Source organism: Callospermophilus lateralis, chromosome 9, assembly GCF_048772815.1.
Source record: "Callospermophilus lateralis isolate mCalLat2 chromosome 9, mCalLat2.hap1, whole genome shotgun sequence".
NCBI lineage: Eukaryota > Metazoa > Chordata > Mammalia > Rodentia > Sciuridae > Callospermophilus > Callospermophilus lateralis.
The window spans coordinates 20293448-20542786 of NC_135313.1; the positions used below are offsets into that span (position 1 = coordinate 20293448).

The 249339-nt window shown below is 42.5% G+C and overlaps 3 protein-coding genes across 4 annotated transcripts; 1 reads left to right on the plus strand and 2 right to left on the minus strand.

Annotated features, from left to right (window-relative positions):
• Positions 1–21924: 21924 nt before the first annotated feature.
• Positions 21925–25397, minus strand: Rpl37a (ribosomal protein L37a). The gene is made up of 4 exons (XM_076865805.1): positions 25316–25397; positions 24845–24973; positions 24425–24507; positions 21925–22662 (listed from the first exon to the last, which is right to left on the minus strand). Exons 1-4 carry the CDS (start codon positions 25316–25318, stop codon positions 22599–22601), a joined length of 279 nt encoding a protein of 92 aa, XP_076721920.1. The 5' UTR covers positions 25319–25397; the 3' UTR covers positions 21925–22598.
• Positions 25398–33798: 8401 nt separating this feature from the next.
• On the minus strand, positions 33799–94547 carry Smarcal1 (SNF2 related chromatin remodeling annealing helicase 1). 2 transcript variants are annotated; one of them, XM_076865969.2, is made up of 18 exons: positions 94369–94547; positions 93161–93195; positions 91894–92780; positions 91097–91147; positions 85913–86125; positions 81687–81737; positions 76061–76244; positions 72293–72443; positions 70620–70778; positions 67825–67890; positions 59763–59903; positions 55969–56184; positions 48480–48550; positions 44870–44972; positions 40067–40249; positions 38755–38855; positions 37729–37825; positions 33799–34392 (listed from the first exon to the last, which is right to left on the minus strand). In XM_076865969.2, the coding sequence occupies exons 3-18, from the start codon at positions 92720–92722 to the stop codon at positions 34198–34200; spliced, it is 2811 nt and encodes a 936-aa protein (XP_076722084.1). In that variant the 5' UTR covers positions 92723–92780; positions 93161–93195; positions 94369–94547; the 3' UTR covers positions 33799–34197. The 2 variants fall into 2 exon arrangements, with proteins under 2 accessions (XP_076722084.1, XP_076722085.1); XM_076865970.2 differs by lacking the exon at positions 94369–94547 and adding an exon at positions 94010–94256.
• Positions 94548–131968: 37421 nt separating this feature from the next.
• Marchf4 (membrane associated ring-CH-type finger 4) lies at positions 131969–230943 on the plus strand. Its single transcript, XM_076866512.2, has 4 exons — positions 131969–132487; positions 206585–206740; positions 212214–212406; positions 230576–230943. Exons 1-4 carry the CDS (start codon positions 131969–131971, stop codon positions 230941–230943), a joined length of 1236 nt encoding a protein of 411 aa, XP_076722627.1.
• Positions 230944–249339: the final 18396 nt, after the last annotated feature.

Sequence of the window (249339 nt, forward strand, 5' to 3'; positions counted from 1 at the left end):
CAAAGAAGAATGGAATATCACTCTCCATTCTCATTACTAGTGTGATTAGAGATTAGGCTGAGAAAAATCAACAATAATAATAACCTCTACCTATTGAGGACTTCAAATAATCCATATCAGTCTCGGGTATTCTTTACTTCCTTTATTGCTTACTAAAATCCTATGAGGTAAACATTCTTACCCCCATGTAGGGATCGGACAACTGAGATTCAAGATCAAGTCACCCATCAGAGGTCAGATGCCAAACATGTGGCCGAGCTAGGGTTTAAGCCCAGGTCTCTCTGACTCCCAAGTCCATGCTGTGTGCTAGAGTCTATAAACTACCTTCTGCACACTGACCTGGGCCTAATTTTGTATGTCCATCAAACTAAGATGGGATTTATATTTTTAATTGTTGAAAAATGGTTAATATTTTACACCACTTGAATATTGTATGAAATGCAAATTTTAGTGTCCATAAAGTTTCATCAGGACTCAGCTACATCTGCTTCTTTCTACAACGTCTGGCTGTTTTTGTGCTTGAACAGACAAGACAGGGTGTTTGCAGGACAGACTGCATGTCCATCAATGCCTGAAATATGTACTTTCTTGTTTTTTACAGAAAAGTTTCCTGACCCCAGCTCCATGTCATGCTGTCTTACAGATAAACTTACTGCCAAGAAAACGTCCTTTTTCATAAAAAGTCATGCTTCAAAAAGGGCATCCTTCCCTGCAGCAATAAATGTTGGGGTTTGGATTCTGACTTGATGCATGCCTAGCCAGCCCTGATTCTTGTTGTCACCCAGCTCCTGATGGGATTTGGAAGGCAGAGCCACTAGCCTCCAAGAGGCAGGGACAACAGGCCAGAGCAAGCCTGGAAGCAAAGGGTAAGGGATTTAGACAGAGAAGCCAGCTTGGTTTCATGAATTCCTTTGCCCCCAGGATTCATGGTTTCCTGCCACATCTTGTTCAGCTGTGGATGTGCCCAGGCCAAGACAGGGCGGGCAGGCTGGAAACAATGAAAGTATGGGGGTGCCAGGCCCCATGATCCTGTATTCAGCCTCCACCCTGACCATGGGCAGAGGCCCAGCTCCGCAAATCTGACCCCACACCTACCTGCCTGAGACCTCAGTCTTCTCGTACATAAAATGAGAGGTTGGCTGGGCTACTCTGGGGCGTCTGCTTACTGCACCTGGCACCTGCCTTCTGCCTGGAGCAGGCTTTCTCTTTTAGCTTCATATACTCCCAGGCCAGTGTCTGCCTGTGGGGGAATTCCAAAGGACAGATTTTGCTTTGTGGCATTCCTTCATCCAGGGAGTGCTTTTGAGCACCTGCTGTGTCCGGCTTTGTAAAGATACTAAACAAGCAAAAGCAATGGCGCTTCCTATTTGTTTCTAGGTGCAAGCTGTGCAGGTGAGGAGCTACAGAAGCATCCCAGCACTCAGATTCCTTGAACAAACTCTGAGTACAGGTTACAGACTTGGCACGCTCCAGGTGCCTTCGTCTCCATACTTTTGCTTTAGCTACAGACCAGGCCTGTGACCCAGATCCATTTTTCACATGAGAAAATTGACCCTGAGAAGTTGCCTACAGATCAAATGGCTGTTAAGGGGGGAGCTAGGCTTCAATGCAGGTCTCGCTTATTCCAAAACCTGTGCATCTTTGAAAAATTGGGCTGTCCCCTCCACCAGGGTGTCATTGGGTACCCATGTAGGTACAGGATAGAGATGTTAAAATAAATTTATTGGGGGGGGGAATTATTTAAGCCTTTAACACAACAGAAAGAGCACATATCAGCAATCAAACTTCTTCTAGAACAAACTATTTTAATCACTGCATGATTTTTTTTCTTCCCTAGGTCTCAGTTTCTCCATCCATAAAACTAGAATGAAGAAGCTGGACAAAGCAATCTCAAAGCATCACCTACTTCCCTTGTTTCTCCCTGTACCTGCTGCACAGGTGCTATGCTTGGTTACAGGATTCATAGTTCAGATCTGGTTCTGAATCATAAAACTCAACCCAGTGGATTCTATCAGAAAATTTAAGGAGGGTGGGGGGCAGGCCCTAATAAAACTCAATGGTTAGGCTATGTGGATTCAATCATCAAAACTGTTTCAGGAAAAGATGAAGACAAAGATGCTACGTAGATGCTGTCTTTCCTATTTTATTCCATCCTGCTTGATGTTTATGGAATTCTCTTTCCAAAAGTATCTTAGGTTTCTGTTGCATTTGAGTTTTCAGAATTTCCCGAGGCAGGGTCATCGAAGAACCTGGGGAACAGGTGGCAGAAAGAAGAGAGAGGCCCTAAGGATGGGAAGGATTTAGGCAAAGTGTGAGCAAAGATTTAAATAAAAAAGTAAAAAAAAACAAAAAAAAAAACATTTGGGGGAACAGTGAGGTTATCAGTTGTTTTTGATGGAAATTATCAGGAAGTTAAGGAGAGATTAGAAATATGGGTATCCTGAGTGCTATTAGCAAATTAAAAATGTGATTTGACACCCCAATAGCAACAAGTACACTGACCACTCAGATCTTGGTTTCTAATACCTTTGTCCTATAAAAGAAGTAGAATTCCCTGAAGAAATGCCTGATTGTAGTAAGACTATGGCAAATATTCAATAAGCCTGGAGAATCTTGTAATGCCAGAAAGTAATGAGTGCTCATTATAGAATAAATAAGTAAAACCTACAAGCCAGGCACTGTGGCACATACCTGTAATCCCAGAAACTCAGAAGGCTGAGGCAGGAGGATTATGAGTTCAAAGCCAGCCTCAGTAAAAGCGAGGTGCTAAGCACCTCAGTGAGACCTTGTCTCTAAATAAAAGAAAAAAAGAGGGGGGGCTGGGGATGTGGCTCAGTGGTCAAGTGCCTCTGAGTAATTAAATTAAATCTATAATGATGGGAGAATGTCAAAGGGAAATATGAACCAACTGAAAGAGACTCCAAAGGACAAAGCTGGAAAATTTTGATCAGTAAAATAAAGTAGTACATATAAAACAAATATCCACAAACCCACACTGATATAAATATTTGATTGAAAAAATAAATCTCTCATTTATCTCTTATAGGAGAATCCCAAGTAACTTATATGGATACTCTGCCCCCAGAAGAGGGAGAATAACTCCTTAAGGGTGGCCTCTGAAGAATGACCTCCCTTCAAAGAAGAAAGCATGGAAAGAGAGCAAAAAGGGATCGCATGAATCCTGACAAGCACTCTCTCAGCCAGGTGATCAAGGTCAACATCGATAGCAATTGCTCATGTTGCTCCGAGGCACTTAAACTCTGTGGTCTTCCTGTCCTAGAACCCAGAACCCCAACCTACTCATGAAACTAAACATCAGACAAATTCCAAAAGTGGAATATTCTACAAAATACCTGACCAGTGCTCCTTAGAACTGTCAAGGTCATCATGACCATTATGACATATCTTTTGTTTTCTGTTTGTGGTTCCTGGCTCATAACTCCCTCTTAAGGGCAGGCCACAGAAACTAAACTTCTCTTCCCCAAGGCAGGTTTCAAAAATCCTAATCTTCACCTGACCATAAAGAAATTCTCCAGCAGGGCACAGTAACACATGCCTGTAATCCCAGCAGCTCAGGAGGATTGCAAGTTCAAAGCCAGCCTCAGCAACATCGAGGTGCTAAGTAACTCAGTGAGACCCTGTCTCTAAAACTTGAATCAAATGTATGAAAGATGATATGTCAGGAGCTTTGTAATGTTTTGAACAACCAATAAAAAAAAAAAAAAGTACAAAATAGGGCTGGAGATGTGGCTCAGTGGTTAAGTGCTCCTGAGTTCAATCCCTGGGGTGGAAAAAAAGAAAAAGAAATTCTCTGACCTACCATACCTGATTAAGTAAGTCATAAGACCCTCATTTCAGAAAGGATCCTGCCCCATACCCCAGAGAAAGGGATGCTGCACAGAGAAGCCAAGAAAATCTGAATTGGTGGGGTTTCTCCAGTCAGTCTATTAGCATTACATTACACCCTTTGTGTCCAATCACATTTATTTATTTATGTTTATTTATTGGCATCATGTCAGCACTCAACAAGTTTCAGATGTTGACGGGTTTGGATTTAGGGATACTTAAACTATCTGGTATTAAGCGAGCATATACATGGTGTTCCATTATTAACATCTTACTTAGCATACTGTATTCATTACAATTACTGAACCAGTACTGATACATGGCCATGTAATAAAGCCCAATTATTTATTTCTCTCTGTGTGTGCTTGTGGTACTGGGAATTGAACCCAGGATACTTTACCACTCACTACATCCTTTTCATATTTAGCTTAAGACAGGGTCTTACTATGTTGCCTAGACAGGCCTCAAACTTGAGATTCTCCTGCTTCAGCCTCCTGAATAGCTAGGATTATAAACAAGGGCCACCATGCCCAGTTCCAATCACATCTCTACAGGGTTGTCCGTGTTTTGATCATGGTTATGCAATGAAGACTACATAAAACCCCCCAAAGACAGGATTCAGATAATTTCCAGAGAGTGGAAGGATCCTGGAGGGTGAGTGTGCCCAGAGAGTAGAGAACCTCCACCCCCTTCCCCCATTCCTTACCCTATGCATCTCTTCATCTGCGTTCTTTGTAATAAACTGGTAAATGTGTTTCTCTAAGTTTTGCGAGCTACTCCACCAAACTTAAAAATTCCGAGGAGGGGGTTGTGAGAACACTAGTTTATAGTTGATTAGTCAGAAGAACAGGTCACAAGCTCAGGCTTGCAACTGGCACCTAAAGTAAGTGGGGCCAGTCTTTGAGACTGAGCCCTCAACCTGTGGGATCTGATGCTACTTCCAGGAAGAGTGTCAGAACAGAAGTGAATTAGAGGACAGCAGCTGGTGTCTGCTGCAGACTCAGTGGCTTTCTTGCTGGCAGGGAGCAGTCTTCACACACCCGCATCACAGAAGTGGCCTGTGTTGAGTAGAAGAAACTGAACTAGTTCTTCCTCTGGGTCTCGAGAATCATCAAAACAAGGAAAGTCTAAGAAAGTGTCATGGCTGAGAAAAGTCTGAGGAGTCATGACACCTCAATTTAATGCATCCTGGATGCCACAGTCATGCAAAAACCACAACAAAAAAACTGATGCCAGAAAAATAACCTGTAGTTCTTTGGAGAAACATGTTTCACTAGCTTTTTTCCAGGGCAGAAATCCAGTTATTTGTACTTTGCTCAATTGTATATATGTAACAATTACTAACAGCTGGGACCCATGAATAGAAAAAAGCCATTAGGTAAAAACTAAGGAAATCTGAATAAACAATGGGCTTTATTACATGGCCATGTATCAGTACTGGTTCATAAATTGTAATAAATACATTATGTTAAGTAAGATGTTAGTAATGGAACACCATGTATATGCTCGCTTAATACCAGATAGTTTAAGTATCCCTAAATCCCAAACCAGTCAACATCTGAAACTTGTTGAGTGCTGACATGATGCCACAAGGGGAAAATTGCACACCTGACCTCATGTGATAGGTCACAGTCAAAGCACAGATGCACTAAAAATTTTGTGTAAAATGACCTTTAGACTATGTATTTAAGATGCATATTAAACATAAATTTCATGCTTAGTCTTGGGCCCCATCCCCAAGAAAATTTCCCCATATATTATGCACAAGTATTAAAGAAATAAAATACAAAAGTCTGAAATCAGAAACACTTCTGGTCCTGAGCATTTAAAATGAGGGACACTTAGCCACTCAGGCCTCAGCTACACAGTGGCAGCTCTCACATATCTGGGACCAGAATAAGAACCATGATGTCTGATGCATCAACATGAAGCTTCAGTTTGGGCCTTCTTTTTTTTTTTTGGTACCAGAGATTGAACTTAGGGGTACTCAACCACTGAGCCACATCCCCAGCCCTATTTTGTATTTTATTCAGAGACAGGGTCTCTGAGTTGCTCCGTTCCTCAATTTTGTTGAGGCTGGCTTTGAACTCTAGATCCTCCTGCCTCAGCCTCCCCAGGCAATGGGATTACCAGCATGCGCCACCACTCCTGGCAAGTTTGGGCCTATTCTTTAATATCCCTTCCAGCTTCCTCATTCTGGTTGGGGCTGTACTCAGGGGTAGAGAGCTTACCTAACATGTTCAATTCTCAGGTACCATAAGAAGAAAAAAAAAAAATCACAGACTTCTTTACCTCTCCTTTAACAGATCTCAGCCTCAGACCATTCTGTAGACAACAGCATCCAGGACAAATATAACAGTATTTTTTGTTTTACGTTCTTTTATTTTGACAGTTACATTTCATTTATGAAAAATATGCTAGTTTTTCATTTATAATAACAATAGAATGTTTCCTTGGTAAATAAATTTGGTTAAGCTGGGCATGGTAGTACAAACTTGTAATCCCAGTGACTCAAGAGGATGAGGCAAAAGAATCGCATGTTCATAGCCAGCCTCAGTAACTTAGGTAGACCCTGTTTCAAGATTAAAAAAAATAAAAGGGACTGGGGATGTGACTCAGTGGTTAAGCACCCCTGGGTTCAAATCCCAATACCCCACACCCCAATTTTTAAAAATTTGGTTAATAATATTAAATGATCACTTTCACCCTGATATAGAAAAAAAAAAGCCATAAGTTTCCATACAGTTTGATGTTGCATGATGGTGAACACATTGTTGCTGGTAGGAATAAAAGTGGGTACCCTCTACCAAATTTGTAAATACATATACTCTTTTACTGCATGATTCTGTGTTTCTATTTCTGTTGATTTAACCTTCAGATGTACTTACTGTAGTACTCAGCTCAGGCTGCCAGAACAAAATACCACAGATTAGTATTTTTGGCCTGAACAACAAAAATTTCTCACAATTGGAGGCTTTAGAAGCACAAAATTAAGGTGCTGGCTGTGGTGGTTAATTTTAGTGTCAACTTGACTGGATTAGGGAGTACTTGGAGAACTGGTAAAGCATCATCTCTGTGTTGTCAGTAAGGGTATGAGAGGAGACTGGCATACGAGTTGGTGAACCGAATGGGAAACAATATGAATGGTCATCACCCAGTGGGCTGGGGGCCCAGATGAACAAAAAAGACAAGAGGGATGGCAATATCCTCCCTCTCTCTTTTCTTCTCTTTCTCTGTCCTGAAAACCGGATACCCATCTTCTCCTGCCCTTGGACATCAGAACTCCATGCTCTAGGACCTTTAGACTCTATGACTTACATATGAACTCCCAGGTTCTCAGGCTTTTGGTCTTGGACTGAGAGTTACACCGAGCTTCCCTGGTTCTCAGTCCTGTGCCTGAACTCGGCTACTAGTATCCCATGGTCGCAGACAGCCTGTGTGGGACTTTCAGGCTCCCAAATCACAACAGCCAATTTCTCTAACAAATCCATTCTTACTAATCTAGCTAGCTATTACCTATCTATCTCCTCCTGGTTCTGTCTCTCTGGAGAACCTTGACTGAAAACATGGGCTAATTCTGTTCTTGGGGAGAATATTCTTCCTGGCTTACAAACCATTACCTTCTCATGGTGTCCTCACATGGCAGAGAGAGATCTCCAGTGTATCTACCTTCCTTCACCAGGCACAAGCCCTAACATGTTAGGGCCCATTACTATGAGCACATTTAGTCTTCACCACATTTTCACTATCTCCAAACACAGATAGAGCAGGAGTTAGGGCCCCAATGTATGAATGGGGGTGCAAACATTCAATCCATAATGCTCACATACAAACATAATGGCATCTGTCCAACCTTATGGGCTGAAAAATACACTGATAAAAGAAGGAAAAACAGGGGTCAGGAGCAGTGGTGCACCTATAGCCCTATCTACTCAGGAGGATGAGTCAGGAGGATGACTTGAGCCCAGGAGCTCCAGGCCAGCCTGGGCAACATATTGAAATCCTGTCCTTACAAAAACAGATCAAAGTCAGCAATGTCTCATTTGGTGTCTGCTTTTGACAAGGGAGACCCCATCTCAAAAAAAAAAAAAAAAAGAAAGAATAGAAAAAATAAAACTATTCACAGGTTGTGAGGTAAAGAAGAAACTGGATTTCAAGCTCAGCTCCCTCACTGAACAAAAAACATGTGAGGAAGCCAAGCTGCTGGTAAGGGCTGTTTGCAAGGCCAACTGGATACTTGTTTTGGGGAAAGCTGTATACCAATCCAACACATCAAAATAAATAATTTTGTCCATGCAAACTCAAAAGCAAGTTTTGCTTTTCAAGTTTGAACATCAGTCTAGCTGGGCACTGTGGCAAATGCCTATAGTCTTGGTTTCTACTCAGAAGCCTGAGGCAGGAGCATCGCCTAAGCCCAGGAGTTTAAGGCCAGCATGTACAGCACAGTGAGACCCCATCTCAGTAAAAACAATAATAAATTTGTGGTCACTTATAATCCCTGGATGTTTATTACATGTTCTTTGGGATTCCTGCAAAATACAACAACCTTAGCTGAAACTTTACATCGGAAAATTTTAAATATAAAGTTTAATAATAAAGAAGACATAAGGAGAAGTTTTAATTCAACATACCTTAATTTTGATCTTGCAGCATTCTTTGAGTATCTTTTTTTTTTTTTTTAGGACTTTTTTTTTTTTTAGAAAGCCCCCCAAAGCTCATATATAACAGGCACTATAGCCAATGATAACAGAGAAGGAATCCATACCCACCACCTTCCAAACCAAGGTACCCTCTGAAAATATCAGATGTTTTCTGATGTATAGACCCTACACAAACACACACACACACACACACACACACACACACACACTGTCAAAGAGATGGCCTCCTACCCACCCACTTCAACACAGATTTTGGTCCTTCACGGAGATGACAGGAGCCCTCCCCATTCCAAATAACCCACAAGGAAAGGGGCTGTCCCTCCCTCTTTCAGCACCTCTCATCAGCCCTTCTAGCAACTCTAAAATCACTCTAAATATAACCTCTTTCCAACGTTTCCAGAATCACTAGTAAGTAAAACAAATGGGGAAGAGGCACTCCTTACAAGCTGACCCAGGCATGAGTAGGGAGAAATTGAGACTGTAAACCAGAGAGTGCAGACTGATGCCTGCCCAGCCTCTGTTCCAAGAACACAGCCCGGCCACCTTCCTGAGCCTCATTTTCATTCTCATTTGCGATGGGTAGTATGGGGGAAGCACGCTGGAGTGGGGGTCAGAGGTGGGAGTATACATACAGATGAAGGTAAACCAAGGCTGAAAGTGTCCAGATGGCCAGTATGAAAAGCTTGCAGTCATAGTCACGCCTTCTCTTTCCCTCTAGGGACCCAAAGGAGGATTGCAAGGCAAACAAAGACTCTGATTCTGTTTTACAGGATGTGGCAGCACATTACTGCTGTGTGACCACCCCTAATCTTACATCTCAGAGAGTTCACAGGGAACAGAGCCACCCAATCAGATGTGCACTTACCCGTCCATGGTATGTACAAGGTCAATGCATTATTCATTGATTGCATCCGCTTATCCACTTAATTAATTCCTGTCTTGCTCAATGCCCAGCCTGTGCCTATCAGGCCCATCTAGCGCAGGCCCTGTGGGTACCAAGAAAGCAAGGTCCTTTGCTAGTTCATGCAATCAAATATAATAATGATAAAAATACCAGCTAACATGCATAGGCCTCTGTCTTTGCTCAGTATTTTGTAGAGCACTCCCCTCATCTCATCTCTACTCAGCTCGTGAGATGAAGACTGTTATTTGCTCCATTTTCAGATAGGGAAATTGAGGGCGGGGGAAACTAAATATATTCTTGGAGTCACATAGCTAGGGGACAGTCAGAATCAGGAAACCCAGGTAGTGTAGTTTGAGCCCAACCTCCAAACCAGTCCCCTCTGCTCCCTCATTAGCTATTTGTCTGCTAGTTGTTGGGACAAGGTTAGCTGGTGTCTTTGCTCATGATCATCACAGGATGAGCTAGACATCCTCAATTGGTTCTCAGGTACTTCAACCAGCTACATAATTCCTGTTCCTTCTTAAGTTATTAAGAATGAAATTCCAGCAACATTAATTTTCCCAGATCAAACTTTTCTGACATTCACAGCCTAGATGAAGTGACCCTCCTGTGTGGTTGCAAAAATCAGCCACCAGACTGTATATCTATTTGTGGACTTCACAGCTAGTCTTCCTCTACTAAAAGGAGGTTCTACCCCCTCCCTACAGGGTTGTGTCTTTTCTATGTTCCCAAAATCTAGACCATGGATTAGCAGAGTTCAAAGGATATGGGATAGCACAGGTGAGCTGGGACACCAGGATATGGGAAAGCAAAAGTAAACTCTGTGATGTTCTAGTACAAGGACTCTCCCACCCTAAGGTGAGCCATAGTAACTGTGTGAGATTGGTTTTCAACAAGTAGAAATTTTGATTTTGATTATGCTTTGGGGATTCAAGAAAGCATTTCAAGCAATAGGCATCAATAGATACTCCTTATAGTGCTGTGGAAGGCTCTTCTAGTTCTTTATATTAAATTTGACATCTTGGGAAAGGTTTTTTGATTGGTTCATGTAAAAGGATCACTCACATTAAGATCATCTTTGCCCATAAACTGTATTACTCTTGAATGGTATCTGGTCACCTCCCTGTAGGATTATCATGGTAACCCACACTATTGAACTCACAGATGGCTTTCTTTAGTCATGAAACATGGGCAGCAGTGATCTGAGTCACTTCCTAAGGGTCAGTTATATGTTTCATCTGCTGGGTTCTGGAACAGGGACAATAATAATAGCAGAGTCCACAGCTAACCCACAACAGATACGAAGTATGGGTAAGAAATGGATATTTTGAGGTTGTTACTGAGATATAACCTGGCTTTTCCTGACTCAGGTCCAGATGCCCACTTGGTTCCTTATTTATAATCAACAAAAGTGTTCACACACAAGTAGTTTGATTTTGTGACTTTCCCAAATTCAGAAATGCATGCCCTTTTTGGGTCTCAGTTTAGTATCCATTAAACAATGAAAAGAATAGTAACCTAATGATAAATATTTTAAATTTTAATTGAATACTTATATGTCAGGCTAAACACTTTAGAAAAATTATCTATTTTATCCTTATAATAACCCATTAAGGTGGATATTATTATTATTACCCTCATTTTACACACCAGGAAACAGAGGCCTGGAGAGGCTGGAAAACTTTGCCTAGGGACACTAGAAATAATTGGATATAAAGAATGATCTAAGATTCTGAGAATTTTTGAAGGAAACCAATGGTCTGGTGCCAAAGCCTGGCCTCTTGACCTCTGCACTGAAGCAGATCATGTCTAAGACCGTGTCTACCTAGAAAATGCTAAGAATCTCCAGCATTGCCATATGGTCACAATTGCCCCATGTCTTTAATTTTGAAAGCAAGACTTTTCTTCACAACCACCCTACTTTTGCAGGGTGGTACTCTGAATGACTTGGAAGAAGATCTCAGAGAAAAGGAGTGACTGCTCCTGTCCAAGAGGTTTTGCCCCCTGCTAAGGACAGAAGTCCACTATATTCCTCTCCAAAGTCATAGTCTTACTGTGAGAAATGTGCCACCAAAGCAGAAAGCCTTTCTGCTCTTGCCAGGAGGTTTTATAAGGGTATAAAAACCCACTTACTAGAGAAGTGGAGGCTGGGTGTGGGGGTGTAACCTCAACGTGTGGCTCTGGAGTCAGGGCTACAGTCCCTCCTCACAGGGCATTTTGTTCACTTTATCCTACTAATTCTCACAACAGGAGTTCTCAGGCCCCTGAGAAAGGAACAAGAGGCAAGAATGGCCCAGGATCTGACTCAGGCCTGTAATCCCAGCAGTTTGGGAGGCTGAGGCCAGAAGATCATGAGTTCAAAGCCAGTCTCAGCAACTAGAGAGCTCTAAGCAATTCAGTGAGACCCTGTCTTTAAATAAAATATAAGAAAGGGCTGGGGATGTGGCTCAGTGGTTGAGTGCCTGTGAGTTCAATCTCTGGTACCAAAAAAAAAAAAAAAAAAAAAAATGGTTCAGGAAAAGAAGTCCTGTTCACAGAACAGCAGTGGTGGCACACACCCAGACTTCCCACATCCTGTGCCCAGTTAGACCCTGCAACAAGAAAACTCCCATGTCCTTCCATGCCTCTCCCCTTCTTCAATTAGGCAGAAACCCAAGATATTTTTGAGGGGACATTTTCACTCTCAGTGGCCCTTGATCTATCTTAATGACCCATCTTTTGCAAATGAGAAGATCCAAAAGTCCAACTGACCTAAGAAGAGACTGTTTGCTTCAGAGGAACAGAATTGTCAAACCAAGAACTCTGGGTCTCAGTCCTTAGGCAATGATGAATCCCTCATCTTCAACCTGTGCCAAAGCAACTCTGAACTCTTAACCCCGACCCTGCAACTCACACACCAACAACACTGGTTTTGTATTCTGATGATGGACAGATCCCAGTATTGAGGCTCTGACATCATCCAGTTGTCTAACTGTGGGCAAATCACTTCACTTCCAAGGACCTGCATCTCCTCTTAACATGATGGCACTGGATGAGATGAACTATAACTATGCCTCCTGCAACATGACTGGAGAAGTGTGGTCTGTGATTCTAGGGACAACACTGGCAAAACTGTCTTGTGGGACTATTCGCAAGACCTGCACCATTGGTTTACCTCTTCCCATCCCCTCTCTCCCTAAGAGCTGCTGGAAAAGCTACTCTTTCCTATCTTCTGTCCCTCTGCTTACCTCCCAGTCATACTCAATTCTCTTCCTGCCCCCATGTGTACAACCTGTGGATGGGGAAGTTCAGAAGGATGCCACCAAATGCCAGCAGCTACTTGGTTTTGATCCTCAGCAATTCTGGAAAAGAGACATGACTGAATTGCTGTTGAATATCTGTGAATTCCAATTATCTTCCTTCTTGTCTTCTATTAGCAGAGTTCATAGAGATTTGGTTCCATTTTGGCATCTCTAAGAGAGTAGAATTGGAGCAGGGAAGGAACAAGATGAGATTTTTAGGAATCTAAGCAAAATGATTTGAGTAACCTTTTGTGTTTTCTCCAAAAAAGTGTTCCACTGACAGCTAGTGATCAATGACACCCATAGATTAGAGAGGTCACTTTACCACCAAAGCCTTTTAGCCAGGCTCTATGCCCTGTGCCCTCCAATCAGAGGCTCCTCTCCATGCCACTAAGTTCCTACTCCCGCCTCAATTTCCTGCAGTCCTCCCCTAGGCCCCCAGCTGATCTTGGCCCTGACTCATTGGTGCTGACTCAACAAAGGAAAGCAGACCCCTCGGGCAGCCTGACAGTGGACTAGGGCCAGAGCCTGCAGGAGTGGGCGAAAAGGCAGGCAGAGGCGGGGAATCCATCAATCAGCTTGTCACCAAGTCTTTGCTGAGCCCCCCTGAAGACTTGGTCCCATGCCGAGCTACACAGTGGGGGTCCCAAAGGAAAAAAGAAAAAGAGAGGGGCCTTTATTTTGTGGCAACTAAGGATACAGAGATTGAGCTCCTTCATTTTAGGGATCCTCAAGCATGGCACAGCCTTCCCCACCATCATTCATGGGAGGGAGGCTGTGAGCTGCCAGTGGAGGCTGACCCAGTGGTAGGGAAGGATGGAGAGCAGTAGCCAAGGAGGGATTTTAAAGCTGTATTTGAAAAGTTTTAGACATAAAACTCAGATAATATCAGTCATTTTTAAAAGATGGGAGCGCATCAATGAAAATTATGGGGGATTTTAAAGCCTGCCCCAAGTCCACTCCCTGGACACTGCCATTGCTACTAGCCTTCACATTTTTCCCTCACGTCTGCTGAGTATGGGGTAACTCCTCTGAGTAAAAGCAGTGTTTCTACAATGTCCTTCCAAAATGAACCTGCCGTGTGACTCTGAGATACTGTCTTTTAAACCCCAATTGCATCTACAGAGGGGAATACAGGACCATAAAAGAGGTGAGGCCACAGAGCAGATCTCTGGCATGGAAGGCTGCACTGTGGAGCCCACAGCCCTGAGAAGTGGAATCCTGACACAACTACTTACCATTCATGTAAGGGAACTTGGGACAGTCTTTCGGTTCCTAGGCCTGGCTCGTCTAGCCTTGTGAAGAGAAAGAAAGTGGCAACATCAATGGGCATTGCGAGGACAGACATGACTGCCAGCATGCCAGGGCCAGCCCTGCTAGGGAAATATGTGAACACTGAATTAAGACAAAAGTGGGGAGAAATAAGCTGGGGATCACCAAGGGAAAAGTCACTTTCTCATTCTTCTGAATTCATCCACTTACCTTGATGGGTGAGACTTGTCAAGGGCTCCCTCTGCTGTCCATTGCTTATATTTCTCTTCATATATACAACATGATACCCATATTCCATAGTTTGGGGCACAGAGTGAGCATACGCCCTGGGTTAATCAGTGGAATGCTATTTGTAATTTGTTAACATTATCTCTTTCCATTCTGTTATTTTTCTCTAATTTTATGCCTTTGGCCCCCATCTGAATTGGCCCTTCTGTTATCAAAACCACGTGCATTCTGTATCTCAGTTTCCTTATCTGTAAAAGGAAAATAAACATTCTGTGAATGTTTCAAGCTAGTAAATGACAGAAATGGAATTAGATAATATAACTTCTGGGTCCATAACATTTAAACTTCTCTAATATTCTTTTTTGTCATCTGTAAAAGGTGAAAATTATCACATTAATCTCATGCATTTGGTGTTGGGAGAAGGGGAGACAATGCAGGAGGAAAGGAGACTTGGCAACAGAAAAGAACACTATAAACATTAGCCATAATATTAAAGCACAGAGTGTTCGAGCACAGTATGGCTGGTGCTTAAAGTAGAAACAGGATGTGACAATAGATGGTGTTGGTGAGATAAGCAGGAGTCAAGCCACAAAGAGCTTGTAAAATACAGTCCTTCAGTTACTCAGTGTGGAGCCATTATGAAGAATAAACAAATTTATAGAGTTCATAGAAAACAGCTCACAGCAAGGGGCATACCCTAGGTACTGCTGATACATTAGGTATTCCTGAAGGCTTCCCAAAGTTAATCATGTCTTAGAGACTAAAACAGGAAAGGATATGACAAAAAGAGCCTTGAGTTAATGAGTTAAAAGGATAGTTTTTGGAAGGAGGAGGAAAAGTACAAAAAGCTTAGAGAAGAAAGAACATCTGGAAAGTAAAGGAGAAACCTGTCACCTTATAATACTGGTCTTCAACCTTAACAAATTACACCATTATCCACACTGAGCTCCCACTTACCAAAAAAGGCCCTTCTCTCCTCCTGACTTCCTTCCAAGTCATGCATCCCATTGGTTCTGTCAACAAGTAGTGCCTTTAGGGTGCCTCCTTGCATGAGGATAACCTTTTGACCTATTTTTGAGTGCCAGGTTCTTACTTAGCTTCCCCCATTGGTTCATATCTTCATTGCTCTAGTTACTCAATTACAAAGTCCAGTGTTTATGACAGGGTGCTTAACTTTCCTCCTGTACCGATCTTTATTAAAGAGGGGAAAAAAAAACTTTGACAAACCTAACAATGTGGTCAGAGACCTGCACAGTTTGAGAAACACTTGACAAACAAAATCTCATTCAATAATATATCTTTTAATGATAAATTATCATTATCAATGCAGAAGAGTTTTTTTATACAATTTATAAAAGTAATTTTTAACATTATCAACAAAATGAAAACACTGTTAGCATTTTTCTCTTCTACCTAGCTGATCCTAGAAAATATGCCCTAATTCATCTTAATTATTCATCTGTGGAAAACTTGTCCCAGAAGTCTTTCTTTAGTCTCCTTTTTTCTTTACCTTAGTTAGCTTGACCACATTATAACATTATAGGAATTTAAAAGAAACTATGAATTTACTAAACTGTAATTTTACACATGCTTTTAACCTTTCGTATATGTCCTTGAGATGAATCCTTTAAACCTTCCACTTAATTCTCAGCAGGCTGTGTTCCTTTCTTTTGTTTATGTAGTACCACCCTCTAGTGTTACATATGATGTTTGCAGCCAATACATGCTGACAAGTTTGTCTGATTTGTTCAAGGAATGAGTAATCTCTGCAGATAAGTATCTTCCTGATTTACAGATTAGGTTCCCAAAAAATTTATGTAAATTCATTAGATTCCAAGGCCAAACTACACTATAATAAATCTTCAAAATTAGAACTGTGGACTGCACTATGACAAGTTATAAAGGAATTATTCAAAATCAGTAGACAAAACAAAGTGTAAATATAATGATATACATATAATAATTATTGCTTTCCCCTGCTGACATTTTTAAAATGTACCTCAATGTTTAATATCAAGTCAGGGAACAAAATTGAGTGTCAATTCTCAGATCAAGAGGTTGGTTGTTTCTAGTTCAGCATAATTTTTTTAACATCTATTACTGCTACTTCTTGAGCTGAGTCTTTCTTGATATTTTAAGTGTTTACTTCATATATTATTTAGAAATTGACTGATTTACATATTGTGACTTATAATGACCACAGTTTGCTGGGTTGTCTTGTTCTTTAGCATTGGCCTTGGAGAATTTATCAGTTCTCCTTGATTTCTGAGTGTTTCTCTAAGTTCTTTAATTATTCTTTACTCCTCAAAAACATTTTTAAAGCCATGAGTTCCTACTTATCTAGTGTTTCACATCAACTTCAATGGTCCAGAGATGGTGAAAAATCACATACACAATTTTTGTATGTTTATATAAATGTCCCCTCTTTATGTCTAGTGATATATACATTTTTTCTTTAAAATCCTTTTTTTTTCAGGTATTCCTATAGCCTTTTATAAATTAAGTGTTGCATGTGGCATATTTTTTTAATTTTTGAGAGAGTTTTTTTTTTAATATTTATTTTTTAGTTTTCGGCGGACACAATATCTTTTTGTATGTGGTGCTGAGGTTTGAACCCGGGCCGCACGCATGCCAGGCGAGCGTGCTACCGCTTGAGTCACATCCCCAGCCCCCATTATTTTACTTTTAACCTTTCTGTAGCTATGATTTTGATATATCTATATTTCATTTATATCTAATTCCTTATACTTTAGGTCCTTAAACCTTATACATTGGGTATATAAGTCAATCTATCTTTTGAGATATTTGTCTATTTATATGTAATGCTATTGACACATTAATATACTACATATACAAGTGTGTATAGGTATGTTTAATCCACCATTGATGTATTACCTGTCCAATCATTCTTTTTTCTCTTCTGATTGCTTTATAATACTATTTCTGATGTATTGTTATACATTATAAATTGAGTTATATATTGTTATTAATAATTACCAGAGATTACAACATATTTGCTTTGTAGTTTGACCTCTTCCTGAATACAGAACTTCAAAACATTTTAACACTATTTACCCTTTCATTATCTATAGGCTGTTGTTTTTCTACTTTTAATATTGCTCCCAAAGTTATTGCTATTATTCAAATAGTCAATATTAACTTGTATTTACTTACATATTTCCCCTTTCTGTTGACTTTCATTCCTACTTATATTTTCCAGTGTCTTTCATGGATTACTTTCTGTGGCATGTGTGGGTGTATTAGTGATAAACTCAGTATTTTGTTGTTGAAAACTATATTTCATATGATAAGATCACTGAATATAGAATCTGAAGCACTCTGGAGGTAAAAACCATTGTCTTCTGGATTCCAGATTCCATCATCATTAAGAAGTCAACTGTCTTGGTGCTTTTTCTTTTCTTTTTTAGCACTGCAGATGGAACCCAGGGGTGCTTAACCACTAAGCAATATCCCTAGCCCTTTTAATTTTGAGATAGGGTCTCACTGAATTGCTTAGGATGAAGTTGCTGAGGCTAGCCACCAAATTGCAATCTTTCTGCCTCAGCCTCCAGAATCACTGGGATTGCAGATGTGCCACTGCATCCAGCATAGTGCTCTTCCTTTATCGGCTGCTTTTATAAAGGCTATTTCTTTTTAGTATTCAATAATACTATGACATTCTTTGGCATAATTTGTGTGTGCATGTGTGCTTATTTTAGGTAAGGTCTACAAGGATTTCTTGAATCTGTGGCTTGATCTCTCATTGGTTTTGTAAAATTCTAGGCCATTATTATCTCACCTCTCTCCACCTTTAACTCCAATTACTTGTTAGAACTTATTCCTGTAGCTCCTATATGCCTCCTACACTTACTTGTTTATTTCCATTGTTTTTGTGCTTCTGGATTTATTTTTTTTTTTGGGGGGGGGGGATAGGGGGTTGGTGCTAGCCTTCAAACCCAGGGGTACTTTACCATTGAGCTACATATCCCCAGTCCTTTTTTTAAGGACTCTTGGGTCTTTTTTAAGGGTCTTGGGCTAAGTTGCCCAAGCTGGCTTTGAACTTGTGATCATCCTGTTTCAGTCTCTTAAGTAGCTGGGATTATAGGTGTGCACCACTGTGGCCAACCTAGATTTGTTTTGACCTACCTTTCGAATAAATTCTCTTAGGCTGCATCTACTCTGCTGCTGGATCCACCCATGGAACTCTATTTTAGTCATTAAATCACTTAATTCAAGATCATTTTTTTAGATAAGTATCAGTGTTCTATAGCCCAGTAGAGTAACAACAGTTTACAAGAACTACATATTTAATAAAGAATCGGACGAGTTTTGAGGTTCTCAACACACAAAGAAATGATAAATATTTGAGGAAAACGCTAATGACCCTAATTTGATCATATATATTGCATATTTGTATCAAATTATCAATGTATCCTACAAATAAGTACATTTTTAAAAGACTCTTAAAACAAATTTAATTTCTTGTAATGAAATTCTCAGTCTCTTAATATTTGTCTATATGAAGCATTTATTTTTAAGTCTATATTTGATAACTTATTTGGACACCCTGCTAGTCTGTTTCAATTGTCTATTAATTGTCTTGTCCTCTTGAATGCCTAGTTATTTTCACTAAAGTACAGACATGATATATAAAAAATTATTACAAACTGGAATTTAAAGTATTTTATTTTCAGAGAGGATTTGCATTTGCTTCCTTTAGGCAGCTAGAGCACTATTAAGAATTAGCTAGACTAACTAAATTCAATCATGGATTAAGATTATTTGGAGTCATCTTACGTCTCTATGAGGGCATTTACTTCTTGTTCACTCCTACTTCTAGGATGCAGCCCTTGGGAGTCTGACTTCACACTGGGTCGCTCACAAAAAATAAAAGAGATAATATCCAGGCAAGAATCAGGGTAACTTCAGAGAATCTCCTAGACAGCAATCCATGGTCTTTTACTTAATATACTTTCACTAAAGGAAGGGCTCCATCTCAGATAGCCACTCCCTGTTATGACTGCTCAATTTACAAATGCCTAGAAGAAATACTTTGTTTCATCACTTTTATCTGCTTGTGTCATGTGATCATCTTTTCATAGCCAAAGGAAAGTACTGTTATTGCCAGACCCTGTCTCAAAATTAAACAAATAAAAAAATAGTGGCTCAGTGGGTTCAATCCCCAAAAGGAAAAAAAAAAAAATAAGAAACCTACAGTGGACTGATGAAGTTTTCCACAGCAAGTAACAAGAGTCATTAACACACTGAGGCCTAAAGGAATAAATCTCAGTAGTTGTTGTAATAGAGCAAAGACCACCTAATGGGAACTATGGCCTTTAATAGAAATCTTTTTTTTTTTTTTTTTTTTTTTTTTTGGTGGTACTAGGGATTGAACCCAAGCCTTGTGTATATGAGGCAAGCACTGTACTAATTGAGCTATATCCAACCTAATAGAAGTCTCTCTTTAAAGCAAGGAGAAGCAGGAAAAATAATTATGACTCCACTTTTGGATATTCTGCTGGTACTTCTCACTTTTTGAACCTACCTAGAATGCAAGGACAAGGGAGTCCATCCTTACAGATCATATATAGGAGAGAAATCTCCTAGAAATTTACCACAAAACTGTTGTAAAGATAATCTAGCTGGGTGTGGTGGCACATTCCTATAATCCCAGCAAAAGTTCAAAGCCAGTCGAAGCAAAAAAACAAGGTGCTAAGCAATCCAGTGAGACCCTGTCTCTAAATAAAATACAAAATAGGGCTGGGGATGTCAGTGGTCTAGTGCCCCAGAGTTCAATCCCTAGTACCACCCCCACCAAAAGACAATGTAAGTAGAAGACCATTTTTCCTGCCTGTTGGTTCAGTGGTATACAAAGCCCCAAATAATCAACATATTGACTTTTTAAATCCAGTCAAAAATATGGTCCTAAGAAAATAATAGGCAGTAAGCACCAGAACATCTGAGCTCATTAAATTCAAGGTTGCAAGCTAAATAGAAAATAAAAAATTCCTTCAGAGAGACAACTGGCCTAATCCTCAGTGGGTACAGTCTCATATCCCATCTGATTTCTTGACACATCCATCCTGGCTATTGGGAAGATGGCACCATATACTGGTAGACTGAATTACAGACATCTTGTAGGACAGTTACCTTATGCTCGGTAAATTTACTCCAGGTAGTGTATACCCAAGTTTTCAGAGCAAGCCAATATCCTAAAGCATGCTGTCTCTCGTAACCAAATGACTTTATTCCATACTGTCAGACTATACTGCATAGGATACCACAATGACAGATAAAGCACCTGCAGACATATTGTATGTATGAAAGACAAATCCATACCTGTGTACAGCTCATACACAGATTATTTACTTTAGTGGGTAGGTAGTGCTGATTGAACCTTGGACCTTGACATGCTAAGCAGGTACTATCCCGCTGAGCTACCTGCCCAGCTCAATGCCTGTCCTTAACATAATGTTGCTCTTTGCAATGATGGCAGATGTCCAATGTAATAACTTGGCTAGATGGTATCCTTTGTGAATGGTATAGCAGCTCTGCCTCTGTGAGGAGAGGTCTATGTTTTAGAGCTCATATACAGGTTCCATCTCTTGTACCACGACTGTTTTGTTCATGGGCTTTTTGAACAAGCAACAAGTTGGTGGGTGGGGAAAATAGCTGATGTTCTCAGAATGAATTATTTCATCAATGAGAGTAATGTCCATAGTTCTATTTAGAACCTTGAATTAGCCTTGTTTTTCCTTCTTGTTCTTGAAATTCTGACCTGTTTGTTGGCCAAACCATTAGCCACTGCCTAAGAGTCAGTATAAAGCTTCACCTCAAATCATTTTTGCAAAACAGATCCTTTTAAAATTTTTGCAAAACAGATCCTTTTAAAATTCTTCCCACTGGGAGAACTGTGCTTCACCACTATGTTCACTATGTTCACTTTCAGCTGATGCCAGAAGTATGTAGATTCACCGCCCCCCCCAAAAGGTATTCATAAACTACTTAACTTTCTTACATGTAAATGGGACATTATGTATCTGTCAAGTTGTTGGATTGAACAAAACAGTACTCTTAGTGACTCAGGCTAATTCCTAGCAAGCTAACACAGAAGACTTCAATTCAACCATGATTCCAAACCCCCTAATACTCTATTCTACAAGGCATTTTACAGCAAACTGCAATAGTTAATTTAACCCAGAATGCCCAACTAGCTAGGCAGTGTGGCTACATGGTACACTTCAGGGCAACTAAAGTTAATTCAACTCTCAATGCTGACTAGAAATTGTAGCCACTCCTTGGAAATTCCTATGAAGACCTGGATCAAACACTATGAAATAGTCTAATTTGTCCCTCATGGTACCACCAATCACTGACCCACAATACCAAATGATACTTCACAGGACAAAAATCAGTAGAGTACAAAATCTCGTTTAAAAAAAAAAAAAAAAAAAGACCACATTTATTCATTACTTAAGCAGACCAAGTGCAAGGAATTATGCTTGGTACTGGGTACACTACAATCAGCTAAATCCTGTTGAAACAATAACCTAAACAAAAAATCTAACCCATTATTTTTATGAGTTTAGAAGAGGTCGACCCAGTCAAGAAGCACTGCCCTGAGGTGATATTTGTGCCAGAACCAGCTCTGGAGTAGGTGAAGCTATTTGGGGCAGCGATGGGGGGGAGGGGACAGGACTAAAGGGCAAAAGAAAGATTTACCAGAAAGGGGTTCATTCAAGAAAAGTCACAAAGGTCTTTATTCTAACAGTTAAGGAAATCCATGTTTTATAACCTTCACATTCATGAAGAATTACTGATTTTGGAGTCCCTACCACAGATGGCTGCTTAGACATGCTGAGAAAGAGATAATAACCACCAGAACTAATCATAACTAGTAAACTCCTCCAAGGAACTTATACTCTTTTGATACCATCTATATGAAATTGAATTCAATCTATGAACCCTTGTGTGAAAACTAAACAAAAGGATGGCAGACACATTCAAAATTTGTTATATAATTGTTTCACATGTTCATGTGCACTCAAATGAAACACCAAAAGAGGCAATTTATGTATATCCTTTGTGTATTTTAGCATCTTTTACCTTTAAAACAAATTTTGTACAATATCAATGTATCTCGGAGTAGTCGAACAGTTTTAAAAAAACAAAAAAAAGCTGAGTATATACTAAGCCATAAGACTTAGTTTCGTGCCATTATCATCTGACTACTGAAGAAAAAAGACCTGAATTACAATAACCCATCTAGCAAAATTTTCCAATTCAAATTAGAAGGGCTTCAATTTACAAATCTTTTGAAAGGGCAATAGTAATGCAATTCATATCAGAACATCCAGTTAATACAATTAACAAACAAACCACAATTTTGCTATATGGTAGAACTTTCTACTGGTCTTTCAATTCCTTCAGCCTTCTGATTGCAGACTTGACTGTGACGGCAGAAGTGGTGCTGTGAAGAAAAATTCAGTTTCCAATAAATTAAACAGAGTATAAAATGTCAAATAAAGCTACCTCATTGTTACAGGAAAATCCTAAAGACTTTAACTTCTGGAAAAAGACTACTTGCAGTTAACCCAAAGATTTAACTAATATTAAAACTATTATTCAGAAATCAGAGGCTCACAAAAACTATACTACGGCATCTTTTAAGAACCACACCTTTAGGCTCTTACAGAATTAGAAGGCAACTGCATATAACTAATCTCTTAAACAGTATTTTTTTAAAAAAGGAGAGGAATAGCTTGCCTAAATTCATCAAATGGGAATAAATAGAAGAAATAAATAAAGTTTCAAGCCAATACAATTAGATAGGTTTTTGGGGGGGGTAGGGGGGATTGTTACCGGTGACTGAATCCACAGCTTAGCACATACTTAGGCTACATTATATCACTGTTACCACTAAGCCACATTAACACCCTGTAACTCTGGCCTTTTTGAGACAGGTTGCTGAGGCTGGCCTCAAACTTACATCTTACTGCCTCAGCTTCCCAAGTAGCAGGGACTATAGGCATATAAAGATCAAATAATTCTTTGAGATATTAAAATGACTATAGAGTTGAGCGAGGTAGCACAAACTTGTAATCCCAGAGACTCAAGAGGCTTAGGCAAGAGCACTGCCATTTTGAGGCTAGCCTGAACAATTTAGCAAGATGCTAAGCAACTTAGTGAGACCTTGTCTCAAAAAGGAATGGGCTGGGGTTGTGGCTCAGTGGTAGAGCGCTCCTCTAGCACGGGCGGGACCAGGATTTGATCCTCAGCACCACATAAAAAAAAAAAGGAATGGGGATGTGGCTCAGTGGTTAAGCACCCCTGGGCTCAATCCCTGGTACCTTCCCCCAAAACCAACAACAACAAAAAAAATCGAACAAAAAAGTGACCACAAATATTTAGAACAAAATTCAGGAAAAGTCACAAAACTATTCACTTTACTATCGGGGCTAAGTACTCTTGACATCATTTTACTGTTGTCACCACAAATTAAAACGAGATGCTTAAATACACATTCATATTAACATTTCAACTATTTCAGTTTTCCACTATTTCAGTTGAAGGGCAAAATTAACTTAAAAATACATATACATCATATTGTATATGGCTAGTTTGCTGCGGACAGCACAGATCCATACACTGGCTTGAGTAAAAAGTCAGGCTCTCAGAATTCAGAGTCAACAAACAACTCCACTTCTAGAAGCCTTTAAGGACAGCTTTAATTTCTGGAAATGGATACACTTAAGAGTCAAAACAAGCAATACCAGAACAACAACAACAAAAAAGTATATATATATATTTTCCCCCCTAATAGTATTACCTGGCCCTGTAGGGTCACAGTGGTAAATAAATCCAAACAACAACAACAACAGAGGTATGAAGGTCCATATGGCAACCAACTGACCTCTTAAAAAATATCTTTACAAAAACAACTTCAGTGCAAGCCAAGGTTCTGTATAGACTCAAGGTATCAGCAAGGGACCTGCAACACTAACAATGACCCCAGTTTACAGGATTTCAAAGCATCTCATAAAATTTTATTTCAATAGTTTTATTTCTATTCTTTGATCGGAAAGTAAACCATGACACTAAAGAATTCTGGGGGAGGGCATCTTTACTTTAAAGCATCTTTACTCTCCTAACCCATCAGGTGCAAAAGAGGCCTATGCTGTTCCCCCAGACTTTTAAATAACAAAAAAACCAAAAAACAAAAAAGGACTCACTTGTAGGTCCAGGCACCACCAGCCACTGTTTTCATGCAGGAACCACAGTGCCAGATCCCCACAGCCCGTCTCTTCATCTTGGTCTGCAAAAGAATCAATTTCTCACTATGAATCAAACAAAAACCTTTTTATCTTGCCAGCTTCCAGGAGCTTAATTTGTACACAAGAAAACCAACTTAAGCACCTAGTAAATGGCCAAATATTTGTTAAAAGGATGCTATTGGATGCGGACTTTCCTTTTTATCCTTCAGTTCCTCAGTAATTTTGTTTAAATGAAGACCATTTCCCAAAACCTAAGGGTACCACCATGCTCTCATTTCACAAATGTTAACCGACTGTATGAGCAATCCCTAGTGCTCACCAGCACTGTTTATAAGCCCCCTTGGAGAGGAAGCCTGTCCCCTCCCCAGATCACCTTACTTTGCCACAGAAGGAACATGTGTACTTGGCGTGCTGGCTGATTTCGATTTTCTTCACCATTTTCCGGAGGGAGGCGCCGTAGCGGGTCCCATATTTACCGACGATTCCGACTTTCTTAGTGCGTTTAGCCTGTTGAGATCGAGGAAAAGGACAGACCAATGACATTTAGAATTGAGACCCAGGTCTCACATCTCTGCCACCCCTCAGCCCCTCCTCTGTGACCTAGTTTTTAAAAAATTAAACCCGGTGAAACAGGGGTCCGGGACGCGCCCAAAACTCCGAGAGGCTGGGCAAGCTGTCCCTGCCCCGCCGCCTCGGCGTGTCCCAGAGTCAAGTCTCCAGAAAAGGCGAGGGCATAAAGACTGGAAAGGGCTCGGGAAAGGGCTCGCGGGCAGAGGCGGGCGCCGAGAAAAAGCGAGAGGACAGATGCAGACGGATAAACACTTACGCTGTAAGAACTATCACACTCACCATGTCGCTGCGACTTAGGCCCGAGACCGAAGAGGAAGAGATGTTGTGCGCAGGCGCAATTTAGAGGGGCGAGCGGAAGTGACGATAGGCCTCTCTAGGAACTGAGCTCTATGGTCTGGAGGTTTCCTTGCAGTTATTCTCCTAGAAAATCCTCCTTGCGGAAGTGACGATAGGCCTCTCTAGGAACTGAGCTCTATGGTCTGGAGGTTTCCTTGCAGTTATTCTCCTAGAAAAATCCTCCTTGCTGTCTCTCCTGGAATGTTTAGGGTGGCTAGAGTCTCTCCACCAGGTTTATCGAGACTCACTAGCTGAAACGACAAACGTCGAGCTGAATTACGTTCACATTAATTCACATATATTCCCGGCTCCATTCTCTGCGCAAGGAGGTCAGGTTTTAAGTGACTTGTTCAGTGCACTTGAATTAAAGAAGTGGTGCTTAAATCTTAGGTTTGTGACTCCAAATCTCATGGCTTTCCCTACTACCTTATGCGTTTTAAAATCATAAGCTCCTGTGCAAGATGCTGGCACTAATCCTGAGTAGAATCCAAGGCTTCTGTCCCAGAGCAAGTTGCATTCCCACTGCTAGAATCCCATAGTCCCATTAATGAGTTATGAAATTTCACTCATGAGAGCTCTGGAGCAGAAGGAGAAAGAGCTTGAAGTTTTCTGGGAAAAGTTGGATACGTTATTAAGATAAAGAGAGAAGGTGTCATGTAATGTTTAGGAACATAGGCTTTGGAATCAGACTGTCCAGCTTCAAAGCGGGGGCTCTACTACTTACCAACCCTGACAAGTTGTTTTATTTTTCTGCATATTGTTTTCCTCAGCTGTAAAATCTGGATAATTATAACATCTACTATACGAAGTTGTTAAGAAAAGTCAATGAATTAAATGGGTGAAGTGTCTGAAACTTAGTATAACACTATATAATTGTAACTATTAGTATTATTATTCAGATGAAGAATATGAGGCTTGGAGAAGTTAAGAACCTTGCCCAGTGTCACACAGCAATAAGTAATGAAGATAGAACTGAAGTCTATCTAGATCTATCTGATTCCAAAGTTAGTTCTCTTAATTGCTGATACGTGTTAATCCAGCTCATGATTACTTATTGTACTGAAAAGGCAAAATACTTGACTTGGAATCAGGTCCCCAGCTCTCAGTTCAGGCCAGGCTCTCTAACTACCTTGAGGTAGGACTTTGGCTTAGCCAGTCCCTGAATAGAGAACCTCACCACAACTTCCCAATAGCCAAAGTATTTATTTACAATGAGAGAAGGAACCAGACAACCTCCAAAGTTCCATCCACTTCCTATCTTTTATAGTTCCACCAAGCACTTCCAGACTGTTGGAGCAATAACTGGCCATGAAATTTGTGTTGTTACCAACATCTTACCACCCCCCCATTTTTTTTCCAGTATTAGAGATTGAACCCAGAGAAGCTCTACCACTGAGCTACATCCCTCCCCCACTCCCTTTTTTGAGACAGGATCTTGCTGAATTGCTGAAGCTGGCCACAAACTTGAGAACCTCCTGCCTCAGCCTTCTGAGTAGCTGGAATCACAGACATGCACATGTCATTCTATACATTTTTAGGAACAAAAGCAATTCCTTTTATCCTCCCCAGTCTGTTATTCCAGTTCTGGCTATGTAAATCCAATGAGAAAAGAAATAATTAAATAAATTTTTGTGTGTATATATTTCTGAAGTTTCTAATTATTTTTTATGAAGAGCTCATAATTATAAGCTGAAGAAATACCATTTTAACATAATTCCACAATTTCATCAGCAACTAGTACACCTAACACCTAGATAAAAACCAGAGTTCCTTAGAGAAATGGCTGATTCTAGAACTGCAGCAGGAAACCATGCAGTATGAGCCTGGAACATTTTGTAGTACCATACAAGTAGGGAAATACTAAAAAAAAAGCCAGAAAACCCCTGCGCTGACTGGAATGTCAAAGAGGTGGGCAGACTGAAAGAGCTCCCAGTGGTTACTCAGGAGGCTGAGCCAGGAGAATCATAGGTTGGCCAGAATTTCTCAGATCTGTCAGGAAAGGGAAGCTGGAGATTCTGTCAAAGTCAAGAGGAGTCTGAGGTGACATGATGCCTAAGTGTACCTAAGTGTATCCTAGAACAAAAAATGAGATACTAGGTAAAAACCAAAATCTGAGTAAACCATGGGATTTAATTCATAATAATGTGTTCATATTGACTTATTAATTGTAATGGAAACACACACACACACACACACACACCATACCAAGGTGAGGCGTCTATTAGGGGAACCTGGGTGAAAGGATATACTGAAACTGTTACCATTACTTCCTCAATTCTTCTATAAATCAAAAACTGTTCTAAGAAATAGTCTATTTAAGCCCCTCCCCAGATCATCAAAATTCAACTCCAGGAGGAGAGGGCCTTTGTTGTTGATCTCTGCATCCTAGGGCCTCACCCAGAGTCAGGGTGAGGCCCTTGTTCCCTTGCAAGGTCTAATGGTCATAAGTTTATTAGAGTTTTATGTTTGGATTTCTCTACCTTACAAGATCAATCCACTTAAGTCGGAATGGAAACAAGAGTTTAGAGATGTTTTAGCCAAATTGGAAACTTAGGCCCAGGAAGGTCAAAGGAATTGCCTAAGGCCACATGGCCAATAAGTGACTTCCAAACTTGTGTTCTACCTATTGTACTGCAAGATTCAGGTCTCCAAGTCTGTTTCCTTAACTGTACAAAATACTATAATGCTCCAGAGAGTCTTGGGAAGATAAAATAAGCATCAATAGCTACCCAGTGGGCCTCCTCTATGGTGTCTACTATTGTTGAAATGCTGCTACTGCCTGATCTCCAGGTCTCTTGATGCCTTTAACCTCATCTTCTCTCTGCCATACTTGAGGGACTACAGCAAGTTTGTTTTTTTCTGCCTTCCTTAAAAATATGCATATTTCCTTTCTTAATTTCTTTAGCTTGGGCACAATAAGACTACTGCGGTCACAGGAATGGCTTCCTGGGCCCACAAAGGGAGCTGAGTGTGCTAAAGTTCCACCTTCTATCTTAGGCACCTCCTCCACTTAGGGTGGGAATAATGGAAAGTTCTCTATCCAAATTAAGCCTGCTCTGGAAACTGTACATTAAAACAAATCCATATTCATATTGGTGCAAATAAACAGATCTTGGAGAGTGGAGAAACAAGTGCTTGCAATGGTTCTCCTGTTCCTTGGGTGCATGACGGTCATCTGACCTTGGTAGGTGGGCAAGTACAGCTGTCTTGTGCTGGAGCAGCCCAGGTGGAGCAGAGGTAAGTGCAGACCATCATTTAGCAAATTTACTGCCACCTCCTGCATAGCCTCCTAACTCTGGCCTTCAGGGGGTCTGAGAGAGAGCAAGAGAAGGGAGAGTGCATCTGGAAGAATGTATAACAGCATCTGAAAATGAGACACTCCACAATAGGAGAAAATTGCTCATGTTCAGAGCAATTTTGTCAAAACTGAACAAATCTCTTTAAATAGCAAGCTTGAGGATGTACAAATAGCACTCTCATGAAATCAGCTTTAAGTGACTTGAGAAAATTGTGCCTCTCATAAAGTCTCAATTTGTCTTATCTACAGGCCAATAAATCTCCATCCACATTAGAGGACCGTCATGTGTAGAGAATGTTGGTTGCAATGCATTCCCATAAAGTCTCAGCAAAAATCTCTGCTGAGTCACCTCTGCTCTTCAGGGACGCTCAAATATCACTTTTTGCCTTTAGAAAAATAAATAAGTTTAAAGTCATTTCCAGAGAAAAGTTCTTTTAGCTGTTGAGCCAAGCAGTTCTCCTGGGCCATGTGGTACACAGTTCTCGAAAGAAATATGAGATAAAAGCGTCATCCCAATTCTTCTTATGCTGGAGACGGTTTATTCCCAAGTTTCAGGTGCCCTTGTCATAGAAGTGCCAGGTGATTGCACACATGAGTGAGGACTGCACAGCACTGTCCAGAGTCCTGTGGGCCAAAGGCCCCAGGCAAGAGGTAGCACAGGAAGAGGAGGCAAAGCCTTCAAAGATAATCCTGAATACCAAGAAGGAATCAAGGTGCCCAGAGTGGATTTAGGCACACATATTCTTTCATTTCTTCCATTTCCCCTCAAATTCACTTTAAAGTAATTCTAGTCCTGCCTGCCAGTGGGCATTTCACAGAGCATTCACACAGACAATCAGGTAGAAGCAGTTGCTCAGTAAATCATAAATGTGAAATGCGCCAATGTGAAACAGTGTCCAAATATATTTTGTGAATTGAGCCACTTAAGTATGAGAAGTTTGATACAATTTTTGTGAAAACATTCTATTCATATAGGGAATAAATTACACATGGTTCCATCCTAAATTATTCACATTAGTCATTACCTCTAGGAAGTGGGGCCAAGGGGTGGGGAGGAGAAGAGCATAAGACTTTCATTTTTTAACATATAATATACATTTCTAGGTTAATTTTTACATGAGATACATAATATGGGAAAGAAAGCATTGCAAATTAGCAGGTGAAAGGAGTATTTTCAATAAGTAGTGGTAAGGTAATTGCATCTCCATTCAGAAAAAATTAAACTTGACCTTATCTTACTCCAAGTATGAAATCAAACTCCAAGTAGATTGTAGATTTAAACATTAAAGGCAAAACAAAAAGCTTCTAGAAGATTTTATTTTTTATAACATTGGGGTTACCGATTGCATGGGTGTTTATTTTATATTTGGTTAAGCTGTAAATTGTTTTATGAACTGTTTTGTATATTATATTTCATCCCCCAAAAGGAGGGGTTAAAAAGAGAGAGAATGCTCAGTACTCAATAAAATCTGCTGAATGGGAGTAGAGAGGGGAAGATGTGGACATAATGTTTCAAAATCAAGTGACTGTTGGCTGCCATAATACCCAAAAGACTTTGACTCACAGGTTTCTCAGTGCTTTTTGCTGTGATTAGGAATCCATTTCCTTCACTGAGAACCCACAGGAAAAGACAAACTAAAAAAACAAACTAAAAACAGATACATGAGACGGCTCCAATTAATCCTTTCCAAGCCTCTTACGTAATCCTGAACTTGGTGAGAAGTGAGAGGATGGGGTAAATACAAGATGGAATTTCTTTCTATACCCTTGGAACTTAAAAAAAAAAAAAAAAAAAAAAAAAATATATATATATATATATATATATATATATATATATATATATATATATATATATATCAAGATTTCAATAAACAAAGCCAAGCATGATGGTGCATGCTTGTAATCCCAGTGACTCTGGAGGTTGAGGCAGGAGGGTCTCAAGTTGGAGACTAACTTCAGTTACTTAGCAGGCCCTAAGCAACTTAGCAAGACTGTATCTCAAAATAAAAAAAAAAAAAAAAATTAAAAAGGGCTGAGATACAGCTCAGATGTAAAGTGCCCTTGGGTTCAATCCCCAGTACAAAAAAAAAAAAAAAAAAAAAAAAACACCTCAAAAAAACTCTCCAATACAGGAAGAATGCATAGACAAAAAAAAACAAAGATGGCATCTTCTGCTGTATTTTTTCCCAATGACCAAGGAAAAAGGCTTATCTGAAGTCAAGAAGAAAAAAGACATGATGAATCCATATGTTATGGATTATGGCAAATGGGAGATCTTGCTGCTTCTTGAAGCATCCTGTACAGTACTGCTAGAGGCAGAAATTAACTGGGGTCACTCGAGTAATAAGACTTAGTAGCTGGGCATGGTGCTGTAATCCCAGCAATTCAGAAGGCTGATGCAGGAGGACCACAAGTTCAAGGCCAGCAAGGGCAACTAAGTGAGACTCTTAAAAAAAAAAAAAGAATTGAAAATGTGATTCTGGTTAAGCACTCCTGGGTTCAAACCCCAGTACCAAAAAAAAAAAAAAAAAAAAAAAAAAAAATGGTTTAGTGATCATGGAGAGGGAAAGCAAAGAGACTTTTAGTAACATCTTTTTTTAAATGTGTAGATGGACAAAATAATTTTATTTACTTTTTATGCAATGCTGAACATCAAACCCAGTACTTCACACATGCTAGGCAAGTGCTCTTCAACTGAGCTACAACTCCAGTCCTTGGGAACGTCTTTTAAAGGTATAATCAATGGCAGAGATAGGAATGGAATGAGAGGGCCCAGATTTCTTCATTCTAATTGGTGCTTCTAAAAAACACAATTTGGTGTCTGTATTGAGCTGGGAAATGGAGGAGGAAAAGGAATTAGTGTGAAATCCTTTTTCAAAAAAAAGTTTTTTACTCTCTATTTAAATAAATCCAACTGGCTTATACTAATCCCACAGAAATGGTTAGATGGTTGGTTCTTGACAAATTTCAGATATACATTTGGAATGGTCTAACTTGCAATACATAGGCTACATGGTCTAAATACAATTTGCTCTGGAGGACTTCAGGGTCATCTCAAAGAGAGTTTTTCTCCAGCTGCCAAAACCCAGGTCCAGCTAGAGGCTCCATGGGTCATATTTACTAAGACCACAGAGGAATGGTGGTTTCAAATATGAGTGCTCAGCTGCAAGGGACAAGGGCAGGCCCTCCAAATTGCAGCCACTGCCCTAACATGACAAGATGCCTCTGTGAGGCAGGCCCAGATTCAGGAATTTAACAATTATCAGTGACTCTCCTAAACCACTGGTATAGATGTCTCTAAAATTAAATGCACCAATTGTATTCTGAACACATTTTTGGACTGAGAAAAAACAATTAATAGGTATAGAGAATGAGATCCTAAGAGATTTAAAGAACTCGACCCAAGCACAGAGGAGACTGAAGAAAAGCTGCATGAAAGCCCCTCTCAGGGGCTGAGGGTACAGCGGATAGGTAGATGCATTGCTGGAGATGTCCATGGGTCATAGGTGAGTGCTCCTTAATGATTCTCAAGCTGTGATATAAATGCATAGAGCAGAGGCCATGGGCAGGTGGTAGGGGGTGGGCAAAGGAGAAATGCTCCTATTTGAAGTTCTCTCAAGATCCTTGATTCAAAAACTTTTCTGCTTCCTGGGCCTTAACTCATTCCAAAGATCCTTCTCTAATGTGTACGATATCTCTGCCACTGACTATCCACCAGCCACCTCAAACTTGTCTGTTCCAACCTGAGTTCACCCTGATCCCAACTTTCCCCTTTTCTTATCTGTAACTACTTAGCGCAGGCAAAACCTAGGTCCCAACATCTCTTCCTCAAATACTCCATTGTCAGTCTATCTGCAAATCTTTTCTGCTTTCTTTTCAAAATCTTCTTGGCTCCCAGTACTTCTTATCTCCTTCATGTTACCCACACTCAGCCACCTGCTGGTATCCACCCGACAAGGGGCACAGGTAAGAGCTCAATAGCTTCTCATCTAATTGCTCCCTTTGCCTATTGTTCCTGGTCTGTATCCTACACACAAACCAGTTTGAAACTGTTTTTATCTTTTAAAAATATCAGATCACTTCATACTCTGCTCAAAACCATAATGTGGCTTCTGTTCATAATCAAAACTAAACCCAATTTCTTACCAAGACCTAGGTCCTCTTGTCAATCCCTTCAGTATAACACCCTATTATTCTCCACCTCTTCCACTTAACATTGTACTACCTTTATCATTCTCTAAACCTGAGGTGTCCAACATAGGAGCCACCAGCCATATGTGGTTCTGGAGCACTTGAAACATGGTTAGATGGAGATGCTGTCACATATACATTGGATCTCAAAAACTTATTATATTGCTCATTAAAAAAAAAAAAAATTAAGTCCAGTACAGTAGCACATGCTGTAAACCCAGCAACTCAGGAAATTGAGTAAGGAAGATTGCAAGTTCAAGGCCAGCCTGGGCAATTTATAAGACCTCATCTCAAAATAAAAAATAAAAAGGGCTGAGATATAGTATCTCTCAGTTCAACTCCTAGTACCTAAATAAATAAATAAAAATATTTTTTAAGGGCTGGGAATATAGTTCAGTAGTATAGCACTTGCCTAGCATGTGTGAAGCCCTGGGTTCAATCCTCAGCATCACCAAAAAATTTTTTTAAATTATGTATGTTGAAATAATAGCATTAATAATATATTGAATATATTGGGTTAATTATATTATTAATTTTATCCTTTTTTACTTTTTAAATGTTCTATTAGAAAAATTAAAGCCACATTATGTGGCTTGCATTATACTGCTATTGGATGATGTTGCTTTAAACCAGAGCTGGCAAACTATGGTCAATGTGCCATGTTCAGCCCCCAGCCTGCTTCTATAATGCCAGAGAGCTAAGAATGTATTTCACATTTAAAATGTGTGTTTTTTTTTTTTTTTTTGGTGCTGGGTATCGAACTCAGGGCCTTGTGCTTGCAAAGCAAGCACTCTACCAACTGAGCTAATCCCCTGCCCTAAAATGGTTTTTTAAAAAATCAAAAGAATTTAATCTGTGACACATGAAAATTAAACAAATTTCAGTGGTCATAAATGGAATTTTATTAGAAAAGAGAACTTATACTATTGTTTCTCCCATTGAATAAGCTCTCCTAAGGCACATATTTTTTTTCTGGTTTAGCAAGTTATCACCAACACCTAGGATAGTACGTGGCACATATTAGGTATTCTGTAAATATTTATAGTCATTAAAATTTTAAGATCTAGATGGTGGGTTATGTAGGGAGCATTACTTAAAGAATATGAATCACCACTGTTACAAGTCATTTTTTGTCTCCTTTTCCAAGCTGGAAGAACTAAGATTAATTAAGCTCCAAAGCAATTCCCCACCTACTAACAGGAATGGAAATGCTGGTGTCCCTCTGGTCTTGGAGAGACACAGGCACTGCTGATGACAAGAGAAACACAGGTTTTATAAGCAAAATAACAGTTTATTTTTATGAATTCACGATTCCTAATACTTTTTTGGGTCCCTCTTAAAAGGGAGAGGTGAAGCTGTCCCAGTTATCAAAAAATTCAAATTTACTCTTCTTTGGTGGACTGGCAGTCAAGGCGCTTTCATCTGTGTCTCCCGGGTCAAAGGTCTCTGCTGCCTCCAGCAGCTCTTTGTCACTTTCATCTTTCTCAAAGGACTTCTGGAATAGGTCATAGATCGTCTTCTGAGTTGGGTCCTTCATCAGAGATAGAAAAGAAAAGATAAGAGGAAGAACCCATTTCCTAGGCTCCAACACTGACCCTCCTCCACTGTGGCTGGTGAGAGAGCTCTAAGGTCAGAGATGGCATATTTTAAGCCATCACGGAGATACATAGTAACCAGTAGAGACCATTTCAACAAACTACCACTAATGTTGCTTCCTGCTTCCTGACATCTTACTGTCTCTGTGCTCATTGGATTAGAAATAAAAAGAAACACAAGGAAGCTGCTTTTACACTATAATTTATCTTGGTATGTTTTCTAACTTCCCACATTAGTTTTTCAGTATCGAAATAGATCTCACCATCTCATTATCTGCAAAGCCTTTCTAAACTGAAGGGTTAGTTAAACTGTAATTCTGTGTGTTCAGCCATGGATTATGCCTCATTTTCAGGGATACCTGTCCCTACTTCTGATGGCCTTAAAGCTACAAATGATCAAGATGTTCAGCAAATGCTTCTGTCCATTATTGGCAATGGCACAGTATTAAAACCAAGCCCAACAGTGACGACATGACACATGACAGGCTCACCATCACCCCTGCTGATCTCTCCCAAGTCTAAATTTCCAACCCTGACCATTTCCAATCCAGAGGTACATTTAACATCTCCACTGACATCCATAAAATTAAACTATTCAGAATTAAAATTATCTCTCAGCTTACTCCTACAGCCTATCTTTGAAAGTCGACCAACATTCTCATTGTGCCTCTACTTGAAACCACAGGGTATCCTGAGTCCTTAGCTCATTCAAGTTTCTCTCCTGTTCTCTCAAGTCACTCTCTTGACTTAGACCACGCCACTCCTCACTTAGCACTTGCAGAGTACCAAGTTACCAGAGCTCAACTTCTGCCTCAGGCTTCTTCCCAACTCCATCAGCCCCAGATTCCTGCCAGCTTGATATCCCTTCAGGCCACCCTTTAGCAAGATTTCCTTTGTCATATCATTGTGTCTTCTTTACCTTATCAAGTTTAAAATTGGTTCCTAGCTTTGCAGTTCTTTTTAAATTATTTTTTGCCTTTTGGTGGCACTGGGAATTGAATCCAGGGGTACTACACCCCCAGCTCATTTTGTTTCTTACTTTGAGATAGGGTCTTACTAAACTGCCCACACTGGCCTCAAACCTGTGATCCTCCAGACTCAGCCTGCTTTTACAAAGAAGCTTCTTTTACACTATATTTATCCAGGAGTGGCTGGGATTACAGGTGAGTACCACTGTGCCTGGTTCCTCACTCTTCTTTTACAGAATCCCTCCACTTTGATAAAATGAAGTTCCTTGAAATCTGATTAAGGGAACATGTCATGTAAGAACTCTAGATTATTCCATTAACTATACCCCATATCTCCTGCCTTTCAGAATCCCAGTCTCTTGGAGCAGGGGGTGAGTGATATTAAAGACCATTAAGGTCAATCTCAACACATTCCTCACGCCTTCCTGAAGGATGTACTCCTCAGCTTCTTTCTGAAGGGGTGCATTGTCAAGGAAGTGCTGCCCTGTGAGACGGCCCCTTCTCAGTAGAAATACCTATTGAAGCACATTGAATTATGAGGGCAACACTATGTGCTAACTTGAAGCATGCATAATTAATTGGAAGCAAGTTTCAAGATCAGATTAATATTTCATTTCCCCTCTCAAAAGGAAGCCTATCTTCCGGAGACATCTATAACCTGTTTTGCTTTTGTCTCCTAAAAAAGTGGCAACATTTTATTTTCCTATTTAATAAAATTTTCATTTCTATCTTAAGAAAATAAGTTTATAAAGTTGGTAATAAAAATGCTGATAAGTCTCATTTGCATTATCTTGCACTTATACTTAGGTATAAATCTTAGCTAACTCAGGGTAACTGATGGAAAGACAAGAATGAGAAAAATGAGTTCAAATGAGGATCCTTTAGAACTAGTGTTCTTTCTTTTCCAAGGGCAGATAATAACCTAGGTTCTATAAGTATAATCACCACTCCAACTGAATTCAAGTTCTTTTGAGAGCTTAATAATAAGGTTGTCTTAAAATTGCCTTTACTGCTATTGCCTAAAAGAATTATTTACAGTTAACATTTAAATTAAATATGACCTGAGTCATATTTGTCCCAATAATTATTTTAGGAAAAAAAGATCTATTTGTTGAGTAAATGTAAGTGAATAATCAAATTCTCAGACTCTTAAGTCTTAGAGTCACCTATAAGATTTTGTTTATTTAATTCAACTTTTTAATTTGTTTGGGGGTGCTAGGGACTGAACCCAGAAGTTCCTTACCCACTAAGCTATATCTCCAGCCTCGTTTATTTTTTATCTTGAGATAGGTCTCACCAAATTGTCCAGGCTGGCCTCAAACTTGTGCTCCTCCTGTATCCGTCTCCTAAGTAGCTGGGCTTATAGGTGTGCACTTGGCTTAAACTCAACTGATGCTCAATCAGCAATTGCAAGGAGAAAGGCACCTGCCTGCATGAGGCTCAGACTTGACCCAAACTGTCCTGTTATTCATCCACAAGCCCCAGTCCAGGAGGCAGCACCTCCTGAGTAGATATCTTCTTAATCAGCCACCTGAGCTTCTGAAGGCAAGTCAGACTTAGGGAATCTCTGAGTCTCTTGCTCCCTGGTGTTTCACTGAAATGGGGGAGCAAGAGGCAATGGCAGCAACCAGGCTGGAGTGTGCAGCCAGGGCAGATGTGGTGAGCACAGCACTGTCCTCTCCAAAGGCCAAGAAGCCTCTGACAAGGCACACCGAGTCATGGAAGGATGTTCACTGGCCTCTTTACACTCTGCTATGAGGGGCTGATGTCACAGAAGGAATGCTGGGCTAAGTTGAGCAGATTTGTATCTTGGGCTGATTCTACGGCCCTGTGACTTTGTGCAAGTCCTATTCTCTGCCATGTCTCAGTTTACCCACAATAAAATGGGGAGATACTGACAATAAAATGGAATGACAGAGGGGAAAATGTTCTTTGAAGCAGTGCTCTATTTAAAACACTCCCTATTCTGTGCTTGGGAAAAACTGGGCAGTAGCCCTGCTGCATGGTATGGACTGATATGTACCTCTCACAACACTACGACAGTTACCACAGGGAGTTTTCCATTAATTTTGAATGGCGTGATGGAAAAGGCATCATTTGGCAGCCTTGGTTTTTAAGAATCTGAGGGCATGTGAGAAGCATCTAGTAGAATGTGTACATGGACTGCAGGCCCATCCTTCTCAGCTCTGGGCTGGGGAAGGTCCCCAGGAGTGAATCACACCTTTCCATTCAGGACCCATGGGCCCGGCAGACAGCTTAATGCCTCCCTCTGCCCTAGAGACAAGGAGCCATGGCTGCATTTACCTTGTAGACGTAATCAGTGGCTTCTGTCATTTCTGAGAAATTGGTTTCAGAAAGCCCAGCTTCTCCCAGAACTTTAATCTTCTCTTGAATCATGGGCCTGTGGGGGAGAAACAAGCTGCAGTGAACACAACCTACTCAGAACAACCCTCCTGGTTCTGGTGGGACTGCTTTGTGTTAACTGTTTCACGTCTGAAATATTTGCCCCCTCTCAGTGGTTTAAAAAAACAAAAAACAAAAACAAAAAAAAAAAAAAAACAAACCTCTAATTTGGGGTTTCTTAGTTTCAGGGTCAAAATTCTTTTTTAATGGAAGATGTGTAGGAAATAAACGTTGCCTAGTTACAACAAAACTTTGAACCTGGTGAGGTTGTGAGCTGCCCAATTAAAAAATCCATTGAAGAAACAGAGGGGAGGAGAAGTGGCCCCCATATCCTGCAAAACTTGAGACCCTAGCCCTAAGACTGTGCACAGAGAAGTGGAAACTAATGAGATGGGACTGGGAAAAAGCATGGTGGGAATTTTTGCTTAGGTAGTAGACACAAACCTCCATAGTTGAAAATGTGACCCAGCTAAATCACTAAATAAATCATCCACGGTGAGCCCCTCTTCTCTGTGTCCAGCAAACAGTAAGATGTGGCCTATCAAGCCATATATTACAAAAGAGGAAAGGAGGCTGTCTCCTGTCCTAACAATCCCTCATGGCTGGGAACAGAGTGTTTTATAAACCAAATCCCATCTGTTTCATCATTATCAATTCCTAATCAGTTCCTCTCCAGGACTCAGGCCAGTGAGGAAGGAGTCAGCTCCCTTTATTACTACACGATTTCCTCCAACATCCTGAAACCCCCAAGAATGTTAGTGACAGAGGTCAAAAGTGATCCAGATGAAAGTGGGAGTCATTGCTAACGAGTCTTCTTTGTGGATTCTCAAAGCCCTCAGCAAGAACAGAAGCACTTAAAAAGCAAAGAAAGCATATCCTGTATCCATCCTTGCTGAGCTCCAAATCCAGTCACCCAGCCAGGCATACCAGAGGTAGTCATCTGCGGTGCCTTTTGCCACCAGGTAGTGAATGCCCACAGAGTTGGTCTGCCCGATGCGATGCACCCGGTCCTCAGCCTGGATCAGCACCTGCATGCACAGGGATCAAGGCAGCTAGGTGAAGGCCTGATACAGTCCGGCCCACCATGCAGTAGGCCTCTTGTTCCTGAGCCCCACCTCACCCCTTCCTCCTCAAGGCATTTCACAGTCTCTTAGAACTGTAGACAACTTGCCCTCTAGCAAAAGAACTAAATACAACCCGCGATGGACCTAGAAGCTGCAGCAGTACTCTGGGAGTGGCTTTCTGGTGGTGAGCACTGCACTAGGTTCTGTGAGTGGAGAGCGCACAGAGGCTCCGCTGACAGGCTGGGTGCAGAGGGACAAATGACAGAAGCCTGGCACATTTCCACTTCTTGTCTCTGTGAAATGAAAAGTCACATTCTAAATTCCTAAAAACAGGGGCTGGGGATGTGGCTTAGTGGCAGAGTGCTTGCCTACCATGTGTGAGATCTGGGTTCAATTCCTAACGACAAGCGGAAAAAAAAAAAAGAAAGAAAGAAAAAGGTAGAAACATCACATTCATATGTGAATAGAGGGTGGTGTGGTGTCTTCATATAATATTAAGCCCCCATAATAAATAACTACAATCAAGAGCACTGTTTTGTTATGAATAGCTTCAATCTCAAAGTCCACTAAGTTGCTAAGGTGTAGCCAGTGAAACCATACCGTATCAAAATTTCAGAGGAGAAATAACCTTTTTTTTGAAGCATAGGAGGAAATTTTATGAGTTCAAACAAATGACATATCTGTTGCCACAGCAGTCCCTTGATTAGGTGTGACCAGGGATACATGGTGATATTCAGGGAGCACTGGGACTATCACTATTAAGCCCCCTTGGCTATAGTAGCTCACAGCTACAGTTAATAAAATGGGCCTGGGTGGAAGGCCAGAGGCCTGGGCTGCTCCTGCCACCATACATGCCCCCTGGATGTACAGCAATGGGTCCTGGCTTGCTGCTTGGGCCCCTCCACTTCCACTCAGGTTTTTTCATTGATAAAATGGACTCGATAATCCAGTTAGCTGTGAAGACCTAAAAATTAGCCAACAGATGTGCTGGCTTAACAAGGAGTGAGAACTGACCTGTGAGATTCTAAACATGGTTAGGAGGGCAAGTGGAAACAGAAAGAAAGACAGTGGCCCTGGGGAACGCCCGCAGAAACCACGTCTCCCAACTGACACCAGCTCCCCCACTGCCCCCGCCACCAGCATGCCCAGGGGAGGTCCAGTCTACTGTCCCTTACCCCTGGGTTCCAAAAGAGCTCGGCAAACACCACCAGGTCAGCGGAGGAGAAGGTGAGGCCCATGTTGGCAGCAGTGATGGACAGCACTGCCACTGCGTGCCTCTCGGACAGCTGAAACTGCTGGCACAGGTCCTCTCGGTCTGCTGAGGGAGTGGAGCCATCGATGCGGATGTGAGGCACTTGCTGTGGGGAAGAGGAGGGAAACTGAGGTAGGCTGCAACAGCACCTGACTGTGGCCATGTCAGCCACACCCAATCAGGGCCCCAAGGGCCACGCTGCACTGCTGTTGAGCCCTCTGCTTTCAGGGTTTTGCTTTTTTTAAATTAAAATCTGTATATTCACACAGCATTGTAAGAGAGAATACAGGATCCTCTGTGCCAGGCTCCATGACATGGTAACACTTTGTAAAACTATGGAACATATCATAACCAGGATTCTGACTTGGATGCAGTCTGCTGGTCTTCAGGTTTCCCATCATGTGTGTGTGTGTGTGTGTGTGTCTGTATTTGTTCTACAGTTTTGTCACTTTGGTAGGTTTTCATGTATTTACCTCCACAGTCAAGATATGGAATGGTTCCAACATCATAAGGATTCTTTTGTGGCTCTTCTAGAATCATGCTCACCTCTCCTCTCTTTCCCCATCCATCCTGCATTTCTAAAACATTTCATTTAATGACTGTTACAGAAATGTAACCAGAATGTGTTACTTTTTGGGATGGACTTTGTTGACTCAGCATTGTTCTCTGGAGATTCAGCCAACCTGCTGCCTACATTGGTAGCTTGTTCCTTGTTATTGCAGAGAAGTAATCCATGGTACCTATGTACCATAGTTCAAAATCTCACCGACTGAAGGACATCTGGGCAGGTCCAATGTGGAGCTACCACACTTAAAGTGGCTAGAAACATCTGTATACAGGTTTTTGTGCAACCATAGTTTTCATTTCTCCATGTAAAGCCCAGGGGTCAATTGCTGGGTTGTATGGTAACTGTATATTTAGTTTTGCATTTGTTTTAAGGAACATTTATTTGTTTCAAATGATAAACAATGTAAGAAAACAGAGATATTAGTAATCTTACTAACCTGATTTTTTTGTCCTTTTTTCTCAATGAGTATTACCATGCTATTTTTTCCCAATAAACACACTGTAAATGAAGTAAACTACTTAAAGTTTTCTAAAGTCTTATTTTTAATGGCTATATTTCATTATGTGACAATAGCATAATTTAGCCATTCTTCTATTTTTACAAATACAGAGAGTTTCTAATTTTCCCTAAAAAGGAGTGGTTGGCAGTTGTCCATCAACAGGTTATTGAGTTGAAACAAAAAACAAAAGAAAACAAAAATCCCTGTGGGATATCTACACAATAGGATTCAGCACTAAATAGGGATAAACAAGGATGAATCCCAAAATAAACTGAGGAAAAGAAACCAGACCAAAAAAAAGAGTACATACTCAATAATTCCACATTTTAAAAAAGTCTAAAAAATACAAACTAATCCTACTGAGAGCCATGTAACTGTCATTATTTGTTTGTCATATAGGTTGCTATTAGTTACCTTAGCTTATTTCCTTATATTAATTTTTTTTCAAACTGCCTTGCCAAATATGCCAAAGTACAAAATAACTGATAACACTGCTATGTGTATGACAGAATGAATTTTTATTTCTGGGTAAATTTAAACAAATTTTCCTTAGCAACATTATCCCCACCCCATGATTAGTCACATGTTCATATGTAACTACTTCTATACTTCGGGTTTTAATAAGGATCTTTGATTCATTTCAATTTACTATGGTAAATACTAAGGTAAGTTTCATTTAAGTCTTCTTCCCTCCTCAACTACCCAGCCAAATACTCAAACTTTATGTATCAAGTAAATTAAACTTGATTTGTGATGATCCTTGATTATATGTTTACTTTCCATTTATACAACTCTCTATACTATTCCACCCACCTGGCCACCAGTTCCTGGACCTGCATGACTCAGTTTTAATTGCTGGTGCTAGTATCTTAAAAGAGATTTTATATATCTGGAGGGACAAGTCTTTCAACACTGCTCTCCTTTTTCAAAGCTTCCTTAGTTCTCTCTCCTGATTGTTTTTTGAGATGTACTTCAGTACATAGTAACAAGATGCCTCCTTTAAACAAATCCAGTTGTAATTTTATTAGAAATAAATTAAACTTACATATTAATTTGGGAAGGACTGGCATTTTTATACTTTTTAACCTTACTATAGAGGAGCCCTCTGGCACAAGTCTTTCCAAGTCTCCATCAGTTTCTATAATTTTGGGGTAAGATTAATAGGCACTATTTTTTGTTATTGTGAACTTTCCTTCTCCCCATTACATTTATTAATTAGATATAGTTTTAAAAAATAATTTGTTTTAGTATATTTATTTGGAATCCAAGAACCCTACAAAGCTCTTATGCCTTCTAATATAATAAAACTAATACAATAAACTAATATAGTATATTAATAAACTAATAAGTTTTCTAATATAATAAAAATAAATAAGTTTTCACATATAAGTTTTCTAATTAATTGTCTTGGGTTTCTTGAGAACACCCATGGTTCTAGTTTTAACCCCAGGGTTATAGCTTTGAATCTTACTGGCCTGCTTTCTGCACCAGTTCATATGCAAAAATCATACCAGAAATCTGTCTCAAAATAAAAAAATAAATAAAATGGACTGGGGATACAGGCTGTGGTAAAGCATCCCTTGGTTTGATCCCCAGTACCAAAAATAAATAAATAAAATAAGTGAATAAATAAATCTGAGAAACCACCCTGGACAACAATGATATCAAGTAAAACTGAACATGAACCTATCCAATGACCATGCAAGATCATGTCAAACATACAGAAGGCAACAAAAATATACAGATACAAATATATATATATGTATATATTTGTGTATATATATGTCTGTATACATACATACATATGTGTATACATATATATGCACACAAACATATACATGTATATATGTATATATATTTGTGTGTGTGTGTGTATATATATATATATATACATATATATATATATATATATATTCATATACACACACATATGTATATAAATACTCAGATAATAGCAAGCAAAAATCATAAATATGTCCCTCAGTGGGAGGACAGGTAAACTGCTGTGCAGTCATCCCAGGAGATGCTACTCAGCAGCTAAAGTGTAGGAACCATATGTCACAAGTGGGGGAAAATCTCAAAAACAATGTCTAGCAAAAAGAGAAACTGCGAACTCCAGAACACTTACACTATGCTACCATTTATGCCAATTTAAAAAATGTACACAAATGGAAATTATTTATTCTTTAAGGATACAAACTTTCAGAGTAAAGTATACCAATATGAAGGGGAAGAGTCTACGCTAATTTCAGAATAATGAAATCATCTCAGGGAGGAAGGAAGAGGAATGGACTCAGAATAGAGGGTCCTAAATGTTTCACTTTATTTGCATGGGCAATTTAGTAAGACTCTGTCTCAGAGTAAAAAGTAAAAAGGGCTGCTGGGCACAGTGGCACATGCCTGTAATCTCAGCAACTCCAAAAGCTGAAGGCTAAACCACTTAGCAAGATACTATCTCAAAATAAAAAATAAAAAATAAAAAATAAAAATAAAAAGGGCTTGTGGGTTTGGGGTTGTAGCTCAGTGGTAGAGTACTTGCTTAGCACATGTGAGGCACTGAGTTCAATCCTCAGCACCACATAAAAATAAATAGATACAATAAATAAAGATATCATGTCCATCTACAACTAAAAACAAACACACACACACACACACACACACACACATTTTAAAGGAGGGCTTGGGATGTGGCTTAGTGGTAGCGCCCCTGGGTTCAATCCCTGGTACCAAAACAAATAAAATACAAGCAAAACACATACACTTTCTCTCTTTCTCTCACACATACAAACCCACCCAAATCAAAACAAAACCCCCTTGAAATGCAGTAAAACTTTTCATTTATTAAGTCTGGGTGGTAGATACATAGGTGTTGTATATTACTATGTACCCTCGTGTGTTAAACATTATACAGTTATAAACAATGAAGAAAGACAAAAAGAAGTTTATGGTCCTAAACTTAACCAAAAGTGAAAAGGAAGTAAAAATACTATGTGTTTGTTTTTAAATTTTTATTTTATTTATTTTTTGGTTTTTGGCACCGGGGATTGAACCCAGGGGTTTTTAACCAATGAGCCTGTTTTTTATTTTTTATTTTGAGACAGGGCCTGGCTAAGTTGCTGAGGCTAGCTTTGAACTTGCAATCTTCCTGCCTCAGCCTCTGGAGCCACTGGGATTACAGGCGTGCACCACCTCACTCGGCACAATGTGTAATGTCCTTAGAAATCCCTCCAGATATCTTTTGCTCACTTTCATGAGAGTTATAAAACTCCATACTGAAATGTACATACTGCTGTGTGTGATTAATAAAAGCACTTAGTAATGAGGAGGCAAAGGAAAGAAAAAAGGACATTCATATAATACTTGTCTCAAAGGAATTATTTTTGCCCTCGTCAAACCGTAGTTCTGTGTGAGGAATAAAGGAAGAGTCACTGGGGTGATCCTAAAGCAAGATGGTTTAGAGCACAGAGTAAATTAAAAGTGACAAAGCTGGGGAAGTATTCTGACGCCACTGTGATCCTACGACTAAGAACTCTTCTTCAGAATGTTTCGGCAATGTTCCTGGAAACCATCACCTCACTTGTTTGCTTAGACCTGAACTAAGCCTTCTCAGAACAACTTGACACATAAATTCTTTTTGCTGAACTTCAAAAGGAGCTTACCTTTCTCTCAAGTTCCTTAGTGATAGCATCCAAAACCACCTTGTGGTGTGCAAATACTAGAAACTTCTCTCTTCCACTTTCCAGGAGGTCCAGGATGTATTCACTGCATTTGATAATGACAAGAAAATAGATTAAATATAGTAAACACAGATTCTAGTGAGATTAATTAAAGAGATTATATCGATAGCAGGTATTTTCAAGGTACTTGCCTTCCCCAGCTCACCTACTCCCTTGTTTGAGAGGTGACCTCTGTCCATCTCCCTCATACCAGGTCATATGAACAGAAGTAAAATGAGCAGTTTCACTGAAGCCATCTTCTGCCATGTGCAGGAAAAGCTCTATACTTTATCCATCTCACATACAAAAATAAATTGAAATATTCGTATGCTTCATGGGTCTCTGGCATGTTACTAAAACATTCTTACTAACAGGGCCATGGAAGATAATTAACTGTTTTCACATTAATTATCATGAAAGCTATTACTTTCATGATAACCTGTTTTCTACACAAATTGAAGTGTGTAAAGTAAATGTGAAATACCTAGGTAGTGAGTTCAGGGATTCTTGATAGTACATAAGTTTCTGGAAGCTCAGTACTGAGATATAAGTGGCAATATTCAGTACTGAAATATAAGTAGCCTTTCCTGGGTTCAATCCCTGGTACCAAAAAAAATAAAATAAAATACAAACAAAACACATACACTTTCTCTCTTTCTCTCACACATACCACCCCCCCACCCAATCAAAACAAAACCCCCTTGAAATGCAGTAAAACTTCTCTTTTATTAAGTCTGGGTGGTAGATACATAGGTGTTGTATATTACTTTGTACCCTCGTGTGTTTAAATGTTATATAATTATAAACAATGAAGGAAGACAAAAAGAAGTCTCCAGCTCTCTGCCATTTGCATCTCAGATGACAGAGGCCACAATGATGACTGGATTATTTTCCAAGGCAAAGAAATATGATGGAGAGGATACCAATGCTTGGTCTTCTTTTAATTTACTTTTCCCCATCCACTGTGTTTTTTGTTAACATCCTACTTATTTTTAAGCATGGGCTTAAAGAAAGGCTGTTGCTCCTGGGGAGCTGTATGGTGGGAAACCTCCTAGCCAGCAGAACCTCTCTAGGCTTCCCCTGGGATCAGCATCCAGAGGGTTCATAACCCAAAGAAAAGGAAAGTCAGCACAAGGGACCACTGCTCTGGGAAAACAAGTTCCCACAGCCACAAGAACACTTGCCCTGCCTGAGGTCCCCAGACAAGGGCATGTCCAGGGCCTTCCTTAAGGAAGGGCAAATCCCAGCAGCTTCCAATTACAGGCAGGTATGGAAGGGTACGACTGCCTCCAAACACCTAAGAATTATTTTCAAATAATATTAAGAAGGACCAAGGTTGGAGTTCAATTTCCTTAACTGATGAACAAACCAAATCTACTTTAATTATTTTCAGAGACATAAAATTTGCCATGATATAAGTAAAAAAGTTTATTGTTATAGCACCAAGAGTCACAGGGCCATGAAATCAACTTGGTGAACCCATAAAAACCTCTGGCCCCAATTTTCCTAATGCCACTCTCCCTCCACATCTGACATGTTTATTGCTCTTGCTACAAGTCCCTCTGTTACCAGTCTGGAAATATCTGCTGACCACAACCTAGTCTGTTACACTAAAGATTGCCATTAAAGTGAAAACAGACAACAGAGGAAATTGAGGTTTTTAAAAAAGATTTACAATCTAATTTCCAATAACCAAATAAATGTGTGACTTGGTGTCCCAATGACTTATAGGAGATATACTCTGCATTTTAAAATGTGAATTATTCTACCAGTTCCTTTCTCTCTTTTTATTTATTTATTTTTAGGTACCAGGGATTGAACTCAGGGGCACTCAACCATTGAGCCACATCCCCAGTCTTATTTTGTATTTTATTTTTAGAGACAGGGAATCACTGAGTTGCTTAGTGCCTTGCTTTTGCTGAAGCTGGCTTTGAACTTGCAATCCTCTTGCCTCAGCCTCTTGAGATGCTGGGATTACAGGCATGCACCACCAAGCGTGACTTATTCCACCAATTTCACAGGAATACTATAAATATGAAATGAGTTAATAGAGGTAAAATGGTTTGTAAACTATAAAATATTGTACAATTCATCACAGGATTTTTGAAAAAGTATGTACATGGTATGACCAAAGTAAAAGGTGAGGTGGTAAAATGGCTCAACTTAAATTCTCAGGCTGTGGGCCAGGTACCTCAAGAGAGAGGCACTGCAGACTCTGAATTTTGTAGGTCATGGGCGAGGGAGCCAGGCAAAGAACTCACCCCCTTGCCCTCTGTTACTCAGAAGCACATGAGAAATGGCTTGGTGGGGGAAATTCAGATTAGTTTCTGAGAGAGATGCTTCTAGGCCATAAAAACCACACCTGGAGTTCATGAGTCCTATAACAGTACCATAAATGAAAAGAGCAGTGCCCAGGGGAGAAGGAGAGACAGTCAGCAGGCTTCCTGTGGGGCATCCAGCTCTCAGTAAGGCGGGGACTGTCCCCATGGTTAAGGGCAAGGAGGAGGTCTGCAGGCCAGGGGGTCTGGGGGCTGAATGAAAATGTGGGGCAGGGGGCTGTTTCTCAATTTATCCAGCTATCTCAGTCCCCACAGCCACTCTCGCACCAGTTGACCCACACAAAATCCATTTTCATTGTAATTTAACCACTTGGCCATTACACTGCCAGAGGGAGGGAAGGAGGGATTAAACCAGGCAAAGTGCACATCGTTAGAATTGCCTCAAGTTACCCATAGTGAAATTTGAACAATTGAGATTTGTTTTTTCTTTTTTTAGAGTCAGTAATAATTCTAAGAAAAGAAATTATTACTTCAGCTTTAGTTTAGGTAGAAAGAGAACTAAGTGTGTCAATGACCACTCACCTGTATCTTTTTTTTTTTTTCTTTTTGAGTAATGGGGATTGAATCCAGGGGCACTCAACCACTAAGCCACATCCCCAGCCCTATTTTCTATTTTATGTAGAGATAGGGTTTCATGGAGTTGCTTAGCACCTTGCCTTTGCTGTGGCTGGCTTTGAATCCGTGATCCTCCTGCCTCAGTCTCCTGAGCTGCTGGGATTATAGGCATGCACCACCGCACTGGCTCAAATCTTTTGAACAAACTTTAACCTTTGTCTCGCGCCCCCCCCCTCCAAATAATGGCTGAAGCCTAGTGTCTTTGGTGAAGACCAGAATATCCCCAAAGGCAGCTTCTCCCTCTAATTGTTCTCCTAAAAGCAAGTGACCACAGTTCTCCTAGCAAAAGAAAAACTCTTCCCTTTTACATGTGTGTCAAGTCCACCTTCCCTTTGAGTAGCCTCAGCCTACTTGGGTCAAGACAGGCTCTCTTGGGGACCCCAAGCACAGCCTGCTGAGGCTCAAGTTACAGGGTGACTAATGCTTGTGGGTAATGAGGCCACAGGGGATAAAACTTGTTTTCAAAGCAGTTATAATTCTAATCTTTGATCACTTCTTAGCAATAAAACCATCCTGGCACACTAAAATAATAATCGTTTTAATTTTTATAGACAAAAGGGAGAAAGAAAAGGATAGGTTGACACATGATGACAACTTACATGACACATGGGATTTTAGCTTCAGCTGTTCTGTTGAAGAAGACAATGAGAGCTTCTTTCTGCTGCTGTTTCTGTTGAAAGAAAGGTTGAGACCTTGAAGACCACTCTTGGGGCTCTGGGATAAGCTGACCAACTAGTGCTACTCAGCTTTACCAACACTCACCACCAGTCAATGGAGTCAGAGATCCCAGACTCTGACACTGACTTATTTGCTTCCTCTTGGCCAAGTCATAGGAACTTCCTGGGCTCAGGTAGAATCAGTGTTACAACTACCCTGTCTTTCTCTGAGAACTGCTGGAGAAACCTAATTAGACAAGTGTTGAGAGCCACAGCCCAGTTGGAATGGCCCCTGGCATTTTGCCAGAAGTAATGGTTGAGGGCTGGAGATGTGGCTCAAGCGACCTGGCATGCGTGTGGCCAGGATTCCATCCTCAGCACCACATACAAAGATGTTGTGTCCGCCAAAAACTAAAAAAAATAAATTAAAAAAAAAAATTCTCTCTCTTTAAAAAAAAAAAGAAGTAATGGTTGAGAGGCGAGCCATTAAGATGATGCTGGATTGATTCAATTGTATATTAGAACTTTACTGTCTGGTAATAGGGCGCACAGCCTGGTGGGGTTCCGGGAGAGTTCCCGGGGAGTTCTGGTTGGTGGGTGGTGTTCCTGGGGGCCGCGGGGGTAGCGGTTGGGAGAGTTCTCGGAGAGTGTGCGTGGAGTGCTGTTTGGAGTTCAGGCAATAAAGTTTCCTGTTTGAACATACAAGTGCTTTGTGGCGGCTCGGTGATTTGTGCCCAGCCAGACTGCGGCAGACAAGGAACATAAAAGATCTTCTGAAAGGCATTTCAGGTGGGGCTTCACCACACGCATCAGACTCATAGGATCCACTGAGATGTGGCTGTGGCCACTCACATCTATTTCCTGTAGCGCAGTGACAACTTACGTGTGGTGTTTGCCCAGCTTGTTTTCTTCTGTCAAATGGTGTCTGTGCCCCACTGACCAGGCTCACCTCTGTCCAAGACTTACTGAAATCACTTCATCTGGCTTTGACTGTTCTAATATCATTTCACAACCAATACTCATGTGTTTTCAGCCTGCCTCCTAAAGAAGGGACTTCACTACCTGGGAGAAGAAACCATATTCTCTATGGTTTGTATCTAAATTAATCCCACTAAAGAGTACCATATATATAAAGAATGCTAACGCTGGAGACACTCAGCTACGATCACTCTGACCTCCCAGCAATGCTCCTCCACCACTGGTAAGGCAGTGCTGTGGTCCTATTTAGTGAAGTACTATTCAAAAGAGTGACTGAAAATAACTTAAAGGCCTAACTAAAACAATTGACAAAACTATAGTATTGCTATCTGAGAAAACACAATACAGTCTTTAAATACTATATTTTAGCTGACATGGGATGGTGCATGCCTATAATCTCAGTGACTTGGGAGGTTAAGGCCACAAGATGAAAATTGCAAGTTTAATGCCAGCCTGGGCAACTTTGCCAGAATGTCTTAAAGATTAAAAAAAAAAAAGGAATCTCCATACTGCTTTCCATATTGGCTATACAATTTGCAGTCCCACCAGCAATGTATGAGTGTACCTTTTCCCCCACATCCTCACCAATACTTATTGTTGTGTGTCTTCATAATAGCTGCCATTCTGACGGGAGTGAGATGATATCTTAGAGTAGTTTTGATTTGCATTTCTCTAATTGCTAGAGTGATGAACATATTTTCATATATTTGTTGATTGATTGTATATCCTCTTCTGAGAAGTGTCTGTTCAGGTCCTTAGCCCATTTGTTGATTGGGTTATTTGTTTTTTTGGTGCTTAGCTTTTCCAGTTCTTTATATATACACTAGAGATTAGTGCTCTTTCTGATGTGTGAGGGATAAAAATTTGCTCCCAGGATGTAGAAAGCAGTATGGAGATTCCTTGGAAATATGGAAATGGAACCACCACCATTTGACCCAGCTATCCCTCTCCTCGATCTATTCCCAAAGGACTTAAAAACAGCATACTACAGGGAGACAGCCATTTCAATGTTTATAGACAATTCACAATAGCTAAACTGTGGAGCCAACCTAGATGCCCTTCAGTGGATGAATGGATTAAAAAAATGTGCATATATACACAATGGAATTTTATTCAGCAATAAAAGAATAAATCATGGCATTTGCAGGTAAAAGGATGGTTTGGAGAAGATACTGCTAAGTGAAGTTAGCCAATCCAAAAAAAAAATGCCAAATGTTTTCTCTGATATAAGGAGGCTGACTCATAGTGGGGTAGGGAGGGGGAGCATGGCAGGAATAGATGAATTCTAGATAGGGAAGAGGGGTGGGAGAGAAAGGGAGGGTGCAGGGGACTAGCAAGGACGGTGGAATGTGATAGATATCATTATCCAAAGTACTTGTATGAAGATACAAATTGGTGTCAATATATTTTATATACAACCAGAGATATGTAAAATTGTGCTGTATATGTGTAATATGAATTGTAATGCATTCCGCTATAATTTTTTTAAATCAATAAAAAATTAAATAAATAAATTAAATAAAAAGGGCTGGGGATGTAGCTCAGTTGTAGAGTGCCCCTGGTTTTAATCAAAAGTATTATACATACACACACACACAAAAAAAAAAAAAAAAAAAAAAAAGAAACAAAACAACAATAACAACAAAACTGTTTTAAAAAGAACACTTAACAATATGGAAAAGCCTTCCTGGCAGCTTTGTAACTTGTTTTTCTTCCCACTTGATGGGTGTTTGTATGATCTGAATCTGCTTTCAAAATATATATACATATATGTATATATACATATGCATATGTACATATACATATATACACATACATATATGTATATGTACATATACATATATCATTATCCAAAGTACATGTATGAAGATATGAATTGGTGTCAATATATGTATATGTATATATGTATACGTACATGTACATATGTATATGTTTATGTACATATGTATATGTTTATGTACATATACATATATGTATATATATTACTTATTACATAAATAATGTATCATATATATTTGGTTTATTTATAGGTATACACAAATATATTCTGTGACTACTTATATATAGGTATATATGAATGTGTTTTAAACAAAATATACATATTATAGAAAAATATCCAAAATTATGTGCTAAAATTATGTGATAAAAAAAGATTTTTTTATGGTACAGCAATAAAACAATAACTAACATTTATGCACTACTTATTATGGGCCAGTGTTCCAAGATACATAAGTGCATTAACTCATTTAATAATCAACATTGCTATGAGGAAGGTACTATTATCCCCATCTGCAGAGATGAAGGGAATTAAAGCAAAATGTTGAGTGATCTTGTCACACTACTACTAAAAACTGGGTAAGTGCTTGACCACTGAGTGACATTCTCAGCCCTATCCTATTGCATTTTAAATGTGGGAGAAATCAATAGCTTTAGCTTATTAAAAAAAAAAAAAATCACCAACCTTCATTAACAATCTCACTTCTTTTGCTGGTTACGGGCCAGAATATTTTAAATAATCTGAATTCTTTGTTCCTGCCTCCTAGACTTTTATTAAATTAGATCCACTGGAGTTCTCAAATTATTTTTCTGTGTTGGAATTTTGAATGGATTGCCAAATGACAAGGGTGAACAGATATTGTCACCAGGAAGTCTGCATTGACTTGCTCTATTTTTCTGCTTCTGGACTTGCTGCTCAAAAAGTGGTTTTAGACTAAGAATGATTACAGTAAGCTTTCCTCAGCTTGTGAAGTAATATCTATTATTTCAGCTGAAAAATGAGAAAAGGCTTTCATTATAACATTATATTTTATAAATTGGCAACTTCACCTTGTCTTCTGTGACTTGAAGCATTTTTTTTTTTTTTAATGTCCTCCTCCAGATGGAAAAGTGTGAAGAACAAAAAATTAACTCCTGACAGGCTGTTCAGCAGGGCTCAGCAGAACCCACACCACAAGCAAAGCTGCAGGGAAATAGAACTAAAAAAGTAGGGACAAGAACCAGTGTGTGGGGTACTCAGTAGAGGATAGAGGCTTGACCCAATCAAGAAAACACCATTACCCATTTTAACTCTTTGAACTTGGTTGGGATTTCACAGCTGGCCAGGGTTTGGAAGGGATGTCTGTGGTCATCAAGTCCAACCAGCCAATGCTGGCTCTGGTTTCTGAAGGAAGCAAGGGCGATGCTCCTGCTTGGATTCATGGCTTACAACTGCACCATGTCAGTGGCTTTAGAAGTAGAAAGGTTTTGATGGTCCAAAGCAGAAAGCACACCAAGTTCACTTTCTACTCAGATCTATTACAAAAATGAACTTATATTAAAGAGCACAAAAGAGCACTAAGATTTCAAGGACTTACTATCAAAAAGAATTTAGTATCTAATTTCAGTGATACACTGAAGGTAATGTGCACCAACTCAATTTTTATCTTTCAGACATAGGCAATTTGTCTAAGACTCCAGGGAACCAGACTGCAATTCTCAAGTGCTGGATTGAGAAGAGCTCTGGGCTCTTTCTCAGCTGGAGTCTTAAAACATTACACTCTAATTTGTTTTGCAGATTATGAATGTAAAGCCCAAAGTTAAGACTCCAGGGAGTTTTTAAGACAAAGATGACAATCACACAATCGGCAGGACCCTGAGCAACTGGCTCTGTTCTTATGTTCTTCCCAGCACCAAGGCAGGTTGTGGCTCCCCTTCCTAGATACAAAAATATTAAAACATCCCCCTAAATTTAAGGGACCAAAAGCTGTAAAACATCCAACATCTTCATTTTCATGGATTAACTTAATTTCATATCACCAATAAACTCTAATATTAAACTTTCAGGCTGCATCTGAAATCTTTTTTTTTTTTTTTAATGTTTTTCAGGTGTTGATGGACCTTTATTTTTTATTTATTTATAGGCAGTGCTGAGAACCAAACCCAGTGCCTCACACATGCTAGGCAAGTGCTCTACCACTGAGCCACAGACCCAGCCCAAATATTCAGATCTTTGCATTTAAAAGTAGTTCATTCCTGAATTTTTTTCCCATGAATATATTTACTGTGAGAGCTGGGTGTGGCAGCACATGCCTATAATCCCAGTGACTCTGGAGTCTAAGGCAGAAGGATTGCAAATTTGAGGCCAGCCTGGACAATTTAGGGAGGCCCTAATCAACTTAGCAAGACTCTGTCTCAAAATAAAAAATGAAAAGAACTGGGGATGTAGCTCAGTAATAAAGTAGGAAAAAAAAATAATTATTATTATATAAGGGAAAAAATGAGAAAAAAAATTCCACTTATTATATTTTTCTTGTTTTTTTTTTTCTTTGTTTTTACAGGGTTAGGGACTGAATCCTGGGCTTCATGCATTCCAGGCAAGCATTCTACTACTGACCTACATTCCTAGCTCTCATTCACTGAATTTTTATCTCGACCAAGAAAGGACTACCAAGATTGATTTTAGCAACAGAGCACCTATTTCTACTGAAATGTAATTTTTTCGGGGGGTACCAGAGATCAAACTCAAAGGCACTCAACCACTGAGCCACATCCCCAGCCCTATTTTATATTTTAGAGACAGGATCTCACTGAATTGCTTAGCACCTTGTTGCTGAGCTGGCTTTGAACTCGTATTCCTCCTGCCTCAGCTTCCTGAGCTGCTGGGATTATACTGAAGTGTAATTTGAGAACACAGTTCTGTATGTCCACATCAGTACTTCTGAACTTTGGAAACTTCACAGCAAAGAGATTATGCTTGCTTATTTCCTTGGGACCATCCAGATTATCATATGTAACACAATGTAAATTAAATAGTGTAACAATTTACCAGTGCATCTTCTATACTATCCTGTTTCTTAAAAGTTACCAGTTATCTTTGCTCACCACCAGATAAAATAACAGTAAAAACATTGCACATTTTATCTGCTGTCATTCTAATTTACTTTGTAATATCCCAGAAGGCTGAGATCTCATTTGTATCTAAGTTTCTTCATATGGAGCAATATCGAATCCAAGTAATGCTTTGTGATTATGTCAAAAATTATAAATTATTGTTACTTTCTTGCCAATGAAAACTACAAAGTTTTATCCAAAGAGGACAAAAATGAAAGTAGTATAGATAAATTCATAGCACTTAGTAGAGTGCAACACTGAAGACAAAATAAAAGTATATTGAGGGCTGGGGATGTAGCTCAAGCAGTAGCGCGCTTGCCTGGCATGTGTGCGGTGCTGGGTTTGATCCTCAGCACCACATACAAATAAAATAAAGATGTTGTGTCCACCGAAAAACTAAAAAATAAATATTAAAAAATCCTCTCTTAAAAAAAAAAAAAAGAAGAAAAAATGTATATTGAAAAGATAGAACACCACAGTGGGAAGAGCCCTAAATCACTGGGGTAAAAGCCAGTTCTAGCCTTTGCTGCTGCCATGGAACAGCAGTGAGACCCCAGGCAAACTGCAATCTCTGTGAGCCTGTTTTCCTTCTCTGAAAAATGGGGATGCCAGCTTCCTGCCTACCATAAATAGCTATATCTAAGTAGGATTCAAAAGGTTTAAAGGTTTAGCCAGTGTGGTAGCACACTCCTGTATCCTAGCTAGCTACTTGGGAGGCTGAGGCAGAGGAATCACAAGTTCAAGCCCAGTCTGGGTAATTTGATCAGATCTTGTCTTGAAATAAAATTTAAGAAGGGCTGGGAATGTAGTTCAATGGTAGAACACTTGCCAGTATGTGCAAGGTCCTCGGTTCAATCCCTAGTACCTCCCACCACACACACACACACACACACACACACGCGCACACACACACACACACACACACGTTCAGAGGGTTTGAAAACTGTTTTGTTATATAAATGTCCATTTGTTATTCTGACTAACACAAACCAAAGGGAAGAGCTAGAGGGTTAACATGTATCAAAAACATGTAGGACAAATTTTCTAACAACTGTTACAATACCGAGGCATTCTCAAAATACACTAAGAGTGAATTTCAATTTTCTTTGAGGTATTCAAAATTTTTTATATCAGTTTCAGCTCTCCGAGGTTGGAAAGCCCAAGTAGTCCCAGCCCCAGGACATCTGGGGATAGAGACCAGGTTAGACTGCTCACAGGACAGGAGCAAAAGGCAGAGATCCCTCTTTGTTCAAGTAACTTCAAGTGATAGATGAACCCCAGATAAGAAAAATAAGAAAAAAAAAGGAAAAGGAAAAAGCCATTCTGTCACTGCCCTAGAGTCATTTGTATGACCACAGGTTAATAGCGATCCACACAAATATAAAACCACAATTTAATAAGATATTTTCAAAACAGATCAGGTAGGCTGAGAAATAAACTGGCTGGCTCTTCCTGCCCAGGGAAGTGGAAAAGGTGCTGGAAAGGCAAGTTCAGAGAACTCAGGGTCATGTGCACAGAACATTTTACAAAAAGGAACCCCCGTGGACATGACTGTTTCCACATCCTTCACCAGCCCCACACTCACAGTCTGGCCCTGGGTCATTTCCATGGCTGCAGCATCCAGGCTGGCTCTGGCCCTGGCACTCATCCGTCCTGGGGAGACCACCACCGTCTTGCGCTGTTTGGCTGGCAGCTGGGAAAGGACGTCAGACTTGAGGCGTCGCAGCATGACCGCTTCTTCCAGCAAGAGCTTCAGCTCCCCGAGGTTGGAGGAGCCAGAGTAGTCCCAGCCCCAGGACATCTGGGGATAGAGACCAGGACAGACTGCTCACAGGCCAGGCAGGAGTCCCTCTTTGTTCAAAGAATTTCAAGTGATAGATGAACTCCCAGATAAGAAAAATAAGAAAAAGAAAGGAAAAGGAAAAAGCCATTCCACAACCTGGCACTAACCCTGCCAGCTCCAAATGCAAAAAGTCCAACAACTCGTGCTTGTTTTATTAAAAGACAGAAAACTCTGCTTATCAGACTATTACTGTATATTAAGTAGAGTCATAAATCTTCCCCAAGGGTTCCCCTTCAGAATTCACTGTACAATGTAATAAACAATGTCAGTAATATCTGTATTTGAGACTTAGAAGGATTTAAAAACTACTATTTCTCAATATCGGTTTCAGCACCCAACCAAGTACAACACAGCTAATGCAACTGCGGTCTTGCTGTGGGCGGTAGAGGCTGAAGCTTGGCAAGAGGGGCCAGAACACAGGCTTGTGCCAGTCTGGCTGAAACCAGAGGGTTCTTGGGGTCCTACAAAGTCCTTCACATACATAATTTCCTAATTTTGTAGCTCCGAGGAGGCAGTGAACTTAAATATCTATGCCTTCTCACATGGCTAGGGAAGATGTTAGCAATTAAAATAAAAACCTGGGAGTAATTCAGCAAAACACTTGCCTAGCATGCATAAGGCTCTGGGTTCAATTCCCAGCAATGCAAAAAAACAAAACAAAAACCAGTCAATAATAAAATAAGAGACCCTATCCTCCACTACAATATTGCTGGAGACAGGGTTGATTTCCACAGACTTTGCACAACTCTGGTGAGCCAGTGTGTCTGCTGCTTTGCATTGCTAGCTGCTCCATCCCCTCCAGCTCCACATGCCCTGGACTATGAGCTGCCTGAGGATAGGAGATAGGCTTGCTAGCTTCACATGGCCCACAGGTCTACCATAACAGTGGAGACAGGGTAGGATCCTGTAGATCTATATTAAATAGAGAATAAAGAAATAAATGAATCAAAGCTGTTTCTTGGGCTGGGATTGTAGCTCAGTGGTAGAGCACTTGCCTAAAACGTGTCAGGCACTGAGTTTGATTCTTAGCACCACATAAAAATAAGTTAATTAATTCAATAAAGGTATTTTTTAAAAGCTGTTTCTTCTTAAAAAAACAAACAAACAACAACAACAAAAACCCCAAAAACAAACAAACAAAATAACACCTTGAAATTGCACTTGGGATGTAGTCCAGTGGTAGAGTGCTTACCTAGCATATGTGAGACATATATGTGAGACATATAAGGCCCAGGGTTCAGCCACAGTACCACAAAAGAAACAAACAAACAAACAAAAAAAAGCAAAAAACTTCACCCCTCTGAAATCAACTGAAAGTTCTCAGCAAATACCTGAGACAGCCAGGAGATAGCAAATGAGCTCAGCGTGGGTATTCCCTTCTTAATGCATGAAGCTGGAGGGGGCAGGGGTGGGGGGGAAGCAGTCTGCCTTTTGAGCTGCATTTAAAAAAAAATGTTGTGACCAGGTGGATATCATAATTAATTTGGGTATTATGCTCCTAAGTTTAATGTTGTTACCTCTTAATTTTGCAGGTTAAAATCCCAAATATTAAAGATTTAAAATTGGACTTTGGAATAATCATAATCCAACAAGCTCTTACTGAAAACTTACTCAGACACTGGGCTGGGTAAAAGGAAGCATGAAGAGACTCTGCGGTAGGGCTGGGATGAGAGCAGAGGAGGGAATGGGAGTGGTCAAGGATGATGCCTGTTTCAGATGTGAGAAACTGAGAGGGGCAGGCTTGAAAATGAGAACCCAGGAAAGGAGAGTCTAGAGAGTAGAGATGACAAATTCTACCTTCAGCTCCTTCCATCATCAGCTACAGACCTATCTAATCAAAGGAGAGATCTTAAGAAGTCGAATATTTGCAAACAGGATGACAGTACAAATCACACATGAAAACTCTACACACTCAATCTAATCTGGATTAATCCATGGGCAAACTGAGTTGCAGAGTTTGTTAAAGAAGTGTATGGTTTTTGTTTTCTGCTCACTGTTGTCCACGCTGATCTCAAACTCCGGGTTCAAGGAATCCTTCTCCTTCAGCCTTCTAAGACGCTGAGCTATGGGTGTGTACTATCACACCTAGCAAAAGTATATGACTTTTAAATATATTTAACAATTTGAGAAATTTCCTGCCTCAACAACCAGCTTTGCAATTAACTTTTCAAACCACTACAATTTACATTTTAAGTACTTTGCATGTAAGTGGATATTTTCTAAGTATCTGAGTTTTTTTCCCTTAAAAAATAGTTTAAAAATATAGCAAACAGCCAGGCATGATGGTGCGTGCCCCGGCAACTTAGTGAGACCCTGTCTCAAAAGAAAAAAAAAAAAATGTCTGGGGGATGTGGCTCAATGGCTAATCAGCCCTGGGTTCAATTCCTGGTACCAAAATAAAATAATAATAAAAATATAACAAATAATCATGAATTTGCATAGCAGGGATTTGCCCTCATACATGGCTGATGAGTAGCTATAACCATTTCTCTAAGTATCAGTGTCACTGATGCAAATAGGGGTTCAGTGTATTTTGATTTGATCATAAAGCAAGAATCACTCAGGTCTGAAAAAATGTGAATTCATAAATGGAGATATTGACTGCAATGCATTTCTGTTAACAAGGCTGCCCTTTACATTTCTGGAGAATTGCAGCAGCTGTGTCCAGGTACTTGCTCCACTGACTGTATTCTTAGAACCAATCTTGGGTCAGAGGATTCGGCCTACTGACCAGGCAGTGATGCACTGAGTCACCACTTATGGGCAAAGGCTCGCTGAGAAAGGTCCTTACAAGGCATCTTGGGATCACACTTCCACTCTACCTGCTCAAAGGTTCTCCTTCACCTTTCTGCACAGATAGGATTTTTCTTTTACTTCATATTCCTCCCATGCCAAGCAACCTTGCCACCTTATATACTTTGTTGCCTCTGCCTAGGGCTTCAGCTGTAACCCACCTTAGTGCCCTCCTCTGGAGCTAACTTCTGGCATGGACTTTCCTTCTACAGTCCCAGCACCATGCCTTGTGCAGGAGCTATTAACTAAGGCCAGACCTGCTGGTTCTCAGAGCTCTACACACCTGCACATTAGCTGGTGGTCTTTTTCCTAGAGAACACTGACTTGGAATCACCACAAACATTGAAACTAGGAGATATTAATTTTATTTCATCTTGCCCTTGAGAGTACTCCAAGGTTGGGGTAGGGGGTAAACATGAACTAAAATCATGATCCATTCCCTGATCCCTTTTCCTCAGTTCACTTATACCACTGCCAAAGAAAGGAATAGAGATTAGATGTAGAGCCTGGTGGTAGAGCACTTGTCTAGCATATGCAAAACCCTGGGTTCAATACTCAATACCACCAGAAAGAAAAGTAGGGCCTGGGGATATATCTCAATGGTAGAGCACATGTGTGCAAGGCCCTAGTCTGATCCCCACCACCAGGGAGGAGGGAGGGAGGGAGAGAGAGGAAGACAGAAAGGTAAGTGTCAGAATCAAGACAAGGGACAGGTGGGCTTAGAGGAAAGAAAGAACAAATACCTGCTTGGCATCACAGTAGCGAAGTCCAAAGGCATGAAACTGAGGGAAGAAAGTTGGCTTGACTGCAATGATCTGTGTGTAGAGCTCTGCAGGCCGGGACATGGCTGGTGTGCCTGATAGTAAGATCACCCTCTTGGCAACCTAGAAGACAAACAGCCAAAGGTGCCCTGAATACAGGGAGAAGAACACAGGAAGCATCCAAAATGCCCGTGAGGCAAGAGCTAGATGCCATAAGAAATAGCAAAACCTCCTGGCATTCAGCCTGACCACTTTCCTGGCCTCTCACTGCTGGCAGTTCTCAAGTTCAAACATCACAGAAACAAGGGTAGATCTAGATTCCAAAGATACTCAATACCAGCCTTACTACAGACCTTCGCGTGGTGGATAACCTGGGGTCTCTATGCAGGGCACTATGAGCTGCGAGGACCTAATGGAGATGCCGATGTGGTAAGTCGTCTTCTCCTTTTCTTAAGTCCTTCCTGACTGCCATCACAGCACTTAACATTTTCTTTTCCATCTCTCCAACTAGATGGAAAGCGCCTTGAGGTAAAGGACTAGGCTGGGTTCTCTTTATTTCCTGTAGCATTTGGTGCCTGGCACAAAGTTAAATAATCAGGAAGTATTCACTGAATGCCGAGAAAAATTCAGAAGGAAGCTAGTTAGTGTCACAAGGAACACGGAGTAAACACAAAGAATACAGCACTGGAACCAGAAGTGGGAAAGAACGACAGGTCTGAACTTCTGAACAGATTTCTGACATTCAAGTAGAATTTCCTATAAAATAATGACACTGCTATGACCTGAAGGAAGTGACAGAGATTGCCTGTGTATATAGCCTCTATTTGATGTTCTTTAAAAAAAGGACTTCCTCATCTTCACCTTGGTTCAAGCCTAGAGGTCCCTGACTCCAGCTCATTTAATAGGGACTTTAAATGGCAGCACCCAGATCCACATTCCTTAATTCAGCCCAGGTCTGCAGCAGCCTGGTCAGCAGTGAGCAGGATGGAAATAGTCAATTTTAATGATGTTCTCCACTACCCTAACAGAGACCTGTCCCCAAGGAGATTAGACCCAAATCCTGCACCTCTTATAAAAAGAAGAGAAAGAAGTTGAGACTGAAAAAGTTCCAGCTCTGTTGGAACTTAATATCACCACAATTTACTGAAGAGAAAATTCACTTAAGCTCTGGGAAGGGACCCTACCTGGAGTTCAGTTGTCTAGAAACAGCTTGTTAACCATTGTAACCTTGAGCTAATGACAGTAATATAAGGCAATCGCATTGAGTAAATCTCCTCGAGGAGGAAATTAGTTTTTAAATGGATACACTACCTCAGGAAAATAAATAAATAAAGGTGTAGCAATGGGAAGAAAAATGATTCCTTATAAATAAACAATATATACAATTCTAAAAATGCACTTTTGCCCTCTCAGCCACTGCCAATACTAATTCCATTTGGAAGGGGCAGCTATGCATTTCAACAGCTATAATTTTCCACAGTTCAATTACTTGAGTCTTCTAATTTCCTGCAAGGTTTAATGCAAACTCATTAAAATAACAATGGGCTTCCTCAATGAAGTCTGTTGCATCTCTCACCCTGGCTTAAGACCATTTCAATGAAAGGGACAAGATGAAAAGGTTCTATAGATAAGAGAAGGTCTGCCAGGTCCCAAACCCACTCCCTCTGTGGCTGTGCTTGCCCAGGACGGAGCCTGGGCCAAACCAGCTCGCGCTCCAGGGTCTCCTGCTGGATATTTATAGGCTGTTAATATAATACTGAGTCACTTCTCTCATATACATCCCAGACCAGAGTGACAGGAGCTGTGCAAATGGATGTTGGTGGGTGTTAAAAAGCACAAACAACAGTACAGATAGAGAAAAAGGCTGGCTCTGAAAAGAAAGCTGCACAGCATCTAATCTGATTGACTGAGCCTGTTCCCTGCTCAGTCCCAAAACGTTCAACGTATCATCACTGTCATCTGTAACACCTTTAATCTATACCCAGCTGCAAATGATTTATATGATTTATGTTTCCATCTCAGAAAACTTCCAAGCTAGGAAAATATAAACGCATAAAGCCAGATAGATAAATCAACACTAACCTGAACACGACAGTTAACCAGCCTGGCTAAGGAAAAGTGGCACCCAAGAAAGCTCCAATGGAACAATGGGAAAAAATAATTTCTGCTTGGTGTGATTCATGAGCAGACACTCTTGGGGGCAGATAACCTTCAAAGATAGGCTTGGTTTCTTCCTGAGCTGGGTGTGGGAAAGTCCTGCAGAATAGGTTGCTAGCAGGATAGTAGGTCAAATTAACCAAGAGAATCCTATGTGGTTATTCAAATAGATAACCTTTACGTAGGTTTTAAAATATGAGCCCAGAGAATGTTCTACTGGAGAGAAAGGAGATGAAGTTGTTTTAAACAAGTTCATACAAGAAGCAGTTTCAAAATGTTTCATCACTTTTCATTGTTATTTCTCTTTTTTTTAAATTCCAACTGAGCCAATAATTTGTTTGCAGAATTATTCTGATTGGCTATAACATCCTTTACCAAGACCTAGGCCAGAAATAAAATCATGCTCCCCAAAGCTCAGTCCCATTCTTTTATCCAGTATTACTCCTAATAGTCCTCTAAATAAAGTTTATGCAATAATCTCAATTTAGAAATAAGAAAAAAAAAAAAAAAGACAGGTAACATCAAAGAGTAAACCAAATCCAGACTACCCAATTGTCCAAAACTCATTAACCCTGACAAGGCAGGGACAATGAAGGTATTAAACTAGTATAGAAGTCATTATGCAATCTTCAAAAATAAGGACAGTGGCAAGCATAGCTTAGAGCAATTGACCAAAAGCACCCAGATCAAAAACAAATTTAGGGGCTGGGAATATAGCTCAGTTGGCAGACTGCTTGCTTTGCATGTACAGTGCCCTAGGTTTAATCCCCAGCATCACAAAACACAACAACAACAACAAAACAAAAACAAAAACACAACAACAACAAATGCAAGATCAGAGTGACCCCTCTCCCAAGGAGAAACAGCAAAATCCAAGGCTTGAGGACAGAGGAAAGACCCTTAAGCAGAGAAACCCAGAGATGAGAATTTGAAAAGGGGACTGAGGTTCTGTGCTTCATCGTTTTCCCCAGGACAAATGAGACCAAACCAAGACAAACAGCATAATTATGGCCACTGCTGCCCAAAGCCATCCCCAGTACCAGCCAAAGGCCACTTAACACTCAGTGATACCTAGTGAATGGCCTTTTTGAGTCTCTGATTAGGTCAGCATATTTTATGTAGGTGAAATGATTCCTCTAGGTCCTCACCTGTGTTCCAAAAACTCTGAAAGGTACTGACATGACTAAACTGATCTGCATGATAATAGGGCTTTCAAGCTACACAACAGCATTTCGGCTACCAAGGAAATTGTGATGCCACAGTTCAGGCAGTCCTTGGGTTAGAACAGACAGAATGAAGATGGATTACAGGCGTATTGATTCAAAATACCAATATACTATAATAAGAATACAGCAAATGGTGTAATTCTAGCTGATTAAAGTCATGCCATCATGAGCTTCAAGACTCGCAAACCACTCATGGACAGGTATTAAGAGAGCATGCATGTGAAAATTAAATACTAAGGTGGGTTTTTTTACTCTAGAAAACAGTCTATTTCTGTAAGTATCAGATGCCAATAATTTCCTTTTTAAGTCTGACTCTGTAATGAACTTGACAATAAACCAGAATGGCTAGGCCCAGAGGCTTCACTTGTAGACTTGACACAACAGGGGAAAAAAACAGAACCAGCCAGCTGATGGCCCTTTCCCCTCTGACCTGAAGAAAGCACAGAGCCATCTCTTCCAGATGCAGGGAACTGAATTTTCTAGTGCCCGCTTCTCTATCATTGAGAAGATGGTCAGTCACTGCAGCATTGTAAGAGCTATGATTTAGTTACAAATTCATCAAAAGGGAAGAGATTCATATTTGATGGATTTATACAATAATGCTATTTGTAAGAAAAGAGGGAGAATCTTTTGGAATGATAAGGAATGATTTTTAAGATACATTATTAAGGAAAAAAAGGCAGGTTTAGAGCAGTGGCGGTAGGACACTCTGAGGGAGAAAGGAAACACGCACACCCACACTGTGTGGGTGTGGGCTAGTCCACAGAAGAAAACTGGAAATCGAGTGCCTACGGCTGCTTGGGGAGAGGGATGAGACAGGATCCTGAGGTAGAGGAAAGATGTAGTTTTGTACTACAGTGTAAAGATGTAGTTTTCCTTCCTTTCACACATTTGAACGAAACATCTATTTGAACTACTCTAATAAAAAAGGAAAAAGAAAAGCCTGAGCCTTTTAGCCAATCTCTCATTAACTTATCATTAGAGATATAAAAAGCACTCTACTCACAGGAAAGAGAAACAGTATTTATTAGGAAAGGATGGTGGGATTCCAGGGGCCTTTTCTCTTTAAAAATTATAATTTTGTTATTATAGTGGTTTAATAGCAACAACAACAAAATCAGTATAAACAAAACCAATTACTAACAAAAAACTCAAGCACATACACTAGATGCTCAAAAGAGAGATGATAATCCTCAGAGCTGGTGTCAGGTGGGGGAAGAGGGCCCTGATAGAGGTTGAATGGGAATGAGAAGGGTTCTGCCTGGCCAGGCTGGACTCAGAGGCTCCACCAGAAGGTATGATGAGAACCAAGAAATCCTGTTTATAGGAATTTGTCCTGATATGATAAGCAGCCAACTACATACAGATGGATGATGTTCAACTACATACAGATGATGATGATACAAATATTTGTATCAACAAAAAAGGGTAAGGATCAAGGCCTGATGCTAAAGGTTAACCTCCAGGATGTTTTACACAATGGCATGCTCTACATCACTAAAAACTTCCATCTTGCCCTACAATTGGCATGTCAGAAAAATAACCAATTGTTAACAGTGGTTTTCAAGTTTTAATTTTGTCATTTAGAGTTTTTTGTTTTACCTACTTTCATATGTTTACATATACTGTATACTTACTTATAGACTAAGCCACTTGGTTTAGTATTAGTAACTCAGGCAAACAATGCTGTGGGGGAAGAAAGAGGTCCTCTTTCCTATGGGACAAGGATACCAGTTTCTTATGAGCTAACAACATGACCTCTATATGCTGAATGCTGACCACTTACAAAATTCACATTTCTGGTACAATCTAGTTCTGCTATCTCACAGGCTATAAAATAATATGAAACACATGTGCTGAAAATATTTTATGATATTCATTATCAGAATATAGATTTTGGTTTAGTTTGAGTACTAGGGATTGAACCCAGGGGCACTTAACCCTGAGCCACATCCCCAGCACTTTTTATATTTTATTTTGAGACAGGGTCTTGCTAAGTTGCTTAGGGCCTTGATAAGTTGCTGAGGCTGGGTTTGAACTTGCAATCCTCCTGCCTCAGCCTCGAGAGTCACTGGGATTACAGGCCCATAATATAGTTCTAAAAGATGTACTTTTAGAAAACAATCGAGTGGCATTCAATTGGCCCATTAGGTGGCTTTTCAAAGACATACTTTGCTTTTTACCAACTATCTCCTTATTCCCAAAGCATTCAGACTCATTTCCTTAAAACATTTAGATCAGCGATTCTCAATGCGTTTGGGAAGCGGCGGGCTGGTAGGAAACATCTGGAGACACTAGTTATCAAAGCTGGAAGTTCTACTGGCAGCTAGTGTGCAGAGGCCAAGGATGCTGCAGACATCCTACCACGCACAGGATGGCCAAAGAATCATCCAACCCAAAATACCAATAGCACCAAGGTTAAGCAACCTCTGATCTAGATAAAAATATAGCAAAGAGAGAGCAAAAGGTTTAGTGAACAGAATTACAAGGGAAGCCCTGCCCAACTCCTTCACCCCAATCCTTTCATTGTCCAGCACTATATGAAGTCAATATTACTTTAAGACACCTTCATGGACAGCAGGCCATGTTCATAGCTCCTACTTTAAAATATTAATTCACCCACGACCTACAGCAAATGTAGAGTAATGTATTGTCAGCAGTTTAAAGATTTGTTTTAAATATGTCACTTTGAAATATACTCAAGATATTAAAGATGTATGTGTTCCAAAGGTCTGGCTCAGCAGCACATATTTCAGAACCTACTACATAGTTCTGAGTGCCCAACCAGACAATGGCTACATTAACAAGGCTTGCTAAGAAGCTTTCATATTACAATTTTAATGATATGATCTATCTATTGTGCAATCCTTTTGTCATCAGAGGTACAGATTTAATTTTAGCTTTGTCTATAATTCTGGAACCACGGTACTAAGACCTATTAACATATTTATAAGTTAAACATATCAAAGCCTCTCCAAAGACAGAAAGACATTTCATTTATGTGTCCATAAATGGCTATCAACATATAAATATTTATAGGTATATCAGCAGAGAATCAAGCCTTTTAAAGTAAAAGACTTTTATTTTTAGGTTTGTAGCATATGACATAACTCTGCCTTGGAAGATGTATCTTATCACCTGTTATTCCTTAATAAAATTAAAACTTTAAATGAGTAGACATTCATGTTCCGTTTTTGGGGTGGTGGTATTACAGTTTAGATATGAGGTGTTGCCCAAAAGCTTGTGTGTGAGACAATGTAAGAATGCTCAGAGGCAAAGTTAGTCAAGATTATTAAATCTATTGACCTAGTCGGTGGATTAACTCACTGATATGGATTAACTGGGTAGTAAATGAAGGCAGGTAGGGTGTGGCTGGAGAAAAGGTCACTGGCAGTGTGTCTTTGGGTTTTACATTTTGTTCCTGGTGAGCAGAGCTCTCTCTGTTTCCTGGTTGCCACTTCCTGAGTTGCTTTCCTCCACCATGCCTTTCCGATATGATCCTTTGTTTCACCTCGAGCCCAGAGCCATGGAGTCCACCAACCATGGACTTCATTAACCTCTGAAAACATGAGCCAACACAAACTTTTCCTCTGCCAAGTTATTCTTGTCAGGTGTTTTGGTCACAGTGACACAAAGCTAGCTAAAACAGGTGGGAAAATTAAATTAATTGTCAAATGCTAAATTTCACTAACAGCAAATCTGTTTCGCTTAGTTTAGGCAAAACTGGAAGCTCTTTTTAGGCACTAAAAGCTGCAGTTTCAAAACACTGGGGTGACACAAAGGCTGCCTAAATAGAATGCAGGATAAACTTGAACTTCTGTTGGCTCTACATCAGCTAAAGTGGGTTCCTCCAAAGCCACTGGGAGACTTCTAACTTGCATGAGAGAAAATGCTACTTTCATAATCCATCTTCACATGAGGAAAAAAAATTTACCCTAAGGAAATTTGGTGCCTACCCACTCTGTGAGGGGTAGGGACCAAGACACCAACAAGAATGCCAGAGAAACACAGAGCCTGGACTGCACACCAGACATGTGCAGGGAAAGACCTGACCCTACACCTCATACCCACCCCTGCTCTGCTCTGAATCAGAACTCTCACAAGTCCAGGTGTCAGGGAAGTGCAGAACCCCACAGAAAAGAATGTGAACAGCCAGTGCTCCCATGAACCAAGGAAGCCCAGAGAGCACTGAAAGGTGACCAGCTTATAAGGCATGTCTCAGCTCTGCCAGTCCTTCCTGCTGATAACCACTGGCCCTGGCTGGTCCTAGGATTGGATAAGTCAACTTCTTTGGTTCCCAATACCTTGATAGAGGTGACTCAGATTCTTCTGAGCTGCTCTGTGAATAAGCTGATACAGGTCATCTCATACCCAGGAAGGAAGCCAGAGAAGGATTCTGGAGTCCTATTCCAACCTGGCTTGTGACCCTCAACAGGACTTCAACTGGACTACTGGGTTCTTAGAAGAATGTCAGGAAGGAAAATGGAACTGACATCAAACCCTAAGGAAAGCTGCCCTCAGGCAATCCTGAATCCTGTCTACCTACAGCTCACAGGCCTGGACAGCAACGGCTCTACAAGGACAACCACACACCTGAGCACTACCACAGGTTTCAAGGCTCAGTGGGCACAGACCCCAACTCCCCTCTCATTGGCACTCACCTTTAGGATGGGCACAGCTGCTCGACAGCGGGCGGTCTTGATGTTTTTGAGGAAGTGAGATTCATCCTGAAAGAAACAGCTGTGTGGGTGAACAAGGCTCAGTTCTGAGTGGGCAGAGGGAGCCTACCTTAAGTTTGACCTTGGCCTGGCATTTTCCATGTGGATGCCTCCCATGCCATGTTCTCATTCAAGGAGATGAAGCAGGGGACCCAGGGAAGGACCCAGGGCTCTGAAGCAGCTTCTTTACTACACTCTAGGCAAGTCACATCTCTCCAGGCAGTGAATCCCTGCCCCCTCAGAGGCTGTTTGGATGAACAAGCCACTGAAAATTGATTTGCTGCTTCATAAGAGGCACCTCACATCTGTGTGGCACAGGACTAAGATGTACTAAGGACCCACTATGTGTCTAGTGCCTGCCCTAGGGGCCAGCAGTACAGTGAGGATGTTGGACACTGATCAGTCAGTATTATCACTGGGGGGTGTGAATGAAGTACCATGGGGACTGAGAAAAAAAAAGGATGATCCTGTCCTCCAGGAACAGGCAATCATGCCCTGAATATGACAGCTCTGCATTCTGTGTATAAGGAAACACAGACTCCATCATATCTCCTAAAGACAAATGAGTTACTACAAATTATTAGTACATGAGGGTAAATTTTCTAGGTTGGTACACATTCTAATTTCTTGCTATGTGACTCTGAAAAGCTAACTGACCTCTCTATGGAGCCAGTTTTTCCACCTGCAAAATGGGTATAATGATAGCTCTTAACATATGAGGTTGCTGTATTTGTGTATGTATGTATGTGTACACAGACACACACACTCACACACAAATAATATTGTGCATATATTATGTATATATTTCCTCCCCTGGTGGTACTAGGGACTGAATCCAGGGCCTTGGGCATGCTTGGTCTTACACTGAGAGCCCTCAGATCAGTCCTGCCACTTAGCATTCCATGTAGCTGTCCTATGACTAGGGGTACTAAAAAGACTCAGCTTTGTCTCTGGAGAAATCTACAAGGACTCCTGTTCCATTTCAGCTCTGATTAACAAAGAGGTCCTCAAAAGCAGAATGGAGAGAAGCATGAGATGCCCCCAAAGTGTTAAGATAGACACTTTGACTCTACTCACAGAAATGTGGGGTGTAACAGTCATGCTCTGGCTTCATGTCAAGTCCTTGGGACAGTCATGAGATTTCTCTCTTTATAGAGAAAATCACAGAAAGTGCAAGGACACAAAGGGACAAGACCCTCAGACTAATGGGTGAAAACGTGTCCCAAGCAATGGCTTGAAACCAAAGCTGCTTCTAAGAAGCATGACATAACAGGGTTGTCACTATATTCCGTTCTACCATGTTTCTTTGAAGTCACCAGAAGACAGGGCTTTTACTTCACTGAAGAACAAGCCAACGTTTGCCAAAAAATATCATGGCAGAAACAGAAAATCCAGTTCTGAAGCCAGATGCAACCAGCTTTAATCAATGATCTCTACATTGTTAGCTTTATGTCTCTGGGGAAATGATCATTACTCCCACTGTCAGCTCCATTAGCTGTGAAGGGATAACTCAGGAACAAAAGATGATACCTGCTCCGGGGGCTCTGGGAAGATCAGTGGTTACACTTCATGCAAGGGGACACACAAGAGGTAAAGGTGTTCTGCTCCTAACACCCAGAGCCATCGTCTTCTACCCTGGAATACCCTTTTATGTTTTTTGAAAATTTTTTGTTCTACTAGGAGTTGAACCCAGAAACTTGTGCATGTTAGGCAAGTAGAATATTCTGCTATTTTCATTTCACTTGGATGCTGACAGTTTTTAAAACCAGTGAATTTGTGCCAAACTACAAATGACTCCCTCAAAGACTTGTTACCCTTATGGCTTTGAAAAAAAAAAAAAAAAAAAGTACATTTCTGTTTGCTTATGCCAAGAACAAAGTGTGGTTCTCATGTCCAAAACATAGTAAGAGATCCCCTGAGGTCAGCAATTGTCTTCTCCTTCTCTTGTCTGAGCTCCCAAGATGTTTTTATTTGGGAACTATGTTGACACATTCATTTCTGAAAGAGCTGGCTGGGTACCAAGTCTGCCCAGACTTTCCTCATGAGTGCATGAGCCGTGAAAGAAGGAAAGCCAGGAAACGAAAGATGCGCTGTAGGATTTGGGAGCAGGACTCTAGTAAAGACTTCTTTTTAAAAACTTTTTAAAAACTCCAGTAAAAGGTGCTTTTTATGTTTGTTGGTTTGGTTTGGTTGGGGATGGGGCAGGGTGTCTTTATAATGGTTGAAAGGAAACTTATTATTGAACCACTTTGACAAAATGGCACACCCTTGCTGTCCAGGCTGCTGGCCTAGAGCCCCAGGTGGTCTCGGGTCAAGGTGCTGGCCTCATCTGCAGGCTAGAAACCCTAGCGCAGACACATTCAACCACAGTTTTAAAATTTTCCCCAGGAAATGATATTGGCCAAATTATATTATTATGTTGTATGCATGTACAAATACGTAACAACAAATCCCATCATTATGTACAACTGTAATGCACCAAAAAACAAACAAAAAACCCTGTTAACATTTAAAAAAAGGGAAAAAAATTAAAAAAGCTCCCCAGGAAATTCTAATATGTAGCCAGGGTTGAGAACTGCTATTTGAGAGGAATGCAATGCCAGCTCTCCACAAAATAAAAACAGCGATTTCTGTTCCCCACGAAACTGAGAAAGGCCCAATTAGATTACAGATCCCTCTAGGAGTTTCTAAGAGATTTCACAGAGATAAAATAGTTGAAGACTTTGCAAGTCACTTACAATGATGACAACTTTGAAAGGGGTCTTTAGCTGTTTTTCCAACTTGCTAAGAAGGTCAAAACTGACAATGTTGACCAAGCCAGCTGTCAGACGGCCCTTCCCAGTTATTACCACATTGATCTGATTTGGGCTCAGAGACGGCAGCCACTGAAGGAATGCCTGTGGATGACAAGGGAGAACAAAACACAACAAATAAAGATCAGCCAGCCCTCTCTGGCGCTCTTAATATGGACTGATTTTATCATTTCCTGAAAAGCACATCTGGTTTCACTCTCCACACACCCTGCATCTGCAAAAAAAAAAAAAAAAAAAAAAAAGCCTTGTTATCTCTACCTCCCTCTAACCCACCTGCCCCCTCTGACAGGACACCCCCCTCCCTTGTCAGCAGGTACATGTGGTGACTCTGGGTTTCATCTCTGTGCTCTCAACTAGACAAGAAGTTTCTGCTGGGGAAGAATGTGATTCTTTTTTTTTTTTTAAGAATGTGATTCTTTCTAAGAATTTTATGAAGAACTTAGGAGAGCAATGAAGGCAAACTCTATTTACTGATGATGATGTAAATACTTATGTAAATTTATGTAAATATTTTCTACAAACACAACTGCCCCCCCCAAAAAAAAAAAACCCTGCTCTCCCCAGCAACCCTATAGCCTCTAGTCAAATTTGCTCCCTGGAGCCAGTGGAAGGTCACCAGGCACCACATCAAGGATGGGTGACCACGCACTTTCCAGACTGCCTGGGCTGCACTGTTCTGACACTGGGGGTGCTGGCCTTTTCATCTTGGTACTGCCTATAACCATCTCTCTGACTTCCCTGGAACTTCTTGGGTGCTGAGGGAATCTAACACATACAGGTTATTGACTAAATCGTTGCTGTACACAGGTGCTGGCAGAATTCAGAACACAGATAACAAAAGAATGTATTGTTTCTACACACATTTTTTAAAGTTTTTGCCTTCTCTTTGGTTAGGATGGCACATCTGGGATCAGGCTGACCAGCAGCAGGAAGAAGCCATGCTATATGGAAGCGGGAAGAGACAAAAGTCAGGAAGAGCTATGGCTGATGCCCTAGGTCTTCCTTCTCAGCTGTGTTTGCTTACAGAAATTTGATAACTCAGTGTTCACATTTTTTAAGTTCTCAATCCATAAGGTTACTTGGGTGACAGTGAACATCTTACCCATACCACCCCCTATAGAGTGCAAAACACTGAGCCAAGAAGTCAAGAGGGGCCTTCAAATCCCACACTGCCCCTCACTAGCAGGAGACATAGTACATAACCCATCTGACATTTAGTTTGCTCACTCGTAAAACTGGTCACTGCCTTGTGTTATGGGATTAAGGGAGCAAAGCTATTTTGGAAATAAAGTATGGGGCAGATGGAAGCTATTAATGTGCATACAGAGGGAACAGAGGTACTGAAAGTGTCTACTGTTGGACCAACTGATGTCCCTAAGGTGGTGAATCCTGGACTTTCTTCCCCAAAACATAACCTGACTAATTCAGAAAATATAAGCCTTGCCAGCTTAAAATAAAAGGATGCCAACTTCTTTCTTTTCCTATCTTCACTTGAGAACAGAACTTCAAAGATTCCAGGACTTGTCTCCAAACCATTCTTTTGTTATTCTAGCACCAAGGAAAATCTTTCTTAAGATTCCAATACAAAGAGAATTAACCTGCTCCCAGGTGAAGCGCACAGAGGACGGTACCACAACCAGGAGTGGCCACTCCTTCCGGTAAAAGGCCGCTATACAGATGGCTTGGATGGTCTTTCCCAGGCCCATGTCATCAGCAAGCAGCAGGCGACCTCTTTTCGCTATGGCAAAACTGCAAGCAGACAAAGGAAAGTCAGTAGCTTAGTACATGTGTTCCAATACAATCCATTTTCATCAACCTGCTACTACCGAAAGCAGGCTGCTCTGAGCAGCATGGGCTCTACTTGCAGCAAGATTTGCTCCCAAAAGAGGAAAGTATAGGTGCAGATTAGGGGGCAATATAAAAAACAGAAAGAGGGAGTCAACACAGGGAAAATATGGAATGGTGGTCAAGTAGCAGGGAGAAGACCTAGAAGACAATTTGGCTATGGGAGCCGAGGGGCAAGGTTCCAAGAGAGGACTCATGAGGGAGGAGGTATCAGCAAGAGGAATCAGAGGAGGGAAGGTTTCAGTGACAGGAGCCAACCCACACAGAGCGGAGCACGGGCAGATGAGGGAACATGAAGGTGGGGCAAGCTCAGCTGTCCATCACCAGGGCAATGACTCACTTGGGAAATCTGCCCAAGAAGAACAGACAGAAAGACGAGTCAGAGGGGTTAAAAATAAAGCTTTCTGAAGATCTGAGTGCACTTCATATGCATATAAGCAGAGGGCAGAGCTGGCAGAGACAGAAAATGCTAGAGAGGAGGAAGATGCACCAGGAGTAAATGTCTAAGAGGGAGCTCAGCCTCAGCACAGGGTTTTCCTCAATTAGCAGCAGCCAGAATCCTGAAGCCTTAAGGTCTACAGATGCTAACAGTGTGCAGATGTGGAGGATTTCACCATTTTGGAGCCAGAATGGTCTGTGTTGGAATCCCACTTCCATCATTAAGCAGCTGCACCGCTTTATGCACCCCTATGCCTCAGCTCCCCTGACAGTGAAGAGGGAATAATAGCAGTTCCTGCCCTCATGGGGGGGAGGGAGGGGAGACTGATGGAGACAATATTCAGCGCACTTAAGACAGTGCCTGGCACTTTAATAAGCACCAAGAAGTGGTTACAATAGAACTATTATTCCACAAAAATGAGAAAAATATTCAAGACACAAAACAGCAAAATGACCTGCTTGAGTCACTAGCAAATCAGTGAGAAGCTAAAAGGATCCCAAATGCCAAACATCTGGTCCCTTGCTCCAAACCCTAGTCCTTTCATCTAATTCCTAAAAACTGACCATTTGCCCAGAAACCTGATAATCAGCTGGTAGAATAGCTCTTTCTTTAATTCTCCTGTAGTAAAAAGAGAAACTACCATCTTCTAACCTGCATCTGGTAGGGAATATGAGGATTCTAAGAGGCACCTGGCCTTTCTGATTTCCTGGAAACGTTGTTTCCCAGGAGGGAAACTAAGCAGCAGCTCTCTAGGGACCTGAAGCTAGCATGCCCAAGGCCTAGCACCATGTACGACAAAGGTGTCATGTTGTAGACTTCCCTGTCCTCCCAACAGCGTCTACCTGGGTGAGAAGGAGAGTCCCTCCCTATAGCCCCAGCCTTGGCTGCTGGGAGGAGGAAGCAGAGTGCCACCCTCCTGTCCCCTACAGGACTGGCCGCCCCCTGCACACCTGCTCTATGAAGTCTTCCCATCCAGTTCTGGGATCTACCCACAGCACAGACAAATAAGGAAGGCGGGTGTGAAAATTTCATCTTTTCATTTCATTTTCTGACTTGCAAAATTGGTGGCCAGGGAGGACAGGCAGTACATAAGAAACAAAATCCATAGAGAACAGCACTCCCTTTGAGTGCCTTTTGTCTCAGCCTCCTCAGCTGTGCCACCCACAACTTCCAGATGGCTTGGTCCATCTGATCATTCTCAACGCAGAACAGACCCCCGAACTTTGCATTCTTTCCCCTCCCCTGCCCTCAGGTGGCCCAACTAAGGAACAAAGTGTCTAAAGCATGAGAACAAAGAAAAGGTCTGGATAACAGAGCAACACAGCCAAATGCATCTTCTCTAATTTGGTATTACAGGAAAGAAAGCGCTTCAGGCGTCATCAGAAACCACAGACTTGAGCCTAATTCCATTTCTGAGTGACTTTGAGTAAGTGGCTCTTTCTGGTCCTGGATGCATTCATCTGCTGAATGGAACCAGTTATATATTAGTGGAAGCTGATATAAGATTCTGCTCCATAAATATCAAGGTATGTTTGACACAGTCCTTATATTAAAAAACAAAGATAGTGGAATTGACAGCCCACATCCCCCTAAACTAAATCTCTAACCATTCAGAGACTGAAAGTTAAAATCTGAATTTAATTAGAAAGCTTTGAAGAAAGGCTACAAGGACCATCAGCAGCTTTACAACCATACAGTGTGAAAAAGATGAAAGCTCCTATCCACAGTCCAGTCCTATGGCTACAGCTGTGGTCACATGCACATCTGTCTGGGATGTCTCACACACATACCTCCCTCAGGGTAATGGTGTGAGCTGGCAAGACCAGCATTCACCAAGTGCCAAAGGATATCTAACAGAGCATGAAGAACATGGATACAGCAGAAGGGCTGCTCAGAGGGTGGGGCCTGGCCACCTGTCTCAGGTCTAGTGAAGAAGCCAGAGGAAAAAAGATAAAAGAATAAGCTATCCTGAGCCTCATGAAAACAAGGCCCGAAGGACACCTCAACAGATGAAGGATTGAAATGGCAAAGCAAGTAGTTCTTCAAAGTAGCTCTGTTAAGAGAGATGGAAGTTGGAGGGGAAAGGAAAAAAGAGGTGTCAGGCAGGGCTGGGACCACAGGGTTACAAGGGCAGCTGTGTCCAAACAGTACATAGAGAAGAGAATTCCCCCAGAGTAGAAGCTGAGCTTACACCAGAGCACCACACTCAGGTTACAGGCAAGCAGTTTTACAGTTTGTCAGCTCCACTGAGAACTTGGGTTCCCTCCCTTGCATGGGCTCTGTCTCCAGCCATGCTGCCTAATAACAGCTCTAACTCCTATTACTTCTGGATAGACCATTGAGACTTCCTCTTTTCCCTCTTTCAAATGCCATATTTTATGAGAAGGCAAGTTGAAAACTAGCATTTACTTCTCCCAAGAAACTGGGGGAAAATGGTCAGGACATAACTTGATCTTTTTTCTTTCTATAACAAGGTCACCCTGACTTTCCACTCTCAGACCAAGTAATTCAGGTGTCATAGGCCCTACCCACTGGATCCAAGGGTGGATTTAACCAGCAGGACTTTAAGCCTCCAAGTCCACATGACTGGCTCCAACATCATCATTAGACCCAACAAAAACAGTGTGAGATCCATCAGGAAAAATGGGTTTCAGCTGGGTTGCTGAGCTGATGGAAGGTGAAGCCCAAAACATCACAAGCTGTCACTAAGAAGAGTGTCTGGGTGAGAATAGTTCAAGCCAAGAAGAAAGTAGAGTGAAGAGAGGACCAGAGAGTCGTGATGAGATCTTTAAACATGATAGATTTTCTATCATGTGCAGAGAGAAATTTCTATTTAAGCTACTTTGAATAGGGTCTCTGCACACCTGCAATCCGGAGTCCTGGTTAATGCATGGAAATTGAAATCAGTGGTTATAATAAGGCTCTGGTAACTGTGCACCTGATTGTTTAATGCCTAGACGTTTTTAATCACCCATGCAAGATGAGTATCCAAAAAAGAGGTAGCATCTGAATCCAGTCCCTGTTGAGTGATGAAATTCAGAAATTCATGCAAGAGAGTGTGAAAGGAAGATCAACAACCTACTTGACTCCAGCTCTCTGAAAGGGCATCAGAGTAGACACGAGCTTGGCATCCACTTCAGAAAGGTCTGCCTCAGGGACCTCAGCAGGTTGGAGAGATGTCTTTTCCAGCTGAGAAGCAAATGCCAGGGTGAGAGTCTTGGGCAGAGGATCCAGTTGAACTTGTGGGAGGCAGCGTACCCTTGTAACTGGAAAGAATAGAGGCATGTGAGCCAGAATGGTCATGCCCAAGAGACATGGGGAAGAAGAAAGGGCTTCAGATGCACAATTCAACAAGTTCTGCCACATGTCATCTTCTCAAAAAGGCCGGATGCAAACTGGGATCTGACAGCTGCATACTAGCATAGTACATGAACCTAGAAAATTAATTTTCTCTCTGTGTTCCTTGATTTCTGCAAATAAAGCACTGGATAATGCAAAACTGACTTGGTAGACTACACAAACACTGGAAGAATTACCAAGTATTTTTGTGATTGATGTTTTTAAATCTAAAGTAATCTCAAAAAATTGTCTTGGTTTTCCCATTAAATTCAATAAACACCCATATTAAAACCTCAGCCCTGGAAGACTCCTAAAAAAGCAAGTCTTAAGCAGAATGAATCTCGCCTTATTTCCCTTCTTGTGCTTTCATGGTCTTGATGTCTGAGAAGGCAGCCAACTCTAAGTCACCTGCTGTCAACAGCTCTGCACAGGATATTAGGTGTTCCCAAGGAAGACTGCTAGGGCAGCAGTGCTGCCTACAAACATCAAAAGGCACAGTTCATGCAAATGCCTCAAACTGATAAAAACACACATTTTGACCCTTTTCATAAAAAAAATAGTTATCTCTAAAATATCCATTAGTCTGAGTGTGAACTTATACTCATGATCCCCTTTAGCGGGGGTCAGTAAGTTAAGGCTTGAGAGCCAATTCAGTACTGCCTTTTTTTCGGGGGAGGGGGAGGTATTCTAGAGATTTAACCCAGAGGACTTTACCACTGAGCTATATCCCCAGTCTTTTTTGTTTTTTATTTTGAGACAGGGTCTCACTAAGTTGTTTAGGGCCTTATTAAGTTGCTGAGGCTGGCCTTGAACTCACAATCCTCCTATCTCAAGTCTCCTGAGCCACTGGGATTATAGGTGTACCCCCATACCGGGCCAGTTGCCTGTTTTTTTAAGATAAAATTTTACTGGACCACAGCCATACCTGTAATTCAATTCTGGATTGTCTATGGCTACTTTCACACGATAATGGCAGAGCTGAGCAGTTCAGACAGAGACCCACATAGTCCAAAGCCTAACACACTTATTATCTGGTCCAATTAAAAAAAAAAAAAAAGTTATATTGTGCTGGGGATGCAACTCAGTGGTACAGCATTTGCTTAGCAAGTACAAAGTGCTGGGTTCCATCCCTAGCAACACACACACAAAAAAAAAAAAAAAAAATGAAAAAGAATAAAAAGAAAAACCTACCAACTCTGGCTAAAATTAGAGTATGCACTATTACTTACAGTGACTCTTTGAGTTTAGGGCCCTTTACTTTCCTTTCAAGTAAACTGATTCTAAACCCCTTTACAATGGATGGAGAAATCTTCTAGTTAGGGCTATTAACCCAAGTGGGAGAATAAGCTTAATTGGGATCCATACAGAAATGAAAGCAAATAAATTGTACCCAATTTGCTTCCTGAAAGAATTCAGCCTCACCTGATTTTAAAATTAAGAAAAAGAAGAAAAAAAAAATCATACCTTTATTCAATAGAGAAACAAAATAAGTGAACCAGAGATTAAAAAAAAAAAAAGTTGATAAAATATGACTGACCTAGATATCTCTGGCAGCTAGTCACCATTAAACTCTAATCACAGTCTGCTATATGTGGGCTGTATCTTAAGATGTTCCCTTTTATCATTTGTCTTAAAAAAAAAATCTAATTAGAAGAGTAACCATTATTTACAGATCTTAGTTGCTCTTCCTCCATCATCTCTTCAAGGGCACCCTAGGAGTCATAGCAACCACCAGTGGGCTAACTGCCCTTAGGTACCCAGGAAAGGATACCAAAAAGAAAAACAATAAATATTTTATTTCTACCCAATATTACTTGAATTCTAAGGTTATTGGTTCTCTATTCTATAGAGTCAGGTGTGATCAGATGTGTTCTTTTGGAGGGAGAGGGTACTGGGACACTAAACCACCGAGCCACATCCCCAGCACCCTATTTTGTACTTTATTTAGAGAGAGGGTCTCATTGAGTTGCTTAGCACCTGACTTGGGCTGAGGCTGTTTTTGATCTCGCAATCCTCCTGCCTCAGCCTCCAGAGCCACTGGGATTACAGGCAGGTACCACCTGCAGGGCTGGATATGTTCTTAAGATCCTCACAGGTATTCCAGTCTTCAGACCCAACCACTAATTCTTCACCTCCAAAAATACCTATGTTAAGATGGAGGGCTGAGCTATCACTGCTACCTTCAATTCCTTTGTATTTTCAATATATTTAAATTCATTTTTGTCCTTCATCAAACATAAGTACCTGTTATTTCTGGAAACAGTTTCCACTAACAGAATCACCATGATAGCAAATTAGGGAAGATTGGCAGCTTTAATATAAAATACACTGTCCATATTAATGTAGAAATCCATCTTATATCTCCAAATTAAATCTGAGCATGCTGATTTCTGCACACTCCAGGAGACTAAGCACTCCATGTACTTGCAAAAACCATTTTCATTTTAATCCTAGAGATCTTCAGAACTCAAATACCCGATGAAAGCTAAAGGCTGATGTGAAATGCGGTACTTTGTAAGCACTATGTTCTTTTAGCTATTTCAAATGAGGGCATGGAGTGGGGGGGATACATCTACTGTCTCCAAAATCCTTTGCTGCTAGTTCAGCCAGCTGGGTGTGTTTGTGAGAATGCCACCATTCGCCATTCTTGTGAACCACTGTCTCTACTGTCCTTTCTTTGATGCAGAGAGATGACAGGAATGTGTGCCTGGCTTCATGAGTCACCTAGAAGTCATTTCTATGAAAAGCTCTTTGGCAGAATGCTACTAGCCACACAGCTGAGAGATGCAAATGTTTTCAAATAGCAGCTGACAAGACAAGATTGTTGAGAACCCTTCTGGACTGTGACAGCCAGGAGAAACAAAAGGCCACATGCCAATCTCACTGCAGGCAGAAGGACACAAGGCACTTGAAAAGAGAGCAGGATAGCTTTTAGGTTCACTTTACTTAGAGAAAATAACCGTTACCAGGTCATCAAAGGGCATTACATACTCGGGTCTTACGGCCATTTCTGCATTAGTTTAACAAGCACGTGCTCACTAGCTCGGGTCAGTGATCTAATTTCACACATGAGGGAGAAGACCTCAGGGTGGGGAGGGAAATACACATTCCCCAGGCCTATGGTGTTAATGACGGAATCAGAAATGAACTGAAAACTGTGCTACATTTTACAATGCCTTCCCTCCCTGGCTTCTTAGTTGATGAGCTGGCTTCTAAATTTCCTAATGGGTACTTACTAATGCAGATGGCAATTTTAGTCTTATTTCTGACACTGACTCTACTGTGACCCTGCAATGCTCCCAAGAAAGAAAACAACTCCTTCCTTTCCCTGGGCCCAAGCTTTCTCCCACGTGCAAAATGGGCAGGATAAGTCTTATCTCCTGTGAGACTTTGTAATGATAAGAAAGCATGTAAAAACTCCAAATCTAGAATTCTTAACTCAGGATCTATGGAATTATTAAAGTAAAATGCAAACTTATATGTGTGTTCATTATGTGCACTTTTCCAACCATGTTCATTAAATAATTTGAGTCTACTGCCCACAAAAGATTATAACTCACTACATAATGCTATATGTCAGAAGCCATGGTTTTTTAGCATTACATTCATCTGCAAACGCTATAAGTATCCTGCTTTTTGTCACTCCATAAAAGTCAGTCTTTATAGCTAAGATATTTATGTATCTTTCTTGGTTGAAAAACAATGAGGTAAGAGGAAAGAACTAACTCTTATTTCTCACCAAAAATTCAATTTTGGTCAAATAGTTCCCGCTGAATCACAAGTTGCAAATAGCAGCAGCCAGAGAGCCTGATGGACACCGGCCATCCTCCTGTCTCGGTCAGCATTTACTGATACTAAATAGCATCACCTCATATTCAAAATTAACCTTGAAGTTTACAGCAAGCCCTTCCTCAAAGACCCAAAAGCCTTTTCCTTATATTTAATTCCAGTCAGTAAGAGATAAAGATTAAAGATTAGATTCCTTTTTTCTTTTTAAACAGAAGGGACAAATGGGACCCAGGATATTGACATATCTATACAGGACATCACACATTCAGTCACAAAATGGGAGACACGGAGAAGGAACCCAGCTTGTCATTCTTCCTTAAAACCCTTGGGGCTGGAATTGTGGCTCAGCAGTAGAGCGCTAGCCTAGGACGGGCAGGACCCAGGTTCGATTCTCAGCACCACATAAAAATAAAGGCATTGTGTTGTGTCCATCTACAAAAAAGATTCAAATTCTCTCTCTCAATCTCTCTCTCTTTAAAAAAAAAAAAAAAAAAAAAAAAAAAAAACCCTCACCTGAGGGGCAAGATGGTCAGCTCCCAGGGCTGGGTCAGGTCTCTTCTGGCTGATGGGCACCAAAACATGCCTCCTCCCACGGTCCAGGAGACCCAGCAAGCCCACAGGGGGACAGACAGGGGAACACACGGTGCTACTGCACACCCACTGCAGAATCAACAAAGCTTGGAAGATGGACAACACTGGCATTCTAGTTCCAGGACAGGTCAAGATTCGACCATGCCCCTCTATCTCAGGCATATTAGAATTTTCTGCCCCATCTAAGCAGGGCACACAGAAGAAAATTGATAAGTCCAACTGCCCAACTGCATCCCCTTCTTCTTTTTTTGTGGGGGGGACCAGGGATGAAGCTAGGGCATTTAACCCCTGAGCCATATCCCCAGTCCAGTTTTTAAAATTTTGAGACAGGGGACTTGCTAAGTTGCTGAGGGCCTTATTAGGTTGCTGAGACTGGCTTTGAACTCATGATCCTCCTTCTTCAGGCTCCCAAGCCACTGGGATGACAAGCATGTACCATCATGCCCAGCAAGCATCCCTTTCTCTTACCAGTACACATACCTCCTTCCTCTGGTCAGCCTCTGCAATACCTATTAAAATGCTGAAGTCCCCTGGTCTAAACTTCTGTGTCTAATAGAATGCACCTCGTTATAAAACTGATAACCACTGAGACTACTTTCTTGAGCTGTTTGTTCTAGAAGTAAACTGAGAGCCTGTTTGTAGAGGCCATCTAAGGCCTCTCCCCTAAGCTAAGCAATCCCAGCTCACGATTGATTCCTTACATCCGCATCAGTTCTATGATGAAGGAAGGTTTTTAGGCCTCAGGGATTTTAACAGCAGCATCACACCCTGAGGGATGAAGAACAATGTCTACGTGGGCTGTCATAAAACCACTATGTCAGTGAACATTAAAAAAGTTGCCTGAGAACATCTCACCTTTACCTACCCTGTCCTCAGTCATCTGAAGTTACTATAGTAGAAGGAGAAGAAGACTCTTCAAAGACATTAAATTTAAAGACTATTAGTCTTAAAAACAGGACAATATAAAAATAGCAAGGTGGGCTTCTCACTCAGTTTATTGTGTTCTTCCAAGAGAAAGTTCCATTTCCTGGTATTGGCATCTGTAATGAGAAGAAAAAACAATACTAAGCCAACAGGACACATGGCCCTCCTGCTGGGTCAGCATACTCGCTCACTCCCTGGCTTCCTAACCCTCCACTAAACCTTAGTGACAGGAATGGTCACATGCTGGGCACTGGGGATAAAGAAATAAAGAGCACTTGCCCTTGAGGCATCCACAACACACCAAGAGGGAGGACAGCAGAGATGATAATGATCATGGGTTGTAAGGGCTGTGATAAAAGATGCTACAAGACACATGACTGAGGATGGCTCATGTCACAAATGCCCTGAATATCCAAGATGGGAATGACAATCGTAGCTTACATTTACTCTGCACTTACTTTAAGCCAGGCACCATGAAAAGCCCTGGTGCCATCTTACCTGCCTCACAACTCCATGCAGTGGGCTCTGAGACTAGCTCCATTTCCATGTAGGAAACAAACTGCATGTGTTCAAAGTGGTCAAACCACCTACGTTCAAATCACAGCTCTGCCTCTTACTGCTGTGTGATCTTGGGCAAGCTCTGTAACACCACTGTGCCTCAATTTCTATATCTAAAAGATGAGGCCACTACAGGGTTATTGTGAGGATTACATGATTCCATGTAATGTAAAATGCTTATAAAAGTATGCATTGGGTTGGTGGCTCAGTAGTAGAGAACTTGTCCAGCACATGTGAGGCACTAGGTTTGATCCTCAGCACCACATAAAAATAAATAAATAAAATAAAGGTATTGTGTCCATCTACTACTTTAAAAAAAAATTTTATATTAAAAAAAAAAGTATGCCTGGAAAATAATGAACACTCAGAAAGCTGGTTCTTTTTTAATTTTTTAAATATTTTTTTTTAGTTGTCAATGGATCTTTTATTGAATTTATTTATTTATATGTTGTGCTGCAGATTGAACCCAGGGCCTCACACACGCCAGGCAAGTCTTCTACTGCTGAGCTACACCCCAGCCCCCAGAAAGCTATTGCTATAGTCACTATTATGTCATGTGCTAATTAGTAAGTGTAGCATAAATTACATACAATGTTAACTAGAAGGGGGAGCATCTTACTACCCAGCAGTGGCTAATTTTTTAATTAGAAGGATTTCCCTACTAATTTACTATTTGAGAAAATCAAGAAGGTTTGGATTTTGTAAATGCTATCTGAGCAGCAAAAGTCAATTCCCCCTCTAAGGTCATTTCTAAAGAAAAAAAGAAAAAAGCATAATGGACATAGGCCCAATTGAGGAAGGTAAAAGTAACAAAGCCTAAGTGGCACTGATGGGAGGACCAGACCAGAGGTGGTCTTGAATGTTCAGGCAGCAGAGAAAGCCTCTGCCCGACTACAACTTGTTCTGATGGCAGCAGAGCACCAAGTGGGGAAATCCATGAGGAAGAGCTGTGGCCAAGAAGCCCACCCTGGTTTCTGGAAGTCTGGGTGTGCACAGGATGGGCTATTGATATTTTAGTCCTATCCACTCACCATATAGCAGGCCAGATTGGGAGCAATTTCAAAAGCGGGTGGTAGACACCCATCATGTGTTGCCTTTTAAGGATCACCAACCACCAGCTAAAGCCAAACATCTGAGTAGGTGAGGAGCAGGGAATCCCAGGTCTCACATGAGCAGCTCACTTCATGACCAGGCCTCCCACACCCAAACCCTGCTGAGCAGTCCAGGCTCCTCAGCTAAAATCTGCGCAGCTAAGGAATGGTGACTTCTGGTCAGCATCACAAGCTCCCTGGAGCCCAGGCTCCGATCTAAGCTCTCAAGAGCAGAGATTCCACAGTGGCATCTTCCGTGACCTTGTCTGGAATGGGGGCCTCACAGGCATGATGTTTCCAGGGTTTATTTTCTACTTGCCTAAGGAAAAGACTAAAACCCTCCCAAGAATGAGAGAACATTAATCTATAAAATTCAGATTGTTTTTTAAAAACATCGTGGGCTGAGCTGAGGAGGAAACCCAGGATGAGCCCCAGGAGTCTAGACTCCAAAGTTGCCCCTGCCCTATTCTGAATGGGCAGCTTTTAAACAACCTCACAAAAATAAATAAATAAATAAAGCGAAACCACTCTACTTTAGCCAGTGTTTTTCAATCTGGTCTGATTATTAGGTTTGCTTGAAGATTTTTAAAATCTTTTAAAAAACCAAGGCCCCATCCCCATCTCTGACCATTGAAATAAGCACCTTTGGTTGGGAAGGAGGCACCAGTGTTTTTGATGCAGCCCAGAGAAACTAATGAGCAGTCAGAGAGCAGACCCAGAAGTATTTTCAGACTGAGGCACTGTGTTCCCCTGACTAGCAGCAGGACCAGGGAACTTGTTGGAAACAGATTCTTTTTTCTTTTCCCCACTCTAGAGCTACACAATCAGAAACTGTGTCTGATAAGCCATATTTTAACAAGTTGTACAGGTGGTTACCATGAATGCTCAGGTTTGCAAACCACTGCCTTCATCTACAGAAAGGCATATTTTAAATGGCAACCAATGTTTTTTGGTGGAGGCGATCCCCCACTCACTGTCTTGACAGGGTCACAGTGAGAAAAAGTGTTGGCAAAGCCGCTCTCCCACTGTCTTGACAGGGTCACAGTGAGGATGAATGCTGGCAAAGCCACGCTGGTTGGTGGGTAACCGAAACCATGAGACCCTTTTTTATGTAATTGGGACTTTGCATTTTCATGCTTATGTTTCTCACAGGAGGCATGAGTATGTTAAATGCCAAACAAATTAAATTTCAGATGGCTAGAACAGAACAGGTAGTTCAAGCCTTGGAGGCCGTTCTACCCACCCCTCAGCATATCAAGGACAAAGTAAAAGGCTATTCTTCTATCTCAGTACATTGTGGACAAACCTAATAATGGACAACAATCATCCTCTGAAAAACAAATTCTTTGAGAACTAGTGCACCTTGACTGAGAAACAAACTCTTTGAGAACTAGTGTACCTTGACTGAGAAACAAAGAAACTCTTCGAGAAAGCAGCTCAACCAGTTTTATGAGAATAAATTTAGGAATCAATTAAAATAGGTTTATAAGACACAGTTTTAAAATAATGTTAGAAATATTATTTTATTTAGATTCTTAAGTTTAGAAATTCTTAAGTCTTTAGTTGTATAGGTTTCTGATATGTTTTAAGGATGATTCATAAACTTTAGGATATTTTAAATATAAGATTTAAAGGGACTTTTTTAGATGGGAATTTTGAATTAAAAATAAAGTACAAGTGTACTTTAGGTTAATGATTGGCTAGGAGACTTAGAGTCTGGTTACGTAGTTTGGCATTAGTTAATAAGGAAATAACATATCTTGGGAAAAATAGTAAATCTTGGGAAAATCTGAAGGATGTAAATTGGTGACATGTTTTATTGATGATTCTGTACTTTGATGATTGTATGGCTGGGGGTCATATCCTGGAAGAATGTAGATTGGTGTGCTCTCAATCATGGTTAAGGAAATGTCATGTCTTGGCAAAGTTTTAAATTATATAATCAATGACGTATTGTGAATCTATAATGATGAGAAAATTGTAATAAAAAGGGGACCCAGAGAAAGCAGTTTTAGCTCTCTCTCTGGAGATTGCTCAAACGGAACGACTCCTGTCTCATCATTTCGCCGACGCCACTCCTCCTTCAGGACTCCCTGGACCCCGCTGGGGCTGGACCCCGGCAGTTTTTATGTTCAGATAAGGCTAAAATGGAAATACATACTTTTTAATGGCTTAAAAAGGAATTTATGTATTTGTACACAAGATGACATAGACCAGGTGACTACGGAAAATTGTGGAGTCTTCTCTCAGGAGGCCTTAAGAATAAAACAGTCCCCACTATGTGTTCACCATCTGGAATAAGTGAAGTGCCATCTTTCTATAGTAAAGAGGCAGAACTAGAAGGTACTATCAAGAAAGTCATTTTTGAGCCCAGTGCACTGGCACATGCCTGTAATCCTAGCAACTTGGAACGCTGAGGCAGGAGGATGGCAAGTTTAAGGTCAGCCTCAGAAATTTAGGAAGGCCTTAAGCAACTCAGCAAGACTCTGTCTCAAAATTAAACATAAAAAAGGCTGGAGATATGACTCAGCACCCCTGGGTTCAATCCCCAGCACCAAAAAAAGGTAATTTTTAAATAAAGATAGAGACACTTCACTGGGATCACAGACCACTCTATAATCACACAGAGACCAATTACTTGCCATATTTCCTGGAATCCATCTGTTTAAATAGAGCGATCAGGTCCTCTGAATAGCTGACGTCTACCTCGAATCGGGCCCGGGAGATGAGCATGCATCTCCCTTTGACAAAAGCAAGGGACGGAGCTGAAGGAAGGCTGGCGTATCCCCCAGAGCTGCCACCAACCCCTTCCAATGGTTCCAGGGTGACTGTGGGGAGGCGCTGAGCAGCTTTCACTGTGAAAGAAGAGAAAAAAGACAGAAGTGACAAGGTAGACAACTCTGGGCAACTTTCATGTGGCCTAGGGTGATAAGGCAAGCAAGAAAGTAGGGTAGGGACAAGGTATGTAGCAGATAGATGAGAAGAGATACTATTAGGCTAGGAAGGCTTGCAAGTGTCCTTTACCTGGGGCTTTAGGAATTTCCATACTTATTGAATGTGACAGGTGCACAATGCACACCTGTAGTCCCAGCTACTTGGTAAGCAAAGGCAGAAGGATCTCTTGAGCTCAGGAGTCTGAGGCCAAACCAGGCAACATAGCAATACCCCTCTTAAAATCAACACACACACACAGAATATAATTCTTCTGATCAAGTTTTTTAAATTAAAAAATAAAGAATTCAGCAATTAACAAGGGGGGAGAAACAGTTCACTGGAATAAGTAAACCTGGGTAATTTCTGATATAGTATTGGAGAAGCCACTGAAGTCAACACAGCACAAATCAGCCATTTAAACCCTATTCTCAGGTCACTACTCTGACATTGGCTTGGAGAATAAGGGAACAAGAGACAGGACTGACAGGCCACAAATGAATGTTTCTAAATATAATTTCATGTATCACAGTTGCATTTTGTGGATCAACAGATTTGACTGCATACAACCAAACAGAAAGAAACAAACTGCACCAAAGGGCAAGACAACTGAGTAAAGATATTTCCAAGAAACAAAAACATTTAAAAAGTATTAAGGCTGGGCTAGGGATGTGGCTCAAGCGGTAGCGCGCTCGCCCGGCAGGAGTGCGGCCCGGGTTCGATCCTCAGCACCACATACAAACAAAGATGTTGTGTCCGCCAAAAACTAAAAAATAAATATTAAAAATTCTGTCTGTCTCTCTCTCACCTCTCTCTTTAAAAAAAAATATATTTAAAAAAAAAAGTATTAAGGCCATGAAATAAAATATATATATAAATGTAACCAACTCAATACAGCAGAAAAAATGACTAGGAAACATTGGAAGAAATGTTCAACTTCACAAATACTAGGAAATATAAGAAGTTATTTTTTATTTACCAAAGTTACAGAGGGAAAACCAATTAGACATCTGCATTGCTAGTTGGGAATAAAACCTCTGGAGAAAACTTGGCAGTATACATGTCAGCTCTAAAAAGTGATCATAATGATCCAACTTCTGGGAATCTATGCCAAGTAACAACTGAAAACAGACATATTCTTGTTCACAGAGATGCTCCTTATAGCTGGCTGAAGACTGGGGAAAATGGGAGCAAATTAAGCAGTAAGAAATGATTCGAACAACCTGTGGCATATTCATACACTCAATGTTATGCAGTCATTACTATTTTTTAGAAATTCTGGAAAAGGCAAAAGTTGAAAAATACTATTACGTTCAATAACATGAAATCATTTATTGTTTGCTTTTTGATACCAGGGATTGAACCCACAGGGGCACTTAACCATTGAGCCACATCCCCAGCCCTCTTTATATTTTATTTAGAGACAGGGTCTCTCTAAGTTGCTTAGGGCCTTGCTATGTTGCTGAGGCTGGCTTTGAACTTGAAAATGTCCTGCCTCAGCCTGAAAAGCTGCTGAGATTACAAGCATGTGCCACGCCATCTGGTTTCTGATATCATTTTTTGAAGGTCACAAGGACGCATTATTGGATTGGCAACTGTGTTTGCATCACTCAGAATTAACTGTTAACATTAATTAAAATAATTTAGCAGGGCTCTAAGCAACTTAATAAGACCTTGACTAAAAATAAAAATATAAAAAATAAAAATAAAATAAAATAAAAAGGACTGGGGATGTGGCTCAGTGGTTAAGTGCCCTTGGGATCAATTCCTGGTAGCAAAGTAAATAAATAAATAATAAAATAAAAAGGCTTGTGCTGAAATAGTATATCAAAAGGCAAGACAAAAATTACATACAAATATAAAATTTGTTTCTTTTAATGCAAAATAAAAGGCTGGAGGAAAAAAACCAAAATGTTAATAGTGGCTAAGTGAGAAGACTATAAAGCATAGTTTTTCTTCTCTATTGTGTTAATGCTCTATGTGTACTATAATGAGTGTGCAGTACAGTTAAAGCAAAATATGGGGCTGAGTTTATGGATCAGTGGTAGGGTGTGCGCCTAGCATGTGTGAGACACTGGGATGGATCCTCAGCACCACAAAAAATAAATAAATTAAATAAAGGTATCGTTTCCATCTATAACTTAAAAAATCTGGGCTGGGGATATAGCTTTATGATAGAACATGGGTCTAGCCTTTGTAAGGATCAGGGTTTGATTCCAAGTACTAAAAAAAAAAATCTGTCTATTAAAATGACAGAACAATCATGAACTATATGAAAATTAGAAATACAATGACAAAGATTTCAAGGCAGAAATGCCAAATAATTCAGTAAACTATACCTAAATGCTACATAGTGAATTTGGGGACCAATAAACTGTTTTCAAAAAATAGATGATAATTCCAGAAGGTGAGGCAGGAGGATTACAGGTTCAAGGCCAGCCTCGGCAACTTAGTGAGACCTGTCTCCAAATAAAAAATGTGGCTCAGTGATAGAGCTTCTCTGGGTTCAATCCCCAGTATTGCAAAAATGCAACAAAAATACATGGAGCATTACAAAAAGCAACCATACCACACAGAAAGTCTAATTAATTTGCAAAAGCAGAGTCATCTCTCACCAAGCATCGTGGTCAGAAAACAGAAGTGAAAAAAAAAAAAGAAACGAAACCTGATGCAGCGGGAATCACTGGTTTCAAAAGAGTAACTATGAAAATACCAGGATGTCAAGACCAGCAATCTTTTTTGGGGGGGAAGGGGGGACCAGCCCTTTTTTTTTTTTAAATTTTTAATTTTGTGATAGGGTCTCACTAAGTAGCTGAGGGCCTCACTAGTTGCTGAAGCTGGCCTCAAACTTGTAATCCTTCTGTCTTAGTCTCCCAGATCATTGGGAGACGTGCTCCACAACTGGCAAGACCAACAATCTTAGCCCAGAGCAGTGGGTCTCCTTCCAATATGGTACAAAAATGGATTAAAAAGAGGGCTTCCTACCAGCTGTGTCATGGGCTGAATTATGTCCCTCCAAAATTCATGCTGGATCCTAATTCCAAGTACTTCAGAATATGACTGTGAGATACAGCCTTTAAAGTTACATGAGGTCATTAGGGTAATCCCCAATCCAGTATGACTGGTATCCTTTTAAGAAGAAAGACCCCAGAGATTTGGCCATGGGAGGACACAGAGAGAACTGTCCATCTGCAAGTCAAGGAGAGGCTTCTGAAGAAACCAACTCTGCACACAAGTGATCTCAAACCTCTTTCCTCTCAGATTGTGAGGAAATATACTTCTGGTGCAAACCCTCCATCCTTACCCCATCTGTGTTAAGATAGCCCTAGAAAACTAATGCACCAGAGGTTACCAAAACATAAGAACAAGACAAGTAGCCAAGGCCAGGAGAGAGCAGGAAATTCTAGAAACTGTACTGCTTGCTGACCTCAAAGAATTCTGCCTCATGCCCCAAATCCACATAGAAGTGATCTGAGCATGTATACTATCTTTCCCTTTTTTGAGCAGGAAATTCTAGAAACTGTTCTGCTTGTCAGATCAGGTGAGGCAGGCAAAGGCCAAAGGAAGCAGATTTAAAAGGGCCGTTGAACAGGCTTTATTGAGATATCACTCCCGGGTGGAACTCGATCAGACCCACAGAGGGGACAGGAAGGAGAAGGGTCTGAGGAGAAACTGCGTGGAAGCTTGACGGGACTGGACTTTTATGGGGCTTACAGCAGGAAGGGAAGGGCTTGGGACAGGAAAAGGTGTTTCTAGGATCCCTTGGCCCCTTGAAGTTGGTCAGGGGAATTGGCTGAACTCCAGGATTGGCCAGGGGGGTCCTGTTGATTGGCAGGCATTAGTCAGGAGATCTGGCTGATTGACAGGCGTTTCCGCCAGCATCTGATTGATGTTCTTTTCCGATGTGGGCTGCTTTGTTCTAAGTTGCCACTAAGTCGCCGCCACCGACCTAACACTGCTGACCTCAAAGAATTCTGCCTCATGCCCCAAATCCATACAGAAGTGATCTGAGCATATATGCTATCTTTCCCTTTTTTGAGCTGGGCAGGGGAAAGAACAGGTATAGAAATGGCTGCTAGGAAGGATGAGTAAAACAAGAGATGAAAGGACCTGGGGCTGTTTCATTGACAGAAGAATAGGCTAGGGGGGCCAGGAAGAGGGGACAAAAACTTTCACATAGGACAGTCAACAAATGCTCCAAAGAGAATGGTGTATCCAGGGGCTAACAACAAGCAGACATAACATTGACTGGCTCCTGCCAGGGCAACCCTTCTCAGCACCACTCTAGCCAGAGTACTATGGGATCTGGGGCTATGTGCTAAACGGTGACCTTTCTAGGAGCAGGGCACAGCATACTGCCTGTCACTGGCACTATCCAGTGGAAACATGCACTCCATGGCATGAATCTCAAAGGTAACTTGTAGGCTGTGTGACCCTGTATTAGTTACTCATCCTTTATGGAACCGTTTCCCCCATCCATAAAATGGTTGTTATAAGGAGTTAGCATAACTTAGGGGCTTACAACAGCTTAATGCATATTAAATGATAGCTTTTAGCTGACTGTGGTGGCCCATACCTAGAATTCCAGTGACTTGGGAGGTTGAGGCAGAAGGATTGAAAGCTTGAGGCCAGTCTCAACAATTTAGTAAGAACCTGCCTCTAAATAAATTATACAAGGGACTGGGAAAGTATCTCCATGGTAAAGTGCCCATCCTCAGTGACAAAAAAGAACAAAAAAAGTGCTAGCTCTTATTAACATAAGCAATGACCTTTGCTCAAGGAGCCACCTCCTTAGGTTGGCCATAGTGGAAGGAGAATGAGGAGATGCATACCAGGAGCTAGACCTTTTGGTGCTAGGATGGCCCTCCAGAGGGGACAAGGACATACTCACTTACTCAAAGCACTGTAGTCAGACATGTTAAAGTCCCACGTCTTGGTGGCAGGATCTGAAATAAAACAGAAGGCTGATGACTCTTAATTTGTACTTGAACACTTAAGTTTGTTTTCTAGGGCTGGGGATAAAGCCAGTTAGTAGAGTGCTTGCCTCGTATGTACAAGGCCCTGGATTCCATGCCCAGCACCACAAAAAAAAGTTTATTTTCTGAATAAATGCCAAGGTCAACATAGTTGACCCACAAGCCCCTTCTGACTTACAAAATCTCTACAGAAGTAGCAAATAAAGGTAATTATTTTGTTTCACCTCAGGCCTGGAAAGTTATGGGCCTTACTTAAGAAGGCTGAGGGCAGTTAAGATGAGAACTCAATTTCTCTGAATCCTAGTGCAAGTCAGGTAAAGCAACATTTAGACCAGTCGTGCTGAAGTGTGGCCAAGCTAGCCACGTCCGACTCTCCCCTCCAGATCAATCAACCTAGCAGTCCCATTGATTTTAAAATGTGGGGGAAATCTACATTTTTTTAAACAAAAGTTTTTAGGCTTAAATCCTGCAATACATGCAAAACACCTGGCAAAGAAACTGGCTTCTTGGTAAATATTCAGCTATTCTTCCTATGGCCATGCAGTAGAACCTCAGTTTGGCAGCTGTCTGAGGCAATGTCTATTATAAAATAGAATAAGTTTTAATAACTGGATGGACAGAATGTGCCAATGCACTCTTAATATTTATGAGAAACTGTTAGATTAGAAGAGACTCTAAAAATAGGAAAAACATCTGCAGAACAAAGGACTCATTACCATAACTTCTGCTGGGCAGACTCTTAAACACTGTGAGGAGCTGCTTATTATAGCCGATCTGCACCCGGAAACGATCTCCATCCCTTATGCATTTTCCCTGTGTAGAGCTAACTGCTTTTTGGAGTGAGGTCCCCAATTTCTGTTGGAAACTTCCTTCAGTCCTGGATGTCACACCCCCTGAGCCATGATGGATATCAGACATCCTCTGCCCTGAAGTGGAAGTTTTCACTGCCTTGGCCTCTAATTTAGGATCCCAGGGAGGCTGTCCAGAGGAAGAAGCTGGTGTCTCCTGGGAACTCTTTGCTTTGACCAAAGGCTCATGAGCTGTGTTAGCAAGGGATGTTGATTCGATCTTATGTGAAGTCTGAGGATGACCTTGATCTAACTTATAGCTCAAGAGGAACTGGTTATGGACATTTGGAGGACTCTGTGCCAAAGGTGGAGAGAGTTCAGCAAGAGTCTTTTGCCTTGGTGGGCTGTGGCTTGGGCAGGCTGTGGACTTCTTTTCTTGGCTCTTCCATATCCCCGTTGCCTGCTCGGGTGTACTGAGCTGAAAATGGTGGGAATGATGAGGTCTTTGGTGACCCTGAGATGAATTACTGAGATTCTGCTGCTTGAAAATGACACCATCGTTCCCTTTCTTAGAAGGCTCTTTTGGGAGATTTTGGGAATAGCCTTGCTTGGACTGGGAAGGGTTGGCAGCAAGAGAGGAGCTCAAGGCTGTGCTTGTGGGCTGTTCTGCTGTTAACTTCTCGGCTCTACGAGCCAGAGCCTTTTGTCGATTTTCTTCAATCTTTTTCCTCTGCTCCTCTGTAAGGGTCAAGGACATTTTAACAGGGAAATGCTTATGCAGTAATGTTGACCTTTAATTGAAAAATTGGCAAAAGCTGTCAAAGAAAAAGATTGAAATAAACATTAAGTGTGGCATACTCCAAACCTTTACTTTAACAAGCTTTTGTCTCGGGAAATGCATAAAAGCACAACTAAACTGTATATTAAAATTTCCTTTACAGTTTAAAAAAAGTGCACACACACATGCAGTTAGTAGGTAGCATATGCAAATATAATGATCCTGATGACAAAGCAAGCACAAAGCTAAAAAGGTATTTCAATTGCAATATTTTTCTCATTCTCATTCCCATTCCCAGCCAGTTATCAGATCCCAAGAAAGTTCTGTGTAACCTAAATCCATTAGATAATGAAAAGGTGACATTTTAAACTAGAAAGGATAATGGATTCGACAAAAATAGAACAAACAACCACATACCATGGTGTGACACTTTCTAATAGTCTCTTTCCAGCCTGGAAGAAGGAAAAGAGCATTAGTCTCACATACACCACACACACTAACTTTCCCTTTGCATTCAATTCTATTATCATCCCTGGTGAATCTATCTGTACGTGACTGAGCGCAAGACCGAGCCACGGGTATTAGTGTCTGACTTTCAAATGCAAACGAGAAATAAGAAAAAAAGTAATGCTCATTTTGCAAAATCCAGATGGCACATAAAGATGTAAAAAAAAGGGGGCTGGAGTTGTAACTCAGTGGTAGAGCACTTGTCTTGCAAGTGTGAGGCTCTGGGTTCGATCCTAACACCACATAAAAACAAATAAAGGCATTGAGTCCATATACAACTAAAAAAAATTTTTTTAAAGATGTAAAAAGAGTGAAATTCAACAGTAATCTCACTAGCCACAACCCATTGCAAATTCAGAGTACAGTTCAGTTCTGAATGTTTTCCATGACATACTCAAAAGATACAGGCATTTATTACCAAGAAGGCTCGTCCTATACATTGGTGCTCAGAATTTACCCTCCACATTTTCCTATGAGCTGGGCCAATTTTACAATATTCTGGAACCAAGGAGCAGGACACCCATTTCTCCTGCTCGGTTCAGACTAAGCTTCCAGCAGTGTAAGCCATGCAGTGCTCCTAAGCTGACGTCAGGAATACTTGAGTAGCACAGTTAGGCCTCTGAGAGGAGCTGGAGGGCTCAAAGGTTTCCTTCCCTGATGGGGCTCCCTTTAACCAGAGCCCCCCAAAACATCGACCCTCTGAGACGTTACACTTCCTTCAACCACCAACATTTAGGAAGGATTAAGAAGACTTTGTACCCAGGGCACGGCAGCTCTCAGTCTTCCTGGGTAACACCCCCTGCCTAACTTTCCAACCAGGGCTCTCCTGCACTTCCGAACTCCCCAGGTCCAAGGTCTGATGAGTTCACTGCCTCGCTGGACCCGAGAGGTGAGGCCCTGAGATGAGAAGTCCCACTGAGTAGCCCCAAACCATAAAGCCATACCACTACATAGGCCCTTGGCCTCTCTCGGCCGGAACGTCGGCCGAGGCGCGCCTTCGCCCCACCCGCTCCTATTTTTCCACTTGGGTTTTCCCGTCCCCTTGGTCCCTTCCCTCCCCCAGGCTGACTTTTGGTCTCGTCCGCCTCCGTCGCCCTCCTCCCCGCGCTCCCTCTCACCTAGTGAGGCCTAGAACACTAGCCGCTTTCGCAGCGGACCCCGAGGCCCAAGCGCGTCTTCAGAGTCCTCCCAAGGCAGTTTACTCTCTGCTTGGACGGTTAGAGGAACGGGAACTCAAGCGCTGCCAGTTCAGCCGCCTTGTTGCAGCGCCCAGGCCTGAGGACTTGATTACGACCGAACTACTCTTCCCAGCGGGCAATGCGGCTGCAGTTCTGCTTCAGATAGTGGGAATGATAAGACGGGCGCTGCGTGGTCTTCTGGGATTTGTAGTTCATCCAGGAGCCTGGCGAGAAGTAGAAGAGTCGCAACGTCAGGGGCGGGGCCTAGTTCTCAGGTTTTCAAAAGGCTCAACAGCTCAGGATCCTGGAAACCTGGGATGTTGGGGTTTCCAAAGCTGGAGTTTCGCTGTTAGAGCTGTTTCCGGAGGGCATTCCAGACAGCCAAAGTGATTTGGTATCTCTTAACAAAAGTATATCTCGGAACGTCTATTCCTAGTATTGCAATCCTAGCAATTTAAGTCCCACCGCTGCTCCAGCCCCCACCTTCCTGGACCAAAGGAGAATTAGCATTGCTGTTATCATTGTTATGTTGTCATCATTGTCATCATCAGTCATAGTGTTGAACACTAATATGGACTATCTCATTTAATCCATACTACAATTTATGGAACACAGATTATTCTTATCCTCATTTTACAGATAGGGAAAACGGAACCAGAGCTATCCCAAAACTTTCTCAAAACTTTATTAGGCTAGTTTGTGATTCTTATTCCGAAGCCCCTGCTTTTATTGGACACTCTTAGAGTTAGTTTACCCCATTTCTGAGCACAAACACCTTTTCCCTTCTGCAATCAACTCCATTATTACCAATGGTGGTATCTTATTCTCTCATTTATGTACTGGTAAAAATTGCTTTGATTCTGTATTCAGACATTGCTCATTTAAAACAAAGAAATAGATCTCTACTTAAGGATTTGAAAAATGGCCAAGATATACTAAAAAAAAAAAAAAAAAAAAAAGGAAGAAGAAGCATAGCAATATGTAAACAGCAATGTGTGCAGTTTGTTCCATTAAAAAAAGAAAAATTTAAAAAATCCCCTTCCTTATAAATGCATGTAAACATGAAAAAAAGGTGTGTGAAAAAGAAATGCAAAAGCTCACCATGCTATTCAACTTCAGGGTAATGTAGGTAACAGTCTTTTAAACTATATTGTTTCTGAATTATTTGAATTTTCTTTGATAATCATGTAGAATATGTGTGACTTGAAACAATCATTTTTTTAAATGACAAAGACACTGGTCTATCCTATGGTTCTAGAGGAGAGAGCATTCAAATTTCAGTTTTGCTTTTTTTAAAAAAAAACAAAAACAAAAACAAAAAACACTGAGCCATATCCTCAGCCCTTTTTTATTTTTATTTTGAGACTGGGTCTCACTAACTTGCCTAGGGTCCTGTTAAATTGCTGAGGCTGGCCTTGATTTTGTAATCTTGTGTTCCTCCTGCCTCAGCCTCTGGAGTTGCTGGGATTACAGATGTGCACCGCTGTCCGCTGTGCCTGGCTATCAACTCTTTTTTTTTTTTTTTTTTTTGGTCCTATAAACAGTGACTGTGACTTCATTTCTTATTTGAAAAGAAGCCAGGTGCAACCCAGCAACTCAGGACTGGTATGCAACTCATCGGTAAAGCACCTTGGGTTCAAGCCCTCAGTACCAGGGGGGAAAAAAAGGTAGAAAACAATACCACATAGTTAAATCTCCTTATTGTAAGAGTTGGATTTGAAGTACGGTAATATTGGGAAAATGCTTAGTGAACTGTGAAATCCCAGAATCGATGAGAGAGGGGTGTTGCTATTTTTCAATATAAATCTTAGATCTTTCATTTCTCTACACCCATCATTCATTTCCTGCTATAAAGTGTGACTAGAAACTAAACAATGAGCTCCCGTCACTGCCCTTCCTGCCCCCAACAGAATCAGTTCATTTGCTAAAAAACAGTGCTGTGCACTTTACCCATGCCTGTCACTGATTCATAGGACAATGTGCTCAATCTCCTGGACCTCAGCTGTCTCACCTATAAAATATGCCCTCTGGTGCATGCTAAGAGGACATGAGATCAGTGGAGCCTAATATTTGATGCTAGAATTTCTATAAATTCAAGGATCTTACCCCCAGAAATCCAATTTGGTAAGTTTGGAATTGAACTAAAATTGTGATTACATTTATACCTCTAAGAATTCAGTATAGGTTTGAGGTTGTGGCTCAGTGGTAGAGCACTTACCTAGCATGTGTGAGGCACTGGTTTTGATTCTCAGCACCACATATAAACAAATAAATAAAGGTCCATCAATAACTAATAAAAATATTTTTAAAAAATAATTCAGTATAAAAATCATCTTCAGAAGTAATAAGCCCATACTCAACATTCACATTTTTTACTTCATTAACAGCTTTATTTGCTGAGATTATACTGTGTGTGCAAAGCTTTTTTTAAAAAAAATTTCTAGGCTGGGGATATAGTTCAGTTGGTAGAGTGTTTGCCTGGTATGCACAAAGCCCTGGGTTCAATCCCCAGCACCACAACAAAATAAAATCATAAACCTCAGTAATTAAATTTTTTTCTATACAGAAAAATTTCCTTTTCAGAAATTCTTAAGGTAATTTATATTGAGCTAAGTGTAGTGGTGCACTCCTATAATTCCAGTGACTCAGTAGGCTGAGGCAGGAGGATTGCAAGTTTGAGTCCAGTCTCAGAAACGTAGCAAGCTCCTAAGCAACTTTAGCAAGACCCTGTCTCAAAATAAACAACAATAATAAAATATAAAAGGTTGGGGATACGGCTCAGCGCTTAAGCACCCCTGGGTTCAATCCCTAGTACCCCTAACCCCCCCCCCACAAAAGGTATTTTATAGTTGTACATTGAGTTCCAATTTAACTCTGAGTTTCCTGGAAGCTAAAGCAGAAGAATCAAGAAGTCGTCTGTGTTCATAGTTCAGTGGTGGAGCATTTGCCTAGCATGTGTGGGCCCCTGGGTTCAGTTCCCCCAGCATCACACACAAAGTCAAGCAATCAAACAGCCCTGCAAGTATGTGCCCAAAGCTCACAAACATCAGTCAGCTGGATAGTGCCAATCTGATCTGAAGTTTGACCCAATTGCCTTAGAAACCGAGGAACAAAAGGACCTATAGTGAATGTTTTGTAAAGCTAAATTATTATTGTTAAATATAAAATCTTTAGTTTGTTTTGTAGTTTTTAATGTTCAACTGGCTTTTCTTTAGCAAAGTACTAATGGTTTTATAAGCACCTTTTTCTGGCAAAATAGAAAGTTGTTTTCCCCTCTTAAAAAAAAAAAATCCAATTACATTCAGTCTGTAAATCCCAAAATGTAGCAGACACTATTGTAAGAGAATCCAGAGATAAGTTCAGTTATGTCCCTTCCTCGGGTTACAGTATTTGGAGAATAGAAGTCAAATAGCTAGAATTGCCAGATTTAGCAAATGTCCCAAATATTTGTCCCACATTTTGCATGGGACGTGTATACTAAAAAAGGATCCATTGTTCATCTGAAATTCAAATTTAACCAAGTGTTCTGTATTTTATCTGCATTCGTAAGAGCAGTCCATTCCTATTTAGAGAGGCTCAGGGGTAAGCTGACCAGTAAACACAGGTGCATTGATAGACAATTCACAGATAAGTGGATACATTGAATTTTAAAGCTAGAAGGGGCTTTATTATTTTTAAAAATTAATTTAGTTTTTGGTGGTTCTGAGGATGGAACTTAGCCTCACGCATACTAGGCAAGCGCCCTACCACTGAACCACACCCCAAGCCTAAAGGGTTCTCTATGGCCTTGTTTCATAAGTGAGGGAATAAACCCAGATCAGCTGCTGGTTCATATGGCACCTCTATTAGCTCAGGTTGCTGTAACAAAATACGATAGAACAGACAGCTTAATCAAGAGAAATTTATTTTCTGGGGGCAGGGAAGTCCAAGGTCAGATTCTGTTTCTGGTAAGAATCTCTTCCTGGATGTATCTTCACTTTGCAGGGGGAAGGTAGAGGAGAGGGAAGGAGGGAAGAAAGAAGGGGCTAAAGAGAGACGGATGGAGGGGAAGAAAGCATGCCTTCTGATGTCTCTTCTCAGAAGATTAATCCTGTCATGTCAAAGTCCCACCCCTTATGACCTCAGTTAACCTAATTACCTCCCTGAAGGCCCTGTCTCCAACTGAGGGTTTGGCTTTGAACCTATGAATTTGGGGAAAACAATTCAGTTCACAGCAGAGCATTAATGCAAGGGCCTCATGCTCTGCCAAAGCAGGGAGTGCAGGATTCAGATGAAAACAACCAGATTCTCTCCTTCTGGAATTGGGTCTTAAAGATGATGTGGTGAGAGACAAAGCCAACTATCGTCTGCAGCAGCCCAGGGTGACCTTGAATGGAAACTACTCCTTAGTTCCTGCCACCCACTTTCCAGAGTTCCCCTGGCCCTGTCATTCCTGAGTCCTGATTCTGGTATTCTTGTGAACTACTTTTAGCCTTCTTAATTTTGGAGGGAGAAGGAGGGGCGTAATTAAGCAAAACATCTTTGGATGTTACTTACACCCAAAGATGACCAAATTCTACCTCTTTTTGCAGGGAGGGGTGTACTAGGGTTACCAGGGGCAATTTACCACTGAGCTACATCCCCAGACCTTTTTTATTTTTTATTTTGAGACAGTGTCCCACCTAGGTTGCTTTGGGCCTTACTAAATTGCTGAGGCTGGTCTTGAACTTGTGATCCTCCTACCTCAGCCTCCCAAACCATTGGGATTAGAACTTGGCAACACCACTTCTGCCTCTCAGGTCAGAGTGCCCCACCCTCCTTCCTTTCCTTCCAATAGTCAGCTGAAGTTTTGCTATGAAATATAGGCACAAAATGGCAATGATTTTAAAAGGATCCAAGTGGTGTGACTCTGTGGTTCTCAGGTTCAACTCAAGTCCCTTAGGACTCCATGGCATCATCTCCAGGTTATCTTGGACAGTGGGTCCCTCGAGAACAACTGCTGTGTCTAAGACATATTCTTTCCAGTCTCTAATTCTGAATTCTCCACCTTGGATACTCTGGGGCCCACAGAGTATGATAGCAGTGTTGCTGATACATTTCCAGAGAATCTTTCTAGTTTCCTTTTCTTGATCCATATAGTAAGATTCAGAGGGACCTTAGGGAGTGTCAGTCTGCCTTCAGAGGTAACGAAACAAGCCCAGAGAGGTTAATTGGGCCTAATCTACCAGACCAGGCAGAGGCTGGGCAGGAAGGAGGAACCCCAGTCTCCTAGTAGGGCTCTTTCTAGTCCTTAATTAAATGTGCAGACAGTCACTGCATGTCTGCCCTTGCCTGACAGCCTGTGTCTGGGCACCTACAACAGATGACACCTCCCTCTGGAGCTTCCCTGCTAGGATGGAAGTGCTGGGCTTCCCCCTTCCTCCTTTGCTGATTCCCTAGAGGGCGTGACAGCCTCTTGGGAAGGGATTCTTGACAGCCATCTCAAGGGCATGCTATCTCTCAGGTTAATTACACCTAGAGTGTGGCGATGAGACTGCGAGCAGATGCGAGGCTTTGGGTGGAGAAGGAGGCTGTTCCCTCCTCCCGTGCTGCCTGACAGCAAAGTCATTTGCATATCCAAAGCTCCGGAGGAGCAATGTGGTTTATAAGCCAAGAGATTCACCTTCCTTAGCGGTTGTTCCGTTCTGATGGACTTAATTGCTTTGCGTCTGACAGTTCAGTTCTCCTCCCTCCTCTTGTCCCCCCCCCCCTCCCATTCTCAATGTAGTATAACCACAGAACCTGCAGTAGAATTTCTACCCCATTTGTTCCATGGTCTGGTGTGAGGGTGCCCCAAGTGTCTTAATTTCTCTGACTGTTTGGGCTTCGTGGCTGTGATTACTTCACAAGCCTCCCTCTCAAATCTGGCACATTTTCACGACTTTGTACATTCTTTGCCAAAATACATCCCCCTCTGCACCCTGCTCCACTGTTCTCAGACTTGTGAAATGTCACTTTTTTTGGTTCCTCCAATATTGCAAATTTCACTTCATTCATCCATTCATTCATCTATTCACTTAATGAAAATTCTAGTCCCTAGATGGGCCACTCACAGTGTAAAGGCACTGAGGCTGTAACAGTGAATAAGAACTCAAAAGCTGGGTGCAGTGGGTTGGTGCATGCCTGTAATTCCAGCAACTCCAGAGGCTGAGACAGGAGAAGCCAAGTTCAAGGCCCTAAACAATTTAGTGAGACCCTGTCTCAAAATAAAATGACCTGGGATGTGGCTCAGAGACAAAGTGCCCTGGGTTCAATTCCCAGTACCAAAAAAAAAAAAAAAAAAAACCCCAAAATATTCACCCCAAATTGTTACCCTTTCTTCATAGAATTTAGTCTAGTTAAGAAAGCAGAGCCAAAAAAAAAAAAAAAAAAAAAGAAGAAGGAGGAGGAGGAGGAGGAGGAGGGGAAGGAACAAATAAACAAAGTGATAAGTGGTGTGCAGGAGCAAGTAGGGACAGCTGAGGGAGCTATTTTCGGGGTGCTCAGGGAAGGTGGCCTCAGGGAGCCATTGAACTGAGACCTAAGGAGAGGACTTAGCGAAACAGATCCAAGAGGCAAAGGCAAGCTCAACTGTACAGACAAGCAAGAATCGGGCATGTTTAAGAAGCCGAGAGGCTGGCAAGGCTGGAGGGATGTGACAGCAAGAGAGCAGGTAAGGCTGCAGAGGTAAGCAGCACAGGTAAGCAGCAGGTCCTGCAAATGTAGAAAGAAGTTCAGCTTTGGTTTCGAGAGCAGTGGGAAGTCACCTAAAGAAATGACACTGGAATGATGTGAGCTCATGTATGCCTCAGAAGATTGCTCCTGCTGGAGTGGAGAAAGCCCCAGAGGAAGGCAGAGTGCCCACAGGAAGACCCTGGAGGAAGCCATCCCAGGAGCCTGGAGAAAAGAGAGTAAAGATGGGACGGACAGCCAGATTGGAGTCTTAATCTGTTTCTGTATATGGGTAGACTGTAAAAACGCAATACCAGACTGGGTAAGTTATTAGAAAAGATGCTTATTTGGGCTCACAGTTATGGTCCAAGTTCAAGGGGCTACATCTGGTGATGACCTTGCTGGCAGAGTCCTGAGACAGTGCAGTAAGGACAGGGAGCATACGTGAGACCTAGCCAAATGGGCTTGTATAGACACCCACGCTCAAGAACCCATAACCTACTAATGCATTAATCCATTAATCTCACTAATTGTTAATCCATTCATGGGGGCAGGGCCCTAATCACCTCTTATGAAGGGATATTAATTATTATTATGATATTAATGATTATTAATTCTCTTAATATCTCATAATGAGAATTAAATTTCAACATGAATTTCAGAAGGGACAAATTATATTCAAGCCATCGCAGAGGGAAACTCCATCAGCTCCACATCTCCATCTCAGAAAGCGTCAACCTCTGGGTCCCGCACACACTCATGCAGACATCCCCATTTCCTGTGCTGGACATGAGACTATCTTAGATAGTTGAGGTAATATGTGGAACTTTCTCATAGACCATTATTTTTTTTCATATACTAGACAGCTTTTTTGCAGAAATATGAATTAGAAAAATTGCATTTGTTCATGAATATGAACGTTCAAAAAATGAAGGCAAAAAGAAGCCTAGTAGCTTGTTCAAGGATATAGCTAACATTGGAACCCAAACTGGATCTTAGGTGTCCTAGTTCTTACTGCTAATAAGTATGCTGCTCTGTAGATCCCACGACAGAGGCCAGCCACCAGCTTTTTCCCAGTAGTTCTATTCTGGATATGATTTTGTTCATCTCATGAAAAATTTTAACATTTCTCTACAAATGTGAAAATTTAACACTGGATTAGATGCCATTGGCCAACTGCAATGTCCCAGAGGACCACAAGAGGGCAGATAATATCCCATGAAAACTTGTTGGTGTCCTCTGTGTCTCCTGAGCCTGTCCGGGCTCATGTCTTCTTGGTTCTGTATGTTAATACTTTGTTTCTTCCTGTGTCTTTATTTTTTGTTTAATGTTACATCTATTTGCTTTTTATCCTTCTCTGCTCCTCTGCATCCAGTCTACCCATAGCGTGGAACAGAAGCTTATTTTCAGTAGTTTGCTGCTTGCTTTGCGTTGCTTCTGGTTTTGAGTTCAAGTCGTTAACGGGAGGACAAGTGAAACACTTTGTATTTCCTTTTCCTAGCCTTTCTGCATCCTTATTTGTTTCACTTTTTATTTCTATGGCCACCAATTTCCTTCTCCCCTTATAGCTGAATGATATCCAATAGAAAAAGAAAAGGGTACCCACCCTTGAGCAAAATAAAACAAGACAGGAACAACGAAAGGACATTCCGTTGTGGAGGAATTTCAAGAGTAGGAGATATTTTAAGAGGCCTTGGGGCCTGCAGCCTGTCTCCATTCTACCTTAGGCAACATCTAAATAGCCACCTGAAGTGGGGTTCTATGGATCTGGGGATCCTTCACTCAGAATTTCGCATTTCTTATTGTCAGGAGTTTCCTCTCAGTGTCTGTTCCGCAAGTTCGGATTTGTTCTGTCCATGGATGGGAGAGAGATGGGAAGGAACTGCTGGATACTTTATGCTATTGCTGACCTAGGCCAGGCTCTGAGCTGCAGGTTCAGACATTAGGGTGATGAGGACACAGAGCTCTCACAGCCAAAAGAACTCTTCACATCTGCATTTGATGGAGGACTAAATCAGGGACAGGGATCCATTCCATTCATCATGAACGCAAAGTATCCTAATTGAGCAGTTAAGAGCATGAATGCTTTCTAGGTAGTTTACAATAGGGGCCTCCTGTTCCTGGATGCAATAATAGAAAACCACCAGCCATCAGCTCCATCTGGGAAGGAGCATTAGCATCCCAACTGCTCACCTCCTTGGTCCTTAGCGCTAGCTTCCAGGAAATCAGCTCCCTCTTAGCAATCAGCTCAATATTATTCGAGTTTTTATTTTATATTTCTCTTATAAGCTTCTGAAAAAGCAGGCTGGCTTTTTCTTAACCCTACGTGTGAAGCAAATCGTATGGAGCCCAGTCTGTATTCAAAGCCTTTCAGAATTACGGCACAAGCCTCCTCTTCTGGATTATGGAAGTAAATCCCCACCCCCCACTGCCCTGCTTCCATTAAATGGACAATTACAATTCCAGAACTCCTTCCCAGTGCCCTCCTCCAGCTTGCTATAGACACATCCTCCCATGCTTGCAGACAAGTGAAAACACTCAGTTCCTTGCTTTAGTTTTTTTTTTTTTTTTTGTGCTAGGGATTAAACCCATGAGTGTTTAACCTCTGAGTCACATCCCAGAACCCTCCCCCTGACCTTTTTTTAAATTTTGAGACAGGGTTTTGCTAAACTGCTTAGGACCTCGCTAAATTGCTGAGGCTGGCTCTGAACTTGTGATCCTCCTGCCTCTGCCTCCCCAGCCGCTGGGATGACAAGCAAGTGCCACCAAGCCCTGCATTATTTGATTTTTGAAGCATTTAAAAGGGCTGTTTTTTTTCTGTCAGTTGAAGAATTGGTCCTTAAAAATATTAATTTTAAAAAACATATTTTTCGAATAGGCAATGCATTTACATCCTTCAGAGTCACACTCTCACAAAGGCATGTCCAGGAGACAGATGGGGAACAGGAAGCTGCAGAAGCTGCAGCTTCAGAGCTGCTTGTGCACATGCTCCAGTCAAAGGTCCTACACTCCATTTTATATTCATAATTTTGTGTTTTTTCTGTAAAAAGCAATCCCTCAATTGAATGAACTTCATTGCCCCCAAACTTGATTCTGCTCTGCTCCCATCCCAGGCCCTCATCGTCCTATTCCTTTCCCAATAGTAACAAATATCATCCATTTCTTGCATATTTTTCTATATGTATCTTATGCACTTTTTTAAAAAACACATTTATGTCCCTCCCTTTTTATACCAATGGAAGCCTGCTGTATGCACAGCCCTGTTCTTTTTTCTTTGCATTTGATCTCTTCACATTTTTGTTTCTCCATATAGAAATAATTAGACCTATCCCATAGACTTCCTGTTAGGGTTAAATGAGATAATATGAAACACTTAACTCACTTTCTATAATACAGTAAGTATTCAATAAATGCAAGCCATTATTCTATTGTTAGTTTAAATACACTGCCGAGCTATAATAACGAAAACAGTATGAATAACACTATGGTAGATGAATGAAAGAGAAGGAAGCCTCTGCTACTCAGTCTTTATGATTTGTGTGCAAGATACTATTGCCCATGGGTCAAATATAAGCATCAAAAAGATAAAGGCTGCCTCCATAATTTAAAAGGCATGTGTCAATAATAGCTAAGCTATGGAACTAACCTAGGTGCCCTTCAACAGAGGAATGGATAAAGGAAATGTAGTATATATACACAATGGAATATTACTCAGCCATAAAAAAAGAACAAAAACACAGTGTTTTCCAGTAAATGGATGGAACTGGAGACAATCATGCTAAGTGAAATAAACCAATTCCAAGAAACCAAAGACGGAATGTTTTCTCTGATATGTGAATGTTAACCCACAACAAGAGGGGTGGGGAGAAAAGAAGTTCATTGTATTAGACAAAGGGGAATCAAGGGAAGGGCAAAGGGATGGGAATAGGAAAGAATAGAATAGATTGAACCTAGCTTTCCTATGTTCATATATGAATACACGACCAGTGAAACTTCACATCATGTTCAACCACAAGAACTGGATCCTAATTAGAATAAATTATACTCCATGTATGAATAACATGTCAAAATACATTCTACTATCATGTATATCTAAAAAGAATAAATTTAAAAATTTTAAAAAGGAGACGTGTCAAAAGTATAAGACAAAAGGAATTATGGAGCTGGGTGCATGGCACACACCTGCAATCCAGTGGGTCAGGAGGATCTTGAGTTCAAAGCCAGCCTCATCAATTTATCAAGGCCGTAAGTAACTCAGTGAGACCCTTTCTCCAAATAAAATACAAAAAAAGGGCTGGGGAAGTGGCTCAGTGGTTAAGTGCCCCTGGATTCATCCCCAATATCCCAAACAAACAACAACAACAACAACAAAACCCCACAAAATTTAAAGGACTGGTGATTTATTGTCGTGACATAGTTCTCCTGGGTTCGGTCCTTGGTACCACCCCCGCAAATTATGGTCGAATTGCTGTAGGGATTTAGTGAGGGGCTCTGACGGAGGGTGCATTGGGAGTACCGAACAAGGGGATCTGTCTAAGTGGATGAAGTGATACCTGGCCAGGCCTTTAGGGATAAATAGGAATTTGACATTCAGAAATCAAAATGGAAATGGCGGTTATTATAAATAGTCAGGATTCCATCTGACAGAATCCCAAATGCTGAGGAAAATTCCATCAATTGAATGAAATAATGCTCAAAAGAGAAAGTTTATTATTTATCAGAGGATTATAGATTGACAGGGAGCTTTCCTATATGACATGGTCTTTGGGGTCTTTTCAACAAATTTGAATCATTGAAGGAGAGCTGGGAGTCCCTTGGTGAGGTCCTCTGTAGGTTTTGGTGGGACTTGGCAGCTGGCTCTAACTCTCAGTCACAATTAAAGGGGCCGGGGGAGGGGAAGCATCAATGTTAACAAAATCCCTGCCTCGTGAGCAAACTCAAAGTCTAAATCTTTAGCTAGTGCCTTATCAATCACACGTTCTAATTGCATTTGAGACTTTGAAAATATGTCTCTGTGTGATAATTTCAGTAAAGTAGATTTTAGTCACAGGAACTTACGAATTGCAGTTGTTCAGAAGCAATAGGGAGTTTGTCACTAGTGTCATTTGGTGGCAATTGCAGATATCCACAGTACAATGCTTGAACAATGGGCGTGCCCCTCTCTCTCTCTCTCTCTCTCTCTCTCTCTCTCTCTCTCTCTCTCTCTCTCCCCCTCCCTCCCTCCCTCCCCTGTATATATGCAAAACACTCCAAAGGCCATCTGATCCCTCCCCAAGGACAGATGGGGCTTTGGGGAAACTGAGTGCAGAGCCACATAATAAATAAAATGAAGCTCAGGTCTTGGCCTCAGCAATTAAAGAGCTCTATGGCGAAGTCAGCTTCCACACAAGTGCAAGCCCTAGAGAAGAATCAGTTCCTCAAGGCTCAGTCCTTGGATCAAACTCTTTTCAGACCTGCAAAAGAGGGAGCCCCTGGAGCTGGGCCCAGCCCAAAGTACCCCTGGTGGGCATCTTTTCTCCACCTGGCACCTCTTTAATCCAGCTCCTCTGTCTAGATTTCCCTGCCCACCCCTCGCCCCCTGGCCCCACCCTGGCCCTGTCTCACCCAACCAGGGTGTGCTGTTTGTGTGATCAGCAAGTCATTTAGGGAAAAGCCTTTTAATTAAGGGGAGAGCAACAAATTATTAAATCAGAGTCATTTATTACCCTGCCATCTGGCCAGAACTCTTTCTGCACCCCCCACCCCGCCCTCCTTCTCCAAGCCTGCATAAAAAATGATAGAACAGAAAAAAGAGGAGGAGTTTGTCAGCCTGGGCTTGGAAAGGATCACCCAGCCCTTGCTGGAAGCAGCAAGAGGGTACTGAAGACTCCTTGGTGTCTTTTCCACCCCAGAGAGGTGAGGTCTTTGTTCCCTTGCCTATAAAATGGGGGTGATAAAGTGTACCTCCATATTGTGAGAGGGTTGATGCAATGGCTGGTGCAGTGGAGGTGCTGGGGAAATGGAATCAGATCTGAAGCTTGCAAAGGAGAAGCTTTGTTATGGATGATGGTGGCAGCAGTGCCCACGTGGGGCTGCCAGATATTTCCTCTCTGTTTGCCCCACCTGGTCGGAAGGAGCATTCTCTAGCTCCCTTTTGCCAAATGCCAGGCAAGCTCAGAAAACCCATGTCCACCCCTTGCCCCTCCTCCCACCAGACCTGGCTGCTAGGACATGTCCCTGGGCAAATGCAGCTGGAGGGGGCAGTGCATGGTGAGAGGAGGGGCAGAAAGACTTAGAGTACTAAGCAGCAGAATCAAACTTAGGGGTGCATTTCAATAGGTAACAGCCCAGGGAGGACAGCCCTGGAAGACACAATGAAACAGTCAGATACTATTTTCTAAAAGTAAAATCAGCCCAAATGAGACAGCTTTGTGGGAAAACTAACGCAGGCCTATTGGAGACTCTCGTGACCACGAATAGCTTGATTGTCAGGGATGTGATTTTCCAAAATGGCGGACAACTCTGGTAAAGAACCGACCAAAACAAAGAATGTACATCCCTCCTTTAATTTGCTAAGAGGTTCCATTCTTACTGTATACTTAGTGTATAGTAAAAAGAAATCAAGGGAGGAATATATAAAACTAAAATAAATATGCAAAATTAAATTTGTATATTCTTAGCAGATTAAGGGAGGAATATACAATAGCAAAGATCCTAAATCTCAGATGACTATAGATAATTTTTTTTTACTTTTAAAAAATTTATATATGACAGTGGAATGCATTACAGTTCTTATTACCCATATAGAGCACAATTTTTCATATCTCTGGTTGTATACACAATATACTCACACTATTTGTGTCTTCATACCTGTACTTTGGATAATAATGATCATCACATTCCACCATCATTAATTACCCCCATGCCCCCTCCCTTTCTCTCCAACCTCTCTGCCCTATCTAGAGTTTGTCTATTCCTCCCATACTCCTACTCCCTATCCCACTATGAATCAGCCTCCTTATATCAAAGAAAACATTTAGCACTTGGTTATTTAGAATTGGTTAACTTCACTTAGCATTATCTTCTCTAACTCCATCCGTTTACCTGCAAATGCCATGATTTTATTCTCTTTTATTGCTGAGTAATATTTATAGATAACTTTTCTACTTCTATAAATAGCCAGTGGGACTTTTGAAGCTGCATGGAGTGTGGGATAGACATGTGCAAGATCGTCTCTCCAAATGAAAAATATTACGCTGCCTGGGGTCCCACCTCTACTTGCCAGGAGCTGCCCCCAGTGCATCAGTGGGGCAACCAAAACACTCCACACCTTTCTCAAATGCCCCTCAGGGAGTAACCTGTGCTAGGCTAAGAACTCAAATGTCAATCAAACTAAACTAAATGTTTTTTAAAAGCCGTGACATAATCAAGAAGTCCTAATTTAAACAGAAGTAAATTTTGTTCATTTTGTTAAGTATGATAATTAAATAGTTTTATATGAAAAAACACAATCATGTATATGCTTAAGCAAAAAAGAAAATTATAATAAAATCTTAATAATGACCATCTGAGTACAATATGTTTATGAGCTTTATAAAAATAGTTCTCGAGTGGCTGGGTGTCATGGCACATGCCTGTAATCCCAGTGACTTGGGAAACTGAGGAAGAAAGATCACAAGTTTGAGGACATCCTTGGGAACTTAACAAGACTGTGTCTCGGGCTGGGGTTGCGGCTCAGCGGTAGAGCGCTCGCCTAGCACATGCGAGGCCCTGGGTTCGATCCTCAGCACCACATAAAAATAAACAAAATGAAGGTATTGTGTACAACTAAAAAATAATTAAAAAAAAGACTATGTCTCAAAATAATAATAAAGAACTGGGGGTGTAGCTCAGTGGTAGATCATTTAAATATCCAGTACCAAAAAAAGAAAAGAAGAAGGGGAGGAAGGAAAGAAAGAAAAGTAAAAATTTCTTGGGGAGCTGCCCAGTTCCCATTCACTCCTGTTTGGGAACTTCTTTAATTCAGTTCTCAAGGTAAGCCTCAATTGTAGAATTGTGTCACTTCTTCCCAGTTCATAGGTGATCTGACTAGGTGAGATTCAGGCCTCAATTCAAGCCCATCATATGTTCTTTCACAGAAAGTAGGAATTTTGTAAGAACAACTGGGGAGTGTCTTAGTCTGTTTTATGTTGCTTTAACAAAATACCCTGAGACTGAGTACTTCACGAAGAAAAGAGGTTTATTTAGCTCATAGTTGTAGAGAACCAAGAGCATGGTGCCAGCATTGGTTTCTGGTGAGGGTCTCATGGTGGATAGTATCATATAGTAGGAGGGGGAAAGTGGGGCAGAGAGAGAGAGATGTTACAGAGAGGAAGCAAGAGAGCAAGCTAAGGAAACAGAACTTGCTTTATAACTGTTCTTGTGGTAACCAATCCAGTCCCAGGAGACCTAACCCATGCCCAAGGGAGCAGCATTAGTCCCTTCAGAGGATGGTCCCTCAATGACCTAATTGATATCCACTAGGACTCTACCTTCTGAAGGGTTCCACTACTTCTCAATGCCATTACATTGGGGACCAAATCTCCAGCAGATAAACTTTGGGGAACAAACATACTTGAACCATAGAAGGGAGTCTGGGGCGTGCAGACTGAGTCATATTAATGGCACCCCCTAGAAAAGAACTTCATGCTACAGGTGCTGAGGTTTCCAGGACATCTGTTTCCTGCCCTCTTTAAGATTTAGTAATCAAATCTTCCATTGTTTCTATGAGACATCATAGAATGCTTCTCCCAAATCTAATTTTTTTGTACTCAAGCCAACAAAAGTTTGTTTCTGTTATTTGTAACTAAAGAATATCTGTGAGATGCTCTCAACTTGGGAGGAAATCATATATCAGGAGACGGCTTAGAGTCTGAAGATCTAGCACCATAGATTAAGTTCATTGCAGAGATATTAAGTTCCAGAATCTGCTTGCATTTATTAAACCTACAAAGGGGATACAATCAAACATGGCAAATCATTTCTCTTTGTATATTTTGAAAAAAACATCATTTGAACAGAATAACTATGATAGCCTTGGCCTGTGCTTTCTACTGGGTATTCACATTCTTGTTTAGTCCCCTCCCATATTGAACAGGACTGACTTGTGTAACCAATGTAATATGGCAGAACATTGTATGTGGAGTACGACTTCTAAGGCCTGGTCATAAAAGCCATGGCGGCCTCCATCTTGTTCTCCCAGGTCACTCACTGAGGAGGGAAGAACATACCTATTGCATGAATTCTCTTTCAGCCCTGTGGAGAGAGTCACATGGACAGAGCTGAGGCCTCCTGCAATAGCCAGCACCAAGTGGTCAGGCCTGTTGAGTGTCTCTTCTTGGAAGCGGATCCTCCAGTCCCAGCCAAAAAAGCCCTCAGATGGATACAGCCCCAGGCCAACGTCCTGATTGCAATCTCATGGAAGACCCTGAACTACTAAAACTTCAAGGTAATACATGTTTGCTGTCGTTGTAATCACCATGTGAAAATTTGAGGAAATTTACTCCCCAATAGATAAAAATTACAAAACTCAAACTCCTCCCAATGACCAAAAACGTCCTAGGTGGTCTGCCTGTCCCCTCACGTTCCCTATCTACATCTTCATGACCTAGTTTTCTCCCTTCTTTTCCTTCTGCTTCAGATTCACTGGCCACTCTGCTTCTCCTGGAGCATACCAGGCATGCTCCTGCCTCAGCCACCTTGTGTTTGTTGGTCTCTGTGCCCAGGCCGTTCTTCTCATTTGTCACGTGGCTCTCTCCACAGGGCTCATGAGAGACCTCATACCTAGGCATGCTCTTCCCTCCTCAGTGAGTGATTCAGGAGAATCACTGTATTCAGTGTATTTTTTATTTTTTAGAAGTCATACTCCACACACAATGTTTTGGAATTTTTTTATTGGTTACCCAAGTCCCTCCTACTCAACATGTTAGAGAACTAAACAAAAAATGTGTATCCCATCTAGCGCATTGAATATTTTCTCCTGGACACTCAATGATTCACTCCCCCACCTCCTTGAAATCTTACCTTCACGATGAAGTCTTCTCTGGTCACCATTTTTAAAATGAAAACCCTTTTACTCACCTGGAAATTCCATCTCCCTTCCCCATTTTATTTTCTCCATGATCCTTATCACCAGTTAACATTCTATGTATTTCACTTGTCCATCTTCTTTATCATTTGCTTTATGAGGATGAAGGTTTTTGTAGGTTTTACTCATTACTTTCCTAGGTCCAGAACAATGCCTAGCACACAGGAAGTGCTCAGTAACTATTTTTTTCTTAAAAATTTGTTTCCATAATTATTTTCTAAATGAATGGATAAACGAATTAATCTAGTAAGCTTAGAACATTAAACACATGATGATTTCCTTATACAAAAATTAGTAACTATGATAAGTCTTAGGTTGAAATAAGAGCCATCATTTGGAAAGATCCAGCAAGAACATTTTTCTGTATATTCTTTTTGACTGCTCTCATAAAAGCTATAGCTTTTGAGTTACAAAGAATGGAAATTCACTCTGACCCAGACAAGGAGGGTATTTATCAAAGGCTGCATCGGACTCTAGGGAAATCTGCAGGGCACAAAGTGCCTCCAAGCATTCAGGGAACTAAACTCCAACAGACACCAAAGTTGCTCTCTCTGGCTCATGGGGCCTTAGAATCTCCCTCCCAGGGCATCTCGCTTCCTCTCTTCATCTGCTCCAGTCTGCTCCCTGCAGATCCCTTTCTTTTGCTCACTCATTAATTCACACATGGTTCTCATGTCTACCTTGGGACCACCATGATTCTTTTCAGTCTCACTGGCCTAGTCTCTCCTTGTCCAATTCCCAGTTCCAACAAGACTCTGATTTTGCCAGCTCAGGCCAGGCATCTTTCTCAGGTGAATAAGGCCAGATGTGTACTAGTTTGCTAGAGTTATCATAAAGTAAAGATGCTGGGTGGGTCAAGCAACAGAAATTTATTGTCTCATGGTTCTGGAGACTAGAAATATGTATGTAAAAATACTATAATTTATTTTATTAGATTTCTTTATTAGATTTCTTCTTATATTTTTGGTTATTATTTTATACAATACTAAAATGAATTCCTTTGTCCCTAAATCTTAGTGCACACTGATATTTATTTCCCTAGGATAGATTCTAAGTAGAATTGGAGGAACAAGTAAAATGACATTTTAAACATCTTAATATACTTTATTGAGCTGATTTCCAGGATGTTTGTGGAGAATGCCTACATCCCAACCTCTTTGCCAGCATCTAATAAAATATTTTTGTTTGGCCTAAATTGAAAAGATTAAAAAATATCTTATAGTAGTTCCAGTTTCTATTTTTGGAGTGAGGTTGAATATTTCTGCAGAGTTATCAGTGTATTTTTTATGTATAGTTATTAGTGTATTTTTTTATTTGAGGAATTGTTTATTCACTTATTTCGCCTAACTTTTTATTGAATTTTTTATTAATTTGTGTTAATTGTCTACCTTATGGATATTAAACTCTTGCGAGTTGTAGCTGTTTGTTTAATGGTATGAGCTTATGAAATTGTCAGAAGCAAAATGGAGACACCTTTGTCAGACCCCAGCTAAGCAGAAGTAGGAGACCAAAAAGGGAAAGGCTTCATGCATGATTTGATTGACAACAAGAGAATGCACCAAATCACAGCTCTTTGTACCATTCACAAGGACAGCTATCTAGATGTATAAGAACATTTGCTTAGTGAACTGACATCAACTCCTGCAATAAACCAATGTTCCCTTTGTCTCAAAACAACTTATATAATCCTCCTCATTTTGCCTTTAAAGACCCAAGCTTTCATTTATCTCCCAGAGTACACCTAAAGCCTCCCCATGGTTTACCAAGGCACTAAAATCTCAGATTGCAACCTTCTGTCACATGCTCCCAAATAAACTCTTTTCTTTGGAAGTCCTATCTGAGTTTCCTTTTGGGGTTAACAAGCTTTTTTTCTTGCTTTGTTTCAGTGCTGAGATTGAACCCAGGGACAGGCACATGCTAAGCAAGTGCTCTACCACCGAGATGGACATCATTACCCCAGACCTTTTTATTTTTTATATTGAGTCAGGGTCTTGCTAATTTGTCCAGGCTGGCCTCAAACTTCTGATCTTCCTTTCCTAACCTCCCAAGTCACTGGTATTGTAGTATGAATGTCCATCTCATTCCACCATCTTTTATTTTTTTTAATATAAAAATATTGATCTGTATGCTCTTGTTGCCTCTGGTAGATTAAATGATGGTTGAACATTCTTTGCTCCTCTTTCCTTTAAGAATAAAATGCCCTTCTTGAGTGGGGTGAGACTTGGTTGATCTATGATAGAATATTCTATGGTTGAGACGGGTGACTTGGGAATTCTGAAGCTAGTTCATATTCTTATTACACAAGCTTGTAGAGTTCCAAATCTCCATAATAGAAGCCCAATTACCTTAAGCTACTATGCTGGAGAGGTTATGTGTAAGCATTTGTTTATCCCAGCTGAGCCCAGAATTCCAATAATTTGCAACAAGATATCAGAAAAGTGAGTGAATTCACCTTGAACTGTCCATCTCAGCCTGTCTGTCAACTGATTATCACCAAGTAACTTCTGTCAACACTAAGTGGTGCAGAAGAATCAGCCAGCTGAGTCCTGCCCAAACTCTGGACCCATAAACTTAAGAGATATAAATATACACTTGTTGTTTTAAGCTACTAAATTTTATGGTAGTTTATTATGCAACAATAAACAACTGGAAAGTTCTGGCTTTCCTAGGGTATTATAACAGAATTATACTACTCTATGATATGCAGGAAGAAGCACTGGAGCTGCTTATTGAATTTTTTATTAAAGAGAAATGGGAGCATCAAGAGCTTCAACAAGCTCATAACTGCCAATGACTAATGCTACTAAACCCAGCAAGATTTATAGCTGACATGTACTCTGAAGCAGGACAAAAAGGCAAATTAACCCTGACTCCAACAGATTTTGAGAAAATGCTTTTTTTTTTTTTAAATAATGGCAATCCATGGTGTGTTTTAAATGTACCACATATAAAAATAAATTTTAACACTGATTTTCCTCATCTAAACTTCAGTAGACTCCCTGGGAGTCAGTGCCATTGTTGTTCCCATTTTACAGATGAGGAAATGGAGGCTTTGTGAGTGTCAGTAATGTGCCTATGGTCACAGAGCTTGAAATAAGACTTGCATCTGAGCTGTTTTCTTGGCCACAGGACTTGCCTCCTTTCCTCAATATCTAAATGAGGGTGATGCTCCAATATCAACTCTCAGATAGTGCCCTCTTCACCAAGGATCATGCCATATATCTGCAAGTCTGTGGAAACAAAGGGTTGATCCAGATACCCTCAAACCTTACAAACTTCTGGTTCCTAAAACCCGACCATAAACTGGGCCTGTGCTTCATGAACAACTCACAGGAAAGCAAGGAATCCCTCTAAGCCCAGGACTCAGGAGCCTCTGGTTCGACATGCCTGGAGGGACAGGATAAAGCCATTGGAGAGGAAGGTCCCTGAAGGGAGGAATCAGGTCTAATTCATCTGTCCCTAAGCCCAACAAAATGTCAGGCCTCTCAGGATACACTGGACATAGAAGAGAAAGCTCCTCAAACCACAGGGGGTTGAGTTGAGTCCTCATACGATTTCAGAGAGCTTCCCAGGGTGCTGCCTCACCCGTGTCTGGGAACAAGTTCTTGAGCTTATTTCACTCCATCTTCTCTCTCAGCCATGGCCTTGTCCATCCACCCTGTGATAGTCCCACTGGGTACAGCTGCCCAGCCACCACCACCACCAGGGGTTCTACTCTTAAACCTCCAGGGAGGAAACACTACTCATTGATCCACTGCTTTGTCCCAAACAGGTATCAGTCTCCTCCCTCAGCCACTAACAGTCTCACTGAGACTGAGTGTAAATCTTAAAGAGACTGTTCTCTAAGTCTGGGGTTATGGGAAAGAAATCATGAAAACCAAGAATTACCAAAATCTCTTGTCTTGTATGGGGCTCATCTCTTTCCTTGCCTGGCTCCTAGCCTGCCTGTAGTTTGCCTATATTTGACAAAGCACAGCCCTCCTGCTGCCTGAACATGCACTCAGCCTGGAAATGTCCCAGACCTCTCTTGGCCTTGGGGCACCAGCTGAAGAGATGTTCTACTCTAGAGAAAAGTAATACTTTTCCTCTTTATAGCCAGCATCAAATTAAATTCTTGCCAGGACAACAGACAATGACAGTATCCATTTGCTTCAAGGGCATTCCACCCCCACCTCTCCACTACAGTATGTCTGGCTCAGATAAGACAATCACAGAATGGTCTGGCATTAATCAGTGCCTTCCACTGGCTTCTCCAGACCTATCCACGTGCACCTTGTTAATGAATGAATGAACAACCCGACCAAAATCAAGGTACTCACTCTGATTCCTATGGAGAAGTTACATACTGAGTATCTTTTTAAGTATTCAGACAGCTTCCCCTTCACTCCAGAGCTTATAAATTCATAGCACAACTCCCAACCCCATCAACACCATCCCCTCCTCTGACCACTGTCTGCTCCCCAAGTCCAAGATTATTAATCACCGTGCTGCCTGGCAGGCCCTCTCTGTCAGCGATAGTTCCCCTCTGACCCACCCCGTCAGTCTCTCTCCCTTGCTCCAGCCTCTGACAGAACAGAGCTGAAGCTCACACCTGTCGGAATGGAGTAGACTGAAACCAATCAACAGGGTGATGAATCTCCCCCACCACCTTCCCACACCCTGCAATATTTCATTCCTCTACTCCTCGGGTAGCCTTCCAGGCACTGACACATCTAGTTCTAAAATTTCCTTCTGGAATTGGCCAAGGGGTGAGAGAAAGGGGGAAGAACTCAGAGAGAAACAATGACTTAGAGGGGTGCCCTTGAACTGTGGGAGCACCCTAACATCACTCTGCCTCACCCGTGGGGAAGAGCTCTCCAACTTGGACCCAGGTTCCCAGAACAGGGAGAAGCCAAACCTAAGTGGGCATGCAGAGGACAGGCAGACTCTGGTGCTTTCCTTTTAGGCCCCACAACCTTATTTTCTTTAAAGCCTGCTGCCTAATTTCTGTGTCTATACTGGCAAACACAGCAGAACGAAGCACTAGTAACCCTCTCTCCCTAGCTTTCCCAAATAGCTTTCCCAGGGCTTGGGTCACAGGGGCATGAATGAATTGAGTTGTGCCTCAGGAGGAGGCAGAATCATAAAGAGGCCATTCCAGTCTTCTCTGAGCTCCTGGCACTGTTAGCTCTTTGTGCTAAAAGGGGCACACTCTAGGGCCTCCCTTTCACTCCCAGGAAACTTCTTTTAATGGTGACCTGCTGGGAAACATGGCCCCATCCTTTGTCATCTAAAACCTGAGTGACTCAACGATAGGAATTGCAGGTCTGATAAGAAAGGAGGGTGTCCTAGGCAGGTGGGTAGTGGAGATATTTTTAGGCAGGCAGAGCCTCAGAGAACCCATCAAATCACAGAGGCCCGCCCACTCCACCTGTGTGTCAGCTTTGAATTTGGGTTAAATTTTTGGTGGCACAAAAGATTCTGTGCCTCCTGCCTCCAGGAGGGCCTATTCTCCTAGGGTGCTGTCTCAGGTTATTCTGCCTCTACAGCATCCAGCTGGCTGACTGAGCCTGAAGGATCTGGACAGTCTCTCTGTACTGGCCGTCTGTCCAAGGTGAGGGTAGTGGCCTTGCTCATCCCAGGACCTCCCTGAGCTGCAGACACAGCTGCTCCAGAGAGAAGACTTTAAAGCATGTGTTGCCTGGGTACCACTACCCGGGAAGATGTGGGTGCTGGGTTAGTGACTTTAAGCACTTTGGGATAACTAGGACATGTCCTCAATGTCTGTGGGGACCGTTCAAAAAAATGGGACCCAATATCAGGCATGGGAGGTGAGAGAGAATGAGTAGGGCTTGAATAGTCAGGAGATGTGGTTTCTGGCCCTGGCTCTGCCACTCACTTTGTGACTTTGAAAATCACTTCCCTTGAGGTGATTAGGTAAACAACTTAGACTGCATCTAGGTTTCCTTTTAACTCTTTTGTGGATCCAATGTGACCCAATACAATCAAATATCTGTATGGAGCATTCAGGCAATATCTACGATGATTCTGTAGAACTTGAAATTGTGACAAGCATTCAAAACTGAGGCCCATCTTTCCTCAATGTTATTAATATTCCTAGGCAGAGAATTTTGTTCTATTTGGGAAAGCTAGGGAGCGAGGCTTACTAGTGCTTCATTCTGCTGTGTTTGCCAGTATAGACACAGTCAAAGCATTCAGATGGTTTTAGTGGACTGGTATCCTAAGTATATACCTTGTCTACTTGGAGATCACTTTCTCATTCTAGGAGCACTATTGCTGTATCAGTTAGATCACATTTTGTTGGAAGGGACAAAAATCCCAACTCCAATGGACTAAACCTAAGCAAGAAAATGTATCCTATCATGTCACCCCCCCCCCCCCACATACACATATGATTTTTACTACAACCTATCTCTTCTCTCTCCTCAGCTCTGCATCCTCTGTATTTTCTCAGGTCTTAGTTAGAAGCTTTTTTGGTGATGAGAAGAGACCTTGTAGGAACTCCTAGGCCTACATACATCCATACTGAAGTCTATGCCAGTTGGTATTATTTAAGCTCCAAACAACAGAAAATCTGATTCAAAGTAACTCAATAAGGAAAAAATTTACTTCATGTAACAAGAAATCCAAATATGGAGTAAGATCCAGGGTGGTTAATTAAATGCCTCAACAATGCCATCTAGGTGCCAAGATTTTTGCATCCCTTGATTTTCAACTCTGTCCTCCACTCAGAATAGCTTCCCTCATGCTCACACAATAGCTGTTGAAGTTCCATCAGCATGTACAGATACCGCAGTGTGCAAAGCAACAAACACAAACACAAAACAAAAGGCACCTCTTCCTTCTGCTCTTTCTTAAGAAGGAAACATCTCCCAGAATCTTCTAGCAGATATCCCATATCTCATGGGGTGGAATTGCATCCCATGCCCATTCCTCAACCAACCATTACCAAGTGGGATAAAGATTTCCATAGTTAGTTTAAACTTGTGGTTCCACAACACCACCAAAACCCAGACCTCCCACTGAGAGGCCATGGGCAGGAACTGTGTTTGTGCTTGGACTCAAAATAGCAGGAGCAGCAGTGGGAGGTCAGGGGGACAGTCTGGGAATGCTAGAGGATGACGCTTGGGAATTGCTCATTCTGCCTGGTGGGTGGAAGTGTGGTGGCTTTAATTTCTCCATTTTGTATCACTTTTCACTTAAGGAGATGCTCAGTTGACCTAGGGAAGTAAAAGCAGGAGGAGTGGAGAAGAAGAAGGCAGCTAAAAGTGAACAGAGAGGGAGAACTCGTTTGCAGCTATGCTGTGTGTCCCCAACTCAGATGAATTCTCTGCCCTGGACACTGATCCCTGTGACCCAGAGACCTAGACTCCCCTGCCATGTGGCTCTCAGTTGGGTTTGGCAATGGGTAGCACCATCAAGGAAGGAAAGAGAAATCGGGATATTTATTCCTCCTGCTTCCTCCCTGAGCTTTCAGCGTTCTGACAGTGGCCACATCCCACCATGACTGGTGCTTCTGTTGGCCAGGAAACAAAGCAGCACTTCCTCCCTTTCTCCTTCAGATCTAAGGGTGGCCTTAACCCCCTGGTGACATCTTCTTGATGACTTAATACTCTTCACTTGTCCCCTTAATCCTACTTACCTATCTGTGAATAGTACCTATATTAGAAATTCTCTGAGTATATCTGTCATCTGGTTCCTACAAGGATCCTACCAATACAATGGGCAGTGATAGATAAAGGCCATTCATGCTACACTGCCGTGACAGCTGGGTATGGTGGCACACACCTGTAATCCCAGCCACTGGAGAGGCTCAGACAGAAGGATTGCAAGTTTGAGGCCAGTCTCAGTAACATAGTGAGGACTTGTCTTAAAATAAATAAGACTTGGCTGTAGGTCAGTGGAAAATTGCCCTTGGGTTCAGTCTCTGGTACCAAAAATAAACAAACTTCCTTGAGCACATCCAATGCTTTATGAACCTAAAGAATGGCCACTCATAACTGTTCTTTAGGACCTGGCCTTCTTGAGATGCCTAGTAGTTAAAATGATAAATTTGAAGATTATGCTTCCTGTCTCCTTTCAAACTGCCAACTTTTCCCTATCGTCTAAATAAGTAAAAAGTGTGTTAACCTTACTGTATTTGATAATAGGGACTACCATTTTATACAAGATAGTGTGTGTGTTCAGGTGGGGGTACTAGGGATTGAACCCAAGAGGCCATCCACAACTGAGCTATATTCCCTGTCCTTTTTAAATTTTATTTTGAGACAGGGTCTGGCTAAAATGCTGAGCCTGACCTTGAATTTGCAACCCTCCTGCCTCAGCTTCTCAAGTCTCAGGATTACAGTGTGCACCACTATGCCCAGCTCTTATAAAAAACTTTGCCAGGTGCTGTGCCAAACACTTAATGTCCTTTCTCACATTCAATCTTCACAACAAATCATTATGGGGATACTATTGCTTGCCCCATTTTATAGATAAGGGAACTGAGGCTTAGAGAACTTAGTTATTTCCCCAGATCAAATGGCTGGTAAATGGTTATAGTAGTTAACACCATTAACCACTGACATTTTCTGTTCTCTTTCCTTTCCTGAAAAACTACATTTTCCAACTCTCATTACAATTGGGTCTTGAATTGGCCCAAATGACCTCTTTTTCTTTGGGTCTAGTTTCGCCAATGTGTTGTGACTTTAGGTGATAAGGCACTGTTGGACAAACTGACACATTTCAGAACAAGCATGTGATATTTAACACTTTGCTTTTGTGCCACAGAAGTCAAAGGAGCATTATTAAATGGAGGAATCATAAGATGAGTAGATTGCTGATTTCCTACATGAAGGCTGATGCCCTGCAGAGTGATGTGGACCTGCACTGACTTGGAATAAAGGCAAACTAAACATTTATTATGTTAAGAAACTGAAATTTTGGTGCTGTTTGTTATTACAGAAAAACATAACTGATACCAACTGAAACAGTGGAGGAACTGGGATTGAAACCAAGTCTTTCTGAACCATAAGTTAGTGTCTTTCACAACTGGGAAATACTGATTTCCTCATGTCCTTATCCAAGGAGGCTTTTTGAAGTTGTGGCCTTGGAAGGATGAGAGAAGGAAACCAACAAACAAAAACAAAAAGTGACACTAATAAGGATTATTATTAGAGGAAGAAAATAGTTATGGAAGAGAGCCTGTGTTTCCTTTGCTTCCCATATTAACCCCCCCAAAAAAAATACAGAAAAATTTTAAAAGGCATCTTCAAGAAATATTTATAGGTGGGGCCTCCAAGAATTTTGCTCTTGGCCAGGGAACTAATTATGTCTGATTCTCACTGAAAACAGTTTTGTAGCCCATCTCTAGGGAAGCATAAATGGGAATGCTGTGTGATTTGGAAGAGAGGTACCAAGCCACGTCTTTTCTGAAAGCAGGACAGAACCTCCATTTGTGTCATTGTCTCCCTGGGTGGTTTTTCTCTCTCTTGGTTCAATAAGGACAATTTGTTGCTTTATAATTGTTTACAAATCTTAGCCACCTCCTTCTTTCAAGCCTCTGTTGCCCACCCCTCTGAAAGAATCAAAGTAGGGAGGTCAGTGTCCATGTTAGCTAAAGGCACTTTGTGTAAAGAATGACACAAGGTTACTAGGAAACCTGAGTTTATAGGAATTATACAGGAAACTAAGAAGCCAAAGTGACCTCTTTTTCTTGAGTGAAGAAGACACTATTTTTTATTGAAAAAAAAGTTTTGACAAGATGTTGCCCATTGCTCACATATTCATGTGTCCATGGATGAGAACATAGAGTGGCCAGACCTATCTGTATTTCCAGATATGTGTACATGGGTTCCCCAAACCATGAACAGCTATGAGAAAAGCTGCTAATTGGCATCATGTTTACCCTTTTATTGTCAACCATAATTACTTGTTTATTAGAGCAGAGGCTTCCCTGTTTATTATAGTCATTATAGTCTGTCAGTAAGAGAGAATGTGCTCAAATTTCACAAGTATATGAAAAATTGAACAAAGTTTACCAGCCCCTAGCTAGGACCAACCCTGAGTGAAAATAATTTTCAAGAAGGCATGGGATTTTATTTTAGCTAATAAGTCCTGCCCAACAGAACTGCAAATCTGAGTAAGGAATTTGCAGCCAATTCCTTATTTAGCACTAAGCCACGCTTCTCTTCAGTGGTGCTAATGCCTAGCATCGAGCAAGGCGCTTACACACAAGTAGGTTCTATTTCCATTCTCATACCACTCTCCCAGGTAGGCAGGAGCAGCCTCATTCTCTAGATAAGGCAGACAGGGCTCTGAGAGGTCAAGTGACTTGCACTGAAGAGCAGGTCTAGGATGCCTGGGATCCAGATCCAGTGTTGTTCACGTACACATTCTCGACTCACACCCATGTGTTCCACACAACTGACTTAGAGAAGAACATTGGCTGGGCCAGTTTTCCTGTGTACATGACTGCAGGGATATATACAAAGGGGAATTTCTCAGTGGTCCAGGGGCAGAAAGCAGAGTCTCTAGATCAGGAAAGAAGAAGGGTGACAACATGTCAAGGTGAGCCAACTAGTGACAGGAAAAGGCTGTAGTGCCTGCTTAGGAGGTTAGAAAACATGATGCCTCACTGGGGAGTTGAATGACCAAAATTTATTGGTTTGGCTGCTGTGGATGAAGTTGGACAACCAGGATTTTAAAAATCATTAGACAGGCCTCTGATTACAATGGATCTTTTTTGCTTTTACAGAATGTTCTGGGGAGCAGAGGTTGTGGCCCCTAAATGGTGCAATGCATTCTGTGGTCTCTGGATGCTGCAAGAGTTAGGGTGGCTATGGTCACAATGGAAATAGCTGGCTCCTGGTGAGAGTTAGGTGCCAGATGCCATGCAAAGTGTTTGACATTAATTTCTTCATTTAATCTTTACACAGCTCTTTGAAGTGGGTTCATTGTGTTTGCCGGCGAAGAAACAAGCATGGGTTAAGCAAAGTGGCTAAGGTGACACAATTATAAATGATCAAATATCAAGACTCTGGACTAAAAGAGTTCTGGGATGGGCCCCATCTACTAAGGACACTTTATTTCCCTGACCCTAGTTATGAGACTTATGTCCTGAGGTTTAAGAGGTAACTTTGTTTCTCTTACATTAATATGGAGGTATTTACTTATATATAGTAGAGCACATGAATTTTAAATGGATAGCTTAATGGATTTTTAACCAATTATATATCCATATAATAGCTTTCTATTTTAATAACTATATCTAATCCTAAAAGGTAAAATGATAAACATTGCAGGAAATACAATTGCAATATTTTAATCTCCAGGTAATGTTATTTAGATCAGAATCATAGAGTATGTGTGGGTATGGTATTACATACAAATTATTGTTATCATTTACAGAATCCAAGTCTCTTTTATCTTGAATGGTGTATGATTCTGATTCTCAACGTACATGAGGTACATAAGCAAAAATGTTATAGGATTTTCTGTTTACATTAATTCTGCTTCACATCTCATGCATAAATACTTTCTGGTCTCTGCATAGAGAGGACTAGACACATCCTGTGAATTCCCCAGGAGAAGAGGGTATATAAATTCAAGGTTTTATTATTGTTATGTAAGTATCTAAAAATCAATATTCCTATCTGTCTAGGTATTGATCTACATGTGCACATTGGGTAGTCATTTAAAACAGGCTCTTTTTAACGCTATGTTGTATTAAGTGGACCCTCTGTTATAATGGGTTGTTTACATGGCTGAAATTAGTAGGATGTGGGTGTCATATATATGTGGGCTGGGGGGTTTTGAGGAAAATATGGATTACATTTTAATTAAGCACTGCAGATGTGAGCGTACATGTATATCTCAGACACATAATACTCCTTGCACAGTCACATGTCACTCAAACAAGATGATAATGTCATCAATGAGGAACGTTCTATGGAGGCTTTTGTCCCCATGAAGGACAAAGGCCCTCTCATTCTGGGACCACTTGTGGAATGGACACATCATAAAAGCCCAGGGAAGCATTGGCTGAGACCATCCTCCTTCATCCCAGCCTGACTATGAGCCAGCAGCCACCCTCTCAGCACAATTGAGAAGCAGGTTCCATCTATCATGTCCCACTGTCTCACTGCAGGGTTATTAAATATTTAATAATATCATTTGCCTTTCCAGAAAAAGAGCTTGGAGAAGTCGACACAAATGTGGGTACAGGAGGTGGACATCAGGGCCAATGCTGACAAAAAGCAGTCATGCCCCTCCAAGAGCATCCACAAACTGGATCCCCCAGGAGATGGCTCTGGGCTGGGATGTGGCAGGGGGAGAAGACCATCTGGGTGGTTTCAGGAACCAGTCAGGAGCTTAGAGGGAAGAAGAAGCGCAGAACTGCTATCAAATGACCATGACATGCAGTGAGATGGAAACCAGAGCCTTACGTTCCACTCACGTAGAAGAACTTGGTTCAAATTCACGTTACCACAGTGTATTTCATGGAGTGGGGGCGATTAGAAGAATCACATTGCCTTTTAGTCCCAAGTAGTGTTTTACCAATTGGGAAATAGGGGCCCTGGTTGTAATGAGTCTCTGGAGTCACAGAGCGAATTAGTGGCAAATAATATTTCTACTTTTGCTTACTTTCATTCCATTTTCAGCAACCAAAGTGGTCTTTAAAAAAAAATAGAAACCAAATAATTAAAATTTTTCCATGACTTCCCCACTCACTTAGAATTAATTGCAATCTCCTTCCCCACGGTTTCAGGACCTTACCCAGGATTCTAGTCCTCCTCTCTGATGTCACCTTCCAGCATCCATGCCCTCATTCTCTTGCCCCCAGCTAACCTTCTTTCTGTTCCCCTAACATGTCATGCCATCCCACTTGTGCTGGCTGGCTTCCCCACTGGAACCCTCTGTCTCAGGTCTTGATATCATTTGTTCCTTCTCCCCCTTTTGGTCTAAATTCAGTGAAAACTTTCCTACCTTCTGTGTTCCTCCATCAATATGCATGCTAATCATTCGTATCACCCTACCCTGTTTAGTTTCCTTATGGCATTCACCATAGGAAATTAACTTATTAATTTGCTTATCTATTTTCTACACGAGGACTTAATCTGTCTTGTTCCCTACTGCACACCTATCCCTAGGAATAGTACAGGACTCCAGTGGTAGATAAACAAATCTCTATTTAGCACCTTTTCCATTTCACTATGTTACCTCCTATTGATACTGATTTGTAAATTACTCTTTACTTACTCATATCATGAGATGTCATGGCAGGCAGTGGCTAGCCTTGCTCTTGTGGGGGCTGGTAACTGGAGGGTGGGACCCTGGCTCTGAGCTTTATCCTCTGCCAGGGTTCTGAAAAATGGAGAAATACCACTTGCCTCAACATCACTCAAAGAACACCCAAAAGTGCATATCCTAAATCTTATACTACATATACTGAATCCACATCTCTGGAGGTGACGGCCTTACCTAAGAATCTGCACTGTTAACAAGCTCTAGGGGTGATCCTTAAGACACACTCCTACATCATGAGTTCAAGCTCACCCATTAAGCATACCAAAATACTTTTTTTCTCCCTATTGAGTTCTCACATTTATACTTGCATTGCATTATCAATGATCAAATTCTGTCTGAGGTCCTGGGAAATACCTTGAGGTACGGAAAGCATGGGTATAGTGATTGATGTTCTAAGTACCCTCATGTATGAGTTATGAATTATCAATTGCAGTGTAACATATTACCCCAAACATCTATGTTCCTCCATCAACATACATGCTGATCATTCCCTATCACATTACCCTGTTTAGTTTCCTTATGGCATTCATTAGGCTACTTCATTAGAGACACTTTTCTGTTTACTAGAATTTTCTTGAGAAGGATGGGGGTAGGATGACATGAGTCAGGAGCCGAAATAGGAAAGGAAATTAAAATTCATTTCAAATTGCCTATTGTCTGGCTCAGTGAAAGGCTTAGATAAGGAGGAAGTTGAGGATATTAGTTAAGATGAGGCTGTAATGTTGCTCTGGATTCTCATGATCCATAAGTAAAAGAGGACTAGACTTGGAGTAATGATGACTGTGGTGATACTGACCATAATCTTTTCAATAAATATTTATTGAGCACCTGCTATATGCCATCACTGACATAGGCCCGAACATCAGAACAAAATCCCTACTCTATGAAGTCTACATTCTAGAAAAAGAAATGGAAGATAATGATGGTAGCATTTTCCCTTCCTGTTGAGCATTTCCTTCTCATGAGTTCATAGTCATTTCGGATTCTACCAGGTCCTTCGGCCCAATAAGGGATTCTAGAAACTTTATCTCATCCAGGGTATTTTTAGACTGATATCTATTTAAAATGAACTCTGGCAGAAAGGTAGCTGTCTCTGTATATGTGTTGGTGGTGAGAGACATGACAGTGTACAGAGGACTTAGAATGACTTCATTTATCTCATGGTTTTTGTACGTTAGGAAATTCAGGTGCACGTGAGCTGCTCAGGCACTTTCATGAGGGTACTGTCAAGATATGCTGTAGTCACTCAAGGTTCAGCTGGGAAAGGATCCACTGCCAAGTTCATTCACATAGCTGTTGGCAATACTCAGTTCCTCATGGGCTGTTGGACTTAGGGCCTTGGTTCCTTGTCATTTGCTCACTACATGGTCCTCGCTACCAGGTCCTCTCCATAGGGCCGTCACAACACAGTGGCTGGCTTCCATCACAATGAGTAAGTGAGCAGAGCCAGAGAGAATGTCAGCAAGGTCAAAGTCACAGAATTTAGCACCCTTACCTCTGAAGGGATATCCCATCACTTTTGTTATTCAATTAGAGAAGTCAGGAGGTCCAACCCTGCTCAAGAGGAGGTTAAATAAGGGCATCGATGTCCCTAGGCAGGGATCTGTGGGGGACATTTTAAAAGCTCCTTAACCCTCCTGTTGAACTGTCTTTTGACATGGAACTCATTTTGGTAGACAAATAACTATGTGGAGATTCCAATGTGGCACCTGGAAAATTAATTAAAAATGGAGTGTTACACAGTAAGAAGAACACAGGCTTCAGGTCCAGGGAGGCCTCTGTTAGAATCTCAACTTTGGCATTTACCAACTGCATGACCTTAGACTTCCAACCTCAGTTTTCTTATCTGAAAGATGTGAAAAATAATACCTGCCACATGATTCAAGAGCAGAAAAATCACTTGAGTAAGGTACTTATCAAAATGTGAATTCCCAGGTTGCTCCCCAAGAAATTCTTATTCAGTAGACTTGGATGTGGCACCTTAGAATTTCTGTTTTTAATGAGCACCCAGGCATTTCTGAGTACATAAGAAGAGGGCATGAGGTCCTGTATTTGGTTAATAATTTGCATATTAATAGTAACTGTGCAATTATTCTTAAGGAGCTATATATTTGAGGAGAGTCAACTGGGATAGAGCAAAATTTAGGAAAGCAAATTATACTGAGGATCAGAAAATGTATGAATTCTAGCCTTTGTCTGACACTTGGCTGTGGGATATTTGGATCAGAGCTGTCTAATCTTTCCAGAGATCTTTTTTTTTTTTTTTTAAGTCTCTGTAAAATCTCCTATAACCTTGGTACTGTTGCATAGGTAAAGAAGAAACAACAACAACCAGCCTGAAATCCATTTAGAGTGTGGAGAATCAAGTGCAGAGACCTTCACAATGAGTCACTGGGTCTGAATTTTTGAGTCTTCTAATGTTTCTTCCTGTAGACAATTCCATGGAGCCTTTCATTCTTCTACTCTTCGTCTAATTGATATGACCCCAACATCTCTGTATGTAATGAAATATATCTGAAAACAAACCCATTTAAAAGAATAAATCTATTAAGGAACTGAGAACTTTCTGGCATGAAATGAAAAATATTGATTGCTTCCCACCTGTTTGCAATGAAATTCCATACAGTTAATTAACCTGCTCAGTGATAAAGTTTATTTTTGCCCTTCACCTTCAGCTCCAAATCTTTAAAACCATTAAAACAAGTACCTGGTCAATGAATAAATCTTCCCTAGAGTGGCATTTAGGGCCTTCTGTAATCTGGCTCCTTCACTTCTAGCTACTTAGCTTCAATCCCCTTCCAGCCCAACCAAATGGAAGAGCTAAAGTATTCAGTGTTTCTACTGCCAGGAATGTGCTTTCTTCCTTTGAATTCTATATACTTTAACTTAGTTCAAATGTCATTTCTTGAAAAAAAGCTTTCCTAGAGATCTGGCATCTATTTCCATCTCTCCCCCCCCCCCCCCCCCCGCCCCAATCTTCCCACCTCTCCTAATTGCTGCCAAACTGTGTTACCTCCCTATTCAGAACACTCCTAAAACTTCTCAGACTTTGTTGCACTTATTATTTTATGCTTTTCATTATGAGTATGTACATAGAAGACCCTACAAGATGCAATTCCAACAAACTCATTTTTGTGCTCTCTTTATCTTCCAACACTATTGCTTACCTATGATTGGTGTTCAGTAAATACTGTTTGAATGTTTAAATGGAGATCCATTGATTTAACATTTTCTTTATGGTTGTTTTTACTCTCGGGGCTCATGATTCAACACCAACATAAGGAGAGTCTAACTCAGTGAAATGTTTTTCAGGATTCCCATTATATACACAATAGAGTTCCCAACCTTGGCAACTTATCGTTTACACAAATCTTTATTCTTACAGTGGAAGGGTTGGGAGAAGGGGTCTTATTATGAACATCACCCATTTCTATGACTCTGAAGATAGGCTTCAGATGGTTTTTCTATTTTGTACTCCAGTTCACTTGCATAACACATTTGAAACTAGCATTTTATGAATATAAACCTAAACATCAATTTTAGACAAAGCAGATATTTTGTCATGTATGTCACACATATTTGTCTAGACCAAAGGGGAGAAATATGTAACTTCACTGGAATAAAAAATATCTATTTATTCATAAAGCTATTTTTTTTGTCATCTACTGGACTCTAGGTGTGGTGTTATATGCTGCTGATACAAATATAAATACTGGTCCCTTCAAGGAGCTCTGAGTCATATGAAGGGAGGTGAATGAGATGATTTTTATAGCAAATTGCACAATGCCAGAGGCGGATACAGGGTAATGTGGAACACAGATGATTTTCAATAAAGAAGTTTGTTTTCATAGCACATTGTCCATACAGATATCAATAATTTAAGCATTATTTTGTAGTTATTAAAAGCATCAGCATCATTCTCAAACCACTCATCTTGGGCAGGGTCTTAGCATCCATAGTGTGTACTGGGGCATGATTCAGATAAGCAGCCATGCAGGGTTAATCAAGACCCAGACGTAAATTCTTGTTCCTTAGAGCTTATAAGGAATGAATCATTCAGGAGATGTCAGCAAAGGGGTAGTTTTCTTATGATTCATTGGGCTGAACTTCATGCCAATCATATTTTGGTGCAGAGATTTTGCATGGTGCTGTGTCTATGGTTTCAGTGTTTCTAGACACATTATCACAGCTGTATAGATGACTCATCGGAATATCTTCCCCAAGTCTATGACCCTGGAGGTGTGTATGTGTGTGTGTGTGTGTGTGTGTGTGTGTGTGTGTGAGAGAGAGAGAGAGAGAGAGAGAGAGAGAGATATTAAGAGAAAAGTCAAGAAGTATTTTTAAATTTTAAATGACCAAAGTCTCCAGCTGCAATTACTGGTTATTTACACAAACTCTTTTAAATATCCTTCTTCCTCTAGCTCTGCACATTGAGGGATACTTTTCTGCTCACTATAAACTCCTTGAGAGAGATGGGGGTAGGGTGACATGAGTCAGAAGCAGAAAAATGAGAGGAAATTAAAATCCATTTCAAATTACTCCTTGCAGGTGGCTCAGTAAAAAGTTTGGATATGGAAGCAGTTGGGGATATTGGTTAAGATGAGGCTATAATATTTCTCTGGATTCTTATGATTCACACTGAAAAAGGACTAGATTTGGAGTAATGATGATTGTGGCCATGGCGATCACAAGTTATTTAACAAATATTTACCTTACTATATGCCACTGACTTGGGCACATGGAATCAAAATGGGCCAAAACAAACAAACCAACAAAATAAACAGCCGGCCTATTGGAGCTTAAATTCTAGAGGGAGAAACGGTCAAACGTGGTGCTAGCTTTGTCCTTTCTGCTTGTAGGTTTCAAGTTTCTTTCTCATGAGGTCTTAGACACGAGGGACTTTAGTCTGCGTCAAGTCCAAGCTCCAATATCAAAGTCACAAAACTTTGTCTCTTCCAAAGCTTGCAGACCGACAACTACTTTAAGTGTTTATATGAATAGCGACATGGACACTGGTTGAGAGGTACCGTCTCTGCGTACGTGCACTGAAGGCAGCGGTGACAATAAATGGGCAGAAATCCTACAAACGGTTCCATCCATACTGATAGTTTCCACCTGGTGGAAATGCGGGAGTTAGTACCTGAATCACACCGCCCCCACCCCCGCCATCCCAGTTACCTTTCTGCCTTTACCTTTTACTCTTCACTTGGCTCCCTCCTCTCTTGCTACCTCCCTTTCCCTTGGTCCCTCCCCATCCCCTTCCCTCGCACGGTTCTTTTCTCCTCCTCCTGCTCCCTCTCCCTCTAGCCTCTTTCCCTCTCGTCTCCTTTCCCTCCTCCATCCCTCCGTGGCGTCTGCGTCAGGCCCCCACTAGCGTGACGCGCGGGGTCTGGGTGGGAGCTGTCCACTCGCCCCGGGTGCTGAATGCAGCGGCGGCGGCCTCGGCCGCGGCGGTGGAAATCGCTGGGAGCCTCCGGGCTCCGGCAACCTCGTTTCCAGTCCTCGGACCGTCAGCCTGCCGCCCCGCCACCTCCCTTCCAGCACCACCCCTTTGGGAACTGAGCCAGGGGGGCAGCAGTCGCCGCGGCGGGTGCTGAGCAACGGCGGAAGACAACACCTGGCAGCAGCCTGGAATCTGATTTGCTTCCTTTCAGCTTTTTATACGAGATATATCTGTACACGGTTCGGGGGAGTCTCGAGGACCAAGCTGGAGCCAAGTGCCGGCTGCCTCCCACCTCGGCCACGTTGCTCCGCTTCCCCGTCCCCACCTTCGGCTGGCACCGCCGACAAGCCTTACCTAGTTGCATCTTCGAGGAGAGGTAGCCACCGCGAGCCCAGCCAGCCAGAGGCCGCGACAGGAGGGAGGGGCGGGGTGGGGGCGGGGGCACGGAGCCCGGCGAGGCCGCCCTTGGTGGGGGTAGCGGGGGCAGAGCTGCCGAGAAGACCTGGCTGCCGCCCTCCTCCGCCCCCACCCACCAGAAGCACTCTTTCCTGATTATCTGAGAATCGAATTATTACCTTAGTATTCTTTCATTTTTGTATCATCCCCCCTCCTCACTCCCCAACCGCCCCCACCCCCACGCCTGCCTCGTCTCTGGTTGCATGGCAGCACTGCCCGGGCGCGGGGGCTCAGGGCCGGCCCCCCGGGAAGGAGGAGGAGGAGGAGGAGGATCATGAAGCCCGGAGTCGCGACCGCGCCGGACGGCGGGCAGCAGCCAGAGGACGAGCCCGAGCAGCCCCCGCCCCGGAGACACCCGGACGCCGACCAGCAGTCGCCTCTGCCGCCACAGCAGCGGCGGCGGGCGCGGGCAGCCCAAGAGCCAGAGGAGGGTGACAACGACCCAGAGGAGGAAGAGGAGAAGAAGGCGAGGCCACTCGCCCGCCGGGATCTGCCCTTCTCCCACCTCGCCCGAAGGGACCTTTGATGGAACCAAGGGGAGGGGGCCACGGATTTGCAGCCTGCAGCAGGAGTGGGTTAGGGGCTGAGATAATGTAACTATTTCTTTCTCCCGTCCCCTCCCACACGCCCCTCTTCTACCCCCCTCTACACCCACCCCCATACACACCCTTCCTCTAGCCAGGATTTTCACTCTCAGGAAGGACGTGGCTCTGCGAGGGTTAAAAGATCTTTTCTTGTTCTCCCTTCCTTTCCTCTCCCACGACCCCCTATTTTCCCACCTCTGTTCACCAAATTGGCTCTCCCTTCTTCCGTGTAGCCCTTTGGCTGCATAGGCAAAGCACAACCCCCTTGCCCAATATAGCCTGCAACCTTCTCTCCTCCACCCAACTGTTCTTAAAGCAACTCTGGTGCTTCCGGGGGTTAATTGCCCCAGTTTTCTGCCCAGGAGAATTAAAACTTCTTCCAGCCTCCTTTCCGCCTCCACCTTTTCCCCCTCAACCGGTTCCCTCCTATTACCTGAGGAAAACTACCTTTTCTCTCTCACATATGCAGCCCTCAATTCTTTATTGAGCTAGATTTCCCTAAACCCAGCTCAGTCCACTTCAAATTTGATTTATAACCTTCCTCACCCTTTTATATAAAAGAAAGAGATTTACCACTGCCAAGGGGTTCGAGAAGAACCCAGTAATCTTTTCCTGGGGAACTTTTAACAATTAGACATTGATCTTAATGTTCTAACAGCCCAGCTTCAACACTTCTTCGGTCACCCTGCTCCTTCCAGAGTCTTGGGGTCAAAGGCAGAAAAGGAGACAGCTTGAGCAAAGTCTGAGAAGGGGTTGGGCGGCAAAGGCAAGAAAAACTTTTTTGTTTTGCATTTTCCAGGTAGAGTTCAGAATCAGTGACTCACAGTTCTCAGTTCTGGGAGCAATTTATTTGCTGTTTGGAGGGGTTGTAAGAAGAACCAGTAAGAAAGGAGATTCCTCCAGTAACAGCAACACTGTGGACCCCAAGCCCCATCCTATTCACCTCTTCAAAGACTCCAGCTGCCCTCTTGGTCCTCTGCTTTCTGTGGGCACATGCTGATGCCCCTGGGTGGGCTGTTCTGGTGGTGGTGGTGCTGCTACTGCTTCTGTGGCTGGTACTGCTGTGGATTGTGCACCCCAGCTCCCCAGATGTTGCGCCACCAGGGTCTCCTCAAGTGCCGCTGCCGCATGCTCTTCAATGACCTGAAGGTTTTCCTACTGAGGCGCCCCCCTCCAGCGCCCCTGCCCATGCACGGCGACCCCCAGCCCCCGGGTGTGGCAGCCAACAACAACACCCTTCCGGCTCTGGGCGCCGGAGGGTGGGCAGGCTGGAGGGGCCCTCGAGAAGTGGTGGGCAGGGAGACCCCTCCTCTGCCACCTCCACCACCTTTGCCAACTTCTTCTGTGGAAGATGACTGGGGTGGCCAAGCAGAGCCACCTGCCTCACTGCTCAGCAGTGCCTCCTCAGATGATTTCTGTAAGAAGGCTGAGGATCGCTACTCACTGGGCAGTAGCTTGGACAGTGGTATGAGGACTCCGCTCTGCCGCATCTGCTTCCAGGGGCCAGAACAGGTGAGTCCCTTTCCCCCTTCCTTGTGGCATCTCCAGGTCCTGCAGGTTGCTGCTCACCTGCTTGCCCTGGGGAACCATCATGCCGTTGCCAGTGTCAAGGACTATAAGTTTTAATAACTTCTCAGTGATGTTTCTTGTAGTGAAGTTTGCCCAATAGATGTCTGGTTTCTGATGGAGGCTGTTTGGTGGCTCAGTTGTACCCTGGTTTTTACATTTTTCTCTCCGTACTAGTGACTTCAACTCCATCCAAAAGATTCCATAAACATCACTCCAATCCAAGATCCAAAAGAAATGAAGGGACTTGGTGGTATGTTCAGGCCTGTTGCCAGGATATCCTTTTCACTGATTTCTTGCCAGTCACATCTTCCCCAGATCATCTTCAGCCCCACTGTCAAACTTCTTCCCTCTCTGAAAGTGTGCCAAGAGTTTATTCTCTTTCCCTGTTATTATAGGTGAAATTCAGTAAGTCTATATTTTTCACTTTGAGACTATCTCAGTTTTCTCGAACACTCTCAAGTTTTCCTATATTGGAGCTGGTAGGCAAGTCTAGGTACGAGTGACTTTAAGGGTCATGGAGAAGGAAGTAGGGAATCCGGTCATATCGATTCCTCTTCATCGGCCTAATGTGCACTGACAAAGAATCTCCCTTAAAACTTTCCCCACCCAGGACAGGGGATGCCAAGCATCCCGTGGTGGACACATTTCTCAAGTCCAGTGGGTCCTCCCCACCCTGTCCATTCAGGTTTTTGCAGACACCTCATTTACTACTCCACTTACAATCCAGTGCCTGAAACACTGGGTAGCATGTGTACACTCTTCAGAAGTAATGAGTTGTGAAAATACTTTGCAGATAATCACAGACAGAAAAGGATCACCTGAAAGATCTGAACTCATTAGTGATTCGGGCAAAGGAATATTCGATTCCAACATAAGCAGGATTTTGTGCTCACCTTGGCCTCCTCTTTGCTAATTTCCTGAAGCATAGGGAAGACTTCTGGGTGTGCCTTGAATAAGGCAAATAATTCCACCTTAGTGCTCCTGACCAGCCCTGGTTCTTGTTGAGGGCTTGCTCTGTGCAAGGCAGGCTTAGCTGACATTTTCATTCATTTTTTTTTTTCTCTTTGCTCTGAATGGACAAAGCACTTCAGGGACCCATGATGCCTGGGGCTGAAGCCTGGGAATGATAAGGGGAAGTGATTTAGATCTCAGTGTGAATAAATGTCTCTGAGAAGCTGAGGGCTGTGTTCCTCCTCCCTGTGACTAAGATGACCTGAAGCACCAAACAAAATGTTGCCCAGAGTTGAAAACTCCTGTTAGGTGAGAAGGTCCAGGATGTCTGCTCCACACCTTTCTTCCAGCCTTTTGCTCCACTGCCAAGGCAGTGCCACGGGGTGGGGTGTCGAGAGTGAGCCTTACTTTGGGTTGCTCTGGGTCAGGATCTTCCCCATCAGGAACTTCATCTTCTCCAAAAGAAAAAATTATTCAGTTTCCTACCTTCCTAAGCAATTTCTTTCTTCTCCCACATGGGCTGGCTCAGGTGTGCATGTTACAGGGGCTGCTGGGAGTGTGCCTTCTGGCTAGAGCACTCGAGAGTCTCGAGAAAACAGCAGGACTTGGAATGTGTCCTGGGAAATATTTCATCTGCTGTGTGAACTTCTTCAAACAGCTTTATGTCTCTGTGCCTCTTTTCCAATTTCTGCAAGGCACTGTTTGCCATCCCTTCCCTTTCCTTACAAGAGGGACCAGAAGATAATGAGTATAAAAATATCTTGGGAAAAATCCATATATAATGAGCATGTATTTTGATTCTGTAAAGGCTATATTATTGAAATTATTGAAAAGGCTTTTTTTTGTTGTTGAAAAAAGAAAAGGAAAGGGATCATTAGCAATATGTGAAATGCCTTCATGTCATACAAGGTTTGGTCAGAGGTTGGGAGCTTTGCTTTTCTGTTCATTATTTGTACTATATGTCATAAATAAAGCACTAGATTAAAAGCTAGCACCAATGGGTTCTGTTATTATGTGGGAGAACTAGGGGGCTATGTCTACATTAAGACTGGATCAAATCAAGCACTTTCTACATGTGATTATTATGTTGTAAGGGTTTATTTTGTGCAGAAACCAAGAGGTTTTGGTGAGGTTGTGTTATAGTAGTAAGAATAATTAGATATGAAGAACACACTTTTCCACTTCTTGCTTTTGATCACAAGAGTTTCAATGAGGAAGGGAGACAAAGGAGAACAGACAGGGTAAACTTTAAAAAAGGAAGAGAAATGAAGATGCAGAAAGAGAAAGAAAGGTGGGCAGCCTGAGATTTCTGTATTTCAGTTTCTATTCAAAGAGAGAGAGCTGTCCAGCAATAGTCTACACATGGTCCTGGAGGGAGAGCAGTCTGTAATCCCAGGAGCTGAATATCTTGGTCTTTTCCTGCCCAAACAAAGGAACTGGAAACCTCCCTTCCTATCCACCGTCTCACTCATTTGCTACTTCTCTATGAACTAAAAGACAAATAAAGACTCGATCTCTTTCTGCAAAGGGCTTGCAATATGTGTGGTGAGGGGCAACAGGAAGATGCAGCTCTTTCTACCTTTGTACATATCTACAAAGGAATTTGCATTCCTGCATGCATGCATGCATGCATTTATTTAACAGATGTTTCTGGGGCATCTACAGTATGCCAGATGCTGTTCCAGGCACTATTCAGGAGTGAACAAAAGAGATGGGATCTCTGCTTTCCTGAAGCTCCATTATGGTGGAGACACAGAAATAGAGAAATAAATAAATAAATGGATAAATAGAGAAATAAATAAAAAAAATAGATAAATCAGGCGATTTCAGATAGCTCAGGGTGCCATGCTGAGACCAAGTGAGATGAAACTAACACCAGAAAGTGAGTTAGTCATGAATGCAAGGGATGGGATGGGAGAGGTACCACTACAGTAAATAGGGCAATCAGGAAAATCCTTCCTAAGAATGTCTCCTCTGAGCTGACACTTAGATGATGAAAAGGACGCCGCCATGCACAGACAAGGCAAGGGCACTTCAGGTAGAGGCAACAGCAAGCTCAGAAACCTGACTATGGACAAAGTTTGGCATGTTTGAAATCAGATGAGAAGACAGAAGGAAAGAAAGGGCTGGGGTGGGAACAAATGCTTTGCAAATCCACTTGGCTCCCCTCTGGATAGTTCCTGAGTAGCAGCCAATCATTCATGGATGACAGGGACCAAGGACCCATTAGACTGTCAGGCAGGAGCCCAGTTGGCACCTCCTCACCCTCTACTTGTGGTTGAAACTGCCCTTGTCCACCTCAAGGGCCAGAGTACCATGGTATTATGCGGAGTCCTCTAAATCCAGGTGGTCCAGTTAGGAGGCTTAACAACTTACCCCATCTCTCTGTGCCTCAGACTCCTCATTTGTAAAAATAATGAATTTCTCTACTTCATAAGATTATTCTGAGCATCAAATCATCCAGTACTATGAGAGCAGTGTTGTCACAGTGTTTTTGTTATTATATCTCAAATGCAAGAGAGTGCTCTTCTTGCTTTGTTGAAAAAGTATGCCCCAGCTCACTGGCTGGCGGGAGGCTGGCTATGGTCACAGATGGCTTTTTCTTACATTTACAATACTTTGGACACAGAGTGCTGCTCATCTGTTTCAAACACCAAAGTCTTTATTAAGCACCTACCTGTGCCTGCTGCTCTGCAGAGCAGGAGCTAGAGGCACACAGTAGATGTGGCCCTGCCCTCTAGGATGTCACTGTCTAATCCAGACATCACAGGCACTGACAGAGATCAAGAACACGCAGTGGGTGGGCCCAAGTGAATTACAGTAATACTAGTACAAGAAAGAGAGGCACATTTAAAAGCGGGTAGTGGATGGGGTGCCTATTCAGAGAGATGGGGTGGCAGGGAAAATTTGCTACCTTTCCCCTAATTAGCCAGAGGAGCTTCTGTGTTGTTGCTGATGACCAAATGAGAAGAACTGGATTAGGCTGCAAGAAGAGATGAAGAGTCACATGGGTAACTTCACTAAGAGGTGAAACCACCTCCCAGGTGGGGCAGATGTGAAGTGCCCGGAGGTGGCCCCAGGATGCTCTCCACCATGGCAGTCAGGAACAGGTGGAAGGGACCTGATCTGGATCTAATAGACAGAAGAAAATGAATGCGGAGGGGTTTCATGGGCTAGGCTGCCTTCCTTGTTCTTCTGTGTCTGGCCTCCTTGGAACTCTGCCTTCAGAGGAGGCAAGAATGCTATAGGATGTTCAGTCAGTGTGTTGGGTTATTTTAGGGTTAGGAAAAAGGCTTTCAGATGACATTCTCTACTTCATAAGAGAATGAAGGGGGGAACCTGGAGACCCCAACATGCAATGAGAGCCCTGGGAATGAATCAAGAGGATTTTAGGAAGGATCCAAATAGTATACTTATTCTTGTAGGCACTGTAGTTTTAACTTTACATTTATTTATATGTTTATTTTATTTGTGTATGTCTGTACAAAGAATAGACCTGCACCTGACATTTCTCAGCTTTAGGGCAAGACTAAGTGGTGGCTCACATACCAGAGTGTATGTTCGAACTTTCTTTTCTCTCTTTCTTTTTTTCTTCCAGTACTGGGGATTGAATGCTGAGCTACATTCCCAGTCCTTTCTTATTTTTATTTTTTATTTTGAGACAGGGTCTCACTAAATTGCTGAGGGTCTCACTAAATTGCTGAGGCTGGCCTCAAATTTGTGATCCTCCTGCCTCAGCCTCCCAAGTGTCTGGGATGATAGGTATGCAACACTACACAGGATTCAACTGAAAAACTGTTAAATGCAATACAGTCTATCATTGCATCCTGACAGACGTACCTTCAAAAGCATCTGAAAGACAGGCTTGAATTTGGAGCTTTTGGATTTGTCTGAATTCTTTGATATCCAAATAGGAATGCCTGGCCTGTGGTCCACAGGCCACTCTGATTCTCTTTCTACCACTGACACTATTCTGGAGGAATTTTGTATGCCCACATGTAGATACTTCTGTGGGCTTATCCAAGTTCTGTCTCCACCATCCCCTGAATGGTGGCTCTTTACCTTGTTCCCCTGTCCTAGGAGGGAAGTTTATGGACCCAAGGAAGAAAAACTTACAGGTCTGGGGATCAGACTCAAGGCTGTTTGGGCAGGAATTCCAGGGTCCCAGGTAACTGGAGCACATTCCTGAAGAGGGGTGTGGCTACTGGACCCTACAGGCTCCTCCCCTGCAGGAGAAGTATAACTGAAGAGGGACTGGAGTGGGGTTTTTCCCAAAGTTAGGGACACTTCTGCCTGGGCCCAAGGGAGGCACTGTAAAGGGACTGCAAGAGGAAGTGCCCTGTGCATGTTTGTTCATCCCTGGGTCATCAGCTCTCAACCCAGTGCCTGGCATCTGCTTCATGCTCTGTAATTACTGACACATTTGCTCATTGAATAGGAAGCTCCATGGGCAGAGGAGGTGGAAAAAATAGAACATTCAGGAGAAGAATATTCACTGGAGTCAAACGCTGAGAGTGTGCTTTGTGGAATGGGGGGAACAAAGGGCAGCGCGTTGGCCAGTGAGGAAATCTCCCAGAAGTCAACTTGGGTTTTGATATTAGAAAGAACTTTCCATCAAAGCTGTCCCAAGATACTATGGTCTGCCTTAGAAGAGGAATCATATGGTTGACCGGGACCAGATGACCCTCCAGATCTCTTCTGAGCCTGAGACTTTGAAATTCATAAGTGAGATTTTTTTGGGGGGGGATCTGGAGAGATATTTAATCTAAGCAGAAAGAAACGACCTTCCTCCTTCACCAGTGCAGGGGCTCATGGAGCCAGGACACCGTGTTGCAGTGTCCGTATTACATGGTGTATACAAATGTGACTTCAGCAAAGATTTCAGAGAACAGTCTCTGTCCTGTGTTTATAGAAATCCCAAGCTGTTGGCAGTCATGTGATCGCTGCAATTGTGAATTTTTGCCATGCACCCACCATGACAGGACAGCGAGTCCTTCATGGCCAGTAGACTGTGGATCCCGCATGGACTTACGGATAGAGAACCATCCCTGAAAAGGGGGAACCAGTTACTGCTGTCAATTTTTTCATAGTTGCCTTTTAGTTTCTACTCTCACTGGTCCTGGTTCTACTTAAACTGGAATCCCCAAGGACCCTTTCTTTATTCAAGACCCTTACTGGTGCTCTGTTTAATGAGGGATGGCATAAGAGACGTGGCATAAACCCCACTGTCAGATTCCTGGCTATTTCACAGATTTACGTATCTGTCACTTACGTGTGTGCATGTCACACGACACATGAATAAAACATGGACCGTGTCTGTCTCACATTCACAGACAGAACTTGGGATGGGCGGAGGGGAGACACCTGATGTCTTGCCAGTTGTGGAGCAGTTCTCCAATCAATTGTCTGTCGATCCGCCACAAAGTGGTCACTGTGGAGTGTTCCTTCACTTGCCAGCCTCCAGCAGCTTGGGGTGCTGAGCTAATGTATTGGGTGTGGTTTCTAGCTGAGTCTCTCATAGAGTTGCTTAATAAGGCAGGTAGAGCAAGAGGTCGTGAAATATGGATTTCAAAAGAGCCAGGGAAAAGAAGGGAATGATATTGGGAGTCTCTCTCTGCTCCCTTTTCCAGCTTGTCTGTCAGAGAAGCCCAGCTGTGTCCTGTGTGCTGGGGGAGGGGAAGGAGGCTGGAGGGGGAGGAGATACTCAAAGAAGTGTGGGAATCAGTGAGCTGTTTCTTGCTTGCTGGGAACAGAGCCAAGTTGGAAGTGAGCCCGATGTAAAGGAGCTGGCAAGCAAATACTGTATGGCCTGAGCCATATACTACCCCCGTCCTGAGGTGCACTGTATGTAAGCTAGGATTTGTGTATGTATATTACACATAGAACACACTTGATACTCCTCTGTGCATCTAAGAGCAAAAGCAGGGTGCACACAAGGGACACTGCTTCCTGACAAAATAACAAAATTGAATAAATTACTGTTCAAGTCCCAGGTAGATGCAAACTGGCAGGGGAAAACAAAAGGAAAATCTGGCAACATAGGTTCTGCCAACTTTGTGATCCAAGGAGGGACTTTTTGTGCCATAAGAGGACAATCAGGCCTCAATCTTGGGCCCAGCTAATTGCTCTCCTAAGGATTTCTCCAGGGTCTGTCCACAGAAGTAAGGAGGACAGATTAAATCATTTCCCTCCTTTATGGAAAGATTACTTTGGCTGGGGTTGAAGCGAATCAACATCCAAAGAACCCTCTTGAAGCCACCCCAGCGGCTAGCAGAGGGCTCTGCATACAGCAGGGGCTTAGTATTTGTTGATCCTTTTCCTTTCTCCTAGCCCACGTTCATTCCAGATAAACAGTGCTATCTTTGGACCCCAGTATATCATGGCATAAAGTATAATCACATGTGTGTGAGCACTTGTACAGGTGTGTGTATAACAAATTCAAATGCCAAATAAGCAGGATATGGATGATCTCTTGAGATCCCATCCAGCCTCATTTTGTGATTCTATAATGACAAATACTGACGATTTCTCATCCTAATAATCGTAGTGGTCATTACCTCAGCTTGAGACCACTTGACCTGAACAGACCTTCCTTCATTCTATTGTGGAATGATGGGAAGAAGATAGGTCTTGAAGACAGAAGGACATGGATTTCATTCCCACTTTGGATTTTTCCCAGTTGAATGATCTTGGGCTACTTATTTAACTTCCCTAGACCTAGATTTCAAGGTTCATAAAACAGGGATACAATCCTGATTTTGTACACTTGTAAGGAGCTGACGTGCTGTTTTAAAGATGGAGACATATATATAACAACTGCTCATGAAAGGGAAGTGATATTTACTCCCTCCCATCAGTGTGTCTCGAGGACCAGAAGTGGGGCCTCCAGGTCACATGGCTGCTTTTCCTACTACCTGACTGGAGCCTTCAAAAATGAGACCCTTTATGGGCTTGGATCACAGTAGAATCCCAGTTGATGGTGTGCCTGACCATCAGGAATGTGGCTCTAGGCACAGTGTCTCTGTTCAGCGGATGCTCTGCCTCTGTGTTGCCTGACTCAGCTGAACTCTGTCCTCTCCTCCTTGAGTCCTTCACTCCCAATAGAGTTGTCTTTATCTGTCTCCATCAGCCCAGGGCCTGACAGATCTTTATTAAGCAGTGTTCTCTGCTTGGCAGCAACTGTGCAGGAAGACACTTTCTGGAGGCTGAGTCCCCAGAGGCCTGGGGCAGACCAGGCATGCTGAGGAGCATGAAGAGGAAGTGGCAGCAGAAATGCTTGCCCTACGTGTGACAGCAAGATGCTTACATTCAGGGTCATCCCTAGATGAGTTTTTCAGGAAATGTGGAATGGGACAGAAACCCCCAGTGATGTTAAATAATATTGATCTGCATTGAGAACGTTGCTCCTCTTCGGTTTCCACTCGTGCCTTGTGATTCTGTCCAGGAGAAACATCTCTCTGTAGTAACAATATGTCTTTTAACACCTTTCTAATACTGTCAAGATTTTTCGTAAACAAAGAGAGGAGGCGCCAGACTCGGAGCCTTTGGACACACACCAATATCCAGCTGGAACTAGTTCATCTTGTTTTGTTTATATTTGTATGACTATTATTTTTAGTAGACTTGAGTCTTTAGAGCAGTTTTGTGTTCAGGGTGAAATTGAACAGAAAGTACAGAGCATTCCCATGCACCCCTGCCTCCTGTCGTCACATCTCCCACCAGAGTGGTCCATTTGTCACAACTGATTAACCAACATTGATACTTCATTATCTAAGTTTAATTTTTAAAAAACCATTTTTTTTTTTTTTTTTTGTGATACTGGGTATTGAATCGAGGGCTTCACACATTCTACCACTGAGCTTTATCTCCAGCCCTTTTCTTTTTATTTTGAAACAGGGTCTCCTTATGTTGCTGAGGCTGGCCACAGATTTGCAATCCTCCTGCCTCAGCCTCCCAAGTTGCTGGGAATACGGGCGTACACCACCACACTCAGCAACATATCATTATCACCCAAAGTCCAAGGTTCACACTAGGCTTCGTTCTCCGCTTTATACTTTCCAAGCATTTTGACAAATGTATAATGGCTTGTCTCCACTACTAATCATAGAGAACTGTTTCACTGCCCTAAAAATCCTCTTGGCTCATCCAGCTGTTCACACCTCTGCTTCCACCCCCAAACTCTTGGCTGTGCAGTTTGGCCTTTGTCAGAATGTCAGTCATATAGTTGGAGCCGTACGGGTGTGTAGCATTTTCAAATTGCCTTTTCAGTTAGTAACATGTATTTCAGTTTCCTCCCCGTCTTTGTGGTTTACTGTTTTTGTTTTGTGGGCTTGATAGAACATTCTTTTTAGCACTAGTATCTCATTGCATGGAAGTCTTATAGTTTATCTCTTCTTTTTACGGGAAATGATACCAGCTTTTCATTTATGGTAGTAACAGAAAGTCTCCCTTAGGATAAATTTATTGAAGTAAAATTGTGAGACATTTAAAGACAAGTGTTAAATTTGAAGGAAAGGAGGTATAAGTAGACTACATCAAAAATGTAAATGACGGAAGTCTCAGTGATGCTGGCTTGGGATGTACATCTTTAAATAGTTCTGAAACATTTGTGGATACTACAGAGTACCACAGGAAGGGGATAAAATCCAAGTTCCAGGCCAGGTCCCTGAGTGGTAGCCTGGAATCTGCATTTTCATCCATTGGCTTTGGCAATTCCATGGCAGGTGATTACTTCAGGAAAACTGTGTATTAGTTGGCAGGCCAATGGGGAGGAGAAATGTGCCCATCAGACCTGACTGAGGTGCTCAGACAGACAAGGAACAGGGGTGGGGGCACTGGAAGAGGAGGGAGGAGTTATATTGGAGTGCACATGTGACCAAGAAGTGACATGTGTCACCCAGGGCAGAGCAGAAAGGGGTGGTTCTTGCATCTCTCTCGCCTTCCCTGCCTCAGTGATCTGAGAGCTGCACGTTCCAGATGGTAGAGCCACCATCTGGAGTCTAACCCACATGGGACTGTGACATGAGGGAGATGCTCACTTTGACTGCCTTAAGACACTGAGGTTCGGGTGTTTGTCTGTTACCCAGCTAATGCTAATTTTCCTGACTACTCCAACCATCAATTCTCACTCCTGAGTTATGTTTGGAGGGTGTTTGAATGAAGTCAAATCAGGGGCTTCCCTGGGGAAGTCCAAGAATCCCAGAGCAGAGCAACAGATGGTAAACAGTTCCATCCTTCACGACTCGCTAAGTACCAACGACTAAGTGCTTCACTTGGATGACACATTGCTTTTGCCTACAACTCCCTGGTTGTATCTAGGAACATGGCTGTGCCTAACAGCAACAAGGATGGGGAGTGGAATTCTCCCGGGTGCCTGGAAGGAGAGAACATTCTGAATCGAATGAGCTCTAGCAATCTCTCCCTCAACAGTAGTAGCACTGCTCTCTTAGGGTAGTTGGGAGTTGAATGATAGGACACATGTCACGTTCAACTCAGAAAGCACTCAGTAAATGTTAGTCATTATTGTTATTATTTCCTTGTTTATTTTATTGTTTTTAATATTTTTTTTTTAGTTGTGGATGGAACTTTATTTTATTTATTTGTATATGGTGCTGAGAATCGAACCCAGTGCCTCATGCATGCTAGGCAAGTGCGCTACCACTGAGTCACAAGCCCAGCCCTATTTCCTTGTTTATAAAAGGAGGAGGTTGTGCTCAGGAATACCCAAACCCCTTCAACCTCAGCTGTTCTCATTTGTGCCATATCAGAGGAAGAAACAGAAGCCAGTGCTGGTAGAAATCCAATATCTCCTTCCTCCAAAAAAAAAAAAAAAAAAAGAAGTCTCCCTAGAACAATAACCCTAGAGCAGAACATTAAAGACTGAATTGGGGAAAGAGTTTGGAAAGTAGGAAATGAAGATTGTTCCAGGCATAGGAACCATGGAAACAAAGAGTCAAAGACACTTTTGGAAAAAATTAGCATGGTGGATAGGAACATGGGGCCTTTATGCTTGACCTTGACCTTAGCTAAGAGGCTAGACTTGGGGTTTTCAGAATCAGGCCAGTGTTGCTGTACAGATGAGTGACCTTGGATGAGTCTCTTACAGACTCTGAATCTTAATCTCCTCCCTGTAGAATGAGAATGATAATAACAGTACCTACCCCAGACACTGTTGTGAGGTTCAAAGGATACATTGCATGTCAAACTCTAAGCATAGTGTGGGGAATGCAAGCATGCACTAAAATCACAAACACACAGTAAACATCTGCTTTTGACGTTGTTATCTGACTTTGCCATTCTCCATGGTCCTCAAACTGATAATTTCTGCCTTGGTCTGTGTGCGTCTTTGGGCTGTTGACCACAGCAGGAACTGCCTACATGTCACAGGATAGGCGGAACTAAATAGACTCAAGCATTACCTGTCACTGTCTAACAAGTATCTCACAGCCATGCAAATGATTCTTCAAGTGTATAGGAAAGCCTCATGATGAACAAAACCAGAAGCATCCTTCAATGTAGTGTAACCTTGTGTCAATAAACTTATTCTCAATCAACATATACTCAAAGGATAACTATAGTCATTTGAGGTTTTGTGGAATTTTTTGAATATTAAAAAAGGTCCAGGTTGAGGGATCTTCTACAAAGTAACTGGCTAATACTTTCCAAAAGTGTCAAGGTCTTGAATGATGAATGAAGGAGGAACTGCTCTAGATTGGAGGAGCATAAGGAGGGATGATACAGGTGTAATCATGTGTTCTCTGGATTGGATTCTGGACCAGATAAAAGACCTATGAGATAAGGTGTGTAGATTGGTTAGAAGTCTTATATCAAGGTTAAACTCCTGGTTTTGGTTATTGTATTATGGTTATGTAGAAGTTAACCTTTGGGGAAGTTGGGTGAAGGGTATATAAGAACTCTTCATGCTATTTTTAAACATAAGTTTGAAAGTATTTCCAAATTAAAAACTTAAAAAATAAAGATAATTTAAACAGAGAGGTAGTTTCTCAGACTTGGAAAAATCAGAACTCACTAGTGGAGAAAAAGGGTATGGACTTGGTGGTTAGAAATACCTGGATTATAATCCAGGATCTAACATTTACTAGCTCTTCCGCTTTGGAAAAATCACTAATTCCTCTGAACTTCATGCTCTATCTGTAACATAGAGTTAACAAAATAAATACTATATAGAATTGTTTTGAGAATTTCAGCAGACAACACCTTGCACAGAGTATAAAAGGAGCACAGGGAAAATGTCAGTTCTCTGTCTGGTGTCTCCTTCTCCCATTGTCCAAAGTGGATGATAAACAGGCTCCGCTCTTTTCGCCAGGTGTGAGTACTGTGTGCTAAGTGCCTTGAGATTGACAGGGTGATACCTGAGAAATGCGAAGTGTTGCATGGGCAAGAAAGCTTTCCTAATGTGGGATCTTAAGCGTGTAAACAGAGTTCATAATCATCAGCATAAACAGCGTTGGCCATTATGTGTTGTTCTTGAACACTTTTTAACCTGACACCCCAAAAGGAGTGCTTTGGCACACTCAGTACTTGTGGGCTGTATATTTTGAATCATCCTGTGGCGATCCCTCCAGGAGCCCCAGATTTAAGCCTCTATGGAGCAATGTGCTACTTTAGAAAGAAAAGCTTTCCAGGCCTGGGGCACTTGGCTCTCCAGTGTGTTTAGAAAGCAAATGCCAAAGCCAGGCAGTGGCAGGTGAGTGAGAGCAGGCATGAGTGGGTGTGCGGGGTGGGTGTGGGGGGGTGGGGGTGGGGGGGGGTGTCACTCCCTTTGTGTGTATGCTTGTGGGTGGGAGTGAGAGGTGGGGGGTGGGCATATGTCTGAGCATGAAATACAGAATTTAATACAGAAGAAAAAGGCTCTCAGGGGTTGGTCCATTTGGCTGCTTCTGCCACTTATGCATCTTTGTTCCAAAGAGCCCAGAGGCTCTGGTCTTTGGAAAGTCACTGCAGACATTCCACACAATGGAATGTTGCAGTGACTTTCCAAGCAACAACTGCCTTGTTGCTTGCTTTGAAGGACAGTATGATTTCAAAGATTTTTCATCCCTCACCCCCGCAAACAAAAACAAACAAACAAACAAAAACAAACCACTCCCATTTATTGGGAAATGACCCTAGAAAGGAGTTCCTTATGAGTTCAATTAATTTCCATTTTCCCCAGGAAAGCAATGCAAGTCAAAAAGTGTGTGTTTGACACGATGCCTGAAATTTGCCTCAAAATAACCCAGTGACTGTAGATGAAACGAGACTGGCCCGGTATACAGTTGCTGGTGCTGGGTGAGATTCATTCTACCACTAATCTCGCAACGCTTACGTGTGTTGGAAATTTTTCATAATAACACGATGAAGATACTAATCTAACATTATCATTATTATCTAATAAAATGTCATTATGAGGATATTATTATCTGGTTAATGTGATTGTTTGGTTAATGTGTTAGTCAGTTTTTCAGTGCTATGAAAAAACCCTTGAGAAAAATCAACTTGGAAGAGGAAAGATTTATTGTGGTTCATGTGTTCAGAGGTTTCAGTCCCAAGTCAGCTGGTTCCAAGGCAGAAACATCATGGCAGAAGGGCGTGGTGGAGGCAAGCTGCTCAGCTCCAGCAGATGGAAAGCCAAGTGGGGGAGGGGGAAAGATCTATTCCCCAAGAACATGTCCCCAGTGACCTACTTCCTCCAACAATGTCCACCTGCCTACAGTTTCCACCGCCTCCCAGTAGTCCCTTCAAGCTATTAATCCATCAATGGATTACTCTACTGATGAAGTTAGAGCCCTCAGGATCCCATCACTTCTCAAAAGCCCTGGTCATTGCTGCCCTGGGGACCAAGTCTTCAGCCCACGAACTTAGTGGGGACATCTAGATCCAGATCATAATAGTTAATAATGAGGTCACCAAAAGACAAGCATTCAATAGGTTTTACAAAAAGGACAGGTGGAACTAGCTGAGGGTAGACAAGATAAGTTTGGGCACACTTCTACTGAAGAACCAGGGCATTTCATCAGTTTTGCTCCATGAAGAGAATACAGTGAAGACCCCTGGAGGGATCTTTTACCCTCAAAGGTTGTAATGTACATATGAAAATATTTTATTGCTATTTCCTTTCTGGCCACCAGGTCTGATGGTAGCAAAAGAACCAGTGTGACTGTTCACTCAGTAGACACTGAATGGACACAGCTGGGTGCCATGCCTTGGGCATGCAGAGGTGAGATGGGAGCTCAGCGTGTAGTGCAAGAGACGGGTGTGCTAAGACACGATCACAGAACAACACAACGAGTGCCTCAGACTAGAGTTATGTGCATTGTGTTCGGCTCAGGGGGCTAGTACTGCTGGGGAGTGCTGGAGTAGGGATACCAGAGAAGCTGACCTTTGAGTGGCCCAATTTGGGCACGAGTAGGTGGACAGGCAGCTAAGGGAATTCTCCAGGTGGAATGAGTACCTGAGTAATGCAAAGGGAGGTCGACCCCAACTCCTCACCAGAAACATCCCCCTTTCCACCTGGCCTAATCCGCCATCCCTCTCATTGCTTTTCAAATTGTCCTGCTATGTTTTAGGACCCTGTATGGTTTTCCTCTGAGAAGTGGGTGGTTGCAGAGGGTGCAAGGGCAGGGCCTAGACAGGACAGGGGCTTGTCTTCTTTAGTGACTGCCCTCACAATGCCAGCTCTTCTAGGCTTGGTCCTCATGGTCTTTCTGGTCCTGATGGCCTGGTGGTTTGGCTGAGTTTGGGGCCACTGTCTGAGAAGAGGACCTCCACAGAAACCTTGTTGGTTGACTGGAATTTTTATCTGGAAGTTTCCAAAGAGTCTTGAAAGAAACTTTACGAATACAGAAGCTTCCTTGTTCTCCAACATGTGAAGAACCCAATTTCTGTGGTTGGGAGGGAAGAGCAGAAATTAGGATCCTAATCTTTAAAAATGAGAAATCAGTATCTAGAGAGGTGAGATGGCATGCCTGAGGCAGGGAAACAGCAGTGACTCAATCTGCACCCTACAGGAGGAAGAAATGTTTCCTTCTTCTTCTTTTCCAGTCTCAGAACTATGGACTTCCTAACATGTTAATAATATACTGTCACAAAGTACAGAATGTTTAGAGAATAGAAAAGAACAGGGAGGAGAACGGATTGGAGTAGAATGAGTTTATGGTCAATTTTATTTTCCAGTGAACTTTTTGGAGCTAATCCTATAACTAATTTTAATCTTTACAGTTGAAAATCTTTAGAAAATGTGCAGTACTGTACTCTAGCAAATTGCAGTACATTTGGACATTGCCCCAAATTTCTTTTACATTAAGAGATTGTTGTTTAACGCTGGGCTCTGTGGTTCTAGAAGGCACAGGAGACAAAATTCTAGCTTTAGAGACCACAGGATATCTCGAAGAAGCTGGTGGGTGGATTTTATTTAAACTATGATATCAACTTGTTTTATCTTTCTTCCACGTGGAGAACAGTATCTAGTTCATTCATTCAGCAAAACTTTGTTGAGCAACTGCTTTGGGTCAGAACTATGGAGGATTCTGGAGACTATGGTGACTCCTGTTCTGCTGGAGCTTTGCCAGTGATGTGACTGCAGGTGGGGTGAGTGAGCTACAGTAGAGGTCAGGCACAGGATTGTGGAAGAACTAGGGAGTATAGGCTGGAGGACCAGGGCAGGCTGCTCAGTAGAGGGGATGACTGTGGTGGGCCTGAAGTTGGCCAGTGGAAGAGAGTGGAAGGCATTCCAGGCAGAAGGAAGGGTTTTGGAAAGGAGTATCATCCCCAGGAAGAATGGAAAGACCCAGTGTGTCAACACACAAGCACACACTCACTGTCTTTCCCCGGCACTGTGACCTGTGGAGTTTCATCTGCTTCCCTGGAGCATTGGAGCATCGGCTATAGTAGCTGTGAGTTTAATTTAACTTCCTCTGTGAAAGGGGGTTGTGGAGATCCCTCCATTAGGTTGCTTGGGAGTGTAACAGATTTACAAAGGGGGGTACAGAAACTCAAGAATTTCAAATTCTAAATGTGCTGAGGTCCATCCAGTACTCTTGGTAAACAGTGTCTCATTCAAGACCCAGGCACACTTTTATTTCAGATCTTTCACCTACAGGCTGTTTTCTGAAGAAAAAAACAAAAGACAGTGTCAGGCAAGTAGCATCTGCCGTGTAGTTTTTCCAGAACTTTAGCTTATCCAGTTTTCCCCAACTCCTGGAGGCTCGCTCATACCTGCGGGGACTCAGGACCAAGGTGCCAGGTCCGCCTTTCTTTTTCTTTTTAAAATTATCATTTCTCACTTGCCATCAGCATTACCTAGCCTCATGCTAGAAGATGTCAGGAGGTTTTGTCACTTACAGAACAATGTAGAATTTTATTTTATTTTATTTTTTGGTTTTGAGAATTGAACCCAGGGGTGCTTAACTACCAAGTTACATCCCCAGTTAATTTTTTTTATTTTCAGACAGGGTCTCACTAAGTTGCATAGAGCCTCACTAAGTTGCTGAGGCTGGCCTCAAACTTGCAGTCCTCCTTCCTCAACTTCCTGAGGCACTGGGATTGCAGGTGTGAGCCGCACCCAGCTAGAACAACACACTTTGAGAATGGGACCCTCCTTCATTTTTGAGATAAGAGAAATAGGGTTCAAAGAGGGTGAGTGATGTGTCTGTATCACTGTTATCCACAGACACAGTGCTGGCCCAAACAATGCAGTCATGAGCAAACAGGCAAGGCCTCCACTCCCATGGGCTTCACAGTCTGAAGGTAAAGTTCAGCAGGATTATGGGGCTTCAGGTTCTGAGAATGGTCCAGTTAGACTCCAGGTAGCCTTGGCCACTGGGCGAATTGTTCTAGCTTCTTAGAATTCCACTGCAGCTTGTGCTGTCCTCCTACTGATATGACAAGCCTTTATCCTCTTAGATAATATCAACAAATTTCTTGACCAACATTCTAGTCCACTGCATTTCGGCCCCAGACATTCAAAGATGATCTTTTTCTTGCACTTGATGAAGTCTGTCACGCAGTAGACCTCCATGGGAGCATTATCTGCCTGTGCTCTCTAAAAACTCTGTGGCTTCTGAATAAGTAATGATGACTGAGGTGAGCGTAAAGGGTAAAAGTGCAGCTTTTATGCTCCAGGAATAGAAGAAGGTCTTCTAGAACACAGCCATGAAATAGAGATTATCATCCCTTTGGAAGAGAGGTCCACTCGGAAGGCAAGTAACTTGTTTGTTGGTTATAGGGCTGGGGTTTATATTTAGGACTCCTGGCTGCAAGTTCAATGCTCTTTCTACTACTTAATTACATTAAATTAATGGTGCCAAGCATAGTGCTGGCCCTTAGAATACAGGTAAATAAATATGTATCCTTCTCTCAAGAACTTTTTAGTCTAAACAGAGACAAGTGTGTAAGCAGTAATTGTCATGAAGGTCATGGTAGAGATGTCCTGGCTGTAACATGGGTAGAAAGGAGGGAAGGGCCAACTCTGCTTGAGTGAGCAGAGGCAGGTGGATTCATAGACCAAAGAACAGAACCTCCAGCTAGTGGTAGGAAAATGGGCAAGTGCTCACAGAGGTGGCTGCAGGTGGGGGCTCCAGCACTTACAAAGATGAGGCTGCATGGTATAGGGTGGTGGTGGGTCACAGCGATTTGATGTAGCACGGTGTGGCAGCATATGAAAGGAGTACCCATGAAGAGTGTCAGGAAACAGCTGGACAAGGACCAGAGGTCTCTGAGCATGCTCATTTTGTCATTTCCCTAAGGCATTTCTGAAGTGAAGAGGTTGGTAAAACATCTGGCCCACCTTTTGTCCCAGTAATAATTAGGGGTTCTGTGCAGTTCACTTTCATGCTTCTCATTGTCATGGAAAGAGTTAAATGTTCTCAGCACAGTGACAATCAGGGATAGCCTGGGTTCATCTCCCCAACTTCCCACCAGGTCCTCTGGCCAGTTCCCACTGCCTGCCATTTGTCAACTACCACCTTAGCTCTCCTCTTTTCACTCCATTCCAAGTCTTTCTTCTCCTTGGGACTTTCTCTCCCTCTTCCTTCACCAGCCCAAACCCCCAACTCCTCCACGACCTACCTCCCATATCACTACCTCCACAAGGCCTCCCCCCGCACCTCAACTTATCAGGCTGCAGCACTTTCCCCCTGCAGGCTACCCTCCCTGTCACCAGAACGAGTGTACCTCCATTTCCTTCTGGTAACGATGGACTCAAGGGGACTTGTTTGGCATGTCCAGTTCCCTTCATATTGTCCACTGTGTCTAACAGTTGTAAGGGCTCAAAAAGGTAATGCAATTAACGCAATCCAAGTAAATTAGATATCTGAGTGCTTTCACAGATACATTCCAGATAAGCATTTGTCCTTATTTGCTAAGGTGAGGTAGGAGACGAGCTATGAAACATGTTTTTCTCCATCTCTGTAGCTGGCACATACCTCCCAACTGGCACATTGGGCACATACCCTGGTGCCCACTCTGGGAATCTGTCAGGGTGTGTCCACACAAGTCCCGCCCTCAAGGAGCCTACCTTCTTGCTGTCCGAGGCAGAAGCCTGAGAATAGCAAAATGGCCCAAATTGGGAGACATTCAGCAAAATAACTGATCAATAGTCTTCCGGGATATCAGAGTCCTGAAAAGGAGAAAGGCGAAAGACTGTCATACATACCGGAGACGAGGAATAAATAACAATAAATGCAACCTGAGATCCTGAACCCAGAATAAAGGATGTTAATATAAGCTCATGGAGCTGGAATGGGGTCATTAGTTGGTGCAATGATTTCTTGGGTCTGATAATTGTACAGTGAATGTGTTTAGTGTTAACATTGGGACAGATTTAATGGGAGACAGGTGGAAACCACATTATTTTTTGGAGGGGGGTACCAGAGGTTGAACTCGGGGGCACTCGGCCACTGAGCCACATCCCCAGCCCTATTTTATATCTTATTTAGAGAGAGGGGCTTACTGAGTGGCTTAGCGCCTCACTTTTGCTGAGGCCGGCTTTGGACTCGGGATCCTCGAGCAGCTGGGATGCGCCACGCTGCTGCATTATTTTTGCAACTTTTCTATAAGTCTAGAAATAGTTCAAAACATAAACAATCCCTCTTTTTTTACTTTCACCTTTTTTCCATTAAGGACATTTTTCAACCAATGCCCTTGTTCTGTGGCTTTTACTTCTCAGATATCTCTTCAACCATCCATTCCTGTGTCTAAACTGCTGTCATCTTCCATTGTATCTTTCCTGGAGATGTTGAGCTCCTTCGGGTTCAGAGGAGCCATGCTCTCTTTGTGGACCTCCATTGCCTCTCCTTCAAAGCCCCTCCACCTACCCTTCTCTTCTCACCAAACTGTTGAACTTCTCTCATCCTTCAGAAGTCCCTGGCCCTGTCTGTGGGCTGGGCCTCCTCCTGCAGCTTCTGCGGACACTACACTCACTGTGCACTCACTCACCTCATGTTTTCACTTCTGTATTCCCCTCCAGACTGTAGTCCCTAGGGGAGCAGGTGTTGTGTCCACGCTGGGAACATCGCTTCCCAATACCTTACATGGAGGCTGGCACCCATTCAATGAATTTTTGTTGAATGAATGAACCAACATTTTTAAGCATTAAAAGTACACACAAAACACCAAAGCTCCTCATTCTATGTGTTCACAAGAGATTGGCAAGTGCCCAGGAAGCAGAACACCTTACCATCAAGGGTGTGTATGTGAGAGGAGGGGTGGGGGAACAAGTTCAAAGTGTTGCTTAACATAGGCACCAACCATTACATTCTGATCAGAACTGACAGAGATCCCAGGATGTGGGACTTACAGTGCTAAAACTGGGACAGTCCCACGGACCATTGGTCACCCCAAAGAGTGCTCCAATTCATTGCTTTGTAAACTATTAAACCCAAGAGACAGCACTCAGGTGCTGAAGCTGCTTGTGTAGTGGAGAAGCATTTGATGACTGGTTGATTGGGCCTGTCTACACACTCTGGGAACTAAGAGCCAGCAGCTCTTTGCCAGGCCTCTTAGATAAGGAGGTGTGATCTCTGAGGCCCCCCTATTTAATCTCACATAGGGCAGGCAAGCCAGGGTCGGCTTAGACCTCTCACACAAAGCAAGATCTCTAGCACAGGGCTTTCCAAGACTTCAGTATGGATATGAGTAGCCAGCATCTGTGCTAAACTGTGGATCCTGATTCTGTAAGTGTAGGGTAGCGCCCGAGATTCTGCATTTTTTATAGGTACCCAGGCCAGGGGACTTCTGGTCCACAGACAATGCTTTGAGTGGCAAAGGATCAGTGGTTCTCATCCTTAGGTATGAGAATTTTCTGGAGGAATTTTTGGTGTCCAGCCATGAAACCAGAGCAATTAAGTCATTCTCTAGGGTGGGACCAGTCATCAGTATTTTTAACTTTTCCCAGCATTTCCAATGTGCAGACAGGACTGCAAATCCCAGGAAGGGGAAGTAGAGAAAAATATCACTTGATGATAAAGGCTGATTGATTGGTCCAGATGGGCTAGGCTGCGCTGTCAAGAGATTCATTGGAAGTTGAATCAGAAATCTAAAAGAGGGAGCTTATTTTGGAAAGCCTAGAGGCAGTATTCTTTAAAAAAAAAAAAAAATCAGAGTTTAATGGTTTGTGTTTTGGGCATTGAGCAGGGACCCACCAACATTTCCTGAGCCCTTAGTGAGATGGCAGCCACGTGCAATTATGGGGTGGGGAGGAAAAGGGAGAGAGCAGAGACCTCCCAAAACCAGAGAAGCACAGGTTTCAGACCAAGTCATCTACATCGGTCCTCTGACTACTCAATATCTTGTATTTCCTTGCTTGTTGATGCTTCCTAGTAGCTGTTCCAGACATTTCCCTTTCACTTCAAGTTGCCAAGCAGATGACCTTGCCTCCTACTTTACTGACAAAGTTGGGGTCCACCATTCACATTCCACCATCTTCCTCCTTCCACTTACCATTACTCTCTCAGCCTCTGCAATTGTCTCTCTTTATCTAGCCTGTCCCTTTCCCTATTTGGAAAGAAGCATGCTGCCTCTTTCCCAAGGTGACCCCACAGTGGTGCTCTTCCAACTCCACGTGGACTTGGATTCATCCATTGCAACCCCACTTGGACATCTGCAGTCCCTTCCCCTCCACCGGCTCCCTCTCCTCCGCACACAGTGCTTGTGTCTGTAATACCCCTCTCTTTCATCTCCTCATGCCCTGGTTTCCATTTCCATCGCTGATTTAAAATGTTCTTTGGAAGGTCTCCAATAACCTAATTGTAAACATCAGTACCTCTTAGAAGACCCACCCTCCTCTCCTGATTCCCCCCTTCTTGACCAGGTGCCTTGCTCTCTTGGTTCTCTTTCTTAATTTCCTTGTGTGCAGTGCCTAAGAGGACCAGCTGCTCCATACCAGCCTGCTTCTGGTAAAATCCTGTGTCAACTTCCTTCTCCACCCGTGGTGATGAGATCAATGGCACGATTGAAACACAGCCAGCATTTTCCCACCCCATCCCCCAACATATCACCAAATAGAGCAGAAGAGGACAGGGAAAAAAATCAGAGCACATTACATATAGGAAGCATAAGTATAGTCACCTGTCGCCCAACACCATTTCGATGGTTTCAATGATGGACCACATATGCAATGGTGGTCCCATAAGATCACCTTGCCCAGTGATGTCACAGTCATCTGAGCTTGTGTAAATACATTATGTGATGGGCACACAAGGATGAAATTGCCTGGCGGCACATTTCTCAGGATATATTCCCATGGTTAAGCAAGGCGTGACTATACTGTGTACCTTTGCTAGGGATGACTTTAAAAGTTGGGGACTTTCTGTGCTAGTTTGCCCTTCTGTACTACCAAGCTGGGAAGTAAGAACGACACTTCCCAGATCTCTGTAAGGAATGCAACACTTCTAAGATCAAAGTAAGCCTATCTTCTACTAAACTGAGCCCTCTCCCAAGTTCTCTATATTGCTAATGGTGTCACCGGGATGCTCTGTGACTCCCCTGCCCCCATTCATACTGAATTGGTCAGGAGGACCACTCGAGGACCCGGCGTTCCCTCCCCGGTATTCCTCCTCATTTCTACTGCAGCTACAGACAGAACTGCTCAGACCCAGACAGCGCTCCCAGCTGCTCTTCCCCCTCTAGTTTCTCCAGCCTCTAGTTAGAATCCCCAACTGTCATCTCCTAGCTGCCTCAGGAGCACTGGGGGACATTTCTAAGCTTTAATATCCTTACCTGCAAAGTGGAAACTCAATACTTTTCTCACAGGACAGTTGTACAGAGATACAGAAAGAAAACACACACACACACACACACACACACACACACACACCTATCTACCTACCTACCTAGGGGTGGATAAAGGATCCTTAAGAATCTGGCACAAGTTGGACCTCAGATATTAGCCTCAGGTTTCTGCCACTGTGGATCCCCTATTCTCCAGGGTGATGGTGAGAGGTACCTGAGTTAAGATGATGAGGCTGAGAGCATGGAGCACATATGATGGAAACAGTGAATTTTTTTTTGTTTTAAAGAGAGAGAGAGAGAGAGAGAGAGAGAGAGAGAGAATTTTTAATATTTATTTTTTAGTATTTGGCAGACACAACATCTTTGTTTGTATGTAGTGCTGAGGATCGACCCGGGCTGCATGCATGCCAGGCGAGCGCGCTACCGCTTGAGCCACATCCCCAGCCCAAAAACAGTGAATTTATATAAGACTAGAGCTCCTCTCTCAGCCCCACGACGATACAGCAAGAAGGCAGCCTGCTGCAAGCCACGCAGAGGGGCCTCACCAGAAGCCATCTATGTCGGCACCCTGATCTTAGAGTTCCCAGCTTCCAGAACTATGAGAAATAAGCATCTGTTGTTTAAGCCACCCAGTCAGTGACATTTTACAACAGCCCAAACTAAGGTATCTGCTACCAAACCATCTATAGCTCCCTATTGTTTACTGATTAATGTGTCTCAGCTCTGTTCTTGTCCCCAACACGTCCTCCAACCTGCCCACAGCCTTCCACTTCTGCCGTCACTTTCTACTAGTCCTTGTCCTTTTGGGCAGGGGGACAATGTGCTGTTCCTCCGATAGTCACGCATGCTCCCATCACCGAGCTCTCTTTCCAGGCCTCTCTTTCTGCCTACCCTGTCCTGCACTCAGCCACAACTGTCCCCTGTAGTCACCACTACAGTCCTGCAGGAGGTATTACCTGCTGTGCCAGCTGGTGGCCCCACAGGGAGCTGGGGAACAGCAGGCCTCTTGGAAGGGAGGTGGAGCTCCCAGGTGGAGGAGAAGGCGGTGTGGGGGCCTTTCTGCTGGCCTGTGGGAACTAAAACTTCAGCCCGCTAACTTCCTTATAGAGGCCCGAATCTGCCACCATGGCCCAGGTTCACGCATTATTCTGGCTGGAATAAACTCTAGAATTGAACACCCTACCCTATACCTTATTCCCTATATAAACTTATACCCAGTTCCTGGCCACTCCCATAGATAGCTATCCTAGGCTAGTCAGACAGACAGACAGACACACACACACACACACACACACACTACATACACACCTGGTTGGCTCCTCTTGAAAACTTGGAGGATGAGGACTCAGTGGGCTTCCTCCTCCAGGAGACAGCCCTGGGCTATTGCTGAGAGTGGTTGCCCCTGACATTGGGCAGTTGGCTACAGCCATCTGCAACCCCCTTCTCTGATCCCTGGGCACATGGCTGATATGCAGCACTGCTGATATTGCGGGTCTTCTGCAGTGGTTGGTGAGCAGCTGTGACCTGGGGTCTACATCCTGGACACTCCAGTTTCTCTCTCATCTTCCCCCAAAACTCAACAGAAGCCAGTAAATAAAGGGTCAAAGCCAGCACAATAGGTGTCCTCTGGAGCCTCTTCAGGGGGGCTGAGTGGAGCTGACTGGTTGGTCTCTATGCTCAGAGGTTCTGGGTTGAGCCTGAAACAGCATGGGGAACAGGGTGGAGCACACAGTGGGTTGATTGTTGACTGAGGACTGAGGCCTGCTGTGCTGGCTTCCTCTCCTCTGTCTCCCTTCTTCCCTGATGACAGAACCTGTCCCCCCATGCTCCCTGCAGGGTCCTCTCTCCAGCCTCATCCACCCACAGGAAGGCAGGTGGTCCCCCGCCCTTGCCCCTCAGCTGCAAGCGGCCTCTTGCAGAAGCCAGAGGCAGGGATACAGATGGTGTTTCTGCTCGTGGGCAGTCCGAGTAGTCATCCACGAGAGACCGTGGGTGTCATCAAAACCAGGCTATTTCTTAGACAATGGAAACAAACAGAAGAGCCATCTCAGTCAGGGCGGGGGAGCACCAGCGGGGAGCCGGCAGACTGGAAGAGCTGTTAAATGGTGTAAAGTAATGAAAACCGTTCTGCCTGCTCGCTGGTTCCTGCTCCACTCTCTCTGCCTGCCTGCCTCACACTGACTCACAGCTGCTTTCCTTCCCCTGACCCCTCCACCCTGGGGTCGGGGTGGACTTGGGAATGGAAGGAGAAGAGGGGTAAGAGGAAGAAGAGGAAGTTGTAGAGAGTTCCCAACCTGGACGGAAATGGGGGAGACATTTAACTTCCAAAGCCAGGAGGCTTCCATGTGAATCCTGTGCTGCCCCTGGCTGGCTGTGTGATCTTTGGCAAGGCACCTCTCCTCTCTGGGCCTTAGTTTTCATATTTCTGAGTAAACTGAGCAAAGGGGGAGCATCTGACTCCTTGCTGCCCTGATGTTCTGTAGCCCCCACCCCACACTTTCATATATGCTACACTCAGCACTATTTTCTGTTGAAATTATTTGGCTCCCCACCCCCACCCCCCCACATGACCAGGAAATCCTCACTTCCTTTCCCTTTTTGTCCATGAGATCCTAGGGGCATGGAAGGTGGTTGATCTGTGCTAGAAAGTGGCCAAATGGGTGGTGGGTTGGGGTGCTAAGACTGTTGCTGGTGCAACCACATGGGGCTGCTTGCACAGGAAGCACAGAGGATCACTGTCTCCCCTGTGGGGTTCACTACGTTCACACTGAGACACAAACCTGGGACCTCCCTGCCCCTTCCTTTACCCTGCCAAGGAGCCAAGGACAGCCTCAGGGGAAGGCCGCAGAGGGAGAGCTGGGGGGTGGGGTGCTGGAAGTCCCTGGTTGAAAGTGAACTTCCATCCCTTTGAAATCATTTTGGGGTTCACATTCACATGCAGCCCTAAATTAAACAAGCAAACACACTCAGAGGGAAAGCTTCCTCCACGCCCACCTGGAAGGGCCTCCTTGTGGCCAGGACGTCCAGAAGGTCTGAAAAGCCTGATGGCGGATCTGGCCAACTCCACCCTCTCCACTTCCTGTTTCCTTTGTTTGGGGCCAGGGGTCGGATGGGAAGGGGAGCGGTAGCTTCTCCTGGAGATTCACTTCTCCACCCAAGCAAGGGAAGGGGGGTGGCACTGGGGAGCAGCCCAGCAGGGGGGAGCCAGCTGCCGTTTGATTTAAGGAGTTGTTTTTGAGTCACCCCAGCAGGAGGCCCAGAAACGTGGTACAAATTGTGTGCAGAACTCCCCTGAGGCTCCACGCTGCCCTATTGCCCTGGCTGAGTCCCCGTGATAATGGGGTCTCCTGGAGGGTCTCTATAGGATCCCTGGTGATACCCGCCTTATAACCGAGAGACCCCAATAAAACCTAGAGCCCTCAGTCAGTGCCAGCCCCACACTGGGCAAATGAATGAACGAAATGAACAGATGGATGAATGACCAGGGGGGCAGAGGAGGATCTGAAAAGGATTGTAAAACTGCCAGACTCCCCATCTTAATGCCACTTTCTCTCTTGCTGAAGAAAAACACTTCTTGGCTGAACAGTTAAGATAGGAAAACATGTTTTACAAGAGGAGGGGGGTGGAGAGAAAAGAATGAATGGATTTTGTGTTTTGACATATTTACTAAGAAATGTGGAAACCGCTTAGCACCTGCTAATTAGAGCCAGAGCAGCCCGAGCTCCCTGTGACGAGCAAATGCCACGGGATCTGAAGCCTGGAGATGGCTGGATTTCCCAAAGGGAATTGTGGGCCTCTCTCCATTGGGGATGGAAGGCCACGCCGAGTGGGACGGTGGAAACCAGGAACTGGAAAAGGCAGGGCCTTGACATGGCACCTTAGATCTCAGCATCTTTTCTCCCCTCAGAGGCCAAACACTTTCTTCTCTCACAGATGCCAAATGAGGGGGCCTGCTGGGGAGCACTGGGAAAGGGGGATTTGTTGACCAGGTCCATGCTGTCAAACTATAGCTCAGCACCTGCAGCACTGAGGTCAATATGTTACGGAACTGGGGCCTCCTGAGGGACTGAGACAGCACCAGGACAGCCTCTTCACACCCCAATTCTCGCAATCAAGTCGGAAAGATTTCAGACAGGTCGCTCAGAGTAACAGGAATGAGTTTATTAAAGGGATGGGGAAAAGGGAAAGGGGACACTCTCAAGGGAGAGAGTGGGTCCTCCGGTTTTATTGGGGATCCCAGAGAAGTTTCTAGAGAGTCTAGCTCAGTCCACCTCTTGACTTTTGACTGACAGCAGGGTAACATCAGACTTTTTTTCTTTTTTAAAACTTTTTATCGTTGTAGATGGACAGAGTGCCTTTATTTTACTGCTTATCTTTATGTGGTGCTGAGGATCGAACCCAGTGCCTCATGCACGCCAGGTAAGCATTCTGCCACTGAGCTACAGCCCCAGCCCCACATCAGACTTTGAAGTCTCCACTGTCATGGCAACTCTAGGTCACCTTGGCCCATGCTGAGTGGTTCTAATTGGATTTGGGGTTTTTAAAAGTATTTATTTATTATTTTTAGTTATAAATGGATACAACACCTTTATTTTATTTTTATGTGGTGCTGAGGATCGAATCCAGAGCCTCACACATGGTAGGTGAACGCTCTACCTCTAAGACACAACACAATCCAGCCCTAACTGGATTCTTAACCATAAATTCTTACAGATTTTATGGTTAGGAGGAACTATCCTTATCTCCCAGGGTTTCAGGATCTGGTCACAAAAGTCTCCTCCTTTAGTGTAACTTGAATTTCTCTCATCACCATTATTTTTGGCCGGCATTTCTCCTGCAGCGAACAGGTAGTTTGCTGAGGAATGTAACATATCCTGTTCACTGAGGCCAGGCAGGGCTGCAGGTAAATTGCTTCTTGGAACAGAAAGCCTGTGAGAGTCAGCACAGTGGGCCCATTTAATAGAATTATTTCCTTAACCTTGTGTTCCCACCATCCTCATCTACCTGTTCCCTAACAGAAGGACTGGTTCAAGATCCTCCTTGTGGCTGGGCACTATACCCAGTAATCCCAGTGTGGCTGAGGCAGGAGGATGACAAGTTCAAGGCTACTCTCAGCAAACTTAGTAAGGCACTAAGGAATTTATGGAGAGCCTCTCTCAAAATAAAAAATTAAAAAAGCTGGGGATGTGGCTCAGTGGTTTGAGTGCCCTGGTATCAAAAAAAAAAAAAAAAAAAAAAAAAAGATCCTCGTTCTCTGGCCATTCACTAACTCGGATTTCTCTTGAGATCTTACCCGTCTCTCTTCTCCAATCTCAGGGCAGCCAAATTTTCAGGAGCACAGACCCTGCATTCCCCTGCTTGCTCGTATCTTTCAGGAAAGTCTCTGGGCCTGGGAGACAACCCAGCACTCACTTTATAGGGTTGTTGTCAGGAGTAAATGGGATGCTCCACAGAAAGACCTTAAACTTAGCAAGTATCCAATGAATATGGACCATTACCTGTGAAGATCCTGCAGTCCCAGAGCCATGGGTCTCCTAGCTCAGCTGATGATTAGGTGTGTGAGTCCTTGGGTCAGAGTCTGTTCAGGAAAATGGACACTGCTAGGTAATCCAAGGAGGGATTGCAATGCTGGCGACTAGTTACAAAAGATTGGAGGAGCTGGAGTGCAAGATGCTGAGGCAGAGCAGAGGCCCTTGTCCTTAAGCTGAAAGGACAGGAGGAGGTGGGTCACCAACACGGGAGAATCCAAGCTTCCCAGTGAATGCTGGGGCCACCCAGGAGGAGCGAAGGAACCAAACTAGTTGGAACTACCGTGGTTTCTCCCTAACTCCCACCCTTCCTCCTGGCAATGGCGCTGAGGTAGATGGCGGGAGTGGGTGCCCTGCGACCTAAAGCAGAAGAGGCAGGGTGGGGAGGGACTGGGCTTGTCACTAACCCTCCTTCCCTTGAGTGTTCTAAACTGAGTAAGAAAAGGCGGGGAAGAGAAGGAACTGCCTGTGATGGCTGGGAGGATGATTGGAGAAAGGCAGTGCAGAGTCTGGTCATTCACCGAAAAGGTGCTCAAGTTGTTCCTGCTCAGGATCCAAGGCCCGACGTCGTCACTCACCTGTGTGACCTTATACCATTTTACTCATATTTTATCAGGGTGTTTCTCACATGGCAGTGCCATTTTGGATCTATTACCTGACTCTTCCACCAGAGTACGGTTCCCAGGAGCCCCTTTCCCTGTTGGTACCCCTCGTCCTCGGGTGCAGACCCTGCGGGTCAACATGCAGCACTGCACCATCCAAAGCAGCCTCCCAGCATGGCTGGGGCTGAGGAGTGTGGACTCCCAGCCGGGGTCACTAACAGGATTTTAAAGGAGGGAAGGAAAAGAGGGAGGAAGAGACAGGAGGTCAGAGGAAGATGGATGGCTCAGGGTGGGGGTTCATCCCAGGTCATGAATATGTAGCAAGACTTGTGAGGTCTGGTTTCTAAGCTACTGGGTGACAATGGGACTGGGGCTGGGGCTCAGCGGGTAGAGCGCTTGCCTGGCACGGGTCAGGCACTGGATTTGATCCTCAGTGCCACATATAAATAAATAAATAAATAAATTAGAATAAAGGTATTGTGTCCATCTACAACTAAAAGTATTAAAAGAAAAACTCTTGATTTTCATTTATAAAAATCACTATGAAAGTTTTAGAGATTTCAGGTAAATAAAAAGAAGAAAATAAAAATTATCCATAATGCCAACTCCCCAAATAATAGTAAATATTTTGGAGTTTATCCATGCAGTCATACACATATGCTTTTTTTTTTCCTTACTACTGCAGTGTCAGTCTGTTTCACAACCTGTTTTTCTTTTTCTTTCTTTCTTTTTTTTAAACTTAACAATGATGCTTTAACAACTATCCAAAACATTAAATATTCTTTCACAGAGCACATTTTAAAGCTTCACAGCAGGCCGTTGTAACACTTTTACTCAATTTATTTAATCAACCCCCCTTTTATTGAAATTTTAACTTGTTTTTACTATTTTATCATACTAGATAATTCGACATCCATGGAATCTAATCTTTTTTTCACATTGTCATTATTTCTTTAGGACAATTTCCTAGAAATGCAGTTGTTGATCAATGAACACACACACATACAGATTCTAGCAAGGGTTATTGGATTGTTTTTTAGAAAGCCATTTTTCTTCTTCTTCTCTCTCTCTCTCTTTAAATCTATTTGCATTCTCTGCTTATAAAGGAACTGGTTCTAGGTAAATTCACCACCACCGTATTGCTCTAAAGCCATTTCTCCAAAAAATTGATTCACCAAATGGCCAATTCATAAATAGCAAAGTAGGAAGATATATAGTTAGACCAACAGACAGCCAGCCAGACAGGCAGCCAAAGCCATTCATGAAATAACCAGTTAACAGAGCAGGCAACTTAACAAATATACTGATGAACACAGTTATAAAGTGCTTTCTATTGCTCAGGAAGGTTCGCCTATGTTTTTTGGAGACTGCTATCAAATTTGAGAGGACCTGTTTTCATTTTGTTCTTTAGGTAACAATTTAAGGATGGCTCAGTTTGTTAAAATGATGAGGCTTTGTGAGTGAGCATCTTTAATATTCAAAAAGTGTTTCTCCTTGCTGGAAACCAGAATGTCGCCATTCTAAATGGGTAGTAGCTACTGATTTCTTTTGAATTCTTTTCCATGTCATTTTTGGTTGCAACACGTAAAATTTTTATGAGTTTCCAGCTAATTTCTAATACTTCCTCAGTGTGTTTCTAGCAATTGGTGAAATTTAGTATATGTTTTGAGGGTTGCTGTCACTTCTGAGTTGCCCTCTCAGCTTACTAACCCTCTAGCATTTTTAGGATTAATAACCAGTTTGCTTTTAATCTTCCCTCAATAATTTCATATTGATGAACATCCATCGACTGAGTCACTCATTAGATCATTATTATTATCATTATTAGTGATCTTCTTGGTTTCTGTGCTCCTTTTCTGCTGCTTTTTCAAACTGCTTTGAACAGTTTGCCCTTTCATGACAGCCCTTCTCCAAACTGCTCCAAAGTCTTCATATCCCAATTACTCCTTGCTGAAACCAGAATGTCAGGATTTCATATTTGATGGGACTGTCCCTCAGATTTCTTTAGTATTCTGGGAACGTCTTTTAACATTTTCAATTATATGCACTTTAAATATTCACTCACTAATTCCTCAAATTGCAAATCAGTGAAAATGCATTTCCTCTTTCCACATTTCTCTTACGAAGGGGCTGTTGGACCTCTCATATGCCATTTCCTATTTTTCCAATCTTCAGTCCTTTGGGGTACACATTCATCCATTTCTCAAACAACATATCAGCTCTAATATTGATGAATTTACAGAATTCAGCTGATAAAATTGTTTTTACCCTTTTCTTGCTTTGCCTGTCTCCTGGGGTTCACATGATTTGAGGCCAATTAGTGTTTGGTTCTTTCCCCAGTTATTTCATATGGATGGTGAGTCATTATTTAGAATTGATGATTCTGTTTGTCACCAATACTTTCTTTTTTATGCGTTGGCCACTTATGTCCTAAGTTGTGCAATATTCAGATTCCTGCATATTGTTACCAAGCTGATCTTTCCATGTATGTTCTTTGTGACATAGAAATCATGCCTAACTCCTAGAAGTAGCATACAGCCATTTGAACAGGAAGAGTGTCTCAGAGACCTCCATGATCCTCACAGTCCTCACAGTACCCCAGAATCCACAGGTGGTGTTCCGTGCTGTGGTTGTTTTAAACCAGGGTATGGGGTACATTTGCTGACTTCTTTGAATAATTAGCTATTTGGAAAATCTGTATTTTAATGGATTGTTTTCTGATAAAAATAAGCTGTTTTCTTGGGAAAGTCCTATTTCCTTCCTTCCTTCCTTGCCAAATGGATTCATTTTCTATGGCTGCTGTACCAAATTGCTACAAATGCAGCAGCTTTAAGTATCAGACATTTATTTTATGGCTTCTATAGATCCAAAGTCTCTTGGGACTGTGGCATCAAGATATTGGCACACTGCGTTCCTTTCTGGAGGCAGGAGGGTGGCGGGCACACACATCTATTTTCTGTTCATTCTGGTTGTTGGTAGAATTAAATTCCTTGTGACTGGAGGATGAAATTCCTGCTTTCCTGCTGTAAGCTGAAGGCCAGAACCGACTTCTAGAGTCCACCACACTCCTTGGTTCATGTCCCTCTTCCCCTGTCTTCAAAACCAATAGCAGACACCAGTTCTTACCCCGAGTCTTCCTGACACTCTTTTGCCATCTCTGAAGGACCTGTGTGATGAGCTCAGACCTACTTGGATAACCTAGGCCAGCTGATTAGCATCTTTAATCCTCTTGTCAAGCAGTGTAATATACCCACAGGTTCTGTGTTTTAGGATATGGTCACTTTAGGTGGACATACCTATTCTTCCTACCAAGCCAACATTAGGTTAAAAAGAGAGAATTACTTCAGCGAGGCTATTTCAGGCTTAGATTTAGGAGAGTGGCATGAGACACCCCAATTTTGGTTTCATACCATGTTATAAAAATGTCTCCCCCAAATCATGGGTGGGAGTGATTACAGGCATGGTCTGTTCCAAGGGCATTGAGGAGATGGGTCCAGGAACAGGTGTTTCTCAGAGGACTGTATGAGCTGAATATGAGAATGGATGCTCCTTTCACGACCCTGAGGGAGACTAGGGACAAACACTTACTTGGAGTACTTTGGAGAAATGAGGTCAAGAGAAATTAGTTTAGAGCAGAGAGAAATGAATAAAGCAGGTCCTGTGCCCAGCAGTCGCCGGGTCTTGGGGTGTGTGTGTTTAATGGCAGTGAGCCATCAATCAAGTTTTACCTTTCAGATCGTCTACACCGCTCCCACCCCAGAACTTCCCCAGTGCTTGTTATTTTATATCTATTAATTTTAGCCATTCTGTGGGGTTACATGGTTTATCATTGTGCTTTTGAATTTTTTAAAAAATTACCACTGAAGCTGGGCACTTTCATAAATCTGTTGGTCCTTTGGTCATCTTCTTTTGTGAAGTTCTTATTCAAACCTTTTGCCCACTTTATCTAACTCTTGCATTTTGGTTTTTAGGAGTTCCTTATATATTCTGTATTTCAGTTTTGTGTCTTATATGTATTTTACAAATATCTTCTATTCTAAAGCTTGCCTTTTTATTCTCTAAATATTTAGATGCACTAAAGTTCTTAATTTAAACAAATTCTTTTCTGATGTGGTTAATTTTATTTGTATGTCATGTTAAACAAACAAACAAACAAACAAGAACCAAACTTGCCTATGTCAAAGATCCTGGGGACTGGGGCTGGATCTCAGTGGCAGAGCACTTGCCTAGCATGTGTGAGGCACTGGGTTCGTTCCTTAACATCACATAAAAATCCACAAATAAAATATATATTTTTTTAATTCTGAAAATTTTCTTCTTTGTCTTCTTTTAGAAGTTAATTCATCTAGAATTATTTTTGTATATGGGTAAGGTGGGTTCAGATTCACTTTTTTTTGGAATGAATTATTCAATTCACATTTACTAAGAAGACTGACTTCCCCTGCAGCCCTACAATTTCACATTTGTCATAAATCAAGTCATTGTGTGTCTGTGTACGTGGACCTGGGCAGGGACACTACTTTGTTCCAGTAGTCTCTTTCAATTCAATTTAATCCCACACTGAATTAATTTCTGTGACTTGATCATTAGTCTTTCCTGGTCCTGGGGATCCAGCCTAGGACTTTGAACAAGCTAGACAAGCATTCTGCCACTGAGCTACATCCACATACCTTTCTATTTTGCAACACGGTCTCACTCTTTCCCAGGCTGGCCTAGAACTTTCCCCTAGCCTTCTGAGTACCTGGGTACCATGTGTCACCATATCCATCTTGCTGACCCTCTTTTATCTGGAGTCTAGTTAGAGATCTATCCATGTTATTTTCATTAGACTTTTCAAATACCTGATATTTAAACTTTCTTGATTGTCTCTGATATGCATTTGTTTTTCTATTTCATTAGTTTATGATCTTAATTTTATGATTCCCTTCCCTCTACTTACTTTGGGTTTAATTTGCTTCTGAAGTATTTGAATGAATTCTTAGATTTTTGATTTTCGGCCTTTCTTTTTTTCTAATATAAATGTATAAAGACACAAGGGAAGCTATAATTTCTGATACGTCATATTTTTATTGCTAAGGATGGAAATTTCCACATGATTTTGTCTTTGACCCATGGATTATTTAGGGGTTTGTGTTAGCTTTCTTTTACTGAGATAAAATACCTGACATAATCACTTAAAGAGAGGAACTACGTATTATAGTTACAGTTTCAGAGCTATCAGCCCATGGTCAATTGGCCCTGTTACTTTTGGGGATGTAGCAAAGAAGCACATCATGACAGGAACATGTGGTAGAGGAAGAAACTTACCTCATGGTGGCCAGGAAGCAAAGACAGAGGGAAAGGGGGTTGGGTCCCAACATCTCATTCAAGAGCTCACCTCTAGTGATTTAACCTTCTTACACTAGGCTCCAGATTGCAAAGATCCCTCTACTTCTCAATAGTGCCACAGGCTGGCAACTGAGCCCTTAGCATATGGACCTTTGGGAGACAGATCTTAGCCATAACAGAGCTTATTATTAAATTCTCAAATATTTAGTCATAATCTAGTCATTTTTTTTGTTAATGATTCTCAGTTTAATTTAACACGATCAGAGGAAATTCTGAGTCATTTTGATTCTTAAACTTTTCTTCAGAATTTGCTTTTTGGTATAAGATCTGTTCAAATTCAGTACATGTTTCATGGGGAAAGACGTGCATCTTACCATAATTATGAACAGGTTTTACATATGTCGGTAGGTCAAGCAGGTCTGTTTTTCAGACCTTTCATATCCTTATTAATTTTTTTGGTCTGATGATTCTCAGTTATCAAGGGAATTGTGTTATTAATTCTCTCTATGATTGTGGCTTTGTCTATTTCTCCTTTTATTTCCATCAATCTTTGCCATATATATTTTGGGTTCCAGAAAAGTTATATGGAAAGAATTATTCTATTCTCCTGATGGATTGACCATATTATCATTATGAAACATTATTAATGAAAACCATTGGCCATATTCTCATTATAAAATGAATGATCATGTTCGTTTATTGCAGATCAGTCCCCAGCAAGGCTTCTAACTGCACAGTACACTGGGATATCAGTGCGGCTGGACAGTTTTCTTCTGGTGATGTTTCCAAGGTGTCGCTATTCTCCTTTACTTGCAATCTTCTACATCTTTATTGTAAGGGTTATTTCATTGGATTTTGATTTTTTTTACACAGTCTTTCCGCCCCCCCCCAAAAAAAATTGTGGGGGGTGTACTAGGGATTGAACTCAGGGACATTCGGCCACTGAGCCACCTCCCCAGCCATATTTTGTATTTTATTTAGAAACAGGGTCTCACTGAGTTGCTTAGCACCTTGATTTTGATAAGGTGATTTTGCTGAGGCTGACTTTGAACTCGTGATCCTCCTGCTTTAGCCTCCCAAGCCGCTGGGATTACAGCGCCTGCCTCTGACCAAATTTTTATTTTAATTGAAGCAGTCCATTGATATTGAAGGTAATTTTCTGAGATAGTTGGGTTTTTTTATTTACTATTTGCTTTCTACATTTTGATTTGTCCTATTTTTTGTTTTTTCTCCTTTCTTGCCCATTTTTGTATTAATTTAGAATCTTTTCCTTTCTCTTAGCTTTTTAGTTGCATATTCTTCTAGTGGCCATCTTTCTTTACTGCAGGTTAATATAAATGGGTACTTGGTATTTTTCTCATTTCTAAGATACTGTCAAGACTTTAAAATGTTTATATCTGTCAACCACATCTGGCAGTTTTTGTTATTAATAGATTTTAATTCTGCAAATATTTAAAGCCTCATATCACTGTGGTTTTGTGCAGCCAATATGCTATTGTATTTATCCACATTTTACTCTTTGAGCTGCTCCTCATTTCTTCTGGAACTGTCTACAAACAGCTGATATACTGGATGGTGACCTCATCCACCAAGATGTGAACTAGGACTCCAGTGGTCCCTGGGGGACAAAGCTGGGACATAGCAGGATCTACAGAGAAAGGGACACCTGGCCTGGGTGGCCTGCTGTGCCCCTCAAACAATCCATGTAGTATTCTTAAGCCTCAGTTTCTTCACCTATTAAAGTCATAATTATACGCCTGCCTGTCTTACCAGTCTTACAGATATATTCAAGATTAAATGAGATAGTAGTCTAGAAAACACTGCAAACCAAACCAGGGACTGTAATAGACCCCTGGGCTGCATTCATGCAGCAGACATGCTTTTAATTATTTTTCTTATTATTACAGAGCTCTTTCATTTTTAAACCAAGCCACTGTAAAAAAAAAAAAAAAATCACATTTCCTTCAGGTGCAGTGGTGCATGCTTGTAATCCCAGTTACTTAGGAGGCTGAGGCAGACAGATAGTCTTGAGGCCAGCTTCAGCAATTTAGCAAAACCGAGTCTCAAAATTTAAAAATAATAAGGCTGTGGATGTAGCCCTAGTTTCAATTCCCAGTGCCAAGGAAAAAATAATCATAGTTCACATAAAAATACAGATTTCTGCTTCTCCCCTCAGGGGGTGCCATCTGAAGATCAGCTGACAGTGGACCTGGCCTCACCCCTGAGGCCAATGGGCTGGGGCTAAGGAGTGACCCCTTGGGCCTGAGCCCAGCCTCAGCCGTGTGGAAGGCCACTGTCCTGGTGCACACCCAGCAGAACCCAGCTAGCCAAGAGTGCTCCAGTCTGTGCCCTGTCTCGGTCTGTGGCTCTGCTAAAGCATCGTATCAACAGTAGTTGTTACTACTCATTTAAAAGCAGGGACACACAGGGACAGAGCTTTCTAGTGTTAAGTGTTGCTAAGCGCTGAAACAGGTGACTGAGGGAGGTTGTAGAAACATTTCCCCGGAGACCTAAAAATAACACAGATTTATCCACAGCCTCTCCAGGAAGCAGGAGAAGGGCAAAATGATGGTGCCAGCTTCTTCCAGGTTCCAGTTGGCGGTCGGGATGGGGGGGTGATGAGGGGGGAGAACCTGAATTTTAGAACCCACCTGCTAGAGGGAGGTGGACATATAATCCTAGATTATGTGTTATATAGGTTACTTATTACAATATCATTCAGCATCTAGAAAACAAAACAAAATTTTATAATATAGACAACAGCAAGGCATGAGGCTTTTATCAAAACAGATATAGGAGTAGTGGCCACCGGTATTTCCAGTGTCTCAGGAAGATGAGGCAAGAAGATCACAAGTTCAAGGCCAGTCTCATCAATTTAGCAAGGCTCTTAGAAAGTTATTCTGTCTCAGAATAAAAAATTAAAAGGGCTGGGGATGTGGCTCAGGGATAGAAATGCCCCTGGGTTCAATTGCCAATACCAGAAAATAAGTAAATAAATAAAAATAGGCATGGGCTTGTCAATAGTACTGAACTGTTCACTTAAAATCTGCAACTTTTACTGTTTGCTCATAATATCTCAATTTTTAAAAAAAATTTTAAAGTAAAAACAAAATTTAAAAAGGGAGGCAAGGAGTAAATTATAATTCTAGTAGTACCAGGCATTTATTCGGTGCCAGGCAGCGTTCTATATACCACATATGGCCCTCTCAGTATCTTATGAGGTAGGCGCTGTCGTTATCCCATTTTACCACGTGCTGAGAACTGAAGTTCAGTTCAGTGTACCAGTTCCTCGGGCTGTAACTGGGGGAGCGTGCCTTGAACTTCAAGCTGAAGGATCCCCACGTTCCCACTCCTCACTCATGGCTTGGATGTTATCAGTGTGAGGAGTGAGAGACATGTCAGTGGAACTTACTGTAGCATGGGTCTGGGTGGCGGCTCACTCAGGGTTACGAAGGCTTGTTTGGAAGACCCAAGCCACTCAGCGAGGGGCCACTGGGCTCCACGGCAGGGGGGTCAGACGCCAGACAAGAGGGGAAGGGTTCTTCTGATTGCTTCTTCCCAAGGGAGGCTGGGACTCCCTGGCCTTCCTGGTAAGCAGTTTTGATTTCTGACAGGACACCTCATGATGAGACATAGTCACAGAATATACTCTGACCATCCAGCCAAGTTAGTGTACCTGAGACCAGCTCTTCATTTGAAAATCTGAAGAGTGTTAAGAATCCTTCTACAGAAGACATGCATAGACATGCCCATGCGAAATGACTACATTTCAGGAGGTTCAGAGATATCCTGAAGTCATTTATGGACCTCAAGTCATAAACCTGTACTAGCCGGGCATGGTGCTGCATACCTGTAACCACAGTGGCTTGGGAAGCTGAGCCAGGAGGATTGCAAGTTCAAAGCCAGCCTCAGCAACTTAGTGAGGAGCTAAACAACTCAGTCTAAATAAAATACAACAAAAGGGGGTGTTGGTGATGTGGCTCAGTGGTTAAGTATTCGTGGGTTCAATCCCTGGTACCAAAAAGGAAAAAAACCACAAAAACCTTTGTACTAAATGAGGATGGGGACAGTTCATGGACCTTGAGCCAGCCTTCAACTTCTCTGATAATTTCAAACGCCTCATTACCAGTTGGCCAATCATCTGGCTTTAGCTTGTTTTCCCTCCTAATGGTTTGATGTGTACCTCTTGATTTCTTCTTGTCTCCTGATGAACCGATCCTGGTAAGTATGTTCCAGGAGATGCTGGCTTTGCTGAATCTCATTCCTACACACACATCATCATCGTCATCATCATCATCATCATCATCATCATTATCATTGTTCTCATCATCATGCTCAAGGCTTTTGATCAGTCTAGTCCTAGTTTTGCAGCCATTTCACAAAGACTTGCATAATAGGAGTCTTGTTTAGAGGTTCACCATGTGCAGATGTGCAGGCTGTTCACTGGACGAGAGTGCCAGGTTGGAAGAGCTAGTCACTGGAGTAGAAATCTAGCTCATGCTTTCCTCCTCGTCCTAGGTGAATGGATGTCTTTCTCTAACTCACCCAAACACAGCGTGTGGGACACTGGCAGGCCTGCCTTATTACCAGTGGCACAGCAGAATTAGAAGACTGATGTATCTGAGGTCCTGCTCCGGTTTTGTATCACTGGTTACCTCAGGTCTTCTTTCTCCTAAGTGAACAAAACTTTAATGTTCCTGGGGCAGCACTGGCTTAGAAGGATGAGACCTGAAGGGCCGGCCCTTTCCCTGTGGATTAGAGGAGCGTGACAGGGGACAGCCAGGCAGCAAGCTCTGCTGAGCGGGGGGCCTTTCTGGATGACCACAGAGGGGGCTGTCTGGGGGTGTTCGTTCCATGACCAAGTGAGAGGTGAGCCTGAGGGAGTTGGCTTCTCAGTCCCCGGGGAAGGAAGCCATGTGACAGGCTGGGAATCAACTCCCAGCATCTAGAGGAGGTTTCCTGGTCCAACCCCATTCCTCCCGTCGTCCAGTTTCAGCAGAAGGTTGAGTGGCTGCATTTCCCACATTGTTTTCACATAAAACACAGCAGATTGGAGTCTTGGAGGAGGCTTATTGTGTTTCCTGAGAAGCTAACAGAAGGTTGGTAGCCTTTTTGCTCAAAATTGTAGCATTTCTCTATCCTCAAACTCTCTTCGAAGTGTGAATGATTTGAAAATAGCTGAGGGAAAGCAGGTAGAATTACACCGGCTTCCGTGGGCCGGGCCTTTATTGTTCTCTCACTCCAGGCAGAACACCTCAGAGGTTCAGCTCACCAATCCCACCAGCATTTATGAGTGTGTCTTACACTGGGTACAGCTCCACGCCTGGGAGTACACAAACACAGCCCTTTCCCCTGGTGGAGCGGATTTGCTTTAAGGAAAGCATGTCTTACACTCTACGAACATTCTGGCGAAATAAAAATTTAAAAATTCATCTTTTGAAGAAAAGGAAATGAGTCCCCTAATCCCACCTCCCTAGCATAACATGACTTTCATTTTTGTGTGTCCCCTTTTTATCATCTTTGTTTTTAAAGATCCCTAAAGAAGTCGTTTTGATGCTTTATCTTCATCACATCAGTAAGGTTTTGAGGCAAAAAATCTCTTAAGCTGTAAATGCTTCCCATTAGCTAATCCAGAATCCCTTCCGTGACCAACATGGCTGTGGGCAATGGCGCTCCCAGGGCGGCTCTGATTTCACCTCCTGCCTTTCTGCTCATTCCTGGCAGCCTTCCTGGGGTTCTTTGCCCACAGCAGCTGGCTCCTACCTCAGAGCCTGAGAACGTGCTCTCCTGTGTCTGGAACAGCTTCCCCCGAGAGTCACCACTTCATTCCTGTATCTGCTCAACTTTATCTCCTTAGAGACACTTTCTCCGGCCACCTTCTAGCATCTTCTCTTTCTCTCTATTCCTTCATCCAAAATTAAATATCTTCATAGCACCAATGACCCCCTCCCTTTGAAATGAGTCACCTGAGGCCTTTGGTCCCTTCACCGCCATATCCCCAGCTCCTCGAGTAGTAGTGGGCCGATGAGAGGCGCATCTCCCTTCTGAGTGATGCTTATGCTTCAGCCTCAACAGAGGTGGTGGGGACCTGTCTGCTTTCCTCGGGATAACACTCTTTCAGAGATGAGTGGCCTCCGATAGGCACATTAACTTGCAGAGCCTTGGGATTAAAGGTGTGGGGACGACTCTGCTATATATGGGTGATCTGAGTCCAGCCTCTTGCTGCAGGCAGGCTCCCCTGTTTCTGTTCTGATGAGCAGCCCACTGTCGTTCCTGCAGCCTGCATCTGAGGCCTGCTGGGAAGGGCTGGTTGCACTTGGTTGGCCGAACCCTTCTCTTTCCTGGGAATCTTACTCTGTGCTCCCTTTACCTACTCAGCGTCAGACAGCTGGATGGCTGAGATTTTTCCACTGTCTTCCATCAGCACAAACTGAATGGCAGAATTCTCCTGGTCACCAGCGTGTCCATTGTTCATTGACATCCGCCACACCGTCCCCATGATGTGGCCATATCCCATCTATCCCATCTATCCTTTACCAGCTTATGGAGAAAGTAAAAAGAGTTCATTTAGAAAGGAACAGGAAGTTGGGGCTGGGGTTGTGGCTCTGCAGTAGGGCGCTCATCTCACATGTGCAAGGTCCTGGGTTCTATCCTCAGCACCACATAAAAATACATAGATAAAATAAAGATCATGTTCGACTACCACTAAAAAATAAATTAAAAAAGAAAAGGAACAGGAAGTTGGTGTTGTACATGGGAGCCCAGGCTGGGTCCTCATGGGAGAAGAGGGGTTTTAGTGACCAGTGAAATAGAGGTTTTAAAGTCTGGCCTCTCTGCTGCACTTCCCTGACATCATATAATAAAAGTTACAAATACTCAAAAGTATTCTTATCATCCTAAAAACTTCTATGAAGATAAGAAAGTATCACTGCCAAAGAACGATTCTGCTCTTGTCCAGCCAGTGTGGACAAGAGGGCAGGTCTTCTATGAAGACACTAATTGAAGATTACACTGTGGCCTCAATATGGTTTATCCCCCTGAAACTTATGCTGGAGTTTAACTTCTAAATTTAATCTGACAATGACATCCAGAGGGGCTTTTGGCAGGTAATTGGGATTAGACAAGATCATTAGGGTGCAACTCCCTTGATTGAAAGACACACACAGGTCTGCTCCCTGTCTCTTGCCATTGTAATGCCCTGTATCATCTTGGGATTCTGCCCACAAAAAGGTCATCATGCAATACAGGCCCTTGACTTTGCACCTCCAGAACTATGAACCAAGACAAACCCTTTTCTTTCTTTCTTTCTTCCTTTTTTTTTTTTTAAATATTTTTTTTAGTTGTCAATGGACCTTTATTTTATTTATTTATATCTGGAGCTAAGAATTGAACCCACACGTGCTAGGCAAGCTCTAACACTGAGCCACAACCCCATCCCCAAACCCTTTTCTTTGTAAAGCAGCGAGCTTTGGGTATTTCATCATAGTAATGAAAAATGGACTAATTCAGAGAAGCACTTGCATCAGGCTTGTACTTGACAGGCTCAGAAACCTCTTTCTGGCTACTTTGGACTCAAGAAGGCAGAGGAGAGGGTTTTGCAGGTAGCATCCCTTCCCTCCTTTACAGGCAATCCTTCTTGCCCACCCCATCACATCCTGAGACTTACTCTCCCCTGAGATTCCTCTGATGTGCCCAGCAACTACTTTCTCAAACGTGTTCTTCCCTATTCCTTAGGATGGGATTCTTAAAGCAGGGTCCCCAGACCATGTGCTTCTGAGTCACCCTGGGTGAGTTTATAGAATGCATTTTGTGGGCAGCATTCCTGAATTGCAGAATCAGAATTTCTGGGGCGGGGAGTTATGAGCATAGAGCAATTTGTGAACTTCTACTCAGCCTTCAGGCACAATTTTAGTTTCTTGCTGCAGTGGCGTGGTTGGGTGTCTCTTCTTCTCTGACTCCACACTCTCCACGAGTGCTTGTCTCTTTCTCCAAAGGAAAGAACCCTTGTAACACCTGTTCCTAGAAATGTGCTCTGACTCTCTTTTGTCAAATCTGAGAGCTGCCTCTTCTTTGCAAGTTTTTGCCAGCCTTTGCTGTTTTCCCCTTGTTGGAGAAGGACAGGTGGTAGGTAGGGCCTCCGTTATTATAGGGAATTGAGCAGGAAGCAGTTAAGATGTTCTCAGCAGGAAGGCTGCTCTCCGGGAAGCGCAGAAAGCTGTCAGGACAAGTGACCTTTCTAATCACGCCTGACATTTCACAGTCTTGAAGGCGGAAGGGCTGCCCTTATTCCAGAGGCGCAGTGTTGTGCTGTGTCATCCCAGACACCTGCGTCCAACCAGGCGATGAATCAGAGCACGTAAAGGGCTTTGTTTCCCAGGCAAAGAGACAACATTGAGCAGGGGCTGATGTGGACCCGGCCTGGAAGGCACTGGTGGAGGAGGATTTTTTCTTCCCTGTGCCCAGGGGCTCAGGTGCTGCTGATCAAATGGGCTGCTCTGAGGAATCAGGATTATCTTCCAGTCTCTTCTGGTTCAAGGGGACCTTGATGACTCACTATTTTTTTTTTTTTAATATTAAAAAACCATGTGTGCTTATTCTACAAAGGTCATATACAATGGTATAAGGAAGAAAGTCAAAATACAAAACTTAATCCTGTCACTCTGGGATAAATGTCGTTGACATTTAAAGGACATTTCTATACATATAGACAATATTTTAAAGCAAAATACAATCCTATAATAAATAATGTCTTTTAAACTGCATTTTTTTTGGGGGGTGGGGTTCTGATGATTGAACCCAGGACACTCTACCAGTGAGCCACATCCCCAGCCCTTTTTATTTCTTATTTTAAGAAAGGTTCTCACTAAGTTGCTTAGGGCCTCACTAAGTTTCTAAGACTGGCCTCAAACTTGCAATCCTCCTGCCTCAGGCTCCTGAGTTGCTGGGATTACAGGTGCGTGTTATCATATCGGGAAAGCTGTGATTTTAAATTAACATTTTGAACACATTTTCACATGCATAAATAAGAAATTGAGCAATCATTTTTTTTAAGATAGAGAGAGAGAAATAGAGAGAGAATTTTTTAATATTTATTTTTAGTTCTCAGCGGACACAACATCTCTGTTGTATGTGGTGCTGAGGATCGAACCCGGGCTGCACGCATGCCAGGCGAGCGCGCTACCGCTTGAGCCACATCCCCAGCCCGAGCAATCGTTCTTAATGATTTCACTGTAACCCATTGTATGAATGTAGCCTCCTGGGTTTGTCTCTGGTTTTTAATCAAGATAGAAGATACTATAATGGACATCCTCATGATTAAACCTTTCTGCAGAACTTGGAGCACTTCCTTATGACAAATTCCTAGAAGTGGATTTGCTGAGTTGAAGAATAAGCAGCTGTTAAGTCTTTTGCTATCCATCTTCTAGAAAGGTTAAACCAGTGTACATTCCCACCAGAAGGGTACAGAGGATATGCTACTTCCTACTCTCCTTGACCTGAGATTACCATTCTTTTAAATAAAGATTTAAAATCTTGGGAGTGAAAAAGAGAATATCCTAATTGCTTTTCTGTGTATTTCTCTGTTTATCAGAGTTAAAATTATTTCCTATGTGTTTCTTATTTTGTGATTCACTTGACCATTTTCTCCCTCTTTGGAGTGTTAACCATTCTGATATTTAGTTTTAAGTACTTTTTAGATAATAAAGACAACAATGAACTGTGCTTGAAGTTATACTATTTTACTTAGCTTACGATTTGTCTTCAATTTTATGAGGAAGTTAAAACTTCTGAAGTTTGAACACATAGTTTCAGTTTGTTGAAGTTGTTGGTTTGTTTATTTTGAATCACATTTAGAAAGGCCTTCTCTACCTCAGGGTTATAAAGTTATTTATCTGTGTTTTCTTCTTGTGCATTTGGTCTCAACTCCCATGGTCTCTTGACCACTGTCCTCCTGCCTGAAATGATCTTCCTTCACTCTTCAGCTGGGTGGTTCCTTCTGTTCCCAAGTCTGATGAAATGCCCATCTCCTCAGAACACTCTGTGGTTTTCCCTTATAGCTTTTATTAAGAAATGTGGATATAGCTTGTGTACTTATTCACTATCTGCATCCTCATAGACTGTAAAATCTACAGGGGACAAATTGTACCTGCTTTGTATTCTAAGCACCTAACCGAACATCTGGCACATGGTAGATATACAAAACATATTTGTTATGAGCCATTGAATGTTAAATCCACCTAAAATGTGCTGGTATAGGTGTGGACTGGAGATCTAATTTATATTCTTCCACATAGCATTTGTGCTCATGACATACAACTAGAATGCAGACTATTTTTCTTAGAATTCCCATTTCACCTGGCTCCAAGAAATGAAACCCAGGCTGTGGGAGATGATAGAATCGATGGCTCTCATTATTGCTCTTCTCCAGCCTCATTGTCTCCTCTCTCCACAATGACTTCCCTTTCTCCATTACTGCCTCAGCTCTAAGTGCTTCCCATAATGCTTATTTCAGGGCTTACCCTAGAGCGGATCCTTAATTAATGGTATTTACTGGCTGATCCACATCACTTAAATGGCAGGGGAATCAGATATCTTTGATGTGTTTCATACAATATTCACATTAGCCTTTGGAAGCTCTGATAAATCTTTGCTCTCTCTACACCCTGAGAAATTGGATTTCTCCACAGCCCTTCCTTATCTAGGTATCCCCTCTACCAGCTGTGAACAAGAATGAGAGACGGAGGTTGTCAGAGACAAAGAGGAAGACAGCGACACTCACCTCCGTGTGCTTTTAAAGTTTCTCAGGTTTCACGCTGTTTGCTCCTTCACAACCCCCCAGCTGTGGAGACCTGACAATGAGGCTTCAGGACAGAATTTTCAATCCTTAAATCTTAACATCAGTAAGTTTTTCCCAATTTATGAAAGTAACACATCCCTAGGCATAAAATATTGGAAGAAATAACAAAAGAATCCATTTTACTTCATTTAGACACTGTTTTAATGAACCTAATAATCAAAGAAATGCAACTTAAATAATACTGGTAATAATACTAATCATCAAAGGAGTATAACTAAAAAAATTAATTAAATATTATTTACCTCCCAAGCAGTGGAAGTCACAAAGAAGAACCAATTGTACTCCATTTCAACTTTACAAATAATCAAAAGACACAACTTAAAATAGCAATTAGACACCATTGGTCCTAATAAACTCATTGCAATACAAGGTATTATAATGCTTAATGCTGAGCTTAATGGAATAAGAGAAGAGGTTCATGCACTATGGAGGGGAGAATCAATAGATGTTTCTAGAATGGAATTTCCCAGGAAGAAGCAAGAACCTTACAAATGTTCATTCTCTACTGACTCCTAATCTTACATCTATAAATCTCTCCTAAAAATGTTAATCATATGGCTGTTTATTAAAGTATAGAAATGTGATAAAACTTGAGTGTTTACCAATAAGTACATAACTAAAATATGTAGGATCTAGCCATAGCATGGACTATTATAGAATCATTATCAATCATATTTCCAAAGGTTATTTAATGACATGGGATATGCTCATGAATCAAGTAAGTACCCTGAGTTTGACTCCAAATTTTAGCTTAAAATTATATTTTTATAGGGAATGAATTATAAGAGAGATAAAGTTTTAATAGTATTTATCTCTAGATGGTAGGATTATAGGTCAAATTCTGTTTTCTTGTTAATATTTTCCAAATACTTTACAATTTATTTTTAAAAGATCTTTCCCCTCTTCTTCCTTCCCATCCCTTAATTATATTTATGTGGTCTTGGACTATATTCATTTAAATAAAAAAGGGAAGTCAGAGAGCTCTGAGTCCCTCTCTTGTCAGTCTAACACCTGTGATGTTCAGGATGAAGTCCTCTGGAAGATATACCATATATTAAGTGCATTAATAAAAGGGAGGTCATAACAAAGGGACTTAAAATCATGCAACATGAAGAATGGCTAGAAGACATATGCAGGCTCCACCTGCCCATAAGAGCTAAAGGTTATCATGAAGCAGAGAGCACACTTATTCTGTGTCACCCAGAAGATGGGATCAAAGGCTGCAAAGAACAAAAAACTAGAATTTGGCTTAGTACAAGAAGAACAATCTAATGATTGGAACTTCCTCAAAGCCAAAGAATAGCCTAAGAAGGGATACTCCTCTGGGGGCCAAGCCTGGATAACCAGTCGGTGACAATGTTGAGAGGAACCTGGTACCACTAATTGGCTGCACTGTTAGGGTTCTACAGAGCCTCATACAGGCCAAGAATAGACACTTCATCCATTATACAATGGGGAGGAGGGTCCTGGAGATACCTCTTGGTCATTCTCTTCTCTCTGTCAGCTCTTTTTCTCCAAGCAGGAAGACTCCACAGCCACTGGGATGGGTGGTTCTCTGAGTGAGATGGTTGGAATAGAGCTTGGGGATCAAAGAAACAGGAATATATTGGATTGTTTGTGGTTGCAAGGAACAGAAAGCCAACTGAACTATCACACAAAATGGAAGTGATTTAAAAATCAAAAACAGGAAAAAAAAAATAACCAAATCAGGAAAGCCCAAGTGAACAGAACTGGGTGCATCCTGACTGGAATCACAGGCTCTGTTCCTGCTCCCATTGTTGGTTTGTGTGGCTGAGTTGGCTACCTCAGGAGGTGAGCCTCTGCATATGGAAGTAAGAGTTCATGTTGTACCTACAGGTGATGCACTCAGCTCAGACTGATGCTCAGGTAATATCCTTGGGCAGATCTCCTTAGATGGTTTGGGTCATGTGACCCATCCCTAAACCAATCACTGTGTCCTAGGGTAGGAGTCCTTTAATTCCTTAGGCTGGACATGTAACCAGAGGAAGTTAACTTCAAGTATACTATGTGGGTGAACAGCTGTGGAAAGGAAGTGTCCTATGACCACTATAGGGAGATCTTGCCTGTATAAAAAATATTTGGAAAAAGAGAGGTACAGCTGCACAGAAATCTATTTCATGCATCTAGCATCTGGTAATTCCACCTCTCTTCTAGCTCAAATTCCTCCTGCCGTAGTTTCCACCCATCTTGTTCTGTCCCATCTTCAGGGTAGATTTAGATCAAAATCTCTTTTCTCACAGACACACTGTGAGGATTAATTAGGTTTTCCAGAAACCATCTGTAAAGTGCCATGGGACCTTAAGGACCAGATGCTTTGTAAAGATATTTTGCTATTAGAATCAGCTCTTCATTTTTTATGCTTATGGGGGATTGGGGATGAGAACAGATCAAAAGGCAAGGAGATGGAAGTCTACAAATTATCCCAAGATTTCCTTTTGCTCATGATAACCATTCTCTTTCCTCTCGAAGTACTTTTCCTCTGCCATTCACAAAGACCAAACATGGAAACTATGAATGGGTTTGAATGTCCACACCCTTCTCCAAAAGGAATAGGAGAAGTTGGGAGTAGGGAGTCATGAGTGGCTGAACAGGTTGTATAACAGGAACCAAAGTAGAATCAGTGCCTAGAGGATTAGCAGCTGGCTGTGTCGAGTGGCTTTCCTTTTTTAGCTCAGGTTAATGAGCTATGAATGATATATAACTGTCTGGGCAGTGTGTGAGCGTCAAAGTCTTGGCTCCTCTGTCAGCCTGCAGGATGCTTTTCTGGGTTCTGTCAGGGATAAATGCTGAAGCACAGTGAGTTAGTGAGAGGATCACATCTTAGGATGTAGGAAGAAGTCACCTTTCAGCAGGATCCAACACATAGCAGGGTTTTTCTGTCCTGTTGGATCGCGCGGGTTATGTGGAACCATCTAGGGCAGGTGATGCAGGTTACAGGTTTCTGTGGCTATTTTAGCAAGGCTGGAAGTCAAGCTCAGAGCTGTCTGGCTGACTTCTTTTTCCCCTTTATTTAAAAAAAAAATTTCTCCAACTTTTAATTTTAAAATCATTCAAAGACAGAAAAGTAAAAAGAAGGCTAGGGATGAATCTCAGTGGCAGAGTGCTAGCATATGTGAAGCCCTGGGTTTAATCCCTAGCACTGCACAAAAGAAAAAAGTTGAAAGATTAGTACAATGAACACCCATATGCCCTTTACCCAGATTTATCATTTTGACACATTGTGCGTATTCTCTCTCTATCCTTCTGTATGTGTTTATACATACGTATACACATCTATGTTTATCTATCTATATTTTCTCATAAGTCATTTGAGAATAAGTTGCAGATTTTATGATACTTTACTCCTAAACACTTCTTTCTGGAACTCCTAAGAATAACCTGTGTAAGCACAATATGATTATCACACTCAAGAAATTTAGCATAGAGATAATGCAAAAAGCTAATAGAAAATCTGGGTTCGATGGAGCTGAATGTCCCCATAATGTACTTTCAACCTCTTCCCCGTCTAGCTCCTATACCTTTGCCTATTGTTCAGGACATCACATTTTTAAAGAATGAAAAGTCCACGACAGTCAGTCATTCATAAAACTGTCTCTCAATTTGGATTTGTTTGATCATTTCCACATTCCCTCATGGCCAGGTTCAAGTTAAATGCATAAGTTCTTAGCTGTGTGACTTTGGATGACGAAGAGCCTCAATTTACCCATAACGTTACATACTTCATAAGGTCATGAGAATGAACAGAGAGGATAACTAAAGTTCTCAGCATGGGAATGGCCAATAAGTACCTGAAAATTGTTTGCTCTGTGATTAGCATTATGATTGTCACCCCCTGCCACAGCCTGATGCATCCTGCTCCCAAACACATTTTCATCTCTCTGAGGAATTTCCAGAATCCTGGACTCCAGCTTCCTCATCTGCAAATGGAGAATAAGTCTATCCTGAATAGTTTGCTTACTGGGCTATTACAAGAATCAAATTTTTAAAAATGTGATTCACAATGTAGTGCAAACTAAAACATATGTGAAAATGCAAGGAAACATCATAATTATTTTCTGTGTTTGCATATGTTTAAATCAGCCTCTTGTATATCAGAAAACCCAAAGTGGGGGTTAAAATGAAATTAGCATCCAACAAAAATCTTGTTTCTAACTATGCTTAATACAATAGTTTTCAGGTATTTTTAAATTTTATTTTTATTTTTATTCAGAATTTTCTGTTACCAGGTACTGCACTTCTTCCCCTGCCCCCATTTTTTATTGGTGCATTATACTCAGATACTTTTAAATCATTAGAATCTAACTTTCAAATGAAGTCCACGAAACTTTGAAATACCAAGCAGTTTAAAATAAAGCCCCTGTGAGTGAAGTTTGGGTGGAATACCTACGGCCCCCCCTACAGAGCCCCTGCACAGACCCCAGCTGCTTCACTGGTAAGGGCCCTCTGGGGATTGCCTTAGTCTCCCCTTGGCCCCTATTCACAGAGCCATACCATCCTTTGTTTTCTCCGCACTCCTAGCCCGTTCCTGCTGAGGAATAGTCACATCTGCAAACCCCAGTGATGATTTACTCAGTTCATTATTAATCATTATTAATTGCTTATAAACATCCTTCCCTGGAAGCAGCATTAAATGCCTTGCACTCAGCAAGACAGACATTGACAGATCACATAATGAGCAGTTCATGCTGGAGGCTTCAGCGCAAGAGTCACCTGTACTTGCATCCCACATGTCCCGAGTTGGACTGGCCACTCCTGTAGCCCAACCAAGTCTGCACACCCCCAACCTTACTCTTAAAGGTTAGGGCTTCATCTAGCAACCTGATGAGGTGTTGTTTACCCAAAATTTGGGCATTTCATCTTCACAATCAATCCCAGCAAGTCCTCACTTAGGTATCTTGTTCAAGGTCACCCAACCATGGAAAAGCAGAATGCAAACCAAGAAGATCCTTTAGACTCCAAAGTGTATGCATTCCCAGTGGAGGCTCATACACTGACCTATTTTCTTAGGACTTCTGGTAATCCCATCTGTGGCAATGGCACCCATGGATCACTGCCACAGGCATGTCCCTTGACCTCTCCAACAATCTTGTGAGCTAAAGTATTAATAGTATCAGCTAAAGCTTGTATGTTACCATCATGAGCTCAGTGCAGACTGTTTATTAACTGTTTTATTAATAAATATTTATTATTTGTGTGATCCTGACTATAACCACATGAAATAGGTACTCTTCATTTTACTGATAAGGGTGATGAGGAACTAAGAGGTTGTGTGACATACAGAAGAATATTGCATAGCTGATGGCAGCAGAGCTGGGATTTGGACCCAGGGAGTCTAACTCTAAGATCTGAGCTCTTCATGACTGTGCTAAAACCGAAATATGATTAATTACTAGCTTCAGTTTACAGACAAGAAAACTGAGAGGTTCGGAGGGGTTGGGTAACCTGCCCGGGATCACATGGTATTATTTGCAGGAAAATCTGGTGGGGAGAGAGTCACAAAATAGTGTGGACAAGAGGCCAAAACTTGTCCTGTAAAATAAAAATGGAATTCTCTTCCACTGATTTGAGTTGCCAAAATAGAGTGGGATATGTCCAAGGGCTGGATTCTAGAGGGAAATCTGGAGTCAAAACTAGGAAAAATTGACAGGAAGACAAAGCTTAGTCACTAGGGCCAGAGATAATTGGGTTGGGGAAGAAAGGAAAATCCTGGTGGGGCCTCTTTTGAGGGCCTAGGATCCTATCTTAGGTCAATCTAAAGTCTCAAAACTGTCAAGGTCCAGAACTGTCAATTTTAAGAGCTGGACCATAGTTGGAATGCGATCTTCCAAGCTGGAAGCTTCACAGGAAGGACTGCATGAGGTATGCTGGGGGATTCCAAAGGAGGGGGCTCAGTTGGCTGAGAGGATGGCTGCTGAGAGGTTTGGGACTTTGGTCAGGCAGTGAGGGAGACCTCACTTCCTTTGGTCCCTATTCTCCCAGTGACCATCTTTCTTATCAAAAGGTGTATAAGAATATTCCTAGTAATCAAAAACCAGAAGCCTTTCCAATTTCCGTCAACACTGTGATATATTCTCACAGTGCAGCATACAATGAAGAGAACATCCATATTGCTTCACTTATGACAATTGGAACCCATTACTACTGTGCCGTAAGTCCCCATCAAAGTCTGGATCAGGAGCACCAGATTGAAGCTGAGCCAGGCTGAAGTCAAATGTAATCACTGAGCCCAAACAGGAAGCCTGGTTACTCAGGGCCAGAGCAGGTAGACAGGATGCCTTTGCCATTGGCCAGATGGTGTGTTCGGACAAGACAAGCCCTTTGCCCAGGGATCCTAGAGTTGGGTTTGTGGGGTTTGCTTTTAAAAGGGAACAAATGGAACCTTTGGCTGTACCTCTAGGTAAAGCTTCCAAGTTGCAAAGACCCACAACTCTAAACAGTAAACTGACTACTATTTAAGTCGAAAACTACCTGTATGTCATTACTATGGTACAGAAAAGCTCTGAGATGCAATGAGTGAAGTCTTCTAATGGTGTCTCATGGTTCCTGGGGTCCATGTGGCCACACGAAAGGCTGTGCACTGGGCAACCCCAAGGGCCCTGCTCACATAACAACAATGGGATGGTGGCCCCTGGAGTTGTACCACCCACCACCTACACAGACACACATGGGAGTCCTGCCTGGGAGATAAAGCTCTCCTTGTAGGGAATGTGTCATGAATGCCTGCTTTCCCTACTGGACCATCAGCAGGGGCCACAATATCCCCAGTTCTCACCATGGCAGCTGGCGCATGATATGCATCAAGTACTTGGTGAACAAATGCATGAATGTGTGACCCAATGTGTAGCCTGTTTACAGCAGAGCTAGCCAGGGGCCCTTGTGTGCCCAGGGAGGAAGCCAAAGGAGCGGCAGTCTAGAAGCCCACATTCACGGCCATCGGTGGCCTTCCTTTTATTAGTTTCGTACATTGACATTCCTTGGGGTATACATGTAGGGAAAAGGTTCCAACTACTCAGAAAAGTGTGTGTGGAAATCACTATTCTAGACCTTACCCTCCTCCAGCTATCCCTTGCTCCCTCCCATCTTTTCTTCCTTCTTCCTTCCTTCCAGAAACTTCCACAGAAATAAGGACTGTCAGGCATTTAAAAAGAGAAACCCTTGCCTTCCTTCTCTCCCTGTATTTTCTTTCTTTCCCACCACCCTGTAATTTGTTGTAAAAAAGGAAACCATCTGGATGCGTTCCACAGAGAAGACAAGACAGGATCCTCCTGACTAAACAAAACAGCACACTGAGGGCCACCAGCAGCCCAGCACCAGGGTGTGTGAGCAGCGGGGTGGAGCTGGAGCTCCTGGGCTGCAGCCTGCTCTCCTGCCCCGATCCTGTGACCACTTGCTTATACACATACACGTGCACATTCACACCACACACCATATGTCCACCTCATTCAGGTTTCCCAGCTGGAACTCAGAGGCACACATGGGTGTGAACCTGTAAGGGCCCAACTAAGGTACTGGCTGCCTGGAAGACCTGTGCCTGCCAGGGAGGGAGAAGGGTGGGTGTCATGATGCTCCTGAGGTCAAGTCTGGAACAGTTTGGCATGCTTTGTCAGAAGCAAAAGGGGCATTGTGTGTGTGTGTGTGTGTGTGTGAAAGAGAGAGGTGTGGAGGGGAGAGATTGGGGTTGGGAGATCAGGAGATAGGCAAGAGCAAGGTAAAATGTGTTATGAAGTGTGTGTGCAGCCAGTAAACTCAGCACATTCATGAATGAAGCAAGAGATGCTGTAGTATAGCGGGGTGTGGGGTGGGGAGGACACACATGCATGCAAGGTTTCCCCACTTAAAGTTTTAAGACAAGCACACAGTTGCTGCATGACATTGGGCAAGCGACCTCACTTCCAGCCTCAGTTTATTTGCTTATGAAATGCAGATGATGACCACTTACCTCTTGGCACTTTTGTTGAATTAAATTAGTTTGCTTGAGGTTCACATACACTAAGCAGCTAATAAAGGACTCTTGCTATTATGTAACAGACATCTTCACTCTGATGTTTAGAAACATTCAAAACAAGATAAAACTAATAATGACTAAAATATACCTCAGTAAAATTATTAAATTCTGGCAAAAAAAATTACAGCTTCTTGACAAAATTCAGGTCTGCCAACTTTGACCTAGAAAAAATTAGATTTGGAAGGATAATAGAGCCACAAAACAAAGTTTTCAATGATAAAGCTATACTATTTTGGTATAGATTAAGAACTAATCAACTAATCAAATGCAGTAGTTACTGCCTATCTTACTTATACCATGATTTAGCTCAATAAAAAGTTCCAATATCATTAAATGAGAAATGAGAAAAAGGGAAGTAGTTTAACTGCTCTATATTAAAAAAGAAATGATTGAAAATTCAACTGACTTAAGGGAAGTATCTTAGGAAAATACATTCTCAATGAGAGTTTTTCAATGCAGCTATAATTCTGATTAAAACTTTACAGGTGTAAATACAGAATTGAAATGTCCTGGGAGTCCAAATGGTAAAATCAGTTTGTTCAGTAGTGGGTGATGATGACGATGATAATGGCGACGACTATAATGAAAAATGCTTTGGTAAAAGAAGGGTGGGGTATGGGTGGAGACAGATGTTGGGTTGTTCTGGTGAGAAAGGAGAATGTTTAGATACACAGTCCTTCTGTCTCCTTAATCTTGGGGAGTCATTCCTCTCTGGAGCTCAGAGATGAGTACAGGAAAATGGCTGGCAATGACACTCGGGCCTTGATTCCTTTCAAATGGCCAGGACCTCTCAGGACAGCCTCCAACCAAACTGCTCAGTTTTCTCACATCCCTATGATAAATCCAGGCTGAGAAGTGGAGGGTCAAATGAGGACAGGTTCTAAACTCTTTGCCATACAACCTGTGTGAATGTGTGTCACTATGACTAGGGCCAAGAGAGGCCTGCCCCACCCAGACCTCTACTTTCTTGGTGAGACTTATAACAGCTCCTAAGCAACCCAGGTTGGTACTTTTATTCCATATTCTCTACCTTCTCTCTTTATTCCCTGTTCTTCTTCTATTATTATTATTATTATTATTATTATTATTATTATTATTTGTGATTGTAGAAGAACACTATACCTTTATTTTATTTGTTTATCTATATATGGTGATGAGGATCAAACCCAGTGCCTCACATGTGCTAGGCAAGCACTTCATCACTGAGCCACAACCACAGCCCTCTTCTCTATTCTTTTTGCCTCTGGTATTTTAATCTGAGAGTTAGAGTCAATACAGGAAAGATAATGCTCCTCGAAAACAGGGATAGGGCTTTATTCCAAAAGACAGAGATGGAATAGGTGATGGAGGAAATTGTCACATAACTGATGGGAGAGAGCATCAGGCCATGTACCACAACCACAAACACATTCAGAAAGACCGAGTGTATAACCTTGAATTCATACTCATATATGTCCTTTCTTGTCCATGTGCTTACCAGTCTCACCAATATAGAAACTCATCACCATGTGTTCTGAGCATCTTTAGATCTTAGTAATGCTGCTTTGCCATGGCTTAGACAGACTTCTGCTCTCCTGCATCTTATAATCTAACATTTCTCCATTCCTCCAACAAGCATTTGTTGGTTGGCACTTTTTAAAAAAATGGAACAGGTAGCCTCATGAGATAGTAAGGTCCCCATCATTGAGAGGCTAGTGGAAGATTAAGGATGGCACACATGAGCTGCTTCCATGGTGAATTGAATGACTTCTACAGAGTCAACAAATGTTTTCTACACTGTCCTGAATTCTAAGAAAGACATCACTGATGGGAATTTACAGAGTGAAAACAAAGAAGGAATAGAAACAAAAATCATATGCTATTGTCCTTACATCATACCTATCTCAATAATAGTACCCGTTCTTTGTTGAATAAGGGTACAGGGATAATTAGGAGAAGGGAGGAGACAACCAATTTAAGAGAAAAATTTCCCCCTACTTCCTTGCAAAGTTGTGTTGAGAGAAGCCATCATATCCTCCCTCATTCATTACAGCTTCTCTTTCTTTCACTGAGGGGTCTAGGTATCATTTATGCAAGTGTGGAACCTTGGATTCCTAACCTTTAACTCTTTAAAGATACAATTCAGGCCAAGAAAACTCATATGGAGCCATGATAGAGACCAGAAAGTTGATTTATATTTACAGTGAGAGATGTGCCTTTTCAATATAAGAGTGCTATGTGCCCATGTCAAGGGAGTGCAGTCTAAGATCTCATATAGCTGAGAAGTCAAATAAAAGATAAGAAGCTGGGCTGGGGATGTGGCTCAAGTGGTAGCGCGCTCGCCTGGCATGCGTGCAGCCTGGGTTCGATCCTCAGCACCACATACAAACAAAGATGTTGTGTCCGCCGAGAACTAAAAAAATAAATAAATATTGAAATTCTCTCTCTCTCTCTCCCTCTCTCTGTCTTTCTCACTCTCTCTTTTAAAAAAAAAAAAAAAAAAAAAAAAAGATAAGAAGCTTGCCTAGTGACCTGGGGCATGAGGAAGTGAATAAGATGCTTTATAAACGTGACTTGGAGTTAGCAATAGAAAGCTACCTTTTTCCACTCTAGGCAGCAATTCTTTCCAGTGCTTTGAGTACTCCCCTGGCAATGTGCCTCTCTCTGACATGCTGCAGATGCACAGTCACAAACTGCTCTCCAGCTTCCCTGTTTTAGGATTCTGGGATGGACACCAGTGATTGATGTGGCCATTTCCAGGTGACCTCTTGAGCTTCCCATTGAGTGTGCTCACTTTAATTACAAAGAACTCCTGCTTCTAGACCTTTGGCCTATTTCACCTTAAAGCTCTTCCTGGAATCTGGTGTTGGGTGGTTTCTCATCTATGGAGACTTTGTATAATTTGTAGAATCTTTAAGAGTCAGAAACTGCCAGATGCTAGTGGATTTGATTAATCCAATGCTCCCTTTTAACGAATGAATAAACAGTAACCCCAGAAACAGAAATTGACTTGCTCTAATTGCATGTGGAGGGATCAGGACTGAGAGCCAGGCATCCACCCACGCTGCTCTCAGAGCTGCTTCTTCATCCCTAAACCTTCAGGGATTCACACACTTTGGGCATCTGTACTCTCTGGGCTCCACTCCCAGTCAAGTGCCCCAGCCATGCTTCATTCCAGTACCTTGGACAGTGGAGAAAACACTGGCTCTTCCTCCCTGTATTCCCCTAACCTATTAGAGAACCAAGAAATGTGAGGAAAATCATTTGTTGAAGGGGTGAGATGATTTATGCAGCCAATTACTTCTTTAAATAGCTGTCCTGCTCATTTCCCAAGCACTGATGATCCAGTTGGGAGATTAGACACAGGAGCCTGGGAACCCAAGTATGACCCAAGGATCCAGTTTGCAGGGGAAAGGGTTGTTTCCAGTAGTGGAGTCCTGTTCTCTCTTCTAAGAGAATAACCAAAGCTGTCTTCCTTGAGTTTATTGGGTTCAGGACTTCCATCAGATTTTTTCAGGGGAAGAAGTTCTCCCATTTCAGAGGAGATGCTATGCATTGAGAACTTTTTCTAGTCTGGCTATTCTATTTTAATTCCATTGTTCTGAGCTTAAACCAGAAAGATGTCTTATTCCTCATGAGCTATGAATAGGGAGGGGGACATTGAGAGGGAAAATAGAATTGAGTTGTACTTTTTTTGTTGTCGTTACAAATTAAAAGCTTGTTAGATTGTCATTATATCTTTATAAATTATAAAATGCCATTCTTCTAGTCTCCTTTAATACATTGCTTCCCTTCCTAGCTGAATTTGTGATGAACTTTCAATAAAAATCTGATAATAAATATCTAGAAGCACAGTAAAAATAAAACTGTTGTTATAAATTATGGGCTATTGCCGAGTGTTTTAAAGTATTAATGAAATAGAGTTTCCTTGAAAATTCTTGAATTTGTATCAAAACTTCATCTCACAGAATAATTTTCTGAAGGTATTGACTTTGCCTGTGTATTTTTAGTTGTTCTGCTTTGCATTTGTTACTAGGTTTCCCACGCCACCAGGTCCATAGAGCATGGGCCAGTCAATGATTAGTTCTACCCTAGAAGCAATTGTGAAAACACATTTATTGAGTCTCTGCCCTACTTTAAGCTCTGTACACATCATTCTTTCCAACACTCCTATTAGACAAGTATTACTATTGCCCTCATTTTATTGATGATGAAACTAAGGCACAAAGACATTAAATAATCTAACAGTCTCCAAAACCATATGCCTTATTGTACGTTGATGGGAATAAACACACATTGTCTTAATTTTCACAGTCACACCTCTGGCCAGGAATTGCCACGGCAGAATGAATGTCACATTATTATGAGAATACGTTTCCCCTAAACATTATCACATTAATTTATTTGAGTGAAAAAAGTATTGACATCACTGAGAAACAACCACACAGGGATGCCGTGCCATTGCACAGACAGACAAATGAACACACACAAGCAGACAAATTACACCACAATGCATGTATGCACCAGGAGGTTAAGCTTGTATTTGGAAAGCTCTCTGAAGCAGAAGACTGGTTCTATGTGTGACAGTAACTATGCAGTGCCCCTCTCATGGAAGGCAGTGGAAACAGAGATGAGGAGGTCTACAGGCTGGGTTCTCCTGTGCTGAGCACCCCAACTGTGCTGTGTGAGAGGTCCTTCACCCTGGCTGCAGTCCATCCCTGGAACTGGAACTGTGCTGTTGCATCCAGAATGGCCTCTAAATGTGGCAGGTCCTTGCTGCCATGGCCTCTGTAGGGCCTTTCCCTTGGAGCTTCTCTCACCTGCTTTGTTTGGGGGAGGGCAGGGTGTGGGAGGACCAACCCTTCTCTGTGCCTCCTGCCATGATGCTTTCACAGCCAATTACAATTCTATTCCATTCCCAGCAAGGGAGCTGGCAGCTTTGGGTCTCCGCAGCAGGACTGGCTGGCTGCAATTAATGTCTCTTCTAGAGCCTGATTAGCTAAGGAGAGGCCAGAATACTTATTCTACCCCAAAAATCATTTAAATTAGGGAATGGGGGTTTCCCATCCTGTTGCTTCTATTCAGATTCATCAGGTAATTCAAACATGTTAACTCTTTGTATTTCACTCTTTATTTTTTTAAATATTGAGTAGATACTATTTATTTATTTATTTTTAGTTATATGTGGCAGCAGAATGTATTTTGGCAGGATGTACATACATAAAGTATAACTTATTCTATTGAAGTTTCCACTCTTGTGGTCATACAGGATATGGAGTTACCCTGGTCATATATATATATATAAATATAAGACTAGGAAAGTTTTGTCCAATTAATTTTTGTGTCTTTCCCATTCTCCTCCTCATCCCTTCCCTTCAGATTTCTATTATTCCCCCCACCACCACCAATCTCTCTTGTTTTGGGTTAACATCCACAAATCAGAGAGAACATTTACTCTTGGTAGTGGAGCTAAATCAGACAGCCAAGAGATCATATCTCAACTGGACAGACAGAGGAATAAAGGGAAAGGAGACTCCTTTATTCTCCAAATTCCAGATCCCTGGCATGAACTGAGGGCCACCTTTATTAGGCACAGTCTAAGAGCTGGGGATTCAACAGAATCCACAGACATGATGTTTAGTGTTATGTTGGAGCTTTATGTAGAAGATAATACAGGGGAATGACTCATTCAAGAAAACAGAGATGGCTCAAATGAAGAAAAAGGAGGAAAAAAGGAAATTAATAAAAATGGAATGTTTATTTTGTGGCAGACATTTTATGTCTATTATAGCAAGGAGTTTCTACAAAAAAACCTGCGTGCTTTTATAAATGATGGAAGTAAAGCTCAAGTTAAAGGATTTATCTAAGGTTATACAGTGAATGTGGTGGGTTGATTGTACTAGTGGCCTTAGATCTTTAGGTCTTGGTGATACTTCCTTTTGGTGATACTCACCCTGACTCTGGATGGGCCATGTGACCTGCTTTGGCCAATAGGATCTTGAAAAACTTGATGCAGACACGGGCTTGACTTGCCTGCCCTCTCTTGCTGGTGGGAACTCTTCTGTCATGCAAACAAGCTGTTCAGTTCTATTGGATGATAATGACATGTGTGCAGCAGAGCTGGGTCATCCTATCCTAGAGCTGCCAGCCTCTAGCTAATTCAGATACCTGAGCCAGTCCAGCCATGATCAACCAAACTATATCAGCAGAACCACTCAGCTACTTGTAGACAAGTGAAAAATAATAAGTAGTTGTTATTTTTAAACCAGTAATTTTGGGGAATATTTGCAGGAGCATAATTAATGGCTGGAGTTAACTGAATCAGCTGGCAAATGGCAGAGCCAGAAGTTGTCTATCTCAAAGCTTAAACATTGTCCACTCACATGAAAAGACAGGAAAAGACTGAAATTGCAGCAGAGAAAATACAGGTTATATTAAGATATATTTTTTAAAGTTATTTTTTATCTTTCATTTTCTTTATTGATGAATTATAATTATATATAATAGAGGGGTTCACTGTGCTATGTTTGTTCAGTATCTTACATGATTCTATCAATCTCATTCCTTCCCCCGCCCCTTCTTCCTCTCCTGATCTGCTTATTCTACTCTATTGATCTCCCTTCTATTATTACTATTGTTATTTTAACTAGTGCATTATAATTTTATATATACATATATAAAATTCACTGTGGTATATTCATTAATGGACATAGCATAATTTAGTAGAATTCATCCTGCAATATTTCCTAATGCCCTCTTCTTCTCCCTCCTGACCGACCTGCTTCCTTTACTCTATTGGTCTCTTTTCTATTTTCATAAGATTCCTCCCTTTTAAAATTCATATTCTTTCTCTCTCTCTCTCTCTCTCTCTCTCTCTCTCTCTCTCTCTCTCTCTCTCTTTCTCTCTCTCTCTCTCCCACTTGTGAGAGAAAACATTTGACCTTTGATTTTCTAAATCTGGCTCATTTCACTTAGCGTGCTGTTCTCCAGTTTCATCCATTGACTTGTAAATGTTATAATTTCATTCTTCTTTATGATGGAATAAACCTGCACTATGTATAATATCACATTTTCTTTATTCATTCATCTGTTGATGGACATCTAGGATGGCTTCATAATTAGGCTACTGTGTGAGGCAAATGTGATGATTACTACACTACAGAAACTGACATAACTTGGCTATTGTAAATTGTGTGGCTATAAACATTGGTGGGCAAGTATCACTGTAGTATGCTGATTTTAGTTCTTTTGGATAAATACCAAGAAGTGAGATAGCTGGGTCATATGTTGTTCCATTTTTAATCTTTTGAGGAATTTCCATTGCTTCCCAAGGTGATTGAGTCCCCCGACAACATGAAAGTGTGCTTTTTTTCTTTTATATCTTCGACAGCAAATTATGGTTACTTGTATTTTTGGTGATTGACATTCTAACTGGAATGAAATGAAATCTCAGTGTAGTTTTTCCGGTTTTTTTTTTTTTTTTTTTTTTTTTTTGTGGTGCTAGATATTGAACCCATGGCCTTGTGCATGCGAAGCAAGCACTCTACCAACTGAGCTATACCCCGAGACCTCAGTGTAGTTTTGATTTGAATTTTCTTGATTGTTAAGGGTGTGAACTTTTAGATATTTGCTAGTCATTTGTATTTCTTCTTTTGAGAAATGTCTGTTAGATAATTTATCCATTTGATTGGGCTATTTGTTCTATTGTGTGTGTTAAATTCTTTGAGTTCTTATATATTCAGGATATTAATCCTCTGTTAGAGGAGTAGCTGGCAGAGATCCACCCTCCCCTGGCTGTAGGCTTTCTTTTCACACTCTTAATTATTTCCTTTGCAGTGCAGAAGCTTTTTAATTTGATACCACCCTACTTATTGATTCTTGGTTATATTTCTTGAGTTTTAGGAGTAGATTAAGATACATTTTTAACCACAATGTCTTCCAGTCACACAAAGGTCTTTCTGGGGGAGTGTGAAGTTCCTTTATCTGGGTATCTTAAAGGACAGTGGTAGGCAATTATTTGACTGAAAGTTCTCAAAAGTGGACCCTTTATTCCAGGGGGCTTAGCCCCATAGTTTGCCATCTCAAAATTTGAGCTATGATGAGGCTCCTGACAGGAATACTTCAAATCATCCCTATCATTTATTAGTTCCTCAGAGTAGGAAAATCACCTAGGCGAAGCTTGTGCTGGCTCCCCAGCTAAGCGCTTCTTGGTTCTTTCATGGCTGAGGCCTCCCTGGGGACTGCTTCAGCTGTACTGCTGTTCATTCTCAACCTACCCCCAATCCTGCTCCTTTCCTACACTGCAGAGCAAAGTAGAAAGGCACAGATTGTCCCTATGTTCTAAGCCTTCTTTCTCAGGGTCACAGCTCTGGTACCATTGACAGTTGTCCATGAGAATGTGGAGAAAGAACAAGGCCTTGAGTGTGAAGCAGTAACAGCAAACAGTAGCCTACTCTGCTGATGTGGATGGGAATTGTTGTCGTCCTTCTGAAGGCCAACTTATTTATCAACAACCTTAACAATATCCATGACCTTTGAAGCCAGGACTGCCTTCAAAGGACATTTATGATCCATGAAAGTATGGTGAGAATTTTTTCATAACATAGTGTGGATGGAAAACTACAATTTAAAGATAGATGTTTATCATTATGTACATTATGTTCCTGATTGGGAGGGTTATATATGACTGAGAGGGATCTATAGTCATGAGAAAAAAAATAATTTATTTATTTATTATCGATTTCTACATACTTTTAAGACATACCCATGCTCACTATCTGACCATGTGCATCCTTGGCTGCTTTAGACATAGGAGGAAAACTTAGCTTAAAAACCTAAAAGACTGGTAAAGATTTGGGGGAAAAAAAAAAGTGGCCAAAATGATCAATGACATGAGAATAGGATCTAAAAATAGGACTTTTCAGTGTGGATGGATGATGGCTAAAGGGAAACAAATAATCATGACGTCTAAGAAAAAGAGGAACATGGACTTGGGTCACCAAATCCCAGAAATATTTGCAAATAGCAAATCCCAACTGCTTGCTTAACTACCTGGTCATCTGACAAAGAATAAAAGCAAATAAAAGGAGGTAATGTATTATACATCAGCCCCTAATTAAGTGAAACAGCCTGAAAACCATAGCCAAAGCTGAGCATCTGCTGGGACTGAGAATGTGTATCCTTACATATGAAAGGCTCTTGGGGTGGGACCATCTTGAGTTCTTAATGCCAGGACTGAGTATCAGCACCACCAAATCTACTGAATGGCTCCTGAAAAGGGGCCATAGGTTGTGACTTCAGTCCTCGGAGAGAAATCGTGCTGTGATGAGGCTCCCCATAGACCCCCCGTCCCTGAATCCAGAGGCTGTGACTGTTCTATGAGCTGTGACCCTGTCCCACACTGGTTTTCACCCATGATCTGAAAGGGAAAACTGGGAGACTCTGGTGAACAAAGGTGACCCTTGGGTTCCTTCCATCTATCCCAGTTGGAAACAGTCAGTCTGATCAGAAGCTAGGGGATAGGGAGGAGGACCTTTCAGACCTTCAAACTCAACCCCTCCCAGCTCTAGAAGCAAGGAAGACAGAATTTTTTTGAACGAGAAAATAAAATTGCCAAGATGACAGAAGCCACAGCCACTTGGAGCAGCTTAGAAACTTGGAGCCAACAGACTGGGGTCTATTCACACACTAAAGTCACTCAAATTCTACTTAGCATGCTTTTTCCTGACAGGGAGCTGGAGCATTTCAGGAATAGTATGCTTCCTTAAGAGGTGTGAAAAAAAAAAAAAAAAAAAAAACTGGGCCAGGTTTGCAGCAGACTCTGGCATAGTATCTCCTGCCCACAGTGACCTGGGACTCACTCTTTGGAGCTTCGCACCTGGAGGAGGTTTAGGTCTGAATCTTTTCCTATTTCATTGTTGTCCCACTATACCACACTAGGAAAGGCTAGTACCATCTTTGGCCTTTAGATTTTTCAGTCAAGATTAAGTATAATGAGACTGATATAAAAAAGAAAGGAAAATTCAATATAGGGGAAGCATTAGAAAACAATGTCCAGGTTTTACTGCAATCTCTTTAAAAAGCAAGCAGAGGAAGCCTGGGACTGGGGCAAACACCTGTAATCCCAGTAACTCAGAGGCTGAGGCAGGAGGATCACAAGTTCAAGGCCAGCCTCAACAATTTCACAAGGCTCTAAGCAACTTATAAGGCCCTGTCTCAGGATAAAAAATTAAAAGGGCTGAGGGTGTAGCTCAGTGGTAAAGTGCCCCTAGGTTCAATCCCAGGTACAACATTTTTAAAAAAGGAAGAAAGAGAGAAGGAAGGGAGGGAGAGAGGGAGGGGGGAAAGGGAAAGGAAGAGAAGAGAAAAGAAAAAGAAAAAAAGTAAGCAGAGGAAACTATAGGGCAAAAATATTTTCCTTCTCTCCTGCTTCCCTCTCACTGCTAAACTTATGCAGATCATGGTAGCTTCCTGGCCTGCTCTGCTTCCCCTCCCATTCTGTAGGCAACACAAAGACCCAGTTCTCAGTTGGCTCCATGAACACTTAAGGTCACAACTCTACCTGCAAGGGGGAGAGGGAGAGAAGAATGATGGCTGTCCTGTTCTTCCCTGTCCCCCGAGGTAGAAACACAGGCATGTGAGAAAGAGGCTCAGGGAGGGGCAAGTCCTAAGGAAGACTTGGGGCAGGTAGGTGAATGAAGAGCTCAAGTACCTGTTTTGTTCTTGCCCCTCCTGAAATGCCAGGGCAGGTAGAGGCATCTGCAGACTCCTTTCCCTGCAGTCATTACCTATTTACATCATCCAGCTCCCAGGCAACTGACAACACACAGGCTTCAGACTTGTGACCTTCATTTATAAGGCAGTTAAGTGAGGTGCTTGGTAAGGCAACAGACTGCCGAGTCCCCTCAATCTACAAGGTGAGCAGCAACCCTGCCTTGCTCCTTAGGGTGTGAAGAGATTCCATTAAGTAGGTGAGCACATGAGGACCAGCCAGTAATGATGCTACAGTGAGCACTGTCTGGGTGCTAGACAGGGATCTGAGCACTTTCCATTAGGCACTACCCCATTTATCCTCTTGAGAACCTGAGAAGGCAGCAAGTATCTTCAGAGCCACTTTAACCTGAGAAAACTTGCCTGAGGTCATACACATAATAAATGGCAGAGTGAGCATTCAGTCCACAGTCCCCACTAACCATGCTGGACTGCTGTGTGACCCGCAGCATGTATTTCAGGGCATGAGTTAGCAAGAGAGACAGCCGTAATAGATGAAGTGCTACTAAAACAATATAGTTGCAGGAGACAGGACGGGAGGCTCAGAGAGGGCAAAGTGCCCAAAGTCCCCCAGCGAGCTAATTGGAGAACCAGGATTTGAACCCAGCAGTCAAAGCCTGTAGACAGGGCTTGGCACACAGTGGGTACTCAATAAATTTTAGCTATTGGCACTTATTTTTATCTTTGTATACATAAAAGTCTTAAAGTGATATATGAGACAGAAGGTTTGCTGAAGAATATCTGGTCCAGCACTTCACAAAATGAGTCTTAGCCAAACTTGCTTCCAGAGACGAAGAGCAGGTCTTTATGGAATCAATCTCTGGAGTGAAGTTGGCACGGGGATTCTTAACAAGGCTCCCAAGTGATTTTTATGCATGTTAAACTCCGAGAACCAGTGAATCAAGGCTTAGATGGCTTAAATCCACAGTCACCAGCCAGAGGGTGGCAGAGCTGGGATTGGCACCCAGGAAATATCTTGTTTTATCTTCTGTGTAAAAGTCAGCCATCCATAGAGGTAGGTCTAAGTGCCTCAAGCAGTGATCTGGACCATTGTGAAGTGTAACACATCATCTCGGCTCCTGTGTTCCTGCCACATCTGCCATGTCCCTGAGTGAATAAATTAAATTTTGAACAATTTCATCACAACCTCTTCAAAGAACAGCATGACGGTTTTGCACAACTAAACTAAGGCTGGGCATCTGTCTGCCTGTGTGTAGGGACCATGGAAGACCTACTGGGGGGGGCGATTGAGTATCACCCCTAACTTGCCACATGACTGTGTCCTGCCTTGGCCTGATTTCTAAGACAGAAAGAGAACACGGTGACCTGGCATCCCTGAAATTTCAGTCTAGTGGCCTGGAACCTTGGAACCAGGCCCAGCCTACTGTATGCAAATAGCCCAGTTCTGGCCACTCAAGGTTTATCTAAATTATATTTTTCGGTTGAGTCAGGCAGAATGCTGAGGGAAGACCAACCTTTAATTTTATCCTCTTTGGAGACAACAAAGATGGTAATGATGAGTTATACAGAAAGAAAACTGACAGTACATTGCATTTTTAAGTGGTTAAAAATACAGATATGATTATGAATATACACATTAAATATGACCTTCTTTCTTCCCGCCAGCCCTCATATAATATGCTTTGTTTACTATGCAGATCATGTTTGACTTCATAGAATTGGATGTTATTTAAATTCAATTATTGTGAGGTTAAGTTCTTCTCTCAGTATCAGTTGAGTAAATTTAGAGGCAGTTACAGGGAATAGGTACATTTGTCTTATACCAGTTGAATTACAGGGAGAGAAGCACCATAGGAATAAAATAATTACCCTGAAAATGAAAATCCCCATTTGGAGGGGTGGTTTGGGTCTGTTTGTTTTCTTTGACTCATTTTTTATTCCTTTTTTTTTTTTTTTTTGAGATGATGAGTAGATAAGCTGAAGATATTTCCACAAAGATGGAGGGATATTATGTGTGTGTGTGTGTGTGTGTGTGTGCGTGCACACGCTTGTTTGTGAAAGTAAGCTGCTGGTATGAGACTAGAACTAGAAATAATTATGTGGTTAATTGGATTCAGTTTAGATAACTACAGCTCATTAAGGCCTTAAATCTTTTTTGGTCTTCTTAGTAATAGAGTACTTTCTTTTTAAAATCAAATTATCTCTCAACAATTTCTTACTTCCTTCTGCCAGCACTGAGACACTGTTAATCCCTTGAAGCCAAAATTTGTCCTTGGCACCATTGAGAGAGGAAGCAAGAAGACCAGGTATGGCCTGGCTGGGAAGGAAGTGTGAATGCCAAGGATGGGTGATGGTAAAAGACTGTCTGGAAAGGACTCTTGCAAGAAAACAGAGAGCTGCCCAAATGCTATTTGACAAATATGCACAGAATTCAGATTGGCTTGTCTGTGAGCAATAATGGATTCTCTGGTCACCTGGGATCTTTGGAGGTCATCTTGCCAACCAGCCTGCCTGTACCAGATAAAGGGGAAATTCTCATATCATCCTGTAGAAAAGTAGAAATCCTAACACTCCCCTCACCCCCAGTCTCTCCTTCACAATCTTTGCTGATAAGAAGTTCTCCATGATAGGTCATTTTTTTTTTAATCCTGATACCAGGATACACTAATTCCACAACACCTTCCACCTCAGGCCTGGAGAATAAAGAAATCATTGCCTGCTGCCCTAAGGCAGAAGGCACTGGAATCTTCTAGAGTTTCCTAGCTTCTTCCTTCTATTCACCAACCCCACTTGAGTTTCTCCTTTGTCTCCTCCCTCCCCAAACCTCTATCAATCCAGATCACAGCTACACAAATAGTTGATCAATGTTATGGATATGTTTGGTTGTGCCCATAAAATTGGAAGAGTCTGTTTTTGAGAAGCCTTACTGTTAGCTGGTCTCCTAAATACGGGGAGTCCAAGAAGTGATAGAACCATTATCAACTACCTATCATTATAGACTACCTAGGATGGACATTGGAAATTTCCTACCTTCTTTGATATCCTTTTTTTTTCTTTTCCTCAATTCCAATGAACTTTTTCTACTCCTATGCCTATTCCTTCCCACCCCAATACACATAGGTTCCAGCTCTACCCTGTAGGAAAGTTCTGATTTCAAAGCTTTTGATCTTGTGGGCCTTCATAGTAGAACATCTACTAAACAAGTGGGTCTTTCCTTAGTTATATAGATTCCATCTCAGAGCAATCTTTACTTTGCTTACAAAAATCTCTGTTTATTAACTTTATCTTAAATGTCTTAATAACTTTGTCCTTCTGAGAGTGGGACCATGAAGGAGTGAAGAGAAAGGAAAACCCCATCCTGTTCTACTCTGCACACAGACATCAATTAATGGCCAATGAGCATTGCCTAGAAATAGAATCAGAGAAGGGGAATGAAGACCATCTCTTGAATCAGAATAGGAAAAGTAAGGATCTGATGGACAGGCTGCTATGGCTGGGACAAGAGACAAAAGGCATGTGACACCATCATGGGCAGAGATGATTTGGGTAAATCAGAGGCAACCTGGTGAAACTGAACTGGTTTGGGAGCCCTACTCTTTCATTTGTTTGAACAAGGAACCATCTCACCATGTGGGTATCTTTTTCTGTAATGGGGACAATTGTTGTTAGTTTTGTGGGTTTATTGAGGTAGCAGGTGGTATAAAACCTATGGAAGTGTTCTGTAGATCTGAGAAATGTTCTTAGCATTAGGATTATTACTAGCCAGAGGGTGTTAATAAGAAATAATAAGAAAGAAAGAAAAGTGATCAACATTGAAAGGAGGTGAGAAGGTAGGCTTAGAAGAGGGAGATCTGTCAAGCCCTATTGAACCCCTTAGATATCAGCCAGTATTTCCTGGGCACTTACTGTGTGCCAGGCATGGATCTAATTATAGTCTCTTACTACCCTCTTCTCTTGGTTTCACAGATGACTCATTTTATTTTAATGAAACCCTCTCTATACTCTCCCAGATAACTATTTTCTATCAACCTCAGACCTCCAATATCTCTTCCCCATCTTTGCTCTCAGCCCTGCGACTTTTCTGCATATTTTATCTAGAAAACAGAAGAAATAATAAATAAAACTTGCTGAATTCACGATTAATTCTTGGTTCTCATCCAACTTGACCCATGCACAACATTTGTAAGGCTGACGACTCCCTCTTTTCTTGAAATACTTTGCCTTCTTTCTTGACTTTAGGAGCATCACGTTCCCTACTTATCTTGCTGACCTTCCTTTCTCTGTCTTTTCTGCTGGTTTTCCACATCTCCTGACCTCTAAACACTGGCATCCCACCAGGATCAGCTCCAGGACCCCTTCCTTTTTTTACCCAAACTCACAGCTTTGATTACTTCATCCAGGCTTGTGGATTTAAACACCATCTCTATGCCAATAACTCTCAAGTTTCTATTTTGACCTCTCAGCTCCACTCCAGAAAAATATGCACTAGTGCTTATGTGACATCTCCACTTGGAGAGTGAATAGACCTTTCAAAGTTGACACTTCCAAAACTGAGCTCCCAATCTCTCCTTCAAAACCTATTCCTCCTTCAGTTTTCTCATTTCACCAAAAGGTAACCCTCCGTCTTTCCCAATACTCAGATCAAAATTAGTATCATCTTTGACTTTTCTGCTTTGCTTACATCTACTCCATTAGCACATCTTGACATCTAATTCTTCAAAATATATCCAGAAACTGACCATTTTTTCAGCATTTCTACTGCTACCATACTGGTCTGAAACATGACCATCACTTACCTGGATTATTGCAACAGTCTCCTGTGTCTGTGTTTTCTTGTATGTCTCTCCAGTCTGTTCCCAATAGAGCAGCCAATGCAATCCTGTCAAACACGGTCAGACTGTACCATTTGAAGGAGGTGAGAAGGTGGGCTTAGAGACAAGGAAATCTTCTATAACACTCTCTGCTTTTACATTCGTAATTTCTCATCTTAATAAATGCCAAGTCCTTAAGATGGTCCACAAGCCTTTTCTGATCTGTACCCACTTTTTTGATCCCTGTTATTACCTCATCCCCTATTCCCTTTCTTCTCACTCACTCTACTCTAGATACTCAAGCATCTTTGTTCCTAGAATATTCCAGGCATGATTCTGCCTCAGAGAATTTGCATGTGATATTCCCTCTGTCCAGAATTCTTGGCCCGGAGATATCTGCATGGTTTTCTCCCTTGCCTTTCTCAGGTCTTTACACAAATATCGCCTTTTGGCCAAGTCTTCCATAACATCCTGTTTAGCATTTCAATGTACCTCCTCCCTTGGGGTCCACTTTCCTTTTCTCTGTTTATTTTTCATAGCACATGACAGCATCTTGAGTACTTACGGTTTACTTGTTATATCATTTATTGACTATTTCTTCAAGAGAATTTCATCAATTCCATTCACTGCTCTGTGCCTAGCACCTAAAACAGAACCTGGAGCATAGTGGGTAAATATTGAATCAATAAAGGAAGATTGAACAGGGCCCAGAGATTTAAGTTTGCCCACGTCACATAGATTGTAAAAATCCTAGGTATTCCTAAGTCTGTCCAGGAATAGAGATAAGTTCTTAACCACCATAGTAGACTCAATAAGGGAATGTGACCCTAAACTGCACCACAATCTGGTGTTTCTGTAGTCTCCTTTGTTCTGATCTCCCAGAACTGCAAACTTCAGCATGGTATGCTGTCTTTGCTCCACTAGGCTGTATTTCTTTCTTTCTGCTCAGGGGCAGGAATGCCTGGAAGGGGAAGTCTTTAATTTACTTGCCATTGCCATGGCAACTCGGTAACCTAAGGACTACAGAAGTGAGTATTGCAGATTGAATCAGGCCAAAAAAATAAAAATAAAGCAAGTCCCAAATAAACAAAGAAATCTGTGAATGGAGAAGCAAGTGGAGTCTTGTACCTGCAGCTTGCTATGTCATTAACAGAGAAAAGAATCTATCCCATTCTCTCCTTCCTCCCACTGGATCAGGCACAGCCAAGGCAAGCAAGGGCTAGAGGATCACCTTGTCCTGACTCCTCCTTCTAGCATGACCTCAATCCAAGAGAGGTCTGCACTGTTCTGTTCAGCATCCCCAAAGAAGGGTCCCCAGATGCTCAGTATCCCAAGGAAACAGAAGACAGCCTTGGGCTACAAGTTAGGAGAACTCTATTCTGATCTCTTATCCTTGAAGAGCCATTCACCTAGAAAGTTCTTTAATCTTTACCATTCTCTCTTGCTATTTTGACCCTTTTCTTAAGGCTCCCTCCTTATGGATTTTACCTTAGAGTGATAGTAGGAAAATAAAATAGAGTTGTAGTAGAGAAAACTATAAAATTATAATCTAAATGTAAATTAGAATTGTTAACATTTTTAACAAGAGGACTTACTTGTGCCAGGCACTGTGTCAAGTTCTTGGCATGCTTGATCTCATGTAATCCATCTTTGGAGAAGGCAAGAATTATCTGCCCCAGAAAGATAAAGAAATAGAGCTTCAGAGAGGTTAAGAAGCTTGCCTAAGTTTGCACAGTTGGTAAGTAGTAAGAAGGCATTCAAAACCAAATTATCTCTTTCCCACAACCATGCTAGCCACTCCTCACATTGTGCCCCTTAGGGGGCAGGGGACTAGGGAGGATCCCATTTTTCTTGTCTTGGTCATTCCCAGGTAATCTTCCTCCCCAAAGCTCTGAGAAGTGCATTGAGGAAGTGTCTGGTGTCCTTTGCATTTAATGAACCCCCTTCAGCCTCAGAATTTGCTGAGCTTTGTAGACAAGATCATGGTAGTCCCCCCAGCCCAACAGCCAGAGCTTGGGAGCTGGACCAGAGGGGCATGTCCTTTCCTGTACCCTGGTGCCTATGCAGTGAGTAAACATACCTTTCACATGCATCTCTGATGGGCCCAGTTTGATGGATTATGTAAGAGAAGCCCAAATCCCAGAGGATTTGAAAATGATGAAGTGCCAAGCTGAGTGATGATGCAGGAGGAGAGACAGGTCTGGAGGGGCAGTTGTGGGAGGTTTGGCTGAGTAGCCTGATCTGGGCCAGGAATTGGGTGGATCTGGAAAAGAAACACAGGGAAGAGACCCGTGGCACAGGTGCAGGTGGGGCAGCAGGAACAGGGACAGAGATATGGTGAAGCTCAGATGCTGAAGTCAGAAGGGCCTGGCTGCCATTCTGTCTACACATCAGCTAGCTCTGTGACTTGACTTGAGATTTTTTAAGCTTGGCTTTTAATGGAGTTTACTGTAGAAACATCTGCATTAAGTCTACCTTGACTCTACAGGGTTGCCAGGCATTTCCTCTTCCATTATTCTGGAAGACATACATCTGACCACTAGAAGATGGGGAAAGGTCAGACCAGGCCCTTTAGAAGCCCTACGTGTTAAAAAGATTATATATCCCAAATATACATAAAAACATACTAAACAAAAAGTATAAAACTTGTATGAATGCCAAGGTTAAAGTACATTCTTTCCTTCACTCCCTGTATACATCCAAAATCCTGGATCACATTTTTCATTAAATCTAAACTTTTTCTAAAACAATTTTGGCATTCTTGCTTTTTTAATATCTGATGAGATCAAGCCTATTCAGGGTGGTCTGGCCACAGACGCTTTTTAATATCTGTAGTGCCAGAAGCAAGTCCCCATTTTGCCTTCTGGATTGTCCAGCCCAAGGGAAAGTTGGGGGTGGGAGAATGAACAAATCACTTCAGTGGAAGCAACGCAGCCCTGGGCTCTTGGGCCTTTAGCCAGACAGTGGGCCAGGCCAGGTCATCTTCCTCCTTCTTCAGGTAGGTATCTGATGTTCCTCAGCCATAGCCAAGATGGGGAGCCCAGGCTGGGTTTTCAGTTGTGCCCAGCCAGCAGGCCTTCCTGGCTTTTCCTACTTGGTAAGCAATGAGCGTAGACTTCACTGTCGCTTGGCACCGTTTCCAGGGACCGGAAGTAATGTCTTTTACCTGATCGGCAATTTGACATGGCTGTTTAACAACCCGATTAATCAAACCCAGCTCATCCTGTTAGAATTAATGAGCCTAGGAAATGCGGCCATGAATAACGAGGGCTTTCGCCCCTCCTCCAGCACCTCCCCCCACTACCTCCCTCGTATTTCATTCTCAGAGCCATAGAACAGCCACTCCATACCAAGGACTGTTAGGCCCCAGTAGGGATCAAGACTGGCCAGCTATGAGGGTATCTCCTGCCTTTCTTCCCCCAGACACTATAGTTGCCCACTGGGATCTAGAGGTTGCCTCTTGGTCATCAGACAGATATGCATATGTTCAGCTGTCAAAGTTGTACTGAGGGTCTCACTGTACCAGGCACTGCACTAGGTGCGAGGAATGCAGACATGAATAAAATATTGTCCCTGTGAGGGAGTCGCAGTGTAGTGACCTAGACACAAATGAGGGAGTGCCATGACAGGGGGTATGGGCAGGGCCTAGAGCCACAGCAAAAGGGAGCCTGTCAATATTGGAGGAGCAGAGTGTGGAACTCGGGAGGGTTCCATGGAGCTGAACACCTGAACATTTCTGCCATCAAATTCATTCATTATACATGTATACAGGGAGTGATAAGGCACTGAAAAAGGCATAAGATGAACATGGTTCCCATTCTCACAAAGTGGGAAGTGCAGAAACCCTGAGTAGACACTGATTTATCTTTTCATTTACTCAAACCACAAAAAGCTGTTGAGGACCTTCTGGTGTAGAGCTTGGTACCAGGGGAAACAAGTACAAAGATGTACACATTACCCCTGCCTCCCTGAGTCATTTAGTGCATAGAGAGGTATATGCAGACACATATAGTTATGTGCTAAGTACTCTAAAAGGGATATGCCAAAGTCACTTAAAGATATGCATATGACACTAGAAGATCAAAGTACTGGCTGTGGTTGTAGCTCAGTGGTAGAGCCCTTGCCTAGCATGTGTGAAGTACTGAGTTCCTTCCTCAGCACCACATTTAAAAAAAAGATATAAAAAATACAATAGCATTTAAAAATAAAAGATCAAAGCACTAACTCAACCTAGAGAGGTCAGGAATTACTCCCCATAAGAGGTAGCATTAGAATCATCTTGATGACAGAGTAGCAGTTTGACAGGTAGACCATGTAGAAAAGGACTTTTTAGCTCTTATCCAGGCCAAGGATAGGTTTTTGAGTGACAGGAGTTGGAAGGGAAAGATGATTCCAGAAATTTTGGAAGGAAATGGCTGGTTCTACAATCTGCAGCAAAGAACAAGATTCAATATGCAAATGGAAATCTAAAACTTAGAGACCAGGAGATCCTGGACTTACTTGTTCATTACTGGGAACAAGATGTAGTTACATGAATGGCGAAATTTCCATATTTGAAGGGATGTGGCTCAAGTGGCCATATCTCAAACACACCAGCATGGGGTTTAGGGATTGGGTTGTACACAGCTTCTCAGGGATCCTTTGATAGGAGTGAGGCATTTATTTTAGCTGGATCTAAAATAAATAAACTGGGGGTGGAGGCATGAAGACCAAAGGAGGAGGAGGCCATGAGCAAGGTTGAAGAGTTGGTAGCCCCAACTGCTCAAGTTTCTGGGAAGGTAAATGAAGGAGCTAGGAGAATGGGGATTTAGTGATCAAACATGGTGGACCCTGAGCTAGGAGGGAGAAAGAGAACAGACAAAGGTAAGCCAGATCAAAAGAAGGAGGGGAGAGAAAAGGAGCAGTGAGGCTCACGGAGACCCTTTAAGGTCACCACATCAGGTGGTGTAGAGACACAGGCTTCAGTCATGGCCATCTGAGATATCACAGGGAGCTCTGAAGAATGAGCCCAATTCTCCAGCTCACTCATAAGGGTTCCAAATCTGGACACCATCTAGCTTGGCTAGGTCCTTTGTGTCCCTGCTTCCTGTGCCCTCTGGCTGGTCTTTTGCCATTTTTGCCAAGACTGACTGGAGTGATTCAGCCTTCAGCAAGGGCACTGGCTCAACCTCTGAGGTTCCCAGGGTTCCCAGGATGCAGGCCTATTCCATATTTTTCTTACTTGAGAGACTTCATTGAAGAACTTAGGTTTCTATGCATTGGCCTCAGGAGAATGCCAATGCTTAACACAAGACTCTACATCCAGGCAAAACGACCCTCACAACATGTTTTAAAAACCTGCATTCCTTGTTAACATTAGACTATTGAGAGGTTTTACATAAAGATTCCCTGAAGGAATGAGGGTGCAGTTCAGTGGTAGAGTTCCTTCCTAGTATACATGAGGCCCTGGGTTCAATATCCTACACACACATATGCACACACAAGACTCCCACCAGACTGCACATCTACAGCTGGAGTTGATGACAGTTGTCCTTCAAACTTAGACCTGAGCCCTCCAATTCACACCAGCTGTCTTCCCTCACTTCTGTTGCCTTTCTGGCCTGGAAGGCATTTGAGTTCAAGACCCTGGAATAGGCTTTGAAAGGGAAATTCAAGGAGCCTGACACCCCTTTTGGACTGCAGAGGCTTCCACAGAAACTAACCCACTCATGTTCATAGCAACCTAGGACTTGGGCAGTACAAGAAATTCTTACCAATTAGGGACAGGGTCTCCCCGAATTGGCAGTGGAGCTGACTGAAGCTGCTTGGCCTCCATGGTGGGGATGCTGGTGCTAGGGCCTCCACTGTGGAGTCTAGTTACTCCAGATAAAGCCTGTGGTCTGGTCGTGATGGCCTGGTCTAACCTACCTGGGTGGCTCAAACCAGTGTTCCAGGTCCATCCACCCATCTCTTCCCCAGACTCAGGCTCAGGCCTGACCACCCTCTGCCTCTCTCCCTGCAGGGGGAGCTGTTGAGCCCGTGCCGCTGCGATGGCTCAGTCAAGTGCACGCACCAGCCGTGCCTCATCAAATGGATCAGCGAGCGGGGCTGCTGGAGCTGTGAGCTGTGCTACTACAAGTACCACGTCATTGCCATAAGCACAAAGAACCCTCTACAGGTGAGCCTGGGGCCTGGGGCGGAGTGGGGAGGGCACTGGAACCAGGGGCCTCCACCCTGGCTGCTTCCTGGAGCAGCTTGGAGTTCAGGGGAGGCCTGCCAGCAGGAGGTAATAAAAGATTTAAGTTTTTTTTTTTTTCTCTTAAGCATCAGCAATAAGAGGAAGGGACGGGACAAGAGGGAAATAGATGTAGAAGGAAAGGAGCCAGGAGAATCTGATGGGAGAGAGAGAATAGGACAGACAGTGGGTGAATTGAAGAATGGTGAGCTAAATCCAGTGGTGCACACCTGTAATCCCAGCCGCTTGGGAAGCTGAGGCTGGAGGAGCCAGCCTCAGCAACTCACTGAGGTCCTAAGCAACTTATCAAGACCCTGTCTCAAAATAAAACATAGAAAGGGCTGGGGATGTGGTTCAGTGGTTAAGTGATCCTGGGTTCAATCCCCGGTACAAAAAAAAAAAAAAAAAAAAAAGTGAATAGGGAAAGAAAGGAAGAAGGAATTCAAGAAAGAAAGAGCTAGGAAGAAAGAGAGAAATAAAAAAAGGAGGGAGGGGAAACAAGGAAGGAAGCGAAGAAAGGCTAAAAGGCAGAAGAGAGCAAGACATGGGGAAAAGACAGGGTGGGAAGGGCAAGAAGGGCCGAGTTAAGTCCAGGGCTGGAAAAGAAGAAATAGCAGCAAGAAAACTCAGCAGCCCTTTTCAAACTTTAATGTAACTGGAATTTTGTCAAAATGCCAACTAAGATTCAGTGGGTCTGAGGCAGGGCCTGAGAATCTGCATTTCTTACAAATGATGCTGTCGCTGCTGGCTCAAATCACACTTCCTGTGACAAGGAACAAAGAGAAAAATGGAGAGGAGACAAGAGAGGGAGGCAGAGAAGAGAGGGGAAATAAGGAAGGAAGGAAGAAAGAGAAAGGGACAGAGTAGGAAAAGGCCACCGGGAGAGGAGAGGGTAGGCAGGGCCAGAACTGGGTCACGCCTGCCAAATGGATTCCAGCAGAACTCAGGGCCCCCCTGCCCATTGTCTCCCCTCCTGCCCTGCCCTGATGCATTCATCTTCTCCCAAGGAGGTAGCAGGCCCTGCGCCACCCTTGCCAATCCCCCCAATCAAGCAACTCTCCCTGCAGGGTGCACACACACACATAGAGAGCTCTTTTGCTTCTGGAAATACCTCCACATATGCAGGATCAGCCAATTAAGCTGCCACATAATCAATTAGCCAGCATGACAGTGAGGATGGGGACTTTGGTCTCCAGGCACAGATTCCTCCTCCTCCTCTCTGAGGGGGCAGAGAGAGAGAGAGCCCTGGGAGCTGGGGTTCAGCAGTGATGGGTGGGGTAGGGCCTTTGCATGAGGCATAGTTTGAACCCCTGAAATGTCCAAGGCTTTTTATTTTAAACCCTGTAGAGTTGTCCATGAGGTACTCCCTGGAATGAATGAGAAACACACACACACACACACACACAGAGAGAGAGAGAGAGAGAGAGAGAGAGAGAGAGAGAGAGACTATCATATGTGCATGTAGCAGGGTGGGTGTCTTTCCAGCATCTCCCCTCTTTCCTTCTTTCTAAGAGAACTCCACTGTGGTGGGGTGTTTCTGGAAGGTGGCATTAAAAGTCTCAGGCACCTCAGCTCTTAATGGTGAGCCACAGGGTCAGAATGAGAGGTGCCCCTCCCTGCCACTGCTCCCATCTTCAGCCATTTGCTTCAAAATCTTGAAGTGTCTTAAAATAGCAGTGTCACGAGACAGCTGATTCCAAGTCCTCTGGGTGCTGGCGGAGGTCTGAGTGCGTTAACCATCCCTTCCTTTGCAGCTGACTCAAGCCTCAAGAAAGGTCAGATCCCAAATTCATCAGCCCAGCACAAAGTACCCCCTCTTGGCTCCACCCCTAGCTCACATAATGAAAAGCCATTCAGGACTAGCCTTTTCCTAAGGGTGAAAAAGAACAGCTTATTCTCATCATGTAAGTCAGATAAGCAAGTGGAAGCGTTGGCAGTAATGGCCTATTAATCCATTCTCAAGTTACTACCCTGCCTTCAGTTGTGAGTTTCTGGACCCCGATGACCCCTCTGGTTCTGTTGGTTCTTAGCATTGGTGTGTGCTCAGTAAATGCTGTTTCCCTTTCACAGAAGAAGTAGTTGGACTAGAAGTTGTGTTGTGTGGTTGTGGCCCAAACTGTCCCACTTATGTGACCTGGTCTCCTCTGGCCTATCCACATATGAGACAGCTGCCTCCTCAGCCTCAGTGGACAACCTCTGCACCCACAAACTGGCAGCTTCATCTGTAGAACAGGATGGGGCTGGCAGCTCTGATCACAAGCAAGCAGAGTAAAGGGTCTGCTCTCTGAGGGTCATGTTCCTTCTAGGTCTCTTGGGTCTCTCAGCTCCTGGTTCGTGCCACATACAAAGCTATAGGAAATAGCACCACTGTTCACCATGCAGCAGTATCTCAGTGACTGTCTCTCTGAAAGCAATGTTTCCAGCCAGATTAACCATAGGAAAGGAGTCACAGCATACCTTGTGGGTCTCAAGTCTCCATGGCTGCTACACCTAAACTGCAATTATAGCAGACCTCCCTTTTCCATGATTTTCCTTTCTGTGGTTTCAGTTAACCATGACCAACTGCAGTCCAAAAATTTAAAATGGAAAATTCCAGAAATAAATAATTCATAAGTTTTAAATTGCATCCCATTCTGAGTAGCATGATGAAATCTCACGCTGTCCTGCTCCATCCTGCCTGGGACATGAATCATCCCTTTGTCCAGAGTATTTACACTGAATATGTTACCTACCTGTTAGTTACTTAGTAACTGCCTCAGTCATCAGAACAACTGTTGTGATATCACACATAGTGCTTGTATATAGAATTCAGTACCTGCTGAGGTTTCAGATATCCACTGGAGGTCTTGGATTGTACTCCCCTTGGATAAGGGGGGACTATAGTATATTAATAAATATGTAGTTAGTGCTTATTAGGTGCTTGTCAGTGTTCTAAATATTCTTATATATTGCCTAATTCAATCCTGAAAACAACCCAGTGAAGTGGGTACTGTTATTCCCAATTTACAGATGAGACAATGGAGGCCCAGAGAGATTTGATGGTCTTCCCAAGTTTGCATAGTAATTAAGTGGTAGAACAGGGTTGCTATCTGAAGATACTCCTGGGCTCAGGCTCTTAACCTGTCCACAGAGTGCCCATGCACCCTGAGGACTACAACTGTCTTCACAGGCTTATCTGTTTTTGCTGAAACAATACACTGACTTGACAGTTTTTTCATTTAACCCTCACGATACTCTAGAAAGCAAGAAGGACCAATTATTTCTATTTTTATAGAAAGAAAATTGATAGTCTTCATGACTTATTGGCTTCTCACTCACACTCAGCAAGTCTGAACAGAGCTCAACTAGAATCAGGTCATCTGACCCCTGCTCCACGCCCCTATCTGTTATATGTACGGTCTTCCTGCTCTAGCCCTTGGTCTCTCTATTCACTTGTGCAGCAGGACAGGGATGGAGATGGAGATGATATCAGGGTGTCTGGTGAAGCAGAGCCCGCACCACTGACACCCTCTCCCCCTCCCAGCCTTCCTTTGAGATTTCAGAGCTCTCTCCTTGGAGTGGCTTCCCCCACGTCCCTGTGGGTGTCACATGGAAGGCATAGGAGGAGAGTTCTTATCCATAGCACCCCAATCTGTTCCCTCATCATGCTTCACACTGAGGTCAGGAGCCCTGTTAGGCTCCTAGGTTCTGCAGGTGACTTAGGGGTGGTAGAAGAGGTCAGGGATGAGGAAGGGTTTTTTGCCTCTATATTTGGGGCTCTTGAAGTCTAGAGGAATAGAACAAGTTGAGGTTTACTGATGCCTCAATGGTAGATCACTCAGGAGCTCTCCCTCTGGCAGTGGGGCAGACCCTGGGGAAAGAATTTGTTGTTCACAAGAGAGGTCTATGTGATAGGGCCATCTTCTGGAAATCTCCTTTGTTTTGTGTAACCCTAGGCTGGGAGATGCAGTGGGAAATTTAAAGGCCCAATTCCCTGTAATGGGATGCTATCTCTATCATTAAAGGTCAAGGCCAATGTCCTACATTTGGACTAGCAAGTGCAATGTTTCCCAATGGTTACGATTTCTCAGGAGGCCACTGGCCAGTGCCTGTTCCAGGTCATGGAAGGCAAAGCGAGGGCTCCCTGTTCGCAGGAGCTGGGCCTGTCCTCTTGCTCAGATGGCAATGCTTCCTGGGGGTATTCCCAGTAGGGCACTATCCAATCAGGAGATCTCCTTGCCTCCACCTTCCCAAATCTGATCCTGTCAGCTATACCTAAAAACCATTCACGCATTACATGTACTCTTAGGCAAAGTCCTAGATCTGTACACATTTTACAAAACTCTGCATGGTCTTCCCTTTCGCCATTGTCTCACCTCAGTCTCTTGCTTCCTCCCCTCCATTCACTCTGATCTCCATCCAGGTTTTCATACATATTGTGCCTTCTTCTGAACAGGGCCTTTGCACATGCTCTTGCCTCTGCTTGGGATACTCTTTCTTCCTCTATTTGCCTAGTAAACTCCTACTCAGTTCAAGCATCATCCTACGGGAAGTCAAATGCCCTATCACAGGCTTTCCCAATACCATGTACTTCCTTTTTTACCCGAGATGAATCATAGTTGTAAATTTACAGGGCTGTCTATGCTTCCTAGACTGTGAGCTTCATTGGGTAGGGGTGGGGTGTGACCTTGTTTTTGCCTAATGCTTTATCTCTGGCACCTAGAACAGTGGCCAGACACATGGAAGTTACTTAACACATAGTCGTTGAGTGACAACATAAATAAATAAGCCCCAAACTGAACTCTAACTCTTGGCTTATTTAAGTAAGTACTGCCTGGACCTGCTGTGGAATCATAAAATTCCTTCAATTCAGTACAGTACTTTTTCTGTAAAAGAAAAAGAAATATTAGTATTAATATACATTCAGTAAATTATAAACTATTTTTCTTATTTCTCCCCCATATCCTGTTTTCTCCTTACCTATTGAATTGATAATCTCTAGCGTGTATATTAAATGGCATGCAGGGTGGTGTTGTAGAAACAAAACAGGCAGGAGAGAGACCTGTGCCCTTTCAAAATCTATTTGTGGGAAAATAAGATTCTGAGGCCCTGAATCACCACCCACACTTAGTCTATTTTCATTTTCTCCTTCCATTTCTCTGTCTGTTTAATAATCAAATATATAAGGATCTCCTTCTTAGCTATGCCTGCCCAGAACTTTCTCCTTTCAAAATTTGTGATCATTTCATGGGATGTGGTTTTCCTCTGCATCAAAAGTACAATGTAAAATTGCAAAAATATTCATTGTAATACAAGTTGAGAAGCTCTAATTTAAATCCAATATCAGAAGTGAGCTGTTAGAGCAGAGGGTGGAAGAAGGATGAAAATGGGTAAGGGCATCCAAGCAACAGCTAACCTGCCACTCTCTCCTTCCCAGTGGCAGGCTATCTCTCTGACAGTCATCGAGAAGGTTCAGATTGCGGCCGCCATCTTGGGTTCCCTCTTCCTCATCGCCAGTATCTCTTGGCTCATCTGGTCGACCTTCAGTCCCTCAGCAAAATGGCAGCGCCAAGACCTCCTCTTCCAGATCTGCTACGGGATGTATGGCTTCATGGACGTGGTGTGCATAGGTGGGTCTGTGGTCTTGTCTTCAAGGGAGGTGGGGAGCCATATGCTGATGAGGTGGCCAGAACCCTCAGGATCCCATCCCCTGGGAAGTCAAAGCAGAAATGGCTCCAAGTTCAAGACCTGTGAGCTCAGGAGAGGCCACAGCTAGATAGGAGAGGGAGGAAGCAGGACAGGGAAGAAAGATCAAAACATATTCAAGTAAATCTGTCTTGCCCAGCTGAAGACAAGGATAAGGAGGCTTGCAGGTAAGATTTGAGAGGTCAGTTGGTCAGTCCATCTGCCTCAGGCAGGCTGTGGAAAGCCTCTTCTCTGTTATGTGCCCCTTGGCTGTCCTGCCATGACAAGGGATATTTATACAATTCCATTCTCTTCCCAGCAAAATGCTCAGAAATAGCTGTCATGGTATTTGCCTCACTCCTCCCCCAGTTTATATAATCCTACTCCAATGCCCTAAATTTCTCCAATCCAGTGATTTTCAAATTGTGTGTAGTGCTGGGGTTTCATACACAGGTCCAGAAACCATCTTTGAAAGTAGGAAATAGAATGCTACACAGACAGGTTCTGAATCCTCACCACTGCTTCACCCTGAGTTTTTGTACTTTTATCTATTTACATATATTTCTGTTTCAGGAAAGATTTTGTTTAAAAAGCTTTGATGTTTTGGAAGAATTTGGAATCCATTGCTTTACTTCTTGCTTCTTCTCTTACCCTGTCATGTTCCTTTTCTCTTCTACCATGACTAGTGGAGGGCTGAGTCCTTTTTGTCCCAATAGATAATTATGGCTGTCAACCTCAAAGGATTGGTCCAAGCAACTGAGGAGGTAGAGAAGTGCCCTGGCTTTTCTGAGTGAAATGAAGCATGAGTAAGCCCTGGCTATACCTCCCAACCTGGAATGCTTGGTATCCCCTATGTAACAGGACTGGGAGCATTAGCATTCCATGATTGTCTTCTCTGGGCACTAGTGTGTGTATTATATTAAATATACTCTGCTTCTCTGTTTGGCAGGAAAACATCTATTAGTTAGAATTTGGCTAGGATAATGTTGATGTGAGTTTCTTTGGGGTTCTTTAATATTAGGAATCAGAAAGACCAAAAGACTGGCATACTGATAGCAACAGCTGCAGACCAGTGATGTTAGAACTTGTGAATTTATCTAAGCCATCTTTCTGCCTCTCTATGCTAACGAAATCAATATATCAACCCCAAGTTCAAGAGCCTTGTAATTATGGCCCCTGTGCAGTGAGAGAAACAGACAGCCCAGGTGTGAAGGACTGTGGAAAAGAAAAGACTATGAATAGGGAGGAATTTGACATTGATGCATTCAAATCTACTTTCCCATCCCATACTCTACTCTCCCTACTCCTGCTGAGGTCTGGGTTGTTAATGCCAAAAGCCAGGTGTCTCCATATGGAGGATTATGGCAGCTCTGGCATGGAGGTGAGATCAGTAGAGGGGCTTCCTGTGGGAGCTCCTCCAGCTGCCCTTCATTCTCCTTCAGGTAGACATTAGATCTGTTCCTGAGGTGTGCTTCTATGATTTTCCTGTCACGTAGTGTATTAGTTAAGTTTGGCTGCAGTAACAAAAAAATTCCCTCAAATCACAGTTTCTTCAACAAACATTTCCCATTCATGGGTTTGTCAGGTAGTTAAGACTCTGCTGGTGGGCTGGTGTTGTAGCTCAGTGGTACAGCACTCACAGCACATATGAGGCACTGGGTTTGATCCTCAGCACCACATAAAGATAAAAAAATAAATAGATAGATGGATAGATAGATAGATAAAGGTATTGTGTCCATCTACAATGAGAGAGAGAGAGAGAGAGAGAGAGAGAGAGAGAGAAAGTGATTGACTCACTTTAAAATAAAATTAAAAAGAGAGAGAGACTCTGCTGAGCTTGGCTTGGTTTAGCTGCTGGCTATGCATTACATTCAGGCCCACTCCCAGTGTCTACTCATGTTGGGACCTGGGCTAAAGGAGCTGAGACTACTAAGATTAAGATGTGCTCTTCTAGCCAAGTGCAGAAGTACAAAAGGATTGGTGGAAATTTTCTCAAAGCTTCTGTTTATAACTAGAATACTGTCCCTTCTGCAGACAGCTCAATGGCCAATGCAACCACCAAAAAGCCCAATGTCAATAGGGTTGTACGGCAGAGAAGTATGCTTCTCCTCACCCAGGGACAGTGTGGCTGAGAGAGATGAGCATAAATACTGTCTACCGCTTATAGTGTCACAGATTACAGGATTGCTTTGAACATAGAAGAGACTATGCGGTCAACCAGAACAACTCTCTTGTTTTGCAACTGAGAGACATGGGGTTCAGAGAAGTGAAGTAATCAGCTCAAGGTACTTGGCTGAGCTTAGAAGCAAGGTTGACTCATAGTCCAGTTTTCTTTCCATTGGCCCTCTTATATCAGGTATCAGGAGTCTCAAGGCTTCCTTTATGTGATACTTACAGATGCCACCTATGCCCTGTGACTTCAAGTATACCTGACCCTGTTTTATAGAGGGAGCCACCTCCCTGGGGCTCTGAGCCACAGCGCTCCTGCTTTGGCCTATATGGGGCTCTGGTCTCTCTTTCTCCCAGCATCTCTCTGAGCAGGGTTCCATGCCACTACTTCCTCCTCTGTCTCTTGTTTGGCTCCTCTATCCCTGCCTGCCTTCCCTCCAGCCAATTTCTATCTCTCTAACTCTTTCTCTTCTGGTATGCATGTGACCCTGAGTCCTTTATTTTCTGGGATGAACACTGAGAGTTCTCACATTATTTCTCCTCTTCCCTGCTTTTAGGAAAGAATAATTTCCGAGGACACAAAGCCATATAATCTATCCACTCTGCTCAGATAATCCAGTGACAGTTTGGAAATAACCATGGGGTAGGAGGGGAACACATAGGGACCCTAACAGCTTTTGGTGATCTTACCAAAAGATCAGATAATAGATTGATGTATAGAATATTTCTATCACTTTATTAGTTATAATTGTAGTTAATTCCATCTCAGAGCATGTCCTTAGGAGCAAGGACTATTCTTCCCACCTTTCAGACTGAAACTCTGAGACTAAACTCTGAGACTAAATGTAAGGTGGCATGTCTATCTTAGGCTGAGTCAGGCAGCAAAGTGAGACTCTCGGCTTTGTGTTTTCCTAGAAGAACTGTCTGTCCATAGGAGAAAATGCTAGGAGATGAAATAAACAGAGAGTGATACAGCAGATACTCTCTGTGATATGTGGCCTAGAGAAGGGAGTAGGAGATGACAGGCTGTAGTCAGAACCCACAGATTCTTGTGGTAGTTGTGATGATGGTAATGATAATGACGTTGACAATGATCCATGGTGACAATGATGGTTTTGAGGGGGAAATTCAAGTAGCAGTTATTTCCTCTTCTGCAGTGGTCTGACCCATAGAGTAAAAACACATAGCACTATACAAGTGAGTATAAAAATATCTGCTTTTTAGGGACTTTCTGGGGGAACAATCTGGCGAGACTGCTATGCCCACTAGAGATCTTTATTTCAACTGAACATTCAGATCCTCAGGGTCCGCTAGAGAGCACATTGGGCATTGGAGTCATTGAGAGAAATGTAAGGTGGCATGTCAAGCTTACCTCTGCAAGGGAGTTCTTGTCGCACTCCACACCCTGCCCAGGGCTCACCTCTTGGCTCAAGAACAAGGAGATGACAGCCATCAGGTGGGTGCATGTCCAACTGAGCAAAGTTTCCAGGTATGCCTGGAAATGTTGGTTGAAAAATGTTGAGTGAAAGAATCCTTATCCATAGACACAAACTCCTTGGGTAGTGGAGCAGTTCAGTACCTGGATAATTATCACCAAGAGACAAGAAGATGAGTCTAGCTCTGTATTAGCTCAAAAGGCTGAACCAGAGAAGAGGAATAAAACCATCTGCTGTTAAGATTCTATGGACTTTATTTTTGCAGGTATCAGGAGCAATTTATCTATTCCTCAAGGTGGCTAAATGGCCACAGATAGAAAAGAATATGAGTAAACATAAAATGGCTTCTTTTGATGAATCCTTAAAATATATATATACCTTTTCTATTGGAGTTGTATACCAAGGGAGAGATCACAAGAGTGGGTAGGACTCTGAGGTGAACTCTACCAGGAGCTAACAGCAGATACTATCTACCATGAAGCCAAGAGGACGCAGAGGCTGGAACATGGCCTGCTCGCTGCTCAGGAAACATGTCAGCTGTCTTCCCTGGTGACTTCCAGAACGACCAGTGGTCAAGAAGACCCCATCATAGCAATAACCCTAAAATGGTTGCCAGGAAGGTCTGGGTTCCCTACTTGTTGCAGCACACCTCCAGGTTTGAGGTTAATGGCTCTGAACTTGGTCATATAAGAGGGTTGGGCATTTAGTGATATAAGCTTCTCCTATAGATAAAGCATCTCTTGGCTTAGAGTTCTAATTTCCTGTACTAATGCATGTCACTATGAAAGCCTATATAAGTTGTTGAGGACAAAATGAACTACAAAATTCCTACAAGAAAATGATGAAGGATACAACAATCCTAAAAGATAAGCAGGGTAAGTACTATGACCCATGTTTAACAGGAGAGGAAAGGCTTAAAGCTATTGTTCTCCAGGTCATACCTAAGCAAATGGTGGAGCTGAGGATGGGATCAAGAACCTCTGGCTCCAATTCCGGGGCACTTTTTATGCCAATTTTATCTCTGAGTGTTCTGTGAAGTTGCCTCCAGCAATCAAAGGATACCCCCAACCCATGCACTGCTGTAACAGAGGAGAGCGTGGGTAGAGACGGGAGGAGAGAAGTTGGCCCAGTAATTGCATGTAGTAATCAGAACTTCAGTGAACCCCAGCTGCTCCTGTCTTGTGTTCAGGGTTCAGGAGGTTAACCATTGTCACACCTCCTTTTGAATCAGTGCTATTTGGATGCCAACTGACAAAGAGGCTTGAGAAATTGAGATGAAATTTAGATGGCTTATCTGGTGTTGAAAGGTACTTGGGGTCCAGGAAGCTAAGTCTACTGCTTACCAAGAACTTGGGAAATCCATCCATTCATTCAAAAATATTTGTTGAAAGCCAGGCATGTTGGTCTGTGCCTGTGGTTCCTGTTACTCAGGGTGCTGAAGTAGGAGGGTGTTTTGAGCCCATAAGTTCAAGACTAGCTCAGGCAATATAGAGAGACCCTATCTTAAACAAACAAAAATATATATTGAAAGGGCCCTGGCAGTGGCTGTAATGGCTGAGTTGTTAAGACATTGGACTCAAAGGGCCCTGGCAATACACACTCAAATAAGAGAGTAGTCTACTCTTGAGGAGCTTATGTTTCATAGGGAAGGTGGAGGAGGCAAAAACTGGTCCTCAGGCAAGAGCTGTAACTGAGGTCCAAACACAGGATGAGTGAAAATGAGATAAAGAATTTGAGTCAGAGGGATTAGGATGGTCACATCCATTCATTCAGTAACATTTATAGCTGCTTTACAGTCCCTTGCCTACAAGGAGCTCACTGTCTAAAATTACATCACAAGACAGAGGTTTTACCTGGCAGAACAGAGAGCAATCAACTTTCTCTAGGGGGAGTCACAGGAAGCTTGTCAAAGGAAGAAACCCTATCCTTAAAAGTAGTTTCCAATGGTTAAGTTTATATAGAAGAGGGAGAACACTCCAGGCAGAGGGAGTATAGAACAGAAAGGGTTAACAAAGCATGCTCAGGAAACTTCTGATGGGTTTGTGTGTCTCAGTGCATGCACCAGGGTGGGAGGTTGGCAATGGGCAACAAGTTGGGAGGTTGGCAGAGGCTGAATTCCAGAGTCATGAATCATGTGTTAAGAACTCAGACTTTACCCTGATGAGGGTGGAGAAGCATTGATAAAGTTTTACACAGAAAGAAGTTTGATCAGATGTGTGTTTTAAACCTGTAATGCTGGTAACTGGGGGGACAATGGATCAGAGCTAAACAGACTGAAGATAGGAGAGACCAGTTGGGAAACGCCTATAATAGTCCAAGCAGGAAGCAAAGAGATGCAATGCAGTGGCAGACGGATAGAAGTGTAGGGGTGACCTTGAGATGCAGCTAGGATGTGGACCCCTTCCAAGAGAGTGGGAGCCCCAGGGTTCTGGCTTGAGTGGAGATTATGCACAACAGCTGAGCATGAGAAGGGGTGAGCAATGGGCAGAACAAAGAAGATCCAAGGGGTATGTCTCTGGCAAAGGCCACAAAACAAAATGACCATCTTAAGCTTAAAATCTAGGCAGAGAGACAAGAACCACTTCCTCATCCAAGAGTTTGCAGTAGAGAGAAACAAGACACATGGAGTACATTATGGGCTGCAGAGAGGAGAAGGCAGTGCCAGGAGAGTTATCTCTGTGGGGGAAGAAAGGGAGTGGGCTTGCCATAGAACCCAGGGGGTTCCCTCCTGTGATGAGGAAGATGTTGAGGGCATCAGGCCAGTTCTGGTGAGGGCTGGTGACCAATGGGTAATGGGGGAGGTGATAAGGGAGGGATAGGAATCTGTAATGCATTTCCAGCTTTCTGTCAGCAGGTTGATTAGTTCTGCAGACAGATTTTGAGGCCAAATAGTAAGAAGTCCTTGAAGCTGTGTGTTTTGATGAAATGATATTTGTAGGAGGAGGGTGGCTAGGGACAAAGAACTGGGGACATTAAACATTTAAGGGCTGGATGGAGACAGAGAATGAGAAAAATAGATGGGACCAAACTCAGAGTGGTGGGTTCCAAACAGGTAGAAGTGGTGCTACAGAATAGTCTAGGGCCAGGGGCCACATCTCACTCAGTTTCTCACTAACCTTGTGACCATGAGTGATTTACCCAACCTCTCTCTGCTTCCCTTTTCTCATCTTTGAAATAGGATGATAAAAGCATCCTCAGAAGATTGTTGAGAGGAACATGGCATATATAAGGGGTCAGCCCTCAAAAGTATCAGTGACCAGACTATGAGGCACTGGAGCAGGGTCCATTCTCCCTGACCAGGGTACTGGACAAAGGCTTGCCAAAACTGACGACCTAAATCCAATCACAGCCTAAAGAGAGACCTAGCCTGACCCCATGTCCTCACCAAATGAAAAGTATGTTCTTATTGGGAAAATTGTGTTCCCTTGAGGGTTCTTGGGTCCCTCACCTGCATCCCCTCACCAAAATCTGATTACATCTAATGGCCTTGTCCCACCTGCCTCCTACTCCATCATCTCTAGTGATGTTGTCTGCTGTGGCCAGAAGGCTGACAGGGAACAAATGGGGCACTCTCTGCTCCAGTGGGTCAAGTTATTAGGATTTAACAAGGGCAAATTAATTAAGGGCTTTGGCACCAAAAAGCATACATACATTTTTTACTCTGCAGACCTAAGAGGTTGGTCATCAAAATTTCAACACTGCAAAAATGAGGGCCTCATTGTTATCATGTCTGTTTTTCACTTGTAAGTTTTTCACTCCAGGGGAAGGAAGGAGAGGAATGTTTCTGAATTACTTTAAAACAATGGAAGATGGTAGTCAACAAAACTATGGAAATATCTTTTTTGAAGGCTTCCTCTGTGTATGAGGTCCCTTGAGGCTCTTTCCAGTGATGGAGAGATGCTTGGTCCCTGTCCTCTGAGATAAAGAGATTTAAATCTCACTTTATAGCAAGTGGGAAGGGCAGCAGGATTGTGAAAACATTTTTTTTTCAAATCTGACTTCACATTAACTAAAAAGATACACATGTATACCACAAAGATTCCTGCCTTTCTTCCTTCCTTTTAGCTAAAAATTACCCCACCTATCAAGTCTATCAATTTTATTTGAAAATATGGCAGAGGCAACCTGGTGCAGGAAAACTAGGAAGACCAGATTAGCCACTAACAATCTTGGTGACCTTGGGCCAGTTAACCTCTGTCTACAAGTGGTTTCCTCATCTATAAAATGAGAGGGTTGAACCCAACAATCTCCAGGGCCCTTCCAGGTCTGACATCCTAGGATTTAGAAACTGCATTCATTGTGAGTGGACAGCAGGGTTCTCAAAGGTCAACTACTGTGGCTGTGGGGGATTCCCAATAATATCAGGCCAGACATGAGAAATGTCATCCCCATAAATGGGCAAGACGATGCTCAGTCCATGCTCTGTTACCTGCATGCAGTTTATACAGTTTTCTGGATTAATTTAACTCATATTCTAACCCCCAGGTCTTCCTATGCAGGACCACCTCTCTCCACAGCAGAGCTGCTGGATACTCAGAGGATGAAGGTGATTAATTCATACGCAGACATGCCAAGTGATCACTATCCAGTTCAAAGGAGACACCATGGTGGGGCACTTCACTTATTCCAGTTGTGCTGACAAAGCTCAAAATATTTTAGGAACACCTCTCAGGGACAGTTCTTGGTACAGGACAGATCCAGAAGTGGCATATCTGTTCACTGATGGAAGTTTGTGATTAGAAATGGCCCAAATCTAATAAATAAGGTAGACAGGTGCTCAAGACAGTTAATACATTTTGGGGACTACATGAAACATACCATCAAGTCACAAACTGGTCTTCTCTTTTGGCCCCTACCCTGGCACTAAAGGTATATAATTGTCAGTGGCTTAACTCAGTAGACGTTCCTGAGCAGTGGGAGATTCTCCCTCACACAGTGAGTGATTCAAAGACTCAAGTTCCTTCCATCCTGTAGCTCCATAGTCCTCTAGGGCTTTTAAGTCTTTTACATTCAGCTAATAGAAAATAAAAGAGAATACAAATAAGTCAGCCCACCTCCCACTTTCTCTTTAATACTGACTCATGTTCACATTCAGTACTAGTTACCTGGTCCCTCCTAAATACAAAGGAAAATGTCATTCCTGCTTAATGGTGACTCTGTACTGAGGAGGGCAGTGTGGAGTTTTGGTGGACAGTTAACCATCTTTATGACAGAGGGCACATCCTATTATTTCCAGAAATTTTTTGAGCTAGGAGAGTCTGATAGGAGAAAAGACCCTCGTCATCTTTTAAAGTTCCAAGGAGTTTAAGAGACAAAACTCTTTTTGGCGACAGAAAGTTTAGCATGTCTGCTTAAATGAACTACTTTTGTAACTTTATAATAACTTATATGAAGTACAGCCTGGCCACACCTGAGAGAAGCATGAAACTGTACCCCTGGAGAATATATGGTATATGCTAGCATTTCCAATCTTGCATCTCCCAGCAGCACCAAAAATTGCTTGTTTTATTTTATCATTATTTATGTAAGATGAAATCACATGACACTTATTTAATAATGATAAAATAAAAACTAGCATTTTTATTCATTATGTTCCAAGTACTGTGAAAAGTTCCATATATGTTTTAAGCATTATCTACTCCTACAACTATATGTAGTAACTATCATAATGCCCATAAAATGAGAATGAAAGGTGAATCACCTAAGGTCTTCCAACTAAAACCCAATTTCATCTGATTCCAAAGTTTGCTTCATTAATCACTCTGTTAAAATTGTGCAACACATCATTGCCAGAGACATCTCATTATGAATTCAAATAGAAATTGTATACACACCTGCAAAACTTTTAAAAATTATCTTCTCCTTAGTTTCTCACTGTTTGAGGAGTGCATGTGACCTGGAACATGGAGAAGCCTCCCAGACATGCGCTGTTTGTTTCAGATGAACCTGGGGTTATGTCCCACTTCATGGGCATGCTCTGTCTTCCTGGGCAAGATATTTAGTCTCTCTGAGCTCACTTGCCTCATAGGATTTCTGTGAGAGGTAGTTTATTTAATGCTCAGTATATATTCACTGGTGAGTGAGTTAATTTGAAATCATGGATCAAAAATCAAAACTCTTTTAAAGTGGCAAAACATAGTAAGCATTAAATACATATAGACTATTGTTGCTGTCACCATCATCACCAACCATGACCCTCATCATCCCTCTAAGCACTAATATGACCCAGTGTGACTGAGGTGATGCCAGTTCTCTTGGCATTCTGTCCAGGTAGTGAAAGTCCTAAACCTCATAAGGAAATCCACACAGAAAAATATCCCCAAATATTTTAGGATGTATCTTCCCTAAAATGTGTCTTCCTAGGAATGGACCCCTCATGGATACCGGTGCATATTTGGGACTTCAGAATTTCTCTCCCCTACCGGGTTCAACTGGGTTAGACTCACTTCATTTTGAAGCATCTCAGGCTCTTACTGGTTTCCTAGGGAATGGTTTCTTAGGTCTGCACTGCCCTAGGTGATCAGAGGGACTGGAATGGCTGAGTCAGAGGCCTTGAGAAACACTATACAGCTTGACCAAGGTCAACCAGGCCAGCAAGGGCCACTAGGAAGAGTACTTTAACAGAAGTCACCTTCAAGGGGACACTTACTCCCTGGGGGAGCATTGAAGGAACAGAAACAGAAGGGAAAGTAGCTTTGTATTCACCCTCATCAAATCCTTTTGGCATTTTTGTCCTTTGAGTCTACACTGCTGGAAGTATTTGAGTAAAGATGAGCCTGCCCAAATGCGGCCCCTGGATCCACCTCTCACCACCTCCTCAGGGAAGACCCCAGAAGTGCATCCTGGTTGTACCTATGAGAAGCATGAAGATGCAACCCTGGAAAATATTGGGCAGGTAGTAGCCAATCTGGTGCTTTCTAGTAGCACTCCCCTGAACCCACCAAAATAGCTGGTTATGTTTCTTTCTTTCCCACACTTGTTCAATGTTTTTTAGTATAGTTCTGAACAGGGTGGGTCTTCGACCAGTAAAATCTGGAAGCTGAGTGTTTGGTCATGGTGGCACCTCAGTTTAAGACTTTAGGTCCCACCTTAGAGCTGTTTAAGAGGGAAATTCTGTAGGGGAGGGGTGCCCCTCAACTGGCAGTACTGAAGGCTTTGGTGATGGGAGAGGAGGTGCAGGAGGGAGGGCTTATCTCCATACTTATAGAATCCATTAGTTCCTAGAGCATCTTTCAGCTCAGGCATATTATCCATCAGTACACAGTGACTCAACCTGAGAAATGGGAAAAACAGTTCAGTGGAAGAAGAGGTGCTTGTGGTGGGGACAGGTTGCCAACAAAGAAGGTGGCAGAGATGGTGTGTCCTATGGTCTCCCTGATGACAATCAATTCATGTGGCCTTGAGTGTTGTGTATTGGATGCCGTACACAGGACTCATCATCTTATCTCCGAGTAAGCAGGTATTGGTTCCAATCTACTGATAAGAAAACTGATGAAGAGGAAATCATTTACCTGGAGCCACAAGGCTAGTTAGTAAGTGGCAGAAATTTTAATGCTCAGTATATATTCACTGGTGAGTGAGTTAATTTGAAATGATGGAGCCCAAAAATCTACTGGGATCCTATTTAGAATAAAATGTAACCCATGTTTTTATATATATGTCAAAATATACTCTACTGTTAAAAAGAAAAAAATAAAAAATATTTTCCAGGGATTCATATTTATGCTTCTCATAGGTACAGCCAGGAGGAACTGCTGAGGGCCTCCCCAAGGAGGTGGTGCAAGATGGATCCAGGGGCCACATTTGAGTAAAGGCAGGCTCATCTTTACTCAAATGCTTCCTGCAATGAAAATTCAAAGGACAAAAATGTCAAAAGGATTTAATAAGGGTGCTTCTGTGAAGCAGTGGTCAGCCATAAGAACCATGTTCCAGGCAGTGCTACTAAAGTGTGGCCCACTCACAGGCAGATCAGCATCACCTAAGGCTTCTTAGAAATGCAGATTGTATACAGGGTTCCATGTCTCAAATTTGCAATTTGGGATGCTGAGACAGGAGGATTGCAAGTTTGAGGTCAGCCTTAAAATTTTTTTTTTTTTAAAAAAGGGCTAAAGATAAAGCTCAGTGGTAAAGTGACCCTGGGTTTATTCCCCAGTATCAAAAAAAAAAAAAAAAAAAAAAAAAAAAAGAAGAAGAAGAAGAAAGAGGAAGAAGAACAGATTCTCAGGCTTCATCCCAAACCTTCTGAGTCAAACTCTCCAGGGGTAAGGCCCCAAATTTCCTTTACCAAGCTATCCCAAGATTCCAATGCTTGCTAAAGTTTGAAGAGCACCAATCTAGCATTTTTGGCAATTTTTATGCCACTTAAACCAGGATTCTAACAGGAGGTGGGGGCAGAGCAGGGACTCTGGCATTACTGAGGGAATCAGAGGCTTTTCTATAAACTTCTCTCTTAACCCAGACCTGTCATTCCATACATGATGGGAACCCATGATTTTGTCCATCATAGGTGCTCAGAGAAGCACATAGCAGGTCCTAAGGAAGGACTTACTAAACGAAATTAGGTGTCCCTCACTGCTCTGGGCGTAGCAGGAGCCAGTGATCAAAATGCAGCAGAGGAGGAGGGGGACACTTCATTGGGAGAACTCTGCCATTGCTATGAGGTGAAAGGGTGTGAAGGGGCACTGCCTTCCCTCCCATCCTCATTGGCCAAGTAAAGGGCCATTTCTGCTGGACACTGGGATGGGGGAGAGAGATGATAACAAAAGACAGGTCTGACAACCTATGGAGTCTAGGCCTGTGTGAAGAAGAGGAGCCCCAAAGGTGGAGAGACTTGAAAAAAGGTGAAGATGCAATTCTTTCTGAACTGGGCTTTCTGCAAATATAGTCCAGGACTGGGGCATTGTGGATGACTACTAGATAGCCATTAAATTAAATAGAAACCCCCAGAAAAGGGCTCAATCACATTTGCTGGGATTCTGATTTTACCACGTAGCTTAATTTCCATTTTCTTCTGTTTCTCTATCCCCTTCATCAATAATTTTCTTTCCTCCTCATCTAAAATCAACCTCTTTCCTCTATCACTGCCATTTCCTACCCTATCCTTCTCAACTTGCCTGAGTCACCTGCCCTATCAAATGATCCCCACCCATCTTGCCCATTTGCTAAAAATCCTTCCATCCAAAGAATCAATAAGTAATTTATAAAGCAGGAAGCATAGAAAGGGCTGTGGGAAATGGTTGTGAATGAGGTAGTTTGTGTTTTTCCAACTTTTGCCAACCAAGTATTATCTAGAAAAACAGGTGCACCTTCCTCCCCTTCAGCCACCTCTCCATTAAAATGTTTTAATTACTTCCTGAATGCTAGAAAGATAATTAAAAGGCAGTGTTCAGACCAAAAATTCAAGCCATCCTCTTCAATCAGGGTAAAATTGTCTGATCGAAAAGCTAATTAAGCAGTGAATATAGTGGCTCTCACTGGAAAGAGTTAGTTTGGCATTTCAGAAGATCCTGCTTCTCTCTGCCCAGGCTCCTCCACCATCACCAGGGTTCATTATGCTCCTGATGTTGCATTGGCTGCAAGAGAATCAACCAGATCTGGTTTTATATATATATATATATATATATATATATATATATATATATATATATATATATAAGAGAGAGAGAGAGAGAGAGAGAGAATGAGAATTTTTTAATATTTATTTTTTAGTTTTCGGCGGACACAACATCTTTGTTTGTATGTGGTGCTGAGGATCGAACCTGGGCCGCCCTCATGCCAGGCGAGCGTGCTACCACTTGAGCCACATCCCCAGCTCCTGGTTATATTCTTGAGGGGCTGGCAACCTGGAAAAAAGAGTACTGTGGTGTTTGAACAGCTTCATGGAAAAAATGGACAAAGAAGTGGCATCGGTGCCAATGGGGCACAGGTGCATATTCCAGAGGTGGACAGGAATAAAGGAAGTCGGGAGGGGTGAGGCAGTGGGGCAGAGAGCAAGTCTCCTTGTTTAGAATCTGTTAAGCCAGATCAAGGGGGTCCCTAGGGGCCTTCAGGAGACACACAAGCCCTCTGCATCTGTAAGAATTATTTGGATGTCTGGATTTTGTTTTGTTCCCCAGGGAGATGATCCTTACCTTGCATCAGCTCCTCAAAGGGGCATGACCCTAATAAAGGGCCAGGAACCACTGAGACTCTGTCTTCCTTCCAGTGAATGCTTCAAGACTTGTTGGGCAAAGTGCGACTTGGGGTCCTTTTGGGATATTGAAGGTGAAGTGGCAGTTGGTGACTTGCTCCTATCTCCTAGAGTTTCCACGTAGGTGAAGCATCAAGAGCTTTGAGGTGTTCCACCAAGTTCCTTGGTTTTACATTGAGGAGGTGGAGGTGACTGCCATTTGCTCCTGCAAGCTGGTTCCTCCCCAGGGTTCTCCATCCCCACAGGATGATCCCATCCCTCCTGGCAGCCCCAGTCACCTCTCTTGCCATCCCAGGCCTAGCTCAGCGACCACCCACCCTCCCATGTGGACAACTGTCCTTTCTCAGTTGTGCTCATCCCATCTCCCCGGCCTTTCTATCATGCTTTCTGCAGCATTAGCAACCTCTTCTGGGTGTTTCTTTCTTCGTCCTTTGCCTGAAACAGCTGTCTTCTGAGGACACCTTTTCCCCATGGCTTCCTAGCGGTGGCTCTTCTCTCTCCCACATACTGTAGTCTGTGGGGTCTGGAGATGGGTCCATGTGCTTCTTGCTTCCCACTACTTCTATTACACTGCCTCTCCTCTTTTCCTTCCAAAGCCCCAGCCCTTTGAAATGAATGTCATCTTTCTTTGCCTCCTTTCTGGATGCTGTTGCCTACATTTCCTGATATAGATGGCTCACTCACCCCTCCACGACTCTTGCCCATAGCTTCTATATTCAGCAGTGGTACCATCCCCTTCAGAGGCATTCTGGAAATGCATGGGCTTTGTTTATTTCTAATGTAGTTGTGCCCCAGGATTTATGCTGAAATTTACATTGTTTTGGTACAAATATCTTCCCTTGTTGCTGTATGTTTTAGGGCATCCCATTATTTTTCTTTAAAGAAATCATAGTAGCTTATAATAGTTTTGTGAATTTGATTTCAGGATAGGAAAGAGTATATTAAAATATACTTGTTATAAAAAGAGAATACTTCATCTGGTAGCATTGAGGGTGGTTTGTGCCTCTCTATTACTCCAAGGGTCTTTTCTTCTAGCCCACTTCAGCCCCTAATCAAGTGGTCACCCCCTAGACCCATAACCAAGTGGTTATTCCCTAGACCCATCAACATTAATAACCACATTACTTCCAAAATCTGGATTTAAGTCTGGCCATCATACAATCTTATAGTCACTGACTCTAGCAATTCTCCAGCCTCATGAATACCTCCTGCCCTTGACTCTATCACTGTCTGTTTTCCATGATTATCTTTTGTATCCTCAATTCTTCCCTTCCCAGCCTAGACTCCAAGGTCCACCATGATACCACTTACTTGCAAACATGAATAACTGTCATATCTGCTTACCCAGAAAAGCAATTTATGTTAGTTAAACTTATAACCTTCTTACTCCTCACATACACCTGAGCAAGCAGTTGAAGATGTGGAGAAAAATTACATAACCTATGACTAAACACACTTGAGATTTATGGCCACAAATCTCAAATGGGGACTCAATGCAGCCAGATTATTTTATCACACCTACCTCAAAAATTTCCAAGATATGATTTCCCACCTTCTCTCTCCACAAAAACTCAACATATCCTCCTTGATCCCTTCCACCTTAGCTGACGAATCTCTTAGCTTGATGATCCAAGATGCACTTGGACGAGAACCACTTCTATCATTCTACTTCCACCTGTGCCCACCAAGTCAATGGCCATACCTCACTTTACTTGAGTTGCCCTCTCAACAATATTGAAGAGTTCCCATGCTCTCATGTAACTTATGGGTCTCCCCCGCATGCTGGACTTGCTCCTACCCTCTTGATGGCTTCTTCAGAGCCTCTCTGCTGGCTATACCTCTGCCAATGCCTCCACCAAACACCTTCTACCAACACCAGAAGCCCAGGGATCTGCATGGGCCCTCTTCTATTCTATAATATCTCAGCATTTCCAAGGCTTCAAAGTCTACCTGTCCGATTCTGTTTTGGGTTGTTATAAGAAAATATCCAAGACTGTAAATTATAAATAATAGAAATTTATCATAATTCTGGGATCTAGGAGGTTGAATATAACTGTACGACATCTGTTGAGGGATTTCTTGCTACATTCTCCCATGGCAAAAGATGAAAGGGCAAGAAAGAACCAACTTTCTCTGTCAAGGTCCTTTAGAGACACCTAAACTCCTTCACAAGGAAGGAGACCTCATGGCCTAATTACTTCTTAAAGGCCTCACTTCTTTAGACTATCTCACTGGCAACACCTGAATTTTAAAGATGACACATTCAAACAACAGCACCACCTCTACACCCAAGACCTCCATCTTCAGGCCAGACTTATCCCTAAACTTCAGTTTCACAGGTCCAATTGCCCACCTGACCTTTCGGTTAGATTTCTCATGGGACATCTTACAATTTCATGACAAAATATCACTAATCCCTGTTGTAGGCTGAATGATGACCCTCGGAGACATTCAGGTCCTAATCTCTTAGCTGTTTAGTTTCCTTAGTTGGAAAAAGATATTAATTTAAAGTTCTTGAATTGAGGAGATTATCCTGGATTATTCAGTTGGGCCCCACATAATGTTCTTATGAGAGGGAAGCAGAGAAAGATCTGATGACAGAAGCGTAATGACATATGACAATAGAAGAAAGGGGTTAGAATGATGCAAGAAAGAGATGAAGATGCCAGCAACTTCTAGAAGCTAAAAAAGGAAACAGGTTCTCCCTCAAAGCCTTCAGGAAGACCCAGGCCTGGTGACTTCTTCACTTGGCCCAGTGAGACTGACTTAGCCTTTTAATTTTCAGAATTGTAAGCGAATGCATGCCGTGGCTTTAGGTCACTAAATGTGTAGTCATTTGTTACTGCAGCCATAACTAATATAGTCAGTGCCACAAGTCCACACCGCTGACCCTGGTGCCCTCCGCATCATGGCAAATGGCACTTTTACTCATCCACTGGCTGAGACCAGAAGCTTCAGAGTGGTCCAGATATTTCTCTTTGCTCACACCTCTCCTGTCAGCAGGTCTGTCAGATCTTCCTCCAGCATACATCCTGCCTCCAACAATGTCTCGCTGTCTCTGCAGCTATAACCCTAATCTTGGCTGCTCTCATTTCCAACCTGAGTTACTACATCACTTCCTTTAATTATCCCCTTCTACTCTTGACCATGCCTGCACTAGAATGAATTTTCTGGAGGGTGAATCAAATTCCATCATTCCCCATAGTAAGCCTCTCAGTGGCTTCCCATTATACTCAGGATTAAATACAAATTCCGTGTCATGGCCTTAAAGACCCAACCATGGGTTGGCCTCTATCCACTTTATCTCCCTGCACATTAACACTCCTGGGCATGCAGACCTTCATTGTGACCCTTGTTCATTTCATTCCCACCTCCTATCTTTGGCACTTGTATTTCCTACCCCTAGTACTCTCTAGATCTTTGCAGAGGTCCCTCCTTGTCATTTAAGTTTTAACTTAAATATCACCAACTCTTTTCCAACTTGTTATAATAGGACCCTTGACTCAGTAGCCAATGGCTAGTTAACCCTGCTTTATTCTCCTTGTAGCATTTGTCAGCATATGAAATAGTCTTTGTTTCTGCACCTTAATGTAAGCTCTCTAAGGACAAGACACTGTCTCCGTCACTGCAGTATATCCAGTGCTTGCACACAGTAGGCGCATACTATTGATTTGCCTTGTTACCTGGTGTGGCCCATTTCCACTCTACCTCTGCCTCTGGCCAGTACAACTGTATCACATTATCTCTCCTAGGGGTTTTGTATTTCAGCAGCATCAGGCTATTTGTGCAAGGAACTAACCAGCAGAATTTCAGACACATTCAGCAGGTGTGGAATGACCACAGAGTTTTTATATGCTGTTTTTAAAAGCACACAATTCTTTCAACATCTGCTAAATACTGGGTGCCATGGATACATAATACAGGGAGGAAAAGATATTTATATTATGCCTCAATGGAAGAATTTGGTTTGCATTAAGCCAAGAAGGAGGCAAATGGAGTCAGAGAGGTAGGCAAAGGCACTGCATGTCTATTTCATGACTTGGTGTGGTGGCCCCTCCACTTCTCCCTACGGAAGGAAGACTCTCCAGCCTAGGAAATTAGGCATGACCCAGTGAGATTGACTTAGACTTCTGATGGGAAGAGAATCATGTGGCTCAGAACTGGAAGGTAGGTTTGAAGCATATAAACCAAACCAATAAGTCCCATCTTACTCCAGGACCTGTATCTGTTTGTAAACTGGGGGAAACATTGGATTTCTCCTGGCAATGGCTCACCATCTCTTGCTTAGCTTTCGTTTTTCTCTTCTCCCTGCTGCCTCAGGTCTCATCATCCACGAGGGACCCTCTGTGTATCGCATCTTTAAAAGGTGGCAGGCTGTCAATCAACAGTGGAAAGTGCTGAACTATGACAAGGCAAAAGACCTAGAGGATCAAAAATCAGGAGGCAGGACAAACCTCCGGACCTCCTCATCTGTCCAGGCCAATGTCCCCTCCTCAGAAGAAGAGGCAGCCAGCAGCCCTGCCCCTGAAGAAGGCCCTGCCCGGGTTACCAGCCACCCCTCAGGCCCTCTGTCCAATCACCACTGTGCTTACACCATCCTGCACATCCTGAGTCACTTGAGACCTCATGAACAGCGGAGTCCCCAGGGCGGCAGCCGAGAGCTCGTCATGAGAGTCACGACAGTGTGACTGGAGAGCCCTGGGAGGAAGGGAGAGAATGCAGGAGACAGGTCGGGTGGGAGGGTCTAGGGAGCAGGTGTGGGGAGGCCAGAGCAGAAGGTGGTGGGCCTCGAGGAGCCCTGGAAAAGGGTGAAGAGGGAGGGAGGCTGGCACCAGGAGCAGTTTTGTGATTTCCAGTCACTAGCATTTGCTAACAGCAACGGAAACCAGTACAAGCTCAGCAACCAAGGGCAATACAGACAGACAGAGCCTAATACAACGACCTCCCAGACGTATCCAGAAGTGCAGGAGGAGAGGCTGAGGGAGGGCAACACTGTCTGACTGGTGACGCTGTCTGCAGTACACAGGCCACAGAGAGAAAAGGAAAAGGTGACCAAGAGGAAGAGCATTTGAAGCCTGCTCCGTTTCATCCTTGACCTTGTTTCTGTTTCTTCCTGGTCTGTGCTCCTAGGCAGTTGGGGGAGGGGGAGGGACAATGTGGGCTGGTAGGGAGGACACACCGGCTTTGGGGTCTCTGGGCTCATCTTGTGGCAGAATTTTTTTGGTGATTCAAATGGCTTTAGGGACCCTGGGATAGATGGTGCAGGGAGGGATATGTTGGTGTGAGTCACCAAGGGTATGTCTCCTCCCATGTGAACTTTCCCAGCTGGAACTTCCAATTTCAGGTGGGGTCAAAGAGGGCTTAGGTTTAAAGATGGGTGTCTGTCTGTGCCCTTGTTACTCTATTTCATGGTGATTTGATTCAAAGATGTTTACAGGACACACATACACACACACACACACACACACACACACACACACACACACACATATGCACACACACCACGAGGAAAGTTTGATTACTGGTGGGTAACATAAGCACAGTCCTGCTGCTGTGGTTCAGCCTTCAATGCTGTCAATCCAGGAGAAACTTTCCCAACTACCAGCCCACCCATGACTAGGTCAGGCTCAGTGCCATGCCTCTATAACCTGAGCACAGGCACAGAAGGCCATCCCATATGTCCCCTCCCACCTGGGTCTCCCAGCACAGCTGCTGTGGTACGAGCAGAAGATGGCTGAGGTATCCCAAGGGGAGAAATGGAAACCTGGTTAAGTATTCCCTACTGCTTGGGGACCCTCTCCAAAGAGGTGGTTTGGTTAGTACTCAGTGCTGTGTGCTCCCAGGTCCTTCCTGTGCAGCCAGGCAGGCCAAGGGTCCTGACAGGGAACACCATTTTGGAGCCCACCTGCTGGTTCCTGGGACCCTGCCAGGGAAGGCCACTGGGTAGTCACTTGCAGAGTTTCTTGTTGTCGTTGCACAATGGCCACATCATCCTTGGGTATTAAAAGGACACTGTCAAGTACTTTTTTAAACTAGTTTTTAGGGTTTTTTAAAACTCTCTGTTGTTTGTAATATTCTCTTAAAGCTTGAAAATAAAATTTCTTTCCCTACCACTAGTGTCCCTTTCCATACTAGAATTCTTCCTTCTTCTTTCCCGTTCTCCCTCTGTGATATAACCGGCCTTCTTTTCCACGTTCTGTCTCCTTCACCCCCAGAGTCTCCTTTTAGCAGGAACTGCAGTGTTTTCATCTCTCCTGTGCAGGTACTGATGGAGCAAGGCAGGCAGGTTTGCTCCTGTCAGCATGCAGCATGCGTGTGTGTGTGTGTGTGTGTGTGTGTGTGTGTGTGGCTTGTGTGTTTGTGTGTGTACCTACAGGAAAGCACTGTGACTCCAGCTTCTAGGTTTCCTAGCCCAGGAAAAATGCTCCAACTCTCCCAAGGATACAGCCAAGAAACCTAGAAGCTGGGACATTGTGCTGCAAGGAAGCTTGGGGTGCTCCAGCTCCATCCTGATAGGTCGTTTCACAGAAGCTGATATAGCCTGAGGAGATGAGAGCAGGACCTCCTTCCCCTGAGAGTTTTCCCTCAAATATCAGAGAAGAGCCCACATCAAGGCTCTGGGAGAGGTCAGACAGACCATGAACAGCAGACAAGCCCCCCTCTCCCTTTATCCTGGCCTGGCCCTCCATTCTTGGGGTCCACAGGTGGTCAGGCAGTGTTGTCAACAGAATGTGCACGGGTTTAGGAGGCTTCCTCCCCAGTTAAGCTTATAATTCAGAGGGTTAGAGCATAATTGGTAAGAGACTAGAAGACACACAAGGAAAACGTAAAACAAATGAAAACCGTCAACACTGAACAGATAAGTTGTTTTTGAATAAGGGTTTAACTTTTCAGAGTGGTCTAGGGACAGGCCGTTCAGTTTAATGAAATATTATGAACACTATGGTTGTTTTACATGGATTATCCATTTTCAAAAACATCAGAATGCCACAAAAATCTGCGTATCATTAGATATTGTGACTGTTAAACTATCTTTGGTGATTTACAGGAACCTCAGAATACTGTGGACATTCATAGTTGTCCTTTGGAATCTGTGTTACTGAAGGACAGGCAATTAATGAAAAATTCTCATAGGATGCTAAAGTTTTCTGGCTCTTGAAGACACATACTCCAAAAGAGCCAGGACGTGATCTGTCTTGTTCACTGCCATATAACTAGGACCTACAGTAGTGCCTGACACACAGTAGGGCTCAACAAACAATTATGAATAATAAGACACTCCTGGAAGAGTACAAGAGGATGTACCATCAGCACCAAGGAACATACAGTGTTTTCTGTCTGCCAAACTCTATCCCAAACATTCGACAACATTTTAACTCTAATTTAATTCTTCAAATCAATGAGAACTACCATCATTTTCATTTCGCAGGTAAGTAAAGTGAGACATAGAAAAGCTAAGCATAATTCCCAAAGTCATGGACCTATAAATGGCAACGTCCCAATTAATACCTTAGCAGTCTGGTTGCATGCATTGACCTGTTAACCACTGTATCACACTGCCTTTTGGAAAAGCAGAAAGGCATTTACTAGGTTTGTCCTGATTCAAAAGGCAATAGAGGGAAATGAGTGAGTCCTACATCAGCTGGACATGACTCAGATGCCAGCCATGTCACATGCCTCTAACGGTCAACTCAGGCCAGTTTCAACTTCTCTATCCCTTATCCAATGGAAAAGTTGATTCCTTCATCAGAGTTTCTAATAATTCAGACCTTTAAAAATTTTTTCCCCTGTTGCCTCCTACTCCAATACTAGAATCTTCTGAATTCAGGGTTTCCATTCCCTGTCTTCAACAATTCCTTTATTTGAACCCTGTTAAGCCCAAATGTTGGACATGATTCCTTCACATTGATTCTCCTTCCCCTCCAAATATTGTGCCTAACAGCTTTACTGGAAATCTGGAGGAAACTTGAGGTTTATTCACATTAAAACCTGTGGTGAGAAACTGCCATATGGAAGGTTCTTGCCCAGTGGGTGCCTCAAATATAAATGAGATAAAACCACCTTCCAGGATCCCATTGTCTAGTTATTAGATTAGTAAGAAGCCCAGCATTTCTCATCAAAACTTTTTTCACAAAAAAAGCCTGGAAAGTTTATTCTTACTAACTGTAAATAAGTAAAGTAACATTCCTTTCTTGCGGAATTTGCATTTTTAAAAGGAGATAATGGGGTTGGGGTTGTAGCTCAGTGGTAGAGGGCTTGCCTATCACGTGTGAGGCACTGGGTTCAATGCTCAGCACCACAAAAAAAATTGATAAATAAAATTTTAAAAGGTATGGTGTCCATCTACAACTAAAAAAATTTTTTTAAAAAGGAGATAATGCTTAAGTAAGAGAAATGACTTTATAAGTGATGGAATTTCAATCATCCCCAAGTAGGTGGAGAGTTTGGCTGCATTCTTTCAACTAGGATGATCACTGCGTATATACATGCATTTGACACACAGACATGCATACAGGACGACATAAACACAGAGAGAACAACAAATACATCCCCTGAAAAGTACATGGAGTCAAGGCCTGTTGACTGAGCAGTCCTTCTGTATTCCTTGGGAAATCAAGACACCCAGGCAGCAGGTGGAAAGAGGCAGGAAGATCCTCTGAGCTCTGTAATATTGCTTGGTTTGAGCAGTCTCATTGTCTAGAGGTTGGATTTACAATATCTTCTGCTCAGCCAGTAACCATTCCAAGGGTGATTTGTTGAAGGGAGCCCTGTGCACCTTCTTTCCAGGAAGCTCTCTTTCTTCCAAGAAAAATTTTGAAATTCTAGAACTGCCACTGCCCTGAACATGCTGAATCTATACCTGCCCAGTGAATCATGGTGACTTTATTGTAAGTGCTAGTCCCTCCCTCAAAAGCCTAAAGGCTGAAGCATCACCTCATATCAGCCCTTTCTCCTCCAGTCATTTCAATGGATGCCTGTTGTTTTTGTCTGTCCATCACACGGAACCTCTTCATGGGAAACCCAGGGCAATTGGTTCTAGTAGGACAGAACCCCCATAACAATTCCTACCATCGAAATGGGACTGTGATCGAGGCTTGGATAATTGAAGTGTCCCATTTCCCTGCCTATGGGGATTGGCTTAGAAATGGGCATGTGAACAAAGTCAGTGCGAGTCCTCCCTGGGACTTTTCCTTCAGGACTAGAGGGAAACACCATTTCCCTTCACAAAGATTGCTGGCTGGGAGTCAGTAGGTCTGGGAAAATTTTCTGCCATGTGGAAAGCACCTCTCTTAAAAATAAAGTCAAGTAGACACATATGGAGCAAAGAGGAGATGAAGATAGACCTGCCTCTCCTGGACTAGGCCAGTTTCTCCACTAGATTTCTCAGGCTAATAAATTCCACTGTAGCTTACATCATTCTGAACTGGATTTATGTCATTTGCAACAACAACAACAACAACAAAAATTCCATTATGAATGCAAAAATTTATAAATATCCTCATCACAAAGCTTTGGGCTAAACCCAAAGGAGGTGTATTGGTTGAGAGGTCAAAGAAACTGGGATGAATTGCCTCCCTCTCCTATGGAGCAGGTGCTCAAGTGTGTAAGGTGTTAGCATTTACAACCGTCACACTCCTTTAGTTCTCTTTCTGAACTGCTCAAAGTTATCAAATGATTAAATATGCACAATATGCACAGATAGATATGTACTTTTAAACAGTATCTTTTAAAAAATGTCTCAAGTTTATATCAGGGAGACAATGAAAAGACCTAAGATGAAAAATAGACAGACTTATTATCCTAAATCTGATTTAAGGGCTGAGAAGGAACATGTAAGGTCACATGACAGAAGTCTGGATTCCAAGATTCAGAGCGGAAAGTAAGAGCCAAAACTGGGAGTAAGACCTTGATCCACTCAAAGTCAAAGGGGTTATCCATTGTTCACCAAGGCATGGCCCCATACAGATGCCCTAAATCATATTATTCACTGAAAAATACAAGCTGCAGGACAATATATACAATGACTACACAGTTGTAGAGGAGTATCCCCCTTAAAAAAAAAAAAAAAAAGACAACCTCATCCACATAATATTTCAAAATGCCATACATCATGGGGGCAGGAAAGATGGTAGAATGAGATAGACATCATTACCCTAGGTACATGTATATACATTTTTACACATACGTACATGTATATGCATATATGGTGCAGTGCTACATCGTGTATAATCAGAGAAATGAAAAGTTGTGCTGTAATTGCGAACAATGAATCAAAATGCATTCTGCTGTCATATATACTAATTAAAATAAATAAATTTTTAAAAATGCCATAGGTCACCTTACCATTATTAGTATTGTTCTTGCTAGGTTAAGCAAGCCACCATGAGTTCCTGACTTTAAGAATGATACCTATGGAAGCAACCAGAACTAGGTCAGATCTTTTGTGAATGTGGGCAAGAAACAGCATTTTTAATCTCTGGTTTCTTCATCTTTAAAATAAAAATAATCAATTCACCTCCCAGGACCTTTGTGATATCAAAAATAGAACATATAAAGTAGGCAGTGAATAAATGAGTCCTATTTATTGAATCATTACCATAGCATTTAAAAAACAAGGTTAAATCAAAGCAAAAATGGGTACATGGCACCAATATTCTCTTTTAACTTATCACTCAGATATAAGTAACAAAATACCCAACTAGAAAGAACTAATACAATTTAGGGCTTATTTTTCTTTAATAATTAGCCATCTGGAGTAGGTGGCTGCTGGTATCAATCTAACTGCTCGGCTATGTCACTAGCAATCCAGGCCCTTTTTGTCTCTCTGCTGTGGCATCCTAAGAATGTTGATTTGTCTCCGGTGGCTGTAACCTCACAGTCTCGGGTGGGCTGCTATAGATAAAAGCCAAAAAAAGGGAGAAGGGCTGGCCCAGTCACATTCCTTCTTTATGTCAGAAAAAGCTTGTGCTTTGTCAGAACCATGTTTTGGCTCCTAGGTGCTTCCATGTTTATCATTTGGCCAGAATTGTGTCACATAGCCACCTCACTGCGGGAGAGACTGGGAAAGTGATTATTTACCCTGTTTAATTCCTGCTATGGAATATATCAAAGGAGAAAGAGATGGGATTGGATGCTGGGTAGGCCAGCTGGGGGTGTCTTCTCCATACTGAGGATAGGAAGATAAATCAGTGTGCTATTTTTGAGGACCATTTGGTAGCATTTCATTAAATTTAAAGTGCACATACCCTTCAACCCAGGAATTCCATTCTTTTGGAACTCTCCTAGAGAGATAGTAGCAGATGTTGCATTTACAAAGAGCTTGGGAAACAAGGATTCAATGTCATTTAATAATGAAAAGAAAAATTGGAAAGAACCTAAGGCCTGTCAACATGGGGGTGATGAAGTTTGAAACCAGTATCTGAGAGAATGTCACATCCCTCGGGCAACTGACAGGGTAAGCTCTCAAAATCATACTATTAATTGAGAAACGTAACATATAGGACAATATGCACAACAGTCATATTTGTAGAACAACAATAAAAAAACCTACATTTAATATTTCAGAAGAATATAGTAAAGCCATCACCAAACTAATTAGAGCTATTTATTTCTGGGAGAAGAGATGAGATTAGAGAATGTGAAAAAACTTTCTGTATTTTAATGATTAGAATGAATTAATATAATATTTTTGTAATGTTTTACATGATTGTATGTGTCTACAGTGGGATAGTAACAATTAAAGATGATGATTTAAATCTTTTTTAGAAAGTAGGCACCTTGTACTTGGAGGAAGTTCTAACTTATCTTTCCTGAGAACCAGTCTTGGAGGAACGGTTGTCTTAGGGTATGGAGTAGAGGATTCCGGAGTTTTCCAGTTTCTATGGTTCTGGGGTAAAGAAAGTTTAAGAGCAAGGAGATTTGCAGTTCAGGTTTTATTTAATGATCTAATTGAGGCAGAGTCAGAGAGGAGAACTTGAGTTAAATTATAGGAGCGACTGCCCAATCAGGGATCTGGAGTTTCTGCTGCCTTTACATGTTTTGTAGCAGAGCCTGCTTGGGCCAGAGGCACTGAATACACCTGCATCCAGGTATCTTTGAGAATGGCCACCTACTAGCCCTGCTTTCTCTGTGCCAAAAGAAGCACAGGCAAATCTGGTGAACACAGGCAGGACCATCCAGGCTGCAGGCCATTGGTTCTCTGCTCTTCTCCCTCTTCTTTTCTTCTCCCACCTTCCAAATCCTCCCTAGGCTAGTGTTTTCTTTCCAAAAGCAGATAATAGCAGACAGGCAGTACATTGCCAGCATCCCTACTCCATGCCCACTCCAGCTCACAGCCCTCAGGACCCACTGGGCTCTGATAATAGGAGCCAGTCAGTATTTGCTCAGGGACATGTCAGCTGGAGATGGTTACTGAAGCCTCTGCATGTCCAGTCAAATGCCTGAAACCTTCCAGGCGTCAGGCATGGCCTCAGAATCTGCCAGATGTGATTTGGAAAAGTCAGTCAAAGAGATAGACAGTGCAGAGTTACTAAAACAAACAAGACAAGGGCTGTTTTCTGAGCACCAGACAGATGGAGACCTAGGGAATCAGGCAGAGTAAACAAACATCAAGTAAATAAAGCCATCTTCAGCTAAGCCAACAGAAAATGAAAGTAAAACAAGGAAGGCACCTTTTTCTGTATGTGAAGATCATTATAATAGAAGTTAGCACAACAGGCCCCTGTTTAGGCAGTTCTGGCTGAAGAGAAGGCTCTTCCTTTCTTCCTCTTCTGGTACAAATCCTACAGGGCCCTCATGACCCAATCCGCGTGCTATCTCCTCCCTGTTCCACAACCCAGTGTGAACAATCATGCCTTCCTCCAGGTTCTTTTTTTATTTTGCTGTACCAGTTTGACAGAAGCTATCCCAATCTCACTTAGAATGTAGTTATCTGGCCCAAAGTGGTGACACATATCTGTAGTCTCAGGTACTAGGCAGGCTAAGGCAGGAGGATCATAAGTTGAAAGCTAGTCTGGGCAACTTAGCAAGACCCTACTTCCAAATAAAATAAAAGGAGCTAGGGATATAGTTTAGTGGTAGAGCACCCCTGCGTTCAACTCCAATTGAACCCAGCCTCTAACATACAGACACAAGAAGTAGTTATATACATGCTAACTCTATTGACCAGCCTAAAAGTATATGAAAGGCAATGATTCTGGCATATTAATCTCCCTGTTCTCAGTGTCTAACAAAATCTTAGACAATGAGAACTGAAAATGAATAAGTCAGGTAATCATTTCCATTTTGTAAACATCTATGATGCATGTGAATATCATGGCCCTTATACTAGGTAGTGATGTTAACAAAATGAAAAAGAAAACTCCTCTGCTTCATGGATTCTACAGTCTGAGAGACAGAGACAACTATAAACAGATTATCATAATAAATAGTTCTTGGCATAGTCATGAAAGTACAAATAAGGTAAGAGAGAATGGTGTGAAGAAAAGTAGATTCAAATTTACCTACGAGAGAAAAGTTTTCAAGAAAGAGGTGATGCTAACTTTGTACTTTAGTTCAGGTCAGTAAAAAAGAAAATAAAAAGAGAGTGTTCTATGATTTGAATATGTCCCCTGAAGTTCATGGGTTGGAAACTTGATTCCCAATGCAATGTACTGGGAATGAGGCCTAACTGGGAGACATATGGGTCACAGGGGCCCTGTCCTCATGAATGAATTAATTCTGTTATAATGGGAGTGAGTTCCTTATAAAAGAAGAATTTGAAACTACCCCCTGCCATGTTATAACTCAGCAAGAAGTCCCTCACTAATGCCAGTGGGTGCCTTGATCTTGGAATTCCTTGTCTCCAAAATTATGAGAAAATAAATTGCTGCTCTCTATAAATCTAGTCTGTAGGATTTGGTTATGGCAGCACAAAAAGGGCTAAGACAGAGGATTAGGCATTCATAGGGGCAGAAAGAAAAAAAAGAACCCTCAAGCCACACATACTCAACTTACCTCTAAGAGACAAAAGAAGGCTAGAGTCGAAAAGGTTCTAGATGACAGAGCATTTCCAAGAAAGTTGTGGCAAAACCAATGGGTAGTCCTTGAGCCAAAGTTGCCCATTCCAAGAATCTCACATCTTGTTGAATGGGGCTGCCTTAGTATCCCACTGTGCTCAAGTCACTGGCTGGGAGCAGCCTATAGGAATCACAGCCCTATTGTGAACATGGTAGTACAATAATAGGGCAGTAACTGGAGACATTGTCAATGATACTGTCTGCAGCAGGAGGTCTGAGTGGCACATTTTCATGGCTACCATATTTGATCTTTATATTTAAATAAACAAAATGGAAACTTCCAGGATCAGGAACCTGTATAAGCAGACACTGAGCATGAGCAATGTGGCTCAGTAGTGGGCCTGCAAGTAGTTTGGCATGAGTGGGTTGTAGACAGGTGTGGGATGGAGTTGGCTGCTTAGCAGCAGCTTGATTCTGGTATCACATGTGAACTGTGGGGAGACGTGGAAGGGCTGACATTCGGAGTATCAGAGTATGGCTGACCTTGGAAAGAGGCTGTGGCAACCATGTGGAAGAAAGTTCAGGGGGAGGCAGGCTGGCTGGATAGGAGGCCCTTGCAGGCATCCAGGAACCATGAACTGTGGAATGGGATAAAACAGTAGAGTTGGAAAAGGAGAGAAAGAGAGGGATATTAGAATGAAAGGGAGGATGAACGAGTGAATGCAAGTGGTCAGATGCAAAGGGGGTCTCACAGACAGCTCTGTAGGAAAGCATCAACACTTGTCCCCAACCCAAGTTCATCTCAGGCAGGCATGAATGCAACTCTAACCAAGTTGGAGCACAAGTTTCCAGGAGGTGTTGCTGTCCTTTGTGCTCCATTCATTTTTTGAGGCCAGATAGGGTCTGCCTCATTGACTTTCATTGCTGATCTAGCCTTGTATGCTGGGTTTTCACAGGTTGCTTCCTTTCCTTTATTTCAATTCATTCTTCCACTTGTCCCACTTTAGTACTTTGCATGATGACGTTCATCACGATGGCAGAGAGACAACTGGAGCTCTCAGCGGGTGGAGGTTTTCAGGGAGCCAAACAAACCTAGTTCCCACAGCTTAGTTCCCTGGATCTGGGAAAACACAGCAGTCAAAGCCCGGAGAGCAAACAGTAAACACAGTTTCATTGAAAGACACTGTTGAGTAAGCAAGGTGGTGAGGCCAGCAATTGCAGTCATGACCAAAAGGATGAATTTCTGGCCCCAATTTCCTCCTCCTTCCCAGTTTCTGCTTGCTACCATCTTGCATGAGGACTATCTAAAGAGCAACTTCAAGGATGTTTGCTGTCCAGTGCTCTCTGATAAGTGTTGCACCTTTGATTGGTCACCAGGAAGGACAATCAGTTTATCCCTCTGTTCTCACCAGGTCTTAGGTGCTTACCCCAGTAATAAGCTCCATCCTTCCTAATCAAAGAATAGCCCCTTCCACTTTTAAAATTCAGTTTTACTTTCCAACAGATCAATTGTTTCCAGTACTCTCTGTTACTTACTATATAGACCTATCTAGTTTGTTTTGGTCTAAGTTCCCTCAAACATTAGGAGTTTCAGTTCTTTCTTTTCCATACTCTTAGATCCTCAGGAGCGAGAATGAAGGATTCTCCTTTCTCTTTGCCCCCAAGCATCTGGAAATGATGTTATTGTGCAAGTGAGTGACCTCAGTGTTTCTGATTTTCTTCTCATTCCGTTCTATACATGCTATAAGTTTCAGGCCAGCCCTCAATGGAAAAAGAAACGTCTCTTCATCCACCTGCATGATCAGGGTTTGGGTACAATGAGTGTGACTTGTAAAGTGCTCTGAGATCCTAAGAAGAAAAAGGACAGAGCAAATTATGGTCATTTCCAGAAGGTGATCAACACTAGGAGAGAAAAATCTTGCCTAACATTTTCTTAAATTTTCATTACTCTTGTGTACACTGGTCCTTCTTTTCTGGCTTTGCCATTTCTCACCCCGGCTTCTTGCTTATATTTATGACATTATGTAACTGTCTCACATTTGGATATGATTGACTCTAAGGGTATTGTTCCAAAATCTTTTATTGACTAGCACATGGTTCCCTGGGCACTGATTCTGCACTTGTGTGGTTGTGGTGGTGGTGGTGATGGTGGTGTGTTGTGTTAGTGGAACTGAGAAAAAGAAAACAACCCAGCAAATGCCAACTGGCATCCTCTCTAGATCAATAATATTAACGATTTCAGAGACTTCCAAAGAGCTACTGCCAACTCTTTTGGCTTTTCCAATACTATTATCACTACACAAGAGCACCCTAAGGCCCCTTTACTTAAAGAAAAATGACAGAATGCCCCAAATGAGAGTACTGTTGATTTCTGTCTTCAAGGAATGCAACCCCAGTGCTTCCTTCAGGAAGGATGGTTAGGATGGTTGGAATTAAGACTTGACCTTAATTCTGGGGTCAAGATTTTGGAGTGAGGCATGATTTTCTGAGGGCTCATTTTGCAACTAGTACCCATGTAACCACTTATTCTGCCTTACTCTGAGAATTTCCACCTGCCTTTATAAAGACACATTTATAAAAAAAAAAAAAATCTAGGACTTCACTGGTAGAACAAGGTAGCATTTAGCAAGTGTCTAGGCTTTGGGACAGCACCTGGTTCCACTCTCTGCTCTACCTTTCACTGGGCATTTGTTCTTCTCAAAGCCCTCCATCTATCTGAGCCTCCATCCTCTGTTGTGGAGTGCAGGACTGAGAATTTGCCTAATGGTGGATGACAGCTGATACTCTGTGGTGGTTATTCATTGTAGGGGAAGGGGAGCCAGAGAGAGAGCACATGGCTCAAGAGAGGAGACAAAGGTCTGAAATCTATGGAAATTATCTATTCATCTGCTTAGGTTTCTTGAGGGCCTACTCTGTGTCAGGCAATACTCTACATTTTAGACCAATGCCATCCAAAAGAAATTTAGGCAAGCCACAAATACACTTTTCAATGTCAACTGATCACATTAAAAAAGTAAAAGGAAACAGGGTAAATTAATTTTAATGATATACTTTGTTTAACCCAATATAGCCGACATATTATCAGTTCAATGTGTAATCAATATATGACCACTGAGACATTTGATGTTCTGTTTTTCATACCAAGATTTAGTGTGTACTTTATACTTGGAGCATATCTCAATTCTAGCCACATCCTGAATGCTCAAAAATCACGTGGATAGCGGCAATCATACTGGACCACTTTCAGAGCATTTCCTAGTGGGAACGCGGACGAGCAAGCCTGTCTGAAAGTCAAATGTAATAACATGGGTGATTGTGATAAGTTAAGGCCTTAACACAGAGCTCAAATCATGGCCATCTAGGCTTTGACAGCTGATGGCTTGGGCTTGGACTTGGATAACAGTTGTCACAGCTAACATTTGTGGAGTACTCATTAGGAGAGCGGCATTGCACTAAGCGCTTTTCACACATTAAATAATTTCAGCCTACAACATATCTAATAAGTATTGCTTTTACACTTATTTTATGAGATGAGGAAACAGAGGCTTAGAAACTATAAGTTGCTCCAGACCATATGGCTTCTGAGTGCTGAGCCAAGGAGCCCAGTCTGTCTGATTCTGTGCACTTGGGCATGTGTTTACTACTCCACTTACTGTGTTCCTTTGGGGGAGTTAGCCCAACTGAATCTGTTAACAACATGTGGCCGTTTCTTAGCTCTTAGAGCCATTGCCGCAATGGATAAAATTCAACTGTCACAAGTGGTGTGAATTGCTTGCTGTACCTCACTTAGGACGCCAAGGATGGTTACAGTCTGATTCTCTCAAGTTAGATTAAAGCCACCCATAGGTAATAAGTTGGAATCCAGTTTAACAATTTTGGGGTCAATATTGTCTCTGGGACTTACAGAGCCCTAAAGAAGATCTGCCTGGCTCCACAATCAAGTACCCTGTGGGCCAGACAGAGCCATGTGGAACTGGGCATTGCCCATCTGAACCAGCTAGTTCACGCTGAAGTTGACTGCAGGTAACGCCCACAGGATACACCCTCCCTCAGTGGGTTCTTTAAGTCACAGCAGAGCAAATTTAAAATGTCCACATCATTTAGATTGTTCAAACCAAAATATTTTACATTAAAAAATCTGAAATTATGGTTTCTCTCAAAAAATGTTAAAAATCTGATAACATTAAGTTCATATTCCCACATGGCTATCAACACCTTTGGAACAGTAAGTGTTGACTCTATTCTTCAACACAGTCTAAGTGTGTGTGTGTGCTTCTGAGAAGGCAAACCTTAAAAACACCAGGGGGTCATTTTACTTTTGATGGGGGCTGGAGAAACATTACAATGTCTTCCTAAGGAGTCCAGGTAGTAAAATGGTTAGGAGCACAGACTTACAAGCCTGACTGTCTGACCTCAATCTGGCTTTCATCTCTCACTATTTGCATAACTTGGAAAAGTTGCCTGGTCTCCCCATGTCTCATTTCCCCAAATGGGAATACTAAGATATATAAGGTTCTTGTTTGGGTTCCTGGAACAGTGTAAATATTGCTATCAACTTGGAAAACAGGTAAACCAAATTTTCAACAGGTCACCCACTCCTACTTAAGCTATTGGAGCTACAACATCTAGGAAAATTGGCACTCGATTTCTTTCTTGGTACCATTGCCACAGAGTGCTAACTCTGAGAAAGACTCCTTTCTGATTTCATGGTAGGGATTAAGATAGTGTACTACTTTTCAGCAAAAGTAAATATTCATGATGATATAGCACCAGGAAATAAGCCCAACAAAATGGTCCCTGTCCATTGCTCAAAAAACAGGGGGATGTGTCCCACACAGAACAGCATCATCACCAAGCTTTTCACAACGAGGAGGCCCAGGGCTTCTCCTTGCATGGACACATGTCAAGTGGGCAGCCTGGCTCTATATCCATTACACCCTCGTGACTCAGGCTGCAGCAAGAGATGGGTTACTGTGCAAAAGTGCCCTCCTCCCCACAAACTGTGAAAGAAGAAAAGTGGCATAATGCTCTATAGAAGAAAACTCAAATGCCAACTAAAAAGCAGGATTGAATTGGCACGGTAGGGACAAGGCCAGGTGGACACGAGAGGATACTTGGAGTGATCCAGAGGGCAGGTTGTGGTTGTGGTTTCCGGCAGCCTGCAGACATGAAAGGGACAGGGGCTGAGAAGACTGACATCTGGGCCCCAGGCTGCTCTGTGCCGTGGATCAGCTGAATTGCCTTAGGCAACTTTTCTCCCTGTTCGTCCTCAGACTCCTCTTCAGTCAAAGAGAGAACTGGACTGAATATTCCCACAATCCCTGCTAACCATGACCCTCTGTGGCTATTCTGTAGCCTGCCTCATATTTGAGTGACCATGCTCATTACATGTCCTGTCAGTCCCAGTGCTGTTAGAGGTACATGCAATCCCCAATACCAGAACTTCAGCTATGAAAAGATCCAGGGTCCTGTTCCAGGCACAGTTTAGGCTATCAGACCCAAATTGGGCTCAATAAAAAGCTGTTGATTTATAGGTGTAGCTTCCATGTTGTGTACTTCACAACGATGTATTTGTTCATCTGTTCTTTCACTAATTCAACATTTATAGCACAATGCTGGCATTGAGGAGAATAAACCAGACAACCCAAGAACATAAAATCCAGCAATTCATCCATAAGGCACGAACCTTGACCTGAAAATTGGTAGGTCAAAGCATCCTAACAGGTTCCTGCTTTAGAATACACGCCATGGCTCACCCTGTGTCACCTTAACTTCATTAGTCAGGTGGGTGCAAGGAGTACCAATAAGCCAGGGCATTTCCAGCATCCTATAAGGCACCATGTATCAAGACATCTTCCTCTAAGGGCTGAGAGTGTAGCTCAGTGGTAGGTCACCTATCTAACCTGAGCAAGGCCCTGGGTGCAATATCCAGCACTGAAAAGGAGTTGTGATGGTGAGGAGGCTTCTTCCTCCAATCTGAGCCACAATCTGATTCCACACCACCCTTCCCTTTTCAAGACTAGAAGTTCAGAAATCAGATCTCCCCCAGACTGCACAGATTCTGGGCTCTGGCATCAGGAGAATCTCTTCTTTTCCCAAAAGCCTAAATGGCCTCCCCTGATGGAGCCTGATAATAAATGAGTTCATTACCTTGGCTGCTGGGGCTCATGACAGCCCATCTGCTGGCATGATTAATTAAAACCATGACTGGCTATGGAGGTGCCATCTCAGGGCCTGAAAGCAATTAATCGGAGCATCTTCCAGATCATCATTTCTGCTGGATCCTAGAGAGATCCATGCCAGAGAGAGGAAGCTCTCCATAGTTGATCCCATTGCTTCTCCCTCTTTTATATTCCCTGCAGGGTCTCCTTCCCCAGGAAAGTTCTCCTGTTAAGTAGAGGCAGGTGGTGAGGACCACATCCTTCAAATTCTCTAAGAAGGACAGGAAAACATTTATGTAAAGGAGGATTTTCTATTTCTCCCATAAGCAGGGAGCGTTGGGATTTGAAAGAGGGTTTCACCCTCTTTTCTTGACCCTGGGCTCAGGCAGTGAACTCCCCACTTTCCATCTCTGCATGTCAGGGTTCTCCAGAAAAACAGAACCAGTAGAACACGAGCACATACATGCAGGTGTGCTTGACAGATGCTCTTTAACTTAGAATGGGGTCATACTTTGATAAACTCATCATAAGTTGAAATATCAAACTGAAAATGCATTTAATAGCCTATGCTATGGTTTGGATTAGTGTTCCCTAAAGATCCATGTGTTAAAGGCTTAAGATCCATGTGTTAAAGGCCTGGTCATCAGTCTGCGGTGCTATTGGAAGGTGGTAGAACCTTTAAGAGGTAAGTCCTAGTGGCAGGGATTGGGTCACTAAGGGTGTTTCCTTAAAGGGGATACTGGAACTCCATCCCCTTCTTTCTTTGCTTCCGGGCCATCATGAGGTGAGCAGCTTTTCCCACCACACTCTGCTAAAATGTTCTGCATTACCATAGGCCCAAAAGCAACTGGCCAAACCACCATGAATTAAAACCTTCAAAACTGTAAGCCAAAATAAACATTTCTTCTTTTTAAGTTGGTGATTTCAGGTATCTTGTTATGTAATGTAAAGCTGACTAACACACCTGTCAAGCATCATAGCTTAGCAACACAGCACGTTGTAGATTATCAACTGTGTACCCACGATCATGTGGATGACTTGGAGCTACGGCTCACTGCCACTGCCCAGAAATGAGTCAGTACTGTACTAAATATCACTAGAAGCACCATTTGAGTGAACAAACAATGCTTTCACACTATGGTAAGGTTGAAAAATTGCAAGTTGAACCATTTTGAGTTGGGGACCCACTTAATAAACTGAAGAGACTCATTGGAATTGGCTCATATAATCATGGAGGCTGAGAAATCCCATGTTCTGCTATTTGTAAGCTGAAGAATCAGGAAAGCCAGCAATGCAAATCTCCTAAGGCCTGAGAACCAGGAATGCTGATATTAAAGGACCAGAGAGGATAGATGTTGTAGCTACAATAGGTGAGAGAATGAATTCGCCACTCCCCAACTTCTTATACTCTCCTGGCCCTCAATGGGTTGAATGATGCCCAATCCTAGAAGGCAGAATTTCTTTACTTAGTTTACCAATTCAAATGCTAATCTCTTCCAGAAACATCCTCACAGACACACCTGGAAATAATCTTAACCAGCAATCTGGACATCCCTCAGTCAAGTTGTTGCATAAAACTTACCATCAGTCTCCCTGTGGAGACATTCCTGTCTGTCCTGTCAGTAGCTTCAGAGTCAGGAGGTAAGGCCTCAGGCCCATGCAGAGCCATTCAGCCCAAGGTACCAGAAGCCCCGTGTTGGGGGATATTAAGTGCTTTCCTGGCCATAAAAAAGGCTGCTACTTGGGTTCCCAACTGGCTATGGTCATGGCCAAGCTTCATGCTTACCTCTGTGGTCAGAATCTAGTGAAAGTCTCACATGGAGAGCAAACCCTGTCATCTCTGAGAATGCAGAGAAGCACCACATTTCTTTTTTGTGCAGTCCACAAGGCCTGGGGGACATCAGAATATGACCCCAATATGAGCTTCTCACTTGAATGAAGTCTCAGTTAATGACTAGGTGCTTCTTCATGCTCTTGCACCCTACAAAAGCTGCCAAGCCTGCCTTGGTTTATGAAAATTGTGTCTGTTTCTATATCACTCTTGTCCCATGTCTTGAATGTGTTCCCCAAAGTTCATGTGTTAGAAACTTAATCCACAAAGCAACAGTGATGAGGTGAGATGATAAGAGCTAAGTCATGGGGACACTGCCTTCATGAATAGGTTGTCATTCTCATGGGAGTGGGTGCATTACTGTAAGAGTAACATACACATAGAGGATAAGTGGCCCCTGTCCCCCTCGTGTGTTCTCACCACATGATGACTTCAACCATGTCATAATGCAGCAAGAAGGTCCTCACCAGATATAACCACTAGACTTTGGATGTCCCAGCCCTCTGAACAGTGAGTAAATAAACTTTTATTGTTTATAAATCACCCAGTCTGTGGTATTAAAATAGCAGCACAAAAATGGACTAAGTACCTTTTTTAAAATAGTCAGAGGGGGATGGTTCTTTTAAGAAAAGTCTTTAAGTCTTCTACAAAAGACATTTATACTAACACATTAGACCACTCCTCTCTTCTGTATTCTCAACCTTACCCCTTATTGGAGTTAACATGATTTCACCATATCACTCTAGGAAGAAAATAGGGTACAGGGTGCCTCCTCTGACGGGGGTTGCCAGTGAGACTCACAACTCACTGGAATAAAGATGGAGATGTCAGATTGAGTAGGATCTTGAATTATATGCTCTAGCAGGCCTCTGTGCTCTTTGGCACAAGGAAGTGAACAAGAAATGGCTCAGAGATAAAGAGTGGGAGAAGTCAGGCTGAGGGAGTACTACTGCACAGTACAACTCAGAGAGGAGATGGCAAGCAGGAACTTGGGGTCATCCTGTGGGATACTTTCACTTACTAAGAGATGGCTTGAGAGTTCAACTTCAAGGTAAAGCACAGGAAGGATCCAGAGTCCAAATGCCTCCATGCTAT

Excerpts from the sequence above, each read along its gene's own strand:
- Smarcal1 (XM_076865969.2), bottom strand. The coding sequence starts at position 92,722 with ATGTCCTTGACCCTTACAGAGGAGCAGAGGAAAAAGATTGAAGAAAAT. Across the intron at positions 91,148-91,893 it reads TCTGCCCAGCAGAAGTTATG|ATCCTGCCACCAAGACGTGG; the intron begins GTAATGAGTCCT and ends GTTTTATTTCAG. Across the intron at positions 40,250-44,869 it reads CTAAGGAACTTGAGAGAAAG|CAAGTGCCTCACATCCGCAT; the intron begins GTAAGCTCCTTT and ends TCTTCCCCACAG.
- Rpl37a (XM_076865805.1), bottom strand. Across the intron at positions 24,508-24,844 it reads CATGTTCCTTCTGTGGCAAA|ACCAAGATGAAGAGACGGGC; the intron begins GTAAGGTGATCT and ends ATTCTTTTGCAG. Across the intron at positions 22,663-24,424 it reads GGTGGTGCCTGGACCTACAA|CACCACTTCTGCCGTCACAG; the intron begins GTGAGTCCTTTT and ends TTTTCTTCACAG.
- Marchf4 (XM_076866512.2), top strand. The coding sequence starts at position 131,969 with ATGCTGATGCCCCTGGGTGGGCTGTTCTGGTGGTGGTGGTGCTGCTAC. Across the intron at positions 132,488-206,584 it reads GCTTCCAGGGGCCAGAACAG|GGGGAGCTGTTGAGCCCGTG; the intron begins GTGAGTCCCTTT and ends CTCTCCCTGCAG. Across the intron at positions 206,741-212,213 it reads GCACAAAGAACCCTCTACAG|TGGCAGGCTATCTCTCTGAC; the intron begins GTGAGCCTGGGG and ends TCTCCTTCCCAG.